At 37.2% G+C, this 288,358-nt stretch overlaps 1 protein-coding gene across 2 annotated transcripts; it reads left to right on the plus strand.

Annotated features, from left to right (window-relative positions):
- The first annotated feature begins 158,983 nt into the window (after positions 1–158,983).
- Positions 158,984–164,118, plus strand: LOC149188566 (receptor-like protein kinase At3g21340). 2 transcript variants are annotated; one of them, XM_089411679.1, is made up of 15 exons: positions 158,984–159,225; positions 159,337–159,859; positions 160,177–160,634; positions 160,716–160,848; positions 160,929–161,015; positions 161,420–161,488; positions 161,602–161,673; positions 161,772–161,843; positions 162,048–162,244; positions 162,359–162,567; positions 162,718–162,844; positions 162,922–162,990; positions 163,124–163,316; positions 163,439–163,571; positions 163,701–164,118. In XM_089411679.1, the coding sequence occupies exons 1-15, from the start codon at positions 159,135–159,137 to the stop codon at positions 164,046–164,048; spliced, it is 2,781 nt and encodes a 926-aa protein (XP_089267805.1). In that variant the 5' UTR covers positions 158,984–159,134; the 3' UTR covers positions 164,049–164,118. The 2 variants fall into 2 exon arrangements, with proteins under 2 accessions (XP_089267805.1, XP_089267804.1); XM_089411678.1 differs by having other exon boundaries at positions 160,944–161,015.
- The last annotated feature ends 124,240 nt before the right edge of the window (positions 164,119–288,358 follow it).

The following is a 288,358-nucleotide window of genomic DNA, read 5'->3' on the forward strand; positions in this document are numbered from 1 at the left end:
ATGTCCAGCGTGGGTGGTCACGTCTAGGATTGGATGTTGTTGCCAAAAAGGTGAAGAGAATGGCTAGACTCGCCCTCAATGTTTTCATTGAAATTATACGCCTATGTGCATTCCTCCATCTTTCCCTTTGTGAGTGTGTCAGTTAAGGTCTTCAACGATGACAGTAATTTGTTCAATTTTGATTCAAGGCTATCAATCTTCTCATTGGCCATAGCTTGAGCTCTAGTTTGTACCATGCACCGATCCAATGCACTTAAAATTTGGGACCGCCCGAATTTTTTTTTGACTCTAACAATTGAATGGTACCACCTTGCTTAGCTTGTCGACCTGATTCTTATGGGCTAAGTCTCCTATAAGCGTCCCGGGGGGTCTCAGACTTTTGTTTTTTGTTTTTTATTTTTTTACTCCGAAAGGAGTTTTACTCCTTGCTTAGGAATACTGCAGTAGCCGAATCCCAGAAAAGTCAATGCTACCCAAAGTCCTGCGAGAATCACACCCAGGTATAGGAGCCCACACAAATAGTCAGATCTGTCGGCGAACCCTCAAATGCAGAGTATGAGTACGAATCTAGCAGTGATCGAACCCCTGCTGTTAGATCTGAATGGCGGATCTGATTGTTGTGACTGCTACAGAACCCAAATAGCTAGATATGGATGGCAGATCTGATAGATTTGATGGATCTGAATGGCAAATTTGAGAGATTTGAACGGCAGAACTGATTGTTGCTGTTGTGATAGAACCCCACCTGCTAGATCTGATCTGCCAAAGATATCCAGAGAGAGACATGGGAACTATGGTCTCAAGGAGTGTCAGGTGCTACAGATCGCAATATACATAAGGGTTCGATAGTAGTACTCGGCCCAATCTTTCAGGGCACTAACCACAGAGGATCAACCGTACCCTTAGCCATATAAACCGACTACCCTATCGTACGTGCGAGTAATCTCCCCAAGTGTTGTTCTCAGTGTACTATAGTAGCAAGATGGCCAACGGTTTATCTATGGCGAGGTTTCAAGAGAGCCTAGGGGGCTTCTGATATACCTAGAGGGTACTTGGAAGACAGTTCGTGCGCTGTTCTGTCTAATGCGCTACTACTGGAAGAAGTACCCACAGGAGTTACAAGGGAGTCCAACTAGCATGACCACCTCTTGTATTTCTTACGTGCATGCCTCCCCAAATCCGCAGGTTTATGTGCTCAATGACAGATCCTGTGGTTTAAAGACGCCAGAACACATCTCTAGCCAAAAAAAAAAAAAAGTTCTAAAAATTGGAGATCCCACTGGCCTTGGAAAGAGCTCTGATACCACTTGTTATGCTCTTGACCTGCAAGAAGATGCAAGAATACAAAATATGCAAAGAAATATACCTAGAACACAGAACAATTGAGAAATAACAACAAGTATTTTATTATTCAGAAAGAAATGTTCACTTGCCTCTTCGAGGGGGCAACCTCCAGTAGAGCTAGGCTCAATTACAAAATCAGACACGATGCTCCTCGAGGGGAGTCTCTATCCTTTATATAGGATTCATGCATGCAATACCATGGGTCAATACCATGGTTCTTATTAATACTATCTATCTAATACCATGGCCCATTTACAACTAACTGTGATCTGTTCTTTAAATGTGGGTCAACCACTTACAATTATTAATATGGGCTTTATTGACTCTTTACTTAACTATAACTATGACTCGATCCTATTACATAAATAAGGGGGTTAGGGTTGGACTCTAACAATGAGGAAGTCCACTGGAAAGAGTTGTCGTTGCCACCAGTGAGGAAGTCCATTGGAAAGAGTCATCGTTGCTGCGAGTGAGGGAGTCGAGTTTTTTCTAAAGGGTCACTTGTTGATTTCTAAAGTCTTCTGCCATAGGGAAGAGCATGTATGTCTACCCATTGTGAAGAAAGAATGTTGCAATCTATGTGTGAAGCCTGCACGACAAAAAAAAATTGAGAGCCATAGAGGCAGCCACGGAGCCCATCATGTAGATTGCTAGTAGAGAGTAGTCGTTTGAAGTTTGTATTTTTTTAAGAAGTCCGGGTAGCATCAGATAGCGCCTGTCGAAGTAGAAAACAACAAAGAGAAGAAGAAAGCCCCATTTCTGAAGCAAAGATGATGTTTTAAAGAAATTTGGGTAATTTTTTTTTTTTTTTTATAGCAGAAACAAAGATATATTTTTTTAATTAGAGTAGGGAAATTCTCAACTGATGATGAGTAGGGTTTATTAAAAAAGAGGAAGAAGGAATTTTTTCTTTTGTATAAAATTTTGAACTAAAAAGCATACAGAAAAAGTTGAATAGGGTTTGAAGCTTTTTGTGGAAGTTCTGGAAATTTATTAAAGGGGAACATAATCAATTTTCTTTTGTAAGAAATCAAAGGAAGTTAAAGTTAGAGAAACCTTAGTTGAAAGCAGCAAGTGAATTGATAAACCCTAGAAAGAAAATCTAGAAGCATAATTTATTTGCCCTAGTAGGAGGATTTGTAGAAAGAAATGGCAAAAATGCCGAATGCAAAGTTCGAGGTGGAGAAATTCACCACCAAGAACAACTTTGCTTTATGGAAACTAAAAGTTAGGGATTTTCTTTTGCAACAGGGGTTGCACAAAGCATTAGATATGGTGAAGAAGAAACTTGCTAGCATGACAAATTCAGACTGGGAGGACTTGGATGCCTGAGCTATCAGTACCGTCAGGTTATGCTTGGTGGATGACTCTTCAATATTGTTGAAGAAACTGCAACAACAAGTTTGTGGGAAAAACTGGAAATGTTGTATATGAACAAATTATTAACCAACATAATTTATCTAGAAATACAATTGTATAGTCTTCGGATGAAGGAGGGTACAAAAATTGTAGAACATCTAAATGTTTAGAACATCAGGAAGAAGACAAAGTAATCACCTTGTTGTGTTGTCTACCCGAGTCATGCGACCACTTCGTTACCTCTATCAGTTTGAGCATAACTGAGTCCTTGGAATTTGATTCAGTTGTGGGAGCTATGTTAGCTGAAGAAGTAAGGAAGAAGTCCAATGTTGAAACCTCTACATCAGAAGCCATTGTAACCAGAGGACGGTCAAAGGAAAGAGGGGATAAATCAAGGGGCTCTTCTAGGTCCAAATCAAAGGGAAAAAAATGTAAGTCAAATACTACTATTGCAACAAAATTGGACACCTCAAGAAAGACTGTTAGAAACAAAAGGAGTCTAAAAACCCAAAGAAAGAAACAAATCAAGTTGATTTAGGTATTATTGATGGAGTTTTATTTGTTGAAGGATTAGGTATGGTAGATGAAACTTTACCTATATGTAATGTCTCCCGAAATTTTGAAAATTGATTGTTAGACTCTAGTGCTTCTCATCACATGAGTCCACACAGAAATTGGTTTACTACATATGAAGCAGTTAATGGTAGTTTTGTGTTTATGGGAAATAATGTATCTTGTCATACCATTGGGATGGGAAATATCAGAATTAAAATGTATGATAATACAGTTAAAACATTAACTAATGTTAGACATGTACCTGAATTGAAGAAAAAAATGATTTCTTTGGGAGTGTTGGACTTAGATGGTTACAAGTTAACAGGTCAAAATGGAGCGTTGAAAGTCTCAAAATGTGCTCGGGTTGTAATGAAGGCAAAAAGGGTCAGAAATATTTGCAAACTCAAAGGAAGTACTCAGGTTAGTGAGGCAGTGATTGTGTCAGAGAAAGAAGAAGAAGGTACTTACTAATGGCATTAGCGATGGGGTCACATGAGTGAGAAAGGTCTTCAGGTATTGATGAACCGCAAATTGCTCCCTGATTTGAAATCCTTGAAGTTAGATTTCTGTTAAAATTGTGTGTATGGAAAACAATGTAAATAGAGATTTAAAACTGGAAGTCATAATAGTAAAGAAATTTTGGACTGTATTCATTCTGATCTGTGGGGACCATCTCCTATTGTATCTTATGTATGTGCTTTATATTCCTTAATGTTTATTGATGATTTCTCCCGGAAAGTTTTGGTCTATGTGTTGAAAAGGAAAGTTGATTTATTTAATTTTTTTAAACAATTTAAAGCAATGGTGGAAAATAAAATAGGCAAATCAATTAAATGTTTGAGAACTGTCAATGGTGGTCAATTTAATTCTCTATAATTTGAACAATATTGTAAGGATGAAGGAATTGTTAGACTTAAAACTATTGTTTATAATCCTCAGCAAAATGGCGTTGCTAAAGGCATGAATCAAATTCTTATGGAAAGAGCCAAGGGCATGATCAACAATGCTAACTTGAAAAAGGAGTTGTGGGCAGAAGAAGTATCTACTGCTTGTTATTTAGTTAGCAGATCACCTACAGTTGCAATTAATTGTAAAATTCCTGAAGAGGTTTGGTCGGGTTATTCTTGTGATTATTCACATTTAAGGATTTTTGGTTGTGATGCTTATGCTATTATTCCTAAATATCAATGATCAAATTTAGATCCAAAATTGAAATGTTATGTCTTTGTTGGGTATGACTATGTGGTGAAAGGATACAGGTTGTGGGATCCTACTTCACAGAAGATAGTCATTAGTAGAGATGTAACATTTGATGAATCTTCTCTTTTAAAATCAAATGTTGAAAAAATTGAACAAGAACATGTATCCCCAAATCAACAAATTCAATTGGAGGCTAGACCTTTTTGAGAAAGTCCAAAGGAAGGAAATATTTCTTAAGGAAAAGGTGAAGAAGATGCAAAGGAAACTATTGAAGTTTCAGAACCAGTTTATCAACTGGTCACTCTAAGAAGGTCTACAAGGGAGAGAAAAACACCCAAAAGGTATGAATTTTTCACTTCATATTTTGAATTGATTACTAAAGATGGGAACCTTCTTATTATCGGGAAGCAGTGGATGATGCAGATAGTGGAAAATGGAAAAAGGCTATGGAAGAAGAAATTGATTCCTTGGCCAACAACAATAAATGGGATCCTATAGAAATTCCTGAAGGGAGAAGTGTTGTTGGATGATAATAGGGCTTCAAATTGAAATGGAAAGTTCATGGAAGTATCAAAAGGTATAAGGCGAGTCTGGTATCAAAAGGATATTCTCAGGTTGAAGGTATTGACTTTCATGAGATTTTTTCACCAGTCATAAAACTTGTTTCTATTCGTACTGTGTTGGCACTAACTACATTACATGACCTTGAATTATAACAGTTAGATGTTAGAACAACTTTTCTACATGGTGATTTGGATGAAGATATATATATGGAACAACCAGAAGGTTTTGTACAAGGCCACAACAAAATATTAGTTTGCAAGCTCAGGAAATCATTGTATGGCCTTAGGTAGTCTCCCAGGCAATGATACAAGAAGTTTGACTCCTTCATGGTGAGCCATAACTTTATTAGAAGTGAGTATGATCATTGTGTATACTTCAAGAGTTTCAATGGAATATTCATTATCTTGGTTTCTTATGTTCACTATATGCTTATTGCATGCAAAAGCATGGAAGAGATAAACAAGTTAAAGGCTCAATTCTCTAGGACATTTGATGTGAAGGATCTTGAAGCAGCAAAACATATCTTGGGCATGGAGGTACATTGCGACAAAAAAAAATGTAAAGCCTTGGTTATCACAGTAGAAGTATGTGGAAAGAGTACTTGAAAAGTTCGGTATCGATAGTGTGAAACCTGTTAATGTTCCATTAGCTTCCCATTTTAAACTTTCTTCAGTTTTGAGTCCTAGAACCGATGACGAAAATAAGTATATGTCTTGTGTACCATATGAAAATGTTGTAGGAAACTTAATGTATGCAATGGTATCTAAAAGACTTGACATTTCACATGCAGTTCGAGTTGTTAGCAGGTTCATGGCAAATCCAATTAAAGAACATTGGTGAAAAGTGAAATGGGTGCTTCGGTATTTGAGAGGCACAAGTGACCATTGCTTCACCTTTAATGGTAGTGAAGGATCAACATGTGAATATGTGGATGCCGATTATGCAGGTGATTTGGACAAAAGGAGATCTAATACAGGTTATGTCTTTACTCTTACAGGTGGAGAAATTAGTTGGATTTCAAAGCTTCAAGAAAAAGTTGCTTTGTCCACCACCAAAGCAATGTATATAGCTACTTCAGATGCCAGCAAAGAAGCAATTTGGTTGAAAGGACTGCTTGATGAGATTGGAAGGACGCCAGAGAAAGTGAATGTATTATGTGACAGCCAGAGTGCTATTCATATGGCTACAAATCCAACTCATCATAGCAAGACCAAGCACATTGATGTAAGGTATCATTTTCTGAGACATGTGATCGATGGCATAAAAGTAGCTCTCAAGAAAGTCTATACGTGTTGAAAATAGCAAAAAGAAATGATAAAAATAGAATCCAGAATATTCCAATTTTAATGTCCTTGAATTAAAATTGAGAATTAAAATTCGAATTTAGTCTCACCAGCTGCTTGAAAAATAATTAATTAATTCATCTTGAGTTAATTAGTTGGAGAAATTCAAGCTAGAAGTCTTTCTGAAGTCATGCAACAATTATCCCTTAAATTAAGAAGATTATCCCTTAATTAAGGAGATACGATTCAATTATATTTGACTTGTAATTAGTTAGCTCAATTTATTGAGTTAAGTCCAGTTAAATTAGTTCCAAACTATTTGAGTAACTAATTGTCGGTTATTAGTCAGTTCATGCATGCATGCACTCAACCAGTGTACTCCAGATAACTGAAGATTCCCTCATTAGAAACTCATGCATGTCTATTCTGAGGAAGACCCAGTTGAGCTAAATGTCAAGGATAGGTTACTATCAGTTGCATGTGTTTTCCTATAAAGGAAACTCATCGATGTAGTCAAGGTAAGGTTCCTTGAGGATTGCACAGTTCTGATAGTGTGTTAGAGCATTGTGTGAGAGCAATGTTCCACTGGGTGAAGGAGATCATCCCAGAGGAACTGTGTTGGCATTATGATTCAAGTGTTGTCCTTGATGGCAACTCACTCAGAGGTTGGTACAGGTGTTCAGAGGTTGGTACAGGTGATGGCAACTTAATCAGAAGACAGATCTTAGTACAACATGCCAAGGAAGTTCATATACGCAGGTTCGTTAAGCTCAAGTCGCGTGTACACGCTAGTTGGATTCAGAAAAAGCGCGTGTATGTGGAAAAGTACCTTTTGGTCCATGGTGGTTAGTCCTTGGAAGTTGTGCCTATGATTTCGGACCATTGTGTCTCGACGGGCGTGTCGATCCCTAGTTTTGAAGTTGATGGTATTGTGTTACTATGGTTTTGGCTCTTGGTATTGAGCAAGGCCTAAGGCTATATAAGGAGAAGAAGATCATTAGGCAAATACATCTTTCGACAAGGCTTGAATATCTAAGAGAGAAAGAGATCTGATATGCAGGTGCTGGGTTGCTTGATCTAAGCCAAGGAGAGATCACATCGGTTGATGGAAGACTAGATCTAAGGATGGATCGGGATCTAATGGTTTGAAATGCACTATCATGATATGGGTGATTATGCGTATTTCTAGATCTGCATATTGTCGCAATGTTATGTTCTGGGTCTAACTGATGTCTGGTACAGCTGCAAATTGAGAAAATTTATTTTTAGATCTGTACGCAGGTTGGCTTCGGCAAAAGCGCGTGTATACGCGGGTTTTGCTCATTGAAGTAGCGTATATCTTTTGAAGCTTGTTTTTGGGTTTACAGTGGGGTCTGACTGTTATTGCAGAGTTCTGTAGTCTGCTCTGTGTTCTGGTAACTGGTGATTGACAGGGTTCAGTGGTTCAGTGATTCAAAGTTTGGTTGTTTTATGCTTCAATGATCTGTTGTGAAAATTGAATGAATTGGGGTCTACAGATTGTAATGTTGTGCTTCAGGAATATCCAGTCTGAAAATGTATGAAAGGTGGTACCTGAAGGAAAGAAGATTGTAGGTCAGCACCTACGTACTAGTATCTTGGCTAGTACAAGAGCAAAGGGGGTTGGAGCTCCCTTCCAAGGAAGTTTGGAGAACGAGAGAAGGTTGTAGCCTTCTGCAGGTTGTAGCCTGCGTACTGGTATAAGGCTGCACCAGTACAAAAGATTGTAAACTGAAGTTTCATATTAAAGAAAGATAGAGACAACTTGCAGCAGGTGGTTTTCACCCACATTGGGTTTCCACCTTACATCTTGGTGTTCATGTGTGTGGCTTTTGATCTATTCTGTTATACTGCACCTGTTTACTATTAATGTGGTGAATAATGTCCTGATGAACTTAACTGAAGAATAAGCTAACTAAATTATGAGTTTTCTTCTTATACGCTGTTTTGTTTAGTCATAGTAGCGTGTACACGCTGGTTCACCTAACTGAAGTAGCGTATATGTTTCTGAGCATTGAAAAAGTTTGATTGATCTGATAATACTGATTCACCCCCCCTCTCAGTATTATTTCCAACAATTGGTATCAGAGCCGGTCCTTCAGAGAAGCTTGATCGCTTGAAGGTAGATCATTCATCATGAGCAACTACGAGAAAGAAGCATCAATCAGGCCACCGATTTTTGATGGGACAAATTTCAATTATTGGAAGGTAAGAGTTACTGCATATCTTCAATCTCTTGGTACAGAAGTTTGGAATATTGTAGAAACAGGCTATGCTTTTCCTTCAGCTACTCCTACAGATCCAGCTGAGAAAAAGCAGTATGAAACAAATGCAAAAGCAGTCAGTACTCTATTAGGAAGTATATCCCAAACAGAATTCATGAAGGTCATGCACTTCAAATCAGCAAAAGAGATATGGGACAAAATGATCACTAGCTATGAAGGAGATGAACAGGTAAAGCAAGCTAAACTTCAAACTCTCAGGATTCAATATGAGACTCTCAAGATGTATAATGATGAAAGTGTGGCTAATTATTTTCTTCGGGTAGATGAGATTGTTAATTGTATGAAAAATTTGGGTGAAGAAATAAAAGAGACTATAGTAGTTCAAAAGATTCTAAGATCATTATCCCCCAAGTTTGAATCTAAAGTATCTGCAATAGAAGAAAAAGAAAATCTCCGTGTTCTCACTATGTCTCAGCTACATGGAATTCTAACTGCTTATGAAATGAGAAAGGGAGGTCCATCTGACAGAAGGGAAGCTGCTTTTAAGGCATCAGGAAAAGAAGATTACTATGAAGCAAGCCATGTTCCAGAAGAAGAGGAAGAAGAATCAAATTTTGTCAGAAATCTTCAAAGGGGTTCTGGAAGGTTCAGAGGTAAGCTACCTTTCAAATGCTTTGCTTGTGGAAGAGTAGGTCATTATGCTGCAAAATGTCCTTATAAGGATAAAGGAAAAGAACCTGCTAGATGGAACAAGAAACAAAGTGCAAATAAGAAAAGCTACTACACCCATGAAGATAGTGATGGCTTATCAAACAGTGATGAAGATGAACAAGGTAATAAATATAAGCTGTTAATGGCATTTGAAGATGATGATTATGAGGATGCTGTAGATGTGGATAATCTCTATAATGAAATTACTAGACTCAAGAGATGCATAGAAGAAAAGAGTGTGATCATTGATACTTTGCAATTTCAAATTGATGAAAAGGAAAAACATCTTGAAAAACTAGAAGGTGAAATTGTTGGTCTCAGAAAAGAAATTGAGAAAACAAAAACTATTAATCTTAAGTTTGTCAAAGGATCTGAAACTTTGGATGAGATTATCAATGTGCAGCGGTCTCCTCTAAACAAGACAGGTTTGGGCTATAATGGAGAAACCTCTCAAGCATCCACCTCAAAAAGTTATCTTGATGCAGCAAGAAGAAATGAGCAGAAGAACAATGAAGATAATCAGGTAAAGCAGGGACGAATTACAAACAGAAACTATCAGGGACAATCCTTCTTAAGGGTGAACAAAAGCTACAACCAACCACAGGTAAAATCTTCTCAGTTTGGCTCAAGAATAGATGAAAATAGAAATTACAATCAGTTGGCTGGTAGATTCAATAACCGCAGAAGCTTCTTCAATGGACAATGCTTTTCTTGCCATAACTTTGGTCACAAAGCAGCTCAATGTGTTGCATATAAAACAATCATGACTAGGGAAGCTCAAAAACAAAGAAGTATGACAGGGATTACAAAGAGGACCTATAACAACTTTTCGGTTCTTGAAAATGAAGTTGAATGTTCTATTTGCAATAATTTTGGTCATAAAGACTCTGAATGCAGGAGCAGGTTTCAGGAGAAAAAGGAACAAGCCACGAGCACCAAAAAATGGAGAATAAAGGAACCTCAGACAGAAAGATGTGGGATAGCTTTTTATGCAGAAGGACAGGAAAATCTATGGTACATTGACAGTGGATGTTCGAAACATATGACAGGTGATAAAGAAAAACTTGAATCTTATTCTACTTTAGAAAAGGGAAAGAAAGTTTCTTTTGGAAATGATACTCCTGCAACTATAAAAGGAAAAGGTATTGCTCCTTTGAAAGAAAAGGTCAAGGCTGGAAATGTTTTGTATGTTGATGGATTGAAGCATAATCTACTAAGTGTCAGCCAGATGTGTGATCAAAAAACCGAGGTTATTTTCAGATCGAATGGATGTCTTGTTCGTGATCTTGATACAGGTAAAACAGTTCTCAAAGGCAAAAGAACTCCAAATAATCTGTACATATTTGAAGAAGGACAACAACAATGCTATCTTAGCAAGGATGAAGAGCACTGGTTATGGCATCGAAGGTTGGGACATCTAAGCTTCTCACAAATAAGGAAAGCATGCAAATATCAGGCAGTTCGCGATCTTCCAGATATCAAAATTCCAGACAACACCATATGCAAATCTTGTCAGTTTGGAAAGCAAACCAGAACTAACTTTCCAGAGAAGGAAGGATCAGCTAGCTTGCCTCTTGAGCTAGTCCATACAGATGTATGTGGTCCATTTAGGAAAAGGACACCTCGAGGAGAAGAATATCTGATATTATTCATTGATGATTTCTCAAGGTTTGTTTGGTTAGGGCTTATGAAGCACAAAGATGAAGCATTCGAAAAATTCAAATCCTTCAAAGCATTGGCTGAAAATGAATCAGGACACAAAATTAAGTGCCTCAGATCTGACAGAGGTGGGGAGTTCACATCAAATGAATTTTTCGATTTCTGCGATGAACATGGGATAAGAAGAGAATTCTCTACAGCTAGAACTCCTCAGCAAAATGGGGTTGTGGAAAGAATGAACAGAACTATCCAACAAATGGCTCGTGCTATGCTCGATGAATCAGGTACTCCTGCAACCTTCTGGGGTGAAGCTGCACATGCTGCTGTTATTATTCTTAACAAAACAAATGTCCGAGTAAACAGCACTCAAACACCTCATGAGCTTTGGAGTGGTAAAACTCCTTCCGTGAAGCATTTCAAAATCTTTGGGAGCAAATGTTATATTAAGAATACTGATGAGCAACTTGGCAAACTTGAACCTAGAGCAGATGAGGGCATTCTTCTTGGTTATTCTCCACATAGCAAAGCATACAAGTGCTACAATAAAAGACTTGGCAGAATTGTTGACAGTATTGATATAGTGGTTGATGAGAAGGGATATATTCCTAGGCAAGTTCATCATGAAGACATTGAAGAAGATGAAGGTTACTCTCAAAGGCGAAATGATGAAGAAGAAGAACCTCAAGAAGAAGAAGAATCTCAAGAAGAACCAGAGGAGCAGACAAGAATAGAAGAGAAGACTCCATCCAGATATGTCCAAAAGAATCATCCAGAAACTCAGATTGTGGGGCAGAAAGAAGCAGGAGTACAAACAAGAAGGACACTTGCAGAAGCTTCAAGCTACTTGGCACTACTCTCCTCCACTGAACCACAAAATGTGAAAGAGGCATGCAAAGATGAATGTTGGGTCAAAGCAATGGATGAAGAACTTGAGCAAATCGAAAAGAACAACACTTGGGAATTAGTTCCTAGACCAAAAGATAAGAATGTAATAGGAACAAAATGGGTCTTCAAGAATAAATTAAATGAAAATGGAGAAGTAATTAGAAACAAGGCCAGACTTGTTTGTAAAGGGTATGCACAGCAAGAAGGAATAGATTTTGAAGAGACCTTTGCTCCTGTGGCAAGACTAGAGGCCATCCGAATGTTCCTTGCTCTCTCAAGCTTTCAAAACTTCAAGGTATTTCAAATGGACGTGAAATCAGCCTTCCTGAATGGAGACTTAGAAGAAGAAGTATATATTGAGCAGCCAGATGGCTTCATTCTTGGGAATGATCCAAACCTTGTATGCAGATTGAAAAAGGCACTCTATGGACTCAAACAAGCTCCAAGGGCTTGGTACTATCGGTTGGACAAATATCTTCACCAACAAGGCTTTTCAAAAGGATCAGCAGATAGCAATCTCTATATAAAAGTTGAAAATAACAAATTGCTAATTCTTGTTGTTTATGTAGATGATATTATTTTTGGCAGCAATGAAGAGACTATGAGTCAAAACTTTGCCTTGGTTATGCAGAAAGAATTCGAAATGTCACTTCTTGGAGAATTGACATATTTTCTTGGATTGCAAATCCAACAAAATGAAGGAGGTATCTTCTTGTCTCAAACCAAATACCTCAAGCAGATCTTGAAGAAGTATGGCATGGAAGAGTCAAAGCCAGTTTGTACACCCATGGTTACAGGATGCAGCCTCAGTGCAAATGATGAATCAGCAGCAGTTCACCAACCCACTTATAGATCCATGATTGGGAGTTTGCTTTATTTGACAGGTACTCGACCAGATATTACACATGCAGTAGGAATGGTTGGAAGATTTCAAGCCAACCCAAAGGAAACTCATCTTCAGGCAGTCAAAAGAATCTTCAAATATCTTCAAGGGACCCAAAACTATGGCTTATGGTATCCTAGAAATACAGATCTCACTCTTCATGCTTACACAGATGCAGATTGGGCTGGAAGTGTGGATGATAGGAAAAGCACAAGTGGTGGTGCTTTCTTCATGGGTTCCAGATTAGTATCTTGGTTCAGCAAGAAACAGAGTTCGATTGCCTTATCTACAGCTGAAGCAGAATATGTGGCTGCGGCATCTTGTTGCACACAACTTCTTTGGATGATGCAGACCTTGCAGGACTTTCAAATCACTTGCACTCCACCAGTCTCTATCTTATGTGATAATACAAGTGCAATCAGCATTTCAAAGAATCCAGTCATGCACTCAAAGACCAAGCACATACCAATCAAGTACCATTTTCTCTGGGAACAAGTGCTTGAGCAGAAGGTCAAGTTGGAGTATGTTCCTTCTAAGGAACAAGTTGCTGATATTCTCACAAAACCACTGCCCAGGGAAACTTTTGAATATCTCAGACAAAAGCTGGGAGTAGTTGATGCTTCATCCTGCTGTTGAAGCTTGTCTGTTCTACAGAAAAGTTGGTATACGCAAGTTACGTAAGGTATATACGCGTATACACGCGGATTTATGCTGGGAAAGTCGCGTGTAAGGTGTACGCTTGTTGCAGGATTATATCCGCGTACATACGCTGTTTCATGCAGGAGAAATCGCGTATATGAAGTTCTGAACAGCAAGGGCAAACTCTGGAGTTCTGAACAGCAATGGGTATGTCAGAATTCTTCAGGCACGGTTTCAGGGGTGCAGCAGGCACAGGTTCAGGGGGAGCAGCTTAAAAGTCTCATAAAGCATTGTTGGCATTCAGATGTTTTGGTTGTTGATTTCAGGAAAAGGAGCTCAGAAAGAAATCCCGGTTGCTGATCTAAAAAGATGTTTATCATATGCTGCTGGTGACTTTCATAAGTCTTGGTCTAGATCTGTTGTCTCTATGTCATGTATCTCTCTTGCTATGTCTCTTTTATGGTGTCAAGGTCATGTAACGGCCTATGTTGGTTTCCCCACTATGCCTGGGATGAATGCTGTAATATAATTGGTTGTTTCTGTTATGTCCCCTCTTGGTAGGGAGTCTGGATGTATGTATTGAGTCTTTTGGTGATAGGAAGGTCCCTTATGGTGTATAAGTCTTGGTTCTTGTTGAAGAACATCTTTTGCAGATCTGGCCTACTTTTAGGGGGAAGCAGAGGTATCAGCATGTCCTCAGGGGGAGCACAGCCCTTTGCCCTTGATGTCAAAGGGGGAGAGTGACTTGGTGTGGTGGTTGCCATCAAGTCCAAAGGGGGAGATTGTTGGCATTATGATTCAAGTGTTGTCCTTGATGGCAACTCACTCAGAGGTTGGTACAGGTGTTCAGAGGTTGGTACAGGTGATGGCAACTTAATCAGAAGACAGATCTTAGTACAGCATGCCAAGGAAGTTCATATACGCAGGTTCGTTAAGCTCAAGTTGCGTGTACACGCTAGTTGGATTCAGAAAAAGCGCGTGTATGTGGAAAAGTACCTTTTGGTCCATGGTGGTTAGTCCTTGGAAGTTGTGCCTATGATTTCGGACCATTGTGTCTCGACGGGCGTGTCGATCCCTAGTTTTGAAGTTGATGGTATTGTGTTACTATGGTTTTGGCTCTTGGTATTGAGCAAGGCCTAAGGCTATATAAGGAGAAGAAGATCATTAGGCAAATACATCTTTCGACAAGGCTTGAATATCTAAGAGAGAAAGAGATCTGATATGCAGGTGCTGGGTTGCTTGATCTAAGCCAAGGAGAGATCACATCGGTTGATGGAAGACTAGATCTAAGGATGGATCGGGATCTAATGGTTTGAAATGCACTATCATGATATGGGTGATTATGCGTATTTCTAGATCTGCATATTGTCGCAATGTTATGTTCTGGGTCTAACTGATGTCTGGTACAGCTGCAAATTGAGAAAATTTATTTTTAGATCTGTACGCAGGTTGGCTTCGGCAAAAGCGCGTGTATACGCGGGTTTTGCTCATTGAAGTAGCGTATATCTTTTGAAGCTTGTTTTTGGGTTTACAGTGGGGTCTGACTGTTATTGCAGAGTTCTGTAGTCTGCTCTGTGTTCTGGTAACTGGTGATTGACAGGGTTCAGTGGTTCAGTGATTCAAAGTTTGGTTGTTTTATGCTTCAATGATCTGTTGTGAAAATTGAATGAATTGGGGTCTACAGATTGTAATGTTGTGCTTCAGGAATATCCAGTCTGAAAATGTATGAAAGGTGGTACCTGAAGGAAAGAAGATTGTAGGTCAGCACCTACGTACTAGTATCTTGGCTAGTACAAGAGCAAAGGGGGTTGGAGCTCCCTTCCAAGGAAGTTTGGAGAACGAGAGAAGGTTGTAGCCTTCTGCAGGTTGTAGCCTGCGTACTGGTATAAGGCTGCACCAGTACAAAAGATTGTAAACTGAAGTTTCATATTAAAGAAAGATAGAGACAACTTGCAGCAGGTGGTTTTCACCCACATTGGGTTTCCACCTTACATCTTGGTGTTCATGTGTGTGGCTTTTGATCTATTCTGTTATACTGCACCTGTTTACTATTAATGTGGTGAATAATGTCCTGATGAACTTAACTGAAGAATAAGCTAACTAAATTATGAGTTTTCTTCTTATACGCTGTTTTGTTTAGTCATAGTAGCGTGTACACGCTGGTTCACCTAACTGAAGTAGCGTATATGTTTCTGAGCATTGAAAAAGTTTGATTGATCTGATAATACTGATTCACCCCCCCTCTCAGTATTATTTCCAACAAACTGTGCAAGGAAATAGGAGCTTGGAGGGCAGAGGAGAAGGCTTGTGAGAAGCTTTGATTGCCTGTGAGCATCTAGGAGGATTGTACTGAGAGCTGGCTAGCTGTGAGAGCTAAGGCTTTGTGTAATTTTGACGTATTTCCACCTTGTATGATAATACAGATAGTGGGGTTTTTAGTTGAGGCTTTCCCCAAAGTATTTTCATGTGTATTGTGCATTGATTCTTCTTCTTGTGGTTATATGTGTTCAACTCGATATTGCTCAATATTTAAGCTTCTGCAAATTGAGAATAGAAGTAGATTATAGTATTTTGCTTTGGCATATTGCATTATCGGGTTAATCTACAGTTAGATTTTCTACATGGTCTTAGAGCGAGATTTGTAGAGAATTTGCAGGGTCTACATGGTATCAGAGCTAGCTGATCTATAGAGAAATTTCTACATGGTGTCGGAGCTGAGTTTATCGGAGTTGTGAACAGTATACGGAGAAAAGAATTCGAAGTTTGAAGTTCGGGGTTGCAGGGGCAAATCGAATTCATATCATATAGTAAAAAAAATAAAAAATGAGATGGGACATTATGTGACTAATTTCCCATCAAAGAATTCCAAGAAAGGATCCTCGGAATGATCAGAAGGTGAGGCATTAGCGTCTCAGTTCGAAATGGAATTTACCCTCATCGCATGCATGGTGTCATTGATGATGGGTTGTGTTTGGTATCTTGATAGTGGAGCCTCATTCCACATGACCGGTGATAAAAGTTTATTCAGTACCTTAGAGAAGAAAGACCTCAAGATGTGCATAGATATGGGTGATGATGGAAAGTATAGTGTTTTAGGAGTAGGCATGGTTGCTTTTCAGAGGGAGCATGGAACTCCTATCACCTTGACAGATGTGAAGTATGTGCCTTGACTGAAGAAGAACTTGGTATCAGTCGTGATGTTGGAGGACAAAGGCTATGATGTTGTCTTCAGTAAAGGAAAGGCATTCCTTAGACACATCACCACGAAACAGGTGAAACAGATCGGTTCACGAGTTAAGAACATGTATGGTCTTGAGGTTCAATATGCATGCAAAGCCTTGAGGAGCAAGGCAAATGTTGGAGACTTGGTGGTTGAGAGGGAGAGTAAATTACTTCTCAACATGTAGTCTCAGAAGAAGTCTCAGACAATTGTCGAGGAGCCATAATTGGAGAAGTGGGAAAAGGGATCACATTCATCCATACCTCCAGGTGTGAGGTGGGGTGATGTGAGGTGATAATCCCAAGAAGGTTGAAATGGGGGCAGGACCCTTGAGGTACCCAGCCTCTTTGATTAGACCTTGCCATGGGAGCCCCAAGGAGGAGTAGCAGGACTGGCTGAGTGGGTAGAGATGGATGCAGATGGAGCAGCAGAGGGAGCTTCAGCATCAGAGGGTGTTTCTAGCCCAACAGGGAGGTCAATTGGGAGATCAGTTACTTACTTCTCAGTAACTGAGTTGTAGTGTAGCAGTGGGCAACACGATGCAACATGATGAGAGGAAGTGCAGTGCGGATGTAGTGCTGGGAGAAAGGACCACCAGCAGCACGGATGAAGTGGGAGGAATCAGTCGGATTGATGCGGTCAGAGATCAAAGTGATAGAGGCTAGAGAAGTCAGATATTAAAGAGTGCAAAGAAGGATTGACAACAGTGCAGAAAGGCTGAGTCAGCAGAAGCCCAGGGTTTTTCAGTTGACAGAGGCAATAACAGTTAGAGACTTTGATGACAGATGCATCATACTGATTCAGGTTGGATGTTTTATTTTGTTTCTAGAGTTGTTGGAGGAACAACACTAGAGAGAAGTGTTGCATGCAAAAAATTCCAAAGGTTCAGGATTGGGATCGAGTTGCATTCCTTTCTTCTTGAGAGGGAGTGTTGAAAATAGCAACAAGAAATGATAAAAATAGAATCGAGAACATTCCAATTTTAATTTGTCCTTGAATTAAAATTGAGACTTAAAATTAGAATTTAGTCTCACCGGCTGCTTGAAAAATAATTAATTAATTCATCTTGAGTTAATTAGTTGGAGAAATTCAAGCTAGAAGTCTTTGTGAAGTCATGCAACAGTTATCCCTTAAATTAAGGAGATTATCCCTTAATTAAGGAGATAAGATTGAGTTATATTTGAGTTGTAATTAGTTTGCTCAGTTTACTGAGTTAAGTCCAGTTAAATTAGTTCTAAACTGTTTGAGGAACTAATTATGAGTTATCAGTTAGTTGATGCATGCATGCACTCAACCAGTGTACTCCAGATAATTGAAGATTCCCTCATCAGAAACTCATGCATGTCTATTCTAAGAAAGACCGAATTGAGCTAAATGTCAAGGACATGTTACTATCAATTGCATGTGTTTCCTATAAAGGAAACTCATCCATGCAGTCAAGGTAAGGTTCCTTGAGGATTGCACAGTTCTGATAGTGTGTTAGAGCAGTGTGTGAGAGCAGTGTTCCATTGGGTGAAGGAGATCATCCCAGAGGAACTGTGCAAGGAAATAGGAGCTTGGAGGGCAGAGGAGAAGGCTTTTGAGAAGCTTTGATTGCCTGTGAGCACCTAGGAGGATTGTACTGAGAGATAGCTAGCTGTGAGAGCTAAGGCTTTGTATAATTCTAATGTATTTCCACCTTGTATGATAATACAGATAGTGGGGTTTTTAGCTGAGGCTTTCCCCAAAGTATTTTTCATGTGTATTGTGCATTGATTCTTCTTCTTCTAGTTATATGTATTTAGCTTGATCTTGCTCAATATTTAAGCTTCCGCAAATTGATAGTAAAATTAGATTATAGTATTTTGCTTTGGGATATCGTATTATCGGGTTAATCTACAATCAGATTTTCTACATGGTCTTAGAGCGAGATTTGTAGAGAATTTGTAGAATTACTACAATACGTGGGATAATTGTGCAGACATATTCATGAAGCCAATTTTAGTAGAGATGTTGCGATGGTGTTTGTATTCTCTTGGCTTATAGAAGAGATGATGAATGGGGATGGGCAAGGGATTAGGAAAATTGTTGTCAAGGTGGAGTTTGTTGAAATGTCACGACAAATTATGTAATTATGGGTACAATCTTGTTTTTACTGCTAGTTAGTTTTGTAACGGGATTCATAACGAGAAGGATTTATGTAACGAAGTGCCCATATTAGTTGGGATGGCCTGAGAGGCTTTTATAATGGAGATTCATTCTTGATTAATAGAATTTTCCAATCCATTTCCCCGTGGAGGTTTCCTTGACTCACTGTCAAGGTTTTACCACGTAAAATCACCCTGTGTTAATGTGTGATTTGATTTGTCAGTTTTATGCATTTCTTTCCATGTATGTTTGAATGATGAATGACTCTTGGAAACCCAACAAGGAAGAGGTAAAGGATATAGAAGGCAAAGGAGGAAGAGGTCCCTCTCAAGTAAGAGACATGAAAACATTAGAATAGATAGGGTACTCACATGATTTCCCTAAGAACCAAAGAGGAAGAGATATATATTATAATCAATTAAGGAGGATTGATAAGTAAAAAAATTGGTGTTATTACTATAAGAATTGAGGTCATTATGAAAGTGATTGCAGGAGAAAGAAATCAAATATAAACAAAGAAAGAGATAATGTGACAAACATTAATGAAGGTACATCTAAATCTATGTTCTTTTCATGCCAAGTAATTGAAGAATGCAACAATAATGATCCATGGTATTGCATATTGGTTATAAAATAATAAGGTTCTCAAGTTTAGATAATTCATTCGAAACTAAAGTAAAATAAAATTTTAAGGATAGAAATTTATCTTAAAGTTTAAAAATGTTAGCGAATATTACTAGTCCCTAACATACAAACTATAAAATATTTGGCAATGTTTTTGTAAATCTATTGAAATTTCTAATTATTTTACAGAGTTTTTGTAAATTTTTTGCGATTTATAAGATAAAATATTTGTATACTTTTTAGAAAAAATGAAAATTGGATATTCTCTTTTCTTTGGAAAAAGGAACCTAAGAATATTAGCCCGTAAAATTTTAGGTGACTAAAATTAGGGGATGATTACCAAGTAAATATTCAAGTGAACAGAAGAGTGTTTGTTTTGACCTAGAGAGGTGAAAAGGACATTTCAATTATCTATTGTGTAGAAGGCCTCAAACATAATATGATGAGTGTAGGCATATAAGTGAAAATGGGTATGAAGTCATATTTGAAAGCTCAATCTGTACCATTTTAGCCAATCCAACTTGTAGGAGACACATTTGCAAAAATATAAATGAACAATACTATTTTTTTCTCCGTTATTAATGAGGAATCTTAATTAGTGAGAGGAGCATTTCTTCAAGTCAACAAGACCTAGGAGGTCTTACCACATTTACTAAAGGGAGTGGGTTCCCTTAGTTTGAGTTAAGTTAATTTAATATAATTAAAGTTAAGAATTTTATTTTCTAAATGAAATAGGGATTGATTAGGGATATGAGATATTATTGCCTCATTCACATGTAATGCACTATTTGATGTGATTTGTTGAAGGAATTAGAGGCTTTAATATAGATTTTATATTTTATATGTATGGATTATTAGATCCATCTTTAATGGATCTCAATCAACCATCCTTGTTGTATATTTCTTTATCTTCATAAATGAAATATATGATAGGAGAATAAAGGAGATAAAAGAGAGAGCTCAGAGAGACTAAGGCCCAAGAGAGGTTTGAGAGAGTGAAGAAGTGTTGGGTTGTGTTATATTCGTTCCATCACTAGCCCATGTAGTTAACAGGGGGGTTAGATGGGGGGTGGAGCCCCCTGTTTGTTGCACCGATTGTGCAGCGGGGGGGTCACAGGGGGGGTGGCAACTCCCCCTGTTGGGGGGTCAACAAGACCTAGGAGGTCTTACCACATTTACTAAAGGGAGTGGGTTCCCTTAGTTTGAGTTAAGTTAATTTAATATAATTAAAGTTAAGAATTTTATTTTCTAAATGAAATAGGGATTGATTAGGGATATGAGATATTATTGCCTCATTCACATGTAATGCACTATTTGATGTGATTTGTTGAAGGAATTAGAGGCTTTAATATAGATTTTATATTTTATATGTATGGATTATTAGATCCATCTTTAATGGATCTCAATCAACCATCCTTGTTGTATATTTCTTTATCTTCATAAATGAAATATATGATAGGAGAATAAAGGAGATAAAAGAGAGAGCTCAGAGAGACTAAGGCCCAAGAGAGGTTTGAGAGAGTGAAGAAGTGTTGGGTTGTGTTATACTCGTTCCATGACTAGCCCATGTAGTTAACAGGGGGGTTAGATGGGGGGTGGAGCCCCCTGTTTGTTGCACCGATTGTGCAGCGGGGGGGTCACAGGGGGGGTGGCAACTCCCCCTGTTGGGGGGGTTTGAGGGGGGCTGGTAGCTCGACTCTACGGGGTTAGGGGCAACACCCTCGGAAATTTTTTTGGACCTTATATTAGGTTGGGCATACCTACCTACGGTTTTGTGCATGATTTTCGCACAAGGTTTTGGACGCGATGGTTTTTGGTCCATGGTTTTGGACGCAATGGTTTTCGGTCCATGGTATTGGATGCTTCGGCATGTATAAATATGTATTGTAACATTGAAAGGAACATAATGAAAAATCAAGCTGGTAGTCCCGGTTTTGGGATCTAGGGGAAAATCTCTGTGTATATTTGTTTTATGTGTTATTCTCTCCCTATTTTTTATTTTCTGTTTCCATAATTCGTATGAAGTTAATTTTTGTACAGGGTTAAAACTTACATTTGGTATCAGAGCTATTTTGGCTTCAAGGGGATGCCTTTGTTGCTGAGGGGTTTCGCTCGAGCCTGTGGTAGACCCTATTCAGTGGGAGATCTGCGGGATTGATTCTGGTGGTGAAAGAAGATGGCGAGTAGTGGAAAGATAGAGATCAATAAATTTAATGGTCAAATTTTTGAGTTGTGGAAACTCAAGATGGAGGATCTGTTGGTGGATAAAGATCAGTGGATCGCGGTAGATCCAAGTACTAAACCAACAAGAGTGTCCAATGAAGAATGGAAGAAGTTGGATTAGAAGGCAAAGAGCACAATACGATTGTGTGATTCAGATTTAGTATTGCTGAATGTATCAAGGGAAGATACGGCTAAGGCTTTGTGGGACAAGTTAGGGACTTTGTACCAATCTAAGTCTCTAGTGAATAAACTGTTCCTATGGAAAAATCTATATAACCTAAGGATGAAAGATGGAGACTCGTTGAGAGAGCATCTTAACGCATTTAATACTGTGGTAAGTCAGTTATTGTCTGTTGATATTAAAAGTTCAGATGAAGATAAGTGCATCAGTTTGTTGTGTTATCTACCAGATTCGTGGGATAGTCTGGTTATTGCAATAGGTAGCAATGCAACTACCTTACAGTTTGATGAAATAGTGTCATCCTTGCTAACGGAGGAGATGAGATGGAAAAATATGGAGAGCTAGAATGGTGATTCCTTCTATGTACGAGGACAGTCCCAGAACATAAACAAAAATAAGTCATCGAGTGGGAGATCTAAATCTCCAGGAAAACTTATAAAGGTGGTATTGTGGCCACCAACAACCCCCCTTCTTATCTAGTGTTATTGTTAATACTATATAAGTGGGGACCCTTAGTAAAAAATTAAAAAAAATCAATTAGTGTTTACTTTTGGATAAAGCTTAGCATCATGGACTTAGGAAAATACCTTTGAAAAATCTAAAAACTTAAGTTTCATGATGAAGAAAGTAAAGTTACTCCTTAAAGAGATATCACATCGCGCAAAGAATGATAAGGTACCTTCTTATGAGCCAAAATGATAAAAATGCCAGATTGTGACATGAACTCCATCGCATCGCATGCATTAATGAACACTCACGTTGGAAACCTTAAAAATTGCCGATATGCGATATCGCATATCGCATGTCGCAAAATCGCATAAAATACACCTAACAATTAAACGATTAAGCGATCTGCGATATTGCGACATTGCGATGTTGCGATATTGCGATAATTCGATGTTGCGATAATCCGGTGCAACGATATGCGATAATGCGATGCAAATCGCAGAAACATTCCATCGCAGATTTTCCTGGCTCAGTATTCAAGAAAAAGTTTCATAAACCAATAACTGGTTACGCACTTTAATGATAATTAATGAGTTATATGCCAGTTGTTAATAAAATATGGTTTTGTGTTTATCAAAGAGCCGGTTCACGTAAGGTGGCGTGTTTTTGCATATCTTTGGCATTTAAAGCTTTCCTGTCATTATTTTTGTCATTACTTTCACCTCATTTGTGAACTACAGGAAACTATGGGGAAAAAGGGCAAGGCTCCAATGTCTAAAGACAGAGAAATGGCACCCGTATACACAGACACTGCATGCAACAGAGCCGCAGGTTCACATAATTCTGCTGAGCCATCCATTACAAATCTCTCATACACAGCCATGGTTAAATGGGTACTGAACGATGCTGATATCAGAACCAGACAGTTTAATGCTCATGCTCAAAAGCTCACGAAATCATTATTTTTACAAATTTTGAGCTTTATACCCGAAAAGAGAAAGAGGCGCAAAAGGCGAAAGACGCATAAGAGAAGCCTGGATCAAGGAACAAAGGCAGTTTCCGATGTGCGATTAGCGCGAAAATTGCAAGAAAGCAACGATAAAAACAAACTGGAAACAGAAAGCTAAAGAAAGGGCAGAAACAATCCAAGGGTTAACCAAGTTGAACTGGGATTATTACTGGGCATACACGGTAAAGCCACATAGTCAGTGGATGACTTTCAAGGATATCATTCGTTTTGTTGAAAATATGGTGCCAACTCTTGCCAATTCTGTTTGCTTAGCTCAACTCAAAGCGGAAGATAGTCAACCGACTCTACTCAAGCAAATACTGAATGCTTGCAACGTTAAGGAGCAAATGGATAAATAGTTAGATATTAGATTTAATTTTAGAAATAGTTTTGCTTTATTTTTTCTTAAAAAAAGGACGGTCATTTAAACCGCATCTTGAATTTTTGTAAATAAGCTATTTTTAGATTTAGTTAGTAGTATTTAAACCCTTCTCATGCATTTAGAGAAGGGTCCAGAAATTTATCAAAAACTTGTCCTCAGAACATGCACTTTTGCACCCTTCGAGGAGGTTTTGATGAATGAATGGAACAGGATTTGTTGATGTTTGCATTTAATATCTGCTACTGATGTTGCAGTTCTGTACTCTTAGTGGATGTTAGATCAAGGAGAGATAAATCATTGTCGCTTGAAGCTCATGAGTAGGACTAGTTATAAATGGTACTTTTATCTCTTAACCATTTCTGCTTATGTGTTAAAATGATATACAGTTTTTAGTTGTTTATATGTTACTGCATGAATTCCTGAGTTATCATTTGGCACTTTTGTACGGTGATAGCTATTTATTTATGCTTAATGTATGAATAGCTCATTATGCGATAGGTTTTTCACAACTTTTTCGTCTAACTTTTTATACGAAGTGGTTCATCCTTAATGATTTCTTTTCTCATAATAGCTGAATGATCTTTATTACCAGTTGTTATTTGAAATATTTTTAGATCGCATAATAGAAGAATTACACCCCGGGTTAGTATAGACTTAGATGTTGCTGCTTATTAGAATACAATAGCATAGCATTAGATTAAAGTTAGAATTAGAATATCTTAATTAGGAACTGTTAGATCAGGAACATCAAATTCTACACACACACACTCATAAATTGGGAAACTGGTCCCATATCCCCAGTCGGACCCACTATACCAAACGGACAAGGAGCTACCAACCAAGGTCCGGACCGGGCGGGTATCCCCCTTGTTGTAGACCTGATTTTTGGGGCTTCAACATATTTGGTGCTAGAAGGAGGGCATGAAACTATGAATGACAAGTAAATCTAAATCAAAATACCATTATGAGAGTAAATCGCCCTCACCATCTCCCCCGACTTCTCCATTACACTTCAATCCAGAGTTAGAAGTCGCTGGAGAATCAACCGCTGCTACAAACCCTGACATTTCAGAACAATCTACTATTGAACCTCCTGAAGTCAGATCTCTGATTCACAAACTTCAGCGATTTTCTATTTCTCCTAAAAGATCTAATAAATCTCAAGGCAGCATGACTTCGCAATATAACCCTGCTCATCCCCTGACCGGATTAAAGAGTGAAAAGTTTGGCGTTCAACCAACCGAATTACCTCTTCCCAAAAGGAAAAGAGCAAGGAAATCACCTAAAGGGTCCTATAGTGAGACTCTTTCATCATCATCATCCATCTCAACCTCTTCACCGCGAAGTCAACCATCCACTCCTCCACTTCAGATCATTGTCAATCCGCCCACTGGAACCCCCATGACTCCTCCTCAATCATCTGCAATCGTAATATCCTCACCCTCCCAACTGCAGGGATCATCTTCTGCACTTTCCTCTGTTAGTAGTTCAGCAATGGCCCAAACTCCATGGAATAACCCTGGGGCAGTCTTAATGCCTGCACCCTTGAGTCAAATACCGGCCTATCCTGAGAAATGGCTGCCTAAGTTTAATCCCGAGGCAAGCATGCTAGCAGAAGAGCATATAAACAACTTTATGTTATCCATTAATCTCAATGGGGTTACTAATGAAGATGTTTTTGTTCGACTTTTTCCTTATACTCTGCAAGGAACAGCCGGATCATGGTATTTTTTGTTACCCTCTGGATCTATCACTAGTTGGGACATCTTCCAAGAGCAATTCCTAACCAAGTTTGGTGATGACAGGTCTACGGCAATGCTAATCAACGATCTATCTAACCTTAGGGCCGAGACAAGAGAGCCTATCAAAGATTTCAATTTATGTTTCAATAAAATCCTAAACAAAATTCCTACTACTTCCCAGCCCAGCGAAGAAGTACGAAGTGAATGGTATATCATTGCTTTACCATCAAACATAGAAATCTTCGTGGACAGGGCTAATAAAACAACCTTAGCTGAAAACATGAAAGAAGCAATAGTAGTAGAGAAACGTATAATAGCCCTAGAGAAGAAATCCGCGATAGAGGAACGGAAATCGAAGAAAGTCACCTTCAAAGAAGATTCCAAGAAGAAACAAGCAAAAGATCCATTCGATTTGGAGGGATTGCAAAAAGTTCTGAAGACCATGTCCAATGAAATGGTTGACATAAAAAAGAAAGTAGCAGAAACTTCTTCAAAAAGGCCCTACAGAGCTTTTAAAAGAGGCCCTTCAATGGATTCAAAGCCTCCCAATGCTATTTCAAATGCTGAATCCGAAGAAGAGGAAGAGGAAATTGCCATCGAAGGGCAAACCGATGAAGAAGTATTTGTAGAGTTACAAGGAATGTGGGATTTCATCCTCCCACAAGAAGAAGATTAAGAAGTATTCCCAGTTAGCACACGAAGTAGAAATCACCTTAATCCTCCCCAAACTACCCTTAAGCCAAAGAGCGCAAGCTCTACAATAAAGGATAAAGTTGCAACAAAGAAAATGACATCTAAAGCGACTCAAACCAGCCTAGTCCAAACAGATTCATCAACTCCATCTAAAACGCAGATCGTTTCGGATGAAATGGAGTACAATATTATAGAAGATATGAAAAAGACTAGGGCCAACATCACTCTTTACGAATTGAGCAAGTTAAAGCATCAACAAAAGATAATGTTGAAGGAATTACATGCTGTGCCAGTTGCACCTTTGCCTGCCGTTGTACTTTCTCAAGCTTCCCATAACATGGGAAGACCTCCAACTAATGCGACCAATAAAATTGATCCAAATGACATCGCTTTAATTGGAGGAAGATCGAGATCTCATACTCCCCCGTTTCTCCTTACTTATGAAATTTTCAATAAAAATGTGCACAATTGCTTAGTGGATTCTGGTGCTTCATCGAATATTTTACCAAAGTCCATATGTGCCAAATTAAACGTTCAACCACAGAAATCCGTTGTGCGCATAGTTCAGCTAGATCGATCTCAAGTCGAAGTGATTGGCGAACTAAATCAAGTAACCATAAGGTTGTCATCCAACCCAAAGGTATGTCAAGTTATTGACATTTTAGTTGCTGATATTCTAGAATTTTATGGCTTAATTCTTAGCAGGGATTTGTCAGAAAAACTGCATGGATACTTCGCAACTGATTGGTCGCACATGTGGCTGCCCTACAATGGCAAACCAAATCAAATAAAAGTTGAATGAGAACTACATCAGAAATACATAGTAACGGAGCTAGAGGGGGAAAATGAACCAGTAACATATAACAATAGCATTATTGGCAATTACTCAGTAGATTCTTTCCTCAGCAATTTTAATGCTCATACGTCACCTTACTTAGAACATTATGTTTTGTCCCAAGTCGAAATTTTTTCTCAAACGGATAGTTCAAAATGTATCATTTTTTTAGATAGTCCTGTAAATAAATCTTTGTTTTGGAAATTATTTTTTGATGGTTCTAAATCTAACGAAGGAGCAGGAGCAGGATGCGTTCTAATTAGTCCAGAAGGAGATAAAATTATGCTAACCTGCAGACTCGAATTTGATTGCACCAACAATACAGCTGGATATGAGGCTTTAGTCCAAGGGTTGTACAAAGCAATCGGGTTAAACATCAAGTACCTTCAAGTGTTCGGAGACTCTGAGATTGTAGTCAGACAGGTACATAATACTATACATTGCCTGTCAGGTCATTTAAAACATTATCAATCCTTAGTTCAAGATCTGACTGAGCATTTTATAGCATTTAATATTTCTTCAATTCCCAGACTCCAGAATGCAAGTGCAGACCTTTTAGCTAACGTTGCTTCTAAGCTCATTCCTTCAGAACATTTTAGTCCAGATAGATTCTCAATAGAATTAATCTTTGGACCATCTATTCCTGATAACATCACAAATTGGATAATATTCAACGATGATCCTGATATCGTAAATTTCCTCACATCTGAAGGATCCTACTCTAATCAAATAATTGACGAAGACCAACATGATCGACAATTGCAACAAGATAGCACTAACAATGCTATACCTAAGTCGGTAGTCACGTTAGAAGACCTGTACGATTTGAAAGATCGATTTAAAAGGTCTACCAATTCAAAACTCCAAAGTTAAACTTTGAACTACAAATTAGTAAACCTAGGAACCGATGCCAAACCACAAAACATTAATCTAGGTCTCAGCCTAGCCCCTGAAGAAAAATTAGCGTATATTCGTCTTTTGAGACAATATAAAAATGTTTTTGCTTGGAACTATGATGAACTCAAAACATAAGACACTTCCATCATCCAACATACTATTCCAATGACCGATAATGAAAAACATGTCCAACAAAAATTGAGAAAGATCCATCCCAATTTAGAAAATCAGATAAAGACTGAACTCAATAAGTTATTGAAAGCCAAAATAATCTTTCCCATCAGACATTCTAAATGGGTCTCCAACATGGTACCTGTTAGAAAGAAAAACAAAGATATTAGAATTTGCATTGACTTTCGAAATCTTAACAAGGCCTGTCAAAAAGATAATTTTCCTTTACCACCTATGGAACAGATATTGCAGGCAGTGGCGGGCTCATAATTGATGTCTTTCTTGGATGGATTTTCAGGATACAATCAAGTGTTGGTACATCCTGATGATCAATTAAAAACCACATTCAGAACTAAATGGGGCACATACGCATATCGAAAGATGCCATTTGGTTTGATTAATGCTGGTGCCACATTTCAGAGAACCATGGACATCGCATTCAAAGGTTTAGTCAATAAATCTGTAGTAATTTATTTGGATGATATAACTGTGTATTCTAAGAAACAAAGAAACAATCTTAGAGATTTAAAACAAATCTTCCAACATTGTTTAAGGTATGGAATTTCACTTAACCCGAAAAATCCTTTTTCGCATTAAGTGAAGGGAAACTTCTAGGATTCATAGTGTCAAAATCTGGTATTCACATCGATTCCGACAGAATCAAAGAGATTTCTGAAATATCCCTACCTCACAACAAAAAAGCCATGCAATCTTTCCTTGGTCAAATCAACTTTGTAAAGAGATTTGTTCCAGATTTTTCACGAATCGTGTCTCCTTTACAAGCCATGATTAAAAAGAACTCAAATTTTAAATGGGACCAAGATGAACACGAAGCATTCAACCTGATCAAACAAGCTATTATTAATGCTCCATCTTTAGCAACTCCAAAATTTTCAGAGCCTTTTATTTTATATACATTTGCCTCAGATAGGTCATATGTTGCGATACTCACTCAAGTAAATCAAGAAAAGGCGGAAGCCCCAATTTCTTTTTTCAGTTCAAATTTACAGGAAGTTGAATTAAGTTTGCCGTTTTCAAAGCAATCAAGTACTTCAGACCTTTTCTACTCAAAACCCATACTAAAATTATAGTACCGTTTCCAACGGTAAGGAATCTTCTAGTACAGAAGGATGTGGGTGAGAAAAGGGCCAATTGGGTTACTGCCTTACAAGAATATGACATAGAAATTAAGCCAACAAATATTGTAAGAGGTCAAGGCTTTTGCAAAATGCTGGCTGGAGCATCGCAAATTTCTGAAATTCCATCTGCAGAGGTACGAATATGCGAGGTAAGCCTAAACGATATAGAGTCATTATACGCTGATATCATTTATTATCTTAAGAACGGGTATGCTCCTTCACACCTTGATCATACTAAGAAAAGAGCTCTAAGGTTGAAAGCCAAACAATATCAGCTCATAAATGACATTCTTTTTAGAATAAATTATGACTCTGTTCTCCTTAGATGTCTTGAGAAATTTGAAGCTGAAAAAGTTTTGCAGGAACTCCACGATGGGCCAGCAGGTGGACACTATGCTGGAGATGCTACTGCACATAAAATCTTGCACGCAGGGTATTACTGGCCCACGTTATTCAAAGACTCGCACAGTTACGTGAGGAAATGTCAAGTCTGCCAAACTACTACTAGGAGACATAAGAAGCCATCCTTGCCACTACAACCAGTTAATATTGAGCAACCTTTCAGTCAGTGGGGATTGGACATAATAGGTGAGATCGTTCCCCACTCTTCTAAGCAGCATAGATATATCCTTACAACAATAGATTATTTTACTAAGTGGGTAGAAGCAGTTCCACTCAAGACGGCTAATGCTGAAAATATCATTGAGTTCATAGATCAATTTAGAATCACCAGGTTTGGATTTCCTTCCCCTTTAATGTTTGATAATGGATCATACTTTTCTGGAAATGCAATGACTGAATTTTCACATAAAAGAGGATTCAAACTTAAATATTCGGCCAATTATGACCCACAAGGCAATGGGTTAGCTGAGTCTACAAATAAAAACCTAATCAGGATTATCAAAAGAACAGTTGACCAAAATCATAAAAATTGGCATAAGTCTTTAATATATGCTTTATGGGCAGACCGAATAAAGCAAAAAGCTTCTATCGGCACTTCTCCCTTTAATTTAGTTTATGGGAAAGAAGTGGTTCCTCCGACTCATTTAGCAATTCCCTCTTTGTCTCTAGTTCAATACATTGATGAAGTACCAACTTCCTCCTTACAACTAAGACAAATGGAAATAATCAAATAATAAGAACAACGAGAACAGGCTAAGAAAACCCATGCTCATCATCAAGCACTAGTAAAATCCTCTTTTGATTCAAACATAATGACCAGAAAAGAATTTCAGATAGGAGATTTAGTTTTAAAATGGGACAAGGCTCATGAAGAGAAAGGGAAACATACAAAATTTCAAAGAATGTGGCTTGGTCCTTTTCAAATTGTAGAAGTCATAGGTCCATCAACGTTTGTGTTACAGGATTTAGCAGGTAAGAGAGACTCTTTGCCTGTTAACAGACAAATTCTCAAGAAATATTTTCCATAGAAGATTATTCTTCTATTTTGTAGAGTAATTGTTTTTCTTTTCATAATAAAACCAGTTGTGAATGGTTACATTAGGCATTTACGAATAAGACACCAATTCTCTTTCAGATTTTGATTTTTCGCTTGTATAAATAGCAAATCTTTTGGAAAATTGATCTTTATTATTGAAAGATACAGTTAAAGACTCTAGCCTAGATATGATACTAGTTTCAACTTCATAAAGTTTGATGAAAACAACCTTTAGTGAAGAAAATGTTTTATGTAAGTGCAATGAAAGGTATCAATAACAAAATAAAGATTCTATGTAGAACAACTATTTCCAAAAACTCTACTATTGTCGTCCAAAGCTATCCTAAGGAAACAATGACTTCCTCCCTGCTAAGGAAATCACAACTTTCAGAGGAACAACCCAAGGATACACTTCATCTTGAAGAATAAGAGGTCTCATCACGAGCCGGCTTATCATAATCACAGATATTATAACTTGCTGACTTTGCCAAATACTGTACACCACAACAGGGCAAGGACTCAAGATTGTTGCAATAAAAAAGACAAGGGGTCTCATCACGAGCTAGCTTGTTCAACAAAGTTATAAATCAAGTGAATGACTGTGTCATAGATTGGCTATCAAACCAAGACATTGTTCTTTAAGAGTATAAAGAAAATCAAAAAGTGTGGATGTGGATTCTTCTTTGAGAGTTGTAGATTGATTTAAGTAGGATATAGGATCATTGCTGGATAACAGGTAACCTTATCGAGGCTATAAACGCGTGCTGGCAGCAAAGGCCTACCTACGACAAATGAGCATATTTAAAACTGGTTTACAGATAAGACTTTGTTTTATCTTTACAGACCAAGTAATGGCTGATGTAAATATAAGGACTAGCCTGAGGGACCATAATCAAAGTTGAAAATAGTTGAAACAAAATGTCATTGACAGGTTAGAGCATAATGTACTTTATCTTTCCATAATAAAGTTTAACTTTCTGAAAAATTTTCTGTTTTGGAAGTTTAGAAAATTCAATAGAAAAACAGAGATAACTGGTTCTTCCAAGTGAATCGCCAATTGTTGTGGCCACCAACAACCCCCCTTCTTATCTAGTGTTATTGTTAATACTATATAAGTGGGGACCCTTAGTAAAAAATGTAAAAAAATCAATTAGTGTTTATATTTCCTTTTGGATAAAGCTTACCATCATGGACATAGGAAAATACCTTTGAAAAATCTAAAAACTTAAGTTTCATGATGAAGAAAGTAAATTTACTCCTTAAAGAGATATCGCATCGCGCAAAGAATGATAAGGTACCTTCTTATGAGCCAAAATGATAAAAATGCGAGATTCTGATGCGAACTCCATCGCATCGCATGCATTAATGAACACTCACGTTGGAAACCTTAAAAATTGCCGATATGCGATATCGCATATCGCATGTCGCAAAATCACATAAAATACACCTAACGATTAAACGATTAAGCGATCTGCGATATTGCGACATTGCGATGTTGCAATATTGCGATAATGCGATGTTGCGATATTGCGATAATCCGATGCAGCGATATGCGATAATGCGATGCAAATCGCAGAAACATTCCATCACAGATTTTCCTGGCTCAATATTCAAGAAAAAGTTTCAGAAACCAAGAATTGGTTACGCGCTTTAATGATAATTAATGAGTTATATGCCAGTTGTTAATAAAATATGGTTTTGTGTTTATCAAAGAGCCGGTTCACGTAAGGTGGCGCGTTTTTGCATATTTTTGGCATTTAAACCTTTCCTGTCATTATTTTTGTCATTACTTTCACCTCATTTGTGAACTACAGGAAACTATGGGGAAAAATGGCAAGGCTCCAATGTCTAAAGACAGAGAAATGGCACCCGTATACACAGACACCGCATGCAACAGAGCCGCAGATTCACAGAATTCTGCTGAGCCATCCATTACAGATCTCTCATATACAGCCATGGTTAAATGGGTATTGAACGATGCTGATATCAGAACCAGACAGTTTAATGCTCAGGGTCAAAAGCTCACGAAATCATTATTTTTACAAATTTTGAGCTTTATACCTGAAAAGAGAAAGAGGCGCAAAAGGCGAAAGATGCATAAGAGAAGCCCGGATCAAGGAACGGAGGCAGTTTCCGATGCGCGATTAGCACGAAAATTGCTCGAGAAGGAAAGCTTCTAATTGCTCAGTCACCTGAAAGCCCCGAAAATTGCAAGAAAGCAACGATAAAAACAAACTGGAAACAGAAAGCTAAAGAAAGGGCAGAAACAATCCAAGGGTTAACCAAGTTGAACTGGGATTATTACTGGGCATACACGGTAAAGCCACATAGTCAGTGGATGACTTTCAAGGATATCATTCGTTTTGTTGAAAATATGGTGCCAACTCTTGCCAATTCTGTTTGCTTAGCTCAACTCAAAGCGGAAGACAGTCAACCGACTCTACTCAAGCAAATACTGAATGCTTGCAACGTTAAGGAGCAAATGTATAAATAGTTAGATATTAGATTTAATTTTAGAAATAGTTTTGCTTTATTTTTTCTTAAAAAAAGGATGGTCATTTAAACCGCATCTTGAATTTTTGTAAATAAGTTATTTTTAGATTTAGTTAGTAGTATTTAAACCCTTCTCATGCATTTAGAGAAGGGTCCAGAAATTTATCAAAAACTTGTCCTCAGAACATGCACTTTTGCACCCTTCGAGGAGGTTTTGATGAATGAATGGAACAGGATTTGTTGATGCTTGCATTTAATATCTACTACTGATGTTGCAGTTCTGTACTCTTAGTGGATGTTAGATCAAGGAGAGATAAATCATTGTCGCTTGAAGCTCATGAGTAGGACTAGTTATAAATGGTACTTTTATCTCTTAACCATTTCTGCTTATGTGTTAAAGTGATATACAGTTTTTAGTTGTTTATATATTACTGCATGAATGCCTGAGTTATCATTTGGCACTTTTGTACGGTGATAACTATTTATTTATGCTCAATTTATGAATAGCTGATTATGCGATAGGTTTTTCACAACTGTTTCGTCCAACTTTTTATACAAAGTGGTTCATCCTTAATGATTTCTTTTCTCATAATAGCTGAATGATCTTTATTACCAATTGTTATTTGAAATCTTTTTAGATTGCATAATAGAAGAATTACACCCCGGGTTAGTATAGACTTAGATGTTGCTGCTTATTATAATACAATAGCATAGCATTAGATTAAAGTTAGAATTAGAATATATTAATTAGGAACTGTTAGATCAGGAACATCAAATTATACACACACACACTCATAAATTGGGAAACTGGTCCCATATCCCCAGTCGGACCCGCTATACCAAACGGATAAGGAGCTGCCAACCAAGGTCCGGACCTGGCGGGTATCCCCCTTGTTGTAGACCCGATTTTCGGGGCTTCAACAGGTGGTTTTCTGGAAATGTGGAAAGGAAGGGCACTACAAAAGGGACTGTAAATATAAAGCTTCGGACAAAGGAAAGGGATTTAATGATTCTCCTTCTGCAGAGGCGAAAACCACCTCAGATGAAGGTGGGGACGTGTACTTGGCTTCTTCAAGTACACATGTAGATCATGAGGCATGGTTGATTGACTCAGGTGCATCCTTTCACTTCACTCCCCATAGAGAGTGGTTCTGCGAGTATGAGAAACACGAAGGTGGTGATGTCTTCTTAGGGGATGATAGGAAGGCTAGAATCGTTGGTCGTAGAAAAGTAAAGTTGAAGTTGCAAGGTTGAAGGGTTAGAACAATTTCGGGTATTTGGCATATTCCTGCATTGGACAAAAATCTGATTTCTGTAAGAAAGCTGGATGATGCAGGTTTAAAAATATTGTTTAAGAAGGATACCTGCAAGATGGTTTAGGGAGCACTAATATTGATGCGGGGAGTTCATATTGGAAATCTATACAAGATGAAAGGTTGCATTTTTGTTGATGGGTGCAATAGTTCTGTAGTTCCTGAAAGTGTAGCAGAAAATATAGTGGTCTCTGGAGAGAAGACCATGCTGTGGCATCAAAGGATTGGACATATTGGAGAGAAGGGTCTTCGAATACTTCATGGTAAAGGTATGGTAGAAGGTATGAGTAATAACCCTCTGGATTTTGATTTCTGTGAAAACTGCGTATATGGGAAGAAGAATCAGGTGAGTTTCCCTTCTGGTAGTAAGAGGGCGAAAAAGATATTAGAGTTTGTGCACAGTGATGTGTTTGGACCTGTGAAGGTTCCATCATTGGGTAAGTCTGTGCACTGTGTATCATTTATAGATGACTTCTCAAGGAATACATGGATATATTTCCTTGAGAAGAAATATGAAGTCTTTGACAAGTTTAAAGAATTTAAGGCTCTGGTGGAAAACCAAACAGAGAAGAAGATAAAGGTGTTGAGGTCGGATTACGGTGGAGAGTTTTGTAGTAAGGAATTTGAAGAATTTTATAAGAAGTGTGGTATAGCATGGTAGAAGACTACTCCATACACTCTTGAGCAAAATGGAGTTGCAGAAAGAATGAACAAGACGTTGATGGAAAGGGCAAGAAGCATGCTCATTGGTGCCAGGTCAGGACAAGAATTTTGGGTAGAGGCGGTGGAGATAGCATGTTACCTGGTCAACAGATCACCTTCATCAACGTTGGAGCATAAGAAACCTCTCTTTCACATCTGAGGGTATTTGGATGTAATGTATATTTACATGTTCCAAAGGAGAAAAGAACCAAGTTGGATAGTAAATCTGAAAAGTGCAACTTTATTGGGTATACGGATGGTTTAAAGGGTTATATGCTTTGGAACCCAGTAACAAGGAAGGTTGTGTACAGTCGAGATGTGGTGTTCAAAGAAGTGAAATATGTTATTATACATGAAGTCCAACCAAACGAACATGAGAAGATAGAGTTTGAGATTAAGGAGGAAGAATCAGACTCTACAGCAGAGGAGGAATCCGAAGATGAAGAGCCACAAACTCCAAGTGTGAGAATGTCAGTTCGAGAAAGAAGGCTACCAGAAAGGTATAATCCATCTGCTTTTTGTTCAAATTTTTCTTTATCTGTTACTAATGATGATCCTAGAACTGTGAAGGAAGGAGTAGATTCACAGGATCGAAAACTCTGGAAAGAGGCCATGGTTGATGAAATGGCATATTTGTACAAAAATGAGGCTTGGGATCTGGTGGAGTTGTCAGCTGGAAGGAAACCCATTGGTAGAAAATGGGTGTTCAGAAAGAAGACAAATGAAGAAGGAAAGGTGGAGAAATACAAAGCTCGGTTGGTAGCAAAAGGTTATTCCTAGGTGCCGGGAATTGATTTTGGTGATATTTTTGCTCCTGTTTCCAAGGTAGCTTCTATTAGATTACTTTTATCTGTTGTTGCTGCTTTTGATTTTGAGGTAGAACAGATGGATGTGAAGACAACATTTCTTCACGGGGATTTGGAAGAGGAGATCTACATGAAGCAACCTGAAGGTTTTGTGGTGAATGGTAAGAAAGAACTGGTATGCAAGTTAAAGAAGTCTTTGTATGGGTTAAAACAATCACCAAGGATGTGGTATCAGAAATTTGATACATTTATACATGGACTTGGCTTCACCAGAAGCAAAGCAGATCACTGTGTGTATTTTAAATTAATTGGTGACCATGTTATTTATCTCGTCTTGTATGTGGATGATATGTTGCTGGTTGGAAATGACAAAGAAATTATCCAGGATTTGAAGACCAAATTGTCCTCCAAATTCGATATAAAAGATCTTGGTGCTGCAAACTATATTCTGGACATGGAAATTAAAAGAGATCCGGCAAAAGGGAAGCTCTGGTTAAACCAGAGGAAGTATGTCGAGACAATACTACAAAGGTTTAATATGCAGGATAGTAAACCGGTGAAGGTTCCTATTCCTGTAGGTGTGAAGTTATGTGCTGAATAGTGTCCCAAGACATAAGAAGATGAAGATGACATGTCCCATGTTCCATATGCAAGTGCAGTTGGTAGCCTGATGTATGCAATGGTATGTACTAGACCAGGCATTGCACATGCAGTGGGAGTATTGAGCAGGTTTATGTCAAAACCAGGAAAGGAGCATTGGATAGCAGTGAAGCGGGTTTTCAGGTATTTGCATGGCACTAGTGATTATGGTTTGTGCTACCAAAGAAGACCAGGGTTGGACAGAGTGTTGGATATTCGTGGCTTTATTGATGCAGACTGGGCTGGAGATCTGGATCAGAGAAGATCTACAGGTGGGTATGTGTTTAACGTATTTGGAGGTGCAATCAGTTAGATGAATAAGAAACAATTTGTAGTGGCACTATCAGCTACAGAGGCAGAATACATGGAAGCCACTCATGCAAGCAAGGAAGCAGTTTGGTTGCAGAGATTGTGTTCAAGTATGGGGTTAGTGCAGGGAGCTATAAGGATAGACTGTGATAGCCAAAGTGCAATCTTCTTGGCAAAGAACCGTGGTTACCATTCAAAGACAAACACATTGATGTTCAGTATCACTTTATGAGGGAAACGATAGAAGAAAAAAAGGCATTGTTGGTAAAGGTGGACACTTTGAAGAATACTGCAGGTGCATTGACAAAATCTGTGAGCTATGAGAATTTCTCTTGGTGTAGAGAAACAATGGGCATTGCGGGCCTAGATAAATGACTAAGCTCTCCTGTGGCCCCGTGTGGAAAGAAAACAACATGTGGGAGAATGATGGGTTGTGTTATATTCTTTCCACGACTAGCCCACGTAGCTAACTGGGGGGTTAGAGGGGGTGTAGCAGCCCCCCATGTCTGGGGGGTTTGAGGGGAGCGGGTAGCCCCCCTCTACGGGGTCCGAGGTAGCACCCTAGGAAATTTGTTTTTGGAACCTATATTAGGTTGGACGGACCTACGTATGGTTTTGTGCATGATTTTCACACATGGTTTTGGATGCGATGGTTTTCTGTCCATGGTTTTGGACGCGATGGTTTTGGTCCATAGTATTGGATGCTTCGGCATGTATAAATATGTATTGTAACATTGAAAGGAACATAATGAAAAATCAAGCTGGTAGTCCCGGTTTTGGGATCTAGGGGAAAATCTTTTTGTATATTTGTTTTATGTGTTATTCTCTCGCTATTGTTTATTTTCTATTTCTAGAATTCGTATGCAATTAATTTCTGTACGAGGTTAAAACCTACAAGAAGGGGGCCAATCAATTATGTAATCAAGGCAATTTGTATAAATAGAGAGGTTTCTGAGTAATTATGAGTATAAATATATGTACAAATATATATTGGATAGAGTTTGTGCAAGAGAATTATGATTCTTGGGTGCAATAGAAGAATTCAAGGATGAATTCATGTATAAAGTGAGGTTTAATAAAATGATTGGGTGATGATCCTCACATATGAGTAGTTTTATGATTCCTGTAAAATTCATTGAATGATTGATTTGGATTTAACATGATTATGTGTGTAAATATCAATGGGTGAATAATTCATCATTATAGGGTGAAAAGTTGTAGGGAGCGAGTTACATAATGAACAATTCTAGGTTCTAGTGGAGGTGATATGTTGATGAGAATGAAGATTTATCTACCATGTGATAGTTAATCTAATCGTTTGACATCCAGGTGAAAAAAGAAATGTAGTGTTGAATTAGGATTGGATCCATTTATACACTTGATCTATTAATCGATGAAGATGTAAACACAATTTTCTTGAAGAAGCCTATCAGGCAGGGAAAAAATATATCTGGCTTGTAACATATCTAGTTTACCTAAAGTGTATACAACTAATTCATAACCAAATTTTGGATTCAAAGAGTCATGGACCCCACAACAATGAACCAAATTGTATCTAGGCTTGTGGAGTATCCAACTATTCAATCAAGTGTGAAGTAAAGTGATGGGTAGATATTTGGATGCTTAGATTAAAGCCTAAACATAGTTATTAAGGTGTGGACCCTAGAGAGGGAGGTAACTGCTACCTGGCTTATATTGTATCTAGTTGTGCAAGAAAGAGTGAAGCAAGGAAAAGGAGTGGATTACTTATATCCCAGGTTGAGGTCAATTTATCCAATTTATATAGTATCTGGTGTGGACCATACCATAGGTTGCAAGATATCAAGATAGAGAGAAATGTATCTGAGCCAAGGTATATCAAAATGAAAAAGAATGTATCTGGATCACTCTAGGGTGGACCCTATAGATTTTGGAAAGTGTGGTAGAAATTTATATTCATCTCAAGTTGAATATGAGTCTCATCGAACTGTGTTGCTTACAAGTGAACAAAATTCCCAGATTTCCTAGATTGAAGAGTTATATCTGAATAGAGGTGAATATATCTAGGCTAAGGATATGTATCCAAGCCAAAAAAGGGTATCAAGACTTAAACATACCCAGGTATAAATGTATTCATATTGCTAGCAAAGAGCTTACCATGAAGTTTTTTGGATCCCAAATACAAATGATAGTTTGATTAAGAACTTGGTAAGAGTGTTAGTCATACATGTTGTAACATGTTAAGTATGGGAGCAAAGAAAATTGAGGTTTTGTACATATTTGATAAATAGTTGAGTTTAGATATCTTTGAAATTACATCATTGAGTAAATGAGAAAAGGTTGATCCAAAACCTTGAGTCAAAGAGAACTATGGAAATCAACCACCAAGAGTTTGAAGATGATCGAGGATAATTAGTCAAATTTTTTTAATTGGGCCAGCATGGTTATGGAGAAGGGATGCATTAATAATCAGGTGATATCTGAGCAAGTTAAGCCTACACCTTTGAATGCTACAGAAAATCATTGGATCAACACTATAGTAGATATGGTGGTACCAGTTGAGCAAAGATGTTAGCCGAGTTAGTGGTGGATCAATAGGAGAATGCATAAGAAGAATTCAAGGTAGGAGATTAGTGTAGGAATGCTTCTAACTCTAGATATGTTGTTAGAGTTCAACATAGGACATCAGTAGATTGTGAAAACTATTCAAGGAAATATGCAAGCAAACAACTTTCAGGTATTGAGGTAATGGATTTATTTTATAGGTTAATTAATCTGAGTATATGTTGACAAGACGTGAGAAATAAGATATTTTTGTAATAATAGAGAATTAAATAAGGAAATAGATCATGAAGGACTTTGTACAAATGAAAAGACAATCCCAGCTACGGAGAAGAGCTAAGGATAATTGTTGATAACAATTTGAAAAAAAATGAGAAGAATGACAATATAAATAATCCTGCAGGAAACTAAAGAAAAGAACTCAAAAGTTCTTGGAATTGTAGATATGATGATATTTTATAGTTAGCATGGTAATTATATTTTTAAATTAACTTCAGTAGAGAAATTGTTGATTGCAAGTAGTAGCACGTAAAAGGAAAACGTGGTAGAGATTGTATAACAGAGAGAAATTGTAACAACTTTTAGCTAAGGTTGGGTAGAAGTTGTTAAGACAACTCCACAGTTGAAAATATGGGTAGAGTTGTCTAGAGAAAGGAGCAGGTGAATCTCTTGAGAGTGAGTAGGATGCAATGGCCTAAAGGAGTAGAGGAAGATCAAAAGGTTCCAAGAGAAGAGAACCATAAGCATATCAAAATTCTAGGTTTAGAGGAGAGAAGCTTGGTGAGGTACTTGTAGCAAGCTAAAACATACTTGCCATAGTAGAGGCGAAGTGAAACTTACAATTGGATAGAAGTTCAAAAAGCAAGAGGGAAGATGACTATTAATCGTACCGATAAAGGTTCAAAGAAAAGCCACAAAAAGATGAAGGAAGATGTAGAGAAATTGGAAAAATAAAGAACCAGATGAGTCAAGAGGAATGTGATAAAGAAGTTTTTGAGTTAAAGGAAAATCTTAGTATAATGATGATGATGTTATTACAAAGTGTGAGGATGAAGACCATGTTACACTAGAGATTGCACTAAGAGCTAGGGTGAATTAATATAATGAAAAATTCAACATTTCGAAACAATTTCATGAATAATTGAATATATAGTAGTGTGTTAATAAATAACACGCATCATAATAATGAACAAAATTGTGCATCAAGTAAAAATCATCACATCAACAGACAAGAAAACTAGCTTTTACGTGGAAACCATTGCAGAAGAAAACCACAAATTATTTTATTTCTCTAATTTGATTACATAGATATGTAGGCACCAACCTACTAGAGGAACATACCCCCAAAAGAAAATTTGCATGCAATAACTCCAAAAATGTGCATGCACTGACTTGCAGTAGGCTACAACCTGAATGAGGCACCAACCTCAAAAATGTGTAAGCACTAACTTATTGTAGTATTCAACTTGACTAAAGGAGCCACCTCCTTCTTCAACCTATTGCAGACCACCTTTCACAATATTTCAAACTATATCCATAAGCTCAAATCACAACCAAATCAATGTACCTTTTCTTCATCTGCAACTTCACATGTCAAAAACTTTTTCATATATTCATATTGACAATAATCATGACCACCCTAATCTCAAAAATTGTTTGCAGCCTCCCTCATTCAAATCACAAAATAATATAACCAAAATCCCTTTTTTCAAAAATAAATTTGCTCTCAAATTGACCGTTAAAAATATTAGAAAGATTAACTGTTATAAAAAATGGCACTATCTAGCACACATTCTACATAATGCACTAATATTGGTATCCATTAGACAAAATATTATCATTGTTTGGTTATTGGTTCTACAAAATGGACATATATGGGTCAAAATAAAAATTAAACATTGACCAGCCCAACCAAGTTCGAACTTTCCACCTCCCAAGGAATCACAACAATTTATGCCAATTGTGCTACCATATGCCTTATTAAAAGTTTGTGCAACCATTCAACTTAAACGCCATTCAACTACCATAAAAATTTCATAGAGATCCATGTCACAGATCCACTGCAACAACCACAAGACAATCACAAGTTGCCATGTAGGCTACCTCTGAGAGTCACGTCACTGCCACTAACAAATCAAAAAATGCTACGCGGATCGTCACTACCAATCACAGGCGGAACATCAAAGTCCAAAAAGATCTATGACAACTACCATAGAGAACCATGTCAACTTCCACAACGAATCACAAAGAGGCACGCCAACTAGCAAAACCAATTACAGAGTGACATGCCAATTGCTACAACCAATCATAGAGAACCAAGTCAACTATTGTAGAGAGCCATGTGAGCTATTGGAGATTGGTAGCTTTAGTTGGTAATTTCATGAATAAAATCAAAGGAGAAAAGTTGAATGTATATTTACCCCACAAGTCTTCAATTCAACCCCTCCAATATCAAGCTGACCTAGCCAAGAGAATAACCCTTTACATGGATGAATCACTATATTGAGCCTATTCTCTCTCGTACAAAGTTGATTTTTGAATCATCTAGACATAGGCATATATTGTCTATGATATGCGAACTAACTGAGGCATCTATTATCTATGATATGTGAGATGATTGAGGCATCTATTCTCTATGATATACGAGTTGACTGAGGAATTTATTCTCTGTGATATGCGAGCTAACTAAGGCATCAATTCTTTGGGATATGCGAGATGAATGAGGCATTTATTCTCTGTGATATGTGGAGTATGTGATATGTGAGTTGAATGAGGCATCTGTCTCTATGATATACAAGCTAACTAAGGCATCTATTCTTTGTGATATGTGAGCTGACTAAGGCATCTATTCTCTGTGATATGTGAGATAACTAAGGCATCGGTTCTCTGTGATATGTAAGCTAATTGAGGCATAAATTCTCTATGATATGTGGAGTATGTGTCTCATATGTGAAGTCAGTGGGTTCTATGCAAAGTTTATGGTCTATCCTATGTGAAGTTTGTACTATGCGAAGTATGTGGTCTATACTCATGCTAAATCATTGTGTCTAGATGAATTTTCATGACTCATCATCATGCAAAGTTCTGAGGCTCATCATCCCTAAAATTATGCGAAATTGTGATGATGTAATTGAATCTGTGATGATCTGAAATTTTTAGGCTAAAGAAGAGGCACTCTTGGAGACCAAATTTGAGGATGTTTGTCTTGGCATATTGAGGGATTGAGTTGGCACTTGTGGGAGTTTATCTTGATGGTTAGTTTTTTTATATGTTTTGATGCCTTGATTGAAATAAGTTGATGTACAATTTGATGAATTAAACTCTCTCTCTCATAAGGAAAGATTATTGGGTTTTCCCTATTGTGGGGTTTTGTCCCAGAAAATTTTGGCGTCTGATGTTTTATTCTTTCTCTTTGATATTTACTACTCTACTAACTTCAATGGTTGAAACTTTCAAGTATAACTACTTAATGATGAATTTCTCTAAAGAAGTCAAATTGTATCATTGGAAGTAGTTATCATTTTAAAAATTGTTTTAGTCTACCTAGCTACTAGAAATTAACATCAACTACCAAAAAGAGCCACATCAATTGCCATAGATTAGTTAAAAATTTGTGTGTCAAACATGAAGAGCCAAAAACCAATCACAGAGGACCACGTCAATCGTCATGACAAACCAATCACATCACAACGAAATATAGTTTGAATCAAACATGTGGCCTACCGAATAGAATTTTCCACTCATACCATGAAGGCAAGGCCTTCACATGTTTAACCACGATGACATTATTTCAATTGAACTCAATCAAATATATATATGAGAAGGGGGCTAATCTGACATGGTGCTAAATCTCTACAAAATGATTCCATGTGACTTGGAACCAAGGTAATTAGACACTCCTATGTTGACGTCATCATGACGCCATATCTTCCATGTGGCACACCCTGATTGGTAAAACGTGTCATTCAAAATCACCCATATTGGTAAGCGAAAAATGACAATTGTACCTGCCATGTGCTAGTCATCCCTACTACTATGTCACCCTACTAATGTCACCATGCTAAGGCTTCATGCTATTACTAGGAAATGCTTACTTGTTTTTCTCATCATGTTGAAATTTCATGCTATTATTAGGCCATGCTAATCTGTTCATGTCATCAAAAAGCTGACGTGCCATACTTATGTGTGGGTACACCTATCATTAAATAGTTTGCAAGTTTGTGCTTTGTCTGTCATAGTTCTTTCTCCACTCAATCATATCCATTAGATCTGTTGAAATATTTTTGATGTTTAACCCATTAAACATCAATCGAGTTGAGTGTCCACCACTGATGAATACCTATAGAAATCCCAATTTATTTTGAAACATGCATGAATTTTAAAAAATTTGGTGTTTTATAATAAAATTTGGTGCTTTTTCCTCATTGCAGCTACCAACTTCAAATTGTCATAACTTCTCATCCATGAAGAGTTTTTCCAATTGTGATATATCATTGGAAAGGTCTCAAAGAGAAAATTTCAACCATACAATACATAGTTCATTTGAGCATCATAAATTTTCCAAAATGTCACTAAAATTCGAGGCATTGCCATATTATTTCCTTTGAATCATTTTTTATGATCCAACGATGGGAAATGGAAGTATAGACTGATTTCATATCTATCTCTAATGAAGCAAGTACACAGACAGACTTTGTTCTTCTTTCTACCGAAGTAGGAACCCAAAGTGACTATGAGGTATAGATGATTGATTCTCCTCCTAGCCCAGTTGAAATAGGAACTCAGACTAATTCACAATTTACTTTTAATGGTTGAGGGGTACAAATAGAGGATGTGCCTCCCTATACTCTCTTGATTGTCGAAGGAACCATTAAATTATTTCACAAAGCTATGGAGAAACAATAGGAGACCATATCAAGATATCAGGGAGAAGTGGTGTCTTGGAGGTAACATTAGGAGTTACTCCAACGATTTAAAGCATTGACAACGACAAAAGATGAGACCTCATCTAAGAAGGAAGTACAAAATTTCAAGGGTTTCCTTAAGAATTTTGTAGATAAAATGAAGGAAATTTTATCCATTTCTTCATATGCCTTGGCATGTAGGCCCCCAACTGGGAATTATGCTTTTTTTATACCTTAGGGATATATGTTGCTCAAGTGAAAGCTATACAATATGGACAACCATGTTAGCTTAGAAATGTATGGGATTTAATTTTTGTTTTCCACACACAGGATGAGTATACATAGTATCTTCTCTGTGAGTTATATATGCATAATTTATTTTTGGAAGAGCATGTGGAAGAAAATCCTATCCCATTTATTGGGGACATTCAATTTCAGGCTTTCATATCATTTGCTAGGAACTAGGTGAAATGGGAAAAGGCCTATCACACCGTCCATAGGAGGGAGCATGCTCTTGATCTTTGGGTTAGAGGGGAACATAATAACACCTTCCACACACAAATTCATCATGAAATATTCATATAAAAACATGGTGTTTCTCCTAAATTATCACAGATTCAATATGATATCTTGCATTTAGGGATGGGATATTTGGAAGATATCAGAGATGAGGCTCTTCGTGGAGCTAAGGTGAGATGGCAGGCATCGCCTAATGAAATCAAGAATAGAGAACCCTTTGGTTATCACAGTTTTTAGTATGCCATGACCAGAGTAGAAGACTATGTTCACTTAGTATTAGAAAGAGGTATCAACTAGATAGGATGCAAGTACAGATGCCCCATGTTGTGGGGAAAAGTATCCGATGCGGATGACACTAACCCTTTCTAAAGGTGACAGACTTTAGCAACAACTGAATGACAAAGTTTTCATGTTCATCTTTATGAAAGCACAGAGAGAATAGAAAGAGGATCAACCAACCTGGTGTCTTGCGCTTAGTCGATCCTTGTCCTTCTCGCTTTGTATCCCGTTCCCAGCTCTTTACTCTCCAAGCCGATCCAGCTACACACAGAATCTGCACAACAAAAGGGAGCAAACTACGAGATACAAGCAATCATAATTGAAGCATGGATTAGGTTGCATCAAATATACATGTAAACACAAAAACATCTATGTAAAACAAGTATATAGAAGAACATGCAAACTTTATTGATAGAAAGTAACAGGGTTCCAGAGGAAGTTACAACCAATGATGTTGGCCCCAATCCAGCAGCACCTCCTCGGCAGCAAGAACTCTCTTCTTCACCTCTAGTAAAACAATCACCCAATAATCCTGGCAGTATACCAACAGCACCTCCTTGCTTATACCAAAATTCCAGCCTCTATAGACCTCATAGAAGAGCTCTATATATAGGAGAGAAGAGAAAAGGATGAGTCAGCTTGAGACTGACATGAAGCTGCCTTGTGTCCTCTCCATCTCCAGTTAATCTTCAGTTCCTGTGTCCACTTGGAGATCCTTGCTTACACATGGTGATCAAGTACCTCTTACTCATCACAGGGCGAATCTCATGACCCAAGTGTCAGTTTGGAAGCTTCCTGGGCAATTGACACCTTGCAGGAGGACTGTGCCACTTGGCCAATCTCGCCCAGCGCAGGTAGCCTTCATTGTTTTTTACTTCCAGCGCAGGTACAGAGTGGGACAGTTGCAATACAGCGCAGAAGCTCAGTTAAGCAGCTGACATGATCCAAAATAAGCCTGTTCTGAAGTGTTTTCAGGTGGAGAACTGATTGGAAGTGTTGTTGATTGATGACCTTGTTCTTTTAGGGGTAAGAACAACATGTTTAGGGACTGAGGATCCTTGTAATTATCGACATTTCCTGCTCCTTGACGCGAGGCACAAAAATGTCTATAACAGTTGCCCCCTAAAGTATGAGGCCGTTAATCGGGTGAAATGCTTTAGCTAGAGGGTCCGAAGTTCGTTCCAGTGCCGAGGAGAGTGCCCTGTAATACAATACAATACAATACATTATCTTTCATTCATCATTATTCTCATGATCTAGCTGAGGCGGGTATTCCCATGCTCAGCTTTCTATAAATACATTTTGGTACATATGACAGACGATCGTCTGAAGACAGACTGATAATCTTCCGCTAAAATTATCATCCTTTGAGGAGGATGATCATCTGCTGCAATGATGTACATGGCAAATGCTTTTATATTTCCTGAATATATATGGCAGCCCGGATGGATGAAACTAGATCCGGGGTCTTCAAACTCGTTCGATCTTCACTCTAAGTACAAGTCGATCCATGTGAGAATTACGCTGAAGTCGAACATGGAAAGACATCGCTTGATTACCGGTCAATAATGAAAACCGTTAACAAGCGCGAGAGGAATCACCAATAATGACGATGACCCTCAAGGTACGGCAGTACAATTCACGTGGCGTGAATAAAGGACTTGGCGTCGAACGCCACGCAAAATCTTCTGGTCGAAGGTCATTGATGTATACCTGTCGCCGGAAGTGAGAAACTTGCCATTGAGGCATGCAAGCTTCAAAGTACTGATGGGGGTGTTCCTAGATCGACTTCTTGGATAATGAGCTGAAGTCGACAAGAAGTGATCCGTCAAAGGAGGGCCTTAATGAATCCCACATCAATGACACGGAACGGAGCTAATGATTTAGTGGAGGTGGAAACAAACTGTGACATATGATTCAGGGTGGCGATCATGAAATGGATGAAGGACAATGTATGGTAGTGGATGGGACACGGTTGACACTTTCTGAATGACCCCTCTTGAACATATAACGACACTGATGCGATGGATCGGTAGCATTACCCCGAATGGATGGTGTGGCGAGGACCATGGTGATGAGACCGGTGAATGAGACAACCCAACCCGATGTGATACGGAAGAAAAAGTGTCATGTTCAAGAGTGACTTGCTACCTCTAAACTTTGATGTTCTCCCAATTTTTCCCCAGTCATTTCTGACCAGTACCTCTTTATTTTTGTCAAGCTTGAGGAGGATAACATATGCTTGTTCTATAACCTACCCTTCGGGCAAGCCCATCGCTAAGATTTAACGAGCCTAGCGATAGGGAAACTCGTTCTCGTCTAAAGACAAGTTTGTCGCTATCTAATCATTTTAACGAGTCTAACGACAAGGAAAACTCGGTCCTTTTCATTTTTAGAGAGTCTGAAAAGGTACAGAAAGTTAACTCCAAAATTCCTTTTTCGTCATCTAATCCCTTAAGTCCGAAAAAGTATAAAACAATACAGAAGGGATGAGTGTTCAGTACTTTTAACGAGCCGAACAAGACAAGCGCTCGATCTTTTTGTGCAATAATCCCTCAGGTCCAAAAAAGATTAAAATCTAGAGGAGGGATAGCTCTTCCGGTCGTTTAACGAGCTGGAAGGCCAAAACTCGGCAAACTTTTCATATTTTACGAGTCAGATGAAAAGAGCTCAAAGAAGACTCGTCTTTTGAGGAACGAGTGATAAACAGGGATAGCAGCAGATTCCAGGTACAAATTGGAATTTTCCAATCACGGCAGTGTCACAAGGATGGCTAGGTGAAATCACTCTTCGCAGCTGTTTCTCAAAAGAGGTAAACACACAAATGGAGGTGAATGATCGGCCAAATGAACAGTGGAGGTGACGGTGCACAAACACGACCAAGGCTTTTATGGCTGATGAATTTACGATCTCAAAAGGTTATTTACCGGTTCGTTTTTTCTGAATGAGCTTGAACTCTGAAGGAAAGCTTGCTCATAAACTTATGTTTATTTTTTAACGAGCATGAACTATGTGCTAAAACTGCTCGGATCTTGCGTTTATTTTTTAACGAGCATGAACTATGTGCTAAAACTGCTCGAATCTTGCGTTTATTTTTTAACGAGCATGAACTATGTGCTAAAACTGCTCGATGATAAGTTTGCATGCCCCCAGCATAATAATGAAAATCGAGGTGCATGCCCCCCAAGCTTCATTGCATTCAACTCGGTGGTTGGAATGAAGGTTTACCTTTGAGATTTGGAAAGGGGATTTGTTTCATTTTTTAACGAGGTTGACATGAGATAGGAACTATCCTCGAAGCCCACTGTATTTACAGTATTTCTATTAGGGCGATGATCCATGCTGACAAAATGTTTAGGAATCTTCCGAATCCATTAGATATAGAAGATTTCATATTGTAGGTTTCCACTGTGGCCACCTCCGCCAGATTACTTGCAGGCGGTAGGGAAAAAGTACCCATTAAGGCAGGGTCTTTTAGGAGACCTACTCCAATATTTTGAAGTGAATGATCGCTTCCATGGATCATTGGAATGCTTCCCGTAACTTGTGAACTGTCGGGGAGGAAAGTTTGTTGGTCGACGACTGTAATCCCTCCTTGAAAGGGAAATGCAATCTTCCTGAAGTAGGTCGACACGACCGCGGCCATGGCATATATCCAGGGCCTTCCTAGTAGGATGTTGTAATCGAGGTTTCCATCAATTACTTCAACATCGACTTCTACTGTTTTGCCCCCCAGTTCAACTTGCAAGTTACTTATAATCCCGTAGGGAGTGTATGATCGTCCATCAAATGCTTTTAAGGTCGTTGACGATTTCGACAAGGGTGGTGAGCCTAAATTTTTCCAGCAACTCATCGACATAAGACATGTAGATGCCCCCTCATCAATAATTGTTCGATGAACAGTTTTGTTGAGGGCTTTCGCTTGAATAAGGAAAGCTAGTTGAGCTGGTAACTTAGGGTCATATCCTTTATGATCAAAGGCCACAAGATTGGAATCCATTGGGCCAATCCCACCTATTGCTGATAATAAAGTTTGCTCTTGGGAGGGGCAATTTTGCGGTACCTCAAGTGTCGACATAGCGGACGGCGATTGGGCCAGGTCCTCTATTATATTATGATTCTGTGCTATTTTGGCACGAGGATTAAATGTCGATTTGTGTACTACTCCCTTTGGCAACTTTATCATTGGTTCAGGAATGATGGGTGGCACAACTTTGGTCAAAGCTGTCGTCGAACTACTAGGTTGTTCATTAGCCTTGTTATTCGACAGCCATGGATTCCCGTAATCTTTATTCCTTGTCAAAGCATTATTCTGCTGCTTTGAGGTAGACAACATAAGCACTTGGGATCGGGAAGCATTTTGATTAGCAACCAGATTTTGACCAGGATTAGGAAACGGATCAGTCAACACAGCTGAGGTTTTCGGACTCTTAAAGAATCTTTTAAGCTCAGCTTTGCATGGACAATCTGCTGTCCAATGATCCTCATCACATATATGACACCCCGAAGGGGGTTTCCCTTTTTTCCCTTTCTTTTTCTTCTTGTCTCCTGGTTGCTTCAGTTGTTTGCCCTTGTCGTCCGACACGGCACTTACTTCCGAGGCAAGAAGTTCTTTATTTGCATTTTGATTCGAAGTCTTACGGGTTTTCTTAGACGAATCCCGTGTTGACTTTGCATTTGCAGTGCCAATCACACCATCGCCGGCATGAGAGTCACTATTTGATCCAGGAGGGGGAGGAATTGAAAATTCCGGTCTAGGGGCGTCAGGTATCTTGTCATAGAGTGTGCCAGACTGAGTATATACTAAGTCTAAATACTGGGCACGAGCAATAACTTGCTCCTCTGTTACGACGCCTCCCTTGGCCACATCTTCTGTTATAGCAGGAAGAAGCGACTTTATAAACCACTCAGCTAAAAGCTGATCTGGAACATAAGTCTTTACCATTCTGCGACGACGACGCCACTCATGTATATGATCTGATATATGTGTGGCCGTTGTTTGCTTGAAATTGGTTAAGATCTCGGTTCCAGTTTCGTACCTTATAGGTAACTGAAAGTGTGTTAAGAAAGTCGTGGCTAGGGAACTAAAATTGTCGAAAGAGGCTCTAGGTAATTCAATATACCATTTAGCCGCCGGACCAGTCAATGTCCTCTGGAAAAGGCGAAGCCTTATCGAATCATCATTCAAGGTATTCGACGAACACCACAGATGGAAAGTCATCACATGATTCGACGGGTCTTCGCCAGGATTTCCATTGAATTTAGGAATGTCCGAAGGAAGTTTGTGAGGAATCGCTGGCCACCAATGGGCATAGGCGATTGGATCATTCGTCAATCGATGTAAATCTGGTAATTCTAGAGTCGCCACGAATGGCAACTGCTGATTTAGGTTTGGCGAGGCGTACCCAGGATACGATGGAATCGCCTGAGCAGTAGGCCTTTGCATACCAGCATAATGCAACTGATGTTGATAGGACTGATATGGCTGGTGGGCTTGGCCACTGCAAAGTGGTTGATTTAACCCGTTCTGAATATAGGGTTGCCCACTATTTGCAAAGATCTGTCGCTCAGATCCCTGGTACACCTGTTGAAACTGAGGTTGTTGGTATTGCATCATCCATGGCTGCGAAGCCATGTTTTGCTGTGCGATACTAACCGACGGACCAAGATGCGGGGTTACGGTTCCCGTTTGTATCTGTGTCGTCCCGGCAGTTGGCGATTGTGGTTGTGTTGCAGGGTCAAGGGGCTGTTGCATTACAACTTGGGGTTGACATACAACATGCATCGATTGAACTTGCGACACGGTTACAATTGCTGGCGTCGTCGGGATGCTAGACATAGGTACACATTGTTGCATGGAATATACAACTCTCGGTTGTTGGGGTAACATAGGTACCCAACCACTCGTCGTTACTTCAGTCAAACCTGAATGTTGTTGAAAACTGCCGTATGGGTATCCTCCTGGAGGGGGAAGTGAAAGGGCATATTGCCCCCCATACGGTAACAATCCGGAGCTCAAGGGTATAGATTGCCTTTGAGGACTGGATGGTCCAAACTGATTTCCAAAGGGATCAATTTGTCTAGTTTCAACATAAGAATTACCGGGTATTATACCGGAAGAACAAACTGGAACAGACCAAGTTGTCATAATAGTCCCTGGGTGGACTCCTTCTAGCTGTTGAGAGCTAGTCGGGACAGCTGGTATGCCAGCAAACATCGTCGGAGTGATAGCAGGAGCTTCTGCTGTCGCTGTGTCATTTGGCACAGTCCTAGATGTCGATGGTTGCTCAGACATTTTAAGTCTATCCAATAAACTGCCTAACGATTCTACAGGAACTTCCACTGGCGATGGACAAACTTCTGATGCAGAAGGAAAAAGAGTGGTGCCTACTCCAAAATGAGTTGGAGTATTTGCTTGCTGGTCCTCTACGATTTCCTCTATTGCAATCAGACCAGGAGGAAGAGGAAGACCGTCAGGTCCGTAAAAGATTTCTGGTGCCGAAGAAGGGGTTGCTTCGACAGCGACAGTTGTTTGAGCAACAAGACTTTGTGGACCAGTTTCAGATGGAACTGGTTCAGTTATGCAAGTACTTGTCCTCAGACTAGGATTAGTACAACTGTCCCTCTGTTTCTGTTGAACTTCTTCAATAGAGGTAGGGATTCCAGAAATATTAGGAGTGACCAGAATCTCAGATGTAGTTGGAACTGTTGTTCTAACTTTAATGGGAGATTTTGACCCGGTCAAGCGAGTTTGCTTCGTCCGTACTACTCTCGATTCCGGAGACAAAGACGGTTGACTCGCGAGTCTCCTCGAACGACGGAGTTCTAATTGACTTTCCTCCACGGTTGCGGATTACTCGATCAACTAAAATACAAAAAAGGGGAATTATGTTTCCGTATTGAACGAATTTTATTAGACGCTTTTAGACACAACTTTGCTTTTTCATGTTTTAAGAGTCGAGAAAAAGCTAAAGATGACTCTAGTCGCCTTCGATGTATTAACGAGCCCGAAGTGACAAATGCTCGGTTGGACTTTTTCAGTTATAGAGTTTGAAAAAGGCCAAAAGAAACTGCTCTGGAGATCTAGGCAGAGGGTGTGCCAAACCTTTCGCGAAACCACAGAATACGTTTTACGGTACGGGTGGTCGATCTTCGTGAATGCTGTGTTCACTGCATCGCGATCAGTAGGGCGGCCGACACGGCTTCCTAAGGATAAAGGATAAATGCCTATGGGGGTCTCCCAATATACGCGACGGTACGCGGGAGCACAAGTCCGTATTAGTGCTATCGTCCCTCAGGAGGAATCACCCACCTTCGTAGAGAACGACAGTCACTACGTTTAACGACGCCGGAACACGTCTCTACCTAGACCTCTATTGTGAGCGTTATGTTACAAAGTGTTTTTAGATTCATTCAATATATTTTAAGTTGATCTTGTTTAGCAGTTTGTCTTTCAGGATCACCACGAGATGTATTGGTACAAATTCCTAAATGCAGCTAAAATGATAAGCAAGCTTTACAATCTTTTTAGCTTTGAAAATCCTAACTACTGAGGGCAGAGAAAAACATTATCTTTCCACACAGAGCACAAAGCACAAACTAATGCACTTTCTCCTAGATCAATCACGCAAACTTATCAAAAATGCAAATGCAAGATGCATGTATTTCTTTTCTTTTCCGTTAATGTTGATGCTTAACAAAAGGAAACTGTTGTATGATTTTTGAATCAACTTTCAAGTAGAAATAAACAAGCTTGTCCACAATCAAAAGAACACCTTATGAAAGACTTGTTTTAAATACAGGAAAAGTATAGATTCAAACCATAAAGTGAGAAGCAAACCAATCCAAAACAGCTATGAACAACAATAACACTAACTCATAAGATCGCAATCTAAGAGGCCACAGCTACTAGGTTCGCTTTTCACAATGGGAAATTGTAACTGAAACAAGAAATACTGAAAGAACGTTTACAATTTCATCACACAACTGAGGCAGAATAATGTCAAGGAGAAGTGGTCTACAGCAAATACAATAACCAGCAAGCAATCAGTCAAAACAAGTGCAAACAGGGCCAAGACACAAAGGAAGAGCTGAGCTAGACTAAGGCCAACTGGACCAGCGCAGGCACTGGTCTGCCAGTTTCACTCTCAGCGCAGTTCCCGAAGGGAGCACCTGCGCTGTAATGCAGACTGCCTGTGGACAGCCTGCACTGACTTACGAGAGTTACGTCTGCTAAGAATTCTGGGTCATAAAAAGCTCAAAAATGTACTGTTTTGACTGAAATAAAATGCTATGGGTTAAGTACAGGCTAAGGGATGATCAAGAGGATAAAGATCTATCACAAAGAGTAAGGATTCATCTGTAGATTAGCTCTTTAAATCTTGAATTTGCTCAGCAAAGGAGCAAGAGTAGCAAAAACCCTCTACTTCGCTTTTGATAGAGTCAAAAGCTTTTCGATTCGGTACTCCTTTCTTCAAGAAATGAATAGCAAAATACTACAACAACAAGATACTAGGATCTCCCCAGTGGAGTCGCCAGTTTGTTGTGGGGAAAAGTATCCGATGCGGATGACACTAACCCTTTCTAAAGGTGACAGACTTTAGCAACAACTGAATGACAAAGTTTTCATGTTCATCTTTATGAAAGCACAGAGAGAATAGAAAGAGGATCAACCAACCTGGTGTCTTGCGCTTAGTCGATCCTTGTCCTTCTCGCTTTGTATCCCGTTCCCAGCTCTTTACTCTCCAAGCCGATCCAGCTACACACAGAATCTGCACAACAAAAGGGAGCAAACTACGAGATACAAGCAATCATAATTGAAGCATGGATTAGGTTGCATCAAATATACATGTAAACACAAAAACATCTATGTAAAACAAGTATATAGAAGAACATGCAAACTTTATTGATAGAAAGTAACAGGGTTCCAGAGGAAGTTACAACCAATGATGTTGGCCCCAATCCAGCAGCACCTCCTCGGCAGCAAGAACTCTCTTCTTCACCTCTAGTAAAACAATCACCCAATAATCCTGGCAGTATACCAACAGCACCTCCTTGCTTATACCAAAATTCCAGCCTCTATAGACCTCATAGAAGAGCTCTATATATAGGAGAGAAGAGAAAAGGATGAGTCAGCTTGAGACTGACATGAAGCTGCCTTGTGTCCTCTCCATCTCCAGTTAATCTTCAGTTCCTGTGTCCACTTGGAGATCCTTGCTTACACATGGTGATCAAGTACCTCTTACTCATCACAGGGCGAATCTCATGACCCAAGTGTCAGTTTGGAAGCTTCCTGGGCAATTGACACCTTGCAGGAGGACTGTGCCACTTGGCCAATCTCGCCCAGCGCAGGTAGCCTTCATTGTTTTTGACTTCCAGCGCAGGTACAGAGTGGGACAGTTGCAATACAGCGCAGAAGCTCAGTTAAGCAGCTGACATGATCCAAAATAAGCCTGTTCTGAAGTGTTTTCAGGTGGAGAACTGATTGGAAGTGCTGTTGATTGATGACCTTGTTCTTTTAGGGGTAAGAACAACATGTTTAGGGACTGAGGATCCCTGTAATTATCGACATTTCCTGCTCCTTGACGCGAGGCACAAAAATGTCTATAACACCCCATGATCTAGTTCCCTTATTCTTTTTATAAAACTGATTATGACTTATTAGAAGTAGGTAAATTTATGGCTTTTGAAGAACTCCAAAGTAGAAATGGATTCAGGCGTAGAGGAGAGGAAGCTTATGAATCTTACTTGTTAACTTCATTACATATTAATCATTTGTTTGCATGAGATCATGCAAAAAGGTCAGTTGGGGGGTGATGTTGGACCTCATAATTGTCATAATTTCCTTGCCTTACTTCTTAGTTTCGTAGTATTTTCTAAGTATTTCTTGTAATTAGGCTATGCTAAGTTATGTAGTATGGATTTTAGTATCATTTTATATGCATTTATTGTTTTATTATTTTTATGAACGGATTCAACCATTAGAGTGTTATTTACTAATTAACGAATCCTTATAACTGGACATGAATCTATTGACGCATTGTATTTGATGTTGCTTCCTCGAATGATAGTGGGAGATTGCATAACCCTCAAGTTGTTATACTTTGTTTGGAGAAAATTAGTTAAATATGGGCTCCTGACCTGGTCCTTCAGATGCGTTAAGATCTTTGTATCTTAAATGAGCATCCTGAGAATCTTTAGATTCTCAGGATCACTTGTTATCAGAAATGGATTCTTTGATTCTTATCTTTTACTGATACGATATAAAAACTAGAATTAAGCCTTGAAAAGGGTTGTTCAAGTTGTAATATTATTTTTGACATAAGTTTAGACTTGTAAATACATTAATTGTAACTGGTTTTATGTAATCAATGGAAGCATTTATTACTCAAATTTAATCTGTTATGTTCATTCTCTTCATAAGCCATTTCAACTTCAATGATTTGGGCCTGATCCTGGAAGCGACATTGTCTTCTCTTGTTTATCAAGATGGTTACAAAAAAATATTTTCTATAGTTAATCTGTTAAGAGTATTGTCACTTATTTCCATTTCTTGTAGATTATCATAGATCATTGTTCTCCTTAATCGCTTTTGATGACATGATTCTGCAGTACTATTTTTCTATTATGTATTTGTTGTTCCCTAAGAAACAACTTGATGTTCAACATGTTTTATTTTGTTGTTTCCGTCAAAAGCATGTAGAAGTTAATATTTCAAATGGTTTGTTATAATTCGAAATTGCATTCTGAGTTGATTTTTTTGACATTGCAACTTTTATTTTCAATAGGATAACAATGACTAACCATGCCAACATTTCTCTACCATAAACTGTGCCTATAAAATTGAAATAGAAAAACGAAAACTCAGGTTGATAAATTAATGTGCAGTAGTTAGTGGGTCCTTTTAGGAATAATTAATTGGCTCAACAAATTCTATTATCCATCATCATTAATACAATTAAAAGTCTTGTTATAGTAATGAAGGATTGAATGGTGCTTTTCCATCTAATCCATGCTAATCAAAAAATCATATGTACCCAGTGAAATTACATTCAAGTCGGTTGTTGTTCTCATCCCATTAATCTCAATTGGGAATTGTCTAATTAATTATGTAACCTTTCTCTTCATTCATGTAGCTAGTTGTACTAACCATGGTTTAGAATGTTTAATTTTCTTCAAATTAAAATTTTTAACTATATTCGCACTAATATAATTGTGGATGGCTCCAAAATCAATTAAAATTATAATGGATTGATTTTTTAGATTACCTTCAATCTCTATCATATGAGCTTGATTTTCCACTTATCGGTCATCCAAAGCTACATAAATTTTTGGCATGCCTCCAACTACATCATCGACATTGGTTGTGGCTTACATATTGTGAATATTTCTCATTTTCTTTGCCTTATGAGGACAACCTCTATATCAGTGGTATCCTTTACAACCACAACATTTAATATGTGGAAACTGAAGTTTCTTTCTCAAGGGATCAACCCCTTGTGGCTCATTACAAGCTGGTGTTGTCTATTGGCTTGCCTGAAAATTATTCTTGAATAGAAAGGGTTTAAAACCCTTATTTTTTTTGCTCCATAAAAATATTCTTTTCACTGCCCAAATCTTAGTGAACAACAAATCTATTTTTGTTCTATTTGAACAATTGTTCTGCTTTCCCAATGGATTCCTCCAAGGCCTTAGGTTCATCATATTTTAGCTTATCGACATTAAAGGATGGAAGTCCACTAATCTAACTTTGTATTTTAAAATTTTTATCTTTAATAAAATGGACATACCTTAATAAGTTAACAAATTTATGACCATATTCTTCCATGGTCATGTGTCCTAGTTGAATGTTAAAGAAATCCCACATTTTCTGCTCATAGTATCGTTTTGATAATTAGTCCCTCTAGAAATATTCTTTAAATTTCCTCCAAATTATTTGGATTTCATTCAAGTGCTTAACTACCTTGAGTTGCTCCCACTATAGATTAGCCTTTCCCTTCAAATGAAATATGGCAACTCTGGCATCCAAGTTTGAAGAATAAATATATAACTAAAGACATTTTTTCATATTCAAAAACCATACTTTAGCTTGCTCTCCTTTCTTGTTATCTCCATTAAAGGTGGGAAGTTTGATTTTCGTCAACTCTCCTTGTAAATTTTCCCTGTCATATTTTTTTCTTGACTTTCTCTCTGGTGACACACTAGGGATTCTGACAAAATCATATGTATAATAAGCACTTTTATTGGTCCTCCTCTATGAGTAATGGTGTTGATGAACAACACCCATGGAATGACTTGAACTTATAGTGCCTCTCTCCATAGTTGTGGCATTCTGCTTCTATGCTAGTCTAGTTTAGTGGCCTAATCCTCTTTGAATTTTATTCAAACTCTAAAAAATTTTATGATAAATTTGTTGTTTCTCATTCTTAGCTTTTCATTGTCAAATTAGTAGCCAAGCACTTCCAATTTGATATTCTTAACAGTTTCTTCCAAATATCCACCCTCTTGTTGGTCCTTTCCATGAACATTAGATTTGATTTCAGCATTACTCATGCTTATTTATGCATCCCTGACCACTTTCTCTTCATTTAGGGTCCCTGGGCATCTTCTGTACTCCTATTCCCTATTAGGAAATTTCTCGTAAAAATTTTCCTATAGCTTTCCCTACAATTTTTGCCCAAAATTCTTGCCAAATTTGAAAATCTAGGCTTACCAGGTCGTTCTCATTGTCAAATATTTCTATTGACTATCTAGTTGGGTTATTGAAATCTATGCCCTCATAAAATTTGTAGCTTGTTCAACTGTTCTTTACCCTTAAAAACTCCTATAGATTTCCTTTAAATTTGCCTAGAATTTTTGGCCTCAAAACAAATTTCTATGTAGACAGTTGTATTTTGTCGAGAATTACCTTACCAAAAACTCGTATTATTCCAAATTTTGATTTAAGGCTATAAATTATGGCCTCCAGAAGTTTAGTTGATTTTCCCCAATTCTTCCATACTTGAAATTTTGATTTTCTGCCTGCTCTCAACAAGCCCGCACTATCCTTATTTTTTATGATAACTAACTGTACTTATTGCATACATACCTCTTTTCTAGTGATTTTACATAGTGCACCCATAAGCAGACTCCAAAACACAGTTCATGGTTTTCCTTTCTTTCACATATCCCATACGGGAATCGAACCCATAGTTCTCTACTCCGCTTCCTATTCCTTCTTTGACTATGGGGTCGGCCTCTGTATTTCCCTGTGAAGAAAGAAGTCCACCCTTGTTGTCTCATAGAGCCTCACTATATGGCCAATCTAGTCACAATACTAGACTGACGATGAGCACAAATGGTTGTCTCTCAGGAACCAAAGACCTCTATGGATATCCCCCCCTCACATGTAGATAGGTATTCTGATACCTTGACACTTTTTCTAAGGAACTGTGGTGTTGACAAGGATATATGGACCCTTAGTTCATGAAGATTAATAGGGAATATAGATGGGAAATTAGAATGGTTATAGGATTCATGTCACTATGTTTTTACTAAGTATTTGGTTATAAGAGTGTAAAATAAACACCAATTGGTGGTTTCTCATTCTTATGGACTCATTTAATTACCACAGTGGTGACTTGTTGAGATAATTTTAATTGAGTCTTTGATTCAGTGGAAGGTTAGATATCAACAAATGGTTATGTATTTAAAATATAGCTTATCTATTCTTTGTGTCATTTGTTATGATAATTCTATCCTTCCACTAGATAGGAATTGTAGGTGGTGGCCAAGCTAGGCATACAAGCATCCAGTTTTGGCTCAACTCATAAGTGTGGAAAGAAATGGAAACGACTTAATTCCCATAAGGTATTATGAAAACTCATTCCTAAATCCATTATGAAAAAGAAAAATATATTTATTTAGAGGGTTATTTCTCAAAGAATGTGATTTAATGTGTTATGCTTCTTTATATTATGTTGTATAATGCAGTGTGGAATAGAAGTTGGGGTTGCTTGAAGCATAGACTCTGTAAAGAGTATTTCCTATTTATACTACAATGATATTAGTTGTTTTGACTCTAGGTCTAATCATACTCATGTGTACAATATTTTCTTTTATGTGTTGTTGAAGTTTATTTCTCTAAACCCATCCTCTAGAGTGCACCTTGGTGTGGAAAGCCCCAAAGTTGTAGGAGCTAAAGGAATTCCTTTTACTATATAGAAACTAAAATTAACCTCATATGTTTCGTCAATAAGTATTCAATTTATATAAGTTAAATATTCTCATCCTAGTTTCCACGCTATTGTGAAGATATGTATGAGTATGGGAGGTATATGTAATTGTTTGTATAGGTCTCTAGGCCATATCAATAGATAATAGAGAATTTAACGAATAAATAACAAGAAATCCTTTGCTAATATCTTTAAGAGTTGGAGGTAATTCATAGGTAGTGAGAGATTAGAGTAGAAATCAAGCCATTTCATATACCTGTGACAAATTAAAGAAAAGTCAATTATTTAAGATATAAACTATGCAAAGAGGGTCATTCTAGAATCTTAGATTCTGAACCCTTACAATTTTAGAAAACAAGACTAAAATATATAAGCATACCTTATCTTTTCCAACAATTGAGATATATTAATAATAATACCTTTATTTAGCATCATTAGAATCTCTGGAGATTATTACTTTAACCTTTGAGAATAAAAACTGGCATAAAGGATAAAAATTGTGGGTGCTAGTAGAGATCTAACAAGGTTTTTGAAGTAATTTTACTAGCATCACCATATACTTCCAGTGTGGCATTCGCATTATCAGGGTTGTTATGATTCCTTGGAGATTCTGGATTAGTCTTTTTAAGATTGGGGTCTATATTGGTCTCAAGATCGATATAGTTCTTATAACGATAAACCCTTTGTTTATTCCCCATAGCATAGAAACTTTTCTTGATATTAGTTTGTCTTTGATATGAGAGTCATAATTCTATTTTTTCTAACTCTCAATGTGTTGAAACGTAGGTTCCAAGGATGAAATTTCATATTCTGGATTATTTTCAAAAGCTTTTTATTTACCCTTACTATCAAATTTTTGTTTTACCTAGTCCTCACCAATAGGAACATTTTTAGTAGTGCTTCTTGTTGGGTGAGTGCAAACAATTTCTCGTTTCAAAGCCCTATCTTCTTTTGAGAAACAAGGACAAGTCTCTTGACAAGATTCTTGGTCATCAAAGTGCATGGAATAAGGGAAAGGGAGATATCTATGGTTTTCCTAAATAGATTTAAGCTATAAGAACATTTGAGAGTCAATTTCCTTGGAGGGTAGGGTTTTATCGAAATGGTTTCGGGTTAGAAAATATTCGCAATCATCCCTGAACTTAGCAAGTTGATGTTTAACCAGGGTAGCAGTAAAATTATGGTGAATGAGAGAATGCTTAGCATTTTGGCATTGGTTCTAGTAATGAAGGACATTTTGGCCAGAGTTCTATGTAGAAAGAAAGAAAAATGTAACTTATAAACTAAAATCACCATTAGAAGCCTTATGTGATAAAGGAAAACTAGACTCTAAAGTCCCTCACAAGTTATCTAACCAGGAAAAAATAAAACCCACTTTGGCCTTCTTTCCATTGAATTAAGAGGCAAATACTTCAACCACACCTTGACTATACCCTTGAAAGAGTTGCAAAAATATGAACCAACCCACATTACGAAAAATCTTAGCTCATTCTTTGTATATCTCAAGCATTTTAGTACCAACAACCCTGATTTGAATAACTTGAGCAATTGTTAAAATCTCAAAACATTTATAGTCCGACTAGAAAGCCGATCATAGAGGATGATTATGTAACAATGAGAAACCCTCAAAACCCTAGCTTATGACTTCCATAAAGTGAAACGGGGAGAAGAGAATGATACAGTTAGAGCGAAATTTGATCCCTAAACCCTAACAATCAACTCTGAAGAAGGTAATCAAAGACATGGTATGAAAGAGGATGATGATGACAGGTACGTGCATGGATAGTTATTGGATTAACACATGTGTAATGAATCAAGATGTCAATCCCGAACAGATTATCACAAATTGATAATGTAAAACCCAAAGTCACCACTCATGACTTGGAAATGATTAGAAATATATGTTGAGCTATTGTTGTTGATAATTATGCTAAAGCCTCAATACACATGGAAATTTTGCAGCTTCTTCAATTTTCTCATGCATCACTTGTTTGTAAAATTGTTAGTTGAAATATAATTTATAATTGCAATCATTGTGTTGTGTTTATATTTTATCTTTTTTTCTTAATCTAGGTTTTCAATTCCTCAGTGATAGATCATCTCTAGATATATATTTTGATGTCTTTGTGTGACAGGGCTTTGCCTCTCCAATACTACTCTACTTGATGCAATAGCAAGAGTATTGCCATTTGACAATCCACTCTTCCATTGGCCATCCATGTTAGATTGATTATTATAATTTGTTTGTTGCTCGATTGCATATTCTTTTATTGTATAAGTTAACTATTGTGTGACATTACAAATATTATTTTTTTTCAAAAATGCATGCATACTTCTATTTTGGTATTGAATCTCCTTTTCAATAGTAGATTCATTTTCATATCTTGGTATTGTTGTTGTCCAAACTGTATACCTAAGGTGCAACACTCAGAGCAGGGTTTGTCACCCTGATCCCTACTCACTCCATTATAGCTCTCTCCAAAACAAGCCAAGTGGGGTAGTTCCTAAAGATATATGAAAGGGAGAAAACTTGTTCAAGCAAGAAGTCATAGGAGATCAAAAGGGAAGATCACTGTTGGGTTGTGTTATATTCTTTCCATGACTAGCCCACGTAGTTAACCGAGGGGTTAGAAGAGGGGCAGAACCCCCCCTTTGTTGTGCCAATTGTGTAGTGTTGGGGGTCACAGGGGGTTTGAGGGGTGCAGGTAACCCCACTCTATGGGGTTCAGGGCAGCACCCCGGAAAATTTTGGTTTTGGACCGTATATTAGGTTAGGTGGACCTACCTATGTTTTTTGCATGTTTTTCGCACATGGTTTTGGACGTGATGGTTTTCGGTCCATGGTATTGGATGCTTCAGCATGTATAAATATGTATTGTAACATTGAAAGGAAAATAATGAAAAATCAACCTGGTAGTCCCGGTTTTGGGATCTAGGGGAAAATCTCTATGTATATGTGTTTTATGTGTTGTGCTCTTGCATTGTTTATTTTCTGTGCTTTAGAATTCATATGCAGGTAATTTATGTATGGGGTTAAAACCTACATTTGGTATCAAAGCTGTTTTTGCTTCAAGGGGACGTCTTTGTTGCTGAGGGGTTTCACTCGGGCCTGTGGTAAACCCCGTTCAGTGGGAGATCTATGGGATCGATTCTGGTGGTGAAAGAAGATGGTGAGCAGTGGAAAGATAGAGATCAAGAAATTTAATGGTCAGAGTTTTGAGTTGTGGAAACTCAACATGGAGGATCTATTGGTGGATAAAGATTAGTGGATCGCGGTAGATCTGCATACTAAACCAACGGGAGTGTCTGATGAAGAATGGAAGAAGTTGGATCGGAAGGCAAATAGCACAATACGATTGTGTGTCTTAGATTGAGTATTTTTGAATGTATCAGGGGAAGCTACGACGAAGGTTTTGTGGGACAGGTTAGGGACTTTGTACCAATCTAAGTCTCTGGTGAATAAACTGTTCCTACAGAAAATGTTGTATAACCTGAGGATGAAATATGGAGACTCGGTGGCAGAGCATCTGAATGCGTTTAATACTGTGGTAAGTCAGTTATCATCTGTTGATATCAAAATTTCAGACGAAGATAAGTGCATTAGTTTGTTGTGTTCTCTACCAGATTTGTGGGATAGTCTGGTTATTGCAATAGGTAGCAATGCAACTGCCTTGCAGTTTGATGAAATAGTCTCATCCTTGCTAACGAAGGAGATGAGATGGAAAAATATGGAGAGCCAGAATGGTGATGCCTTGTCTGTACGAGGACGGTCCTAGAATAGAAACAAAAATAAGTCATCGAGTGGGAGATCTAAATCTAGAGGGAGATCTAAATCTCTAGGAAAACTTGTAAAGGTGGTGTGCTAGAAATGCAGAAAGGAAGGGCACTACAAAAGGGACTGTAAATTTAAAGCTCCTGACAAAGGAAAGGGATCTGATGATGCTCCTTCTACAGAGGCGAAAACCACCTCAGATGAAGGTGGGGATGTGTACTTGGCTTCTTCAAGTACACATGTAGATCATGAGGCATGGTTGATTGACTCAGGTGCATCCTTTCACTTCACTCCCCATAGAGAGTAGTTCTACGAGTATGAGAAATATGATGGTGGTGATGTCTTCTTGGGGGATGACAGGAAGGCTAAAATTATTGGTCATGGAAAAGTAAAGTTCAAGTTGCAAGGTGGAAGGGTTAGAACACTTCTAGGTATTCTGCATATCCCTGCATTAGCGAGAAATCTGATTTTTGTAAGCAAGTTGGATGATGCAGGTGTAAAAACAGTGTTTGAGAAGGATACCTACAAGATGGTTCAGGAAGCACTGGTATTGATGTGGGGAGTTCAGATTGGAACTCTGTAAAAGCTGCAAGGTAGCACTATTGTTGATGTGTGCAACAGTTCCGTGGTTCTTGAAAGTGGAGCAGAAAATCTAGTGGTCTCTGGAGAGAAGACCATGTTGTGGCATCAAAGGCTTGGACATATTGAGGAGAAGGGTCGTATGGTAGAAGGTATGAGTAATAGCTCTCTAGATTTTGATTTCTATGAAAATTGTGTATATGGGAAGCAGAATTGGGTGAGTTTCCCCTCTGGTAGTAAGAGGGTGAAACAGATATTAGAGCTTGTGCATAGTGATGTGTTTGGACCTGTGAAGGTTCCATCACTGGGTAAGTCTATGTACTATGTATCATTTATAGATGACTTCTCAAGGAATACATGGATATATTTCCTTAAGAAGAAATCTGAAGTCTTTGATAGGTTTAAATAATTTAAGGCTCTGGTGGAAAACCAGACAGAGAAGAAGATAAAGGTGCTAAGGATAGATAATGGCGGAGAGTTTTGCAGTAAGGAATTTGAAGAATTCTGTAAGAAGTGTGGTATATCACGACAGAAGACTAATCCATATACACCTCAACAAAATGGAGTTGCAGAAAGAATGAACAAAATGTTGATGGAAAGGGAAAGAAGCATGCTCAACGGTGTCAGGTTAGGATAAGAATTTTGGGCAGAGGTAATGGAGACACCATGTTACCTGGTCAATAGATCACCTTCATCAGCGTTGGAGGATAAGACTCCACAATAGGTATGGATTGGTAAGAAACCCTTTTTTTCACATATGATGGTATTTGGATGTGATGCATACGTACATGTTCCAAAGGAGAAATGAACCAAGTTTGATAGTAAATCTGAAAAGTGCATCTTTATTGGGTATAAGGATGGTTTAAAGGGTTATAAGCTTTGGAACCCAGTAACAAGGAAGGTTGTGTACAACCGAGATGTAGTGTTCAGAGAGGTAAAAGATGTTATTAAACATGAAGTCCAACCAAAGGAACCTAAGAAGATAGAGTTTGAAATAAAGGAGGAAGAATCATACTCTACAGTAGAGGAGGAATCAGAAGATGAAGAGCCACAAACTCCGGGTGTGAGAAGATCAGTTTGAGAAACAAGGCAGCCAGAAAGGTATAGTCCATCTGCTTTCTGTTCAAATTTTGCTTTATCTATTATTGATGATGATCCCGGAACTGTGAAGGAAGCAGTAGATTCAGAGGATGGAAAACTTTGGAAAGAGGCCATGGTTGATGAAATGGCATGTTTGCACAAAAATGAGGCTTGGGATCTAGTGGAGTTGTCAGATGGAAGGAAACCCATTGGCAGCAAATGGGTGTTCAAGAAGAAGATAAATGCAGAAGGAAAGGTAGAGAAATACAAAGCTCGGATGGTAGCAAAAGGTTATTCCCAGGTGCCGAGCATTGATTTTGGTGATATTTTCTCTATTGTTGCCAAGGTAACTTCTATTAGATTACTTTTATTTGTTGCTGCTACTTTTGATTTTGAGTTATAACAAATGGATGTGAAGACATCATTTCTTCACAGGGATTTGGAAGAGGAGATCTACATGAAGCAACCTAAAGGCTTTGTGGTGAAGGGTAAGAAAGAATTGGTATGCAAGTTAAAGAAGTCTCTATATGGGTTAAAACAGTCACCAAAGATGTGGTATCAGAATTTTGATACATTTATACGGGGACTTGGCTTCACCAAAAGCAAAGCAAATCACTGTGTGTATTTTAAATTAATTGGTGACCATGTTATTTATTTGGTCTTGTATGTGGATGATATGATGTTGGTTGGAAATGACAAAGAAATTATCCAGGATTTGAAGACTCATTTGTCCTCCAAATTCGACATGAAAGATCTTAGTGCTACAAACTATATTTTGGGCCTGGAAATTAGAAGAGATCGGACAAAGAGGAAGCTCTGGTTAAACTAGAGGAAGTATGTCGAGAATATATTATAGAGGTTTAATATGCATGATAGTAAACTAGTGAAGGTTCCTATTCCTATAGGTGTAAAGTTATCTGCTGAAGAGTGTCCCAAGACACAAGAAGAGGAAGAGGACATGTCCCGTGTTACATATGCAAGTGCAATCAGTATCTTGATGTATGCGATGGTCTGTACTAGACCAGACATTGCACATGCAGTGGGAGTATTGAGCAGGTTTATGTCAAAACCAGGGAAGGAGCACTGGACAACAGTGAAGCGGGTTTTCAGGTATTTGCGTGGCACTAGTGATTATGGTTTGTGCTACCAAGGAAGACTAGGATTGGACAAATTGTTGGATATTCATGGCTTTGTTGATGCAGATTGGGCTGGAGATCTGGATCAAAGAAGATCTACAAGTGGGTATGTGTTTAACCTATTTGGAGGTGCAGTCAGTTGGATAAGTAAGAAACAATCTGTAGTGGCACTATCAACTACAGAGGCATAATACATGGTAGCCACTCATGCAAACAAGGAAGTAGTTTAGTTGCAGAGATTGTTTTCAAGTATGGGTTTAGTACAGGGAGCTATAAGGATATACTGTGACAGCCAGAGTGAAATTTTCTTGGAAAAGAACCCTGCATATCATTCAAAGACAAAGCACATTGATGTTCAATATCACTTTGTGAGGGATACGATAAAAGACAAAAAGGTGTTTCTGGTAAAGGTGGACACTTTGAAGAATATTGTAGATGCATTGACAAAATATGTGAGCTTTGAGAAGTTCTCTTGGTGTAGAGAAACAATGGGCATTGCAGGGCTAGATAAATGACTAAGCTCTCTTGTGGCCCCCTGTGGAAAGAAAACAACAAGTGGGAGAATGTTGGGTTGTGTTATATTCTTTCCATGACTAGCCCACGTAGTTAATCGAGGGATTAGAAGGGGGCAGAGCCCCCCCTTTGTTGCGTTGATTCTGTAGCGGGGGGAGGTCACAGGAGGTTTGAGGGGTGCAGGTAACCCCACTCTATGGGGTCTGGGGTAGCGCCCCGGAAAATTTTGGTTTTGGACCTTATATTAGGTTGGGCGGACCTACCTATGATTTTGTGCATGTTTTTCGCACATGGTTTTGGACACGATGGTTTTCGGTCCATGGTTTTGGACGCGATGGTTTTCAGTCCATGGTATTGGATGCTTCGGCATGTATAAATATGTATTGTAACATTGAAAGGAAAATAATGAAAAATCAAGCTAGTAGTCTCGGCTTTGGGATCCAGGGGAAAATCTCTTTGTATATGTGTTTTATGTGTTATTCTCTTGCATTCTTTATTTTATGTGCTTTAGAATTTGTATTCAGATAATTTCTGTATAGGGTTAAGACCTACAATCACTACCTTTCTAGAAAACTTGAATTATAATGAATTAGCAAGTGTTTTATTAAATTAGAAAAATATAACTTAACAAGATGAAGCAATTACGAATAATGAGGCAAAAATGAGATCAACAAATATAGACCAGTGTCTAATGAACAATGCTCAAAATATATTTTATTGCTTCAAAAAATATGAAAAGCTTCAAGTTACTAGACAAGTAATGCTGCAAGAAGGATGTTAGTATAATGAATGAAAGGATTATAAGCAACTAGAATATGACCAATAATACTTGATGACATCTTGCAAGGAACTACAAAATGGCTAAGTACAAGAATGGGAGGTAAAACTTGCAAAGATATGAACTAACTCACAATTCTAGGTACAATAACCAAATGGTGAAAATGAGGAAGTGCAGGATGCAATTAGATTGCTTCAATGAGATCAAGATTTGCACAATATGCTTCAATATCAAAATAACTTAAAACCAAGATTGTCCAAATATCATGGAAAAATTACAAGATTCCAAAAATATTTCAATATAGCTTCAAGATATCAATACAATTGGACCACAATGGAATAGATTATTTTAGATACAAGAATGCAAGTAAATGATGATATTCCAATGAATATCAATGAAACAATTAAATAAGTGATTATATGTACAACAAATTACGATCCCTTTAGATGGTAGTGTGTTTATTGGATGCTCTTTACTTATTTAGACAGTTGCATAAGTAAAGTATCTTCAGAAATATCACACTTATAGAATGGCAAATGAGATTGTTAACAAGATATGGAAAGATGCAAGCTAGATACCAGACCTACAAAAGAGAAATAGAGTTAGTACAAAAATGGAAAATAATTCCTTTGTTCCTAATGTCAAGAATGAATGCTCAGACAGTTTGCATCAGATTTCAGAAAAAAAAATATTGCCAAGACAGAGCAGTCTTTGAAAACCCACAACCAAATAAGAAGAAATATGTATTTCAAACCTTTTGTTATTAAATTTCAGATGGGACAATCCTTAGAATGATATTTTCAGATCTAGAGTTCTAGGCCCTTTTTAAAGTTCACAAACAACCTTTAAAATCGATTACAATTTTCATTAAATTTTATTTAAATTTATGAGGAATTTATAATTAAGGTTTAGGTCTTGAATTTGTCCCAAAATAATGGCAAGATCCTTAAAAATTTCAGTATCACTACCCAAAACTCATTATATCAATCAAAAAATTAAAACCCCTAAAAATATGGCTTCAGATATGAAGGTTTTCAACCTTCCAAGAAGGCTCACAGTTAGGAGGAAAGAGGCCTCCTAGGGCTGCGATTTCATAAATAAAAAGGGTCTAGGCATGAATTAAAATTTTGCAGATAAACCAAAAATAACATATGGTAAATATTCTCATAAATATTTAACACCAGAACAACCCACAAAATGTTTCAGATCATTAGGAATCATTTGCAAAAGAATTTAGGCTCAGACCCCTGACATAAATTCCGAAATTGCATTGAGATCAAGCTAAATAGTCCTGCGACTGCTTATTTTTTTTTATTTTTATTTTTGTATGTGAGTTCAAGCCTTAGTAAATCGACTTCATGCCTAAAACTGTGGATAAATCCCTCCTCAAAACCAGTGAGGGTTAGCACAATATCAAACCAGAACCCCTGTAAACAATGGATTAGAGGACTGTAATTTGGTAAAATTTAATCTAGAAATCAAACGTAACATCAAGAGAGATAAAAAAAATCAATGTCCAAAGAGGTATGTGTCAAAAGGGTTGTGGGTAGCCTAAATAATTTCCTAAGCCCTTGTGGCTAAGCTAGAATGAACTTCCAAATGCGCAGAATTAAACAACCTTAACCAGTGACCAAACCCTTCAAACCAAAGAAAAAAACCCTTTGCAACTCAGTGATAGAAACCTGCCAAACTACCAAATTATCATTCCAAAAGGGAGGCTAAGTTAGGGGGAGCCTATGGCTAAGGTAGATGGCTCCTTTTAGGTCGGCGACTGCTTCTAGAATGCTGAGTACTAATCCCTGACAAAGTACCTCCAAAACAAAATATTTTAAACCCTGCTCCTTTGCTCTTTATCTAGACTTGCGAAAAAAAAAAAAGCAGCCTCACTAATTATATGGAAAGAATTATTAACATAAGAGTCATACAAATTAGTCACCAAGTCTAAAAGGAAAAATCTAAAATATTTACACTTATTAAAATATAAAATATAAAATATAAAATATAAAATTTATATTTACAAAGTTTAAAAGAGACAAGTAAAATATTTACAAAATTTCAAAATAAAATGTTTACAAGTTAAAAAAAAAAAATGCAATGGGTTAGTGAAATAATAAAAGGTGAAAGGTTAGTTTATATAGATACAAATTAGAGAAACCTTTTTCAAGTTTTGAATGTGGGATAATAAAAAAGAACTTTTAAAAATTGAAAGTTACATATGATAAAAAATAATTTGAACTACAAAATTAAAACATAAATCAAATAAATATTTACACTTTTGAAATCTAAAAAATATTTGCAAGTATGCTAAGAACCCAAAAAGTTAAAAATAAATTAAAAAATAAATAAAAAAAACAATATCCAAAACTCCAAAAGTTATAAAATCAAAATTATTCTACGAAGATTTCAGATCTATACAAGATGATTGAAGATCTATCCACAAAGATGGTAGATCTATGAGATTTAAAGAGTATGAGTCCAACTCCACTCCCAGATCTGATAATCTAAGGCTCTTAATAGCGATATATATCAATTTTCCACAAATATTTAAAATAAATTTTGAAAATTTCGGAGAGGTACTAGCCCAGAAACACCTTGCAGGAAAATTTATTTTATCTTAAAATAAGTCTCAAAGCTTATGTGAAGTAGGATCTTTAGAAAATATACACTGAGAGTTGGCTAGTCCAACCGAGAACTATCTCCAAATACTCAACGAAAACTCGAAAGATCTCCTACAAACACTAGATCAGCCATCAAACCAAGTATATAAATAGAATAACAATGAAATTTTGAAGAAATAGAGATACCTGCTACTTCGATCAAAATTAAGAATGTTACCCCAGATCCAACAAATTGAATAAGATACCTGTATTTAGATTATTCTAAAAGAGCTATTAATTGATAGTTTTCACATAACATTAAGCAGAAATTAAAACAATGTTACTATAAGTTCATGAAGAGGAACACCATAGCACGTTGAAACCCCAAAGACTTTTGCATTAATTCAAAAAAAATATCAAACGAGCTTTAGAGCTTAGTACACGATTCAAAGATCAGATGGATCGATTGCCAAATGACCTCCTAATTAAGGAAAATTCCTCCAACAGCTAGTTCGAGTGATCATCGTCAAAGTAATCTCGACCGTTGACGACGATCAAAATTTCTTTTAATCTCATCTGTCGAACTATTTAATTTTTTGAGGAAATTCGATTTTTCATTTAAATGTATTTTAATTAACTCAAAAATAAAATTTTTGAGTTAATGTCCCCAAAAAATTGACTTTTACTTAACCCCAGGGATCAAAGGTTTAAAATTTATCAAAATAATCAATCTACCTTAGTCCCAGGACCTTTTAAAATTTAATTATTTAGGACCAACAAATTTTTGCCTTTGGATAATTTAAATTTACCTAGGGCCTACAATTAATTAAATTTTTGGCTTAAGATTTTAATTAATTTTTGGCCAGAAAATTAATTAATTACCTATGAGGGGATAAATTATTTTTCCAACCCTTAGGACATTTTACATCATGATTTTAATATTTTTTACATCATAAGGGGAAAACCCCATTTGTAATAGACCCCCAAAGGCTACGCATTTCTGCGCCACAAATATAATCCAGCAGACCAAGCAATTTGTAATAAAATAACCTAACCAAATAGTTAGGATTATTCCCAAATTACTTTTACATAGACTCGATCTATAACATTAGGACTTGCCTAAGACCCTAGTGACAAAATCCACTCCAGATTTGGGGTAAGACTGGAGGAGAAAACTCTGTCGATCATTCGAGTATGAATCGGTGAGACAAAAAACCTCCCAGAATGGAGATCGTCACTAGAAATGTAGGTTTACCTAGGTTGTTACATACATGACACGGTTCTACTGAGATTATTTACATCATATACATGTAGAATGAATTTACATTATAACATGATGATCAGGTTAATGACGATAGCTGGATGGCACAGACACATTGATTAGTCGTTGTCCCTTTTGTGAAAAAAGGGGGTGTATTGCTATGGGTTGTTGACACGTAGTGGTCAAGTTCTGGCTCTACTTGGGGACACATTGTTGCACCGGAGGAATGTGAGAATCCAGAATCTGCATCCATGAAACACATAAGATAACATAAGTTGCATCCAGCCAAAAATCATCATATAATATTAAACACATGAAAACTATAAGCTCTTCATTTATTAACTAGTTTAGTAACATGAAAAACATAAATCTGACATAACAAAAAAATGAAATGCTGAAATAAAAGGGTGTAGGGTTAGGAATACAATACAAGGAATACCCCATGGCATCAGATGCGTTCAATGTAGTTCATACTGAGCATTTTCCTGCTTTGAGAAAAATCTGTAGGCAGCTTTTCAGATGTGCCATGCCAGATCCTGCATATCGTAGGACTATGACTTATCCAAAAATCGATTTGTTTTTGGCCATCAGATGTATCAAACCTCTTCCTTCTTCTCTTTCACTTTGTATGTTTGCTTTCATTAGGATTTGATGTTGATAATGATGTGATCAGTGCACAACTTCCCTCTTGATCCAAAAAATGCTCATATGGAAAATTTGGAATGTTCAAGACTTCTTTGACTTGCGCTTCTTTATTTTCATGAACATGATTTGTTATGACTGGTGGATCAATCATGCAAGCATCAACCTGGTCAATTTCCATTTTATTTGGGTCACCTTCAATTAGCCACTTTTCAATGGAACAAATGAACTCCTCATAATAAGATGGAGCTTGCTACGACAGACAGGGAGGCTTATGATCTGTTGAAGTTTCCTTGTTTCTTTCATCCTCTGACCCATGCTGAAATTCCTGTACCTGTATCTTATTGTAAAGAGTTATTTTTTCAAATTTTACTGCATCCATCTGGTTAGAGTGTTCAACCTTCATAGCACTAACTTCCTTGGTATGGTTTTCCTCCATGGTCAATAACTTATTCTGAAGACATATCTCATCAACCTCCATATCTTTTATTATTCTTTCATGATTAGCTTTGATGATTTCCATTTCCATTGCATGTTTTTCTCTCATGACAAGTAAATAGTTTTGCATGGTAGTCCTTTCTTTGTTATGATCAGCTCCCATGGTCTCTATCCTATTTTGAAGATTGATCTGGTTAACTTCCATGTTCCGAATCATTTTCGTATAATTGAATTCTATGTCCTTAATCATCCATGGATGTTCATGATCTTCTATAGACAAATGATACTCCTTACCAACAACATTAGTTTGATTGTCCATTGTTGGGAGTTTTAATCGATAATTAATCCTCCTAATATTTAATTGTCAATTTGGGACTCGTAAATATGAGTTTTACTTCGTTTTTGACTCAGCTTAATGGTCAGGGTATATAAGTTTCCTTAATAATAATGGTTTTAAGGAAAAAAAATGAGATCTAAATGAAATGCCCTAAATTTATAAATGAAATTGAATTGATGTCACACTGCTTATAAAACCAAATCTATGTTACTGTTATGGAAAGTGAACTAATTCTAAATTACCCTATGTTATCAAATTGAATTTAGTTTGCTCAAACCAAAGAAAATATTGTACTCAAAACATATTTGAAGCTAAATTATTACTTTAACTATGATAAGTCTACAAAACTATTCCTACTTATGAAATTTAACCGTTCACACTTATCAACACTTCTCAACTATTTTAATTAAATGGAAAGTATTTAATCTATCTAAGCTCTGGAGTCCTAATTTAAAAGACACTCAAACATTGGAATGTAGAGACTATCTATCAAAACAATTGAGATCCTACAAGCATTTGATCAAACCAGACTAACTACAACCCTTTGTAGTCTAATTGAATTTGACAAACATTCAGTTGCAATAATCAAATTGAACTTGACAGAAAATCAAAATGAAAACTAAATTAATTGTTCATACGGCAATCTTAAATGTTTCACAAGACAATGAAATAGAAACTAATACATACAGAGATTATAACTACGTTATGCATACAATTACAAGAAGGTGACTCTGGACTGCTTTCACAGAGAAAAATGAAGAATTGAATAGAAATCAAGCATTTAATTGAATGCAAATAAATTAAACTACAGCAATAACAAATCTAACTGAGTATGAATGAATCAAGCTACAAAATCAATTTAAGATGAACAAGGAAGCTTTATCCCAGGTGATGGTGGTCCCTTGCCACACGTGGGGAAGCTCCGAAACTTACAGTAAAAAGAAGACTGTTAAAACATGCAAATCAAATACTCACAGATAACTAAAACTGGAACAATCTCGCTCACACCAAGGCCATGTATATTACTAAAAAAAAGTCAATTATAATTGTAAGGTGTCTTAACAACACTTCAATTCTCAATATATTTCACTCCCCCCCTTTCCTATGCTTGCTGCTCTGCTTTTTATACATGTTGTAGATGAAGGTGAGCTTAATTACATTCTAAATGAAATGGGACAACACACAAATTCATGTTGTGTTTGACTTATCTAGATGGCCTTAAAATATCTAATGGTTGATGTTGATGTTGATCATTGGATGGACGGAGGAAAAAAAATTATCAAATTGTAATTGTGGCATAAAAATAGGCAGATCCGAAGACTGTTAAGTACAAATCTAGATATTTTATATAAATTGGCCTCAGATAACTTCACATATCTTCCAAACTGTAAGGAATTTTAGAAAAATATTTGAGTGTTAGTGAATTGGCTATACTAGGACCAAAATCCATGTGCCATATTTTCTTCATTTGCCTTCAGCTGCACAAAAATCGAGGTGGAAGTTGGCAGTTTGAAACTTATTGCAGATTTGGGAAAATTTGTGAATTTCCTTCAAGAGACCCACATGAGTGACCTAGGTTCCATCTAGGTTATGGAAAGGTATTAAAATATTATTTTTTACAATAACCTCTCTCGGTTTCTTGGAAGCATGCCGAAAGTGGTAAAGCCCCAAATTGGTCATTTCCGTACTCTACTGGCTTGTGAAGAAACTCGACAATGGAACCCTGTGAAAAAATGATCTTAGTGAAACCTTCATTATTAAATCATGGCATAATCATCTTTAATCATATAAAATCTAAGAAAACTAATGATAGTCAACCACAAGACATAAATGTGATAAGGCGGCAAGTTGATGGAATTAGGGTACGGAACGGGTTAAAGGCCTAGGGTTTTAGGGTATGAATGGTGATATTTCATGATGAAAACATGGACATTTTTGGGGCTCGTCATCCCCCCATGCCTGAGGTTTTTCATGTCATCATGCAAACAAATACTTTGCTCATATATAGGTTCTAATGGCATCATGGCTTTGGGCATGGTTGGTTCTTGTGGAGTAATGTTGTGTGAATATTTGGGGTGTTGGTTCTTGTGGAGCAACACCATACTTCTTTGAATGAAATAGATTTAATTGTGAGAGTGATACAAATTGAGGATAAGCAATAAATATGGTAGGAGGCGATGATGAATGAGATGATAGGTGACAATGGAAATGGTGGTTGAGATGAGGCAATGATGGTTGCATACGCTACTCTTGTGAGGCCAATGCTTATGGATTTTTTTTTTCCTTTATGAAGGGAAGCAATGAATTCATTGGATACATTGAATTGACAATATTTGTGAATGTAGGAGGGGAAGGCAATATAGTTACTTATTTTCTTTTACATAAACCAATATACTTTTCTTTTCATGATTATGGCCTAATTAGAGTAGCATGTATTTTATTATGAATGAGGAATTTGCAAATGAAAGGTATATGGAGAATGGAATACATGGTGTTTAATCATCAGAGCTTCCTTAAATATCTAATGAATTAAAGAATCTTAAGCCAACTTTACCTCAGGTTACCTTTACTTTTGATGTACTTGTTATTGTAAGATGAAGTGGAAGATGAATCGGAACATGACTGAAGTTGGAATGACTATTGCTGATGTGTATATGGATCTGCTGAAGAAGGCTAAACTGGAGATAGTAAAGGAGGTTTAAAAATGAAGGTCGCCTTATCCCCCATGCCTGAGGAGTTGTATATCCCCAAACAAAGAAGGAAGATGACTGCTGCAAATGATGATCAAGCTGCTATATGGCAACCTTTATTGAAACAAGATGAATGCTATAGGAAAAGGAAATGTTGCTACAAATGTCCACACTGCTACAAATCTGTACTAAGATCACAAAACCATGTAGTCTTCAACCGCTACACACCGTGTGAAATCCTTCTTATGTGAATAAATGGTGTCAATGTCGAACATAAGCAGGAATCATCGGATTACCTACCATTGAGGAAGTTGTTAACCAATGCGAGATATCCCACCTTTGATGTCAATGGCAATCAAGGCACTAAGTACATTCTACTAGCCATGAATAGATTTTTCGAAGTCGAATGGACTGCAGAATTCATCCACCAAGAAACATTGATGTATTCCCTTGGTAGATGACAAGGATACCTGCCATTAAGGCATGCAGGCTCCTAAGTACTTGATCTAACCCTAGCCTTGGTCCCAGATAATTTGTTGATGTTGATGAGACAAAGTTTGTTGGCAGGTGGGCCTTAAGGGATCCCACATCAACCAACATGAGTACAAGACATAATGATTTGAAATATACATGATTTGAAGAACTCATACGAATTTACAAACATTATAGGGAACTTTGCCTGCCAGTTACCTAGTTTTCAAGCAAAGTCCTTGCCCACTTGTGCCACACAAGCTGGTTTACACATAAGGACTTATTTTCTCCTTACTATTTTCACTTATTTATTTACAATACAAACTCTCCTATTCTGCTAAAGGAAGGTAGATGAACTCCTTCAAGTGAAGGAGTACTTCCAATGAAGCCATGTGTGGAGCAGGTACAAATAGATATTCATGCTCAGCTTTAAAATATAAACTTGGAAGTGTACATGAGCATTGAAACCCAACAAATGTACTTGATATGACAACAAGAGTTTTAGAAGAGGAGAATACTACCTCACTTGAGTCGTTGTTCAGAACCAATGTTGGATGTAATCATGGTATTCTTGGTCCATTTATTGATTTGGCCCATGATGCTCATCCTCTTATTCCATGTCATGTTGATTGTTCTTCGTAGGGTGAGTAGTCTCTTGATTACATTCCGGATCTGCTGATAGACATGTCAAGAAATCCTCGATCTCAGGTTCTAGTGGATGTTCTCCATTTATTATAGTGCATGATTCATTCGTCTCCTTAGATGACTGGTAAGGTAAATCAAAAGAGACTTCCAAATCCTCTTGTGGTGGTGGAGAAATGGACAAATTCTTTTCTATTGTCAAGAAGTTCTCTTCCTGAGAGGTAGAGTTCAAGATCCAAACAGTTGCTAGGGATTGTGAGAGGTCCTTCCTATTTATCATCTTCAAGTCCATCTGGTTGATTGATAGTCCCTATCGCCACACACAGATTAGTAATGGGGGTTCTTATAGCACTCCAAAATGATATAACGTTAAATATTGGAATCTGAATATGAATTTAAAAGCTATATTTACTGAAGTAAAGCTCACCACACTTGAGAGCGAATCAGAATACTATTTAATCTATTAAAAGCAAAACAATTCGGAAATTAAATATCTCATAGAGTGTTTCAGACTATTCTAAGGCCTATGCTGCTTGTGAGGCTTAGCTATGGTTCCTGTAGATGTGTCTTACTAAGTCTGTGAGATTTACAAACTTTGTGAATTACATGAAATGTAGAAATGAAATCAAATTGCTTCTACTTCTATGCATAAAGGAAAGGAAATAAAAGTTCAAAGATAAGCAAAAGCGATCAAACTTTGGAGCAACCCCACCATAGTGGATGCATGGCTCTTCACTCATGTCTTACGTACTCTCTCTGCCCTTTGACTGCCCTGCAATACCCTTGAAACTCTGTTAATAAAAATCTTACCTGAGCCAAAATACAACTCCCTGGCAACGACGCCAAAATGTTGGGAGTTTTAATTGATAATTAATCCTCCTAATATTTAATTGTCAACCCAGGACTCGTAAACACGAGTTGTACTGTGTTTTTGGCTAAGCTTAATAATTAGAGTATATAAGTTTCCTTAATAATAATGGTTTTAAAGAAACAAAATGAAATCTTAATGAAATGCCCTAAATTTATAAATGAAATTGAATTGATGTCACACTGCTTATAAAACCAAATCTATGTTATTGTTCTAGAAAGTGAACTAATTCTAAATTACCCTATGCTATCAAATTGAATTGACTCTACTCAAACCAAAGGAAATACTGTATTCAAAAACTATTTGAAGCTAAATTATTACTTTAACTATGATAAGACTACAAAACCATTCCTACTTATGAAATTTAAACGTTCACACTTATCAACACTTCTCAACTATTTTAATTAAATGGAAACTATCTAATCTATCTAGGCTCTAGAGTCCTAATTTAAAAGACACTCAAACATTGAAATACAGAGACTATCTATCAAAATAATTGAGATCCTACAAGCATTTGACCAAACCAGACTAACTACAACACTCTGTAGTCTAATTGAAATTGAAAAACATTCAACATGCAATAATCAAATTGAACTTGACATGCAATCAAAATGAAAACTAAATTAATTGTTCATAAGGAAATCTTAAATGCTTGACACGGCAATGAAATAGAAACTAATGCATACAGAGATTATAACTACGTTATGCATACAATTACAAGAAGCCGACTTTGGACTACTTTCACAGAGCAAAATGAAGAATTGAATAGTAATCAAGCATTTAATTGAATGAAAGTAGATTAAACTACAACAATCAAAAATCTAACTAAGTACAAATGAATCAAGCTACATCAATCAATATAAGATGAACATGGAAGCTTTCTCCCAGGTGATGGTGGGCCCTTGCCACACTTGGGGAAGCTCTGGAACTTAAAGTAAAAGGAAGACTATTAAAACATGCAAATCAAGTACTCACAGCTAACTAAAACTGGAATGATCTCGCTCATGCCAAGGCCTTATATATTATTGAAACAAAGTCAGTTATAATTGTAAGTTGTCTTAACAACACTTCAATTGTCAATAGCTTTCACTCCCCCCCCTTCCTATGCTTGCTTCTCTTCTTTTTATACATGTTGTAGATGGAGGTGAGATTAATTACATTCTAAATGAAATGGGACAACAAGCAAATTCATGTTGTGTTTGACTTTTGTAGATGGCCTTTGAATAGATAATGGTTGATGTTGATGTTGATAAATTCATGGATGGAGGAAAAGAACTTATCAAACCATAACTATGGCATAAAATTAGGCAGATCCGAATTTGACTGTTAAGTACAAATCTTGATATTTTATATAAATTGGCCTCATAGAACTCCACATATCTTCCAAACCGAAAGGAATTTTATAAAATCGTCTGAAAGTTAGCAAACTGGCTATACGGGGACCAAAACCCATGTGCCATATTTTCTTCATTCACCTTCACCTACACGAAAATTTAGGTGGAAGTTGGCAGTTCGAAATTTATTACAAATCTGGGCAAATTTGTGGATTTCCTTCTAGAGACCCACATGAGTGACCTGGGTGAAATCCAGGTTATCGAAAGGTATTAAAACATTATTTTTTGACAGTAACCTCTCTCGGTTTCTCTGGAAGCATGCCGAAAGTGTTAAAGCCCCAAATTGGTCATTTCCGTACTCTACTGGCTTGTGAAGAAACTTGGTGATGGAAACCTGTGAAAAAATGAGCTTATCGAAAATGTCATTAGTAAATCATGGCATAATCATATTTAATCATAGAAAATCTAAGAAAACTAATGATAGTCAACCACAAGACATAAAATTTGATTTGGTGGCAATTTGATGGAATTAGGGTACAAAACAGGTTAAAGACCTAGGGTTTTAGGGTATGAATGGTGATATTGCATGATAAAAACATGGGTATTTTTTAGGCCCATCACTCACCCCTGTCATTCTACTATCTATGATTCTTTTGACAACATGGCAAGTAGCCTCTTCATGAAGAGAATTACAGACCCTATAATAAGGCAGAGCCTCAACCACAAGATTGGGAAACTCAAGTGGATTTGTTGGTCTCTACTCATTAGATGGGTCTTTCTTATGCTAGATATTAGTATTTCTGGGTTGGAAACTTTTTGCTTGATATCTTTCCATTTGGACCAACTAGCCTGCACGACACTCATTTCCTTAACATGATTAGATATTAACTTTGTTTGATTAAGTTCCATGCTTTCAAGTTTCTGCATGAATATCTGCATAGGGTCATCATCAAATTCATTGGATTCTTTCGATTTACTTGGACCCTCATCAAAACCTGAAATTTCAATCTTCCCAAATGCTTTCTTATCCTTTTCAATTTCCTCAACTAAAACCTGGGCAACCTTATAATCATTAGTTTTAGCTCACTTCAACTCATAAGAAGTATCAACATCAAAGGCATCAACATAAAAATCCAAAAGAGACCTGGCAAGAGGTCGATAATTTTGAGGTAATTCTTTAATAATACCATTAAACCTCTTAATAAATTCTTCTACGGTTTCATTTTCTTTCTTCTCTATGATGATTATAGCTTTAACCAGATGTCCTTCTTCTCTTTTGTCTCCATACTTGTCCTTAAAGGCATTAATAATCGATTGCAATGAATTAAACAAATTATCAGGCTTTTTTGTAAACCAATCCAGAGCATATTCCTCTAAGGAAAGAACAAAAAGGCTCATTTTCACATCTTCATGATTATAGACAGGACCTCTAGCATATTTACCCAACCAAGAGCTAAAAGCGTTTAGATTATCCATAGCACGAACCGCATTATTTCCTCGGAAAGAAGGAAACTTGTAAAGGCCATTGTTAGGAAGGTCATTTGGATAACCTTGAATGTTAACAAAGTTACAAGGGGTGAACAAGTCCATGATGTCTTGCTCAAAGGAAAAATGAGGGGCCAAATGGATGCTAGAGAGAGAGATCCTTTCTAAATAAAATAAATAGATCCACAAGAAGCGAGCTTCTAGCATAAATTCTTGAAAAAAATGACAGAAGTGGAGTTGCCACTTGAACATGAATCTAGCTCCAAGATCCAAAAGGAAAAAACTAAAAGTTTAGTCAAGGAGAATACGCTAGAAGTGAGGGAGGGCTTCTTGTCTGAGAAATAATGGATGAATAAGTGGAGTCTTCACCCAAACAAGAAACTAACCAAAATGTCTAGGTGCTAAAGGTGCAGATAGAGAAGATGAAACGATTACTGAGAGTGAAAAGATAAGGTGATTAAAATATGAAGAAATATAATGGCATCAGAAAATGTGGCGTTGATGGGATAAGAAATGATGAAGGATTGAGAAGATAAAGATGATTAAGACAAATGTTGCAAAGCCAATGTCCAATAAATTGGTCCCTGACAATGATGACAAAATATGTCATGCCTCTTGACGGGCTAGTGAATGGAGGGAAAGATTAGATGATTAGAAAATGTCATGAGGACCAAGGACAAAAAAACTCTATCCTGGGCAACGGTGCCAAAAAATATTGTCGCCCAAAGTGTACACCTAAGGCGCAATGCTCAAAGCAGGGCCTATCACCCTGATCCCTACTCACTCTATTCTATCTCTCTCCAAAACAAGATTAAGGGGTAGTCCCTAAAGATAGATGAAAGGGATAAAACTTATTGAAGCAACAAGTCCTAGGAGATCAAAGGGGAAGATCACTACCTTTCTAGACAACTTGAATTATAATGAATTAGCAAGTGTTTTATTAAATGAGCAAAATATAACTTAACAAGATGAAGCAATTAAGAATAATGAGGCAACAACGAGATCAACAAATATAGACCAGTGCCTAATGAACAATGCTCAAAATATATTATATCACTTGCACAAATATGAAAAGCTTCAAGTTACTAGACAAGTAATGTTGCAAGAAGGATGTTAGTATAATGAATCAAAGGATTATAAGCAACTAGAATATGAGCAATAATACTTGATGAGATCTTGCAAGGAAATATAAAATGGCTAAGTACAAGAATGAGAGATAAAAATTGCAAAGAGATGAACTAACTCACAATTTTAGGTACAATAACCAAATGATGAAAATTAGGAAGTGCAAGATGCAATTAGATTGATTCAATGAGATCATGATTTGGACAATATGCTTCAATATCAAAATCACTTATAACCAAGATTGTCCAAATATCATGGAAAAATTACAAGATTCCAATAATATTTCAATATAGCTTCAAGATATAGATATACTTGAACCACAATGGAATAGATTACTTCAGATACAAGAATGCAAGTAAATGACGATATTCCGATCAAACTCAATGAAACAATTAAATAAGTGATTAGATGTACAACAAATTACAATTCCTTTATATGGTAGTGTGTTTATTGGATGCTCTTTACTTATTTAGATAGTTGCATAAGTAAAGGATCTTCACAAATATCGCACTTATAGAATGGAAAATGAGATTGTTAACAATAGATGGAAAGATGCAAGTTAGATATCAGATCTGCAAAAGAGAAACAAAGTTAGTGCAGAAATGGAAAATAATTCCTTTGTTCCTAATGTCAAGAAGGAATGCTTAGACAGTTTGCATCAGATTTCAGAAAATTATTGCCAAGACAAATCTGTCTTTGAAAATCCATGGCCAGACAAGAAGAAATATGTATTTCAAACCTTTTGTTATTAAACTTCAGATGGGACAATCCTTAGAATGATAGTTTCAGATATGGAGTGCTAGGCGCTTTCGAAAGCTCACGAACAACCTTTAAAATCGATTAAAAATTTCACTAAATTTTATTTAAATTAATGAGGAAACTATAATTAAGGTTTAGGTCTTGAATTTGTCCCAAGACAATGGCAAGATCCTTCCTCAAAAATTTCAGTATCACTACCCAAAACTCATTAGATCAATCAAAAAATTAAAACCCCTAAAAATATGGCTTCAGATATAAAGGTTTTCAAACTTCCAAGAAGGCTCACGGTTAGGAGGAAAGAGGCCTCCTAGGGCTGCAGTTTCTTAAATAAAAAGGCTCTAGGCATGATCATAAATTTTGCAGATAAACCAAAAATAACATATATTAATTATTCTTAGAAATATTTCACACTAAAACACCCCACAAAATGTTTCAAATCATTAGGCATCATTTGTAAAAAAATTTAGGCTGAGACCCCTGACATAAATTCCGAAATTGCAGTGAGATCAAGCTAAATAGTCTTGCAGCTCCTTAAATTTCTTTTTTTTTTTATTTGTATATGAGCTCAAGCCTTAGTAAATTGACTTTATGCCTAAAATTATGGATAAAGCCCTACTCAAAACCAGTGAGGGTTAGCACAATATCAAACCATAACCCCTGCAAACAATGGATTAGAGGATTGAAATTTGGTAAATGTTAATATGGAAATCAAACGTAACGACAAGAGAGATAAAAAAAATCAACGTCAAAAAAGTTAGGACTCAAAAGGGTTGTGACTAGCCTAAAGAAGGCCCTAAGCCCTTGCGACTAAGATAGAATGAATTTCCAAATGCAGAGATTTAAACAACCTTAACTAGTGACCAAACCCTTCAAACCAGAGAACAAAACCCTTTGCAACTCAGTGATAGAAGTCTGCTAAACTGCCAGATTATCATTCCAAAAGGGAGGCTAAGTTAGGGGGTGTTTTTGGCTGCTTTCAGAATGCTGAGTACTAATCCCTAACAAAGTACTTGCAAAACAAAATATTTCAAACCCTGCTCCTTCGCTCTTTATCTAGACCTGCGAAAAACACAAAAGTAGCCTCACAAATTATATGGAAAGAATTATGAACATAAGAGTCATACAAATTAGTCTCCAAGTCTAAAGGGAAAAATATAAATATTTACAATTATTAAAATATAAAATATAAAATTATATTTACAAAGTTTAAAAGAGACAATTAAAATATTTACAAAATATCAAAATAAAATGTTTAGAAGTTAAAAAAAAAAACGAAAAATATTATATATACCAAAAAAATAAAATTAAATGCAATGGGTTAGTGAAATAATACAAGGTGAAAGGTTAGTATATATAGATACAAATTAGAGAAACTTTTTTCAAGTTTTGAATGTGGGATAAAAAAAGAAAAGAAGAACTTTTAAAAATTAAAAGTTACATTTAATAAAAAAAATTAAACTACAAAATTAAAACTTAAATCAAATAAATATTTAGACTTTTTAAATCTAAAAAGTATTTACAAGTATGCTAAAAACCCAAAAAAGTAAAAAAAAATAAAAAATAAAAAATAAAACAATATCCAGAACCCCAAAAGTTAGAAAATCAAAATTATTGTACGAAGATTTCAGATTTATACAATATAATTACAGATCTATGCACAAAGATGGTAGATCTATCAGATATGAGGAGTATGAATCCAACTCCACTCCCATATCTGATAATCTAAGGCTCTTGACGGCGATATCTATCAATTTTCCATAAATATTTAAAAAAAAAAATTGAAAATTTTGGAGAGGTACTAGCCCAGAAACACCTTGCAGGAAAATTAATTTAATCTTAAAATAAGTCCTAGAGCTTATGTGAAGTAGGATCTTCAAGAAATATGCGCTGAGAGTTGGTTGGTCCAACCGAGAGTTATCCCCAAATGCTCTACGAAAACTTGAAAGATCTCCTACAAACATTATATCAACCATCAAAGCAAGTAGAGAAATAGAACAATAATGAAATTATGAAGAAATAGAGATACCTGCTACTTCGATCAAAATTAAGAATGTTACCCTAGATCCAACAAATGAATAAGGTATATGTCTTCAGATTATTCTAAAAGAGCTATTGATTGATAGCTTTTACATAACATTAAGCAAAAATTAAAACAGTGTTAGCATAAGTTCATGAAGAGGAACACTACAACACTTTGAAACCCCAAATACTTTTGCATTAATTCAAAAAATATATACAAGCGAGCTTGAGATCTTAGTACACAATTCAAAGATCGAATGGATCAACTAACAAATGACTTTTTATTTAAAGATAAATCCTCCAAAGTCTAGTTCGAGTGATCCTTGTCAATGTAATCTTGACTGTCGATGAAGATCAAAATTTCTTTTAATCTCATCCATCGAAATATTTAATATTTTGAGGAAATTCAAATTTTTCATTTAAATATATTTTAATTAACTCAAAAATAGAATTTTTGAGTTAATTTCCCCAAAAATTTGACTTTGACTTAAAGCCACGGATCAAAGGTTTAAAATTTATCAAAATAATTAATTTACCTTAGTCCCAGGACTTTTTAAAATTTATTTTATTAGGACCGACAAATTTTTTCCTATGGAGAATTTAAATTTACCTAGGGCCTAGAATTAATTAAATTTTTGGCTTAGGATTTAAATTAATTTTTTGCCAGAAATTTAATTAATTAACCTATGAGAGGATAAATTATTTTTCCAACCCTCGGACATTTTACATCATGATTTTAATATTTTTTACATCATAAGGGGGAAAACCCATTTGTAATAGACCCTCAAAGACTACCCATTTCTGTGACACAAATATAATCCAGCAAACCAAGAAATTTGTAATAAAATAACCTAACCAAATAGTTAGGATTATTCCCAAATTACTTTTACATAGCCTCGATCTATAACGCTAGGACTTGACTAAGATCTTAGCGAAAAAATCCATTTCAAATTTGGGGTAAGACTAGAGGGGAAAACTCTGCGTGTCATCCAAGAATAGATCAGTGAGACAAAAACTCTCCGAGAATGGAGATCGTCACTAGAAATGTAGGTTTACCTAGGTTGTTACTTACATGACATGGTTTTGCCAAGATTATTTACATCATATACATGCAGAAGTGGTTTACATTATAACATGATGATCAAGCTAATGACGATAGCTAGACGACACAAACACATTGATCAGGAACTATCCCTTTTGCAAAAAAAAAGTGGTGTATTTCTATGCGTCGTTGACACATAGTGGTCAACAGGTATTAATACACTTGATTCATTGTGTTTTTTTATGCTTGTCCTTACACATGTTTTGATTTAAAATTATTTCTTGTTATTAAATAAAATCCCTTTCACTCTTGCTATCCTACTATCTTTGTGTAGGCCAATATACATTCATTGTGAGCTTGCACACTATTGCCTGAATCATTCCCTTCTCAACTTACCAACACCTAAGTATTCACTATGATTATGTGTGTCTTATAGCATTTTTGTGGAACTAGTTAGTCTGATCTATACAAAAAGGATGCATCCCACATCAAGTTGAAATTGGTGTCATGGATAGGCCAAATGATAGAAAGATCATAGTGTTTATTTTGGTAGCAATATTATCTAAGAACCTCAACAAGCCAATTCTTTGGTAGATTAAACTGGAGATAATATAAAATTTCCTTTTACACCTCAATGTACTTGGCTGATATCATCATGCTAGATGCACATTTCCGTTAATGAGTTGGAGGTAGGCTAGTATTTCCATTAATATTTAATAAGTATGCTCCTCATATTTTAGAAATAGTCGAGGAAATAATCTATTCCATCTAAGATTTGTTCATATAGAAGTAACCTACCTTCATCCACTTCTACAAGATCATTGGGACTCCAGTGATCTTGAGATGAAGCTAAGAAAAAATGTAATTACTTGGAGGTTTCATTTTCAATGAGTATGGACCATTTACTGGATCTTATTCAATAAATATGGACCTTTTACAATTAGTAGCTACTAAGTACTTATTTGGCATTATTTAAAGAAAAACTTCTACACTAATACTTATTTGGCATTATTTAAAGAAAAATTTCTACATTAATTATTAAATATTTAGTAATCTAAAAGTAGGACTATAATGCAAGTCCCTAACACAACTTGTATTTTAAAAGCAATATTGTCCTCAATATTGGAGATGTTAAAAATTCTCTAAAGCCTCCATTGGCTCCTTGGTGCCATTATTTGGTTTTGTATCATTCCCCTAGATGATGACCCGTGAATTATGTGATGGTGTGAATTAGAACTTCTTGTGGCTAGTATTGCCTCAACTATAAGTAGTTGGAAGCCTATTCAAGTCTTAGAACGATGGTTGAAAATGAAAAATTTGATTCCACAAGTTTTGTAACACCCTAATTTTGATACCCAAATAGACAATGTGTTTGTGTTTATGTGTGTGTGTGTATAGGTTGAGTACAATAAAATGAGATACAATGTTGGCTACAAGATAGACCAATATAGATTTATATGGCACTATGATTACATAAGAGAGGGGGGTCCAATGGTGGAAATCCACATGCCTGCAACTCCAATATACTTTCCCTCAATTAATTTCCATTACCATGTAATCCCTATTTGACTTGTTGAGGTCAATCATCGAATGCATGCTTGATTTTATTAGAAGATTCATCTTAGCTAGATATTCAAACATGGTAGTAACTAAAATCATGTAGGAGGTGGGTGAGAGATCTATGTAACTTAGTTATAAAAACCAGGCCCGTGTAGAATCATCCATAGGGAGAGTTAGAGTCAAGTAATCATCCATAGAAAAATAAAAATTCAAGTTGAATATGAAAAGTAGCATTTAAAATAGCATCAAGGAAGGAAAATAGAGGAGAGTGCTCGAAAAGGGTAGGGAGCCATGACTATATGTTGAGGACAACTTTTGAAGATGATAATTGTGCTAAGAACTAGGATGATATGCAAATGAAGATTTCTCACTTAGGAAATTGCCAAAGGGATAACATAAAGGTTTTGTGGGAATCCTTGTAACAATTGGCTTTCCTATAGCACCCAACTAAGAAATTCCAAATTGGTTTTGTTTTAAAGCCTTGGAAGGGATCGTTATTTTTTAAGGGACTATGGTGTTGATAAGGAAATATGGTGTTAGTTGGATGTTATAACTTGGATTTCACTAAATCCCCATACTGTGTGCATTGCTACTATCCTACTATTCTTGGTGCTATGATGTTTCTAGTTGCAATCGTTCCTTTCTAAATGAAAAACGATGGGAGGAAATTTAGTGTGAGATGAGCCAACCCAATTACACGACATGGAAGAAGTGTGTAGTATTTTGAATTGGGCAGGATGCATAAACTATTTTGGATTCTTACGTGGTTTTGAAAATGAAGTTGCACGTGAATTTATGTTCAATTTTAATGCAGAGGTAATGATGGTAAAGCATGTGAAGATACGAAATAGTAGCAGAGGTAACATGTATGGTAGAAATGCCAACATGATCTTTTTAAAGTTGCATTTAGAAAGCTCAAGGCTTCCTCAAATCATAATTCCTAAAATATTGTGAACCAATATTTAAAATTTTAAACACCCGGATGCGGGTGTCTTTAATAGATGTTAATGCTTATGCATGCGCAGCCGGCAACTGGCAAGCAATCAAGCAAGGTAAGGCGGTTTAAGGCAGGTAATCAATTATCATTAATGCAGGCACGAGCTCGAGGTACGCAGCTGGAGGTTAACAGGATGGCGCGCATTCTCCATGTTTCATTTGTTCTGGTCCTTTCCGGAAGCATCGCAGTGTGTCTGATCTATGCAAGCAGAGGTCTCCTCTGGTGGTCTTGGTCTCAGAGTCTTAGCGCAACCCAGAGAACTGGGAAGCCTTCATGGTCTCATAACAGTTCCCAGTTGGTCAGCCTCAGGAATACAATTCTGAATCTCTTCGAAGGTGTTGGGCGCTCTAAGTTAGTTTTCGCCTTTTGCGTCTGGTGTCTCAGGTCAGTCTTCGGCATCATCTCTGTAAGGGATTTGGTCTCTGTCCCTGCTGTAGGTGTCTGGGTTGGGAATTGGGTTCACTCAGTCGTGGTTGGGTATTGTCTGGAAGCCGGGTCTATCTTATGTGAGCTTAGAGTCTGGGTCTTACATATTACAGTCTGGTTCTCATTTTGGGTTCTATTAGTCTGTGAGTTGCTTTTCCCTTACCCTCAGTCCTTGAGTTTCTTCATTCCGCTGTTATATTCGATTATGGCCCGTCGTCGGGGCATTCCCAGGCGCGGGAGCAATTCGGGGTCCCGGGGAGGGCCGGGGGGGCGTGGGAGCTCTGCACCTCGTCGTATATCCCCGTTAGCCACTGCCTCGCCTTCCTCTCCGCCCTCAGATGATTCTGGTCCCTCCCTAAACAGTTCTCTTCATACATCCAGGTTCAAATTCAAAAGCAGGCTCAACAGACCGCTCATCTCTGCCATAATCACGGTCATCTTCTCGGAGGAAGAAGATGAGCTCGCCAGCTTAGATGAAGCTTCCAAGGAACAGTCGCTTTCTCAGAATGCCAGTGCTTCTCAGAGTAGCTTGGCGGATGCTGTCCTCAAGGTTTCTGCTGCGGTGCACGAAGAGGATCATCAGGAAGAGGCTTGCACTCAGCTGGACTCTCCTCAGGAGCAAATCATTGCTTGTGAGCCAGTGCGCCTATATGAAAGTGTCCTGCACCTCGTGCCTCCTCCGGATGGCAATTTGATGGAAGCTGAAGATGAGGTGATGGTTACCTGGGCGCGCTCCCCGGACCAGGTCAATGATAATGCTACTGGTGAGCCAAAGCAGGTCTAATTACATTTGCCTTCAGCTTCAGGATAGTATATCAGTTTTTGGTTTTCAGGATCTCGTGGGTAATTCTCAGTGCGCATGGTACCTGATAACACCAGCTGGAAGTTGTTCACACTCATGGACTTTATTTTGGCTTTCCTTTTTTGTAATGTTGTTAAAGGACAGTAATCAGTAATATGGGAGCTCTCTCTGAAGCGTAATGTACTGTTTAGTTTTGGGTCTATATAGGTCTGTTCAGGTTTTAAGGTTATGACTACCATTTTTGTAAACAGAAGGAACAACAATATCTGCAATGGTTTTTTGACAGAGGGCTGGCTACGGCCCCCTCAGAGGTTCAAACCTCTTTGTACATATTTTTTCTCTTTTTAATCTTAATAGAATAGCCTTTACACAGAAAAAAAAAATTGTTTAAAATTTTAAACACATCATCAATAGGATTACCCTCAATGTGGATTTTTTTTAGCTTTTGAAACTCTACAAAATAAAAGTTATAACAAAAATGACAATGATTGTACTCATTGATCCTTGCATGTCCACATGCACATATTAACTTGCATATTATTGTATTTTAAACAAAAATATATCACTGCAATGAAGAAGATTGCATGCTAGCTAGAAGGATTGAATAATTTCTACCACATTTTATTCTTGCACCTTTTACATAGTAACAACAACACATTGGCTAATTTATTAACTAAATAAATCATGAACCATGCCATCAATGAGCATTATTTCAAACTAGTAATAATATAGGCACATATATAATATGTACATATGTATAAAATACTTGATTTATTGAGAATATGAGAGACATTTATCTCAAAAAATAGTGGGAAACTATGCTTGCGACTATGACTCTCCACCCAAACATAGACAACTATAACTAACTCTCACTTATGGCTATCACCTCCAAGCTGAATTCTATAGGTTGATTGATCTCTTGCTCAGGACATAAACATAATCACTAGCTCAATCGGGTACTCTAGAGAACCATCCATATCCACCACCAACTGAATTGAAAATCAACACCATGCACAAGGATTCCAAAGGCCAATGGTCTCCACCCATTCAAAACACACACACTGTGGTTCCACCCAAAAACCAAGGATTCCATAGCTCAGAATTCAAAAATAAATAAGGAAACATTCAGAAATCCTCCAGGACCAATTCCTCCACCCCATTCCATTGGGATTTTCTAAGAAATACCATCTCCACCCTCCAAGAAAATAGGGACTCGAGAGGTAATTAGTTCCACACCTAGGATCTCTTCCTGCTCCCTTGCCAAGTGAAAGAACTCCTTCCTCTATGTTGTTAAATCTCTCTTGGAATTTAAATTTTCTCGAGGAAAACATTCCCTCTAATGTTTCTCAAATCCATTTTTATTATTACTTTCTGGTGTCTCTTCATATTCTTCATTGGATTTTCTTCATAGTCATATCATTTTCCAACAATAACCACCCCAACCCTATGGAATCTCTATCCAATTTTTCATCCCATTTTATTTTATCATAATGTTTCCATTGCATGCATAAATTTAACTACTTGGGCCTGTTATAGGCACGATGATGTCTACAATATGTAGTTCCAACAACGTGGAGGGATAACTTGGCATGGTGGCACCATGTGGCAGATTTCATGGATAGTGGGGTGAAGCCAATAGGTGGTAAATGGGAAACCTAAGTGGAGGGTCATGTGGCACCCTTTCACATCGCTTGGAGGCCTACATTTGAAAAAATTAGAGAAGTGCAAAGGGCACGAGAGGGTGACATGTGGCCCCCTCCACACTGCCTTGCTTCATTATCACCCATGCATGTTCATGCTACAAAATTCCTTGAGTCATTGGATGGTTGGGCATTTTTTCCGTTGGATCTTACCAGTGTGCAAGTCCTCAGTGTTAGCACATTTGAGGTTATGGTGTGGTGTGGCCGCGGCACTGTGTCAGTTCATTCCCAACAACGCACACTCGATTGTCCAATGCCTTAAAAAAAGTCTTTCTTTTTCTTTTTATTTGTTATTCAAACCCTTAATCGTTGTCTTCTGTAGTTTGAGCTTGTAAAGGCCCTTGGAGGAAATTTCAAGGTAACATGATTTAGCACTAACATCTTGGATGGTAAAGTTATCTATGAGAACTTCTAGGGTCAATAGTTTCAATCAAGATGAAGTCAAACAAGAGTTCAAACTATAGTAAATTCAACATAGTTAGCATATGTATATATTTTTCTAAATAAATATATATGGTATTTTTCTATGAATAATAATAATATGCAATATGGTCAACTATAGACAATGCATATATCTTGGTCAAGCATTATGAAAAGATGACATTCTTAATTTGAAAGGTAAACATTTTCTAACACCAGTAATAGTCAACATGGGTACCATGGGTACCATGGTCCTCGTATCTAGAGGACTCACTAATCGAGGGACATAATGACAGCTCTCATGATCAATCTAGCATCGAAAATTAAGTAGGGAGATTGGTGGCACTCTAGGCCTACCCTCCCCACCACTCGTCATCTAGCCATGTGGTGGCTTGGGTGCAGGCGATATAGACAAGCGGCTTATCCCTGATATAATTTCTTCAATTTCTGGCTAAATTCCTCTTTCTGCTTCAACAGGTGTATCAGTCATCTATTGACAACTTCATGAGTTTTCCTTTGATACACTCCAACCTTTGTTATCGGGCACAAATCATGCAATATACTTGTTTCCCTTCATGCAATAGACTTTTTTCCCTTTCACGACCTATAATTCCATAGGAATTATAGAAATAAACTATTGTTCCTATAAACAAAGGGAAATGCATTTTAAAATGAAAAATACACAATCGCGCCTTAATACCACTATAGTGTTAATTCGAAAGAATTACACTATTGGCGCTTTAATTTCAAGAAATATATTGAACACAATTAACACTATCAATGATTTATAATTGCTGTCAGCAATTCCACATGGAACAGAGAAATAACACAATACTCCAATAACCCCGATGCGATAGTACTTGGACTATCGGAAATCGCTATCAGCAATTCCAACACTCCAATGCTAGGCTCCTTCCGTTCTGATCTGGCGATGCGATAACAATCATGGACTCAATAACCTTTCCACTCCCCTTTATAATGTTTCGGTTCTGGGCTATCAGAGTTTCAGACTTTGGCAGCTCCAAAGGCCCTTTCTAGTCCTCTTGGGATTATGCGATGTGATCTTGGTTCGGACCCGATATAGGAATGAACTAGAGCTTATATAATTTTAAGTCCAGAACTTTGTTGGGACTAAGTAATTTCACAAATTTTCTGTGTAAAACAAAATTTCTGCTTGGAAGCTCAACAATGCGTGTAAGAGGAAATAGATGCGTCGATATATGGAAAACAACCCAACAGGCCTAAGCTTAAATGTTAATTTGGAAACAAAGATTGAATCACCATTAATGAAACGCAGGGAATAACAAAACCAGAACTGATACGTGCATAAAAATAACAGTTTAACAGAGAACCATCAATCAGATGCACAGAAAGAGTTTTTGTCAATGATAATGCTTCCGGGCACTCCCTCCCTCAGAGCGTCTCGTTATTTCATTTTATAAATAATAGATAAGCCCTCTCGGTCCTTATCCATACAAAAGCATGCCTTTTACATAGAGTGATTTAAAGCAATCATGCATAAAAAATTATTATCGCTTATCCATAAGCGATTATTACAGAATGCTTTTATTCTTAATTCTATCCCTATCTTAAACTAGAAAAGCATGGAAACTGCTGGCTAAAGGACCCCACTCCTTTGCTTATAGATTTTTTTGGATTTTTGGAATAAGTTTGAAGATTTTCCCTCCAAGTCACATGCTCCTGCATCAGACTCCTGAGGACAAAATTCTTCATGGGCCCCGGTCCATCAGTTCATCTACAGAACTACCCAGTTTCTGTAGCATGTCTTTTGTAACCCAAGTAGATTCAGCGGTTGGCATATCCTTCCACTTTACCAAATACTGGAAGTATTATTGTCCCCTTGTTTTCTTAAACACCTTCATGTCCAGAATTCTTTCTGGCTACAATTTCTCTGTTGTGGGTAATTGTTTTACCCAGTCAATCTCTTGTGTCTCTTGATCTTGTGTTGTATCATCTGCAGTTTCACCTTCATACTTGTACAGGTTTGCAACATTAAAAATTGGTGATATTCCAACATCAAGGGGTAACTCAATCTCGTAGGCATTTGTAGAAAATTTTCTCAACACTCTGCATGGTCCAATTGTTTTAACTTCAATTTGTTATACTCCCTCTTTGGAAACCTCTCCTTTTTGAGATGTGCTAAAACCAGATCTCCAACTTCAAAGTTCACCTCTCTTCTTCTCATGTCTTCTCTGGTTTTTTATTTGATGTTGCTATCCTGCAGCTGTTGTTTCACTTGTTCATGTATTGCTTGCATTTCTGAAGCAAAATCTTCACCCTCTGCACTTCTCATCTCTTCTTTTCCCAAGTTTCTTAACTCAGATACTCCTCTTGGATGCATTCCATAAATAATAAGGAATGGACTCTATCCTGTACTCCAGGTGAGTCATTATATGCATATTCAGCTTGTGCCAACACTTGATCCCATTGCTTTGGATGTTCTGCAGTAAGGCTCCTTAAAAGATTGCCCAAACTCCTGTTCACAACTTCAGTTTGTCCATCCGTTTGTGGATGATAGACAGAACTGAAACTTAATTTAGTTCCCAATTTCTTCCATAGTTTCCTCCAAAAATGTCCAACAAATTTGGAATCCCTGTCTGAGACAATAATTTTAGGCAACCCATGCAATCTTACAACCTCTTTAAAAAACAAATTAGCAATGTGAGAAGCATCCCTAGTCTTATAACATGGAATAAAGTGCGCCATTTTTGAAAATCTATCCACTACAACAAAAATTGAATCATTACCTCTGTGAGTCTTTGGTAAGACCAAAACAAAATTCATACTTAGCATGTCCCAAGGCCTATCTGGAATTGGTAATGGAATATACAAACCTATGTTTTGGCTTCTTCCCTTTGCATATTGATAGATTTTACAAGTTCTCACATACTTCTCCACTTTAGATTTCATTTTCGTCGAGAAATAAAATCTGTTCAACTGTTCAAAAGTCTTCTCTATGCCAAAATGTCCTGCAAGTCCTCCACTATGTTTTTCTTTGATTAAATTCTCCCTCATTGAACAATTTGGTATGCATAGCTGATTTTTCTTAAACAATAGTCCATCTTGTAAGAAGTAATCCAACCATTTACTCCTATCCATCAAAACAGGATTTTTACAAGCTTCAAATGCCTCTTTAAAATTTGGATCTGTTTCATATAATTCTTTAAGAAAATCAAAACCCAACACTTGGATTTGACTCTCTTGAAATAATACATTCCTCCTACTTAAGGCATCTGCAACTTTGTTTGATTGGTCATTTATATGCTTCAAAACAAAATGGAAACCTTGAAGATACTCTACCCATTTGGCATGTTTCTGGCTAAGCTTTGGCTGTTGCATAATATACTGTAGTGCATGGTTATCTGAGTAAAGGATAAATTCTTTTGACATTAGATAATGCCTCCATTTTTTTAATGACTACACAACTGCGTAGAACTCCTTGTCATAAGAAGAATATTTATTTTTGGAATCATTTAGCTTTTCAATAAAATAAGCTATTAGTTTGTCTTCCTGACTTAATACACCTCCAATAGCTTCTCCAATGGCATCACACTTCACTTGGAAAGGCTTACTAAAATCAGGTAAAACCAAAATAGGCTTTTCAGTGATTTTCTTCTTTAACAGCTGAAAATTCTTTTCTGCTTCAGCAATCCATTTAAATGGTTGTTTGTCCTTCTTTATGGTATCAACTATAGGTGCATTAATCTTACTAAAATTCTTGATGAATTTTCTATAAAAGATAGAAAGACCATGAAAACTTCTTACCTCAAAAACACTCTTGGGTGAAGGCGACTCCATGATTTCCTTGATCTTCTCTGGATCCATCTTCAGCCCTTCAGAAGAAATAACAAAACCCAAGTACACTAGCTCTTCTTTCATGAATGAACATTTCTTCAAATTCAGCAATAATTTCTCCTGTTGTAACCTTTGTAAGACATAATTCAGATGCCTCATGTGCTCCTCCTTAGACCTGTTGTAAACTAATATATCGTCCAGATATACTATTACAAATTTACCAATAAAATATTTAAAAACTTCATTCATGAGTCTAAAAAATGTACTTGGTGCATTTGACAACCTAAAAGGCATTACTCTCCATTCATACAATCCCTCATTTGTCTTAAAAGTGGTTTTCCACTCATCCCCTTCTCTTATCCTTATCTGATGATACCCACTTTTAAGATCTAGTTTTGAAAAATAGTTTGCTCCACTCAAGCAATCCATTAAATCTTCAATTATAGGCAAAGAAAATATGTACCTGATTGTGATTTTATTGATGGCTCTTGAATCTGTACACATTCTCCAGCCTCCACCTTTCTTTGGGCTCAACACCGTTGGTACTGCGCAAGGACTCAAGCTTTCTCTAATCAGCCCTTTGTCAAGCAATTCTTACACTTGCTTTCTAACCTCTTCATTTTCTAACAGGCCATTCTAGAAGCTGCTTTGTTAGGTAGACTTGCTCCAGGAATCAAATCTATATGATGGCTAATTCTTCTAATGGGTGGCAACTCATTTGGAAAATCATCAACAATAATATCACAATATTTCTCCAACATTTCTTGAATTTCAATGGGTAAATCAGAAATTTTAGTGGAAGTAATTATTACCTTGGGCTTGCAAACTACAACAAAATTTACCTCATTCTCTTCAATCTGCTTCAAGTATTCCTTTCCTCCTAATAATAGAGTTTTCGAGCCAGTCTTCATTCCTAGTACATCTTCTTCTTGCAGAGGCAGCAACGTATGATTGACACCATCCTTTCCAAACTTGTAGGTGTTTCTTTTCCTGTCATGTATGGTTTCTCTGTCATATTGCCAAGGTCTTCCAAGAAATATGTGACACACATCCATTAGCATCACATCACATACAATTTTATCTTTATACTTGCCCACCTGAAATTCCACTTCACACTATTCATTCACTAACAGTTGATGTCCCTTTTGTAACCATGACACCTTGTAAGGTGTTGGATGTTTCATTGTCTCCAGCTTCAATTTCTCCACTACTTCTGTAGAGACCAAATTATCAGTGTTTCCACTATCAATGATCATCTGAAAACATTTCCCTTGAACTTTACACATTGTTCTTAACAAGGTCTTTCTTTGTGATGGTTCAACTATCTCCTATGTCGGCTTGAGCAAAACTTTATTGACTACCAAATATTCTCCCCTCTCTGGTATGTTTTCTTCTTCTACCACTACTGCTATTGGTGCTTCTCCCTCAACTGGAGCAACAAGTGCATTCCTCTGGCTTGTTCCTGCATTCTTTGGGTACTCAAAAGTTCTGTGTCCCAGTTTGTTACATCTGTAACATCTTATTTCTTTTCCTCTTCCTCTGCCTCCTCTCCCTCTAGAAAAACTCCCTCTGCCTCTTACATCACCTCCTGTGGGTGCATGTTGGGTTGAGCTGGTGCTAGCTCCATCTTTAGGTGTTGTAGATCTTCCTCTACCACCTTGACTTCCCCTTCCTCAGAAAGTACCTCTCCCTCTGGAAGACTGCTTCCTCATGAGTTTTTCTTTAGCTTTCAGTGCTATCTGATAAGCTTCCTCTACTGTTTTAGGAGACAGTAGACTTATCTCATCTTGAATGTCCATCCTAAGGCCATTCACATATCTAGCCACCTTCTCATCTGTATCCTGGGCTTCTCCAGCTCTTATGCTTACCTTGTAGAATTCCTCTGTGTATTCTTTCACTGTCAAAGATCTCTGTCTAAGATTCTGCATTTGTCTGAACAAGGTTTGCTGATAATTACTTGGTAAAAACTTACCTCTTAGCTTTTCTACCATCCTGATCCAATTCTTGATAGGTTGCTTCCCAAGTATCTTTCTTTTTGCCTGCACACCATCCCACCAAAGCACTGCATGGCCTTTTAACTTGGTGACAACGAACTTTACTTTCTTCTCATCTTCTGTTTCTTCATAGTCGAAGAATTTCTCCATGCCATTAATCCAGTCTATTAATTCTTCTGGATTTAGTCCTCCTTCATATATTGAAACCTCGGTCTTTGGCCTAGCCGTGGATCTCAACACCGACTAGAAGAATCTCATCTCAGGGGTAATTGCTATAGCTTCCTCCTTGGCAGCTTCAACCTCAGGTTCGCTAAAATCTCCATCATCTATATTTTTGCCTGTTGTTAATGCATCTAATCTAGCTTGCATCTATTGCACAGCTTCCACTACTTCAGCATTTGCAATAGGTCTTCCTCTTCCACCACATCCTCATCCTCTTCCACATCTGAAATCCATATTAACTTTCCTTCTCTTTCTTTTGAGATTCAATTCAGTGTCAATAGGTTGCTCTGATACCACGAATGGTGGCTTGGGTGCAAGCGATATAGACAAGCGACTAATCCCTTATATAATTTCTTCAATTTCTGGCTGAATTCCTTTTTCTGCTTCAACAGGTGTATCAATCATCTATTGATAGCTTTATGAGTTTTCCTCTGCTACACTCCAACCTTCGTTATCGGGCACAAATCATGCAATATACATGTTTCCTTTTCACAATCTATAATTCCATAGGAATTATAGAAATAAACTATCGTTCCTGTAAACAAAGGGAAATGCGTTTTAAAACGCAGAATTCACAATCATAGGCCTTTGTTCCCAAAGGAATGGGAATACACAATCGCGCCTTAATACCACTATAGTGTTAATTCGAAAGAATTACACTATCGGCGCTTTAATTTCAAGAAATATATTTAACACAATTAACACTATTGGTGGTCTATAATCGTTGTCGGAAATTCCACATGGAACGGAGCAATAACACAACACTCCAATAACCCCGATGCGATCGTACGTGGACTATCGGAAATTGCTATTGGTGATTCCAACAATCCAATTCTAGGCTCCTTCCGTTCTGATCTGGCGATGCGATAACAATCGCGGACTAGATAACCTTTCCACTCTCCTTTATAATGTCTCGGGTCTGGGCTATCGGAGTTTCAGACTTCAGCAGCTCCAAAGGTCCTTTTTAGTTCGCTTGGGATTATGCGACGTGATCTCGGTTTGGACCCAATACGGGAATGAACTAGAGCTTATATAATTTTAAGTCCAGAACTCTGTTGTGACTAAGTAATTTCATGAATTCTTTGTCTAAAACAGAGTTTCCGCTTGGAAGCTCAACAATGCGTGTAAGAGGAAATAGATGTGTCGATATATGGAAAACAACCCAGAAGGCCTAAGCTTAAATGTTAATTTGGAAAAAAAGATTGAATCACCATTAATGAAACACAGGGAATAACATAACCAGAACTGATACACACATAAAAATAATAGTTTTAACAGAGAACCATCAATCAGATGCACAAAAAGAGTTTTTGTCAATGATAATTCTTTCGGGCACTCCCTCCCTCAGAGCATCCCGTTATTTCATTTTATAAATAATAGATAAGCCCTCTCGGTCCTTATCATACAAAAGCATGCCTTTTACATAGAGTGATTTAAAGCAATCATACATAAAAACTTATTATCGCTTATCCATAAGCGATTATTACAAAATTCTTTTATTCTTAATTCTATCCCTATCTTAAACTAGAAAAGCATGGAAACTGCTGGCTAAAGGACCCCACTCCTTTGCCTGTAGATTTTTTTGGATTTTTGGAACAAGTTTGAAGATTTTCCCTCCAAGTCACATGCTCCTGCATCACCATGTAATGTGATGACACATCCATTGCAACCCAGCATTTACAGCTTGCTTGGGAATCATACATTTTCCTCGATGGGTGTCTTACTTAGCATATCAACTAGATACAAGATTTTTCTCAGAAGATGGATAGAATTATTTTCCAGAATTCATTCAAATTGGTTTGTTTAAGTGCACAAATAATGGTAAGGTGGAAAGGAATAGATTGAAGGGTGGTAGGGGCTGAGGCCACACACCTCCCCCTCCTTAGTATGGCCTTCAAGATGAACACTTCGATGTCATCGTACTAAGGCACTATTATTGCATGGTGGCTCATTTGGATATCCAAGAAATTAAAACATTGGTAATAGTCTTTGCACTCTCAAAAATGTACTTTCTCTCCTTGTGAGATACATGGAGGATGAAATGGTTGTTCTTGAAGGGTGGGTGGAGGAACTTGATTTTCATTTGAAGCAAACTTGTGATGTGCTGAGAGCACTTGAATAATCCATGGGATTACAACTTATGCCCCCCCCCTTTGGCCCTAGAATCCATTGTAGTTGTTGAATCCACCTCTTAGAGTTAAGAGAATCTAGTTTTGTTAGCAACAAGTTCTCGTAAGTGGCCATGCATTGCAATAGAGAAAGCTCCATGGGATCTAGAGTCATCACATAATAATGAGGATCTCATTAGTTCCAAGGTGGAACTAATTATCCTCAGCTAAATACACATTAATTAATAGAAGAAGATGACTATTACGAGCTAATAAAGGTTGAATGGGAGAGTCTAGTGGCGTTGCATGATGAAATAAAGGTTCTAACCAAGTAGTTTTCAACACCACTCACATCTCTTTTGCACACCATGACATAACCTTTTGTTTTTATTACTTTTTCCTACTCTCATGAATTTTTTTGTAATAACTTTCTCTCAAAACTTCTTAGAAGCCTACTTGGTTTTCCTCTCTTACACAGATAGCCCTCCAAGTAATGGTCTTGTGATGGCTAGTTTCTTTTGTTTTTTGTCAAAATTAGGTTTTGACCTCTCATGGATGTACATTATGTAATTTTTCCATAACTAATTGAACTCTAACTTAAAAAAAAAAAAAAAAAAAACATGGATACCATGGTGAACAGTGGTCACCATAGGCATCATGGTCAACCACAATCATTTATAGGTAACAATATTAATATTATTGATATTAATAACATTTGAATAATAACATTTGTATTAAAAATATACCATTATTATTATTATTATTATTATTATTATGATTAGTTGATCCAAACATAAACAGGAATGCAAAAACTTACAGATATAATCATAAACACAGAGATGCAGCAGAAAACAATTCATTTCATTAATAGAAAAATATTGAACTATGCTTACAAACAGAATGGAAATAAGATAGCTTGGGCGATGGTAGCTTATCTTTGAGAAGAGATGTGGTGGCTACATGCCTCTAAAATGTGTTACAATGAGGCTGAAGGGCCTATTTATTATTGGAAAACATGAGAAAAACCTAAACAACCAAAACCCTAACCCTAGGAGATGTAACACCAAGAGTTTGTGGGCCCCGTTGGGGTTAGTTGGGCAGCCAACTTCCCGGGGTCATAACTTGGTCATATTATCTCCATTTGGCGCATACGATACCTTGTTGGAAAGGTCTCTCTAAGTACAAAAAATTTCACCACAGGCCCTTTCTTATGGCAATGGGCCTCTTGCAGAGCCCCAAAAAAAGTCGTTTAGGGGGTCAAAACTGCTCTGAAAGTTTAGGACCTGAAAAACTGCTAAAAATAGTAAATGATGAAATGAGCAAGGAAACAGATGAAAATGACTGCTGGGTATAAGTGGAATAGGTTGGTGGGCACCAATATCGACCTAGTTCATTCCTCCCCCCTTAGGAAGCAATGGTCCCCATTGTGTGTAGAGCCTCCATGGAGTGAGGAAGTTTCTGTTGAACCTCATCCCCAGTGAACCGCTTGCCTTGGTGAAGAAGTTGGCCTTCTTCGATAACTTGATATAGATGTATCCTCTATTGGCGAGTGTTCTTCATATGTGTTTCCATGATCTGATCAGTTGTGGCATATTCCATGTAGTCCGAGTTGAGCTCTGTTGGTGTCAATTGTTCTGTAATGTCAGATGTGTCCAACAATAGTGGAAAGTATGGCTAAAGGCAATCTACATTGAATACTGGGTGCAGACCAAGGAACAGTGCGATGCTAAGCTCAAAGGAATTATCACTGATGACCTTGGTGATGGTGTATGGTCCATATCGGAGCTGGTGAAGCTTGCAGTGGGGTCCAACAAGGCGCTCCTTCTGTAAATGTAGCCAAACTTTGTCGCCCACCTGGAACTTGTGCGAAAATTGATGTTGATCATGGCGCTGCTTTTTCTTAGCATTGGATCTATCAAATATATCATGGAAATGTTGATGGATGTGTTGAATGCGCTCAATGAAGTTTTTATCCCTTTCTGCTTTAGACTGAACGTGAACTGAATCTACCTAAGGAACTGCAAATGGTATGGCCACATCAATGAGGCATAATGGCTGAAATCCCAGCCCTACCTGAAAGGAGCTATGGATATTGGAGCTTTGTAGAGCTCTATTGTAGATGTGTTGGACATAGGAGAGACTTTCATCCCACATGCATGGATTCTTTGAGTTGTACATGCATAGAATGTGTACGATCATCCCGATGACAACCTCTATTTGGCCATTAATTTGGGGATGGAAAGTTGTGGACTTAGTAGGTTTTGTATCCAACATCGACCAGAGACTTGATCAAAATGCACTTAGGAATCCATTGTCCTGATCTAAGACAATGGATTGTGAGATCCCAAAGTGTACCCATAGTTGCTCAAAGAAGAGATTAGTAGTGCCGTCTCTTGTGGTACTCTTCTTGCAGGCTGCCAGGATGGCCATCTTAGAGAATTTGTTCATGACCACGAAAATGTGATCATTGTCATGCTTAGTAGAAGGAATGCCTGACATGTAATCCATGGAAATAGATTCCCAAGGCCAGTTACGAGTAGGTAGAGGAGTATACAGTCCTTTATTCTTGATGGTTTGGTTTGGTAATGGCACATGCAGTGTATGATCTAATGCACTTCCCAACATCCTCAGAAATTTTCGGCCAATAAAAATACTTCTGCAATATTGCCATTGTTTTCTCTACTTCGAAATGTCCAGCGACCCAAATGTAGTGTGCCTCCCAAATCATCTTGGCATGCTTACTTGAAGGAAAACAAATGTGTCCCAAGTGGAATAACAGTGCATCCTGAAGGTAAAAATTTGGAACTTGCTTCCATTCCTGGAGTGTCTGGTATATGCTGTCAAATTTTGGATCGATCTTATAGAGATGTGGCCACCCTGATGTATCGTGCCCACAGGAGTCGAGCACAGTGATTAGCACCATGACCGGTGGTCGGCTAAGGCAATCAACAACATTATTGGTGTTGCCCTTCTTATACTTAATGTTCAAATGGAACTGTTGCAAATACATGGACAATTTCTGATGGCAGTCGTCTTGCAACCTTCCTTGTGTATATATGAACTATAGAGGTCGGTGGTCTGTGTGGATGAATGTTTCCTTCCCCATAATGTAATTCTTCCATTGATGGCAGAACTGCACAATGGAATACATTTCTTTGTCGTAAGTGGGGTAATTTCGCACTGTGTCTGAAAGTGACTCACTATGGTAAGCCATTGGATGCCCATGCAGAGTAAGAATTACACCAACAACATAATCGGAGGCATCTGTCTCAATATCAAATGGTTGTTGCAGGTTTGGTAATGTGAGCACTGATGCAGAACATAGGTGATTTTTTAACTCATAGAATGCTTGTTGTTGGGTTTCTGACCAAAAAAACTTTTCTTTCGATCTACCCTCGGTGACCTGACTTAAAGGCCAAGTGATATGAGAGAAGCCCAACACAAACCTACAATAGAAATTGGTAAGGCCCAAAAATTTGTGGAGTTCTTTTAGAGTGGTTGGGGCTAGCCAATCTAGAATGACCTGTATCTTGGATGGGTCCACATGTACACCCTACTCATAAATGATGTACGCTAGATATTGAACCTAGGTCAGGCCAAAGGTGTATTTCTCCAAGTTAGCACACAACTTGTGTTGGCGCGGGGTTTGAAGGACCTATCGAATATAGTGGAGGTGCTCTTCCCCAATCTAGTTGAAGATCAAGATGTCATCTAAATACACCACCACAAATGCATTGGTGAAGGATCACAAGATTTCATCCATCAACCTCATGAAGGTTGCATGGGTGTTCGTCAATTCGAACGGCATGACCAACCATTTGAAAATTCCCTCCTTGGATTTGAAGGTAGTCTTAGGGTTCGATAGGCACCTGGTGATAACCTGACTTCAAGTCAATCTTGCTAAAATATTTGGCCCCATTTAGCTGGTCTAGAAGGTCATCAATCCATGTGATTGGGTACTTATTCCAGACAGTGATGTTGTTCAACGCCCGGTAGTCAATATAGAGCCTCCAGGTCCCATCCTTATTTTGTACAAATACAATCGGGCTACCACAATGTGATGAGCTTGGCATGATGTTCCTTTTCTGCAATAGTTCTTGAATCTGCCTATTGATATCATCATTCTCCAGAACAGAGTGTCGACAGATCGGTCCATTAGGCAATGACGTGCTCGGGTTCATATCAATGGAGTGCTTGACCTGACATTGCAGAGGTACGCTTGTGGGCAAGGCAAAAATATTCTTGTACTCCTCCACAACCTTGTCCATCTTACTGCATTATTTTGCAGTGATCAAAGAGATGGCAGTAGGTAGGGTTACCTCTGGTACCTTGTACAACTTATTAGCCAAAGTAATAATCACATAGCGAGGTCTAGACTCATATACAATATGTCTCTTCCACAAGTATGGTTGTCCTAACAATACATCAAGAATTTCAAGAGGAACAATGTTACATAGTACCTCATCTGTGGAGAACTTGATGATGTAGGGAAGGTAGCACTGCTGGCTGATGCGGAGATCTCATCCTTGGTGAAGCCACCTGATGGTGTACGAATGTGGATGTGTTGTAGTCTTTAGGTCTATCTACTTCACGACCTCTACTGAAATGAGGTTCTTTTGGCTTCTGCTGTCGACAATGAACTGCAGCAGAGAACCCTTCAACAACATCTATGAGTGTAAGAGGCGTCCCCCCTCCTCTAGATCTTCAAGCTCAATCTTCTGGATATTGGTGGTAGCCATGGTGGCACTGGGATCCACATCAATGATCTGATTCCATTTGTCATTTCCCTTATTGAGTTCAAATTCAGAGTGGGAACCTGCGTCTAATTCAAAAACCTTCATCTCGGCAACTAGTGACTACTTGGCCCAACATTCACTTGTATTGTGAGTGGAGCTCTTATGGAACTCACACCATTTTTTGTGTCCTTCTTCATCTTTGGGGTGTTGTTCTTTGCTTGTGGATTCGGCGAGCTGTCGTGGGTAGCCCCACCTTAGCTTGGTCCTTTTTTTGTGGTTTGGGGGTGCCTTTTCCTTGATTTGGATTCGCAAATCCAAAGTCCCGCTTCTTCTGTTTAAACTTCTGCTCAATCTTGACAGCATACAAATACGCCATGCCAAGCGAGGAAATGTCCAAGAACTCCATCTCATCTTGGTTGTACTTGTGTAGATAGTCAAGGTACTTTAGCACCAAATTTCACTCAGTATCCTTGGTACCCATCTTCGTGTGAAGGGTATGGAAAGTATTTGTGAACTTTGGCACATCTTGGTCCCTTCCTTGCCGTAGCGTGGTCCACTTTCTATATTTTTCTTCATAGATCCCGACAAGGTAATATTGTTCATTAATGGTGTCTCGGAAAGAATTCCAAGTGGGTGCGGCAGAAAACAACAAGGGTTCACTCTTGTCCTTTTGTTCACAGTAGGTTTCCCACTAGTCCTTGACGTGTGGGGCAGATTTAAGAAGTGAAAAGTAATATTTTCCTTATTGAAAAAGTTATGAACTAAAAAGTATCCTTCCAATAGATTTAACCATTTATCAAAAGTGTCTGCAACTATTAGGCCTTCAAAATGGGAATATCAAAGTTAACTTGTACCTTAAAAGGAATGGCACCTCCAGAGTGGCTGTTGGGTGAATATGCATTGCATGTGGGTAGTCATCGAAGGATCTGGGCAAAGATCTCCATCATCACGTCCCTCTGCTGCTCGAGGGCTTCCTCGAGCAACATTTTGAAAGGATCTCATGCCCCCTTGTATTTCTTTTCTTCTGCCATGGGAGCTCATCGGGTTTTGCGAGGCTGATCTTGCAATGGTTCCACCAGATCAAGCCCTAACTCCTTATACCCTGACCTCATTGGGGACATGCAAAGAAAAAAAGAGACAGATAAAATTGCTTTGATACCACTGATTGAACTTAAAGAGGAACACAACAACATACATATATAATCATAAACATGGAGATGTAGCAGAAAAGCACTTCATTTCATTAATAGAGAAATATTGAACTATGCTTACAAACAAAATGGAAATAAAATAGCTCAGATGATGGTATCTTATCTCTGAGAAGAGATGTGGAAGCTACATGCCTTTGAACTGTGTTACAATGAGGCTCAAGGGCCTATTTATTATTGGAAAACATGCGAAAACCCTAAAAAACCAAAACCTTAATGCCAGGAGATGTAACACCAAGTGTTTGTGGGCCCCATTGGGGTTAATTAGGCAGCCAACTTCCCAAGGTCGTAACTTGGTCATATTATCTTCGTTTGGTGCGTACAATACCTTGTTGGAAAGGTCTCTCTAAGTACTATAGGTTTTTCAGTAATCCCTTGCATATGGCTATGTTATTGCTGCGGAGCCCAAAAAACCACCATATAGGGGGTCAAAACGGCTCCGAAATTTCAGGACCTGAGAAACTGCTAAAAATAGTAAATGTTGAAATGAACAAGGAAACAGATGAAATTGACTCGGGGGGTCTAGGTGGAATAGGCAAGTGGCCACCAATATCCACCTGGATCATTAGTACTAGTAGTAGTATTCATATAGTTAATATTAAAAAATATAATATTGACATTAATGCTAATAACAATAATAATCATAGTAGTGGCAATAATAATATATAATATGATAACATTATTACATGTGAAAACTTGTCTTATTATAATATTATAATGTTATTACTTTAATAATATATTAATATTAATAATAATATTATTAACAAAATAATAATAATAAGAGGATTGTCGGGAGGCAAAATTAGGTCTTAAGTTAGGACTTTTTCTCCCCTATGGTTTTAATCCTGTTTTTTTTTTTTTCGTCATAGTTTCTTTCCTTTTTCTATTGGTGCTAGTCTCTTCTCTGGCACTTTTTTCAGGATTTTACATTACTACTACAAAGACATGTGGTTTTTTTCAAGTCAATGGTGTAATCTCTCAAAAGATACTTAAAAGGAGCTGAAATTCATAGATTATGAGCCAAATAGTCTGGTCCCCAGAGGCATATTTCCTAATTTGGAATATTTTTTATAGTTTTGTGGAGGGTTCTTTGATTAATATCTACTAGGGGAGGAATCCCCTCAGTTTCTGAATTTAGGCAATGCACGGGTTAGTATTATCCATTGAGTTCATGTCCTTCTTGATGAATTCAAATAAGGTTTAGTTCTCAACTAATTTCAATCCCTAACCTCAGCCGAACCCAATTCAGTCCATAAATTGAAATGCAAAAAATATCTTATGGCCTAGAAAATTCTTGCTATGGTGGTTGGTGACAATTTAGGCATTGATTATGTGCCAAAAATGTTCGAATGTGTTATTGTCAAGAGGTTCATTAATAAGGTGGTGAGTCTGTTGGCATGAAGGGATTTGATTGAGAAATTGTGAAAGTTGATCATGGGTTATTTCCCTAATTCCCATGTTTTTTCAAGAGGTTGGTTCATAACATTTTTTTTCCATCAGGGGGGCATGTTGGGAGTCAAAAACAAAGAATGGTTGTGGACCAAGTCTGTCCTAGTATTTCATCATTGGAGGCTAGACTTTGAACTTGTCAAAGAACCATTAGCATTGCAAAAGATACGGGAATTACTACCAAGTCTTCCCTTTCATTTTAAGACAAGAGAATTTGTAGATGTTGTTTGGAACAAGTTGGGGTATTTCATGGATATTGAAAAGGAATGGTTGTCCAAGTTAAATCATTAATGTTTTTGGGATTTAGTGGAAGCAGACATGCATCATAAATTGTTGGATGAAATCAAGTTGAACTTTAGGGATAGATCATGGCTATAAACAATGGCTTACTAGAAGATTCACTTTCAATGTTTTTCATATAGAAAGGTGGGCCATACTCTAGAGAACTATGATAATGGTACCTGGGGACTCAAAATAAAACATAAATGTTTGGTAAAGGAATCATCATCATAATTCTTTCACCTTCTTGAATAACCTTAGCCTCATTTGGAACCTTAGTTACCATAAGAGGAGTTCAAAAACTAGCTCATGGAAGAAAACTCTAAACGGATTTTCGCCAAAAAGCACTCTTCCTTAGTGATGAAGCTCATCAATAGGTATATCATAAGGGTAACAATGCCATCCTCCAGCTTTAAAATCATCTCTTTCTCATATTTATTTACAAATTTTGTTATACTATGCTTAGTGTGAGGAGTAAAATATGTGTTGCTATGTCATGTGGGCTAATTTGTCTTAAATGCAGGAATTGGGGCAATTTTGAGATCATTTGAGTGCAGGAGCTCGGAGTAGAAAACAAGGAGATATTCTAGGAGGTTGTCCACCTCTTTTAATCCTCCAATCATTCAAATATCACCACTTTGTATATCATCAACTCGAGGTCATTGGCAGCCAAGCAGGCTGAGGTCATTGGAAGCCAAGAGAGTGCAGTTCAAGGAAGATCTAGATCCACCTTTCTCAAGTTTGGGAGACAAACATCTCTATTTTCTAGGGAGTTGTTGGTAGCTACCCTTTTGTATAAATAAACATACTAAGGAACTCATTAGGATTCAAATTTTTGTTGTAGCTATAAAGCTATTGAGCTCAAGCACTTGTGACTACTATTTTTTATTATTATGTGATGTATTTAACATTTCTACAATGATAATGAAAAGTTTCTAGTTGATCCATCACTGAGTTATTCTAGAGGGATGAAGCACTTGAGTTTGGGCCCAAACCAAGTAGCTTTGGTTCCTCTTATTTATTTATACTTATTTTAGCTTAGAATGTTTGATTACTTGTTGCATTTTAGTACAGTATAGTTCCTCGAAAAGTCTGTCACTATGGCCTCTATCTCATCTCTCATGGGAGCATGATTAGAGGAATCCACCATTACATCCCAAAAACATTGTGTGATTTCTTATTTATGATTTCTTGGAAAAGTCTACATTTGTTATCTTGATTTATATATGATTGTTGTAGCTTATAAATTAATTCATTGCATAGATAAATTTCTTAGCATCAGTTAGATAGTTTCCAAATTCAACTCATCTTTTCCACCATTGATTGTAATATTTTGCAAATGAAAAGAATAACACATGCATGTGTTGTTGCAAGAGTGTTGGATCTATAGGAAAGGTATATTTTCACCACTTCCATCCACGACTTCTCCACTTTCTTTTGATGAATTCCAACCAATTTTCTTGATCTATATTTTTAGGTTGTCGTGAGCAACCTTCTTAGCACAAAGTTGGCCTTCCTAAAGTGTTGGGTTTCGCTAGGGGTGTTGGTCACCTTCCATACATTTCCCACAACCTTCATGGCATCTTGCCATCACTTTATCCCATCATCCTTACCCTTCAAACCCTCATGGAAAACTTCTTGTAATATTTCAGGACTTCATGTAGCAATACATGGATCCTGTAAAAATTCCAATAGCACACTTGTAGCAGCCTATTTTGCCCCTATGTTGACCTGTAATGCTACTGTAGCTTAGTTTAGGAGTAGGTTGACCCCTCATTTTGGACTCCATTCCCTCCATTCCTTTTCCTTCAATGCAAGATAAAATAACATTAGTTCCTTACAGATGTCGCAATTAGGACATTACTTAATCTACAAGTGCGAGTTAGATAAATAATGCTTGAATTCTTGAGTTGTGAATTGGAAGAATAATATTTTATTTTCAAATGAATTTGATAGCTAGATGGTTTATTGCAATTAGTGTAGCTTTCCTTTTTGTAGTTAGCAATAATTATTGTGTTCGCTTATGGATTGATTCAGTGGCATTTACAAGTTGAGAAAGTCTCACTTGCATTTCTTGCAAATAGAGTAACAATTTCATTTCTTCAATTAGTTTAGGCTTTGATTTCATGACATTCACTCCATTACATCAAATCAAGAAAAGAAGGACACATTGTATGTTGCACATATAGTGCCAATACCTCTTAAGTTTGTATGAACCCTGGGTTGATAATTAAAGTCGGTAGCCTTGGGAGTTGCAACATTCTTGTTGCAATATTGAGCCTCATCACTTGGATTCTATCAAAGTTTTTCCTTTTTGTGGTGACAAGGTTCTAGGTCCTTCTTTGATTTTTTAGGCTCATATTTCCTCTCATGCTCCATATTCTATCCTTTCTTGTTGCGATGAACTAGATACCATGGTCCCCAATCCTACTTGCATTTCAAATCATGAGCCTAAATCTTTAGCTAAGGGCTCCTTGGTATCCTACTATGAATCTCAGTCTAATAGTTATGAGGCCTCATGCTCTTAACCTCTCAAGCAGGTGAGTGACACATTGAAGTCACCCTCTATTGTGATTTCGGGTCATAAGCAACATGAGCCTTGTTCCAAAGCCCATCTATCTCTGGGGGTGCCCCCAAAAGGAGTATTGGTTGTAGATCTTCCATAAATTGGACAATATGGTCATAAGTCCAACCTCTCCATTCCACAACAGATAGCTATAGATGATATTTTCCATGGGAAAAAAACCTAATTGAATGTTTCCTTGGAGAAAAGAAACCCTCTTGTGGGTCTCCCAAATGAAAATATTATCGTTGAACCTAAGGGGTTTTGGTTGCATTTGAAATAAAATTTCCCTCAAATTCCTCTTACTATCATGTAGTCCTAAAATCATCATCTTTCAAGATATTATGAACTCGAGTGACAAAACTCATGAGATTTTGATTCTATGGTTGAAGGGATGGGTTTTTCGCATTATTGTTGTTGTTGGCCTATATGAGGACCTTGTCACTGGCTAGAGTCTAGATATTAAGGATACATCATATTCATTTTTTCCTAATGAAATTATTGTAGAGATTGAAATTAAAAATTTGTTCATGTTGTATGGATTATCATGAACATGTACAAGCCATATTCAAATGGAAGGAATTTTTGAGATTCCCTCAAATATTCTAGTCACCTCTCCTAGCATCCAATAATGTTAGGAGGTATTTTAAAGCTTACAATGTGTATTCATAAGGTTAAGGAAAATAATTAAATGACAGACCCTTTGTAATGTTTCTTTCTCCACCTCTTCAACTTTTTCATCCTAGTGGATATTTGTGCATAAAAAAGCACTCACGCATGGAGGAATATGAGACTAAATGACAATGTTGTGTCTAAGTGATTAGATAGATTCTTGGTTTCAAAATATATCCTATCACATCATTTCCTAATAAAATCCTATGTTGAAAGTGGAGGATTATCAAACCACTATTTCATCATTCTACATCTTGAGAATGATGATGAATAACTAGTGACCCCATTCAAGTTTAATGCATCTTTGTGTAACACCCTCCTCTCACATTTACCCAAGTTAACATGTTTGTTGGGGTAAACATGTGACGAGAGGTTACTACAAAATCATTCAACCTCCTAGATCACCTTAAAGAAGTGGAACTGGCAAAACACAACCAATCTAACCTTTTGCACACACCGCGGATCCCAAAGGAGTCAACCAATCCTTATAGATGATCAACCCTTGAAAAATTTGATATTTTAATTCCCTAGAGCCTCTATCATTCCAATGACATGGGAATTCATGTGACTAGGACCCTCTAGTCACTCTCATGGCATGGGAATACAAACGAATGTGGTCTTTTTCAGCTAGTTCTCAGCTTGCGACCCCAGATTCTGTTGCACTTTTTTAGGGCCAGGAATTAGGACACTGCCAAAAGATCCATGAAGCTTTCAGGAATGAAAAATAACATCAAAAGAGTGATAAAATTTTAAATACTTCAACAAATACTTGACTAGACCCTATTATCCATGACAGGTATTTTGTCAAACATGTCACAAATATGCATTCTACAGGCCATGACAACATATCTGAGCATAGGGGTCTCCTACTTATCTGAGAATCGCTAAGAAGCATTGATGCCTTATCACATTAGTTGCATTGGCATCTATTAGTTCATATATTGATTGTACATTCATTTACAAATCAAAACATGATGAGAGGCATACATCATCACTGTCATAAAATATGCACATAACCAACATATAACCAACATAAATAACAAGGATACATCATCCATAAATGCCTCATATGAACCAATACATTTTCTCATAAAATACCAAGGAGAAATAGTTCTTATTAATGAATGATTAGCCAATCAGGTTCAGGACTTCCATGTACCACCCAACCATAGATTCGCTTAACCAAATATTTCGTTCAGCCAATCACTCCTGTGCCATATTATAACCAAAATCATCTAGGGCTTCCTGAGGCTACACCACCTCAACCTGAACATTAAAACTAATATTTACCACAATCCTCACTAGATAACTAGGCCATAAACAATAAACATTCAATAGTAGGCTTTATCGCAACCTTAACTGGACCACTAGGCCAAAAACAAGCATGGATGCCACTAGATCTCTCCTCCTACCCCGTGAGGAGTTTTTCCATACCAACCTCTCGGTTTTACCGCATATCCCACCATTAATGGTTAGGGGATTCCTAGGCTTACGAGGTCTCCACCCTCTAGGATTTACTGTGTATCCCATCTCTAGATTCTTATGCCCAATCAAGGGTACTCACCATTGAGCTTTACCGTGTATCTCGCCATTATCGGTCAAGGGATTCTTGTCTCAATCGAGGTTTTCACATTCATGATTTACCATGTATCCCATCCCAGGATTCCTAGGCCTTGTGAATAATCTTGGGACTACCCCACTCAGCTTCAAGTCCATCCAAAAATCCATCTCAACCACATACAAAAGAACCCACCACACCATGCCTATTCGGAAATTTAACGACTAGGCCGAAAAACATTATCACACATGGAAAAATCCATGCCCCTGACAACAAGAGAACTAAGAACACACATGCATAGCCATGCATGCTAAATCTAGCAAGGAAATCACACATGCAAATCGATACCTGCAAATAATACGTTGTAGCTTCTAGATCCTGCTCTTCCTTGCTTGATCTTTACCTCCTATTGACTTCTTTGTCTTTCTTTATCCAATTCTAAAGTGCTCCAAGAAAACTCTATGTGTCCAAGAGTGAGAGAGAGAGAGAGTAGAGAGAGAGATTCAAAACTAAACTGACAAAAGGTTACACTGAAAAAAGGTACAAACTAATCCTCATAAGCCTTTTTATTAATGAGGCCTCTATTTTCTTCATTTTCCATTATTTTCTTTTCTTTTCCTCCTCACATGCAACCTATGACCTTTCACCTTCCTTTTCTCCTAATTTTCATTATTTTCATAAATAAAGTGCCAAAAATGTCATTTTTCCTTTCCAAATCCTTTTCCATTTCCTTTTCCAATTTCCTTAGCCATAATAAACTAAATGGACACCACACTAGGATGTCTTTCCTAACATTCAGCTTCGAATAAGTGTCCCATAACCGTGGTTATTATTTTTCCTTTACTAACTTTTATTACATGGAATTCTCATCAGGGCTATTACAGAACCCTCCCCCTTGGGGGAACACTGTCCTCGGTGTTCAATGACACCTACAAAGAACAAGACTGATGAAAGCAAAGCATACATCCCATGGAGCTTTATAACTTAGCTCGATGCAACATTTACAATGATCAACCTACTAATAAGAAAACCAACATGACAACATAACTACATGGTAACCATAATGACATGACACACATACTGCTTATTGGAGATTTATAACACATCTCATGGCGGTATTTACATCCATATATATATATATATATATATATATATATATATATATATATATATATACATACATACACATACCAAAAACATCATACCAAACATATACCAAAAACATTCTATCAACCAATGAATAGAGAAGGATACATAGCTCACATCTGATCAGCCATCTCCCATGTAGCTTTATTAGGCCCAAAATGCTTCCATAGCACGTTTACTTGCTCGATTTCTCGGTTCTAGAATTATCCTTCTGGATCCACGTGCAATACAAACGAGTCAATCACATGATCAACATCTTTAACATCCTTCTTAAGCAATGACACATGGAAAACATCATGTACTTTTATTGTCAAAGGCAATGAAAGCATTAGGAAACTTTTGAGTTCTAAAATGGGCCTCCTAAGGAAATTATAAAATAATAGTGGAACTAATAAAATAATATTAGATTACATCATCAAATTTTAAAGGGAAAAAATAAAAATAAAAAAATTTCAAGTGGTATTTTCAACTTATCTCCCTATGGGTCTACTCAAATTTCGAGTGGAAACACTCGTTGGATGCATAATTTGATTCGTCATCCAAGGATTGCCCATGTTCCATACCTTTGATGGACCCTGCTACATGAAAAATGAGAAATACATTACAAATGTGAATGCAATCATGTTTTTTCATGTTTTTCTCGATTTTCGTGTAGCAGGGTCCATCAAAAGTATGCAACATGGGTACTCCTTGGATGAGGAATTAAATTTTTCATCCAATGAGTACTCTTGCTCGAAATTTGAGTAAAACCATAGGGAGATAAGTTGAAAATACGAGTTGAAAAAGTAGTTTTATTATTTTATTATTCTTTAATATTTTTACATTTTTACTCCAAAAATGGTGAATCATCCCCCATGGTTGACACCATCATCTTGAATCCTATTGGTTATTATAAAGTTTGTTTTGGTTGTACATTTTTCTTAGGAGGCCCATTTTAGACCTCAAAATTCCGCTAATGTCGATACGCTACTAGTCTTATCCTTTCAAGTATATTAAAAGGTCCACAAAACTGAGGTGCCAACTTGGCACATGATCCAATCCTCAAGGAATTTTATTGGGCTTGAAGCAAAAGTACGCTTGTTCCCTAACCTAAAACTCCTTAAACATCTTTTTCTAAACTGCATAAATTTTTTATCTGTCTTGTGTTGTCTTCAGATGATTCTTGATTACCTACATTTCCTGTTCCATCTCTACCAACATATCTGTTCCAATCAACACCATGTTCACTGGATCACTCCAACTGATGGGAGTATTACAACTCTTCTCATAGAGTACCTCAAACAAACTCACCCTCAAAGACTCTTGGTAAGCATTATTATAAGAAAACTCAACCAACGGAAGGTACTCATCCCATATCCTCTATTGGTGCATCACATACATCCTCAACACGTCCTCCAATATCTGGTTGACCCTCTCTATCTATCCATCTATCTATGGATGATAAGTTGTACTGAAGGCCAACTCTATACCCAAACCTGCAAACAACACTTTCCAGAATCTAGAAGTGAAATTAACATCACTGTTTGACACAATATTCTTTGGAACGCCATGTAATCTGACCACATCTCTAGTGAAGACGTTTTCTACATCATTGGTTGACTAAGTGGACTTCACTAGAATGAATTGCGCTAAATTTTTCAACCTTTCCACCAAAACCATGATGGAATCATGATGTCCAAATGTCCTCAGAAAACCTGTAATGAAATCCATGGAAATGACCTCCCATTTCCACTATGGAATCAGAATTGGCTATAGTAATCCACTTGGGTGCTTACACTCTGCCTTCACTTGCTAACAATCCAAGAACCTATCCAAAAAAAATTCCACATCCTTCTTCAGATTTGGTCAATAATAGAACTTTTTCATTGCATTGAATGTCTTCTGATATCCTGGGTGTATTGAATACGATTCCGCATGAAACTCCCTTAAGGAAATCTTCTTGAATTCATTGTTGTCTGGAACATATATCATGTCCCTAAATTTGATCAAGTCATCTATTGAGAGATGAAAATCCACATGTTGTGCACCTATACCTATACCTGAACTCTACTATAACCTGTGCCTTAGCTCTGTGTACCTGTTATCCTGCTGAACCACCTGTAAGATCTGATCCTTTAGATCTCTCCCATAAGAACTCATAGCTGCAATGTGATTTACCTATACCCACCTTCTAAGAGCATCTGCAACCCTGCTCTCTTTACCCTTGATGTACCTGATCTAAAAGTCAAACTCACTAATCATGGCCAACATCTAGATTACCTGGCATTCATATTTGATTGGTCAAATAGATAACTAAATCTACTGTGATCACTCATCAATACAAACCTCCTCGCAAGAATATGGTGCCTCCACATATTCAATACATGAATTATCATTGCTAACTCAAGATCATGAGTCATATAGTTTTGCTCGTGCTCATTCAGTTTTCACGAATCATAACATACTACCTGTCCCTCCTACATAATGTCTCCACCAAGTCCTCTCTTGCAAGCATTTGTACACACTAAAAACTATTTGTTTGGGTCTGCAATCTTTAAAATTGGAGCATTTGTCAATAATTTATTTAATTGCTCAAATCTTGTTGCACATACCTCTGTCCATTCAAATTCTTACCTTGCCTCTGCGATGATGTAATAGGATATGCACTCTCGGGCGAAGTTCCTGATGAACCTCCTATAATAACTTGCTAACGCCATAAATGGTCTTACCTGTTCCACATTTCTAAGAGTTGACCACTCCATGATAGCCCTTATCTTCTTCGGATTCACTGTTATGCCTTCTTTCAAAACAACATGTCCCAAGTAATGCACCTTTGTTTGAAAAAAACTACATTTATTGAGCTTAACATATAATTGATTCTCTCTCAACAATCTCAATACTACTGCTAAATGCTCGACATTCTCTTCCCCATCCTTACAATATATCAAGGTGTCATCAATGAATACAATAACGAACTTGTCCATATAAGGACACAACACACTATTCATCAAGCACATAAAGGTAGTTGGAGCATTAGTAAAACCAAATGTAACTACAAAAAAATTATAATTCCCATACCTAGTCCGTAAAGTTCTCATGTAAGTGTCATCTTTCTTGATGCGTACCTAATGATATCTGAATCTCAGATGAATCTTTGAGGATAGTGTTGCTCCCTTCAACTAATTGAACAAGTCATCAATCCTCGACAATGGATACATGTTCTTGATAGTCACCTTATTCAACTGCCTATAATCAGTGCATAACTTGAGAGTGTCATCCTTCTTATTCACAAACAATACTGGTGCACCCCAAGGTGATACACTTGGCCTAATGTATCCCTTGTCAAGAATTTCCTTCAATTGTAACTTCAACTCTACTAACTCTAGTTTTCTCATCCTGTAAGGTGTCTTTGATGTTGCTGCTGCCTATGGTACCAACTCAATAGAAAATCCCACTTCTCTGTGAGGCGGTAACTCTAAAATATCTGTTAGAAACACATCTTGAAATTGTTGTAAAACCAGGTACCTGCTCAATACCTCTGCATCCTTATCCTGCTTATCTTTTTCACTAGAAATATGTACTGGAAATAATACACACCCTTTTCTGCGACTGTGTTTTCCCTGCATAGTTGTCACCGTCCTAATTGATGTTTCCTTCTTCTTACCCTATAATGTTCCTTACTCTCCACTGTCATCCAAGCACTCAATGGCTTTGTCATAAAAATCTACCTTGGTCCTATGCAAATACAACAAATCCATACCCAACAACATATTGTATGATCACAATGACGATACATTCAAATGTGTTGATGTAGGCATACCATTCAGTTCAAATTCACAAGCTCTTACCCAATCATGAACTCTCTTCTTTATACCTGTAGACAACTATACTAACCAAGATATTGCATGCACTTCTTTATTCAAACCACACTTATCCACCAAGTCACAACTAATATAACTATAATTACATCCAAGGTCAATCAAAATAGAAACAACTTGATCACAAAGTTTACCATCCATCTCAATGATAGATGCCTCGTGATCTGCCTGCCTATTATCTAGTCTTGCATAGATACGATGAATGCTCTGCCCCAGATCCCCAACAGTCTACATCTCTTGTGCATTGCAAATCTGAGGCCTACCACCCTGATATTGCAGTCAATATCTCTTGAGATTCTCTTTACCACATATCTAAGACTCCAACTAATCCTAATCTTTTTACTTCATTTATGCATTCATAATCGCAAATAAAAGAGCATGTAACCATACAATGCATACACATAATATAAACAAGAAATGACAGGAAATCATGAGGAACAAATAACAATAGGTTGATAATGGAGTTCATCTATGTGAGCTACCTCTCTGGGCTCTTCTCAAAGTGGGGAGATCGCTTTCATTAATATTTAGCAAAAATCAAATTACATGCATGTACAAAAGGTACCTTATACCTCCATTTCTAGGGATGGCCAGAAAAAACATAGCTCTGTTGAATAAATGGACTGCATCGTTGAATTCATGGCATGAAATCGTGTCAAATGACTATAAATTCAACCCCTTTATGAGAAAGTCAAAATCTAGACCCTCAAGAATCTCAAAGATTCCCTAAAGATTCCCTCTCGTTGGTTGACTAGAGTTTTGCTGCTCATATGAAAAGTCTTACTTCACCATTGTGCTCCTTGCGGAAAACTATGTAATTTGAGTATAAAGTCAGCCTGGTTCTGAAACTGTCAAAATTCCGCCCTCAAGGAATATTTTAGATTCCTCATGATTCCACAAAGATTCTTTTCTACAAGTTAATTGGAATTCTATTGCTCAGATGAAAAAACCAATCACTCCATTAAACACTTTGCGAAATGCTAGTTCGTTTGAGTATAAATATGGCATGAATCTAGCACTGTAAATTTTTTGCTCCAAGGAAATCTAAAGATTCTTCAAGCATCAAACAATATTCCTATAAATATTCCCTAAGAATTTGTCTTCACATTCGTGCAACATGGTTCCTCCTCGGCTCTAGGTTCCATGTGTCCTCTACTCCTACGTTGATTTTTCGTTTCACCTCGGTTTGACACTCTTTGTCCTCTATTCTGTCCCATCGAATGGAAAAATTTAGATTTTAAATGAATTTGTTGATGGATTTTTCAAAACTGTACCCGTTGGCATGCTAGTTGGAAGGCCTATGGTTAGGTCATTAACTCTGCAAGGGTCGCAACTTCAAAATGTGTTGGAAGCCCATTAATAAATAAAATACAAAAAAAAAAATCCGCCAGAAATGTGTTCGTTTATAATATAACCCTAAGTTGTATTTTATACCACAGCGGGTATGCCCATCCATTGACCACAACCATATAGGACTGGGCTATTTATATATGGTTATAAACCATATCCCATTCATAACCTTTTTCACCATACTTTCATATCATTACAAAAACCTATATGACACATATGGATTCGTTGGTGTTTTTTCTTCAAATGGAATTTTAATATTGTCTTTTGTTTAAATATAACCATTTAATTTTATATATTATAAAATGATTTGTTTTTGTTATATGGTTATTTATTTAATAACCATATTATATTACTTTTAATTTGTTTTTTGTTTTTTTTTCTATGGGTGGGGATTTTAATATATTTGCTTTTGTCTCTTGTGCAGCGGTATGAAACCAATACTATAATTCCATGTGTCATTAGCCAATTGTCTAGTTAGCTTCCATGTATACTTGGTGGGTCTCATTTTCCTTTATAACTTTGTAAATTTCTAACGATGATAAGTTGGTCATACAGACTCAGATTTGAGTTTCGTTTCCGCCACTAGAGACAGAATGAAAAGATCTACGACTTGCACTTGGTTTCACTAAGAGTTGAAAACTTTCATTTTTTAGCCTTTCTAGAGACACCTAGATCATTCCTCCCATCTAAGGAGCTTTTGCTCCTCCAAAAGCATGAACATAATCGACATCTGCATGTTCCTTTTTCAAGCCACTCTTTCAACATCTGCTTTACAAGTGAACCTATGGTGCATTCTTTACAAATTACATACAAGACCACACATGACTCAAACAACCACATACTTTCCAAGCGTTTATAACACACACTCTTTGGCCAAGTTTACAACATAATAGAAACCCTAGTTATCAACAAAAAGGCCAAAAACATCATTGTTGTTTTAATAAGCGATGGAAAACACATCATCCCCTTTAGAATTATATTGCAAAACATGATTTACAAAATGTGGCCATGACAAGCTACTATATCTAGTAAAACCATCTCTTACTCAACAAAATGAATGCTTCATCTCCCTGTGGCAGATTTTCTTGTTAAAAATATTCACCAGTTGGTTCCTTCATAGGTGCTTTTTGGGCATCAAGTATCTGACACATGGATCTGTGGTGTCGTCATTGCAGTGACTACAATGATTTTTTCTCCTCCAAACTTTCTGGATCATCTTGGAATGCTTACTTTTGGTGTGCCTTTGATAAGAGCCCATAGAATCCTCACTATCACTGGAATGTGATGACTTTCTCCCATCATCTATCGTTGGTTGGTTACTGATTGTCTTTGAGCATTCTCCAATCTCTCTACATACCCAAGTCTTTCATAATGAGGCAACTCCTCCACTTTGATGGGATTCATAATGTCGGGGCCATTAATGTCGAGGCCTTTCCCTTGATAACCCATCTTCCTCAACAACTTTGATCCAATTCTTGTAGTATGTTTCTCAAATGCATCAAAATCATCATCATAAAAAGAACATGAAATTGAAGAATCACTTTTTACCGCAGGCTTATTATGCTCCAGCTTTTCCAAGGCCTCTTCCTTGGCTTGTAGCTGATGTTGCAACCTTTGTTTCTCCTTCTCTGGTTCTTATAGGAGTCTATTTTGTTTAGCATTCTTTGCTTGAATTCTTTGGTTGATCTCTTCAAGTTCTTGGAGCCCTGCCTTCTTTAGTTCCCTTCTCACCTTTGGCACCATGTCTACTGAAATATTTGTCTCATCGCCTGAATCAGAGTCCAAGTCAATAGGTCCACCTTTTGCAATCCCAAGAGTTGTAATCTTCATTTCATCACCTTAGTCCAATCCTGGGTCAATTGGTCCAAAAACTACAAATCTTGCATCTACGATCTTCTCATCATACTTTGATTCAGATTCTTTGTCTTGTTGCATAGTTGCAACTGTCTTCTCCTTCTCTTTTCTGTTGTTCCTATTTTGCCTCAATTCTGGATGCAATTTCCAGCAATGCTCCTCATCATGTCCTTCTTTCTCACAATGAGTGCAAGAGGGATTTTCTTCCTTTCTCTTTGTTGTTGTTGTCCTCTTAGGGCGGTCTTTTTTCTCATGCTTCCCCCCGCTTCCAAGATGTACAACTTTAACACTAGGTTCATCAAGAGTTTTAGGTTCAAATAATAACAACGAAAGTCGCAAATAATTATTAAAGGAGTCAATATATTTCATCAACGTCTCAGAAGTGTCCAGTGGAAAATTCAATGCTAATTCTTGTTTCCTAAACTCCTCTGCAAAATTATAAACAATTTGACCTTTACTTTGTTTCAAATATTTCCATTCCATCATGGACTTCTGTCTATAAACCAATGGGTAAAATTATCATCTTAAAGAAGAAATGAAGTCAGACCAAGATGAAAGAAGTTTATGACTACTCTTACCACCTTTTTTCAGTTTGTTTTCCCACTAGATGAGAGTAGTGCCACTCAATCGAAGGGATGCTATCTAGATCTTGGCTTCATCCTATTTGATTCATTGTATGTGACAATACACTTCAACTTGTATGATCCAGTTATCTAGCTTTTCTGCATTAGATTATCCACTAAATGTGGGAAAATCAAACTTGACATCTAACTTAAAAATGGATTTTTAAATGCATTCTCATGATGCATGTTAGAATAACAAGAAGAGGAAGAAGAAGAACTTTCACTGGAGGATAAGAGGGAGGGGGCTCTTTCTGGTTCTTTCTTTTATTTCTTCATTGTATTCTCATATCTGCAAACAATTTGTCCACTTTTTCATCCATGGCGTAGAAGGCCTTGTGATAGTTTCACTCTTCCTCTAAGAAAACATCTTCATCTGCCATTTTCCTTCTTCATGCTACATGCCCCGCTTCTGGATCAGAAGATTTAAGTTTTCCTTCACCTCTTTGGAGCTTTCCCCTAGTTATCATACACTTACAATTCACATAAAAATAAGTCTCGCTCGGATACCATATTTGATCCAGATATTTTTACTTCATTGATGCATTCAAAATTGAATATAAAAGAGCATGTAACCATAAAATGCATACACATAACATACACAGAAAATGAAATCCAATCATGAGGAACAAAGCACAATAGGTTGATAACATATTTCACCTAGTGTGGGCTACGTCTCCGAGCTCTTCTCAAAGTGTGGAGGCCAATTTCATTAATCTTCAGCAAAAATAAAATTACATGCATGTACAAAAGGCACCTTAAACCTCCTTTTCTAGAGATGGCTAGAAAATGCATAGTTTTGCTGAAGAAAAGGAATGCACCATTGAATTTGTGGCATCAACTCATGTCGAATGACTGTAAACTTGACCCCATTCTGAGAAAGATGAAATCTAGACCCTTGGGAATCTCAAATATTCCTTCTCGCTAGTTGATTAGAGTTATGTTGTTCAAATGACAAATTTGACTTCACCACAACGCTCCTTTCAGAAAACTAAGTAATTTGAGTATAAATGGTGACACATAATCATTTGGATTGGGTGAATATGTGTAAAATAATGTAAATAGAAAATAATAAGAGTTGGAATATGAAGAGACACTCGGAGATGAAGCCCAATATTCTCTCCCTCCATGTGTATATATATATGGTCAACCTTAATGCATAATCACAATTCATTTGAGGAGTTACATCCTGGCCTAACATGGTATCAGAGCCAGCTGCATTTTTGGCTTCCCTTTCTTCCCTTGTAACTCCCTCCTGCCTATGTTCTACCTATTTTGCAGAACTGACACCTCTTCCATTGCTCCAATCTTTGCGTGGAATAGAGGAAGGATTGGAAGTTGTGAAGGATTGAATCTTGGTGCGATGAGCATGGATGGAGTATTATTACATTGAAGTTTCAATCTCCAGAGAATGCTCATGGAGTATTATTACATTATATCAATCTCCAGAGAATGAAGTGAGTAAAGTACATTGAAGTTTGATTAAAGATGTGATTCATGTGTGCGCTGATTTTTTAAAATCTGGTGTGATCTCTGTCATCGTTTGTTAAATCTGGTCATGTACTCTATATTAAATTTTTTAATACCTCCTCACACTATTATATAATACCTCCTCTATATTTTTCTTGTGATTATCATGAGTGTGGTGGCGTATTCGCACTGCCATCATCGCTCTTCATTCGTATCTTAAGGGACTATCCACCAAACTATTGCGGTATCACTCCTCCCTGTTGACAGTTACCATTGTGGTTATGTTGCGCCTAGTCCACCACTGATTGTTTAACAATCCTTCATATAACCTCTGTCATAGTCATATATCCTACCACCATGCTCCCCTACCACTAATTTTCAAACATGTATCCAACTTCCAGTCTATAACATTGTGGCTTTTGATATATAATTGTGGTATAACCCCACCATACCTCCCTCCGGTTCATATAATATAACACCATTGTCACACATACCACAGTCCTTTGCCACCGGTCCTACTTACCACAATCCTCTTCCACCCCATATGTTGACTCTGCCTCACCTCCACATTGGCATGCCCATTGTATAATGTATAACGCCATACCAACAGTCTCCCTCCTGTGGTATAACCTATGTAATAGGTTCACAATCCACTCCCAATCTTTATTATATAACCACACTGATATATAAAGTTGGTGTATATATCCCCATACCACTCCCATATAATCCGACATATTCCTCCGCCATACCACCAATATCACGTTGACAATATTACTGTGTAGTTATTATTCATCCCATTTCGACATACCATCGGTCCTCCCCTCATCGTAGTATTAAAAATCGAGCCAGTATCACACCGCTCCTTCTCCAAAATATGCATTATATACTCCTATAATATAGCATATGACCCACCATATGAGCGGTGCCCCTATCCCCTTTTTTAACGCCCCCAAATAATACCTCCCCAAAATGATACTTATGTCATATATAAACCATAATTTTATTTTTGTATATATATAAATCATATATATATATATATATATATATATATATATATATATATAGATATAGATATATATACCACAAAAGTGCATTTTTTTCCACCAAAAGGGAAATGTGTTTTACAGTATATTTCCAGTAGGGTACATTTTTTTTTTAAATGCATTCATTGATATGTATTGTTGAAGGTCGAAGAGGAAGAGGAAGAAGGAATTTTAAAGGTGGGGGGCTAGACAGTTCCAAGGAGAAAATCCTGGTCTTCATTGCATACGTTGTAATAGAGATGGACATGATGCATCCACATGTCACTTGCCTTGGGAAAGAATTGAGCAGGAAAGAAATAAACCCACAGGTAAAACCATTGACAAAGGGAAAGGTAAAGCACGCGAATCTGCTCACTACATTGTGGCACATTGTGATATTGGAGTAACTAAAGACTTAATGCTTCACTTGCTTCTTGGAAAAATGATTGGTCTCTTGATTCAAGGGAAACTTTCCACATGAATTTTAGAAGATAGTTTTTTGAAGAATTTGCTGATAATGTTGATGGAGCAGTATACTTTGCAGACAAGTCAAAACTCAGGCCATCAAGGCTTGGCACAATCAGGCACAAACTTCTTGGTCTTCTCGAATTTCTTCTGCATGATGTTCTATATCTCCCGGGGCTGAGGAAAAAAATTCTATCTTTGGTCCACATCCACCATCAAGGACACTCCATTCATATGTTTGATGGCAATATTGAGGTAAAAAAAGCATCATATCACTCACTTTTCATGATGGGGATAGAAGAAGAAAGGCTTCTGAAGTTGCAAGGTACCTCTTCCCAGGAACAAAAATTTTCATGCAGTTCTCATTATGATGAAGGTACGTTTCCATCAATTATTTTATGGCATGCTAGATGTGGGCACTTGAATTATGACAACCTTCGTATGTTTAACAAAACTGGTGTTACTGGTTTGCCTACAATTCCTAGGAAACTTAAGCAATGTGATTCTTGTATCTTAGAAAAGCACATCAAACATTATTTTCATGATTCACATTCCAGAGCACATAGGAAACTTGAACCTATTCATTCAGATTTATGCGGTCCAATTCCTATTCCTTCTGTAAATGGAAATAAATATATGATGACATTTATTGATGACTACACCGGAATGCGTTGGGTTTATTTATTGAAGAACAAATCTGATGCTTTTCAAACATTCAAGAACTTTCATGCATGGATTGAAAATGATGCAAAATCTCATATTGGCTCTATTCGCACTGATAATGGAAAATAATACACTCCAAATGAATTTGAAAACTATCTTTACCAGCATGGGATCAAACATCAAATAAGTGTGCCTTATAATCCTCAACAGAACGGAGTAGCTGAAAGAATGAACATGACAATCTTAATTATGGTATGTTCCATGATGTTTTTCAAGAATGTTAAATTGATGTTTTGGGATGATGCAGTTCTATGTGCTATGTATATAAAGAATAGGTGTCCATATAATTCTATTAGAAACAAGAACCCTCACGAAATGTGGTACGGCCACATTCCTTTGGTAAATCATCTCAAGGTCTTTGGTTCCACCTATTATGCCTTGATACCTAAGGAGCAAAGGAAAAAACTTGGTGCAAGGAGTCGTAAGTATATCTTCTTAGGCTACTCAAATACCTCCAAAGCATACCATCTCTATGATGAAGTTAATAAGACTTTTGTAGTGTCTAGAGATGTCATTTTTCTTGAATATTCAAAGGATGGAAATGTTGTTGAGTGGTAGCTTGATCGGTTGGATATATTCCTACATGGAAATTCGTTTCAAGAATTTGATAATGAGGTTCCACATCTTGAAGGGGGGATTCCTATACTGGATCAATTTGTGGAAACTTCTTTTGAAGCACTCTCACCCCCACATGAATCTCCAACCACAGATGACACTTTGAGTGATCTGATTGACAGAATTGGGATACTCAATCTTGATTCAGCACCAACTCAGTCATCTAAGAAACTTGGGCTATCTTAGAAAGGTCCTCCAAAATGGATGACAGAGACACTTGAAAGTGTTCGTCCTGATCAGGTTGGAAAGATAGGAACAAGAAGTTCAACCAGATAGATTGTAGGTGGTGTAGATAATTACGATTCACCTATTGATATGGATGTTTCTTATGCTTGTGAACTGAATTAGTCTTCATAATTTGAACCAACGTACATCAAAGAAGCATCTTCTCATGATAAATGGATAGAAGTGATACAGAAAGAGTATGATGCCTTGATAAAGAATGAAACTTGGAAGATGGTTGATCCTCAATTGGGAACCAAACCAATAGGCTGCAAGTGGGTCTACAAGAACAAGTATAAAGTTGATGGCTCACTTGACAAGCACAAATCCATGCTTGTGGAAAAAGGTTTCACACATAAGAAAGGGGTCAACTGTGAGGAGACTTCCCCCCCACAACAAAATGGGCTACCATCTAGACACTCTCCGCCTTGGAAGCTCAGAACGGTTGGAAATTTCATCAAATTGGTGTAAAAACTGCATTCTTGACTGGAGATCTAAAAGAGAATGCTTTTATGTCCCAACTAGAAGGATTTGTTCTGAAGGGTCAGGAACATAAAGTATGCAAGCTTGTAAAATCCTACAATCTCCTCAAGCAAGCACCACGATTCTGGTACGAGAAGTTAACTGAGCATCTTCTAACACTCAACTTCAAACATTATGATCTTGATGTTGCAACTTTGTTTGTCAAGAAAGTTGGAAAAATAATTTTATATCTTGTGGTATATGTAGATGATATTTTGATGACAAGGAAAAATGACAACTATATTCCATCCATAAAGAAGGAATTGAGGAAAGGTTTTGAAATGACAGACTTGGGGTATGTTCACTACTATCATGGTATTGAAGTAACTCAAGATCCGTAGTTTATATTCCTCTCTCAGAAGAAGTACATTGGAGTTCTGTTGAACAAGTTTGACATGGCCGAGTGCAATCCTTTGACTACTCCAATGCAGTAGAACTTAAATCTCACATCCACTAAAGGAAAAGAATTTGACGATATAACAAAGTCTAGACAACTTGTAAGAAGTCTTAACTACTTGACTACTACTAGACCAGACATTTCATTTGCTTTTGGAATCCTCTTCAGGTTTATGCAAAAGCCTTGTGAGGGACATTGGTCTCCTACAAAAAGAGTTCTAAAGTACTTGAAGGGAACTCAAGACTTTGGACTTAAGTATACATGGGTGGTTGACTTCATCTTGATTAGATACTTTGATTCGAACTTTGATGGAGATAAATAGACTAGGCTATCTACTTCAAGTTATGCTATGAGTCTTGGATTAGGAGCTGTCTCCTGGAGGTCATGCAAATAATCAGTTCCAACAGATTCCACAACAAAGGAAAAATATGTGGTAGCAGCTGAAGAAACAAATGAAATTGTGTGGCTTGTGAAAAATATAGAAGATTTGTAGGTGAAACAAGTGTATTCAACTCTACTCATGATTTACAATACTTCTGTAATAAAGTTGACCAACAATCCAAAGTTCCATGATCAAACGAAGCACATCAATACAAAATACCATTTGATTCGACATCATGTTGAGGCCAAGACAATCCATCTATGCCATTGTTCCAAAAATGAATAGATTGAAGACATCTTCACCAAAGCACTTGGAAGATAAAAGTTTGAAAGATTCAGAATAATGCTTGGACTCACCAACATCTCTTCAGATTAAGGGGGGAAATGTTGACACCTAGTCATTGGGATTAGGTGAATATGTGTAAAATAATGTAAATTGAAAATAAGAAGAGTTGGAATATGAAGATACACTTGGAGATGAAGCCCAAGATTCTCTCCCTCCATTTATATATCTATGATCAACCTTAATGCAAAATCACAATTCATTTTAGGAATTACATCCTGGCCTGACAATAAAGTCAACTTGGTTCTAAAACTGTCAAAATTCAGCCCTCCGGGAATCTTTTAGATTCCTCATGGTTCCACAAATATTCTTCTCTACAATTTAACTAGAATTCCATTGCTCATATCAAAACATTGATCATGCCATTGGACTCTTGGTGAAATTTTGGCTTGTTTAAGTATAAACTTGGCATGAATCTAGCACTGTGAAATTTTGGCTCCAAGGGAATCTAAAGATTCTTCAAGCATCAAAGAATATTCCTACAAATATTCCATGAGAATGTATATCAAAATACATGTAGTACTGTTCTTCCTCGGCTCTAGTTTTCGTATGACCTCTGCTCATCCGTTGATTCTCGATTCTGCCTCTGTCCTCTATTTTGTCCCATCGAATGGAAAACTTTGGATTTTGAATGAATTTGTTAGCAGATTTTTCAAAACCATGCCAGGTGGCATGTTAGTTGGCAATCCTATGGACATGTGTTTCACTCCATGAGGGTTGCAACTTCATAACCTGTTGGCAGCCCATTAATATATAAAATAAAAAAAATAATGTTTTTTTTCTAAATTTCCACCACAAATGTGTTCGTTTATAATATAACCATAAGTTACATTTTATACCACCACTGATATGCCCATCTGTTGACCACAACCATATAGGGTTGGGATATTTACATATGGTTATAACAACCTATATGACAATAAATGGATTAGTTGTTGTTTTTTTTTTCAAACGGAATTTTAATAATATTTTTTTGTTTAAATATAACCATTTTGTTTTATATATTATAAAATGTTTTTTTTTGTTATATGGTTATTTATTTAATAACCATATTGTATTATTTTTAAATATTTTCTTTTTGCTATAGGTGGGCATTTTAATATATATTTTTTTCTCTTGTGCAGGGCTATGAGACAAATACTAAAATGCCACATGTCATTAGCTAATTGGATAGCCAACTGCCATGTATGCCTAGTGGGTCCCATTTTCTTATGTAACTTTTCAAACTTCTCACGAAGATAAGTTGGTCATACAGACTTAGATTTGAGTGTCGTTTGTGCTAACAGAGACAAAATGACAGTATCTATGACTTGGACTTCGTTTCACTAAGAGTTGAAGCCTTCGATTTTTGAGTCTTTCTAGAGCCACCTAGATCACCAACCATTTGATGCCATCACCTCTATTATTTTGTTGTGACCCATGTCCTTGTCTAGCTATGTTGAACTTCTTATATGGTGCAACATTCACTTTCGCTTCTGCATTCTGTGGCCTTGTTCTTTTCGTTTTCCATTTACCTTTACCTTTATCTTTCCCTTTCCATCCTTGCTGAGATTCAATCTTACACATTGATTTCTCATAAAAATTCTTTAGTTTTCCAATAACCTCCTCAAGTGACTGAGGCTCATCATACTCAATCTGATTTCTAAATGCTAATGGAAATCCACTGACAAATCTCTGAACTTTAGCCTTTTCATCTGTAAGATACAGTACATACATCAATAGATCCAAGAACTTGGTTGTATACTTCTCATCAATCATCGATCCCATTTTTAGCTCATAGAATTCCTTGGCTTTTCTGTCGTACTACCTCTCCAACAAGTACTTCTTCCTGAAAATTCTCTTGAATTCATGCCAAATCAACTCTTTTGTCCTAATGTATCTGACCCGCTTCACATATTCCCACCAGATGTTTGATTTACCTTTTAGGTTGAAGATAGTTACTCTGACCTTCATATTATCTATGTAATTATGAAACTCAAACAAATTCTTCATCCCAATTAACCAAGCCTCTACATCCTTCAACTTCCTCAATTCTCCATCAAAGGTAGGTGGCTTAGCTTTCTTAAACTCATCCGAAAAATATCCCCTTTCATGCCTCTTATACAAATGATAACGATAACAATCATAGTTCCTGTCAAAACAAGAACTAGAATATTACCTATGTCCATCACCTCTACGATCCAGATTATCCAATAACCTACCATCTCTAACTGTGTCATCCCTATCTGCCTGTGACCACCATGATATCTACTGCCATATGCCCCATTAGTCCTATTCTCCTATCAATGGTTGATCCAAATTGGTCTCTGCCTCTGGAAGTCTGACAAAATATGAAGGATTACTGCATTGATTTCTACTTGTTTCTCCTGTGCCTGCATAAGTCTATGATTATTTTCCTTTCAACTCCTTAATTCTTCCTTCAATATTCTCAACATGTTTGTTAATTCAGAACAATTCCCAACACCACACTACTCATATGATCCATAGGGAGAGTCTCGTATAATACAGTTTACCATATTGCTAGTCATCTATGTTGTTTTCTTCCTGCGAAGCATACCATGTCAACTAAACCAAAATATAAATATAATCAACATACCTCTGTATATTTTGGGGGGGATATCTAATATGCAATATCAACCATATTAGCACAATACATGAATAAACATAATCAAAACAACATATAGATATCATCCTAACCATAGTCTAGTCATCAATGCATGGCCATATCAACCACACATCATGACCTCATGCTTGACAACTACACCCATATCAATTTATGCATAATCAACATATGGATGGAATGCATGCATACACGAGACATACAAACACGGACATGCGTAAGCAGTGCATAACTGACCTATACTCATGATAAACACATCCAACAACACACTATCCACTTTCCCATGGCGATATCACTAGAACCATGACCAACACCATCTATATGCAACAAGCACATAGACCACAAGTATAAGTAACACATATCCAATTGACATGAATGAATGACCAACACACATTGCCCATCTAGTCCAAGGGGTGAACCATGCTCCGATACCACTCTATAACACCCTCCTCCTACATTTACCCAAGTTAACTAGTCTGTTGGGGTAAACATGTGATGAGAGGCTACTACAATATGATTCAACCTCCTAGGTCACCTTAAGGAAGTGTGTTGTGAAGGGGTCCCTAGGGTCAATTAAGTCAAGTTTTGAGTCAATTTTGAGAAAATTTTGTAATATCTTTTTGTAGCGAATGTAAAGTCTCCATGAAATGTGGAAGCCGAACACGAAGCTAGTAGAAGTTAAAGGGGATTTAGTCTCTTAGTTTGGTAGGTGATAGAGTTGTTTTGAGACCCACCCATGGTCCGCGGACCATGGTATTGTAAAGAAAATGCTATATAAAGATGAGTCATAGAGAGTCTTAGAAGTAAATTTTTGAAAAGAATCATTGTAAGGGCAAGGTACTAAGACAAGAAAAGTTTATTTCCTGTACTTAGGCGAAAGGGGAAGGCTCCTACAGCTGAGTACGTGAAGACCTTGGTAAGTCCGCAGGCTGAGTGCGCGGGCCCTTGCAGCTGAGTGCACAAGGATAATAAGTTTGTAATTGAATGCTTATACTTAATAAAGATTGTTTTGTGTCGAAATTGATGCATCTGTTTCTTATTATTTACTTATGCTAAGTTCATGTATCTTCACTCTGTAATATATTTTATATGAATTAATGCTTGTTTACTATGTGAAAGTGGTTGATCTGTAATGCTTATGCATGATAAGTACAATTAAGTACCTTCGCAAAGATCTGGAAGTCATCTAGATAGATTTGCAGTAGTTATCTATTCAAAAGGATTAGAACTGAGTGAAGGTAGATCTAAGCCATAAGAACTTCAGGAAACCGTCACACAACCTCTAGATGCAGAAACCTAGTTCTAGCATCCCCCAATATTTCTTCGGTTGAGACAGCAGCCTGTGCTACGTAGGTTGTTTCCAAAAGGGCCAGCAGTTTGGGTTTTTTTGGTTGGCGCAGATAACACTGAACTTGGGTCATGCCACGTCAAGCCAACAAATGTTTCTATTACCGGGACTGAGATCTATCTGAGGAATGTGTGATGTTGAATAAGTGGTTCCCTACTAAGAAAGAAATCGAGAAGTGGCTCGATCGAAAGTTGCACGTGTTTGCAGCTCAGGAGAACAAAAACCCACAGTTATCCAAGGGACAATAGTTAAATATATATATATATATATATATATATATATATAGATATATATATATATATATATATATATATATATATATATATATATATATATATATATATATATATATATATATATATATATATATATATATATATATATACACAAATGAAATCGAAGCCTTTTTCTGTTTCTTCCGTTGCGAATTGCATAAGTGGCTATCTAGATTAATGGATGGTCAGGGTAAATGGAGGCTTGAAAACCCTATTGTGTGGAACCCAGAGCTGGTAAAACACCTCGAAGCTTCAGAAAATAACATCGCATGAGTCATTGATCATTGGATTGATCATATATTAGGATTATTTATCACTGAGCTCGTGATTTATACGACCATTAGTTATAGCGAAGCAGAGGGCAGGATCTTCAAGGGACCATGAGGTAATTATATAAAATCTCTGAATAATTGGATTAAGATGTTGTCGTGTGAAAAAAGGGTTATGCCATTACCTTGATTTTTGGGACTACGGGAAGCGAAAAACCCTTCAGAAGGAACGAAGAATCAAGCTCTGAATACAATCCATTGTTAGGATCCTCTTCTAGCAACGATGAAGGAACTATTATGAGTACACCATGAAGCACATTGCAGATAGTGAGTCAGGGTATCCCGAGGATACATCACCCATCCACTCCACCTCCACCTCCACCTCTGCATCAACCATTGAACATGGCAAACGCAATGAAGATGTCGATCTTCAAAGGGGTGGGAAGAGAGGACCCCTGAACAGTTTTGTTTGTCAAAAATTATGTATGGAAAATGCAAAGGATTACAGATGATAATATGAAGAAAGTGCCACTGGTCACAGCGCTACAGGAAAAATCATTGACTTGAAACATCAAGTTCTATACAGATAGACCTGGAGCGATGATGGCAGAGACTCAATAGGCATTGAATAGTGAGTTTAAGAAGCCTAAGTCTCAGGTGTAGTCTGTAACCGAGTTTAAGGAAACACAACAGAGGGTAAATGTGTCCTTGTGGGATTTCGATCAGAGGCTAAAATGCCTGATTAGACAGGCTAATATGAATATCACGGATGATCAACACAAAGATGGGTACATTGCTTTGCTTTTGCCTCATCTAAGACTACCATTATCATAGCAGAAGATAGGAACACAAGATGAGGTTGTGGAGATCACGATGAGGTTAGAAGACGCACGAGTGTAGGATATGAATGTTGGAGTACAACAAATTTAGTCACAGCGAGAAAGCCTGCACATGGAGTTGCAAAGCTTGAAGACAGGGAAGGAGGCTTAGCCAGAGGTGCGCACTGAAGTTTGGTATATAAAATGCAAAGACAAGGGACATGATAAGGATCACTGCTTTGTATATCAAAATTACTTTATTAGAGTAGGTCTTGTGCCTCTGAATCCTGATAAAATTGCGGGACTGAGCATGTGAGTACAATTATGGTGCACTATCTACCAAATAGCTAGGAAGCACGCGATTGATAATTGTCACCTCTTGCAAAATTTTGTTCAGACACCACAATAATTGTTTTGTACTTTCTATAAATTGGTTGGAAATGATGAGAGAGACTATCGAAGCTATGAATTGACGATGGAGTGGACCCATACATATGGAATGAAAATAGAAAATTGGCCTCAGGATCAGGGCACGAGTATAGCATGCAGAGGATTTCAAGGTCATAGAAGAGGAAGAGGAGGAGGGGCTGGTAGAGGTTGTGGAAAAATCATCTGTTATAACTATCGTGAAGCAGGACATTTTGTGCGTGACTGTCAAAACCCTACACATCCATCTTGTCAATATTGCAAACAGTTTGATCATGTGATCGAAGATTGCCCAGTGTTGATTGCTAAGATGGAGGAGAGAAAGATGCAAAAACCTATGCAAAACATATAGATTATGAGGGAGGAGCCTCGAGAAGAGGATCATAGCATTAATATCGTAACACAAAGTGGTATATCCATAAGAGAAGATAAAGTAAAGGAATCGGAGACCAAAGGATGGGTGTGCAAGGCTTCTGAAAAATAAGTTTGATATGACCTCAATCGAGCTAGAGAAACTCTTATGGAGGCCAAGGAGAATTTTGCTGAAGCTTCTACGACAGGGAGTCAAGAGAAATCGGCTGAAAACATTGAAATACAGGACATGGATCCCTCTCTATTGGCTACTTTTATGAAAACTTGTAAGAAGCTCTTGCAGGATAAGAAGGCGGTAGAAGGGCTCCAGGAGCTAATTGATAATTTCACGAGAAAAATTAAAACTCCTTCAAAACAACGCGCTGTGAGGAAACTGGGTAAACATAAGAAGCGGACAGAGCACAGGATGAGGATGACCACGCAGATTGGAGAGTATGAACTGGATTAGGTCGTCTTGGATCTGGGATTTGATGCAAACATACTTCCTAAACAAACATGGGAAAGGATGGGGAAGGATGGGGAGGCCTGCTCTACAATGGTCTCTTATACATCTATGCATGGCCAATCAACAAAAAATCATTCCTATGGGGTGCATATATGGGGTAACAGTCAACATTGAACGATCAAGTGCTCTGGATGATTTTGAGCTAATTGAAATAGTGGATGACAACAATCCTTACCCTGTTCTATTAGGGATTGATTGGACCTTTGACATGGATGATGTAATTAACTTGAAGAAGTGAAGGATGAAATTTGAAAGGAAGGCACTTCGAGTTATTATACCACTAGATCCTACGGAGGGAGCACACTACACTGAACTGATCTGCGACTATGTGGAGGATAATAACTTGGGTCAAATATACAAGATTACTGTGCTTGACAAGGATTGGATCAATCCTACTGCAGATGGGAGAAATGCATGGGATAGAGATATCTCCTATACCTCAAATTCAGATGAAGAGCTCGAACACCGACATAATAGATTGCATGAAGTTTCCATGCTACGTTGCAATATGATCACAAAATCGTTGTGGTGCTTATCTGCGGAGGTGATAAATCTTGCACATTATGATGGCTTAGATGATGTTAGTTTATTTTTGGATAGGTTTGAAAGGGAGGTGCTAGAGGAGCATCGTTTCCAAGCACTCGAGTTGGTACTGTGTGCTACACCTACCCATTGGTGGGGTACGCATAAGGATAGCTTCGCTAACTGGAAGGAATCTAAGTGAATGATGAAGTTAAGGTTTGGATACACTAATACCTCTATGACTAAAAAATATAGAGGAAGGGATCATCCATGTGAGCATTTGGCATGGTGGAATAAATCTTGGGGAGAGGAGCTACAACCAGAATGGGTGCATATCTTCTATCACACCTTAGATACTATTCCAATGAATTGGTACTTCGAAACAGAGCTACACCATGGGACGTTCGAAAGGGATTTCTTGAGGGAGAGTTTCTTGTTAACATTTAGCTTTGAGTATGGATTTGAGTGCATTGATGAGGTGCTCTAGGAAATTAAGGCCGTTATCTTTAGAACACTTGAAATGCCGGTAGAATGGGTTCAACTAGACTAGAATACCCAACTGCGCCATGCGCTGGAATGCTACAATGTGACTGCAAAAAAAGAAAAAGAAGATCCCTGAAAGATCAGCATTCTAGAAATTGAAGGATAGCGTGAGGTTGAAGGACCCAAAGTAGAAAACCTTGATATAAAATAATTGTTGAAGACTAAGCAAGTAAACATTGGTTCCGACGCGCAGCCTAAGTTTGCAAATATATGTGATTATTAGGATGAAGATACAGTTGATAAAGTGGTGGAACTGCTATGCGAATACCAGGACTTGTTTCCCACCAAGTTCTCACACCTGAAAGGAATAATAGGGGATCTGGGAGTGATGAACATCACCTTAAAGCCCGATGGGAAGCCCGTAAAAAAATACCTTACTGTCTAAATCCTATGTATAAGGAGAAGGTGTGCAAAGAGCTAGACAAAATGATGGAAGCTAGAATCATTGAGCCAATAGAAGAGTCTGACTGGGTAAGCCCTATGGTTGTCCAGGAAAAGAAGCAGCAAGGTGAAATCAGGATATGCATGGATCTGAGAAAGCCTAACGATGTGTGCATTCATGAACCATTTCTAGCCCTGTTTACAGATGACATTTTGGAGAATGTTGAAAGGTAGGAATCTTATTCATTCATTGATGGGTTCTCAGGGTACCATTAGATTAAGATCATGCCGGAGGATTGCAGTAAGATGACCTTCACGAGAGAGTGGGGATGCTTCCAGTACGCTGTAATTCCATTTTGGTTGAAGAATGCACCCGCGATCTTCTCAAGTGTTGTAATTGTAGCATTTAAAGAGTTCATCCATAAATTCTTAGAAGTGCATTTTGATGATTGGATTATATTTGGATTGGTAAAGCGGCATGTTGCAAGTCTATGCCTTATGTTGGATACTTTTCGTAGATACCAGATTTCCCTGAATCTAAATAAATGTATCTTTTGTGTGCCTTATGGGATATTGCTAGGCCATGTAGTTTGCAAGCAAGGATTAATGGTAGACCATGCATAGATAGTTGTGATTGTCAATTTAGAAGATTCCAAGAATGTAAAGCAGTTGCGTGCAACATTGGGGCACTCTGGTTACTATAGAAAGTTTATAAAAGCTTATGCACATATAACTGCGTCGATGGAGAAATTGTTAAAGAAGGACACGACTTTCTGCTGGGATGAGGAGTGTAAGCGCAGTCTAGATGTGTTAAAGGAAAATATGGTGACTGCGCCCATTTTGGTGTTTCCAGAATGGAAGACAGAGTTTCATGTACATGTAGATGCCTCCTGTATTGCATTGGGTGTGGTATTAACCAAGCCTGGAGAAGGCGAAATTGATCATCCTATATCCTTCGCAAGCATAAAATTGTCAAAGGCCGAGAAGAACTATTCAACTACAGAGTGCGAAGGACTAGCGATGATCTACGTGCTACAGAAATTTCGACATTACCTGTTAGGCACGCATTTCAAAATGTACACAGATCACTTCGCTCTCAAATACATGGTCAACAAGCCTGTGTTGGGGGGTAAGATCTGTAGGTGATTGTTTCTTTTTGAGGAATATGATTTTGAGGTAATTGTGAAGCCTTGACGATTAAACATAGGACCATATCATCTATTTAGGATCGGGATAGGCGAAGAACCTACTAGTCTAGAAGATGGGTTTCCAAATGTGCAACTCTTTGCGATGTGTGTCGCAGACGATAATTTCACTGATATAATCTAGTTTTTGACTACTGGCATAGCCCTCGAAGGATTTTCTACCCAGAAGAAAAAGGAATTAGTGGTCTGCCCAACTAACTTTTCTGTGATCGTAGGACACTTGTATAATATGGGCATTAATGAAATACTATGTTGATATATTCTGGAGTTTTAAGGAACTAACATCCTCACCGAAGCACATGGAGGAGTAGCGGGAGGACACTATGCAGGCAGCGCAACCACACAAATGATTATGCCCATAGGATTATGGTGGCCAATAGTGCATAAGGATTCTAAGGCATATTGTAGGGCATGTGATGCTTGTCAAAGGAAGGGGAAGTGATCGCGGAGGGACGAATTGCCCTCAAATCCTCAGATTTCATTACAAGTCTTTGACAAATGGGTGATTGACTTTGTACACCCAATACAACCACCACAGAAAAAAACGGGTGTGTGATATATTATTACTGCGATTGAGTATTTGAAAATATGGGCAAAAGCACAACCAGAGAAAGACTATAGTACTGCTACAGTTGCGAAGTTCCTGTTTGAATATGTCCTGACTCGATTTGGGTGTCCTAAGATACTGATTAGTGATTGGGGTACACATTTTCTGAATGAAACAATTGCCACGATGCTAAAAGAATTCCAGGTATATCATCAACAGAGGACGCCCTGTCATCCTCAGGAAAATGGTATGGTTGAAGCATTCAATAAAATACTGGAGAACGCATTGACGAAGGTCTGCAACACGAAGAGGAATGATTGGGATGTATGCATACTAGTTGTCCTATGGGCATATAGGACGATGTGCAAAAATTTGATAGGCCATACTCCATTCAGGTTGGTCTATGGGATAGAGGTTGTGATGCCCATGGAGTATATTGTGCCCAATTTTCGAATTGCAGCATTGATTGATATGGCAGATTCTGAAACTATGGAGGAGTGCCTCACGCAGTTGCTGGAATTAGAAGAGGACACGTTTCTAGTAGGATTTCACCAATAGGTACAAAAGGAGCGTGAGAAGGCCTGGCATGATCGACATATTAAGTTGCACACCTTCAAGGTGAATGACTTGGTCCTACTTTATGATAGAAAATTCACGATGTTTCTTGGAAAGTATCAAATGCATTGGTTCGGACCCTATGTAGTCAAGGAAATTACAAATGGTGATGGGGTTTCACTCGCGACGCATAATGGGGAATTATTTCCTGGAATAATCAATGGAAGTCGATTGAAGTTGTATCAAGGGGATCCTTCCCCTACGCAATGATTAGATGATGGTAGGATAGTCTTAGTACTCTAGGCATCTGTAAGGAGGTGTAGGACTATAAACTACACTACCCAAAAAGTGGAGAAACAAAGTAAGAGTGCTGTGCAACAAAAGTAAGAAATGCGTGACAAGGAGCGGCGCCATGGAGGATGGTGTCGTGCAACAGGGTCCAAAAATAGTCGTTGGGTGCACTGTATCTGATTGGATGGCGAAAATCCCATTAAGAGGAGTAGGTTGGCGCATTTATGGCACAAATATTTGGAAATCTGCCGCAAAAGGTGCATTTATGATAGAAATGTGGAGGGGACGATCAAATTTGAATTTGAAATCGCCTATAAATATGGCATGTTGGCCTGCATTACAACACTTTTGTTGCAGATAATTTGCTGCGAGAATAATCATTGTATGTGTATGAATTGAGAAGATTGGGACAAGTTTTTTAAGCGTCCAAGGCTACCTAACGTATCTGAAACCTTCCAAAAGGCCTTTGTAGAAAACATGACAGCTACTAACCCTACAGAAGCTACGAGTTCTGAAGTTGTTGTCTCTGATGCCACGACCCATGAAATTGCATCGGTGATGGAAGCCACACCTTCTGTGCCTATAGCGCTGATCTGAAATCACCTGTAAATGACCTCAGAGAAATAATGAAGGTATTACAGACTCAAGTGTTGGGGTGTGCCTAGGTTATTTTATGCAACGGATCGATAAGATTGTGAAATACACAGACACTGAAACAATAAGAGAACACGGTAAGAAAACACATAAACACAACAAATTTAATAAGGAGTTCACCCAATCCTCCTGGGCTATGTCTCCTAGTCAAACCTTCAGTGGTGGCCTTTCTAATGTGTCTTAAAGCAGAGTTTTTACAATAAGGAGCTTAATTTGAGTCTCACTTAATAGATGATGATCAGTAGGATTGTCCCTGGATTCCCCAAGTCTCTAAAGTACATAGAATCCCCTTACTGAATCTCTACCTCAATTGGTCTCAGTGGTATGAGTCCAATATGGTACTAAATACCTGACAGGTATACACAAGAGAGTTTCTTGAACCTCTCAAGCCTTCTCTGGGGTTCACAGACTATCGGACTCTCTCTATCTTTGTCTGCTCGATGCTGCCTTTGCTCTACAGGTCAACTCAACTTCTCTATTCTCTATCAGTTCACTTCTTTCTTTCCTCCGGCTTTCTGCTTCTCTTTCCCTGCTTCTTTTCCTTGCTCTCTCTGTCTCTGTCTGTTCATGGCTTAAAGCCAATCTGCTCCCTGACTATTCATTTCCGCTTCCCGGCTCTCTGGATCTCCTGCCTCTGCCCGCTAGAATTCCCCTGCTCTGCATCATCATCACTACGTAACGCTTCGCCAGAGAGGTGGCCACTTGTTCTCTCATAAACTGAGTATCAGTTCTCTTTGAATAGTCATTATTTCTGTTGCTCCAAGATTGCCCACGAAACTAATTCCTCTGCAAACTCATCGGTCATGTCGGACCTCAAATCTTATATGACTCAGCCTATTTCACTGTTGAATCCGGTCATCCATTGGATCATTTTTCCGCCGTTGATCTGGAGCCTTCAGATACTACGATCTCCGTCCATATCGCATGGGTAAGTAGCATGACCTTTACCTGCGCGATGTGAGCAGTTTTCTCTCTCATCCGCTGGACGCATGTCACCCAGTGTATGGTATCAGGCGGGACTCAGTCGCACCCACTTACCGCTTGAAGCCCTTCCGATATCCTACTGGTTTTAGTGTGGGACATGCCTTCTGACAGAATCGGCAATTTTTGTACGGTTTTATGCTTTTCCTCTTGACCGAGTGCTTGAGGGCTTTCCTTCACTAAGAGGGACGCCCCTAGCACTTTAGCACTAATCGTGTATCAGAAACTGCCTCTGTTTTTGGATTTGACCTCCCGTTTGTCAATTTGTGCCAATGCACGGTCACCATGGGCCAACGGTCTGCGCGCTTTGACCGACGGTCCTCGCTGTTCCGTGTCAACCACAAATTTCCATTGTTCAAAGGTTATTTCTGATAAGCTTTGACATCCATAATACTTTGAACCTTCAGTATGAGTTTTATAGAGTTCATGGAACTTTAAGAGTGTTTAAGGATCCAATTCGGATCATGACCTTCCCCAAAAAAATTTTGGACCACCAAAAGTTGGTTTTCAAGCATTGACTAAGTGAGGGTATAGTTGTCTCACTTGTCCAATCTCTATCCATTTTTCACTGCTTGGCTTTGAACCCTTGAGTCCAATCCTGAGGTACTCAACATCTCCCCTGCGTGTCATCCTCACCTTCCTGTCCAGAACTGTGTCTTCCTGCAATTCATTGAGATATTCAGGTAACAGATCATCAATAGAAGGCAATTGACTCTGCTCTTCGAGATCTTCAATTAATGAAGGTTCAAATAGTCTCAAGCTGTCTGCATTAACGACTGAGTAGATGTGCATGTAAGCTGGTAAATCAAGGCGAAAAGCATTCTCACCAATTTTCTCAAGTATCTTGAAAGGTCCATACCTTATTGGATTTAGCTTTTTACCTTCACCTTGCATTTTGTCTTTTCTGATATACAGCCAGACTTGATCAACAACTTGGAAACTATGCTCCATTTGATGCTTGTCATGCCTTACCTTGTATTTGGCTTGGCTCTTTTCTAGCTGTTCCTATACTCTGGTGAATCTCTTGGATTTGTTCAATGAACATGGTTGCCTTATCCACATCACTGTGTCCATCAACTACTATGTCTTTACCAAAGACAAAATCCAAGGGAGACCTTGGTGTGAAACCAAAATAGGTCTCAAAAGGAGATCTCTGTGTAGAAGAATGTTTTGCTCAATTGTAAGCATGCTGCACATAACACAAATGTTCATCCCAAAGTTTGGGATGCTTGCTGCAATAGCCTCTGAGCAACTTGATCATTGTCCTGTTGACCACTTTTGTCTGGCCATCTGTCTGTGGATGAAAGGCTATGCTTTGCTTCAGTTTGGTGTCCATCAGTTCCCACAGACTCGACCAAAACTTCCCAACAAATAGGGTGTCTCGATCAGATATAATGGAAGTGGGTAATCCAAAATGAACCCATACATATTGAAAGAAAAACTTTGTAGTTTGTTCAGCTATAATCTATTTATTACAAGGTATTAAAATACACATTTTGCTGAACCTATCCACAACAACATATAAATAGTCATGACCCTTCCTAGATTTAGGCAATCCTCCAACAAAGTCCATGGAAACACTTTCCCAAGGATGAGAAGGAATTGGTAATGGAGTGTACAAGCCTAGTTTTCTATTGTTGGGCTTTCTTTTAGCACACATGGTACACCCTCTTACATATCTAGAAACTGTCTCATTCATTTTTGGCCAATAGCAGAATCTTTGCAGCTGTGCAACCGTTTTACTTACCCCCTGATATTAGGGAAGTGTGTGCTTCTCGAATTATCTTTACTCTTTCAATTTGTGGAATGCATATCTTCCCACAATGATACAAGAGTTGGTCTCTAATCTGATAATGCAATTCTTCTACTCGTTTTCTTTGACTTAAAGTTGCATATACATCTTTAAAATCTATATCTTGAGCATATTGTTCAATGTAGCTCTCATGCAACACTGAGTTATGCTTAAGTATAGTAGATGCATTTATAATTGGTCTAGATAACATATCTGCAACTTTATTGTGTATGCCCTTTTTATATCTGATGACTAAATGAAATTGTTGTAGAAAACCCATCCATCTGTAGTGTCTTGATTGCTGCAACTTAGTTTAGGAGTGTAGATATTGGAGTGGTTGATGGTCAGTATGTATAACTGTATCTTTTCCCATTAAATAATGTTTCCACTTTTTCACATTGTACTAATGCATACAATTCTTTATCATATGTGGGATAGTTAACTATTGCCGAATTAAATGTCCCAGAATGATAACATATGAGTTTACCGTGTTGTATCAACATTGCTCCCATGGCATAGTCACTTGCATCCGTTTGGATCTCAAATGGTCTTTGAAGATTGGGCAGTGCTATTACTAGTGCTGTACTAATCTTTTCTTTCAAGGTGTCTAAGGCTTTCTGCTGTTTGCCTCTCCACTGAAACACCTTGCTCAATCCTGTTAAAGCATGTAAGGGAGCTTTAATTAAGGAAAAGTTAAAAATTAACTTTCTCCAATATTGTGCTGCCCCTAAGAGGCTTCTAACTTCTATAGCAGATTTGGGTTTACGCCAGTTTATAATGACTGCCACCTTAGAGGGATCTATCTTCAATTCACCACCCCCTACTATATGTCCCAAAAAATTCAAATATGTTTTGCCAAATTCACATTTTGAGAGTTTAACATAAATTTTTTCTCTTTTCAAAAAATCTAGTGTCTGCTTAACATGCTTTAAATGTTCTTCCCACGTTTTGCTAAATATAAGAATGTCATCCAGATATACAATAACAAAATCATCAAGAAAAGGTCTGAGTACATCATTCATTATTCTCATGAATGTAGTAGGAGCATTAGTTAAGCCAAAAGGCATAACCAGCCACTCATACAATCCCTGCTTTGTTTTGAAAGCAGTCTTCCATGCATCTTGTTCTGCAACTCTGACCTGATGATATCCACTATGCAAGTCTAACTTGGAAAAATAAACAGCTTCCTTTAAATGATCTAATAGATCATCTATGCGAGGAAGGGGATAACGATTTCTTATTTTTATCTTATTTAGTGCTCGGTAATCAATGCACATTTTCCATGAGCCATCTTTCTTTTTCACCAAAACGATTGGAGACCCACATGGTGATGTGCTAGGTCTGATGAACCCCTTCTCGAGCAACTCCTGCACTTGCTTCTTTATTTCTGCATTCTCTAAAGCAGACAACCTTTTATACATGTGGCTGCAATGGTTGTTTCATCTCCTGAGTCCAACCCCAAATCTTTCTGAATCGCTGCAACCATCTTCTTCTTATTTCCCTCGAACTTCTTAGGTCTCAACTCCAGATGTAGGATCCAATAGTGCTCATCATCATGCCCATCCTTCTTACAGTGAGTGCATGAGGACTTGCTTTTCTGTGCAGTATTGGCCTTCCTCTCTTTCCATTTCTGTTTTCTTTTCTCCTTATTCTTGCTTGCAATGGGATTGGATGATCCCCTAACTTTTGGGTTCCCATTCTTTCCTCTAATTTCTAGATCTATAGCTTCAACAGATACCTCATCTATACTAGTGGGATTAAACATGAGGATAGTGTGCCTCATGTAGCTATGTAGACCACCTATGTACTTCAACAAAGTCTCAGGTGAGTCTAATGAAATTCCTAGAATCAAAGCTCTTTTCCTAAATTCTTGGGTGTAACCTTATACACTTTGCCCTTTCAATTGGCGAAGAGTTTGCCAGCTCATCATGGCTTGCTGCATGTAAGCTAGTGGATAGAACTGCTTTTTGATTGCAGAAACAAATTCACTCTAGACAGAAAGAATCTTACCATGTTTCTTCATGTCAGCTTGTGTCCTGCCTTCCCACCATACCAAGGCAGTGCCTTCAAGGCGTAGGCTAGCTAGCTGAATCTTACTCTTGTCTGAGTCGATACTCTGCACTCTGCAATAAACATCAATCTGTCTGATCCAATTATCCAGCTTCTCTGCATTCATCTCTCCATCATATATTGGTAAATCAAACTTAACATCTAATTTAATCAAAGATGTCTTCTTTTTATGTTTAGGGCTATTAGGAGGTGTGAGAAAGTTTTCTTCTTTCCCTTTGTCTTTTGAGTGGTCATGCAAGAGAGACTCTTCTTCTCCTTTATCTTGTTTGGAACCTGATGAATCTTCATCTTTATGTTTCCTAAAGTCCCTATAAATTTCCTCTACCATGGATCTCATGACCAGGAAACTATCTATAAATTGAGGGTCCGGTCCCAAGGGACTTTCTTCTAACATTTTCTTCTGAGGATAGAATCTTCCAATTTCCGGGTTAGTTTCAACCAACTCTCCTTCTCCTAATTTAAGCTTTGATCTAGTTAGCATTCAACAACAAAATCCAGCACAAGCTTGTCTAACCTTAACAACCATGAGCTCTGATACCACTTGATCTGAAATCACCCGTAAATGACCTCAGAGAAATAATGAAGGTATTACAGACTCAAGTGCTGGGGTTTGCCTATGTTATTTTATACAACAGATTGATAAGATTGCGAAATATACAGACACTGAAACAATAAGAGAACATAGTAAGAAAACACATAAACACATAAACACAACAAATTTAATAAGGAGTTAACCCACTCCTCGGCCATGTCTCCTGGTCTAGCCTTTAGTGGTGGCCTTTCTATTGTGTCTTAAAGCATAGTTTTTACAATAAGGAGCTCAATTTGAGTCTCACTTAACAGATGATGATCAGTAGGATTGTACTTGAATTCCTCAAGTCTCTAGAGTACATAGACTCCCCTTACTGAATCTTGACCTCAACTGGTCTCAGTGGTATGAGTCCAATCTGGTACTCAATACCTAACAGGTATACACATGAGAGTTTCTTGAACCTCTCAAGCCTTCTCTGGAGTTCACAGACTCTCGGACTCTCTCTGTCTCTATTTGCTCGATGCTACCTTTGCCCTACAAGTCAACTCAGCTTCTCTGTTCTCAGCAAGTTCACTTATTTCTTGCCTCCGGATTTCTGCTTCTCTTTCCCTGCTTCTTTTCCTTTCTCTCTCTCTCTCTGTTTGTTCATGGCTTAAAGCCAATCTGCTCCCTGACTGTTCGTTTCCGCTTCTGGCTCTCTAGATCTCTTGCCTCTGCCCACTGGAATTCCCCTACTCTGCATCATCATCACTTCGTAACACTTTGGAAAGAGGTGGCCACCTGTTCTCTCACGAACTGAGTGTCAGTTCTCTTTGAATGGTTGTTATTTCCATTGCTCCAAGATTGCCTATGAAACTGATTTCTCTGCCAACGCATCAGTCATGTCGAACCTCAAATCTTATATGACTCAGCCTATTTCCTCGTCAAATCTGGTCATCCATCGGATCATTTCTCCGCCGTTGATCTGGAGCCTCCAAATCCTACGATCTCCATCCATATCGCGCAGGTAAGTAGCATGACCTTTACCCGCACGATGTGAGCGGTTTTCTCTCTCATCTGCTAGACACATGTCACCCAGTGTATGGCATCGGGCAGGACTCGATCGAACTCGCTTACCGCTTGAAGCCCTTCCGATATCCTATCGATTTTAGTGAGGGACCCGCCTTCTGAAGGAATCGACGATTTCCATATGGTTTTATGCTTTTCCTCATGATCGAGTGCTTGAGGGCTTTCCTTCACTAAGAGGGATGCCCTTAGGACTTTAACGCTAATCGCGTATCAGAAACTGCCTCTGTTTTTGGATTTGACCTCCCGTTTGTCAATTTGTGCTAGTGCACGGTCACCATGGGCCAAAGGTCTGCACGCTTTGACCGAGGGTCCTCATCGTTCTGTGCCAACCACAAATTGCCATTGTTCAAAGGTTATTTCTGATAAGCTTCGACATACATAATACTTTGAAACTTTGGTATGAGCTTTACAGAGTTTAGGGAACTTTAAGAGTGTTTAAGGATCCAATTCGGATTAGGCACCGAGGTTGCCCAGTCCTAAATCATCTACCACTAAGGAAAAACTGAAGAAACCACAATCTATTCGAGTGAGGCAGTCACTGAGGAAGAACCCTATTGAGGTTTGGAAGAAAGGCAAGATGGATAACTCCAAACAACCAGATGAACCCCTGTATCTCGACGAAGAAGAGCTTCACGAAGGTGTTGAAGAGTTAGTTGCTGAGGAGGAGGGTGAGCCTATCACTAGGCTCCTGAAGTATATCCCTCCACTGAAAGGCAAAGCGAAGGTCCCAAAAGGTCCAAGTTCTTGCAGGTTTATGGTCTCTACACCGTTGTTGCCAGAAAAATTCATATTTGAAGGGCGCTCTTAAGGCGCATTCCTGCACTTAAAATGGAATATTGGGATCTAGTTGATCACGACAAATTCCCGTAGTTGGTGCCAAACAAGTATTTGGCCAAGATCTATTATGAAGAGACAGGAGTCACACGACTGGAGTCTATGAAGTGGTTTGTGGGGGTTAAGCAGCCTGGATTGCTGAATATGCTATGGGTATTTCATTTCAACAGAACCATTATCAACATGGTGTGTGTATGCAAATTACTCATGTTGGTTCATGATGGGTGTCTTTGGCTGGGAGAACCCATCCCCATCATATATATGTTGATCCACCTCATCACAAGGTTTCCCTACTAAGGGGTGGATCCAACCGAGGAGTTTGGAGGTAATAGTAAAGAAAAACAACTCGCGAATAGAATGAAGAGCAGGTTTGGCCTAGTAAAGAAGTCACGCGGATACGCTATTCGCTCCATCACAAACAAGGCGGTGCATTTTTCTGCCCATATTTTGGCCTGTAAGGTCATGAGAAAGTGTCGCACAGATGAGGTTCTGACGTCAGTAATTTCACTTGCTCCCCAATGTGCAAAGGGAGTACAGTACAACTGGGCACAATATCTGTGTAAGGAGTTTTTGTTGAATTTTCACATAGCACCAGACGATGACAAGGAATTCCAGTATGCCTAGCTGATGTTTTTAATTGCCTTAGTTGTGTGGAGACTACTAGAAGATAGTCAGTTCCCTCCACAGGATGTCGATTTACTAGAAGCTGTGAAGTTCGCTTCGCTCTGGGCAACAGAGGATCCGGAGAGGGTCATGGAGATGAATGTATTATGGGCACTGGTTGAGATGAACCTCTGCATGGTGATAAGCCAGAGGCCGAGGCTATCACCACCTTGTTTGAGCAGTTGGAGGCATACGCAGAGTTCAAGGCGAATTTTCACAACGTGTCTGTCCGCGCGTGACGAGATCTAAAAAAGGTCTAGTACAAGTTACCATACCTAGTCAATGAGGCTAATGTGCAGGAAATCGTGGGGAAATGGCCAGGGGAGTGGCTGCACCCCACATATCTCGATGCGGGAAGAAGAAAGGGCAAAGAGAGTTCCTCCGCGTAGATGATGGCAGCATAGAAACAAAGGGAAGTTAAACAGGTTGTAGCCTAAGAGAAAACAACACAGAAAAATAAGGAAGTTGCTGACAAGGAGTGTGCCATGAAGGAGGCCATAGTGGAGGTTGAGGAGTTGGCTTATTAGCACTCTGAGGACAAGGAGGGTTCCAATGTTGAAGGAGGTGGGGGCGAGGAGTAGAGCACTCCCTTTAAATTGTAGAAGCGGACCAAGGAGATGAATTCTTGGCCCAGAAAGAAACAAAAATCTGATAAGCATGTACATGTGGATCCAATGGTCCTCACTGAGGGGGAGTTGGATGAGATAGGAGATAAGGTCCGTGATAGAACGACTGAACTGTGGCAAAATTTTGAACAACAGTATTTGTAGACGTTGGGGAATGTGCAGAAGGATCTGCATGAGTTGCAGATTCAAACAAGATGGCAACAAGCTAGCGTAGGACATGCGAGCAGGATTCAAGCGAGCCTATAGCAAGTAAGCGCAACCATGCTCAAGACAAATATGACTTTGGACCTCAGAGTTATACCCTTACTAGAAGGGTCCCTATGTGCACAAGTAGAAGAGGTGAAAAACCAGCTCACACAAGTCAAGGATGTGGGTGTCAACCTAGCTGCGCTGCCTATTCAGACCCTCCACGAACTGCATCAGGGGGTATCAGGTGAGCTCAGGGTTAGGGAGCAGTGCGCACTGTTAGTCATGAGTGAAATAAATATGAACAATGAGAAAATATTTGCAGAGAAGGAACAGGCGATGAAAGAGAAGGAAGAATTGGCCACGTGCAACCTGACTTTGGAGGCAACCATTACGCAGGTATGTAATGAGCTTCGAGAGATCAATATTTTGAAGATGCAACATCAACAACAAAGATTATAAAATTGGCTATCGCAGTTAGAGAATCAAAGGAGGAAGTTGGTCGAGGCTGATTTAAATTACAAATGTAGATCTCATAGCTGTAGTTGAAATTATAACCAACCACTCCACCAGACATCCGGGAGCAACGTAGAGAAACCATCAAAGAAGGAATGACCACATTAGATGCAACAGTTAAAGGTTTCACAGAGCTCTTCGAGTAAGAAATGGAATTATGAAGACTCTGTAAGAGGACCCCACTCTGTAGAAAATTGGAGCAGATATATAAGAGAAGAAGCGAGAATTTGATGAAATCAGGGCGACTGCGTGCACTTTGGCACCAATCTAGCACTTTTCTCGCTTAACAGAGGGGAAACAACTACAAGTACAAATTGAGGAGCTACAGAGAAAAGAGGCCATCTTGAAGACCAAGACGCAGCCATGGACAGAGGGAGAAAGTCACCTTACTCTATCAATACAGGAAAATTTGAACACAATCCAGTAAACACAGTGGACAATGGACCTCGCGGTGGAAGGTCCTACAACAAAAAAGCTGGTCGAGGAAGTGCAACAGGCTACAGTGCAGGGTATTGTTGACTTGCAAGTGTTGAGGGTGGAGTTCAATGAACTCCAAGCCAATATTGTTGCGCCAGCTGAGTGACTCGAGGGAGAGTCACTAAATTGATGTTGGGGGGTTGTTGGGAAGGGGTCAGTTAAGTCAAGTTTTGAGTCAATTTTGAGAAAAAATTGTAATATATTTTTGTAGCAAATGTAAAGTCTCCGCAAAATGTGGAAGCGAAGTGCGAAGCTAGTAGAATTCAAAGGGGCTTTAGTCCCTTAGTTGGTAGGTGATAGAGTTGTTTTGAGCCCCTCCCATGGTTTGCAAACCATGGTATTGTAAAGCATATGCTATATATAAATGAGTCATAGCGAGTCTTAGAAGTAATTTTTTGAAAAAAATCATTGTAAGGGAAAGGTGCTAAGACATGAAATGTTTGTTTCCTGTACTTAGGCGAAAGGGGAAGGCTCCTATAGCTAAGTGCGCCGAGACCTTGGTAAGTTCGCAGGCTATCTGTAATTTAACACTTATACTTAATAAAGTCTGTTTTGGGTTGAAATTGATGCATCTGTGTCTTATCATTTACTTCTGATAAGTTCATGTATCTTCGCTCTGTGATATATTTTATATGAATTAATACTTGTTTACTATGTGAAAGTGGTAGATCTATAATCTTTATGCATGATAAGTACAATTAAGTACCTTTGCAAAGATCTAGAAGTAATTTAGATAGATTTGCAGTAGTTATTTGCTTGGAAGGATTAGAACTGCGCGAAGGTAGATCTAAGCCATAGGAACTTCAGGAAACCATCACACAGGCCTCTTGATGTAGAAACGTGGTTTTATCATCCCCTAATATTTCTTCGGGTGAGACTGCAGTCTGCACTATGCAGGTTTTTGCCGAAAGGGCCAACAGTTAGGGTTTTGTTGGTTGGCGCAAATAATGTTGAACCTGGGTCAGGCCCCATCAAGCCAACAAAGTGGAACTAACACAACACAACCAATATGACTTTCTACACACACCACAGGTCCTACATAAGCCAACCAATCCTTCCAGATGATCAACCCTTGCAACAACTTGACATTTCACTACCCTAGAGCCTTAGTCACTCCCATGACATGGGCATCTATACAACTATGGACCTCCAATCACTATCATAGCATGGGAATGCAAGCGACTAGGGTATTTTTTAGCTAGTTCTCAGCCCGCGACCCCCGACTCTGTACCACTTTTCTAGGGCCAGGACTCATGCCACTACCCAGAACTCCATGATACTTTCAGGAATGAAAAGTAACATCGAAAAAATGATACAGTTACAAATACTTGAACAATGACTTAACTGGACCCCTACTGGCCATGACAAACATTTTGTCAAACATGTCACAAATATGCATTCTGCGAGTCATAACAACAGATCTAAGCATAGGGGTCTCATACTTATCTGAGAATCACTAAGAAGCATTGATGCGTTATCACATTAGTTGCATTATCATATTTTAGGTCATATATTCATTGTACATTCATTTACAAATCAAAACATGATGAGATTGATACATCATCATTGCCATAAAACATGCTCATAACCAACATATAACCAACACAAATAATAAGGATACATCAGCAATAAATGCAAAATATGAACAAGTAAATTTTCTCATAAGATACCAAGGAAAAATAATTCTTATTAATGAATAATTAGGACAACCAGGTTCGGGACTTCCATATACCACCCAAGCATAGATTGGCTTAAACAAATCTTTCTTTTAGCCAATGACCCCCATGCCATATTCCAAAAATGAATGTGGGACTTATAACCAAAATCAACCAGGGATTCCCGAGGCTACGCCACCTCACCCTCAACAATAGAACTAGGCTTTACCATAATCCCCATTAGATAACTAAGTCATAAACAATAAACATACAATACTAGGATTTACCGCAATCCTCACTCGATCACTAGGCCAAAAACAAGCATGGATGCCACCAGATCTCTCCACCTACACCATGAGGAATTTGTCTATCCCAACCTCTCATCTTTACTGTGTATCCCACCATTACCAGTCAAGGAATTCCTATGCCTACAAGGTCTCCACCCTCTAGGATTTACTGCATATCCCATCCTCAGATTCGTAAGCCCAATCAAGGGTACTTAGCACTTAGATTTACTGTGTATCCTCCCGTTACTAGTCAAGAGATTCCTAGGCTTAATCGAGGTGTTCACATTCATGCTTTTTTATGTATCCCATCCAGGGGTTCCTAGGCCTTGTGATTAATCATGAGACCACCCCTCTTAGCTTTAATTCCATTTGGAAATCCAGCTCAACCACATACAAAAGAACCCACCACACCATGGCTATCCGAAAATGGAAAGGCTATGCTAAAAAAACGTTGTCACACCTAGAAAAACCCATGCCCCTAACAGCAAGAAAACCAAGAACACACATGCATAGTCATGCATGCTAAATCTAGCAAGGAAATCACACATGCAAATAAATGCCTGCAAATAATCCCATTGTTGCTACTAGATCCTACTCTACCTTTCTTTGGCTTTTCTTCTTCTTTCCTTCTTTGCCTATATTGATCCAATGCTGAAGTGCTCCAAGAACAACGCTGTTTCCAAGAGTGTGAGAGAGAGAATAGAGAGAGAGCTCCAAAACTGAACCAACAAAAGGTTACATTGGACAAAGGTACCAACTAGTCCCCGGAAGCCTTTTTATTAATGAGGCCTCTATTTTCTTCATTTTCCATTATTTTCCTTCATTTTTCTCCTCACATGCAACCTGTGACCTTTCACATTCCTTTGCTCCTAATTTCCATTATTTTCACAAATAAAATGCCAAAAATGTCATTTTTCCTTTTCAAAGCCTTTGCCATTGCCTTTGCCAATTTCCTTAGCCATAATAAACCAAATGAACACCCACACTAGGATGTCTTGCCCAACATTCAACTTGGAATAAGTTTCCCATAATTGTGGTTATTATTTTGCCTTTATTAACTTTTATTACATGGAATTTTCACTAGGGTTGTTACACTTGGTGGAAGAAGGATGATTTTATGAAATTGGTTGAGGAATCTTAAATTCATGTGAGGGAGGAAGGGAGCTCACCTTTAATGGTTTAGTTCTCTAATAGTCTAAAGAATTTAAAAGAAAAAAAATTAAACAATGGAGAAAATCTTTAAGAGAGAAGAAAGAATTTTCCCTGAAATCTGTTGAAATAAAGATAGTTGAAATTTATGTAAATAATGTTTTAGGTGTATTCTCAGCTCAGGTTTTTCATGAACTTAAATCCTTGGAAATTTCCAAAAGAGAGTTGTTGGAAGGTGTGGTGGTTCTCTAGTGCAAAAGAGCATGGCTATTTGGATCAAAGAAGGCAACTCCGACACAAAGTTATTTAACCAATTCACCAATTCAAGGAAGGAGAAAAATTGTATATGGGAAATAGAGGATGGTTATGGGAATATGGCTAAATATTTCTTCGAAAAGAAAAATGTTGGTGTACAACATTTTAAACTCTTATTTACTGAAGCTAGTGGTTTTCTGATTCTTGAGATGCTCTAAACTATAAGATTATCCTCGTAGGCCATTACTCTAGAAATGAACGAGTCCCTTATACAAGAGGTATTTGAAGAAAAAGTGTTGGGATCCCTATTTCATATGAATAAGGGTGAATTCTCGGAACCCAATAGATTCAAAGTGGAATTTTATCTTAGATTTTATAATCATTTAAAGATGGATATACTGAAAGTGGCGAGGGAATCTCAGTCGAAAAGTTATATGCATGGGGCTCTAAACACTACAATTATTTTTTAGATTCCCAAGAAGTAGGAAGGTCAATATCTTAGTGATTTCAAGCCTACATCCTGTTGCAATGCCATTTACATGTTACTAACAAAAAGTATTTCAAGGAGAATCAAGCCAATTATGACTGATATTATCTCAATAGAGTAGTTCAGTTTTCTTAAGAACCAATAGATACATAAGGAAGTGGCTATTTCATAGGATTTTATGCATTCAATCAAAATAAAAAGTATTCCAACTATCATAATGAAGATATACCTGTCCAAATCCTATGCTAGATTAAAGAAATCCTTCATCAGAATATGTTTAATTAAGTTAGGTTTCAAATCATAACTCGTAAATTAGATCATGTCATGTATTTCCGGCTATCATCTTTGTGATTTTAATAAATGTGCATATGAAATCCTTCTTCATGGCCTCGAGAGAATCGATACAAGGTTTCCCCTATCTCCTCTCCTCTTTCTTCTTATCACTAACGTTCTTGGTAAGTTTATTCAGGAGGAAATATCCTTTGGGGAATTAAAAGAGGTTATTACTACAGCACAGGTTCAAATATCTCAACTTTTTTTTATAAATGATACTTTTTTATTTCTTTATGAATCAATACCATATAATTATTTATTGAAAATGATTCTAAACATATTCAAAATAATATTTGGCATGAATATTGTTTGACGAATAATTCTCTTCTGCAGACATAAGTGAACTCCCTAGATCTAGTGGCTGATCTAGAAACAGCATAGACAAAAGGACTTAGAAATACCGTCTTGGAGTCAAACAAAATATTTCCTCTTCTCCTTCCTTGTAAGCTTTAGCTCCAACTCTAAATTCTATAAGTAGGACCTACAAGACAACTATAACAAGAGCACTACAACATACAAATAACATGTATTAAAATTTCTAAACAACGAGTCAAGAAGGCATTGTAATACATATGCATTAATGAGACATACGTATAAGAAAACAAAGAACTTTTTATATTAATAAAAGTAGGAGAAATTACAACGCTTTACAGATCTTGACCTTGTAGGTGTATCCCAACTATCTTGTCCTTCCTTTGCCACAAAACAAGCCTTCAATCATAACTCAAGTGCATGTATGAATAATGGATCCTTAGGCATAAAGAAACAATATGAGGGCATACATAAGAGTCTCCAAAGGCCAACCCAAACTCTATGGTAGGCAATGAATTTATAGGGTAGATAGGGTGGTTTGGGATTTACCAATCTAGGTCTTCAATCCACATATGAGGGAGGATAAGTTCTAGGGATAGGAGATAAACCTCAAGTATAGGAGTTTGAGATCTTGGTCTAACAGTAAATAGTTAAAACCACTCAGGAAGCTTTTGGAAAGAGAAGAGTCAAAAATTATTTTTTATTTTTACCGAAATTCAAGAGCCATCACACTTAGTGTGAAGGAAATATGTGTTGGGTAGTGTAAATGCTCTGTTTACATCTTGCAATAGTGCAGGTTGCATAATGGGAGAGTGTGATGGGGCCAAAAATTAGGTTTTTAAGATGTTTAACCCAGAATTCTTGGAGCTTTTGGAGAGATGATTCTCTTGGATTTACAGGGGATGAATGCAAAGTGTCAATGGATGTTGATTGATATGGCTTCAAGGCCATTTGATTGGATGTGACAAAATGACATATAACAAATATTAATGTAGAAAAATATTCAATCTTATATGATAACATTTCTTTTGCAGTCAAGGATTATGATGTTGAATGTTTCCTCTTTCATATATCAAATTTTTAGGTTGGCTTCAATTATTTAGGTTTCTATCTTAAACCTAATGACTAAAGAATGGAGGATTTGTTAGGTCTTATTAGGAAGGTTGAATCAAGAATATTAGTTTACATCAATTGTATCCTTTCAAGAGCAGGAAGATTTACCTTGATCAAATCTATTGTGGAGAGTATACCTATTTTATGAGTATTTGATCAATCTCATTCCAAATTCAATTTTAAACAAAATTACGAAAATTAGTTGTAAATTCTTATGGTCGGGTGATAAACAATCCGAAGGTATTCCTTTGGTAAAGTGGAAGATGATTCCTCAACCAAAACTATCATGTTGCTGGGAGTTAAAATACCTCCATCTTTTCAATGAATCACTTGTAGCAAACACCATATGGAGGCTCTTGAATAACATAACTTTATGGGGCATAACAATGAAGAGTAAGTATTCGCGTAGAAAATCTGAGATTGGGCGGAGTTGATATTAATGTAATTTATGTCCAAACTCTTTCATAGTTTGGAAGGCTCTCTATGGTGTATTCCCAATTATTGGATCCTGGGTCACATGGACACTAGGGAATGGTGGAAATATTAACATAGCTTTGGACCCCTAGATTGATCCTAGGGATCAACCCTTAGAAAACTGAGTTGACACATTGCACATTACTAGAGTTTTCACACTAGCAGAAGCTCGTAATAGAGAAGTTGAGGACAAGGGAATTAAATCTTGGAAAATCATGGAGGAACTGACCTTAAATAATTAAAAGTCTCTAGAATGGAAGATTTTGTTAGCTTACTTGTTTCATCCATGACCAAAATTTCAAATGAGGACAAAAATAACCTCACTTGGTCTAAGAATTCATCCTCTAGGGAGTACACTACCAAACATGGGTACCAAGCCCAATTCAAGTCCAATTTTAGTTGTGAGGTAACCTAGGCATGGAGTTTCCTATGAAAGAGAAAAGGCCCATTGAAATGCAAGTTGGCCCTTTGGTTGGCTCTCTCCAACAAGTTGCTGGCATGTAGAATGCCCTAAAAAGAGGTCGGATCATCCCTAGTCGATGCTCTCTGCATAGATTGGAAGAAGAATTAGTTAACCATTTATTTGTGAATTGTCTCTTTGCTGAATAGTTTTAGTTATTCATTGTATTTATGTATGCTCCTTCCTCCACTCCTTGGAACAAGTTTTCACTTGCAAAGATTAGATTTCAAATAAATTGGTTCAAACTTTATATCTTATTCTATTTTCCTATTTCATTTAATTCTCTCATTTTAGCTCTTTTCATTTGTATTATTCAACTTTACATTTTGGATGATTTTAAATTTTTTGTTTAATCTTTATTAATTTAAAAATTGAATTGTAAGTACTTAACGTTACATTGAATGATTTAGATTCATTTTGGAATCATAAAGGAAATGGATAAAACATTTAATTATTTATTTAGTAAATTAATAACATATTAACCTTCGATATAGAATATTTTGAAATATTTTAATTTTTTTATATTCCAAAATTTATTTATTAAATAATTTATCCATATACCTTACCTTTGCAATTCTGTTTTAAATATCTCAAGCATTCATTTATTTTTAAAAACATCATATATTTTTTAAATTATACGATTTGCATAATGATCTGCCTATGCAAATCCTCATGCTACATTTCCTATTTCTTTGAAAAAAATTATTGTTTTACCAAACATAAACTAAATAAATTCCATCTTTTTCCTCTAAAATCTCCATACACCTCTAAACTGATACAATATTAGAAGCTGATACACTTCATTCCATAGAGTGGTAGAATATTAGTAAGTTCATGATATCCTTTCTTTTGTCAATCATTTGGTTTGTGAAATTATATAGAGTGTAAATTTGAATATATTTTTTAATTTGTTCGATTTAAAAATTTTAACGTCTTTCTTAATATAAATAATTAATTTATGAGAGTGCTTTAAAATAAAAATAAAATTTTATGAAAGTGTGAGACGTAAATTAATTTGTTAAGACATTTCTGGTATGAAACTCCAATTTAGCCTTCTAGATCCACGTAATATGACCTGAGGATGACGCACTGGCCAATTTCTCTAGTCGCCGATTTTTCAAAATTAAATAAATTAAAAATTATTAAGCAAATAAAAAATCTTAATTGTTAAAAAAGAAATAGAATTTAAAACTTTGTAATATTAAAAAGATAAAATGATTAATAATAATTTTATTTTAATTTTTAATTTTTAATTTTTTTTATTGTTTATTCTAATACAAAAGAAATGGCGTAATGTTATGTTATATTATTTAAATATTTTTATTTAATGAAATGATATAAAAATAAAAATAAAATAATTAATAATTATAATTATTAATAATTAAACTAATTTAGATCAATTTTAACTCTAAATTTATTAAACGTTAAGAGGGATCAAATTTCTGGGGTTGTAAACATTTTTTCAAGTTTTACACTCAGAAAAGAAGTTTGTACCTTGAAAGATTTGATCCCTCAGTACTTAATAGATTCTGAGTTAAGATAGTTGAGGCCACTATAGAAGAGATGTTGTGATGTCCTATTATATTATCTTATATTATCTAATTTTTACTCATTGACTTAGTCAAATTATATAAAATTTAAATTAAATTAAATTAACAAAAATAAAATAAAATAATTATTAATTATAAATATTAATAATTAATAATTAAACCAACCTAGTTTAACTCCAAATATGTCAAGCCCTAAGAGGGATCAAATATTTGGAGGTGCAAACCTAATCCACAGTTAAAATGGATATATGATTATCATATAATTTGTTGTTGTACCAAAAGGTGTTCTCCATCCAAGTATGGAAGAGATGCTCTAATGTCCTATTATGTTATGCTATGTTGTTATCTAAATATTTTGACTTAATAAAATTAAGTACAAAATAAAAATAAAATAAAATAATAAAATTAATTACTATAATTAATAATTATTGATAATTTACCTTAACTCTGGATCTATCAAGCACCAAAAGGGACTAAATATCTAGAGATGCAAATTTTTTTTCAACATTTACTCAAAAAGTAGTTTTTCTAATAATATATCATTTCACCTAGAGGAGCTCTCCAATCAAGCATGGAAGAGATGCTGTAATGTTATGTCATGTTATGTTATGCAAATATTTTTCCTCTTTAAATTTATTACATAAAAATACAAAATAAAAAATAAAAAATAAAATAAAATAATAATTCTAATTATTAATTAAAACATTTTGAGTACGAATTACATAAAAATAAAATAAAATTAATAATTATAATTATTAATTATTAATAATTAAATCAACCTAGATCCATTTCAATGGAGAGGGATCAAATTTCTTGATGTGCAAACATTTCTTCATGTTTTGCACTCAAAAAAGAGGTTTACACCTTGAGAGATTTGCTCTCCATTGGATCTAAACTAGTTATAAATAGGCTTATGGAAATAGAGATAACATTTACTAGATATTATATATAAATGTTGTTTAAATCATCATTGTTATTTAAGGAAATTCGCATCTAGAATGACCTACTAAAATAAGACTCCCAAATTTTCATTTTATTTTTAACCTCCACTAAATGTCCATAGAATATTTTTACTAGTAGTCAAGAATAAAAAGTTGAGAATCATATTTATTTAAAAAATAACTGTCCATTTTACTTTTCAATATAAGTTAAATTCAATTTGTTTTTTATTTATGGTATTAAATTATTATTGTTTATTATTGGCATATATATATATATATATATATATATATATATATATATATATATATATATATATTTCATGTTACATGTTATTTTAAATGTATATTGTTTGATTCATATATTAATTATTTTTATTATAATAATAATAATTATTTTTATTATAATAATAATAATAATTTAATATATTTTTATATATATTTTTTAATATTGGCAATGTGAGATGTATCATAAATGTTTTGATGCATATTTTATATATTAGTATTTGTCTATGACAAGCAAGTCTATTTTAGAATAAAGCTTCCAAATTTTTTGTATTTTTTAATAAAAAACTATTATTTATATTCACACCTAACACATAATTGATAAGATTAAATTCTAAAAATATCCCTTCATATTTAATCAACTTTTTTTTATTGTTTTTTTTCAATTATTTTAATAATAACACATACTTCAATCGACTTTTCTTTTATTATTTATTTCAACAATAATATAAATATATTTAATATCTATAGTTTTACCTACACAAAAATAAAATTATAAAATTTTGGTAAAAATTAGATTTAAAAAAAATAAAAAATTAATTGTAACATGATAAAATATAAATTCAATATTCAATGATGATGGAATTATTAATATTAATGAACCATTTAACTCATATACCTAATTAACTAACTTTCATTACATTTGAAAATAGTAAAATAACTAACTTTCATTACATTTGAAAATAGTAAAATTGTTTTAATATTGTAATATAGTATTAGCCTTCCCAATTAAAAAAAACAAAATTAATGTATCTGGTTATTATCTAATTTATTTATAACTAAATTATGTAAACTTTAATGTCATTTAGCTTTAGTTTAATACTTAAAAGAACATAATTTTCCCAATTATAATTTAACTTCGTAATTAATGTTATATAATTATTTTTCATTATGTTTTTAAGTAAAATAAATTCTAAAAGTAGTTAACAACATATAATGTAATGCTGTAGTTTAATGATTATGTTTTTTTGCTATAAAGTTATGAAAATTTGGGTCATATTTTGAAAAAATCTAGCAAGGATTTTTGTAAATCCAAGTAAAAGTCGTCAAAATTCATCATTTTAGTTGCCTTAGAAGTTTTTAATGGTGCTAAATCTATTTCCACAATAAAAACATGATTCAAATACTGCATCTACAATATTTTTTAATTTTCTTTTATCAAAATTCCAATCACTTTTAACTGTCCCGGCAATTCTTTCGCCTCTGCAGACAACTCCTAAACTCCAAATATATTAAACTCCAAATATAATATAGATAAAACGTCTTATTCTTTACGCATATTCAAGGAATCTGAAAACTATTCCCTAATTTTTCGCCCATGTTTAATTCCAAACCTATTAGGAACAGAGACAGACAGTTGCCCACGAGTAGCTGAACAAGAGCATCATGCAGATTAACGGGAATTACATGTAAGCATCATGAAACTAGCAGCCATACGCAACAGATGTGCGCTGGGATTTCTAAGACCCAATGACATTATTGATGTATCGTACGTCGACCCTTATCATAAACACATTGAAACAGTTATTTGACTAGACTAAGTAAATAATTCAGTCAGCGACTTTTAGAAAGACAGATAGATGACTAGACGCTGAACAAGAGCATCATCCAGATTAAGAACGGGAATTGGATGTAAGCATCAGGAAACGTATGGCATAAGCAATAAGTTTATGTTTGAGATTTTTAAAATTTAATGAGATTATTGATGTTTTTATATTGTGGAAAAATTTATTATAATTTAGAAGTTTATGTTTGAGATTTTTAAAATTTAATGAGATTATTGATGTTTTTATATTGTGGAAAAATTTATTATAATTTAGTTGTTAAATTAATTGTGACTTTTTTTATTATTATTAAAAAAGTGACTTATGTTTGGAATTTTTAAAATTTAATGAGATTATTGATGTTTTTATATTATGAGAAAATTTATTATAATTTAGTTGTTAAGTGACTTTTTTGTTATTATTAAAAAAATTAAGTCACTTGGAATTGGAATAATCTGTTAGTGATAAATAAAAACAGATTTTCATTGGTACCATGTCAAATACCTCTAGAAAACATTCTCCCTTAAAAAATCAAACCAAACCAGATTATTGATATCATCATGCATCCTTTACCATAAACACATTGAAAAAAGTTATTTGACCGGACTAAGCAAATAATTCGGTCCGCGACTTTTCCGCGAAAACAGCCGGATAAACCTTTTTCCAAACCAAACCAGATTATTGATATCATCATGCATCCTTTGCCATAAACACATTGAAAAAGTTATTTGACCGGACTAAGCAAATAATTCGGTCCGCGACTTTTCCGGGAAAACAGCCATATGAACCTTTTTCATGTGGAACTTTCTTATAAAAAGTCCCATTTTGATTCACTTGAAATATTTTTGGGCTCCGTCTCCTGTTGATCGTGGACAACCGCCTTCAAGCCCTTGGGTTCAGATTATTATTCGATATACTTTCAAGCTTCCTCAAGATTTGGCAGAAATCGATCAGTGTGCTACTTAAATATTTGTGCAACAATGGGAAAACCCAAATATAGCGAATGTTCAGTTTGGATAGTCATCAGCATGCTCGTGGGTGCAATACCTGTTAATGTTACCGCTCAACCAGGTTTCTGTCGAACTTTTTAGCATCTGACGTTTTCATCACTCACAGCTCAGTTCATAATTTTTGTTTTAAAAGATATTGTTTTAACCATTGATTTAAATTATGGCGTCGCAGGTTTTATCAGTATCCTCTGCGGAGGCAAAGCAAATCACACTGATGAAAACAATATAAAATGGGTCACTGATGATAATTATATAGACGTCGGCCAGACAGCGAGCACCGGAGACGCAAGCTTATCATTTTACCTGCAAAATCAACGGTTCTTTCCAAAGCCTCTGAAAAAGGCTTGCTATCAGTTGCCGATAGCCTCCAACGTGTCTTACCTGTTCAGAGCACAGTTTGTCACTGCAAATAACGGCGGCTATCAAGCCATGTTCACCTTTTCTGTGGAGACACTGGGTATGTTACAGAAGGAAGAAATGGCTGTTGGTCATGATCCGATTTATTATGAATTTATTTTCGTTAGTTCTGGCACAATGTTGTATGTTTGCTTGACCAGAACCTCCGAAAATTATGATCCCTTCATCAATGCAATCGAGTTGAGGAGTCTCCGAGATGGCATGTATGGACAAGCTAAGCGAGGATCCTTGTTGTCTTCAATATCAAGGAAAGATGTTGGTGGACATTATACGGTTAGGTGAACATATACAATTTCATATATGTTTTATTTACGGAAATATCAGCTACAAATTCTAATCGTTCCAATGGTTGTTAGAAATATTGACTAAAATGTTTTTGAGATGTGTTACTGGATTCTGTTTTTGTGTATTTCTTTTGTGGTTTTCCTGTAAAAGCTGAAAAGGGTTGTGATTTAAGGAGATCTTTCACATTGATACCGGATATGCCCCAAAAATTTCTGATGTGTGATGGTTAATTTTTATACGCTACCTCTGTCCAGATATGTTATTTTTTGATAGCGATTGACTGGATAGATTTGTATGATGGCTTAAGCAGGTATCCCCAAGACAACTTCGACCGCATCTGGAGAGCGTTTCCTGAAGACTCTTATGCAAGTTCGCTAAAACCCATTTCAGCAAACAATACCAAAAACCTTCCTCCAATTAGTGTCATGCAAACGGCATGGGTTACGAACCAGGATAGCCTTGGAATAACTATAAGACCAGTTTACGGGTTTTGGAAATCATTACTGGTGCTTTATTTTGCTGAGATCCAGATGTTAAATATGTCTGAATCGAGATCTTTTTATGTGGAGATAAATGGGGAAAGACATTCTGATATCATTACAATTGTTCCTTATTACTCTGCCATGGAGCTAGCAATTCTATTGGATAAAACAAATACCTGCCGATTTGACCTGTACAGGGCCAAAAATTCTACCCATGGCCCTATACTCAACGCCTATGAGTTTTTCCTGATAGTGGATACAGCACAGGCAACATATCAACAAGATGGTAAGTGTCCTAGCTATAATTCCTATACTGTAATTACAGATATTATAAGTCAATTTCTAACCAAGTAGTTCTTAAACTCAGTTGAAGCTCTTGAGGCAGTCAAGAGAAGGTTTGACATAAAAGATTGGATTTCCGATCCTTGCTTTTTGATGGAGTGGGAAGGAATTGTCTGTGATAGCGATAATAACTCTTCGTTCAAAAGAATTTCGGAAATGTAAGTTTACTTGTTCAATTTGTTTAGAGTTAACTACTTCGCCGAAATTGTAAAACTGAAATGATAACACCGTAGCATAGATTTCTTGATGACAGAAATTTATCAGGAAGGAATCTTACAGGATTGGTACCCGAGGATTTTGGACGGCTGAATGCAGTAGTTAACTTGTAAGTAGAATTTTATTTTCATGGTGAAAATTTCCAATAGACAACAAATACACATGGTTATTAGCTAATTCGATGAAGGCCACAAAAGGACCGTGCGTCTTCAAGTTGTGGTAAAATTAGTCATTGCGGTCATTTTTAATTGAAGTGTAGATTCTGAGAGTATTTGGAAATTTGACGGAAAGTCAGATATTGACTTATACCTGGCTCCTGTAACTGAAATTTCCAAAATATTACTGAAATCTGTAATCTGGTCCGGCATTCTTAAAAGCGAAGGCGTTTCATAAATCTATTCCATCAGATTAAATGGCAAATAGAATTTGATGGTGCTGATTACGAACGGAACATAGCTTGCTTTTAATATTACAATGTAACTGGCACTGATCTATTTGTGTTGAAATTACCAGGTCACTTAATAATAATCATCTGACAGGACCTTTGCCAAATTTCTCCAATTTAACGAAGTTGGAAAGATTGTAAGTACTCCTTTCTAAACATAAATGTTCAGTTTCTTGGTCCTTTATTCATTAGCCATGTAGAATGCCATTTTTCAAAGGAAAATGCAGCCATTCATTCGCTTGCTGTGCAGACATCTGCAAGACAACAATTTCAGCGGTAGTGTTCCGGAGTGGCTCTCTCATCTCAAAAATCTTAAAGAGTTGTACGTCTACCTTTTTTTACTTTTTCTTTTAGTCAAATTGAAAAGGAAAATACTGCTGGGATCATATAACTTTTTTTAATTTTTTTCATTTCTGACAGGTTTATAGAGAAAAATAACTTTAGCGGTGTGATTCCTCTTCAGCTTCTGGAAAAGCCTTCATTGGAACTTAAGTAATCTAATAGCTTATTCTTTACTCGCTGTATTCGGAACATATTCCCATTCTGATATTTTGAAGTTCAGAATTAGGCAAAGGAATTAGGAAACGAGTGAAAGTTTGTGTAATCTTACTGAAGTAAACTCTTAATTTTCTTACCGGAAAAAGAAATAAAAATCGTAACTTCTCTAAAAAATATTCTTCATTTGGTGTTCTCCAGCTACTCTGGGAACCACTACCTATGTATGCATAAAGGAGAATGTGTCAAAAACTTTCAGGCAACCGGAAGTCATTTAAGAAAGCACAATGTTGTCGTCGGAATAACACTAAGCGGTGCTGTATTAATAGCTTTAGCGTCGATGGCGGTTATTGCTGTATACTGGAAAAAACAAGGAACAAAAAAGCGTCTTAGTGAAGGTCAGGAAATAACTTTGAATTATAGGAAAATTCTAATAAGACATAGGGGAAGTTTACCATACGAAAGTACCTGCCACTTGTTTCTAATGCTTTGTAAATTTACTTGGACTGCAGACTCCGCAATGATGAAGTTGCCCAATTCAATAATAGCCCGTGCCTTTATTTTAGAAGATATAGTAGCAGCCACACAAAGCTTTAATCGGAAAATTGGGGAAGGGGGTTTTGGGTCGGTGTTCTTTGGTCGATTACCGGAAGGAAAGGAGATAGCCGTAAAAGTGCTCTCATCGTTTTCCAAACAAGGAGTTCGCGAGTTTATGAATGAGGCAAGTCTGAGATTCTCAAAATATGTAATATGCTTCAATTTATGTATGTGTTTATTTATATTCATAGTATTTTTTCTCCACTTATATGCGACAAGGAAAAATAATAATGTATAGTAATTAAATGATGTAGATTGATTTCTTGATTAACAGATCGATCTTCTTTCTAGAGTCCATCACAAAAACTTGGTGTCTTTACTTGGCTACTGTAATGATTCTAGAGAGCCTATGCTTATCTACGATTACATGTCTGGAGGGTCCCTAAGGGACCGCCTTTATGGTAAATATATTTCTCACACATATTGTCTAATTGAGTTGAAGCATAATATTACTATTAATTATCAATTTATTTTCCAGGACCTGGTTCAGAACTTTCCAAACTAAATTGGAGAACAAGGCTCCAAATAGCATTTGATGCCGCTCAGGGTAACGTTATTAATGCAGTGTATTTTCTGTGCAGTGGATTTTCGTATAGATGTAACTGTTATCTTATCTTACAGAGTACAAAAGGTGCTTAAACATATGTCTCCTCTGATCCACCTGCAATTTATGTTTGAAGGTCTGGAATACCTGCACGTGGGTTGCACTCCAAAGATACTTCACAGGGATGTAAAGACCTCTAATATCCTTCTAGACAACAATTTGAATGGAAAATTAGCAGATTTTGGTCTGTCAAAGATGATGGCAATTGATGGAGACGCTACCCATGTTACCACTACGGTGAAAGGAACTCCAGGATACCTTGATCCAGAGTAAACTACACATATAACTTGCGCTTTCTTCGCAACATTGATGAAGTCTAATGAAATCTATGAAGTATGAAGAGGTTATGAAAACATTAATATTTTTTTTTGTTGGGAAAATGTTTTGACAGGTATTTCCGCACTCAAATGTTGACTGAAAAAAGTGATGTATATAGTTTTGGAGTGGTTTTGTTAGAAATCATATGCGGCAAACTACCCATAAATGTACAACTACCTGAAGAGGAACGTAACCTTATCCAGTGGGTAAGAAATCTGTTACATTTCGCTCCAAATATGCAGCATTCCCCACTTCACAACATGAATTATGATTTGGACGTGTGTGACTAACAATATATCTTTGTTCTTCTGCATTTATATATATGGAATGTCTAGGTAACGACGTACGTCGTAGATGAAAATCCTCCCGACATAGCGGCAATCATAGACAAGAAATTGGAAGGCAGCTACGACATGAGATCAATCACGAGTATTGTCAAACTAGCGCTCAGATGCGTCGAGGAAAAACCATCATCCAGACCCAGCATGAGTGAAGTAGTGGCAGATATAAAGGAGGCTCTCATACATGAGAATGAGCGTACTGCTGCTCTTTCAATTTCAGAGGAGACTGGTATTGAACATGGAGATGTGCAATCCCGCCCCCCTCGTTCACCGGTGGAGTTTAGTAGATCCAATGATGGAGGTTGTGACTACAGTTCGAACATCCTTCAAGGAGGAAGATGAATTGGAATGTAAAGAATAATTGTTATTTGATATAGACTGATCAACCAATGCATGTTAGAGTCTTGTAATTATCCTGGTTGTAATTATCCTGGTAATTAATGTAGAGGAGTTTTCTGGCTACTGTGAGTACATAAATTTTTGGGAGTTCTTTCAATTGTGATTAGAAAATTTAACAGTAATAGTGTTTGAATCATGTTTTTATGGTGGAAATAGATCTAACACTATTAAAAATCTTCAAACACTCAAAATTTTGAAGTTTAATAACTATAACTTAGATTTACAAAAACTCTTCCAAATTTTATAGATAAAAGCATATATATATATATATATATATATACAAAAATGAAATATGAAAAACAGCTAGCTGGGCCACATACTGAATACCAAGAAGCAGATACCACCCCTGTGGGGTTAAAGTGGGGATAAACCGCATTTTCGTGCCAATGATCGATATTCTTATTAGACCAAATAGGAGAGAGAAGCCAGGTAAGGTCACGTTGCTTAGCATATATATATATATATATATATAAAAGCATAATGGTATATGTATTTTAGATTTCGTTTGCAAAAGTGTCTAAAAATTTTATAAATGACTTGGATTTTATCAATCGAAATGTTTTCAACTATTATGATCATGATGATGCATGTGGAAGGTAATGAAGCTTAGTTTTAATTAAAAACATTATAAAAATTTTATAGTGTTATTGTCACTTTTAATGTTTTTTTAGTTATTATATTATAATGTATTATTAAGAAGATTTCGTAAATTACAAATAAAATATTCTCATATCTATTTTAATTAACACTAACAATTGCACCAGATGTTACAAAGGAAACGACGTAATGTTGTAAGATAGAAAACAATAGAGAGAAAACTATATTCAACAAGAATTCTCTGTTGACGTTGGGAAAGTGGCTGAAGAGGTATCTTTTCATTTATCTTATATTTTTATTAATGCTATGATATCATCTTCTTTATCTTATATTTTTATTAATGCTATCCTTTTATGTCTTTGTATCCACTTTCATACACATTTCCACTATTTAATGTTGTTTGCACATAGGATTGCCTTGTTCGAGTAATTCTTATGGGGAAAATTCAAAGTGATAAAGAAACAAAGTTTGGGTTTGGCTATAAGTGCAATGCTTGCACAACAATGAATTTAAAAGCTTATATACAATTGTGTAGCAAGTTCCTTCTGTCCAACTAATGACTTTTGGAAAGTGGAGATTAGAGGCACACAATTAAAGTTTGGTAAGGAAGAAATGATCAATATCTGCTTATTCAACGAGTATTTTATTACAACATTTATAATACGTTTTCTTATTCGCTGAGTATTTTTATACCAACAACTACAATATGTGCAATTATGTGGTGGTGCTTAAAATGCAAGGACTAAACTGTATAGAATTTTGGTTTAGAAATATTTTCTTGACAATGTTCTTAGAGTCCAAAGTGCTTGTGTGGAGAGCAAAAATAGGGAACAAACACGGATTATGGCGAAGAGAAAGACTTGAGTTGCTTTAGTTGGAGAGCATCAGATTCATAGCAACAAAGAATGGTGACACTAATTGCTCTTGAACCCTATCACACTATAAATTTTTGAATCATACTCATTATGATATGATTACAGGACAAGACAAAAGTGGGTTTACTCTGGTGGCTCCACAACCATTTTTCCTTGTGAATATTGCTAGTTAGATAACCACAGAGTCAAAAAATAACACTACTACGCTTTAAGGTTATAGTCATTCATTAAACCAGGCTCCTTCAATTCAACACATCGAACTAGAACATGATAAAGGTTAGATTACTTTTTATAGATAGTCAATCATAGTGTGCTTCCCCAATTCCTTGAAATCTTCGTCAATCAAAACTTGCTACAAAGAATGTCTTTATTCGCACTGTTCAATTTTGTCAATGAGGCTCTCCTGGTAGTCAATATTGTTTTTGTTTCTCTCTTGGGAACCCTTGGACCTAAGGTCCAGTTGGGTCCAAAGTACCCCCATCAATGATTGTGTCTTTCCAAACTTATATAAAAAAATATAGGTCTATTATACATGGTAGTCTTGATAGAGGACTTTACCCAGTTTATCTTAGTGTCCACTCTTTTTTGAAGGCGAGATTATGAGGCAAAAAAGGAAGACTTAAAACATAGATTATCCACAACAATTGAATTCTCCCATGGAGATGGGTTCCACATCAACCAACCCAAGGGACTCAATTTTAAAAGAAAGAAAGTTATCGAAACGATCCAATCAAGATGTAGAACCCCACACCTCCTTTCTACGAAGTGTGAAGTTTTCATTTCCACCTAAAATCACATTGCCATTTGTGAAAACTATAAACAGAAAAGTTGATCCCAAAAGACCTATTTATCCTCATAGGGGCCATACATGTTCAACATTAGTACAGATTGTGCGTATCATTGTTGAGACTCATGTTCAAAACTCATGGAGTACGTGTTCCCCACTGAGGTACCAAAATATAAATTTACAACATTGATGAGGCCCTAGGATTCTCTACTTTTTGCCAATCAATAAAAAAAAAGAATTTAGTCACTTAACATCGAAACTGGGGTTCGTAGCTCCCCACCAATTAAACAAAAATGTTTACATTTTCCCAAAAAAATTCACATCAACCCTGTACAGACATATCAAACATAACTGAATATGCATATCTTAGTTTCAATATTTGACACATTGCTCATTTATGTAACTCCAGACCCACTTTAAATGGGTCTTTACTAATGTTCACCTTCAATATACCCAATTGCATTATCTAGAGTCAACACATTGGTTTTCTACCATACTTTGGCACATACATAGAGATCACCCACAGTTACAGGTGCTATGGAGTGCAGGTGGATTTCTTTTGTGCAAAAAAACAAATGACGAAGGTTTTTTTCAACCACACCTTACAGAGTACAAATTAAAAACATAAAATGGAATTAGAACAAAGAATTGGCCCACAAAGGAAATTGTGGTAGCAGTTGCAGAGTGTATAGCTTTTGCCTAACTTTTAGAAGCCCTGAGTGAACTATAACTATGTGGACATGCACATATATATACATGAAGAGTTTAGGGTAGTCATAATCAAATCATAGTCGGTTGTTGATAATGGGATTTTTTCTTCCTTATTACAATTATGCACACTCATTAAGGTGTCATGTTGCCAATGCCACGCACCATGCTCCTCCAGTGTATAAATTTTGAGAACATAATTTCCATATCATTCCCAGAGTTGGTGTGAATAATCTTAGCGGTACCTTTGACCAACATTAGTACAAATTGTGAGTATCATTGTGGAGACTTGTGTTCAAATCTCATGGAGGATGTGTTTCCCCACTAAGGTACCAAAATATAAATTTACAACATTGATGAGGCCCTCAGATTCTCTACTTTTTTCCAATCAATGAAACAAAAGAATTTACAATCACTTAACATCAAAACTATGGTCCGTAGCTCCCAACCAATTAAACAAAAAGGTTTACATGTTCCAAAAAAACACATGAAATCTAGTACAGACATATCAAACATAACTAAATATGCATATCTGAGTTTCAATATTTGACACATTGCTCATTTATGTAACTCCAGACCCACTTTAAATGGGTCTTTACCAGTGTTCGCCTTCAATATACCCAATTGCATTATCTAGAGTCAACACACTAGTTTTCTGCCATACTCTAGCGCATACATAGAGATCACCCACAACTACAAGTGTTATTGAGTGTAGGTGGATTTCTTGTGTGCAACAAAACAAATGATGAAGGTTTTTTTTTTTTCAACTGCACCTTAGAGAGTACAAATTAAAAGCATAAAATGGAATTATAATAGAGAGTTGACCTACAAAGGAAATTGTGGGAGCAGTTGCAGAGTGCATAGCTTCTCTGTAACGTTCAGAAGCCCGGGGTGAAGTATAACTGTGTGGACATGCACATATATATACATGAAGAGTATAGGGTGGTCATAATCAAATCATAGTGGGTTGTTGATAATGGGATGCTTGCTTTCTTATTACAATTATGCATGTTGGTTAAGGTGCACCATGCTCCTCCAGACCCTACAGTTTATAAATTTTGATAACATGATTTCCATATCATTTCCATAGTTGGTGTGAATAGTTTTAAGAGTAACTTTGACCCAACCATAGCTTGTCTTTTATTTTATTTTTCTATTGTTGCCAACTCTCTTGATAGTATTTCACTGTTATGAGACCAAACTAATTAAAAATTCCTACACACACAATAATACCAACATTAGTAGAGATTGTGGGTATCATTGTGGAGACTCATGTTCAAATCTCATAGAGGATGTGTTTCCCCACTAATGTACCAAAATATAACTTTACAACATTAATGAGGCCCTCAGATTCTCTATTTTTTCCAATCAATCAAACAAAAGAATTTACAATCACTTAACATCAAAGCTCAAGTTCGTAGCTCCCCACCAATTAAACAAAAATGCTTACATGTTCCCAAAAAAACACATCAACTCTAGTACATACATATCAAATATAAGTAAACATACATATCTGAGTTTCAATATTTAACGAATTGCTCATTTATGTAACTCCAGACCCACTTTAAATGGGTCTTTACCAGTGTTCACCTTCAATATACCCAATTGCATTATCGAGAGTCAACACACTGGTTTTCTAGCATACTTTGGCACATACATAGAGATCACCCACAGTTATAGGTGTTATGGAATGCAAGTGGATTTCTTATGTGCCAAAAAGAAAATAACAAAGGGTTGCTTTTCAACTCCGCCTTACAGACTACAAATTAAAAACATAAAATGGAATTAGAACATAGAGTTGTCCTACAAAGGAAATTGTGACATCAGTTGCAAAGTGTATAGCCTCTGCGTAACTTTCAGAAGCCTTGGGTGAAGTATAACTATGTTGACATGCACATATATATACATGAAGAGTTTAGGGTGGTCATAATCAAATCATAGTGGGTTGTTGATAATGGGATTCTTTCTTTCTTATTACAATTATACACACTGGTGAAGGTGCCAAGTTTCCAACCCCATGCACCATGCCCCTCCAGACCCTACAATTTATAAATTTTGGGAACATGATTTCCATATTTCATTTTCTCCTGTAACTTACAAATACAAATTAGTATCCCTGACCTTTGGATGTAATTTTAAATTTATGTTTGAATTTAGATATTTTAGATTGTACCTAAATGCAGAGGGAAATAATATCAGCAAAGCGCAAGAGAGATTTAGTAGGATAACTTCCCTTCAATGTTGGATCAGCCATATCTGCCAATGCATTAATATCATGAAGCTGAGGGGTGGCCCGTCTTACTAATGATTCTTATGACCTTGTTCTTGAACTATAGAAGGAGAAACTAGATTAGAAGGGTATTTATTTTGGTACAACACACATGTTTGTCTCGAAATAAAAAAGTTACCTATCCAAGGGCTTCCATCCTGTCAAAATATCAAGCATTACCACTCCAAAACTATACACGTCTCTCTTCATTGTATAGATTCTTGACATGACATATTCTAGAGCACTGTAACCAAATGAACCCAACACTTGAACCTAAAAACAAAACATCATTACAATTTTAGTCCTCTAGCTTTTAGTGTCCTCTTTGGTAAGGATGACCATAATAAAAAGGTTGAGAAGGGATATTTTTATTTTAGACATCATGAATCACACCTGACGCTCAGAATTTGGATTGAGGGCAACAATTCCACATTCGGATGGGCAAGGGTTGAAATCATCATCAAGCAAAATATTTGAGGACTTGAATTTTTTATGCAAAATAGATGCAAAGAAAAATTCATGCAAATACTTGGAAAACCAATTTCAAGCGTGAAAACATAAGATTCAGTCTAGTGTCGAACTCAAATAGCGAAACATTTACTGATCAATAAAATAAAACTTACTCTGAGTTGTGCCTAGTGCAATCTTTGCACGAATGAGATTGAATTTGTCTAAGCAGATATGATCAATTCCACTCCATTCATGTACCATGGTTAAGAGAAACACCTGGAATTAGTTTTGAGCAAGGACGAGGTCAAGGATTTGAATAAGAGAAGTGATCTTATCGATGAGTCAGGCCACTTGGTGCTTGTCGGCGTGCCAGATGCGGTAGAAGTGGTGTTTTTCGGCGTACTAGATGCGATAGAAGTGGTGTTTGTCAGCGTGCTAGACATAGTAGAAGAGACCTGTAGAAGAGACCCTTCAAAATCTTCTTGAATTCGAGGTTGAAACGTGCATCTATGCTTAGAGCCATCTCTTGAGAGGCTCTACTACTGCGTCACAAGTCTTATCTTCAATTATTTTTTCCATTATAATTCGTAACTAACTTAAACTTAATACTGGTCAAATCAATCGAATGGCTCAAACTATTTTTATCGTCTAACACCTGAATCAAGGGCCCACGAATGTACAAGTAATTTGAGAGGGGAGTTCTTACGAGAGGAATGCCTTACGACTTAACTAGTATAGATCCCTCTTAATAAGATTTAGTATCTCTTGAGGTGCAAACCTGTTTTTAGAGTGCAAAATTGAGAAAAGATTTACACCTCTCTCTCTCTCTTTATATATATATATATTGATTGTTTAAATTTCATCGTATGAATGGATTTAATGCCTTGAAAATTTCTTTAGGCATATGGATTGTGTACAGTACACAACTTAAACCTTGTGGATTTTAAACAAAATTAACTCAAGAATATATCTGAAAAAAGGCCATAATATGGTTAAAATTCAAAAAAAATTTGTTTTTGTGTTATATATAGAGAGAGGGGTCATATTGAAATAATTGAGTTAATATGGATATTCAAATAGTTTATTTAAGTCATTTACTAAAATATTTAAAGAGAAAAGAATTATACAACTCTCTCACACAATATATATATATATATATATATATATATATATATATATATATATATATCTATATATATATATATATATATATATATATATATATATATATATATAAGATTTTTTTTCCTTGACATTTCATATTAGAAAGTAAAGATTAGAGCTTTATCCCTCTATAAAGTCAATATAAAACTATGACTTGAAAGTGAAATACTTTTACTATGTCTCTTTTAGTATTAACAATGAAATAAGTAACAGTGATGGTGGGATAATCGATATTTTATAAGGTTTAATTAAAACTAGCAAATTCACGTACAAACTTCTTTAGAATGCAAAAAATAATGTGTTATTTTTCATCGTTTAAATTGTATTTTTGAATGCTAAATATAATATATATGGGACCAAATAAATGTTTTAACCATAAAACTTCATTTTTTTCGTGATATATGCATAATTGTTCTAAAATGATATCGAGAAATTTTATCACGCAAATTAAAATGGTTTTTTTTTATTATTAATATACTTTTAAGTATATGTCAATATCTTTTATGAGAACTCACATTGAATATTTTTGTATACAACATTAAAATATTTTATTTTAACAAATCTTTTTATATATGTATATAGATATATATGAAATTCATATGGACATAAATTAGTTAACACAAATATTCAAATAGTTCATTTAAATATCTTTTAAAAGTATAAGATTTAAACATGTTACTTACACATTTTTTTTATTATCTCTATAATTACTTTACAGCATATTCATATTTTTTTTTTATTATCGAGCACATTATTTTTTCAATTCATAATATAATTTTTAATTTTATTTTAAGGGGGGGTGGACGGACACGCAAACTTACACATCCCCTCCATATTGGGTTGTAGAATGAGTCTCTCGACTCAATAATTGATAATTAATAATCAAACCAGCCTAGATCCATGGGATTAAATCTCCTCACATGCAAACATCTTTTAGAGTGAAAATATATTTGATCCCTCTCTACACTTTGTAGATTTGTAGGCCAAGAGTTAAGATGGATGTCGGATAGTATTATTGAACCCGATCTCGAGGAGATGTAGTAAAATATTTCACCCCTCTCCATCATAAATAATGTAAAATAAAATAATTTATATCAAATTTTAAAAAAGATAAAGTATATATATATATATATATATATATATATATATATATATATATATATATATATATATATATATATATATATATATATATATATATATATATATATTCACTAAGGAAATGAGAAGTGGATTTATTAAATATAAAATAATTTTATATTAATTTTTTAAGAAGATAAAGTAATACACACACACACACACACACACACAGAGTAAGGAAATGAGAAGTGGATTTATTATATATGCACTCGGTAACAAAGAACACACACAGAATACCATACGTTGTTATTTTTTTGTGGTATCTTCCATTAAGATAATGGCTAAATTCATTGGAGATAGATCCCAGCATTTTCTACACATAACCAAAATGAGTCCTTATGTATGTTTACAAGAGTAAATTTGTATGTATTGTGAGCATAAGAGAATGCAAAAATAGTACATTGAGTTATTTGGGAGGCTTCTGGGGTAGAGATCCACATAGATTTGGGATCCTGAAGCCAAGTTAGAATATGTATCGTGTTCTCTCTTTTCTTTATTTTTTTTTCACCTCTTGTGAGAGGTGGTTCCATTGAATTCAAGGAGAGATATTTTTCAACTCATGCATGATTTTTCATTGGCTACTCTAATTTCCATAACTTTCTTCTGAAACTTTGGGGTAGACCGCTTCATCGCTGTAAGAGCTAAAGGTGTCCATTCTAATGCTCTTTTCAAAAAAATTGACTTTAGATCAAGGAGGTCCACCTATGAAGGGGTGTGCTCTTTATTTTCCACCAACACTTCTGTATTTCCCTAGTCCTCATTTTGGGATTCATCCATAGGGTTATCTTATTCTTGTTCTAGATCTTAAATAACCTAAAAAGAGTTTTTGTTGAAGGAAGGTTATCGTATTGGATCCGCTTCAACATATTTCTTTGTGGATGCAACCTTGTTTTATTGATTCCTTCTTCATGTTTTTGCTGGTTGGAAACTTGCCTCTTTAAAGATAGAGGCACAGATCTATTCATCTCATTTTTTTCTTGGGGCATTTTTTGACAAATTACTCATGAGAATGACAGATGATGCATTTTAAAGGAATCTACTAATAATTCAATTTCTGAGGATGGCTCTATTCTCTAATATTTATCTTTAGGTCCTCTAGTAAACCTTCATTTAGGTTGACCTGAAAACAGATATGGGTACAAGAAAATTGACCTACTTTTGATTTTTCTTTATCCAGATGATGGCCTAGCTTATTCTCAATGTCTTCTAGCACATCAGCCCCCGAATATGAAGAGGGAGGTGTGGCAGTGAAACCCACATTGGCACGAAAATGATCTTATATCTGGATTGAAATCAAGAGTCCATGGAGTGATAAAGAGGCCTCTAGACCCCATAAAATATGACCCTAATCTGAACATTAGACCTCTTTCCATTTTGATGTAGGGTTACCCCCGCTTACACCCATAGTATGCATGTAAAATTCTTAAGCACATTTTTCCCAGGAATTTTAACCCTCTAAGTAGTCAAATCTTCATTTAGAATATGGTTAAGGCCCCTTTCTTAATCTCTGCAGAATAATTTATAGACTAACTGAGTCTAACTCTTAATCCATCCTTTCCTTTCTATCGGGACTCATTCACCCTCATAAACCTTTATTAACCCTTAGTCACACACACACACACACACACACACACACACACACACACACACACATATATATATAACCATACCCACTCTTAACTTTGGTTAATGCGGACTTAACCCATAAATGTGCAATCACGCGTTATTTCTATTATAATTCGTTTATAATAGAAATACACATAAACATTCATAAACTTACCTTTCTACCAAACCATGCCTTCGCACAGTTACCGAGGCCTACCTTTATCGGGTTCACTCTCCACCGTAGATTTCAACCCCACGATCTGACGGTTGATATCAATTCCCGATCAATCAAACTTACACGACAATCCTCCACTGTCGATTTGCACTCAATGGATCTAACGGTTCACAAAGATTTTGGGTAGACAATAAGTACGAAGAATACCCACTCAAAAAAGTGGTTTTCTCTCTCTCCTCTACTACTACATGTCGCTCGGCTAGTGGAATCGGGTGACCACTCCTTTTTACCACTGATGGTTTCTACCTCGCCTAAAATACCACTTCTGCTTATAAACTTGCCTTTCTTCTTGGTTAACGTTCAGACTTGTTTGCGCTTGATGATCGTAGATCTTCAACCATCGATGGCTATGATGGCTCCTCCAGATTACTCTTCAACCTGCGCTTCTGGTCAATCTCCACCATTCATTCCTTGATTTAAATCTACGCGATTTAATCTTGGCCGCTTATCATCTGACAACCTCATCTGTTGATCTCCAATTCGTCCCTTCATTCGTCCCTTTTCTTTGACTTTAATTCATTTTTTCAGTGTTTTGTGGTTTCAAGTTTTTCTTCAGGGTTTCGACCTTTTCGCTATTCTGTTGTACTCTTTCTCTGAGCTTAACTTCACGAATTCTTACTTCACTACCTCTCCAGAGCTTCACTCTGATCCTTCAACTAGATTCAATGATCCATTATGATTCCTCCAAATCACTCTTCTCCTCTGCGTAGTTCTACAGAACTCTGCCTGCAACCTCTGTTACAGAATACACAACTTACATGTAATTCAATCATTCAATATTCATTTCACACATCTATACAGTTTTGGAATAAACCTTTGTATATATAAATATGAACAACTAATTACATATCAAGACTCTCTGTCTCTCAGGCCTGATCTTCAATATTAGTGGCCTCCTCCTTTTACACTCTGCCCGTAGGCTTACATTTATACCAGAAAGGTTCTGTTGAACTAATTCTGGTTCAAATCCTTAATCTACTGAACTGACTCCTAAATGTCCTCTAAGTCCACTTCTAACTCCAGTTAATCCCTAAGAATCCTCTCTAGTTCCTCGAATCATGAAACTACCTTAAGAGTTATAATTGACTTCTAACTCTCTCGTCATTACTAACCACTCATGTTCTAAAATACAATGATTTTCCTTGGGTTGAATGTTCCTGCATCACATTTTATTATGAAACAAAAAGACATAGAAGCCACGTCCAATTGCAAAGAGATTTACCTACCTTGAAGCTTAGGGTCCCATTGTTCTGTGATCCATGAATCAACAAATTTTGGATCCATACACAAGCCCATAAACTTTCCGATCGCCACTTTTTTTAGAGAGCTAAGGCTCTCTTGCATATATCCAAAGGAGAGAGACCGACCACAGGGATCACAACTAATTTCCTCACAAAATTTTGGGGGGCAGGAGAAGACCCTCGAGGTCTTTAAGCCTGCACCAGGGCTTTGAATGCTACCTCCTCCCACATGACATAGTGAACATAATGCTCCAACAAAGAAAATGAAATCCATAGTGGAAACAAGTGGAGCTTTGGGTTCGATGGGTGTCAAAGCATCATAATCACAACCAACATAGATATCGACACATCTTTTGCAATCCAAATGGGCTTGTTTTCTCCAAATCTGCAAAAGTCCATCAGCATCTAGGGAAACCCTAGCTACGTGAAACCATAGAATGAAAAGCCCATTTTCCCCTTTGTTTCTCATCTTATAATTCTTATATTGTTAAAAATATTTCATAAGTTATATATATATATATATATATATATATATATATATATATATATATATATATATATGAAAAAATGGAAATGTGTAATTCTTTTAACATTTAATATAAAATTAGTATGTGCCATTTAAAAAATATTTATAAAAATAAAAATTCAATCTGTATCATAAATAAAATATTTTAATATGAAAGGTTAAATAATATTCATGTGTATTTACAAATATATTAATAACAAAAAAATATTTTAATGTGGACAATGTTGTCCACAAATAAAATATTTCAATGCTCATGTTAAGGTAAATATTTCAATATTAAAATTATTTTTCTCTATGGTTCTATATATCTAAGTATTGAAAAAATAAATTCTTATGTCTAAAACATTTCAAATAGTCTCACTATCATACATGTTGGCCATTTCCCAAATATATTTTTGGGTAATTTGTGTGTGAAATTAAACAAAGATTTATTGAATTTACAAGTTTAAACTATGTAGTCTACACACTCAAGTACCCAAGGAAATTTTCAAGTGGCTGAATCCATATATTCACTCAAAAATTCAATTTGAACAATAGTATTTGCTAGACCAACTATGATTAAAATAGGTTTATACTAATTTAGAAAAAAGTTAAATTATCTCAATAAAACGTATCATTTAATCAAATAACATATTGGTTATTTTACCAAAAGAATATTTAAATATTTTTAAGGCAAATTTTGTTTTAATATTTGAATTATAACATGTTTTTCATTTCCATAACTTTTTCTCTTAATCAATTTTAATATTACATTAAAAAAATTATAAATAATCACCGATGGGGGTGATAACAATGACCACGATATTCTCATGTTGAAATGTGTTCCATATTTGACATTTTTCCTCCCATCATTATAACGTGTGATGAAAACATTTGTTTGCTTAGATACTACCAACCAATGTCGTTTCCTCATAAATAGGTACGGTTGGTGCAAGTTGGTGGATGTGTGTGTCTTATTCCCTTCATCACACTCTTTCGTTTCTTTGTAATCATGCATGGTGTATACATGGTAGGATTGGATCATTCATGTGAGGAATTGGGTGATGTATGCTTTGAGATCATTAATGGAAGGATGCAGTAGGATATGAATGTTTTTCTTAAGAAGTGTGCTAGTACCAACACTTGTCCTCTCCTAGTCTTGCTATGTCATGAAAATTATTTTTCCACCTCGCATCATTCTCTTATCTCCTATCATTATAAATGCATGCAATCGATGACAGGGTGGCAAGGGGACGACGTGATCGGGGATGGCAGAGAGAATAACTACACACTTGGTCAGTTCTATTCCTATGGTATGGTATACATTGTGTGTTGGGGTCATTTGAATCCATGTTTCTATAAATTGAGGAGTCACTACTTTTCTGACAGAAATTTGGATTTGTTTCACAACACTCTCATATCCTTTTGGATTTTAAAAGGGGTTCAATGTTATTTATCCTATTATTTCACAACACTATGACATGACTGGTCTTTGAATTGTTCATGGTTCTTCCTACCTCAATGCTACAAGGAAAATTTTTTGTAGGTATCTCATTTAATTTTCCTATCTTGTTTTGTGTCATATGGTATCCTGGAAGTTTTTCCATATGGTTTTAGTAATATTTCCCTCTCCTATAGTCTAGTTGTGTAATTGGGGATTTTGTTTTTTAATGCTTTTGGTATTTATCTATTTTGGCCCAGACCTATGTTTTGTGGTCGACCCTAGTCTCTAGTGTGTGGTCTCCTACAATTTTCATATGTGTGTGTGTGTGTTTGACGTATTCCTTGAGGGGTAAGAAAGAGTTTCTAGTCGTCGTTTGTCATTTCCATAGAGACATCGAGTTTCTACTCTGGCTTAGGGTCCAAAATTCTAGGTAAAGTTATCGTACTATTTGTTCTTTCAAAACTTTTATTTTCACTCTGTAAATAGTCATATGGGTTTATAGCTTGCAATCTCTTGTTCATGAACTCCAATTATTACAAATTGGTGATGAAATACTTCTGCTCTGGTCAAGGGTCCAAATCTTGGGGTATTGTCTAGTTGGTCTTTTTGTTGGTCAGGTTAGAGTAGTTTATAAGTTCTCTGCCCCCTCGATAGAGAATGACAAGTTGACGAGGGGGTGCAAGAATATCTACTTCTCAATGTACATAGTTATTTAGTTGGAATTCGATTGCAAGATTTTTTTGTTTGGTCCAACTAGAGGTTTGAAAGGAAAGTCTACACCTCGAATCAAGAGTTCTTGGTGGCACGCCTTACTTCTTTGATTCATAAGTGTGTGTTGAAGATTTTAAATGGATTCTCAATTCTGGGAAATTTAGAAAGAGGAGATTGCATTTTCTCCACTCCCTTAATGTGCATCAATAGATGGATACCCTCTTTTATCTAGTTGTGAGAGCTTAGCAAGTAGACAATTACACATTCTTCGCAGGTCAAGAGGATATCAAACAACTTCTCAGGAATATTTGTTTTTTCTTGGATGATATAGTGTCTCAGTTGTGAAAGGTTGAGAAATATGTGCTATTTGATTCTGATTCAAAGGAGCCAACTGAGCCTATTTTTGTTATTAATTCTCAACCAACTAATACCTCTCCACCATCTAATACATCCCCCTCTTTCCAGTGGTCATCTCTGATTGAGGTGGCAACAATGGTATCTATGTCTCCCAACTCTAGAAGCAATGGAAACCTTTATCTGACAAGGCATTTTGTATGTTTTCTACAACATGCAATGGTATTTATCTTGTAAGGAATTTGTTTTATGTTCTTCTCGCAAAGGGATGGTCTCCCTGTTACAATTTTTCCATCGTAGTTCTGTTGGTGGTTTTCTTTCTTCTGTGGCTCTTGGGAGCGTCAAACACTGTGGTTTAATTTCCTCTGTATGAGCTATAGGCATTAGTTTTCTTGTTGGACAGTGGATGTAAATGATGACTAATGAGCCTCAGTATTGCAACAAGGACGCTGCAACTCCTAGGGCTATCAACTTCACTTTATCAACCTACGGTTTTGTACAAACTTAGAGGTGACAGTGCTATATACACAACAAAAGCAACATTCTACTCATGTCACTTCTCAACTGGGGCACTAGACCACTAGGGTTCCAGACCAGTATTCTATTGACTAGAAGGAGTCTAAATACTAACAGTGAATGTAAAGTTAGTTCTAATGCAGAAAACTAAATTCTTGCCTATTTAGGAAATGAAAGTTACTGAATGGTAAATGGTGTGAAATTCCATAAATCATCTAGCTAGGAAATGACACAAATTACTTGCATAAAAGAACTATGCTAACCTTGAAATTTATCGTCTATATATTAGGACTGTTCAGAAATAGAAATTTGTTCAATCATTATAGGACTCATACATACATGCACTAACTATCTCACTTTACATTTGCAGAAAAGAATATTTTAATTGCTAAATTCAGAAATGTAAATGCTATGCTATTATGTTTGATCTTTTACAGGGAGAAGGCATGGGAAAACTTATCTCAGGTGGAACTAATAGGCATGGAATCCAATATGAGGGCCTAACCTACTCTTATACGACCATCTTTGGTCAAAACAGGGTCAAATAGACTGCTACAGGATATCGTGTAGCAGCTATAGGAAACTGCTACACGATTTCCTAATCTACTACAAGATGTCCTAGTTTGCTATAGGAAGTTAGCTGAAGGGCTTAGGGGGGAAAGAAAAGTGATATGAGGTTTTGGAGATATGTATGATGGTGATAGTAGGTGTAGGGAAGGTGCACATTACCCAAGAATAAGCCCATCTCTCCAAGCAGGTTGAATTTTCCTAAGGTGGCTTGCTCATGGTAGCTACAAAACAGAGGTTTGGATTATGGGCTGGTATGCCTTAGCAGAAGGTGGAGATGACCTAGATGAACCTGGTTAGATGAGTTCCTCCCTGTAGATCAAAACTCCCTACAACAAAACTAGTTTTTCTTTTCATTTATGCATCACTACATGTGAACATGGAAAATATGAGAAAGGTGATATATCTATTGTTAAGGATTGGATCTATGAAATGGAATGCCATTTAAGCTATAGAAAACTTAAGGAAACAAGATAGAAACTACAGGTGCTTCCAAGAAATCATAAACATAAATCTAGCTAAGAATGAACCCGAAACTATGCAATGACCAAAATACAAACATTTTTTTTTGGGGTTGTGAGAGTGGGGCCCTCTAATCATGATCCCATGAGCGAGATGAGATAGAGGTCAATGTTACAACCTTTTCTGAAGTACTTTCCTTCACTACGGCACCACTAATCTACCTCTTCAAACTAATGGCAACTAGGTTAAGCAATAATTCAAATACTTGTTAAGCTAAGTGAAACATAAACAAACTTCAACAACTAACTATCATTTTAATCTAAGAATACAGATAAAAAAGAGGAACTTATGTTGCTAGGATTGGGCCCTAACCCAAGAGCTTTAGCCCTCTGAGTCAACTCAGTCCTGGATCAAAACATAATTTCTCATTATCTTCAAAATTTCAATTACAACATAACAATAATAGTCACAATTTTTTCCCCGGATGCGGGTGGTAGATAGGAATTTAATGTGCATGAGCAGCTGGATAAGCAGGCGGCCCATCCATATGGCCACTTGTGCCTTCACTTGTGTGATCTTATGGCAAGTCCTGGCTCTCAGGCCGGCGCCATTAACCAACTGGGAAAATCGAGACATTCCCTGCAAGTCCAGAGATATGGAACAGAGTCATCCTCATCACCTCATTCAGCCTCTCAATTGCTCCTGCCATCCCTCTGCCTCTGAGCTGAGCCTTCGCACAGCCACTGGAAGACGCTGCAGACTCTTAAGCTGCGTCGACCTGGGCAATGGTGACCATTACTCCCAGTCCCTTCTCTGCCATCTGCGTTCTGAGGTCTTAGCTCCTTCCTCTGCCCCGATTGTGATTTCCTCGGACCCCCACCTCTTTCCTCCTGTAGCTCCTAGATTGATTCCTGCCCCTGTTTCCATCTGCTCTCAGCAGTCTCCCACTCTCAGACCCATGCGATATCATCATAGAATGAGGAGCAGGCGTGGAGGCAGTCGAGGTGGTGCCACTCGTCCTGGGTCTCGGCCCCCTTCTGTCTCATCCTCCCCTTCAGTCTCCCCTTCCCCTACCCTCTCCAATCCCCACTCCCTTGGCAGGTATCCAGACACTCGAAGCGGTCATGGAAGACTGAGTACCAGTGAGGCTCGTCACTCTGGAGGAATCCCCCAGCACGCAACGACCAATGCTACCTCTCAGCAAGTGCACTTCCATTTTCAAAGTGCCATGAACAAGCCGCTCATAATTGTCACCATCACGGTGGATTTCAGGGAAGTCCCTGCCTCCAATCCTGAACCAATGCTCAGCAGGGAATTCAACCAGAACCCTCTGTTCAGCTTCGTTCCAGGGGAGCCGAGCTCCAGCCACTAGCCAAAAGACAAGGACATCCCATCTAGTAGCAAACAGCAAATGCTGGGAAGTGAAGCCACCCGTAAGGATAAGGGCATCCAAATTGAGGATAGTGCAGGTGGTGGACATGCAGAGAACACAGGTTCTGAGGATTACGGATGGTGTCCGATCGTGGAGGAAGAGCCAACAGAAGACACTATGCAGATGCTTGCCAGGTTACGTGGCGAGCCATAAACCAGTTTCTGATTAGTTTTGTTATATGTCATTTTGATCCTTGTCTCCTATCGGGTCTTTTTCTGTTTTAATCTCCAACTCGGGTGACAAAATTTTGAATTTTTTTCCCACTTGTCAACTTACAATGGAAAACTCTGAGTCAAGTCTTGGAATTTACAGTCTTTTGATTACATTTTTTGAATTATGGAACTATAGCCCCTGCGCGGGTAGCTTGAACTTTCCTAATTTTGTGCTTGGACTGGTTTCCCCATCTGGGGCAGTCACGATTTCAAGGTCGGATGCTCAAAATGGTCATACAAATGACCCAGTACCGCTGAGGCCGAAGCCTCTTTGTACATTATGACTTTATAAATAGATCAATTTTACTTAGAAAACAAAAAAAAAATTGTCACAATGTCTTAGCTTAAAATGGCCTCTTGGCTACAACAAAAAATCGAATCCTAATGAGTCCCTTGACTCTCTTATTTATAAAAAATGGAGCTCCCAAAAACTCCCTAGAAAATAGGGAGACTTGGCTCCCTAAGTCGAGAATGACTCTTTATTAACTATCACTGGCTTGGCTGCCAATGGACATAGCTTGCTTGGATGCCAGTAGCACCGAGGTGATGAGATATGGTGGAGGAATCTTCGAATGATTTGAGGAGTTAAGGAGGGAGACCAATCTCCTAAAATATCTCTTTCTTTCCCACTTCTATTTTTAGTCCAATCCAATTGATCTTGAGCCTCTACATGGCATTCTTATATAGGGCAGTCCTTTCCAATGCATTTCTCAACCTCTTAAGGGAGTGGTACTCACTGATCCGGAGGCTGTGTGGCAGGTTAGTCCCCAATAACCTTAAAGTGTTCTCAAAATGGGAGATGACTTGTTCTTGGGTAGCTAGGTATCTTGGTGCAAGGTGAGCATCATTGGAAATGATGTTATGGCTACTAATAACATCCATGGAATTTATGTGTTCTTCTCTGATGTAGAGGGGTTCTCCTTCCTCTTTTTCTACTATTCTCTTCACTTCCTCAACCCTTGCCTCCTCATGGCTCATCCATGATCAAAGGGCCATCAGCTACAAGTCCCCCAACTTTGCATTGGGGTCCCACAAATTCAAGTTCGTCAATGCAATGTTGTGTAGGTAGAATTAAAATAATTTGGCCTTATCTTCAAGGGTTCTCTTGTCACATAGCTCTATGAATTGCCTATAATCTTGGAATGGCATAGTCCCTTGTTGTCCCAATGTCTTGATTTGAAACTGCATCCATTGATATTTGAGATATAGTCCATATGATTTGGATGGAAGCCTACATTCAAGTCCCTCCATGGAGAGGCTTTCCATGGTGGCCAATTATCTCTCCTTTTCTTGAAACTTCCTCCTCAGCCATGTGTTTTCTCCCTACACTTGTTTTTTTATGGTGCATTCTCTGTCTCTCAATTCACTCAACTCCCTGCCCATCTCTAGGATTTTTTCTTCCATATGGCTCACATATTCTACTTTCTTTGACTTCACAATTTGCATCCAATGATGCATTCTTTCCCTTTATTTTTCAAACGCAAAGAAGAGAGGGATTGCAAATTTCTATGGTATTACTCTACCTCTCTCAATGAACTAGTAGTAGGAGCTCATATTTGGTTTTGGGATAGGCTCCTGCAACTCTGGAACATCTCCCTCAAATGTATTTGGAGAATATGCCCCCTCCTATACCTATGGGGTTGATTCTTTGCCTTCTTTCTGACCCTATTGTCCTTCCTGTAGCTCTGATTGTCTTTCATGTAACCCTGACAATGTTTCCTGTAGCACAATTTAGGGATCCTGTATCAGGCCCTTTCCTTTCTATGGGAGGGTCATAGGTGCCTTAGTTTCCTTAGATGATGTTGACTTGGTGATAGGCTTACTTACATAGGTGATGGTAGCTTTTGGGGTTGCCTGCAGTGATGTGCCTTCCTCAACCTTCATTACTAAGGAACCTAGCACCTCTTTCTTGTTTGGAGATTCTTCAATTATGATGGGAGTTTTTGTAGGTGTTTATGGCTTCCCCTCCTTCATCATGGTGCTTCTTCTTGTCCTAAAATAGAGGGGAGCCTACTTCTACCTTTTCCTCTTGGACTTGGGGGGTGTGCTCAAGTCAACCAAGGTAGCAACTGCCTCCTTTTATGTGGGTTCAGGAGACAATCTTGGATATATTTCCCCTACTGCAGTGTTTTTCTCAGTGATGGTCTCTGCCGTTTGCTCCTCCTCTTCTAAATCTTTTTCTTTTTCTTCTTCTGCTTCTTCTTCTTCCTCTGTTTTATCTGTCTCTACTTCCTTTTCTTTCTTCTTCTTCTTCTTCACCTTCTTCCTCTTTGTTTTGTTTGTTTTTGACTCCTCTTCTTCTTTTGCCTCTTCTTCTTCTGCTTCTTCTTCTTCCTCTTCTTATGCTTCCTCTTCATCACTAGAGGTTGGGGTCCCACCATATTCAAGGGCTTGGATTTCAAGGATAACCTCTCTATCCATGTCTCTAAATGTGGACCAGAGAACAAGAATTCTCAATTGGCTCAAGGCATCCTCCATTATCATCTTAATGAGTCCATGATGTGTTAATTGTTGGTGTTTCCCTTCTTGTACCTTCTGGCTCATGTCTATATTTGAATGCAAAAGGAAATAAGGCATATTGATCCTTTAGTTTATGAGGAAATCATCTTTGAACCTCAACTCATGGAGGGGTCTGAATTGGTAGCCACAGACTACACTAACCCTCCCTTCACAAGAAATATATTTGAGGATGTGGTAGCTCACATCATCCCAAGGATAGGTAAGACTCTCCCTCCTGACCCCATTTTTGTCTTCAATTGGCTTTTCATCATTTAGGAAGAAGTTTTTATTAGCAAAGGTGTTGCTAGTCTTGTCCTCTTTTCTCCATTGTATCCCTAGAGGAAGTGTGGTTACTCCGTTGATCACATCAGGGTTGATTGTAATGGAGAGCCCTCTCACCATAGTGTTAGCACTTGCTCTTGCTTGAGGGTTTAGTGTCATGGAAATTGATAGGCTATATCATCATCGTAACCCTTTAGCAACTCAAAAATTCCCAACTAGTGATGTCTCCTAAAGATATCTACCAAGGGGGATGAAGGTGAATCCTTGATGTACTTATGGGTTCTCTTCTATTGAATCCCTCTCCCATTTCTCTTCTCTAGTTATAGCTAAATGCAAGAGGTTTTGTTGGCTAGCTTCAGTATGAGTTTCAGGGTGGATGAGAGCTTAAAATGTTTTTGGTACATATCTGCAATTTATACCCTTTTCTATATCCACACAATTCCCTTAAATTTCGCAAAATTTTGTCTAATTCTCCACCCCACTGCAATTACTAGAATATTGCAGAGTCTTTTCCTTTTTTTCCTTTTTAGTTATCAAACCATGAATGTAGGAGAGATGTGTCACTTAATTTTCACTGTGATGCTTGGGATTATGATAATTTTATCTCTTAGGTTTTTGTGTTCTTCATAGGTGTGTAGATCATCTTCTGGATTCATCACATTAGGTTACTTGTTGCTCGATGTTTCGAACAATCAACGGTGGTTCATCTTCAGGATGTGAAAGAACTGGTCTTATTATTCAATTTAATAAATAGATGTAAGAGATGCATTGCCGACAGATATTAGGGATTATTAATCTATTAATTTATTATTGAATTTTTAATCTGTAATTTTAATTATATTCTTATTTTAATTGTTTTATTAAAAACAACATAAATATATAATTAAACAATTAAACTTATTTTAATTGTTTAATTAAAAACAACATAAACATATAATTAAACAATTAAAATAAGAATATAATTAAAATTACACATTAAAAATTCAATAATAAATTAATAGATTAATAATCCCTAATATCTGTCGGCAACGCATCTCTTACATCTATTTATGAAATTGAATAATAAGACCAGTTTTCCACATATTCTTTCACATCCTGAAGATGAACCATCGTTGATGTTTTGAAACGTCGAGCAACAAGTAACCTAATGCGATGAATCCAGAAGATGATCTACACATTATGAGAATTGCTGACCAGTTTGACCCTAGGCACCCCCTTGTAGACTTCTTGTGGAATTCCAATGCTTCTTGTAGCTTTCTGAGTTTCCTCTAGCTTCCTGTAGCTCTGTTTCTTGTAGGGTGGCCAAAACATGGTTTGACTTTTCGATGGCTTCTTAGCCAGTCCCAATCTCTCTGATTTCGAAATGAGAAAAAAGTGCATGAAAGTTTGGAATTTTATGATATTTATGGTCGAGGCTTGGAGCATTGTGCTAGCTGGCAGTGGTACAGGATTTGCTAATTCGGACCGTTGGCACACCACTGGTGATTGTGCACTTCTCCATCGTAATCATCACCCACTCCTACATAATGGAATTGAACACATTTTTTACTGATGTCCATTGATTTCACACTCCAGCATGGCATGTTGACTAGGAGTTCTCTTTTTGATCACGAGCTGAGGGTGTCCAAGTTGATTGGCCACCTCCAACTTATAAAAAATAACTTTTTTCAACATTTATACATTTTCACAATATCATACTCGGGGAAGAGTTGGATGAGTGGCCATACCTGTGCCTACCTTTGTTGATCGATGCATGCTGGAGGATTGACCTGCTGTGCTACTGCTCAGGTAAGTGTTCCTTTTTGTCATTCCTATTTATTTCCTCCTGCTTATGTAGCTGACTGCCTATTGTTCCATGTCTGGAGGTGCTGAGTACATCCTTGTTGTGGAGCTCTGGCTAGTAGAAATAAGGTCTTTAGAGATGTTGGTGCTCCCCTTTTCTCTCGTTGTGAAGGATAATGCAGGCTTAGGCTGGTTGCAGTGATGGCACTGGCTGCTACAGAAGAACCTATAGCTACCTTCTTCTTCCTTACTCAATGTTTTTTGTTAGAGGGAGGATGGGTAGTGGTTTAGGGGTTGGATAATGATGATGAAGGCTTAGGTGGAGTGGTGAATGGCTAAGGAAATGGAGGACATGTCCTCTGGGCCTCTTTTTTTTATTTTTTCATTTTCCTGTGCTTTGTTGAATGGCATAGAGCTAGGTATGGATATGATGGCTTGGAACATTGATGATGGGTGAGGTATGATGAGCTGTAGGGTCCCAACTCAAACTAGAACAGGCCCGCATAGTTATTTTCCTATCGGGACCCCTTTCCTGTATTATTTCAAGACATCCAGTAGTGCTACAGGATCTTCATGTAGCAACTAGAGGACATCCTGTAGCAAGCTAGAAAATGACAAAAAAAATGATTTTTGATGCTTGAAAATGGATATGAGTGATGGGGACATGGTAGGCATGAATGGGATGAAGCAGATGGAGGAAGAAATGAGATGATTCTTTACATGTTGTACTTGTAGCTCTGAATCTTTTATTTCCTTTGAAATCCTACAAAATCATAGAATTTATTAGTGGGCAGGTTTGAGGCCCCTGCCATGGAGTTTTTGGTTTTTTTTTCTCTTCTCTCTCTTTTTTTTTTGAAAGACACATAGGTCACCCCAAAACATGTTTCCATCTTGTCTACCTACCCTAGGCACCTCAAAGGAGGTTTTCACCCAGGGATCTTTTTTTCTTCTTTTTTTTCACTGTTGGGTTGCCTCAAGGAGGTTTTCAACCCAAGATTTGGCCTCATATTCCTCATAGAGGTTTTCATCTAGGCCCCTTATTGTTTTTTTATTTTTTTCACAAAAATAAAAACAGTGAGCAAGAATTGAGTGACCTGGAAGCGAAGACACTTCTAATCACATTTACCTCCTTACTAATGGTATTGATGAACTCTTACCTGGACAGAGGCCTTTTATAGGCTTTCAATTTATATCCATTGACAAACAAGGGAATTCCTTCCTCATCAATGGTTCTGATTTGAACAACCCCATTGTCATAGAAATTCTCTATTAGATATGGGCCCAACCACCTAGTCATCAATTTTCCTTTAAAGTCCTTGAACCTCGAGTCATATAGCAAAGCCCAATACCCTTCCTCAAAAACCTTGTCCTTGATGTTCTTGTCATGCCAAACCTTCCTCTGTACTTGAATAACTTCAGTGTGTATGAGGGCCTGCATCTTGAATTCATCCAGACGATTCAGCTAGCGTAGTCTCTCTTGTTGTGCCTTTGTAACATCCAAATGTAACTATGCTACCATTCTCAAGGTGTTGTACTCAAAATCAATGGAGATCGGAGCCTTATTTCCATAGACCAAGTCATAAGCAGTGAAGCCAATGGTTGTTTTCTAGGTTGTATTATAGGCCCAAGTGGCCTCCATTAGTCTATCGGCCCAATATTTTCTGTTGTTTCTCACAACCTTGGTGAGGATTCCTTCCAATGCCTTATTAGTGACATCTACTTATCGATTTCCCTCAGGATGATAGGTAGTTGACTTCCTGTGTTTTGTCTTATGCTGCCTTGTTTTGGGAAAGTTTAGTGTTCTTGGATAAACGCCTAACCCTCTAGACTAATAGCTTAGTTTAGAAACAACAGTACAAAGCATTCTCTACCTTTTCTATAAACAATAGATAAAATAAGAGAACAGAGAACCTACTTGTAGCTTCCACTTGTTCCTTATCTCCCTTGACCGATTCTGTTGCTCCTTCCCGTACTTAAGCCACTTGAGAAGTACCTGCACATAGACAAAAGCAAGAACCCATCAAAGCATATGATAATGATCTATTGATTAAACATAGCATGGAACCAAGTACATGATAAGCATATGAAAGCATCAAAATACAATACAAGCATATGGAAAAATCTTTGAACACTTTATTAGTGAAAGGAAGAATTACAACCCAATTTGCCTGATTGAGCATCATCCCTCCAATTCAATCCCATCCTCTCCTCACAAGAAGCAAGACACTTTGACATCATTACAATACTTGCAATCAACTCAAATCTCATACTAACACCATCTCCCTATATCTCAATAATTTCCAGCCCCTGATCACTTAGATGAGTGGTCTTTTTATAGGTGAATGAAGGAAGTTATGTGATGGCGTGGGTGCAGGCGTTAGGGACAATCTTCCCAATCTGGCAGCAATCTCCTCTATATCAGCCTCAACTTCTTTTTTTGTTCCTTGTGGAGTATCAGTCATTAAACTGATAGCTTCATTATCCCTCCGAATTCCTTAACCCTTCCAAATTGGCAAAACAGTGGCTTGACTCCTATCGGAGCAGTAATTCTAAAAGAATTACTTTATAACACAATTGGCGGCTTTATGGGGGGGGTAATACACTATCGGCGCTTTATACAGTCCCCTTCCCTTTTCCCCGATGCGATATCGCATCGGCGATTGCTATCGGCGGGTTCTATGGTGAAAGCCTCCGAAATGCGGACCCGACGCCTCTTATACTCCCCTCTATATTGAGTTCGGGTCTGATATATATCGACGGTTCCCGTCGGCGGTTCGTTAATGTAATGGATCTTGCGGACCCGCCGAAACCATTAAACTGCGATATATTATATTTCGGGTTCGGTTCTCGGAACGTACAGTTCTGAGTTTCGGACCCAACGCCCCTTCAATTATTATATATAATGTTTCGGCTCCGGATTTCGGGGCTCTCCACTTGGTCGTGCTACGGGCTCCTTTCGGACCTGAAAGATTTTATAAGCCACGCTCTATAATGGATCGGCTCCGGGATTTCGGAGCTGATATGTTCCACTGTTAATAAGCCTTCCGATGCGATGCGATATTGGTTCGGACCCGATAAGGGTTGGAACCAATATTGATAATATTTCACGTCCGCCCACTTCCGCTTAAGGGAAAATATTATAATTTCTCTGTGTAAATAGAGTTCTCCTCTTTCTTTGATCAAAGTGACTATAAAGGCTCGGCAATCGCCACAATAAAAAGAAAGCGACCCTAAATGATTAACCACACAGCAATTGCATCATGCGGGAAACAGTAAAGCAATCTAATACTCTCAATACACAGTGAGATAAGCTACGCATACATATTGACAGAAATCATTTATTAGAACGCCGAGAGAAAAGTTTTAAGTATAATAATGCTCAGGCACTCGCTCCTCTCCTCTCTACTGAGAGTATCGCTGCCTCTTTATTTATAATTAAAGGATAGGCCTTCTTGGTCCTTATCCGTTACAAAAGCATGCTTTACATGGGATGATTTAAAGTGTAAAAGCTTTATTACAGCTTATCCATCTGTGACATAAATAGCATGTTTTATTCTCTGCTTTATCCTATTTTTAACTAAAAAAACATGGAAATTGCAGGCTAAAGGACCCCACTCCCTTGCCTGTAGATTTTTTTGATTTTTCGAATAAGTTGGAAGATTTTTTCCCTCTGAGTCACATGCTCCTGCATCAGACTCCCGAGGACAAAATTCTTCATGGGCTCCTGTCCATGAGCTCGTCTACAGATTTGCCCAATTTCTGTAGAACGTCTTCTATAACCCAAGTAGCTTCAGCGATTGGCTGTCCTTTCCATTTTACCAGATACTGGAAATACTCTCGTCCCCTTGTCTTCTTATGCACTTTCTTGTCCAGAATTCTTTTTGGCTGTAAATTCTTGGCTGTGGGTAACTGTTTTACCCAGTCAATCTCTGGAGTCTCCTGATCCTGTGCTGTATCATCTGCAGTTTCATTCTCATACTTGTACAAGTCTGCAACATTAAAAATTGGTGATATTCCCACATCAGGTGGTAATTCAATCTCATAAGCATTTGCAGAGAATTTCCTCAGTATTCTGCACGGTCCAATTTTCTTGGATTTTAACTTATTATACTCCCCCTTTGGAAATCTCTCCTTTCTGAGATGTGCTAAAACCAAGTCTCCAACTTCAAATTTCACCTCTCTTCTCCTCATATCTGCTCTAGTTTTGTACTTGATGTTGCTATCCTGCAGCTGTTGTTTCACCTGTTCATGTATCGCCTGCATTCTTGAAGCAAAGTCTTCACCTTCTGCACTTCTCATTTCTTCTTTTCCCAAATTCCTTAATTCAGATATTCCTCTAGGATGCATTCCATAAACAATATGGAATGGGCTCTGTCCTGTGCTCCTATTCGGTGAGTCATTATATGCATACTCAACTTGTGGTAACACTTGATCCCATTGCTTTGGATGCTCTGCAGTAAGGCTCCTCAGAAGATTGCCTAAACTTCTGTTCACAACTTCAGTCTGTCCATCAGTTTGAGGATGATAGGCAGAACTAAAATTTAATTTAGTTCCCAGCTTCTTCCATAGTGTTCTCCAGAAATGTCCAACGAAATTTGAATCCCTGTTTGAAACAATGCTTTTGGGCAATCCATGCAATCTTACAATTTCTTTAAAAAACAAGTTAGCAATGTGAGAAGCATCACTAGTTTTATAACATGGAATAAAGTGTGCCATTTTTGAAAATCCGCCCACTACAAAAAAAATTGAATCATAACCTCTTTGAGTCTTTGGTAATCCCAGCACAAAATCCATACTTACCATATCCCAAGGCCTATCTGGAATTGGCAATGGAATATACAATCCTGTGTTCTGGCTCCTTCCTTTTGCATACTGGCAGACTTTACAATTTCTTATATACTTCTCTACTTCAGATTTCATTTTCGGCCAGAAATAAAATCTGTTGAGCTGCTCAAAAGTATTCTCTGTACCAAAATGTCCTGCAAGTCCTCCACTATGTTTCTCTTTGATTAAATTTTCTCTCATTGAACAGTTTGGTATGCACAGCTGATTTTTCTTAAATAACAGTCCATCTTGTAGGAAATAATCCAACCACTTGCTCCTATCCACCAAAACAGGATTTTTACAAGCCTCAAATGCCTCTTTAAAATCCGAATCGGTCTCATATAATTCCTTAAGAAAATCAAAACCCAACGCTTGGAATTGACTTTCTTGCAGCAATACATTTCTCCTACTTAAGGCATCTGCAACCTTGTTTGACTGTCCAGTTATATGCTTCAACACAAAATGAAAGCCTTGAAGATATTCTACCCATTTAGCATGTCTCTGACTGAGCTTTGGCTGCTGCATTATAAACTGCAATGCATGGTTATCTGTATAAAGAATGAATTCTTTTGACATTAAATAATGCCTCCATTTCTTTAATGTCTGCACAACTGCGTAAAACTCTTTATCATAAGAAGAATACTTCATTTTTGCATCATTTAGCTTTTCACTAAAATAAGCTATCGGTTTATCTTCTTGGCTTAAAACTCCTCCAATTGCTTCTGCGTTGGCATCACACTTAACTTGAAAAGTTTTGTTAAAATCAGGAAGAACCAAAACAGGCTTTTCAGTTATTTTCTTCTTTAACAGCTGGAAATTTCTCTCTGCTTCAGCGGTCCATTTAAATGGTTGTTTATCCTTCTTTATGGTCTCAATAATAGGTGCATTAATCTTACTAAAATTCTTAATGAATTTTCTGTAAAAACTAGCAAGACCATGAAAACTCCTTACCTCAAAAACGTTTTTAGGTGAAGGCCACTCCATAATTGCTTTGATCTTCTCTGGATCCATCTTTAACCCTTCAGCAGAAATAACAAATCCCAGGTACACCAGCTCCTCTTTCATGAATAAACACTTCTTCAAATTCAGCAGTAGTTTTTCTTGCTGTAGTTTCTGTAGGACATAATTTAAATGCCTCAAGTGCTCCTCCTTGGACCTGCTATAGACTAATATATCGTCCAAATATACTATTACAAATTTACCAATGAATTCTTTAAAAACTTCATTCATAAGCCTCATGAATGTACTTGGTGCATTTGATAACCCAAAAGGCATCACTCTCCATTCACATAGTCCTTCATTGATCTTAAAAGCGGTTTTCCACTCATTCCCCTCTCTTATCCTTATTTGATGATACCCACTTTTAAGATCTAGTTTTGAGAAATATTTTGCTCCAGACAAGCAATCCATTAAATCTTCAATTCTGGGTAATGGAAATCTGTACCTGATTGTAATTTTATTGATGGCTCTTGAATCTGTACACATTCTCTAGCCCCCATATTTCTTTGGGCTCAGTACTGTTGGCACTGAGCAAGGACTCAAGCTTTCTCTGATCAGCCCCTTGTCAAGCAATTCGTGTACCTGTTTCTTAACTTCTTCATTTTCTGCAGGAGTCATTCTATATGCTGCTTTGTTAGGTAGGCTTGCTCCAGGAATGAAATGTATATGATGGTTGATTCTTCGAATTGGTGGTAATTCATTAGGCAAATCATCAACAATAATATCACAATATTTCTCCAGCATTTCTTGAATTTCAATGGGTAAATCAGAAACTTTAGTAGAAGTCATTATTACCTTGGGCTTGCAAACTACAGCAAAATTTACCTCATTTTCTTCAATCTGCTTCAAGTATTCCTTTCCTCCAATTAACAGAGTTTTTGGATCAGTGTTTTGTCCCGGTACATCTTCTTCTTGCAGAGGCAACAACGTATGATTGACACCATCCTTTCCAAACTTGTAGATGTTTCTTTTCCCATCATGTATGGCTCCTCTGTCATATTGCCAAGGTCTTCCAAGCAATATGTGACACACGTCCATTGGCATCACATCACAAACAATTTTATCTTTGTACTTGCCCACTTGAAATTCCACTTCACACTGTTCACTTACCAACAGTTGATGTCCCTTTTGCAACCATGACACTTTATAAGGTGTTGGATGCTTCATTGTTTTCAGCTTCAATTTCTCCACTACTTCTGTAGAGACCAAATTATCAGTGCTGCCACTATCAATGATCATCTGGCAACATTTCCCTTGGACTTTACATACTGTCCTGAATAAAGTCTTCCTCTGTGGCGGTTCAGCCACCTCCTTTGCTGGCTTAAGTAGAATTTTGTTAACCACCAGAGATTCTCCTCTTTCTGATGTGATTTCTTCTTTTGCTACTGCTGCCACTAGTATTTCTCGCTCAGCTGGAGCGACAATTGCATTCCTCTGCTTTGTTTCTGCATTCTCTAGGCACTCAAAAGCTCTATGTCCCAGATTGTTACATCTGTAACATCTTATTTCTCTGCCTCTTCCTCTGCCTCCTCTTCCTCTAGAAAAACTCCCTCTACCACTTGCATCACCTCCTGTGGGTGCATGCTGGGTTGAGCTACTGCTAGCTCCTTCTTTAGGTGCTGTAGATCTTCCTCTACCACCTTCACTTCCTTTTCCTCTGAAAGTCCCTCTCCCTCTGGTAGACTGCTTCCTCATGAGTTTTTCCTCAGCTTTCAGTGCTATCTGATAAGCTTCCTCTACTGTTTTAGGAGAAATCAAACTTATCTCATCCTGAATGTCCATCCTGAGGCCATTCATATATCTGGCCACCTTCTCATCTGTATCTTGGGCTTCTCCATCTCTTATGCTCACTTTATAGAATTCTTCTGTATATTCTTTTACTGTCAAAGCTATCTGTCTAAGATTTTGCATTTGTCTAAACAATGTTTGCTGATAATTACTTGGCAAAAACTTACCCCTTAACTTTGCTACCATTCTGCTCCAATTCTTGATTGGCTGCTTGCCAAGTCTCTTCCTTTCTGCCTGCACACCATCCCACCAGAGCGCTGCATGGCCTTTTAACTTGGTGACAACAAACTTTACTTTCTTCTCATCTTCTGTTTCTTCATAATCTAATAATTTCTCCATGCTATTAATCCAGTTGATCAATTCTTCTGGATTCAGTCTTCCTTGGTATATCTGAAGTTAACGCATCCAATCTAGTTCGCAGTTCTTCTACTGTTTCCATTAATTCAACATTTGCAATAGGCCGTCCTCTTCCACCACGTCCTCGTCCTCTTCCAACTCTAAAAGCCATCCTTCTGCCGCTCCTGAGATTCAATTCAATGTCAGTTGATAGCTTTGATACCACTAATGGTGGCGTGGGTGCAGGTGTTAGGGACAATCTTCCCAATCTGGCAGCAATCTCCTCTATATCAGCCTCAACTTCTTTTTCTGTTCCTTGTGGAGTATCAGTCATTAAACTGATAGCTTCATTATCCCTCTGAATTCCTTAACCCTTCCAAATTGGCAAAACAGTGGTTTGACTCCTATTGGAGCAGCAATTCTAAAAGAATTACTTTATAACACAATTGACAGCTTTATGGGGGGGGGGGGGGGGGGGGGTGGGGGGGGTAATACACTATCGGCGCTTTATACAGTCCCCTTCCCTTTTCCCCGATGCGATATCACATCGGCGATTGCTATCGGCGGGTTCTATGGTGCAAGCCTCTGAAATGCGGACCCGACACCTCTTATACTCCCCTTTATATTGAGTTTGGGTCTGATATATATTGGCGGTTCGTTAATGTAATGGATCTTGCGGACCCGCCGAAACCATTAAACTGCGATATATTATATTTCGGGTTCGGTTCTCGGAACGTACAGTTCTGAGTTTCGGACCCGACGCCCCTTCAATTATTATATATAATGTTTCGGCTCCGGATTTCAGGGCTCTCCACTTGGTCGTGCTACGGGCTCCTTTCGGACCCGAAAGATTTTATAAGCCGCGCTCTATAATAGATCGGCTCTGGGATTTCAGAGCTGATACATTCCACTGTTAATAAGCCTTCCGATGCGATGCGATATTGGTTCGGACTCGATAAGGGTTGGAACCAATATTGATAATATTTCATGTTTGCCCACTTCCACTTAATGGAAAATATTATAATTTCTCTGTGTAAACATAGTTCTCCTCTTTCTTTGATCAAATAGACTATAAAGGCTCGGCAATCGCCACAATAAAAAGAAAGCGACCCTAAATGATTAACCACACAGCAATTGCATCATGCGGGAAACAGTAAAGCAATCTAATACTCTCAATACACAGTGAGATAAGCTACGCATACATATTGACAGAAATCATTTATTAGAACGCCGAGAGAAAAGTTTTAAGTATAATAATGCTCAGGCACTCGCTCCTCTGCTCTCTACTGAGAGTATCGCTGCCTCTTTATTTATAATTAAAGGATAGGCCTTCTCGGTCCTTATCCGTTACAAAAGCATGCTTTACACGGGATGATTTAAAGCATAAAAGCTTTATTACAGCTTATCCATCTGTGACATAAATAGCATGTTTTATTCTCTACTTTATCCTATTTTTAACTAAAAAAACATGGAAATTGCAGGCTAAAGGACCCCACTCCCTTGCCTATATATTTCTTGGATTTTTGGAATAAGTTGGAAGATTTTTTCCCTCTGAGTCACATGCTCCATCATCATTATGCCATGAATGGTGATAATGAATGCAATCCTAAATTTAGAATTCAATTCCATGGAAGAAGGGATAAGGGAATTGATGTTCCTTAACTCCCTTCCTCATCCAAATGCGAACTCAAAGGAGTGGATAGCATTGAGAAACTTCTAGAGGCATCCAATGGATAAGGAATATTTCAAACCCTCATGGAAATTTGCTCAAATTTTCCCAGCGTAGGCCAAAGAGGGACCAAGTGCACTGCATAGCAGCCTGACAGTGTATGGTTTGCATTACAACGCACCCTAATGAAGGCCTACCTGCACTGATCTTCTTAGAGGCAATTCTGGATGTTTTTAGTGATGGAACTTCTTGGGAAGTGAGGCATTCTGATGTTTAACTTCTTTAGGGCATGTAACAACTACATTAAGGGTTGATGGGCCCTAAAGTATTGATATGTACGTTGGGTTTTACGTGCCCAAATGGATCTATAACATGCCTCAACAAATTCCCAATCAGATGTGACGTGAATTGAGCTCCCTGATCGGTGACTAGTTCTCTAAGGTACCCAAACTTGTAAAATACGTTCTCCCTTAAGAACTCAGCCACTTTCTCTTATGTTGCTACCTTTACAGGCTTAGTCTCAGCCCACTTTGTCAAATAATCAATGCATACAATTATGTACTTTTTCTTCCCTAATGGCAGATCAATGGGCCCAATGAAATCCATGCCCCACTTGTTAAATGGATCTAGAGCCACCTAAGGTTGCAAGGGAATTTTATCCTTGGGTGTAGGTTTCCCCATTATCTGGCATTGATCACATCGACTGGTGTATCTTCTTGTATCTTGGTGGAGAGTGGGTCCGTAGTATCCATCTTGCAATACCTTGAAGGTTGTCCTCTTGGCTGCAAAGTGACCTCCACAAGGCCCATCATGACAGGCTAGAACGATGTCAAAGACTTACTCCTACCTGACACATCTCCTCAAAATTTGATCTGGGCCTATCTTGAAGAGATTTCCCCCAATCCAAGTGAATGGGGTGCTCTTCATTACAATTCTTCTCTTTTCCTTGGATCACAGATTTGGAGGGAAATGTGCAACAACTAGGTAGTTGGCTATGTCAGCAAACCATGGGGAGAGAACGTAAATAGCCAATAAATGCTCATCTAGAAGTTGATTATCAACCATTCCTTCCTTACCCACATGCAAAGAAAGTCTAGACAAAAAATATTCCACTACATTTTCTCTACCTGGCTTATCAATGATAGTTAAATCAAACGGTTGTAATAAAAGAAACCATCTAATAATTCTAGCATTTACATTAGGCTTGTTCATCAAGTATTTGATAGTAGCATGGTTAGTATGCACAAAGTTTTGATAACTAGTGATGTAGTTTCTAAATGTGTTCAAGAAATGGATAACAACTAGGAGTTCCTTTTCAGTCACAGTGTAGTTTAATTCAGCCTTGGAAAAATTTTTGCTAATGAAGTAAATCACATAATGAAACTTGTCATCTATCTAGCCTAGAGCTGCTCCTATATCTTTGTCAAAGTAGTCAGCATGGATGTGGAAAGGAAGAGCCCAATTTGGGCCTCGAAGTATGGATGTAGTAGTCAACTTGTCCTTCAAGATTTTTAGGGCCTCTTGGAAACTTTTTGACGAGAAAAATTCAGAGTCCTTGGCCAGCAGTCCAAATAAAGGTGAGTCTACTTTGCTAAATTCTTTGATAAATCTCTAATAATATCCATCTAAGCCTAAGAAACTCCTGACATCCCTTTGCTTTTGAGGAGTAGGGACCCTTTTTATGATAGAAATTTTATTTGGGTCCACTTGTGGTCCTCCTGGGATATTGAGTGACCCAAAACAATCCCTGCATTCATCAAGAATTCACACTTATCGGGACTAAGTGATATTTTAATTTCAATGCACTTATTTAATACTTTCCCCAATATAGAGAGAGCCTCAAGGAAATCACACCCATAGGGAGTGAAATCATCCATATCGATTTCTACAAAGTCATGGACTAGCTCAATAAAGATGCTCAGAACTTCCCTTTCAAAAGTGGCAGGGGCATTACATAATCCAAAAGGAAGGACCCTATAAGCAAAGGTACCCCAAGGACAAGTGAATTTGTTTTTATCTTGGTCCTATGGGCTTATCTAGATCTGATTATAACCATTGAATCCATCCAGGAAGGAGAAGAAATTCTTTCCTGCAAGACCATCCAAGAATTTATCAATGAAAGGTAGAGGGAAATGGCCTTTTTAGTGGCTTTGTTTAACTATCTGTAATCCACACAAACCCTACATTTTCCATTCTTTTTGGGACCAGAACTAGAGGAGACACCCACTCACTATTTGAGATGGGGTAAATGAACCCTACATCTAACAACTTCTGCAATTCTTATTTGACTATGTCTCTAAGGGCTGGGTTCATTCTCCTCTAAGGTTAGTGCACTAGTTTGCATCATTCCTTAATGTAGATGTGGTGAATACACACCGAAGTATGCACTCCCTTCATTTCCTTATAGCTCCAGGCAAAAGCATCCAAGTTCTATCTCAGCATGTTGCACAATTTCTCTTCTTGATGGGCTGAGAGAGGGGTTTATTTTCAATTTTTTAGATGGACCAAATTCTACCATTTTGATATGAGCAAGACTTGGGTCAACCAAGCACAAATCAATCTAGGGGTTATCTTCAGATTTCTTCACTAGCTCATTAAGAGGCATGGTGCTGGGGGGCTGGTTTTGGAGGACTTGATCAATGAGGTCATCTTCATCAGCTTGCCCCCCTCCTATAATAGAATCTAGGGTAAAAATTGGATAGGATGTGTCTCCCACTTGTTGTTTTCTTTCCACAGGGGGCCGCAAGAGAGCTTAGTAATTTTCCCAGCGCTGAAATGCCCATTGTTTCTCTACACCAAGAGAACTTCTCAGAGGTCACAGATTTTGTCAATGCATCTACAGTATTCTTCAAAGTGTCCACCTTTACCAGCAACATCTTTTTGTCTTTTATCACATCCCTCACAAAGTGATATTGAACATCAATGTTCTTTGTCTTTGAATGATATGCAGGGTTCTTTGCCAAGAAAATTGCACTTTGGCTGTCACAGTCTATCCTTATAGCTTCTTGTACTAACCCCATACTTGAACACAATCTCTGCAACCAAACTGATTCCTTGCTTGCATGAGTGGCTTCCATGTATTCTGCCTCTGTAGTTGATAGGGCCACTATAGATTGTTTCTTACTCATCCAACTGACTGCACCTCCAAATAGGCTAAACACATACCCACTTGTAGATCTTCTCTGATCCAGATCTCCAGCCCAGTCTGCATCAACAAAGCCACGAATATACAACAATCTGTCCAATCCTGGTATTCCTTGGTAGCACAAACCATAATCACTAGTGCCACGCAAATACCTGAAAACCCACTTCACTGTTGTCCAATACTCCTTTCCTGGTTTTGACATAAACCTGCTCAATACTCCCACTGCATGTGCAATGTCTGGTCTAGTATAGACCATTGCATACATTAGGCTACCGACTGCACTTGCATATGGAACACAGATCATGTCCTCTTCCTCTTCTTATGTCTTGGGACATTGTTTAGCAGATAACCTCACACCTACAGGAATAGGAACCTTCACCGGTTTACTATCCTGCATATTAAACCTCTGCAGTATTGTCTTGACATACTTCCTCTGGTTTAACCAAAGCTTCCTCTTTGCTCGATCTTTTAATTTCCATGCCCAAAATATAGTTTGCAGCACCAATATCTTTCATGTCAAATTTGGAGGACAATTGGGTCTTCAAATCCTAGATAATTTCTTTGTCATTTCCAACCAGCAACATATCATCCACATACAAGACCAAATAAATAACACGATCACCAATTAATTTAAAATGCACACAATGATCTGCTTTGCTTCTGGTGAAGCCAAGTCCCCGTATAAATGTATCAAATTTCTGATACCACATCCTTGGTGACTGTCTTAACCCATACAGAGACTTCTTTAACTTGCATACCAGTTCTTTCTTACCCTTCACTGCAAAGCCTTCAGGTTGTTTCATGTAGATCTCCTCTTCCAAATCCTAGTGAAGAAATGTTGTCTTCACATCCATCTGTTCTACCTCAAAATCAAAAGTAGCAGCAATAGATAAAAGTAATCTAATAGAAGTTACCATGGCAATAGGAGAAAAAATATCACCAAAATCAATTCCCGGCACCTGGGAATAACCTTTTGCTACCAATTGAGCTTTGTATTTCTCAACTTTTCCTTCTGCATTTGTCTTTTTTTTGAACACCCATTTGCTACCAATGGGTTTCCTTCCAGCCACTAACTCCACCAGATCCCAAGCCTCATTTTTGTGCAAAGATTCCATTTCATCAACCATGGCCTCTTTCCAGAGTTTTCCATCCTCTGAATCTACTGCTTCCTTCAGAGTTCTGGGATCATCATCAGTAACAGACAAAGCAAAATTTGAACAAAAAGCAGATGGACTATACCTTTCTGGCTGCCTTCTTTCTCAAACTAATCTTCTCACAGTCGGAGTTTGTGGCTCTTCATCTTCTGATTCCTCCTCTGCTATAGAGTTTGATTCCTCCTCCTTTAGCTCAAACTCTATCTTCTCAGGTTCCTTTCGTTGGACTTCATGTTTAATAACATCTTTCACCTCTCTGAACACCACATCTCGGTTGTACACAACCTTCCGTGTGATTGGGTTCCAAAGCTTATAACCCTTTAAACCATCCTTATACCCAATAAAGATGCACTTTTCATATTTACTATCCAACTTGGTTCGTTTCTCCTACATGTACATATGCATCACATCCAAATACCCTCAGATGTGAAAGAGAGGGTTTCTTACCAATCCATACCTCTTGTGGAGTCTTATCCTCCAACACTGATGAAGGTGACCTGTTGACTAGGTAACATGCAGTATCCACTGCCTCTGCCCAGAATTCCTGTCCTAACCTGGCACCACTGAGCATGCTTCTTGCCCTTTCCATCAACGTCTTATTCATTCCTACTGCAACTCCATTTTTCTAAGGAGTATATGGAGTAGTCTTCTGCCGTGCTATACCACACTTCTTATAGAATTCTTCAAATTCCTTACTACAAAACTCTCCACCATTATTTGTCCTCAACACCTTTATCTTCTTCTCTGTCTGGTTTTCCACCAAAGCCTTAAATTCTTTAAACCTATCAAAGACTTTAGATTTCTTCTTAAGGAAATATATCCATGTATTCCTTGAGAAGTCATCTATAAATGATACATAGTACATAGACTTATCCAGTGATGGAACCTTCATAGGTCCAAACACATCACTGTGCACAAGTTCTAATATCTGTTTTGCTCTCTTACTACCAGAGGGGAAACTCACTCGATTCTGCTTCCCATATACACAATTTTCACAGAAATAAAAATCCAGAGAGCTATTACTCATACCTTCTACCATACCTTTACCATGAAGTATCTGAAGGCCATTTTCTCCAATATGTCCAAGCCTTTGAGGCCACAACATGGTCTTCTCTCCAGAGACCACTAGATTTTCTGCTCCACTTTCAAGAACCACAGAACTATTGCACCCATCAATAATAGTGTTACCTTGTAGCTTGTACAGAGTTCCAATCCAAACTTCTCGCATTAATACCAATGCTCCTTGAACCATCTTGCAGGTATCCTTCTCGAACACTGTTTTTACACCTGCATCATCCAGCTTGCTAACAAAAATCAGATTTCTGACTAATGTAGGAATATGTAGACCACCTGGAAGCATTCTAACCCTTCCACCTTGCAACTTCAACTTTACTTTTCTGTGACCAACAATTCTAGCCTTCCTGTCATCCCCCAAGAAGACATCACCACCATCATATTTCTCATACTCGCATAACCACTCTCTATGGGGAGTGAAGTGAAAGGATGCACCTGAGTCAATCAACCATGCCTCACGATCTACACGTGTACTTGAAGAAGCCAAGTACACATCCCCACCTTCATCTGAGGTGGTTTTCGCCTCTGTAGAAGGAGCATCATCATATCCCTTTCCTCTGTCAAGAGCTTTAGATTTATAGTCCCTTTTGTAGTGCCCTTCCTTTCAACATTTCTAGCACACCACCTTTACAGCTTTTCCTGGAGATTTAGATCTCCCTTTAGCTTTAGATCTCCCACTCGATAACTTATTTTTGTTTCTGTTCTGGGTCCGCCCTTGTACAGACAAGGCATCACCATTTTGGCTCTCCATATTTTTCCGTATCATCTCCTCCATAAGCAAGGATGAGACTATTTCATCAAAATGCAAGGTAGTTGCATTGCCACCTATTGCAATAACCAGACTATCCCACAAATCTGGTAGAGAACACAACAAATTGATGCACTTATCTTCATTTGAAATTTTAATATCAATAGATGCTAATTGACTTACCATAGTATTAAATGCATTCAGATGCTCTGTCACTGAGTCTCCATCTTTCATCCTCAGGTTATACAGCTTTTTCCGCAGGAACAGTTTATTCACCAGAGACTTAGATTGGTACAAAGTCCCTAACTTGTCCCACAAAGCCTTCACTGTAGCTTCCCCTGATACATTCAGCAATACTAAATCTGAGACACACAATCGTATTGTGCTCTTTGCCTTCCGATCCAACTTCTTCCATTCTTCATCAGACACTCCCGTTGGCTTAGTACCCAGATCTATTTCGATCCACTAGTCTTTATCCACCAATAGATCCTCCATCTTGAGTTTCCACAACTGAAAACTCTAAACATTAAATTTCTCGATCTCTATCTTTCCACTACTGGCCATCTTCTTTCACCACTAGAATCGATCTCACAGATCTCCCACTGAACAGGGTCTATGATAGGCTCGAGCGAAACCCCTCAGCAACAAAGGTGTCCCCTTGAAGCCAAAACCTGGCTCTGATACCAAAAGTAGGTTTTAACCCTGTACATAAATTACCTGCATACGAATTCTAAAACACATAAAATAAACAATGTGAGAGCATAACACATAAAACACATATACACAGAGATTTTCCCACGGGATCCCAAAATCGGGACTACCAGCTTGATTTTTCATTATGTTCCTTTCAATGTTATAATACATATTTATACATGCCGAGGCATCCAATACCATGGACCAAAAACCATCGCATCCAATACCATGGATCGAAAACCATCACGTCCAAAGAACATGTGTGAAAATCATGCACAAAACCATAGGTGGGTCCACCAAACCTAACATAGGGTCCAAAACCAAAATTTTCTGGGGCACTGCCCAGGACCCAATAAAGTGGCGTTACGGGTGCCCTTCAAACCCCCTATTAACTACGTGCAAAGAATATAACACAACCCAACAATGTGGTATGGTATAGTTCATCTCCCTCCTCCTCCTCCAACCATAAGGGTAATTCATGCTCTAGGGATGGTTGAGAAGGAGGGTACAAGACGAACTGTTTGGACAAATTCCCATTCTTAATGGTCATTTTCCCATCCTTGCAACTTATGTAAGCATCAGTAGTGGCTAGCCATGGCCTTCCAAGGATGAGAGGATAACCATTGAATTTGGTCTTGGGATGGAGAATTAATACATCAATAGGGTACGTCCAAGAATCAATAGATACCATCACATCCTCAACAAGTCCCTCATGAGCTACCGTGGACCTATCTACAAGCTACAATAATGTTGTGGTATTCCTCAATGATCCTTGGAGATTTAGTTTGAGTATGGTCTCCTTAGTCATCACATTTATGGTAGCACCAAGATCAATCAAATTGTGGGGGAAAATAAACCCATCAATGTGCATATCTATCATAGGACTTCTAAGGTCTAGATACTTTGGGAAAATCAATCTCCCAAGCATTAAATCAAATAGTTGTCCAATGACATTAATGGTAGGGGTTTCTTTCTTTCTCCTCCTAGGATGTTTGAAGCATTTCTCCTTGATTACCTTGTTGTATATGGGGACATCCTTGATATCTTGGAGGAGTGGGATTTTAACACAACTTTTTCAATTCTCCCAGAAGTTCAGTCTCTTCTGGGGTGTACTGACTAGGATGTATCAGTCTTTTAGGAAAATGAGGTTGATTGGCTTTAGGAAAACTCTCTTCCTTTTCCTCTTCAAGCTCCTCAGGTGCAGATGGAGGTTGGTTATCTAGATGCACTCTTCCAAACTAGAGGTTGATTTCTTGAATTTCCATAGCATAGGAAGGGTAGGATGTCTCTCCACTATAGTCCTACTATTCCTATTTGTTTTTTGGGTTCAGATTTGGTTGAGAAAGCATATAAGGTTGCTTAGGTGGAGCAGGATGAAGGAGCAATGGTTGAGATGGAGGTGGAGGAAGTATGGCTGGAGATTGGTTGAATGAGGGCTTCCACCCCTGTTATGAAGCATTCCCCTGAGGATTTTGTGGAGCATATGGATGAAACGATTGATTAGCAGGTTGGGAATGGTATTGAGGTGCATAAGACCATGGAGAAGGTCTAAAACATGAAGGATGATCAGGAGAACACCAAGGGGGAAGGGATGCATTTTGATTGGGATTGTAATATGAATAGGATGCCCCTTGCATGCTTTGTTGGTATGGTCAAGGTCCTTGAAGCCTCCTTTGGTTGATATAATAGAGGTGTTCATCCCACCTTCAGTTCCTTGATATACAACTTTCAATCCAAATAGATAAGGGCACTTGTTTGTGTAGTGATTTTCCTCAGAAATTGACCAGACCTCTATAACATTCAACAGACATTCATTTCTTGGGTTCCTTCTATTGCATATAGGGAAAAAATAGATAAGGCTCTCTCTGCTTCCTCCTGCTTCCTCTTGATCTGCATGGTGTCCATTTGCATAGCAAGGGTATGCAACATTTCACTTTTAAAGTCTTCCAACATGTTTCCAATTTCACTCTTGATAGATGTGTTGGAGGTAGAGGAACTGAAAAAAGCTTGACTAGCCCTACCCTTCTTTTTGGCAGCCCTATAATGATTTTTGAAAACTATGTTGATGTCATCATAAGATGGCTGATAGATGCCCCCTCCAAACAACATGTTTATGGTTTCTAGGATATCTTCCTTGATCTCTCTAAGAAGGACTAACTTGAGTGATACAGGATCAAGGGTGCGTCTGGCCCTTCATAATCCTCTAAGGATTCATCATGTCCCAAGGTCATTCTGAAGATTTCCTCTTTGATGTCCTTGGACCTACAGTAGTCCCTATACTTGTCAATGAAGGCTTTCTACATTTCAACCTAGGTAGTGATGTTGGTCCCTGGTAAACCAATGAACCAACACAAGGCTGCATCCTTAAGGGTGGATGGGAACAAATTCAACTTCTGGTCATCAAAGGTATAATCATAAGTTCTATAGATGATAGAAAATTCAGACGAAAAGGTATCAAGGCCCTATGAGGTTAAGCCATTTTAGTGAGGAAGGGAAGAGGAGCTTATTTTTTCATCCTAGCATCTCCATTAGTCACTCTAATGGGAAAATAACCTTCATTTCTGTTTGCAGCAATGTTGTAAGTGTGTGGAATGGTTTCTTCTGCTTCTTCCCCAAGAGGTTCTTCAAAGATATTTGGTTTCTCAACAAATGGGTCCTCTAACTCTCCTACAGTCAAAGAGGGAAGTTGAAAACCACCGAAGAAGAGGGAAGGTTGAATGCCTGATAGGTATTTGGCAAAAATTCCCCTAAATTGTCTCTACTCCTACGGGGCATGAAATAAAGTTTCTTTTATTTTTAGGTCTTTTCCAAAATCACTTGCAAAATAGAAAGAAAGTTGAAATTGCAGCGATTTAATAAATGCAAATTAGAAAGAAAAGCATAAATTACAACTACCTAGACACCTCCTTGACAATGGTGCCAAAAAGAGATGAGCCTCCGTATTGCAGCAAGGATGTTGCAACTCCTAGGGCTATTAGATTTACTTTATCAACCCAGGGTTTCGTACAAACTTGGAGGTGACAGTGCTATATACAAAGCAGATGCAAAATTATACTCATAAAACTTCTCAACTGGTGCGCTAGACCACTAGGATTCTAGACCAAACTTCTACTAACTAGAAGGATTCTGACTACTGAGAGTGAATGTAAATACAGTTCTAATGCAGGAAAGTAAATGCTTGCCTATTTAGGAAATGAAAGTTACTGAATGGTAAATTCTATGAAATACCATAAATCATCTAGCTAGGAAATGACACAAATTACTTGCAGAAAAAAACTATGCTAACCTTGGAATTTATCCTCTAGCTATTAGGACTATTTTGAAATGGAAAGTTGTTCTATCATTCTATGAATCCTACATACATGCACTAACTATCTCATTTTACATTTGCAGAAAAAGAATCTTTTAATTGCTAAATTTAGAAATGTAAATGCTACGCTATTTTTTCTGATCTTGCAGAGTGTTATAGACATTTTTGGGCATTGCAACCCCAATCAAACATGTCCATAAACCAAGGGCTCCTAAGTCCCTAAAAGTGTTTTTCCAACCCCTAAAAGAACAAGGTCAATTGATTACATCATCTCCTAGAAGTTCTCCATGAAAAACTACTCAAAACTGGACCATCTCACCTGCTCCATGGTCAAAGTGCGTTGCATCCCACCTAAATGCACATGGGAGGTGCGATGCATACTGAAAAGCCATTCTATGGGGTGTGATGGGTGAGAGTGGACAAATGGTAGATTCAATTTGCGAGGTGGAGGATCATGGAATCTTCCAGAAACTTCTCCTGTGACACTTGCCTCCCTGCATTCGCCCAGGGATGAGTAAGAGATCATCAATCTCCAAGTGGAATCAAGAACTATCAGAGAGACGATACTAATCAAATCTCAGAAGCTGACTCACCTCCCTACAATCATCTATATATGGATCCCTCGTCCCAGAGATCCAGGGGCTGGAATTTTTTATCTTGTAAGGAAGTGCTGCTGGTTTCTTGGTGTAACATCATAGTGTTGGGTGATCTAAGCTTTTCATGAGGTGAAGAAGGGCTTTCTTGCTGAGAGGATGACGCTGGGTCAGAACAATTGGTTGTAATCCTCTTTGCTATTCTTGATATTAATAAAGCTATTCAAGTTTTCCTCCACATTCTTGTATGATTGATGATATATGCATTTGTGTGGTCAATATATATCTGGTCCTATATTGTTTATGATAGTAGATCTCTGTTCTTGGATAGTGTTATGCTGCTTTGATTCCACAGGTGCTCTTTGAAGCTGGGTAGACGAGGAAGCGAGTGGAAAAGATCTATCAGAAGGGAGAGGAATCAAGCAAGGAACCAAGCGCAAGACAGAGGTTGGTCTCCTTTGTTCCCCTCTTATCTACTTCTCATAAAGGAAAACGAAAGTAGTTTTAGTTTGTTTGTTTCTAAGATAGCTACCAGTCTTAGTGGGACTAGCAGCGCTGCATAGACACTAGATTTCCCGGTAACAAAATGGCGAATCCACTAGGGAGCGAATAGATTGTTTGTTTGTCTATATTTGTTTGCTTTATAAACTTACAGACGGAGCCTGAAGTCAAGCCAGCTAGCCTTCGAACTGCATTTTCTATGCAAGTGCAAAGTAGATCAATGCTGCTTCAGTCTATCTCCGGGTTTTGTTTATGAACTAAACAATCAATTTACGAGCTCTCTAATTGCCCTTGTGGTGGCTCTAGTAACCTCCTTAGATCTACCCCTGTGATTTATTTACTGACTATCACTTGCTCGCCCTAAATACCTGAATTGTGCTGCAAACTGTGATCATGAACTAGATCAAAAGTCTCGCACTGTACCATCACACCCTCTCTTCAAGGATATCAGTATGCATCACACTTCTCGTGTGTTGTAGGTGGGATGCATATTGGAATCCCTGTGTAACAGGTGCGCTGACCAAAGAAAGCTAATTTTGCCTCCAGAATTTGGTTTTTTTTCACTCTTTTCAGCTCTATTCAGGAGTTTTGCTGTCAGTAGTCAATATACCTCTGTTGGAAACCCCCTTCCTTGCCATTATTCCGCCTCCATTTTGCAAATAACTATAAATGATTTTATGTATTGTGAGCCATTTTCAGTTCTCTTTTACAAAGAAGTAGCGTAATTGAACTATCGTTTCTTGATTTGGAAGTGTTGCAAGTGTCGTTTTCAGTCATAAAAGAGAATCTGATTGTTCTTGATAGTCAGTTACACTGTTACTCTTGTATTTGATTTGAATTAGTAGTTTCTCAAGTGTCGAAAGCAATTTTTCCATTCCAACTCACAAAGTGTCGTCATTGTCTTCATTTTGTCTTGAAAAGAAGCTTGTTAGTAATGTCACTTTGAAAAATAATTCAGATTTGTGCTTAGCTTTCTTTTTATCATTCACACATTAAGAAGGCTGAAAAAAATACATGCATGTGCATTTGCGTTTAGACTGTTTGTTGGTTTGATTTAGGACAATGCATATAGTGTTTGCTCTCTGCTCTACGTTGAAAGAATATCATCTCTCTTTCTTTAGTAGCTAGGATTTTCATTGCAAAAAGAAGATTAAACGATTGTTTATCATCTTAGATTGCATTTTAGGAATTGTATATCTACATCACGCGGTGAACCTGAAAGGCAATTTCCTTAAGCAAGATCAACTGTAAAATAAATTTAATGAATCTAAAAACCCTTTGGAACCTAACACACAACATCTAGAAGTCTAGGCTAGAGACGTATTCTGGCGTCGTAAAGCCTGGTAACTGTTGCTTTCATTGTTGGTTGGGTGATTCCTCCACGTTGAGACGACAAGTGCTAGTATGGACTTGTGCTCCCACGTACCGTCGAGTATATATTGGGAGACCACAATAGGCTACATCCTTTATCCATAGGAAGCCGTGTCTGCCGCCCTATCGATCGCAATGCACTGAACACAGCATTCGGGAAGATTGACTGTTGTACCGTAAAAAGTATTCTGCAGTTTTGCGATTGGTTTGGTAATCCCTCTGTCTAGCTTTCCAGAGTAGTCTCTTTCATTCCTTTTCAGACTCCTTAAAGGAAAAGGTCCATTTGAGCACTTGTCACTTCAAGCTCATTAAAAATCGAAGGTGACTAGAGTCATATTTTGTTTTTTCTCGACTCTTAAAAATTGAAAAAACAAGTTGTGTCAAAGCGTCTAAAATTTATTTTAATCGGAATAAACATCACCTATCCTACGTTGGTCTTAGGCTGAGAAAAATGGAGTCCACCAACCAAGGATTTCCCATTGGAAGAAATCCTAGTCCTTTCTCCTCTTGGGGAGATGTTGGTGCACCTCATATGGCCACATTTTTGCTTCCAGGATTGACAATCGGCCTACCCATATGGCTCTTCTCGACCTCTGTCATTCAGAACACCATGATTCCTGAGCAATCAAGTAAGAAACTAGACGATACCAAAGCTACCCCCCAACCTTCTACTTCATCCGATTCTCCCTCTCCTCCTTCCTCTTTGCTTGATGAAGCTGGTAAAGCCAAAAGTCAAGTAACTAAGAAGAAGAAGGAGAAGAAGAAGAAGGAGCCGAAGAAGACAGGGAGCAACCAGGCATCATCTAGTGAAAATCCACACACTGCACTGTCAAAGCCGAAATCTCCATGTGTCATTTGCAAAGGACATCACTATCATCGAGATTGTCCCTACATCCCTTGGATCTTAAGGGACTAGTCTCCTCGTTTGCACAATCTGGTGTCAACAACCTCTGATGATCATGTTGAAAGTACATCGTCAACTAGTGAAAGTGAAACGTCGGGACAGAAAAGGAAAAGTAAATTCCCTTGTAAACTGTGTGAAGGCAATCACGCCGTCCACCATTGTCCCTTCCTAGATGAGGCTAAAAGATTTTTGGACGACTGTCCGGTTTCATCGTTACAACTTGCTCCTGTATATAAGAAACTCTTGCCAAGTCCATCACTAGTTTAAAATTCGACTAACATGCCATTGTGGTCGATCGAAGCATCTATCATTGAATATGAACCATCTGAATCCACACCAGACGAAATTCAAAAGGTCGAGGCGGCAGTTGACCCGGTCTTTCCTTCAGAAGGTCCATCTTCAGATGATACAGTCACCGAAGAGAACAAGAACGACACCGTTCAAATTCTCTTCGTAAACATAGACTCCGATGAACACAGGGGCAGCCTACCCGTTCCTTTACCGCAGGAAGGAAGTTCATCAGAATCATATTCGACCGTCTATTCGGTCCCACCTCCAAGAAACCTAGTTGTTTCCTTCGATTGGAATCTACTAGGCAGACCCCGTTTACCGGCTAGTGTACCATTTTGAATCATTGCTCAAATATATAGAATGGTCATGGCCGGTACCATCATAGATGAAGGGGCTTCTGTGAGTATCCTTTCCTCAACTACTTGGAAAGTGCTTGGTTCGCCATCGCTTTTGCCTGAAATGAGAAATCTAACAGGCTTTGACAAAGGAACCAGTCGACCATTAGCGATCCTTCCAAATGTGCCGATAACATTGAGAAAGAAAATCATTCACGTGAACGTAATGGTAGTCCAAGGACCCCTAGATTATAATCTACTCCTTGGACACAACTATATTTACTGCATGGGATCCATTGTCTCCTCGCTCTTTACAGCAATGTGTTTTTCGCATGAAGGAAGAGTGGTCAAGCTCGTAGACCAACTTTCATTCCCCGGCTCACACATAGAAAATAGTCAAATACCATCCTTGAATGGTCTTTTCACACAAGGAATGTCTCATCAATCCCCAGCCCATCCACCTGATGAGCGCGAGTGATTTGGGAGGACATGACTGAAACCCAGGGGGCATGCACCCTGGTCTGTTTCGGCAGGAAATCCTTGGGAATAGGGTAGGTTTCCGCGAAGGATATATGACTGGTTTATAAGTTTGGACTGGAATAAGATTCCTTCGTCAAAGTTATGTGAGTGGAGGCACGTTGCGCCACTCACCTTTGTTTATTTCGATAGACATCGCCGAGGAAGTGTTTTGTCTGCAATGTAGATAGAACAATCTTTGGTAACCTGGAAATTTTTCGCTATACCTGGGGGCATGCAAACCTTTTAGCATGCAAGCGAAGAGTGACCATTTATTTTTTAAATTTGTAGGACCTCTAACCCTTTAAACTCGTAGGATTGGGCGTTTCCTAACTTGCATAAAGAAAGGATGTGGGGCAAAGCTTTGAAAAAATGCCATCTTAGATGAGACATCCTTATTATATGATTGGATCGAGCAGTTTTTATGTGGAGTTCAAGCTCGTTAAAAAATAAACGTAAGCAGTGAGCAAATGTTTCCCCTAGAGTTTAAGCTCATTCATTAAAAAATGAACTAATTCCCGGTAAATAACCATCATGAATGCATTATCATCAGCCTTTGAAGCCTTGGTCATGTTCTCATCATCACCTACACTCTGTATTGGCCGATCATTCACCTCCATTTGATTGTTTACCCTTTTTGAGGAACAATTGCAAAGAGTGATCCTGTTAGCCATCCTTGTGACACTGCCGTGATTGGAAAATTCCAAACCTTACCTGGAATTAGTTGCTACCCGAATTTATCACTCGTTCCTCGAAAAACAAGTCTCCTTTAAGCTCTTTTCATATGACTCGTAAAATATGAAAATATTGCCGAGTAATTGGCCTCTCCAGCTCGTTAAAGTGACCGGAAGTGCTATCCCTCCTTTAGATTTTAATCTTTTTGGACCTGAGGGATTATTACACAAAAAGATCAAGCGCTTGTTTTGTTCGGCTCGTTAAAATTACTGAAAATTCATCCCTTTTGTATTATTTTATACTTTTTCAGACTTAAGGGATTATATGACGAAAAAGGATTGTTGGAGTTTTCTTTACGTCCCTTTCAGACTCTCTAAAATTGAAAAGGATCGAGTTATCTTTGTCGTTAAACTCGTAAAAACTGAATAGCGACAAACTTGTCCATACAAACAAGAACTAGTTTCACTATTGGTAGGCTCGTTAAAACATAGCGATGGGTTTGCCCGAAGGGCAAATTATAGAACAAGCATATGTTATCCTCCTCAAGCTTGACAAAAATAAAGAGGTACTGGTCAGCAATGACTAGGGAAAAATTGGGAAGAAAACTTGAAGAAACTTTATTGGTAGCAAGTCGCTCTTGAACATGACACTTTCACTCCGCATCCGAGTCGGGTTGGGTTGTTCCGTTCATTGGTCATATCACCATTGGTCCATCACACCATCCACATTTGGGGTTAATGCTACCAATCCATCATGTCAGTGTCGCCGATATGTTCAAGAGAAGTCACTCAGAGAATTCACCTGTGTCTCATCCACTGCAATACATTTACGCTCCATTCTTTCATAATTGCCACCCTGAACCTTATACCATCAGATCGCTTTCACCTCCAGTAAAATCATTTGCTCCGTTCCATGTCGTAGATGTGGGATTCATTAAGGCCCTCCTATGACAGATTGCTTCTTGTCGACATCAGCTCATTATCCAGGAAGTCGATCTAGGAACAACCCTTTCAGTACTTTGAAGCTTGCATGCCTCAATGGCAAGTTTCTCACTTCCGGCGACAAGTTTACATCAATGGTCTTCGACCGAAAGATTTTGCGTGGTGTTCGATGCCAAGTCCCTTATTCACCCCACGTGAATTGTACTGTAGTACCTTGAGGGTCATCATCATTATCGATGATTCCTCTTGCGCCTGTTAACAGCTTACATCATTGGCTGGTAATCAGGCGATGTCTTTCAATGTTCGGCTCCAGAACATCTCTCACATGGATCGACTTGTACTTTGAGTGAAGATCGAATGAGATTGAAGACCCCAGATCTAGTTTCATCCATCCGGGCTGCAATATATATTCAGGAAAATAAAGACATCAAATGTACATCATTGCTGCACAGATAATCATCCAATCTAAGGGATGATGGCTCTACCAAAATCATCAGTCCGCACTCAGACGATTGTCTGTCTTATGTACATGAAAATGAATTTATAAAGCTGAACATGGGAAATGCCCGCCTCAGATAGATCATGAAAATATTATGAAGATAATGTATTGTATTGTATCTTATTATAGGTTGCCTTTCAGCTCGAAAAAACTTCGGATCCTCATGATAAAGCATTTCACCCGACATCAACAAGATTAAACGACCTCATGCTTTAGGGGGCAACTATTATAGACATTTTTGGGCATTGCAACCCCAATCAAACATGTCCAGAAACCAAGGGCTCCTAAGTCCCTAAAAGTGTTATTCTAACCCCTAAAAGAACAAGGTCAACTGATTACATCATCTCCAAGAAGTTCTCCATGAAAAACTACTCAGAACTAGTCAAAACTGGAACATCTCACCTGCTCCATGGTCAAAGTGCGCTGCATCCCACCTAAATGCACACAGGAGGTGTGATGCATACTGAAAAGCCCTTCTATGGGGTGCGATGGGTGAGAGTGGACAAATGGCAGAGTCAATTTGCGAGGTGGAGGATCATGGAATCTTCCAGAAACTTCTCCTGTGACACTTGCCTCCTTGCATTCGCCCAGGGATGAGTAAGAGATCATCAATCTCCAAGTGGAATCAAGAACTATCAGAGAGAGGATACTAATCAAATCTCAAAAGCTGACTCACCTCCCTACAATCATCTATATATGGATCCCTCATCCCAAAGATCCAGGGGTTGGAATTTTGTATCTTGTAAGGAAGTGCTGCTAGTTTCTTGGTGTAACATCATAGTGTTGGGTGATCTAAGCTTTTCATGAGGTGAAGCAGGGCTTTCTTGCTGAGAGGATGACGTTGGGTCAGAACAATTGGTTGTAATCCTCTTTGCTATTCTTGATATTAATAAAGCTATTCAAGTTTTCCTCCACATTCTTGTATGATTGATGATATATGCATTTGTGTGGTCAATATATATCTGGTCCTATATTGTTTATGATAGTAGATCTCTATTCTTGGATAGTGTTATGCTGCTGTGATTCCATAGGTGCTCTTTGAAGCTGGGTAGACGAGGAAGCGAGTGGCAAAGATCTATCAGAAGGGAGAGGAATCAAGTAAGGAACCAAGCGTAAGACAGAGGTTGGTCTCCTTTATTCCCCTCTTATCTACTTCTCATAAAGGAAAACGAAAGTAGTTTTAGTTTGTTTGTTTCTAAGATAGCTACCAGTCTTAGTGGGACTAGCAGCTCTACACAGACACTAGATTTCCCGATAATGCAGAGGGAGAAGGCATGTGAGATGTGATCTCAAGTTTCACTAATAGGCATGGAATCCAATATGAGGGCCTTACCTACTCTTATACTGCTATCTTTGGTCAAAACAGGGTCAAACGGGCTGCTACATGAGATCATGTAGCTGCTATAGGAACTTGCTACACGATGTCCTAATCTTCTATAGTAAGTTAGCTTAAGGGTTTAGGGGGGAAACAAAAGTGAGATGAGGTGTTGGAGAGATGTATGATGGTTATAGAAGGTGTAGGGAAGGTGCACATTACCCAAGACTAAGCCCAATACTCCAAGGAGGCTAGATTTTCCTAAGGTATCTTGCTCACAATGGCTACAAAAGAGAGGTTCGGACTATGGGCTGGTATGCCTTGGAAAAAGGTGGAGATGATCTAGGTGAAGCTAGTTGGATGATTTCCTCCCTGTAGATCAACAATCCCTGCAAAAAAACCTGCTTTTCTTTTCATTTATGCATCACTACATGTGAACATGGAAAAGATGAATTGAATTTGAGAAAGTTGATCTATCTATTGTTAAGGACTAGATCTATGAAATGGAATGTCTTTTAAGCTACAATAAACTTAAGGAAACAAGATAACAACTGCAGATGCTTCCAAGAAATGATCAACAATGATCTAGCTAAGAGCGAACCCTAATCTATGCAATGACCAAAAGACAAACTTTGTTTCGGGGGTTGTGACAGTGGGGCCCTCTAATCATGATCCGATGAGGGAGATGAGATAGAGGCCACTGTCATTAGATTTTCTGAAGTTCTTTCCTTCACTGTGGCACCATTGATCTACTTCTTCAAACTAATGGAAACTAGGATAAGCAATAATTCAAATACTTGTTAAGCTAAACGAAACATAAATAAACTTAAGAAGATAACTCTCATTTTAATCTAAGAATACAGATACAAAAAGAGAAACTTTTGTTGCTAGGGTTAGGCTCTAACCCAAGACCTTCAACCCTCTGAGTCAACTCAGTTCTGGATCAAAAAATAATTTCTCATTATCTTCAAAATTTCAATTACAACATAACAATAACAATCACAATGTTTTAGCTAAAAATGGCCTTTTGGCTACAACAAAAAATCGAATCCTAATGAGTCCATTGACTCTCTTATTTATACAAAAATGGAGCTCCCAACAACTCCCTAGAAAATAGGGAGACTTGGCTCCCTAAGTCAAGAATGACTCTTTCTTAACTGTCACTGGCTTGGCTGCCAATGGACTCAGCTTGCTTGGCTGCCAGTAACTCTGAGCTGATGAGATATGGTGGAGGAATCTTAGAATAATTTGAGGAGTTAAGGAGGGAGACCAATCTCCTAAAATATCTCTTGCATTCCCACATAGAATTCCTGCACTTAAGTCAACCCATAACTGCTCCAATTCCTGCATTTAATACATATTAGGCAACATGATATACTAACTCACATTCACCCTTCTCACTAAGCAAAATAAAACGAAATATGTAAATAAATGGGAGAAAATTCAATTTTAATAAGCTAGAGAGTGACATTATGACCTATATAGTTTACCTATTGATGAGCCTCATCAATGACAATTATGGGATTTTGTTTTTGATAATCTTCAGTTTTTCTTTGGTCCAACTATTTACAAACTTATACTCCCAGATCAATGTTTTTGATGATCATTTTCTATCCATATAAAACATTTTATATTAATAGAAATATTTATGTACTAGCTTTAAAAAATGTATGAATAAACATTATTTTACTAAAACTTATAACATTTAATAAAAACCAAATTATTTTAATAAACCATACCATTTCAACAAATTAAAAGATAGTTTTATTATTTTATATAAAATATATATTTTTATAAACATTTAATAAAAACCAAATTATTTTAATAAACCATACCATTTCAACCAATTAAAAGATAGTTTTATTATTTTATATAAAATATATATTTTTATAAACAAATTATATATATATAAGATGTGGATAAATAGATAGATTATTTTAATTAAATAATTGATTTTAATAAAATATATTATTTATATTATTTTAATAAATAATATCATTTAAATAAAGTATTTTGTTCAACAATATATTGTTTTATATAAAATATATAATTTTATAAACAAATTATTCAATAAAAGCAATTATTAAAAAAACCACATATTTTAAATTAAAACAATTTCGTGCAACCAATTAAATAAATAATATATTCTTAAAAAACTATCATAATATAATTTCATCTAAAACATTTTAATTGATGGTCATTCTTGATAATTATGTAATTTTATACCATCATCATAAACAATATAACAATAATGGTAGCTTGAGGCATTTATTTTTAGAATTATGTAATTTTATACCATTTTCAATAACAATAATGTTAGCTTAGACTATATACCTAAATGTACTAAAAAAAATGAAAATAATCCACAATTTATTTTTAAATAAATAATTTCTTAAAACATATAAAATGGTTATAATCATAATTTTTATTATTTCTTATTTATTTATTTTATTTTAATCGCATCAAATAATGTTTTACTTTCTTTTAATTATTTAACGTTTACAACCCCAATAAACCCATGACCTACATTCAAGACTATTCCACACATATATGGTATTTCATACATACATATAGATTTGTGTGTGCCACATGAACAATAAAAAATAATTAATGTTTAAATAAAATGAACATGAAGTAAAATATATCATTCTTTTAAAAAAATCACAAATTTTATCATTATCAATTGGTACCATGATCTCCAATTTGAACTTCTCAAAGGTTGCAACGGTTATTTCTCTCTTTTAACTATATATATATATATATATATATATATATATATATATATATTTCTAATGTTTAATATAATTATCAAGTATGTTTTCACAATTTTATGGGGCTTTACTCAATGAATCTCTAAAATATCACATGCATTCATGACGTATTAAACAATATATTTAATTTGACTACATATTGGAAAATACATCTAAAAATGACATTATTTAACCCCTATCAATACACACCCAATACACTTTTCCAATTTAAAAAACCAATACATTAAATATGATATTTCTACTCTAGTGAATTCTTCATCATCCACACAACTATAAAATAGTATGATTACTTCATTCCATTATATTTTCAATGACCCTTCAATGACCCTTATCCTAATAGTACAAATCTATAGATCCATATACAATTCTAGCATCAAATGAAATCAAATCTTCAACATTATCAATCCCAACATTCAAAAAGAGAATGTAGATTAGAAATGGCAATATATATTTAAAGACCTATTGATTTTTTTATTTTCATTAAGAGAAGCAAATTATACTTTAAAATATGTAACAATAAACAAAACATATGCACATCTTTGCACGTCACTCAACACTATATTATTTTCATGGATTAAATTAAATTTACATCATTGAACGACTTAATTCAATTATACAAACTGATAAATAGAGTGGTCAACATTCCCTAACACCATCGTGCTCTCTTTTTCCATATCCAATCTAATAAAAATTCCAATAATGTGTAATGTATTATTTCGTGTGAAAGTGACAAAAACAAAAGAATGATCACGGGGATTTAAATTGGCTTGAATTTTGATTGAATTCAATGCCATGTTTTTTCAATGAATCACAAATTACGTTGAATAGAATGTGTATCATGTATACCATCATCATTAATATATAGATGGTGTCATTATTATTACTTCTAGCAACAATATTACGTTGAGAAAATCAACAAACATAAAAAAGTGTTCGAAATGATAACATTCACTTGATCACCATCAAAATTAATTGTGGTAAAAATGTGTACTTATTTGCGAAATCGATCACCGTCAAAATTTTCTATATTAGGAAACTTCACAAGATTATTTATACTATATACTATAGGTCTTACTCCTTAGCTTTGCACAAATGTTGGGTGTATTTACAGATATCATTTTCAAACTTATTGAAGAAGTATATCATGCAAATTTTATCCCCATGAGAGAACTTTAAGAAGAGGGGGAAACCATGGGTTGAGAAGTTGTGGTACTCTAACATTCTAATAAATAATATGTGATTCGATACAATTGATATTTATTTTTATCAAATTTTTCTTTTCAGTAAAAATATGGTATGTGAGTGGCATCATCTAAAATGATGTCACATCATTTCACATTCTTATTAATATCCCACGTGATGGATGATGCCACTTGAATTCCTGCTTTCATTAATCTCCTATGTGCCAGAATAGGTGTCTTAAACTCCTTTTATTGTTTCACTTGCTTCTTCCTGGTCGGAATATTAGAACTTCCCAATGTTCATCATATATCCTTCCATATTCAATTGACAAAAATAAATATTTTTCATATCGATAAATGAATAGAAACAAAAGTAAAGTTCAAGTTGCCTCAACCACTTAAGAAACCTATGCATTTCCATATAACCATCATAATTTATCACAATCTTGACTTTACCCAAATGGATTATAGAAATATAAAGGTCATCTTTTTGTTTATTTTTTATTTTTCTATCCATCATAGTCAGAATAGGTGTCTTAAACTCCTTTTATTGTTTCACTTGCTTCTTCCTGGTCGGAATATTAGAACTTCCCAATGTTCATCATATATCCTTCCATATTCAATTGACAAAAATAAATATTTCTCATATCGATAAATGAATAGAAACAAAAGTAAAGTTCAAGTTGCCTCAACCACTTAAGAAACCTATGCATTTCCATATAACCATCATAATTTATCACAATCTTGACTTTACCCAAATGGATTATAGAAATATAAAGGTCATCTTTTTGTTTATTTTTTATTTTTCTATCCATCATAGGACTCTATGTTTTATCCACTTCTCCACTGCATGTTCCTATGTTTTATCCACTTCTCCACTACATGTTTCATCTACTCCGTCTCAGCACATTTCGTATAATACTTGAACATAACCTTATGGTTGGTCTACAATGCCTTCTACTTGCATCTCCAAATTTCAAATCTATGTTTTTAAGTCTTTGTGTCATGGTTATTTATCATCATAATTCAACATTGAGCATAACTATTGGTAATTTTACAGAACAAATATTCTGGTAGAGAATATGAAAATCTTTTTTTAGAATAAAGTCTTCATGTAATAAGAACTATATTCTAATATGAAACTAATACATTTTATTGTGGAAGTTTTAAAATCGGTTGTGGCATCTATACCATAAATTTTGTTAAACAAAATATTGTCTTATGAATAATAAGCTTAGATTTATTTCCTTAATATACTAAAAAAATAAATATACAATCATTAATACAATATATTCATTATTTAAAGAAATAATATTTTTAAGGATAACCTTTTAGACAATAAAATATAATTTATTAACAACTTAGTTTCCCTATAACTAAATTTTTATAATTATAACCTATCAAATTTATGAAATTTTAAATCCATATGATTTTATTAGCAATGCTTAAACTCTTTGTAATTAGATTTTGGTATTTTCCTATTTTTTTAGAAAATATATATTTTCTTTTCTCTAACATATCTTTATTTTTAATGTGGTCTTTCAATAAAATTTCATAGTTAATTGCTCAATCACCAAATTTATCTAACTTTTGTCTTCTAGACAACTAAACAAGTAAAATATGAGTCATTATGTAATTCTCTTTCTTATGATCCATCTTTAAGAGTTAGTTACAATTGTACATTTTTTGTGTACCCTTCAATTTTACAATGATTTAATTCCATTTAACAAATAATACCAACTATTTAGTCAATAAACTAATGGTCTCCAAAATTCCCCTAAAACACAATAGCCTTGCTCATAAGGGTAAAAATAATATAATATTGTTTACAAAGATTTCGCCCAACCTTCCATTAATGATTTTCCTTCAACCTTATTATTGTTTTAACTTAGTCATAAACATGTAGAAATAACTAGCCAATATTTGGTGTCATTAATATTTTTTCAATCAATTAATGGGTATGGTCAAAGCAAGCTTTCTTAGCTAATTAAATCTCTAATTTATTTTCAGTTAGGTGAACTTTTTTATAATACTAGTATTAATATTACTTCAATCCCACATGACCCATTCTTTGGTAGTTTTTTTTCATGCCTAATATTTTACTAATTTTGAAATGTTATAACACATGGATATACATATTAATGAGTTAAAATTATAATTTTATGTGTGTGGGTTTATTTGAATCTATTAAAAACATATACATATTTGAAAGGCTTACAATTTGGTAAGGGTGAGTTATAACTAGGTATATGTGAGTATGAATTAGGTTAAATAGATTATGGAAAAATTAAAAAGTAGCCCTAATTTGGAGAATTCACATTGAGGTTAGTTGTGTCTTATAAGAGTTACATCTTGACACATATTAGGGATAGACATGGAAAATATTCACTCAAAGGTTATGAAAAAAATTACACCTAAGATAATTATTATAAATATAGACATTTATAATTGGAAAGGTGTATTGAGAGGGGGCTTCAACAAAAGGACTTTGAGACTTATTCTTTAATTTCTAGTGAAATGAGGAGTATCAATTATTTATAAATGCACAAACACATGTGTTATGACATAGATTCATTGTGTGAACCCCTCATGTTTACAATCCCCTATTTGACCCATCTAAATATACTTTTATACATCCACCTCTAATCACCTTTCTTCTTCACTCATCCTCTATTGACATGTGACCTAGGTTATGGCCTTGGATTTGACAACATTTAGTACTTCATGATTTTGTCCTTGTTTTGTCCTTATGTTCATAACCTCACATCATAATAGACTAAGCCATTCTCCAAGTCTTTTCTTATGTCACTTTTCCTAGTTAGTGATAGATAATTTTTAAGGTTAATGCCTTAGTTAATTCATCCTGATTAATATATGGATCCATACTTATCTAATCATAATTGAAATATTTTGTGTTAACCTTCATCTTGAATTTCATTAGCTTCCCCATGTCAATCTCATCCCCTACATTTTTGGGAACATTATTATGTGGTAGTTGCTTGCATTGTTTACTTAAGCCTTTAACCAAAAATGAGATTCATTCTTCAATTTGGTATTAGCTTTAAATCTCCTATTATTTGTTTCTTTCTATGTTAAGCGTGAAAACATGTGGATGGATCTAAACATTAGTCCCCTAGTAACATTTATTTTGGGGAAATTTATTGCACCTACACACTTATCATTTAGATAGATAATGGAATTATGGTGATATGGTCCTTGATAGTCACTTGGAATTGAAGGATGTATTTGGTTAATTTATTGCATGTTTTTTTTTTTTATGTACCAAGATATACCAAAAATATTATTCAACAATATATTATCATTGGTATGTTGGATGATATTTCATAGTTACAAGAATTTGTTTTAACACTTTTTTATATTTTTCCTATAGTTCAATGATATTTGTGAAATTTGGATCCCTATTCTAATTCCATTTACCATTTGTTTTCCTACTATCCTATTTTAATTTCCTCCATTAGTTTTTACATCCATCCATAAAAAAAATTAGTAATAAAACTGATGCACTTGTCTAAACTATTCTAAATAGGTATACTCCAAACAACATATTTCCTCATCTCCTTAGATTATGTCATTGATAATGTTAGGAATGTTTTTTTCTGTCAACATTTATGTATTTGGCTAGTAAGGATGGGTTAAGACACTTCCATCATATAAGCTATGAGGTAGGTTAAGATCGAGCCAAAGAGACTTTAGGTTAAGTCATTACTCATATGGTTGGCATAGGGAAATATTGAGTTATTTATAGGTACTGCATGTATAAATTTTACACTTCAATGGCATTTTGTAGCTTATGTTCTTTAAATGTTTAGGGAAAGATATTACTGAATATTTAAATTCTTTCCAATGATTCAATTGAAAGGGAAAAAAGGCTTGAGGAACAAGGAAATGGCTCTCACAAATATGGCACTGTACAATCACGAACTAATAATTTAACAAAGAAATGAACAACAACATATTATCAAAATCATTTAAGTTACATCTTAACTTTGGAAAATGAAAAAGACATTTTACTATGTTTGAATAATGATCATATCATAGGTTTGAATCTCAGACGACAACCTAACAGTGATAAAAGAACATGATCTCCTTTATGATCGAACTATAAGCCGATTATTTCTTCATGGTTGAAAAATGATCAATACATTAAAATATAAATCTCATGTTCTAAATCTAGCTCCACATTAATGATGAAAGTAAATCTTAATGCTTAATAGTATATATTATGCTCATGCTATATTGTAATCATTTTATAGTTAAAATGATTTGACTTTCAATTAGTTTTAAAAAAATTAAAATATTTTATAAAGTTTATTAAAGTTTTGAAAAAAATAATTATTAAATTAAATATTTTGAAAATTAAAAATAATTTTTGAAATTTGAATTTCTATTTTCTTATTGGTCCATATAGATGAAATGACTAATTTTATGGGGTTCTAAACAGAATTTGTCTATATATATATATATATATATATATATATATATATATATATATATATATATATATATATATATATATATATGCTACCAAGTGTCATAATAGTACACATATCAAATCTCAATATTTATGAAAAAAAATACACACATCAAATATCAATATTTATGAAAATTTCATTTGTACTCATGTTTGACTTTTAATTAATGTGTAACTTTTGAAAATAATTTACAAAATTTATTCAAATTTTTGAAAATTTTTAACAATCACATTTTTATTTTATGATTTTTTTTTTTGTGGTTTAATATATATATATATATATATATATATATATATATATATATAGATATAGATATATATATGAAATCACTTTATATGTATATTCGTATTTATATATTATATTGGTATATATAATCTACTTAATATAAGAAAAATATCTAAAGTTATTATGTCACTACTTAAATAAAATATTCCTAAATTATAATGGAAAATCTTTAACAAAATCTCTTTTAAACCTTACTCTAAGGCTTTAATCATATTGCAACAACTACAAAAAAAATTCAACAAACACATTTATGATATTGTATCACTTACTATATCAATATAGAGATATTTTTTAAAATGCAATCTAAGTCCTTCTAAACTCTTATTGCATTTGAGTCTCTTCCTACATTAATACAACTTCTTTATATTGATGATCAACATTTGAATTGAATTATATATATATATGAAAAAAATCATTAGAGTTGTTTTTTACCTTTACAAATTGATTTCTAATTAGAACTCATAGTATAATATCAATTTTACATTTATTTCCTACCTAATCTATTAATAATTTAAATTATCCCAATGCTTATAAATATTTTTCTATTGTTTTTTTCATAAACAATATAAAATGTCTAAAACTTAACTATTCATTTACTAACAACATATTTCAAAATAATATAATGTATTCGTAAGAAAAAACAATGTCACCTCCATTATAAATCTTTATAGTTATTTGGTATGCTCCTAAGTCAACATGCATTTTCATAATTAATTATGTGTTCATTTACTATAATACAATGTTTCTCTTTCAAACATTTTTACCTACCTTTTATAGCTTGCTTGATTTTATGGGCAACTTGTGTAGAAGTCATATAAGGCATTGAAATATCAAGTTGTCAAATAATGCAAGATAAATACTTATAAGCATTTGTAGATGCATTAGTTATTTAAGAATATAGAGAGCAAACAAAGCCAATTGATGTCATTTGCTGTGGAATTTTTTGTTATAAATGCTTTTAATGCAAAATAGAAGTTTCATTGTTTTAACTAATCATTTTTGAATCTTAACTTTGTGAATTCAACTATAAAAATCTATCTACTTAAAAACTTTAACAATTCTAATTTTTTTAATATTTTGAAAATTTGTTTTTATATTCTGAAGTAGAAACCTAATTTCACAAGTTGAAAAAGATCTAAACTATTATAATGTCACCTACACAATGGAACCTGGCATATCACAAGTTTTAATAATTAAAAAAAATTAAGATCTTTATGCATGGAAATGAGGGAATTTTTATCTTAGATACAATACCTTCTACTATCAATTAATTTTTTGCATAATAGGCAGGTGCTAAGCAATAACATTGCATATTACACTTGTTTTATTATAGGTTTTCAATGTTTTTCAATGGTGGAACGTATTTATATGCGATCACCCTTGCTTTGATGTTATCATGGCATAATATTTTAATCATACATTCCCACAAAGTGCACACCATGATCAATTAATGTGAATATAAGGGAGTAATTATGAAAAACACAATGAGAGCAACTGAACACAACATCTCTCCTTACCATAGCTTCTTTTCTTTTGAGCTTTCTACATAGAGGTTTTAGGAAAGTTGTTTAAAATAGCTAATATAGATAAAAATAGCACAACCACATTAGTAAATGTGGTTGATATACGCCAAAGTCATCAATTTCCATAATTTTTCAAATTTAAAATATAAAAATGTGATTAGTATTTGAATTACCATAAATACAAAATGCGACTTCATAAAGAAAAATTCAAAATCCAAGAAATTATGATGCTCTTGGAAATAACTTGATATGCTGGAACATTACTTTTTTTCAATTATTCATGGTTATTTTAAAAGAAAATTGATTGCAATATCCTATTTGAAAATTGAAAGTTCCAAAATGAATACTAATTAGTGCTCCAATAATTTTCATAAATTCCTGATACATTGACAATGCCATGATATTTTATAACTCATTTCTGATGAAAGTGCCTTACCAAAGAAATGCAAATGTCATCAGTGATACCTTGAAATGTATCTTCGCTAACAACAATAGCGTCAACCTCTTTTGTCTTAACAATCCACCAAAACCCTTCTTCCATGCCACAAATATTTACAACAATTAGTATTGTGTATTCAAAAACAATACACAAAAGGAAACAATTGGATGTGCTTTGAAAGGAGACGAAGGGGCCTTCCCCTTCGTATATACTAATACAATCATTATGACACGATCAAAACTTCTATCAACATCAAAAAATTCAAAATCCAAAAGATGTTACTAGTATTTGAATTACCATAAATATAAAATGCACCTTCATAAAGAGAATTTAGAATCCAAGAAATTATGTTTCTCTTGGAATTAGTGTTGGAAACCTTTGAGCACTACTGAGGGGGGCGGGGGGGAGCGGGGGGAGAGGTGGGGTCGAGTGAATTAGTAGTGTGTCTTATTAAAAAAATTAGCAATTTAAACTTCTTATTGAATCGCATATATTAGACCATATAAGCAGTTAAAACAAGATAACCATGAGAGAAAAAATAATCAACACATCCACATAAGAGACACGAGATATCTACTGGAAAATGCTTCACCCAGAAAAATACCACCCTTGATACTAATGCGGTACTTTGAATCTTATATTAAGATAAGTATGTCTTTTACATAGATTTCCTAACTCCCATTAGCTAGGAGACTTGACCTTATATATAATAGGCCAACACCAATAATCCATGAGACCTGATTCTACTGATAAGCTCAGTAGACTATGTTCTCACATGGATCTATGAACTACCATCCACTGAAAGCCACCACAATCAACGATCTCGCCCAACTCTGATTGGACTACCCAACTCTGATTGGATGGAGAAATTGTTCCTCTCACTGAAATTTCACAATCACTACTCCACACCCATGAAGTCATTTCTCCTCTACTCTATGTGAAACTTGTTTCATATATTTTCATAATGGATCCCAGCATAATCTGCTCAAATTGATTCAACTCTACAATACAAACTCTAGCAGCAAGACACAATCAATAAATCAAATAAAATCACCACAATCATATGATGTCCACTCAAGCAAAATAGAGGCCAAAAACCATCCGACAAGAAATTATCAATAATATCACCATCATAAAAAAAATAAACCTCACACTCAATCATAATATCAAACCCTTACTCCAAATTGAAATTTATACATAGTAAAATTAGGACCATACAACACAATGGTTATGTGCCAAATGCATTAGCAACACTTACAAAGGAAAAGTGAGAGACTCAATAGTATGGAGCTATACCAAGCTCTCCATCTCTACCAAGATCTCAGCCACAATTATCTTTTTCTATGATCTATAATCTGAAGTTCTAAATCAAAACACTACTTCAGTAAATATATATGCTCATTCTATTGCCATTAGAACACATACACTGAATCAATCCCTATCACAAATAGGTCTAAAGTATACCCATGAAATTTCGCCTTCTCTCACTCACATTATCACACATCTAACCTTCAACCAACTCCAAAATAAAAAATATAAAACATTAGGGGCGAACTCCACTTTTGGCCTAGGATCAAGAGTGCACAAAGTTGACAAAATCCAACAATAATCATCACTACTTCTGCACTAAAGGTGTTCACACCCATTGGAGGATTTAATTAGCCATTTCCGACCTTTACCAATTAATTTAGAAGCTTCCCCGAACATACAACTTGAAATACATCATATGTGCACAAGGAATCCGAAGAATATTTTTCTAAAGACACAACCACATGCAAAAAACTAGTTGATCTAGGTTGCTACCGTATGTATAGGCTAGTCTCCATGTGGTTGGAGCCTTTCAACCAAATGCACAAGCCTGCATGGGTGTAGTTGGGGAAAAACATATGGAAAAGCATGAGACCCCAATCCAGAACCTCTGCCACATGTTTCGTTACCTTCATTGACATTTGAACTCACCTCCAAACCTCTGTCACAGCCTTTGACACGTTTAACATAGTCACTGATCAAATGGGAACTATTACCTCAAAACGGGTACTCGAGCCCAAAACTCCCAAAAAAACATGAAAAACAACCCAAAAATTAAAAAGTGTTGATTCTGCATCACTATTTTTTTTCAGCATAAATTTTCAATATTTTTTAAAATAACAGTAAAAAACAAAAAAACCATTTTGTTTGGTGCAAAAAAAACTTTGAAATCGAAAAGTATTGATGCCAGAATAATGTCCTTTTTTTCAGGGTACATTTTTTAATAATGACGTTAAAAATAAAATATCATGACTCAGAAAAACTTTAAATTTCCAATGATCTTCAAGCATGACATTAAAGATAAAATATCACGCCTTTCAAAAGCCCTAAAATTCCAACAATTTTTAAGCATGACATTAAATTTAAAATATCAATTCTTTGAAAAATCTTAAAATTCCAACAATTTTCAAGCATGGTGCTAAGAAAAAATACTTATAATTGTTTTCAACCATAGCATTAAAGATAAATATCACGACTTAGAAAAACAGTAAAACCTTGACATTTTTTCAACTATTGAATTAAAACCAAACATTATGGCTACAAAAAAATCTTAAGTTTTCACAATATTTCAAACATGACATTATGGAGAAAAAATTATGACTAAAAAAACTTTAAAAATTAACATCTGAATGAAAGAGTTATTATACCAAGAATAATTTATTTTAAATGCTAAATGTATAGCGATTTTAAAATCTTAGCCTAAAACAACTTGATACATTGCAAAAAAAATAAAAATTAAAAACCAGCTATCAAATTGACATGCAGTGTAGGTCAGCTCAACCCATTGTAATGAAAACTTAAAGACCAACTATGAAAGTAACACATTGTGGGGCAAACTCGATTCATTATAATGAAAAATTTAAAATCAACCATCAAACTGCACATAATGGGATCGGGTTGCTAGACAAACATCGACACAAACTCTACAAAAGAAACAAACAATATATATATATATATATATATATATATATATAAGAAAACAAAAACTCAAAAATTGAAAAAAAAAATTAAAAAATAATAACAAGTAATAAAACATAAAAAACATGACAAAAAAAATCAAATATAAAAAATATATGGAAATGCAAAAATTCAAATATTGAAAAAAATAAAAAAAATAAATAATAACAAGTAATAAAACATAAAATACATGACAAAAAAATTAAATATAAAAAATATATAGAAATGACATAAAAAGCTATAAAATGTAAAAAAAATTAACCATACCATGTAAAATTTAAAAAAGAAAAAGAAAAAAAAAGAGTAAAATAAAATAAAATCCAAATTAAAAATTAAAAATAAAAAATTACAAAAATATTATACAACATTAGAAAAAATAAATAAATAAAAATAAAATTATATATATATATATATATATATATATATATATATATTTCTTGTTTCACCTCGACGCCCAACCGGCCATAAGTGGCAAGGGGATGATTCATGACAAATAATAAATCAAATATGAAAAAATATATAAAAACAAAAAACAAAAACAAAAAACCATAAAAATCAAAATAAAAAATCAAAATTAACTTGCAAAACTGAAAATTTTAAATAAACAAATAAAAAATATAAGAAAAAAAAAAAAAAAAAAAAAAAAAATATATATATATATATATATATATATATAATTTAAGAAAAAATAAATTAAAACCCATTTCTTTAAGTTAAAAACAAAAAATAAAAAATAAAAACATCATTTAAAAAAAAATATTAAATAATTACCAAAAGAAAAAAAATAAAAATAAAATTATTAAAATTAAAAAAATTTATATTATAAAATTTAAATTATAAAAAAAAATTTAAAATATTTAAATTGTAAAAATTTATATTATAAAATTTAAATTATAAAATAATAATAATAATAATTAAAAAAACAAATTTAAAAATTATAAAAAATTAAACAATTAAAATTATATAAAAAAAATTAAAATTAAAAAATCATTTAAAAAATTAGAAATTAAAAAAAAATATTAAAAAAAAATTCCTTCCCATCGCCTCCCCTTCCTCCCTCTGCCCCACCCCACCTATAAGGTCCCTGAGTTCTAACCGAGCGTGAGCGCGTGGTGAACGAGCGCAGGCACGATGGGCGCACGGTGAACGAGCGCGGGCATGATGGGCGAACGGTGAACGAGAGTGGGCGCGTGCTGCATGACAGAAATGCGATGAAGGTTGCGACGTTATGCGATGACACTTGGTGAGCGACTAAGTGTTGTGCGTGGGTTATACCCATACTTGGAGCACGTTATGGTGGAGGGTTGGCCGACCAACATTGGTGGTAAGGCCGACTTGTAGAACGCCCCAAAGTGTGCGATGGAAGGGTGTGTGGGTGGTCGGCTGGGCAGCCCCACCCACACTTACATAGCATATATATTATGGAATGTGTTGAGCATCAAAACATCAATTCGAACAACACATCTTCACTCTTGTGGAGAAGAGAAGTGCGCAGTTCAAGAGGAGAGTTGAGCGCATAGCTCATGCGCTCTCCTTAGTAGCACGCACTTGTTGAAGCCGCTCACGGTGGAAAGGTGAAGGTGTTGGGCAAGGTGTGCCCAGGGTTGGAGTTCGGTTGTGACATTGTGCCGGGACTTGACAAGGGTGTCTTGGTGGCTCGGGTGAGCACCCACTCTTTGTGCAAGGTGTGTACATGTATTGTAAAAGGCTGTTTTGCCTATGTTGTAAAAGTGACTAAGTATAGACTTGGATCTTGCCAAGTATACTTGTATTATTGAAGAAAGATTGATTATAATATATTGTCAGGCAAACTCATTGTTCAGGGAGTTGCCCCTCCCTTTATACTGTGCAATTGTTGTTCTCTTTTATAATTGCTGTGGATAATGAATGAGTATGGGTGTTCATTAGTATAAAGGATAAACATAATTTTACTTGGTTGCGAAACACAAACTAAGTAAGGACAAGTGAATTAGGCGTAGTCCATGAATGTTAGTATTGGTGAAAAGAAAGCGTTCGGTGGTGCCGCACCTCGCTATAAGTGGTTGGAAGACTACCGCAGGTGTAGGGGCGTGACAGGTGGTATCAGAGCTGGCTGATGACCGAGTTGACGACGAAGTGCTGATCCCACTGCACTATCGTGACAGTTGGTATCAGAGCAGGCTGATGACCGGGTTGACGACGAAGTGCTAATCCCATTGCACTATCGTGACAGTTGGTATCAGAGCTCGGTTGGAGCTGGTCTTAGAGAAGGGTTGCTCGTGACGAAGTGCAAGTGTGGGCACACTTGGAAACTTGACAGTTGATGACAGTGGAAGCAGGTACTTGCAGGTGAAGGAAGCTAGTTTCACATACAAGTGGAACAAGGGCCAGTTCATGATTGCAGGGAAACTTGGTGAAGCTGGTGAATGGTGAAACAGGTTTAGCAGAGGTGAAGCTTAGTGCTTGGGCCAAGCTGAATGACAAGGCATGGAAAGTTTGGAAGAATGCGAAGGGAAGCTCTTGCTTACCTTATACAGGTTGAAGCGGTTGAAAGAAGAGAATCCCCGGATTCGAGATAAGCTTGAGGTCTTGGAAAAGAATGTTGAAGACGAGCTTCTACAACTTGGATGGACAATGGAGCAAGATGAAGTTGCAGATTGTGCTATCAAGGAAGAGGAAGCGGTGATAGTTGAATATGTTGCAGATATGACAACGATGGAGGATGAACTTGAGATTGATCAAGTTGGACCAGGATCGTGCAGTTTGCAGACATGGATGAATGAGGATACTCACATGGAGGAGCCTCATGATGATGATGGAGTAAGTATTGGTACTTGTGTTTCATTTGAGCATTTGGTAGATGGACCGTATGCAAGGAAGGGAAAAGCCAGTTTGCCGATGCTAGGGAGGATCTTACCATGGATGACTAGGATGAGACCTTGTATGGAGAAGCAAGGATTGTTGATTGTTGCAGGACTTTTTGGGGTTGTTTGTGACCTTATGGTAGAAGGTACAAAGGCCCTTGACAAGGGAGGAACATGATGATCGTTGTGGAGGAATGGGTCATGCTTTAGCCATATGGAAGATTGGCTAAGTGCCTGGCATGACTCATGGACAGATTGGAGGGCACATTCTTGGGTGGACTTCTCATGGCCGAGACCAAGAGATAGTCTTGGTGGACACTTTGGTGGAGGAGCTATGATGGAGGGACTCATGACATGATGATATGGTTGGGTGACCGAGTTCACTAGACCTAAGATTGCAGCTTGGATGAGGATGACCGATTGTTGTGATGAGTCTACTTGGTTGGACTACATGGACAACTTAGTCAAGGACATCAGGTTGAAGACATGGAGCATGGCAATCTTATGTAGGGACATTATGCGGGAGCACTTGTAGAGGTGCCACTTATGGGCATCCAATGAGGAGTGCCAAGGTAGGGATGTTGTGCAGATGGATTTGCTGATGTGACATGGAGATGTTTTACTTATGAGCCGATGGAGAGGTTGTGCACTCTTGTACAACAAGGCCATGGACTTGGATGGAGTTGTGAGCAGACTATGGAACATTCCTACTACATGGAGAGCTGAGGCATCTTGTAGAGACCTTTAGGCCGAGACTTGTATGCTTGCTGAGATGTTGGTTGGGGATGACTCATGGAGCTCATGATGACATGAGATTGCTGTAACTTTTGGGGACTTCATATATGGTGGACTTGGAGGATCTGATGCATTGAAGAACTGAGGTCAGAGACTTTGATGCAGGATGGGGTGCATACTTTCAAGTACATGTATGGGAATGGCTTGAAAGAGTGACTTGATGTGGACGATCAATATGAGACACTTTGGAGTGATGGAGTTACGATGATGATGATGCCTTGGTGGCTACACTTGGGCATGGGTTGAGCTGAGACTCAACTACTTTTGACACATGGGAGCTGATCGATCTATGATCATGGGCAGCACATCGATAGATGAGACAGGTGTATGCTTGTTTCTATGGCAGACTTGAGGGATGGCACATTGCAGATATGATGGAGGTTGCTTCATGGACTTGGATGTGACACATTGAGAGCTGGTTTGATGGGATGGTCTCTTCATATGGAGGAGATACACATATGGATGATGTTGGGATAGATGTGGCTGATTTCATGTAGCACATTGACACCAAACATCATGGACAGCATGTTGCAGATGAGATGAGGACTACTTCATGGACCTGAGCATGGCTTACTTGTATGGAGATGGACTCTTGATCGAGTTGAGGGTGTGACAGGATGTTTTGAGAAATGACTGATGGTGGCATGAGGATGTGCATTCTCATGGTTTGAGCGTGACAGTTGGACTGATCACCCGACTAGTTCAGACATGGGGGCTATAGCATGTACAGAGATGTGTTAGCATTTGTTGGAGTATCATGGCAGCAGTTCACATGATGAGGTCGACAAGGGATGTTGCAGGAAGCATGTAGCTTAGATGGAGGGGCTAGCCTTCCATGATGGGGAGCAGCATGTGGAGATTGTGACAGGGTGGTCGATGATCATGGATTGAGATGATCTCTGATGTATGACATACCGATGAGGTGTATACCTTGGTATGGTGATCTTGGTGACAGATGGTTGCCGGGACGAGACATGGTGGAGACGGTGGTTCTACATATGTTGCAGAGATGTTTGCAGTATGTGGAAGAGTTGACATCATGGACATTGTTGATCTTGGTGGATGGCTACCAGGATGATATGTTGTCGAGGACGACAACAACTTCAGGTGGAGGAGGATGTAAGGTCCCCGAGTTCTAACCGAGCGTGGGCGCGCGGTGAACGAGCATGGGAACGATGGGCGCGCGGTGAATGAGCGCGGGCACGATGGGTGCGCGGTGAATGAGCACAGGCACGATGGGCGAATGGTGAACGAGAGCGGGCGCGCGCTGCACGACAGAAATGCGACGAAGGTTGCGACGTTATGCGACGACACTTGGTGAGCGACTAAGTGTTGTGCGTGGGTTATACCCATACTTGGAGCATGTTATGGTGGAGGGTTGGCTGACCAACATTGGTGGTAAGGCCGACTTGTAGAACGCCCCAAAGTGTGCGATGGAAGGGTGTGTGGGCGGTCGGCTGGGCAGCCCCACCCACACTTACATAGCATATATATTATGGAATGCGTTGAGCATCAAAACATCAATTCGAACAACACATCTTCGCTCTTGTGGAGAAGAGAAGTGCGCAGTTCAAGAGGAGAGTTGAGTGCATAGCTCATGCGCTCTCCTTAGTAGCTCGCACTTGTTGAAGCCGCTCACGGTGGAAAGGTGAAGGTGTTGGGCAAGGTGTGCTCAGGGTTGGAATTCAGTTGTGACATTGTGCCGGGACTTGACAAGGGTGTCTTGGTGGCTCGGGTGAGCACCCACTCTTTGTGCAAGGTGTGTACATGTATTATAAAACGCTGTTTTGCCTATGTTGTAAAAGTGACTAAGTATAGACTTGGATCTTTCCAAGTATACTTGTATTATTGAAGAAAGATTGATTATAATATATTGTCGGGCAGACTCATTGTTCAGGGAGTTGCCCCTCCCTTTATACTGTGCAATTGTTGTTCTCTTTTATAATTGCTGTGGATAATGAATGAGTATGGGTGTTCATTAGTATAAAGGATAAACGTAATTTTACTTGGTTGCGAAACACAAACTAAGTAAGGACAAGTGAAACCATGAATGTTAGTATTGGTGAAAAGAAATCGTTCGGTGGTGCTGCACCTCGCTATAAGCGATTGGAAGACTACTGCGGGTGTAGGGGCATGACACCACCGATCTGCTCCCCCTTCCTACCTCCCTCACTCCCCCTCCCTCTCCGCCCCCACCACCCCACCCCAGCCACTCTCCTCCCCTCTCCCCTCCCCCTCCCTCGCTCCCCGCCTACCTCATCCCTCACTCGCCTCCCCTCCCCACCCGACCCTCCCCAGCCGCCCGGGCCCCAAGCCTTCAGCCCTTTGGGCATTGTCTTGGGGCCCGAGTGGGCTAGGGGGGGTTGCACGCAGCCCTCCCTGCCCGCCTGGGCCCCCAACCAGGGACCAAAGGGCCGCAAGCTGATTCCAGGAATCGACCTGCGTCCCCTTGTCCGTTGGCTATGGCAGATTCCAGGAATCGGCCTCTGGCCCCTTGGTCATTCGCTGGGGGCCCAGGCGAGTGAGGAGGTTCGGGTGGGGAAGGGAGTGGGGTGAGGGAGAGGGTGCATGAGGGTGGGGTGAGGAGGGGAGGTGGGTGAGGGAAGGGTTGGGCAGGGGTGAGGTGGGGAGGGGAGATGGGGGAGGGAGAGGGTGCGCGAGGAGTGAGGGAGAGGGAGGGGAGAGGGGAAGAGGGAGGGGAGAGGGGAGAAGGGGGGAAGGGGCGCTGAGGTGGGGAGGAGAGATGGGGGAGGGTGGGATTGGCCAAGGAACGAGGGAGAGGGGGGTGAGGGGAGGAGAGTGGGGGAGGGCAGGTGTGGTGGAGTGGGGAGAGGAGGGGAGCGAGGGGAGTGAGGAGGGGGAGGAGGGCGGTGGGGTGCAGTGAAGTGAGGGAGTGGGGAGGATCTCTTTTTTAATATTTTTGTTTTAATTTTTAATTTTTTTTTATGATTTTTTTTTTTTTTAAATTTCTAAATTTACATATTTTTTAAATTGTTTTCTTAATTTTAATTTTTAAATTTGTTTTTAATGTTTTTTAAAATTTTGTTTTTATATTGTTATAATTTTTTAATTTTTTTTTCTTTTCTTTTAATTTAATTTAATTTTATTTTCTTATTTTTCTAATTTTAATTTAAAAAAATAATTCCTAAATAATTATTTTATTTTATTTTCTATTTTGTTTATGTAAATTATTTAATTTAAATATTTTCTAATATTTTTTAATTGAATTGTTTTTGGTATATATATATATATATATATATATATATATATATATATATATCTTAAAAAAATGGTTTTATTTTTTTTTTGGTTTAATTTGTTTTTCTTTAAATTATATATATATTTTTTTGAAAAAAAATCATTTATTTATTTATTTATTGATATTTTTTATTTATTTTTTGTTTTTTTGTTTTTTTGTTTTTTTCTTTTCTGTTAAATTTTTATTCAATTTTTTTTTTACAAGTTAATTTTGGTTTTTTCTTACATTTTTATAGGTTTTTTGTTTTTTGTTTTTTTTTTCTTTTTTATATATTTTTTCGCATTTGATTTTTTTGTCATGTTTTTTTATTTTTATTTTTATTTTTTATTACCAACATGAAAATCAACAACATTTAAAAAAATTATCCACACTTAATTCATTAGAAAATTTAAAGTGTAAAAAATAAGCGCTCTAAAAATGTGTTGATGTTGCATCAACACTTTTGAAAATCAGCATGAAATTCACTAACATTTAAAAAAATTGTTCATACTTCATACATAAAAAAATTGAAAGTGCCAAAAATATTATTAAAAAAAAGGTGTATTCTAAATCACCATTTTTTTAAATCGAGTGATTTTTTGCTAGCTCAAAAAAACGGGTGCTAGGTAATTTTCTCGTTTGATCGGTATCTATGTTCCTTGCAAATAAACAAAACATGTCTCGCAAGTTCCACTGTCAAATGGATCTAAGGGCCAACAAACAAGGGTTGACAAGACTGCCAACAAGTCCTCAACTCTCCACAAACACCTACACAAGATGCAACACTTGTGTACACCACTATAGAATCTCAACAGCATCATCATCGCCATAAAGAGGCCAAATCATTATCTACAATAAGTCATTTCGATGAGCATAAACATGAAGGCCTAAATGAAGACTTAACTACCAACTCAGCTAGTGTGCCAACTCAACAACATGAATGACACATGAGCCATCATATCCAGCTCCTATGGATCTGCATCATCCACCTGTAGTAGCATCTATAATGCCTCTAATCAATGCATAACAAGGAAACACCTCCATGAACACCACTAGCACATGAGGAACCATCCATCACACCAATGCCACCATCTGAGCATCATGAGTGTGACATCATAAGGTTGACATCAATGCCAACACAACAAGTTCAATGCCAACTTAACTAGCTACAACCATGCTACAAGGAAGGCATCTAAACATTAGCTAGTCTACATAAGGTTGACATCAATTCCAACATGAGCTAGCTGCTATCATGAAACCAATTCCAACATTAGCTAGTTAGAACCATGCACACCATAATGGCAACAATTAGCATAGGGAACCAAAGATATATCGAACACTAGTTGGAGTTGTGATAGTTTGTTCCCTTGTCGATTGAAAATTGAAGTGGAACTTGTCCCAAATTGAAATTGAAATAGGTAACGGAAGAGAAACACCAGCAGAATGGAATGGAAGTGACTTCTTAACAGGTGGAAAACTAAAAAATAATTAAATTTAATTTGATATCGTTTGGTTTGAAATTGAAAATCGATTGAATAAATTTTGATATTATCCATTGGATTTTGTATTAGATGAAGAATATTCCTTTAAGATCAAATCTCTTCCATCTATTTAATAAAAAATCAAAATTCTCCAACCCCAATTCCAATATACACCTCGCGTTTGGCTTAATGACTCAACGATCATAATTAACACCTAAGCCATCGTATGCATAATAAATTCAAAATATAACAAGAAACTATGAGTTAGGGATGAATTAACAATTAGCGATAAGACATTATAAAGCCTTATGTATGCATATATTAAGAATTTATTTTTTGGGTTATAGTCTAGAAACACACTAAACTAATATATAAGGCCTGTTTCTTTATGGGTTAATGGACATTCTATAAAATCTTAGCCTTTAATCGCCCACTAATATTGTAATTAATCATGTTAATGTTGCAAGTGGATATTGATGGCCACCTTCCTATTCCACTTCAACCCCTACCATTGTTTCTTTCAGTTTCCTTAGTTGTAGCACAATTTAGTATTTGCGGCAGTTTTTTGTGTCCTGAACTTTCAAAGTCGTTTTGCAGCCTAAATCGACATTTTTTTTGGAAAATGGGTAAAATAAGAACTTATGGAAAGGGTTTTTAATCAAAACTTGTAATCCTCAGATAGATATTTCTAACGAGGTACATGTCAAATGAAGATCGTATGCCAAAGTTACGAACTAGGGAAGTTTATGTACTAATTTACCCTGAGGTGCAGTACTGGTACTTTTAGCGGAAATGTCCCTTGTTTTAGCTCCAATGGCCACGTCTCCTCTTGCTCCGCTTTGGCTATAAGCCGAACTTCAAAAGTATTGCTCTCGCATCTATAATTGCATCGGGTCCTGATCCAAATGGATCCAAATATGCTCTCTAAGTCTTCAAAATCTCGTAAAATCATGCCAAAGATCAAAACAATCGCATGAGAAGAGCCCTTAGAATGGTGGAGAAACACTATCGAGAGGCCAAAAACACATAAAAACAGTGAAAAACAGAGTATCGGAGGCATAAACAAGTGAAGGCACAGTAGTCGTCAGATCTGGTCGATCAACAGTCCAGATCTGATTGGCAAATCACAATCGGCAACCACAACAGAGCACTTACAATGGCCCAGGGCTATTGCGATATGCGATTGCGACTAATCACATCGCGATATCGCAATCGGAGAAACATTATGGAGCAGGGCCTATACCCATACATGTATGTGATGCGATTAGTTGGACCCAATGGCTATATAAACATTATTCCATAGATTTTGAGATCTGCCAAAAGGCGTTTTTTAATGCATTTTCACATATTTCATTATCTAATGAAATACAAAGAAACAGCGTCGATGCAATAAGACCCAAACCCGAAAGGGTTCATAAAGGCAAATATATAATATCTGAAGTCAGGAGGGAGCCAATTTTCATGTTATTTTCACGATTTTTAATGTATTTTTAAAATACAAAGGAGCAAGGCCGAAGCGACTTGCGATAGCGATGAGGATGGACCCAATAGAGGAATAGATTGTAGTTAAGGACTTTTGAAGACCGGAATGAACAAAGTTTTGGCAAAATTTCATAATGTTGCAACGTTTCTCCGTGTAAAACAGAAAAAAGTCATTTTTGGTATTCGAAAGGATTTCAAAGGCCCGAAGACCCATTCCATTACAGGACAAAGGCCAGGAGACAGATGGATGGAAGGGCAAAAAGCCATAGCATGATGCAGCCAAACAAGCAGAAGTGATCATGGAGCATTGCTAGCACAAGCGAGCTACCTGATAGCGTGGCAAAATTACCAAGAATTTGGTTACTGTGTTGTTAGAAAAAGAGACCTTTGGCTCATGTCTGTCTAATCATGGCATCAAGCAGTTAGAAGCCAGAGGGGATAGATTAAGACACCGCGAGCCTCAGAGAGCCTGAGAGCATTGTAAAAATCCTATAAATGGCTGAAAGTTAGAAGTATCATGGGTTCAACTTTTGCAAACTATGGAGACTCTGCTCCTCTCAGCGTCTCATCTTCATTCTAGTAATACAAGCTTCTTTTGTTGTTATATGTTCAATCACCATCTTTCCTCTTTCTAAGCTTACACTTGAATGGGTTATTCATGTTTTCTTCTCTGTCGAATGCCAGATAATTGTTACCTTATCTCTGCATTGATAAATTAGATTTGTAAGCTTCATTTACTTTCTGTAGCTGGCCATTCATATGTGTTTATGTATGTATCTACTGGTACAGTCATGTTTCTCCATCTTTTCATTGAATCTATAAACTATTAAGCATTAGTGGTTGAAAGCCTTGTCAATCTGAGGGTGTTCATGCATGTTTTGAGTGAAAATAGAGTTTAAATAGTCATTTGACTTGATCCAAACACCAATCCATTCCAATAGTTTAGAGAATGATATTGAAGATTTATATCTTTCCAGGCATCTCCGACCTACAACCTAGGAGAGCTTCTGGAGTGCTAACATAATTGGTGCCACTGCTGGGGACAGGGGATTGAAGCTCAGCTTCCCTAGGGGATGACACAGATCCAGCTTTGATGATAGACAATGTCTGGACACTATTTTGGTTGTAATCATCTATTTGGCGACTCTACTGGAGGACGAACCTCTTGGCGACTCCACTTCATAGTTCTAGCTCAGTTTGTGAGGCATACTCTGAGAAATCCTTAGAAGCCACAAGTTGACCCAGTACCTGACCCTGAAAAAATCATCAAAGAAAGAAAGGCATTGCAGAAAGGAGCATCAGGTCTAGGTAGTTCTAAACAATATTCTATATCTCTTCAAGAAAATCTTGTAATAGAACAAATACATGTTGAGAGTATAGCATCTAATACTATCAGTGAAGAAAAAATCTCAGAGATTCATAGAGCTCCTTATTCTTTAGGTTCTCCTTTCGTTGTAAGCCCAAAGGAAGCCTTTCCTCATATCCATCATACTCCTTTGGTCTTATTAGTCACTCCTCAACCCTCTGTCATTCAAACTTCCAATACCCTTATAGCCACCACAGCTATTGCAGCACCTACCAAAATGGAAAGAATCATAGTTGCTAGGTATGGACCTCTGGTACTACCCACTCCTTTGAATGCCATGCTTACTGGAGAATACCAGAATTATAGGCCTAATTTCACTGGAATTGAAGGTTTTATAGCTGAGGAACATCTTGAATCACTCTATAGCTATGCTGATAACCTGGACATTAGTGAAGATGATGTATGGATGAGAGTCTTTGTCCAAAGTCTAGATGGAGAGGCTAGAAAATGGTTCAGAGAACTGACCCCAAGTTCTATAGCAGATATTGAGGCTTTAGATGATGCATTCCTAAAGCATTGGGGGGATAAGAAGGATCTACTCTACTACCACATCGAGTTTTGGAACTTAAAGAGGGAAAATGGTGAGTTGTTGTCTGATTTTAATAAGAGGTTTAACCGCATGTACAGCAAGATACTAGCTGAAGTAAAACCCACCACTACCTCTGCTAAACTCACCTATGCCAGTGCCTTTGATTCTGACTTCTGTCTACTATTGAGGGAGAGACGATGTGCTACCTTGGCTAATATGCAGGACGCAGCCTTGGAAGTCGAATCAAACATCATGGCTATAGAGAAGCTCAAGGGGAATGTTGATAGAAGGAGACAGAGGGGCGAATATTCAACATCTTCAGATCCCAAGATAGATAAAATGACCAAGATGATAGAGTCATTAGCCTTTGAAATATCCAAATTAAAGGTTGAGTAACACCCTGGGAAAGGAAGAGTTCCTAATACCTTTGCTTCTAGAAATCCAAATCCATATAGAAGAGCTAATGAGCCATTGCAGATTCTGTGAAGAAGTAAAGATGCCAATGAAGACCAAAGGGTGAAGACCCCTTTTCAGAATGTAGTCATGGAAGAGGAGTAGTTTGATGAAGATAATGAGATCCATTGTATGGAATACAAAGGTAGTGCCTCATTTTTTACCTTAGTTGCCTATGAAAAGTCATTATTCAATGAACAGATCAGCCAAGAGTGGGATGGTGGAGCTATTCTGCAAACTGACGATCAACACATATATGATCTAAGGTCGAAGATGAATAATGTCAACGAAACTCCTGTTCAGAAAGCTGATTTCTTTGCAAGACAACAAGCTAAAATGTAGAAATTACTGATAGTTGATCCCATCATCCTCAAAGCTCCAGCTCACGAGGTAAGAGGCCTTGACAAGTCTTCTTCTCCTTTCAGTTTCGAATCATAAATTCAGAAGCTAATCATACCTATACCTCTGATTGAACTAGTGAAGAATGAATCCTTCAAGATATCTATCCTCGAGGCACTTGAGCCTAAAGCCATCCCAACCTCTACTGACTATGTAAAACTACAAGATGACAAACCAGCTGTTGTTCTCAGCAAAATGATTGAAAATTGTGATGATAGCTCCCCATCATTCTATGTCTCTTTGACTATTCATGACGAAATCCTTCACAATTGCCTTCTGGACACAGGAGCCAGCCATAACCTAATGCCCAAGGCTGTCATGGATGAGTTGGGTCTTGACATTACCAAGTCTTATCATGACCTATATTCTTTTGACTCTAGAAAAGTGAAATGTTTGGGATTAATCAAAGACCTAGCCATCACCTTGTCTTAGATGCCTATGAAGAGAATGATGATAGATACTGTGGTAGCAGATGTACCCCCCAAGTTTGGCATGTTTCTTTCTAGAGGTTTGATCAAGATATTAGGTGGAACATTGCAAAATGATTTGTCCTATGCTACTATCCCAATTTTTGGAGGTGAGAGTAGGAGATTATATAGAGAAGCTCAGTTGGCTTATATAATCAGAGATGAAAGGAATCCCACTAATCATCCCATCTATGCTGTCAACACTAATTTTGGAGCCTGTATTATTCATATTGAAGAATCCTAGTTGGCCTCCACGCAGCTTAAGAAACCGGTTTGCCATATCATAGACAAAGAAGCCCCACAAATTTGGGACATGTTCTTTGATGGAGCTTGCTCTAAGGAAGCTGCAAGGGCAGGTGTATTCCTTGTGTCCCCCACATAATAATGCATTCATTTATCTTTCAAGTTAACTTTTCAGGTCACAAATAACATAGCAGAATATGAAGCCTTGATATTAGGCTTAAACATTGCTAAAGAAATCGGCATCAAAGGTCTGAAGGTGTTTGGAGATGTAGACCTTATCATTTAGCAGGTCAACAAAACTTTCCAAGCAAAGCATCCAAGGCTAAAATCATACAAAGATGAGATATTGAAGCTCAAGGGCTCTTTTAATATTTTCAGCATTTCTTACATCCCGAGAATGAAGAACCAGCGTGTTCATTCCCTTGCTATGTCTGCTAGCACGTTTATTCCTCCTTTGCCTCCTAAATTGACTTATGAATTTCAGGTGAAATATAGACATCTCTACCTGACAATGTCAAATACTGGAAAGTTTTTTAAGATGATGATGAAATTAATAGGTTTTTACAAGTCATTGATGAATTTTCTGAAATGCACATTGACCAAGAAAACAAAACCATTTAAGAATGCAACCAGTCCAAGCTAAAGGATGAGATTGGTCATGAAAACATTGTTCAGTTGCCTAGTAACCATATACCCAAAGGATTGGTGCCCCTAGAGAAGCTGTTTGATCATAATGATGTACCTTATAAGCTTGCCAAAAAAGAAAATGAGTATATTGTTCATAAACATAATGTAGGGAGTCCATCCCATCCAAAGCACATAAATCTGTCCACTCACTTGTCTTCTACCAAAAATTCCGAGTATTGCACCCTGATAAAATAATTTGCTGATATTTTTGCTTGGGAGTAGAGTGATCTTAATACCTGTGACACTAACATCATCTAGCATAAGATTCCGTTGGAGAATAACACCATCCCTTTTAAGCAGAAATTAAGACCTATCAGCCCTCTCTTATTGCCTTTGATTGAAAAGTAAATCAAGAAGCTGTTGGATGCCAAGGTCATAGTTCCCCTAATATATTCAAAGTGGATAGCTAAACTTGTGGTAGTAAGAAAGAAGAATGGAGGAATCAGGCTTTGTGTTGACTTTAGGAATCTGAAAAAATGCTCTAAAAAAGACAACTACCCCCTGCCTAAGATGGAACACTTGCTGCAAAAAGTTTCAGGGGCTAGAGTCATGTCTTTCTTAGATGGATTTTTAGGATACAATTAGATTGTTGTACATCCAGAAGATCAGGAAAATACGCCTTCACTACTCCTTGGGGCACTTTCATGTACTCTAAGATGCCTTTTGGACTGATGAATGCTGGGCTACTTTTCAAAGGGCCATGGACATAGCCTTTGTGGGAGAGAAGGACAGGTTTGTCCTTATTTACCTTGACAACATAACAGTCTTTTCCATTAGCCACAAGGACCATTTGTAGCATTTGAAGAAGGTGTTTCGAAAGTGCAGACGTTTTTGAATTTCTATAAACCCAAAGAAGTCACAGTTTTCTCTAGAAGAAGGCAAACTGTTGGGACATATTGTTTCTGCTAAAGGTGTGAAGATCGATCCAGCAAGAGTTCAAGCAATTCAGACATTGTCCATCCCAAGGTCAAAAAGGGACATTCAATCTTTCCTGGGTAAGATTAACTTTGTCAAGAGGTTTATTCCAAACTTCGCAGAGCTAGTGAAGCACATCACTTCCATGCTGAAGAAAGGATCAGAAATAAAATGGACAAATGGTGCAAGAAGCTCTTTTGAAGCCATCAAACAAGCTATCATGGAAGCTCCCACTCTAATCAGCCCAGATTATACCAGGGAGTTTTATATCTTCTCTTTTGCCTCTTATGATACACTTGCAGCGGTTCTATTGCAGAAAAATGATGAAGGCATAGAACACCCTGTGGCCTTTTTTAGCAAAACTCTGAGGGACGCTGAACTAAGGTATGACCTTATTGAAAAACAAGCTTATGCTCTCATAAAATCTTTAAAGGCATTCAGAATTTATATTCTGCATTCCAAAGTGGTTGCGTATGTACCTTCAGCCTCAGTAAAAGACGTCCTAACTCAGCCAGATATTGATGGAAAGAGAGCTAAATGGATTGCAAAATTCATAGAGTTCAACATAGAGGTGAAGCCCACCAAGCTTGTTAAAGGCTAGGGCTTGGCTAAGCTTATGGATGAGGAAAATTGCAGTTTGTTAGACATCAATTGCATAGGTTCAAATTCAGGTGGTGAGCATACAGAGGAAGCAGCAAAAGAGCGAGAGCAGAATCAATCCCTGGCTGAAAATCTAGCTACTTGTGAATGGTATTCTAGTGTAGTCCATTTTTTGCAGAAGCTAGAAGTCCCTCCAGGGCTTAGCTTGATTCAAGCCTAGGCCATTAAGCTCAAATCAGCCAAATTCTTCATTAATGAAAACCTTCTCTATTGGAAAGACCCATCAGGGATCCTCTTGAGATGTTTAGACAAAGGAAAATTCGCAGAAGTCACGCACAAGTACCATTCTAGCATCTGTGGAGGGCATCATTATTGGAAAACCACATCCCACAAAATCGTGAGAGCTGGGTATTATTGGCCTAATCTATTCTCTAATGTGTTTTCTTTTGTGAAATCTTGTGACAAATGTCAGAGGTTTGCAAGAAGACAACAGCTAAAATCTCTGCCCTTGAAGCTAGTGCATGTCAATTGGCCCTTCTAGCAATGGGGCTTGGACTTCATAGGTGAGATCAATCCACATTCCAGTGGCCATCACAAATGGATCTTGGTAGCCACTGATTATTTCACCAAATGGATTGAGGTCGTACCCACTAAAAATGTTAATCATCAGGTTATCATGAAGTTCTTGAATGAGAATATTTTCACTAGATTTGGTTGCCCAACCAAACTAGTCACTAATAATGCAGCAGCTTTCAAGGCAGAAGAATTGGTGGACATGTGTGAATCCATGGGCATTCAATTGGTACATTATACCTCATATTATCCTCAAGGCAATGGCCTGGCAGAATCATTTAACAAGAGCCTTGTAAGGATAATCAAAAAACTGTCGGAGCACAACAAAAGAACTGGGATTCCAAGTTGAAGTTTGCACTATGGCTTGACAGAGTTACCAACAAGAAGTCCATAGGAAATTCTCCATTTAAGCTGGTTTATGGCACTGATGTTCTTTTTCCTATCTAGCTGATTCTCGTTGTGGCAAAATTCTTGCAAGAAGAACAGGATGAAGAGGATGACATAGCGAGGAGAATGAGTAACTTGGTTGAATTACAGCAGATCAGAGAACAACTGGTTGAGAAGTCTAGAATTCATCAGAAGAAGATCAAAGAAACCTTTGATAGAAAGGCAAAAATGGACAGTTTTCATGTTGGTTACTGGGTTCTCAAATGGGATGCTTTGAAGGACAAGAAGGGCAACCATGGTAAATTTGATGCCTTATGGATAGGACCATTTGTCATTGCTCAAGTTCAGATGAAAAATACTTTCATTCTGCACAATTTGGAGGGGGGAGGTGTTTTTGATGGCCTAGTCAATGGGCGGTTTTTGGAACTTTACTTCATATGAGGCTTTAAGGTCTTAATGTTGTAATAGGTTTTTTCAGTTTTTGTTTTCTATGCAAATAAACTCCATGCCCAATGGAACACTAGGAAATAAGTTTGTTTTGGTTGTTACTGGAAAGGCAGTAGTCTGCAGTTCTTGAAACCTCATAGGGAGGCTTTCATCCCCAGAAGGAGCCAGTGTTAGCCCCTGAGGTGCAATGCTACTATTTTTAGCGGAAATGTCCCCTGTTTTAGCTCCAACGGCCACATCTCCTCTTGCTCTGCTTTGGCCATAAGCCGGACTTCAAAAATATTACTCTCGCATTTATAATTGCATCGGGTCCTAATCCAAATGGATCCAAATATGCTCTCTAAGTCTTCAAAATCTCGTAAAATCATGCCAAATATCAAAACAATCACATGAGAAGAGCCCTTAGAATGGTAGAGAAACACTATCAGGAGGCCAAAAACATCTAAAAACAGTGGAAAACAGAGTATCAGAGGCATAAACAAGTGAAGGCATAATAGCCATCAGATCTGGCCAATCAACGGTCCAGATCTGATTGGCAAATGACAATCGGCAACCACAATAGAGTGCTTACAACAACCCGGGGCTATCGCGATATCCCAATCGGAGAAACATTATGGAGCGGGGCCTATACCCATACATGTATGTGATGCGATTAGCTGGACCCGATGGCTATATAAACATTATTGCGTAGATTTTGAGATCTGCCGAAAGGCGCTTTTTAATGTATTTTCACATATTTCGTTATTTAACGAAATACAAAGAAACAACACTAATGTGATAAGACCCGGACCCGAAAGGGTTCGTGAAGGGAAATATATAATATTTGAAGTCCGAAGGGAGCCAATTTTCACATTATTTTCACGATTTATAACATATTTTTAAAATACAAAGGAGAAAGGACGAAGCGACTTGCGATAGCGATGAGGATGGACCCGACAGAGGAATAGACATATTTAAGGACTTCTGAAGACCGGAATGAATAGAGTTTTGGCGGAATTTCACAGTGTTGCAGAGTTTCTCTGTGTAAAACAGAAAACAATCGGTTTTTGTATTCGAAATGATTTCAAAGGCCCAATGACCCATTCCGTTACAGGACAGAGGCCGGAATACAAAGGCCGAGAGAAAAATGGTTGGAAGGGGAGAAAGCCACAACATGATGCAGCCGAACCAACATAAGTGATCATGGAGCATCGCTGGCACAAGCGAACTACCTGACAGCATGACAAAATTACCAAAATTTGGTTACTGTGTTGCTAGAAAAAGAGACCTCTGGCTCATGTCTATCTAATCATGGCATCAAGCAGTTAGAAGCTAGAGGGATAGATTAAGACACCTTGAGCCTCAGAGAGCCCGAGAGCATTGTAAAAAGCCTATAAATGGCTGAAAGTTAGAAGTATCATGGGTTCAACTTTTGGAGACTATGGAGACTTTGCTCCTCTCAGTGTCTCATCTTCATTCCAGTAATACAAGCTTCTTTTGTTTTTATATGTTCAATCACCATCTTTTCCTCTGTTCTAGGCTTACACTTGAATGGGATATTAATTTTTTCTTCTTTGTCGAATGCCAGATAACTGTCACCTTATCTCTGCGCTGATAAATTAGATTTGTAAGCTTCATTTACTTTCTGTCGCCGGCCATTCATATGTATTTATGTATGTATTTGCTGGTACAGTCAGGTTTCTCCATCTGCTCATTGAATCTATAAACTATTGAGCATTAATGTTTGAAAGCCTTGTCAAGCTAAGGGTGTTCATGCATGTTTTGAGAGAAAATAGAGTTTAAACAATCATCTGACTTGATCCAAACCCCAATCCATTCCAATAGTTCAGAGAAAAATATTGAAGATTTATATGTTTGTAGGAATCTCCGAGCTACAATCTAAGAGAGCTTCTTGGAGTGCTAACAGGGCCCGCAAACTTTTGGTGCTTCATCTCCTAGGGATAGGTTTCTGGATGTTTAGGGATTTCCGTTGTTTCACAATAATAGATAGGCCTTCAAGCCTCATTGTAACAAAGTTCAGAAAGCATGTAGTTGCCACATATCTCCTCAAAGATAAGATACCATTGCCTATGATAGTATATTTCCATTCTCAATGTAAATAGTTTTCAGCACTTTGTTATTAATGGATTGAATTTCTATTCTTGGTGTATCTCTATGTTTTGGTTTATATCTTTACTTCATTTTTTTCCTTCAAAAATCTGGATCAGTTAATGATGCTTGTATGGACATGTAAATGTAAAAGGATTAAAACAGTCTAAACACTCATAATTATATTTTTAATAACAATTGATGAGGAGGTGGAGCCTTGACACATACCATTAGAAGCCTTGGAAGAGGGAATCCAATAATGGGGACATTATCACAAACCTAACCATCAAAGTATCCCTTCCAATAAATTATCTGCCTAAGCCCAATATTTTACAATATCAAAGATAGTCAATTTTTCCTAAGAAAATAATAAATATGGGTGGAGTTTGTAGTGGAGCTACAACTCCCATAAGTATGGAAGTAGTTGAGCCTATATCCAACTCTATCATCGAAGGGATGGGTAGAGTCCATCTAAATAATTCTGGGGGGTCTAACCAGAAGCTTTTGATTTGAGCATGAATGGGAAAATCTAACAGGGGGAAAGCAATTAGAGAACAAACAAGCAACTAGATATTGTGTGTATCCATAACTAGATAGTAAAGAGGTTGTCAAAAAAGATCGAAACATAATGAATTATGAGAGAGATATGATCCTAGCCTGACAGATTCAAGGGAATGTATCCCAAACATGATCTATTATGTAGAGTTGCATTATGAGGGCTTATTAGAGCAATAGTCACTAATAAAGGGACGGTCACCAAGAAACTAGTGGGGTAGCAAAGGAGCTTCCTTTGTGTTGTGGAATGTAGTTGAAAAAACACCCATAAACCTATGCAGCCTCTTAGATATTAGGGATATGAGGAAAAATTGCTAGTTTTTAATGGATCAAGGAGAATTTCCTTCCTGATTACACCACTGGTAGCATAAGAGAGAAATGTTCCTTCAAGGTATTTGTTGTGAAACATAGTTGAGAAACCACCCATAAAATTTGGGTAGGCTCTAGGATTAGTGGGGTTTTAAGAGTATTATTGAGTTTGAATTGATGGAGAGTGGCATTCATGACTCTATGATCGATGACTAAGTCTAGCATAGGAGTGGCTAGCTACAAAGGATAGAATAGAAAATTGAGCCTATGGTTTAGTGAAAATTGGCTCACCCTTCATCAATTATAGGTAGTTATTGATATTGATTGGAAAAGTTCCCTCATGGACCATAAATCTATAATTTAAACCTCAATGAAATAGAAATGTTGTCCATGAATTATGTATACTTGTGTTTTTTCATAATGAATTAACATCTCGTTTCAACTGATACCTTATCATTGTATGAATTGCTAAATATATCTGTCATGATTTTTTAATATTCACCTTTCCTACCTAGTGATCATTAATGTTATATTATGATGTTCTCTTCACAAATATGGGCAAGGATGGAATGGATCACTTGAGCATGGGACTAATATTTTTTTTTATAATCATGGTTATCCTTAATGTTTATGGCTATAAAAGGCCTTTGTAAATTATGATGTAAAGTTAAAAATATATGGTACATTAACCACTCAGGCTCTTAGGAAACTAGAATGGCTGGCTGGTTTTGTAAGACCCTTAATGAGTCTCAACAATGGTAGCCTAGTCTACTCTAGATAGGTTAGTGAAGCTTTGAATCTACTGTTTATGAGAGAAGTGTCCCATTATTGATAGGGAGCTATATGTAAGATTAAAATCCTTGGTTATAAAGTGAAAACTCAAAGGAAAGAATATTCACAAAACATCTAATGTAAATTTTCAAAGAGTTTATTGAAGAACTCTTGAATGAGTCACATATGTTGAAGAGGCTCGATTATTCCTTGAATTCATTTAGACTAATTATAAATGTGCAAAATTCTTGAAGGGATAGCTCTATGATTGAACAACTAAATCATATCCTTGTTTTAGGGTAGTTAGGTTTGGAGGAATTTCGGCACATGTTTCTTATAAGGATTGTGCTTCCTGTGAAAGTATGCCATGGTGATAGAATTTAGATTTTTTTCATAGTAATTTTAAGCCATGTGTTTTTTTGGTTGAAAGAGTGAGGTGTTTCACTCATATAGATAGATTGTGAATAGTAGGATATTTTGACAGTGTAGAGAAATAACATTATTAATAGTCATGGAGTAAAGGAATTTGGTATCCCTATGTGGATCTCAACATCCCCATAAGGATTTAGGAAATTATAACGCATATTAGAGTTTATTTTATTCATTGGAAGTAGGTGGAAAGTCCCTATTAGAATATATAATTTGTAAATTTAGGCATTGAATTTTCAGGATTAAAGATTTAAGCCCCAACTCCTAGTCACATGGGCTGGTATGGGCTATGTATAATGGTCAACATGAAAGGAGATAAATGGGTGGAGGAAATATGGAAGTGGATGCTTCTATAATCTAAAATCCATATAAGTGATATTTGGGTGTTCTTCCTTAAGGTGCTATGCGAATCCATGATTTTGTTAAAGCCATGAAGTGAGAGTTTCAAGACGGTCTAGATATATCGACATCTAGGATTTCTCTAAATTTTAGGCAAAGTAATACATATGTTAAGGGGTTTGAGTGGGTGGAATGATGAAGTTAATGAACTCTACCTATGGTAACCTTGGTATTAGAGATATCTAGGGTATTTGGAAATCTATAAGTCCTCTTAATCCTGCAATGAGGTGAAAAACAAAGTTAACGAATGTAGATGCCAATAAGGTAGGATATATGGGGAGCACATGGAGCCACATATGAAAAAACAAGATCTTGTAGGTAGAATATGGTAGGACATGGAACGTTGATGTAGATGAGTGATGTGGAAAGATGATATGTCATTGTTTACAAAGCCCAAAAGATAAGTTTCGAATGTGGTATTACATGTGGCATGATGGTGTGGCATTTTGGCATGGCATAGATGTTAGCCTCACTCTCATAATAAAACAATTCTAAATCCAAATATCATAATTAAATAAATCAAGTCTTGATAATTAGGAGTTAGTTCCTCAAACTAGGGAGTTTAGTTAGGATGAGAGATTCTCTCCAACTAGTTCTCCTAGATTAGTGTTTTGTTGAGAAAATATCTGAACCAAGTTTGTTCAAGATAGACACACTATCTTGAGACAACTTCCTCATGTATTTATGTGTACTATTATCATTCTTTGTAGATTGGATTGATTAATAATTAGAATGTGAATTACATGAGCATGAGAGACCACATGATGGATCTCTGCCTTTTCCGCCAGTTTAATTTTTGTGTGTTAATTTGTTGTGCATATGGTTATATGGCTTTGTGATTTTTCTTCACGTGGTATCAGAGTTGTAGCCTGTTGAGGAGTCGATTGTGCATTCAAACACTATGTATTCTCTTTCGGTGGAGTAGCTTGACTGTCTTGTGCATTGAGCCACATAACTATGGAAAGATCCGAGCCACTTGACCAGTGTGTGATGCCAGATGTTAAGTCAGCCTTTTGAGGGAGATCATGGATTATTTTGGAGCCGCATGAGGGCAGCCGGGGATGCCTCTAGATCTGAGAAGTCACAGCGTCCTTTTGGAGTGTGGATACGTGAACTGGTGGACGTGGTTGCACAACAATTTTGGTTGGTGTCCCAGGCCTGGCAAATGGTGTTACGCATCCCAAAGAGCTAGAATATGTTGCATGGCATGTTTTCCTATTTCCATATTGAAATGGACTTAGCAAGCACCAAATAATGTCTTCCATATCATAGCATTTGGTCTGAATGACATTCTTTCGATGAAATTCTCTACATCCTCAAGGTTCCCAGCACGACCATATCAGGCCTGCGTGGCTGCATGCATAAAACACACAAATGAAGCATGGTCAATTTCCTCTGATCCACTAGATGACATCTTCGATAGCAATGTATAGCGATTAAGGTAACCAGTTTGGGACAATCAGCTCTATAATCTTCCGCTCGCTCATCACCGTTGTTCTAAATCTCAAACCTTCGACCTTGCGCCCTTCGCAGCATCCAAGCTCCTGTTTTTCCATGGCCACCTATCTCCATCATCATTTACAAATGGGCACTGATCAACCTTCAAGTACTCTAAGCCCTTGAAATGTGACAGTACTTTCATATCTTTAACCCCCTCGCACTTCACCAAGCTTAAGTGCTGAAGGGTAGTCGCATTGTTCCAAATATCCGATGGCTGCTTTGCAACAGTGCCTAGCACTGCCACACACTCATCTGTTTGATTTTCCATAGCAAGTTCAACATCTTCAGGATTCATGTCATATACTGATAAAATATTTTATGCACTTCAAAATCAGGGCTGGACAAGATTCCTCATGAGTAACAACACAATTTCAAGATCAATTGGATCCATTTCTTTAAGCTTCTTCATGTGATCATTTATGCTCGGGTCAAAGGCATTGCCCAGCAATCCCAGTGTAGAATAAAATAAATCCATCACAAAATTCTTGAATATCAACTAGAACAGCCAAATAACATTCGTTTTATTGCTTTGATCTTGCACCAATAATACAAATCCTCTCTTGGTCAGTTGAACGAAGTGCCTGGGAAACTTCTTTGAGGTGTGAATCACAGCTCTAGAAAGTAGAATAGTAGAGGGGAGAATGCACAGATCTGCCATTACTGTAGGATATCCAATTATAAGTGACTGGTTATTTATCTCTCTACACCTTCTGATTTCTATTACAGTCCACCACAACCTATTCTGGTGTGACTATATTTTTTGAAATGTTTCCGAGTGTGGAGAAAGAACTCTCTGTCATGGGCTTGGAGGAGGCCATAGTACAAGGTTATATTCCTGTAGTTGATGATCTCGTGAACATTGTCAGATATCTGGAGCGAAATTTTGAAGATAAAGAGCCTCCTTCGTCAGACTTCAGAATGCTTTTTTTCCTTAAGGGCCACTTACTGTTGAAATCCAACAGTAGTATTTTACTTTGAGGTAGCTTAAATTCATTTCAAAGTCAAAGTCAAAGTTAAATTGTAATTGAGAAGTCATAATGACAAGTGAGAAAAGTGAGGGTTGATGTGAAAGAGGTAAAAAAAATATTAAAGTTAACTTTGACGCTTGAGCTTGGCATTATCATTGTTTTAGAGTCAGTTTTTGAAGACAATTTGACGCCAAGGAGTTCTCATTCTCTGCTTGAGACGCCTCACTGAAGACATTGTCATGATAAATATATTGAAGGTTAATAAAAACATCTCTTTTTGTGGTGATTATGTCCTAGATCCACCCGAAATTGAATAAGGGGATCATAGGTACACTCTATGCCGTGAAAGTGCTTGCATGATTTGAGTCGAATTTGTAAAACACTCTCTTTATTATGCTTAAACAAAACAACTGCATGAACAGAAGAAAGTTTACATAGACAAGTCATCGATCAAGCTCCTGAAATCAAAGCTCCCATAATCAATTAAGTTCATAACCACAAAGTGTCACATCATCAACTTGATAAAAGTAATATTCTGCAACAACATTTCACAACAGCTAATTCATGCCATCAAGTTAAGGATGCTACAAATCAAGCACTTCAAGCCTAATGACATCAACAACACTTTTTATTTTAAACGGAATTGTTTGGGCGCATTTTCGGTTGTAACCGACACCCTCATTTGATTTGTACAGTGCACACATTAAGTCAAGTCAGTTGTCACTTGGACATTTATCATTTGGGTGCATTTTCAAAAGTGTTCGACACCCATCATTTTTTTAGCACATTTAGTGCATCACTTAGTGCAGTAATCACACAACAGTTCAAGACAACAAGTATTTCAAGCAAGTACAATCAAGCAAGGAAGAGTGATTATTTCATTCAAGTGCGCATAAAACAATCAAGCATGTTCAAGCACATAATCAAGCAAGCCATCATCATCAAACAAGTTTGATTTCTAGTATACTCTAATCTTCAAGTAAGCATCAAAACAAGCATGTGTCTACAACAAGCGCACTAAGATCAAGGGAGTGTGTCAAGTAACCAGATCAAGTATAACAGTTCAACCTGGAACAAGCGAGCCTGTGTAAAGTTCCTTAAAGCATTCATAACGTTTCATTCACGCAAAGCGATCGTGATCAAGCGAGTGTACAATCAACATTTCAAGCAAGTGTTTAAAAGCATCAGTAATCAACAACCAGTACAAGCAAGCGTGTCATTTCAATGATCGACTCAAGTGAGCAATTTTTTCAAGTACGACTTCTACGACAAGCAAGCTTGACTTCAAAGTAAGCAAGGCAACATGGTGACACACATTCAATTGTCCCAAATTATTAACAATTTAATGTTATCATCAGTCAGTGACATGGTGCACATCAGCAAAACCACTCTTGCTGACATTCAAGTGCATATTCAACATGCACATGAAACGATTGAGTTCCTTCAACTAGAGTCACAACTGCAGAGAAATGAGTTGCAAGAGAAGTGTGTTGCTTTCAAGTCTTTAACCAATCCAGAGACAGCTGATCATTTGACTTCATTCATCTAAACAACTTTAAGTGTTGAAGTTTTTCTAGTTCAACTTTCTTCCAAACCCATCATCAAGCCATGGGAGGAAATTCAAAGTAATCAAATTCGACGTGGCCTAGGATATGTCAAAGATAACGACAACATACATATCCCTGATTATTCAAAGCCCATTAAGTTCATTACTGCCAGATTACTTGAACAAATCACCTTAGTAAGTTCTCAACAACTTGCAGACCGACATCAACACACACAAACTAAAGTTGTAGATAAATAGAAATGCACACAAACTCAAGTTGGAGACAAACCGAAATGTTCTCATTGTCAAAGAACCGATTGTCTGGAAAATCAATGTTTTGATCTCCATCCTTGTAGCCATTGCGGTAAGTCAAATCATACATCAGAGAAATTCTACAACCAACGACAGTAAGCCAGATTGAAGATAAATTATTCATGGATTGATCTCTGGGAATGGTCATCCACAGCCAGAAGATTGTACAAGTTTTACAATCGAATTCACTCACACATATTGCGAATTCACTCACACATATTGCAACCAATAGTAAAAATGAAGATGGTACTCTCATGCAGTTGAAAGCAGGAGTACACCAGTGAAAATCTCCTACACCTGCAGTGGGGGAGTTCAGAAATAAAGTGTGGATAATTGTCTCTCCTTTCAGCTGACAAAGGGGGCAAATGTCAATGAAATTGAAAGTGGTTGTCAGACTGAAAGTATTGACAACATCAGTGAAGTAGCTAGTGGGCATCAACAATAAAAGCTACAATGAGAAGTTTTCGACATGAACAAATTCGCTAGGGGGTGATCGACAACAAAGACAGGAGTGAACAGTTTCAAAAGCAACAATGAGTTGTTTTTCATCTAGTGGGTGATCATCATCATCATATATGTCAGTGGGCATTCGTCAACTTTTGTCAGTGCACAAAGGATGATGATTGCAAGCAAATTACAAATGGATCTTTTTGTAGCTTGGCACATGATGGAGTTGTCAAGAAACATTCAGAGATGAATTAGACATACAGCTGACTCATGGTCTCTTCATATTGCAGTTTCTTCAGCATCCAACTTTGGCGGTTTTTCAGGGAAATTGTTTTTGAGGATCAAATTGAGAACTTGGAAAAGGGTTCCTTGTTCTTATTTTGGATTTATCATTGGGGGGGGGGGGGGGAATGTTAGCCTCACTTTCATAATAAAACAATTCTAAATCCAAATATTATAATTAAATAAATCAAATCTTGAGAATTAGGAGTTAGTTCCTCAAACTAGGGAGTTTTGTTAGGATGAGAGATTCTCTCCAACTAGTTCTCTTAGATTAGTGTTTTGTTGAGAAAATATCTCTGTTATCACTCAGGTTGTTCCCCAAAGTTGTAGGAAAAGGAATACGGCCGAGGTAACCACAAACCAATATTTTAGATACAGGTTCTAGCCAATCTGCATCCAGAGAGGGCTCTCTCTTTATAATTTAGCTTTGCTTTGAGGTGTATTAGGCTAGTTATGAAGTACAAGGGTTTTGTTTTGAGTTTGGTTGGGGGAATGGACTTTCAATAGAACGGTGAGGTAAAACTGAAGAGTTTTAGTCCATTGGGCATGATGGAGTCAAAGGAGGATAGCTTTCTGGATTTTTTTTTTTCCATCAAGAATGGTATCACAGAGCAAGGTAATCAAATATGGAACAACTCATAGGCTGGAGTAAGGAGGAATGAAGTCAATGGGTGAAGGGAAATTAAGAATCCTTCATCATGTTGATAGAGGGAAAATGGCTGATTACTGTTAAGGAGCAGTTAAGAATTCCTTAGAAATTATTCAAGATGGAAGAACCAGGGGAAACAAGAGCAATTAAGAATTCACTGTTTATTCTAATTCTGAAGAAAACATTAATAATAACAAAGACTGAACACAGAGTGCAAACAAGAAAATTTTGAGTTATTCTTTTTCTTTATTATTTAGATCATGAAACATAGATGATATAGTAAACACAGAAACTATAAAACAAAAGTTAGAAGGGACTTATTGATCCATGAGATGATTCAAGAATTTTGTAGCATGACCCTTAGCAGCCATTCCTCATTCAGTAAGCAAGAAAAAAATGGTTCCAATAGCCTTTTATTCCAAAAACTTCAGAATTATAGCAAAGTCTGAGAATGCATCCCAATCAACCAACCCCAAATACTTCTTTTTTGGGGGGTATTTATACAAAAATGTCAAGATATCATACAAAATATCTGATAGAAATAATATCTACTGACAATTAATGCTTCTTTTACATAGATAGAGACAGGCAGTCTCGAAAATAGGGAGATAATAAATAGATGCAATAAATTCATGCTGTGCTGGTTGTTCCGTCTTTATGAGATGTATTGGAGGTAGGTGCTGCAAGTCGGTTCCCAGTTGTCTTCTACTGATCCTCTGTGCTGGTTATTCTACTTTGGCTAGATTTTCTTTAACTCTGATATGATGCGATTTGACCCGCAGGACCGTGATTGATTTCTGTTCTGCGCATTATAGTAGATGGTGCAAAATTCTGCATTGACCAAAGATAAATTTACAGGATTTCTAACATGCTTTTCCACCACTCTGGTCATGGTATTTTATGTCTCTGCAGCTTCCTTAAAGTCTCGTCAGTCTCTGTGTACCTGAAGAAGTTAGGAGGGATGGTGAACAGATGCTTCACCTCATGCTCTATGTAGAATAGATTTTCCAGGCTGTCATAAAGGGACTGGCCAGATGGAAGTGCCCTCTCTCCTGAAGTGCTTGAAGATGCATTAGCTTGATTAGCAGCATATGTATTTAATTTATGTACATAGTCCTTGTGCTTCATCAGACGATCATTATTTCCCAAAGGACTTGGCAAACCTTTTTGATTTAGGACTGTAGATTTTTTTGTGAAAGAATCAATTTCTACCTGCATGTCCTGGCATCTTCTGTCCAATTTTTGCATTAGAGTTCTCATGGTTAGAACTCTCTTGATGTCCAGAATGGTACCTGTTCTGTCTCTAATATCCAGTGCTTCCAATTCTTCACAAGTCTTGGTATTCAAAAAACGTATTAGCCTGTTAGCTTGCTCAGGCATCTGTCCCAATAAGGCTCCTGTTTTTTGAATTTCCACTTGGGCCACTTTTATCAGGTCAATCTGCTCATGAATGGTCTAAATAGATCTCCACACATCACTAAGGTATTGAGTGATGTTGGTCCACAAAATTCCTCTAATTTTTGCCAGAGGCTGATCCAGAGAGAGATCCTTTCCTAAGGCTCTTACCTTGTTCTCCAATGCTTTGACTTCCCTTGTTTTGTCTACCACATTCATCTTGGACTTATCATAGCTTTGCTCAACCTTTGCCAATTTTTCTTTCACTTGTTTTAGCTCTGATACTTGGAGTTTCAACTCCTCCATGGCTTTTATTAATTGCTCTGTAGTCATAGTTGTACCACTGCCTGTTGTTGCTGTTGTTGCTGAGGTACCTGTGGTGATTTCTGTTGTTGACGCCGGGCCAGTGGGAGGCACTGCTGCTATAACTATGGGAGGGACAGTTGTGACTGTTGGAGCTACTTCACATGGCTGGGAGGTCAACTCTCCCTGCTTTTCTTGTAGTGCTTTCTCCAATGCCTGCTCTATCTCACTCAATCTCTCTTTCAACCTCATGAGCAGGTCCATCATGTCCTCTTCGGACTTTTGTTGTACAACATCTGTTGTCTATGGATGCATAGAAGGAGGCATTTTGAGCTGTTTTCTGAGGGCAGCAATGTCCTCTTCCTTTTTCTTCATTAGTGCTTTTATGCCTTTGGCATCTTTGGGATCATGTCCCAATTCAATGATGATGTCCTCCAAGGATTTGATCCTGTTGTCCTTTGCTAGAGAAGAAGCTTTCTCTAAATCCAACTGAGCTGAGGTATTATTTAAGGAATTTTGTAATTTATGAGCCAACATTGCTTTATCAGCTAGCGTGGAATACACCATCTCTCCAATCTGTTTGTGCAGCTCAATCTGGTCTATTAGATGAATGTCTTTGGCCAAGACTTCCAGATTTGTCTTGATATAATCAGCTGCCGACTACGATTGTTGCACCTTGGGCTTGAAATAGCTCATAATCATTTTTCCCTCCTTTATGTCATAGGTAGACATCAATCTTTGCTGTTTTGTGGGGGCCATCTTAAGATATTGGTTATAAATTTGCAGCCTCAATGGATCATTTCTAGCCTTTATCTCTGTGAATGGTTTTTTGATATCAGAGGTCTACTTACTTGGTGGCCTAGTGGATGAAACTTCCACACTATGCTTCCTTTCTAGCTCCTGCCTGTGTGAGCTGGTTGATGTGTCTATCACTTGGGAGGTATGTGGGCTGGTTGCCCTCTCACCTCGTAAACTTTCTATTGTTTCTTCAAAGATTTCCTATTCAGATAGAGGATTCAGTCTTTGCCTTTTTGCCCCTGGCTGTTCTATAGGTCCACTGATGGGTGTGACCTCTTCCCTATCTCTTTTCTTGCCCTTTTCCTCATTTAGAGGAGTCTGTAACGCTGGTATCTCTGGTGCTTTAGTTTGTACCGGAGGAATTTTCCCTTGCTGATCAGTCATTGCTTGCTGCTCTGTGCCTGCTACTTCCTTGCCCTTAGAAGACCCTGTAGCTGGGACACTAGTTTCTTGTATAGGTTGCTGTGAAGCTCCATTAGAGGAAGTACCTACTCTAGTTTTCTGAGGTAGATTGAAAGATACCTGTCCAAAAGAGTCCAGGTCAAGGGTCTTTTCAAAAATTTTCATAGCTTGTTCCATCACTTCTTGTTGAGTAAGCTCTTCTATTAATGTACCGTCTACCCACTCATCCTGATTAGCAAATTGCTCTATTTCAGGGATCCTAAAATGTTTATAGGTCGATAGCCTGTTTTTTACTTTTCTGTCACTTATAAAGCTATTTGGGTCATATGGCACCCACCAGAAGCTTTTCTTCAATTGAAGGTCTTCCCCTAATATCTTATCAACATCTTCCCATGCTTCCCTCTTGTTAATGATAAAAGGGCCTAACTGGTTTCTTATTCTCAACTGAGCCTTCTTCTTTACATTGCAAAAGTGAGTTAAATCTGCATTGATAAGTTGTCTGAAATACTCTAGTGCAAATAGTCTCATAGGCACATATTTGGGCAGCTTATAAGGGCATAGTTCACAGCCATATATCCTGATTTCAGTGTGATTCTAGTAGAGGTACCAGTCACCTATTCTGTAGTTTTTGGAGAGCTGTAAAATCTTATTTATATCCCCAGAGAGCCTAGGAGGAGGAGCTCCTATCAACAAGGTGGAGGCTGGATGTATAAACCAGTCAATGAATTCACAGTAGGTATAAGGGGATTTAGAAACATTGTGGAAGACTGAGGTCCAAAAGATCACAGACCTACTCTCTCCTTTGGAATCCAATTTTCTGATAGGAAATGAAAAGTTGTCTGTCTAATAATATAGCAGAAGGTGATATATGAATGAAGTGTACTTGAAGACTCCTTCTCTTTCCAAATTTATAAACTGCTCATTGATTTTATTGGCAATGAAAGAGGCATAATCATGCTTGACAGTAGGGGGCTGTCCTGGAGTAAACATTGACAACATAACAAATATGGTCTCATCAACAAATTCACTGGTTTTGAATCCCAATATAAAGGATATCATGTCAAGAATAAGCTTGCCAGTTTCAGTGAACCAGGCATGTACATAGGGAGGTGGGCCTTGAGGATGGCAATCTGGCTTCATAAATAACTTATCAATCTGGGTTATTTCTGCATTGGACAATTGAGAGCTTTGCTAAAGCAAAAATCCCATGGAAAGAGGAGCAAGAGGCTGAGCTAGATGGAAGTGCAACATTTCATTGATAGACTCGGCAGTTATGTAGAAAAGAACAGTTTGTGATGGATTCATAACTGCTTTACTGATAGGGCCATAGTTTGCACAACAATGGTGGATAAGATCAGGGAAGACATTAACTGAGGGAAGGTAATATCTGGGGAGATTGGACTCCCATATTCCAAGAATATCAGAGTTACTCAGATGAGTATTTCTAATTTTGCAAAATTCTTGGAGATGGTTCATATCACCAGATAACTCCTTAATTTGAAAATCTCTGTCAACCAAGGGCAACCAATCCTGGTCTTTGCAAGGTGCATTGAGGGGCGTGACATTGAGGGCCACTAGGGATTCCATGTTCAATTCTCTGTGTTTTTAAATTGGAAGTCAAGTTTCTGTGGGAAAAACGGGAAAAATAGCGGTTCTGGATGTCTTGGTATGGAAATTATGAACTGCTTCAGTTTGAATTTGGCTCTTATAGGTATAATTTTCCAGAGGAAAACCGAAAATACAAGTTCGGGAGGTGAAAATAGGGTAAATAACTGTATTTTGGAGGCGAACCAGTGTAATTTGCAGGTTGACCGATGAGTTGTGGAGCAGGATGCTGGACTTTGTTCGTCGGGTGGCGGACTAGAGCTTCTATAGTTGCTTGGACGTAGTTCACATGCAACAGTTTCACAGAAAAGACGAACGAAAATGGGTGAAAATGACGTTTTCACGAGTTTTTTAACAAAAAATTGGCTTCGCGGGGCTTTTGGCGCTTTTTGGTCGAATGACGTCATCGGGATGTGACGTTTTGTCATGACGCGAGAGTACAGATGCTAATATGGAGGTGACATGGCGATGACATCAGCGGGCTGGGTCAGCAGGAGGGCGGTAAGCGGTATCAGCCCGCACCGCTTATGAGCTAAGGCGGTTTCGGGTGGAGGGGCTGCGAGCATGGCGGGAGGGCGTTGCGTGTCCCTGGTACAACGGTAATACCACTGGCTCCCTGGGCGGTAAACATTGGCTATAGAGGGCCTCACGAAATGATCGTGGGCTGTCGGATGCATAAGCCCAGATCCAATGGTTGGCGCTTAATGGAGCTGGCGGAGGGTTACGACACGGGGACCCACGTATAAAATCAAATATTTTAATGCGGTTTGGGCTTGATATGGTTGGTGTCGGGGTGATTTTTTAATCAATTAACATGGGGTTAATTGATTTCAAACAATGCATGGGCGATGGTTATTATATGGTTCTTGATGAACCTATAATCCTTGTTTAAACAGAAATATGGCCATAATCAACCGGGGGCGAGATTATTACACATTGGGGGTTTTATTGTATAGATATATTAATACGGGGGAAGGGGAATTTGTAAGGGATTTATATAATAATGTTAGCAGTTAATATGGGTTTATGAAAAAAAAGGCGCTAAGTTATAAAGTTTGATAACTTAGGCTGAGGGAACAAAAGGATTTTTACACAAGAAATGTGGATTCTTTGCCTAAAGCAAGAATGTTATTTTACTCAGGCTTTTTTATGAAATGAGGTGGAGTGATTTGGGAGTATTTGAGCAGATCTCAATCTCCTTGGGGGGAGGTTAGTAAGTGATTTTGGGAGAAGTGTGAAGGGAAGTTAGACATGCCTCACTTGATTTGTAACCAAGCAGTTGCCATAGTGCTTATGATATCAATAAGATGAACATCTTGGAGAGACAAAATTAATCATAAGCCTACTTCTGCAACACCAAAACTAGCTACCCAGCCTACAGTACCTAACATTTTTTCTTCTTTTTCCCCGGGTGCACTTGGACTAGCAAACCCTTACAAATTTTCTTTTCTTTTCATGGGAATCCTATCTAAGTCTGCCCTTATTTCTTCCAAGGGCTCAGATTTAACTATTGAGCTCCTTTACTTATCTACCTATCTATTTATCTGCCAAGATTGAACAGTTTGAATAGATTTTATTCTCTATCTCTAAAACAAGAAATTCAAAGATGAACTAGCCATGATTAAGCTGTTTGGTCATCCATCAATTGTGGCAAGAGTCAACCAACTGCACACAATGAGATTCTTTGCAAAAATAGAATAGTAGTGGCATTTTGGATTAGCACACTTTCATGGTCCTTTTCTTTGGGGTTCACTTCTTTCATTTTTTCTCTTGACCATTTCATTCTTTTTACCCTTTGATCTTTCTTTTAGGGTATACCCTCTTTTCACTTTTTAATTTTTTCAAAATATGGAAAACCTTTGCAACAGGGAAAGGATGAACATATTAGGGATTTTAACCAGTCAATCATTAAATATGACACCTATTGGTATAGGAGCATAATACTGGCTCCACTTGGGGATGGCTTTTCCTGGTGAAAAGTTAAGAAGAGCAGGTCAGATGGCCTTATGTACAATTCTTGTTGTAATTCTGCAATTTTCCTTTGCTGTAAGTGAAAAAACTGTACAGAGGATGATGTAAAATATACACATCTCTCATGAGCTGATTCAAACAATTACACCTCTGTTTTGGATAGTTTTTCTGAATGTTTTTTCTCATATTTTCAGCTCCCAAGTCCTTTACAATTTCTGGTAAATTAAAAAAAAAGGTAATACAAAAAAGGTGGTAAAGTTCCTTGACTGTTCCTCAAAATTTCCTACACATTCCTTCCCATTCTTATTGCTATAATAAACTGCAGAAACTAAGCATTGTTATGTACAAGTTAGAGTCCTGACATATCAACAAACTGGATCAAAATAATGTTTCAGCATCCAACCATTAACTGGTCCATCTTCTGCTTCTGTACCGTTCAATCTTTTCAAAAAGTAGGTATTGTTTCCCTGTGAGGCCTGAATAATAAAAGGTCCCTTCCATAGGAAGTCAAACTTTCCATGTTTTCCTTTATCTTCTCTTCTGGAGTCCCATTTCAGAACTTTGTCTCCTATGAAAAAATCCTCTCTCTTAGTCCTCTTATAAACTATCTTCTTGAGTTTTTCTTATAGCACTTGAGATCTTTGATATACCTCTTCTCTAGTCTGTTGCAAATGTATAGTCTGATTTATCCTTCTTTGAATGTCATTGGGCTGTATTTGAACTTCTTGCAATAATTTCATTATAGGTATTCCCAAGGAGGAGGGAAATACAACCTCCATACCATAGACAAGCTCATAGGGACTAGTTCCAATGGATCTCTTGGTAGTCAGTCTGTCTACCCATAATGCATTTATAAGCTTCTTATGCCAATTTTTCTTGTTTTCTTCCAATACTTTCTTAATAATATTCATCGAGCTTTTATTGGATGACTCAGCTAGACCATTACCTTGGGGGTAATAGGCTGTGGAGTGACCTAGAGTGATATGGTATTTGTGACAGAAACTGATCATTCTTTTCAGGACAGCCAAATCTAGACAGGATGTTGGTTTCTAAGAATTGCATGGTTACTGAATCATTGGCTTGTCTACAAGGGATGGCCTCTATCCACTTGGTGAAATAATCTGTTGCAGTCAAAATCCATTTGTGCTGGCCAGAAGAGGGAGGGTGAATTTCCCCAATGAAATCTAAACCTTATTGTTGAAATGGTCTTTTGGTAGAAATTGGTCTAAGGGGTAGAGGCAGAAGTTTCCTCTTTCCTTCAAATATTTGACATTTATGGCAAGTAGTAACAAACTTTTTGACATCAGAAAACAAGGTGGGCCAGTAAAATCCAGCCCTTAGGATTTTATCAGCAGTTTATTTCCAGTACAAATGCCCACCACAATCCCCTACATGAAATTCTTTGAGCACCTTGTCAATTTCATCTTTTATTAGACAATTTAATAGAACACCTTCATGATTTTTCCAAAAGAGAGCACCATCTAAAATACAAAACTTTAAAGCTTTCATTTTTATAAACCTTTTCTTTGTTCTAGATAACCCTGGAGGAGCCTGCAGGTTTAATAATACATAACATATATCAGCATACCAAGGTGATTCTAGGAAGGCTTGGCTGATTTGTGGAGTCGCCATCTCCTGTTCATTATCCAGTTCATTAATATCTAGGGCTTGGCAATTGGTTTCAGTCAAGAGTTTAGCCAATCCCTGTCCTTTTATAAGCTTTGTAGGTTTTATTTCAATATCATACTCTAATATAGTAGCAATCCATTTACCTCTTTTGCCTTCAATCCCCTCTTGGGTCAGGATATCTTTGACAACAGTGCTTGGCACATAAGCTATTATATGAGAGTATAGTATGTAGACTTTGAAATCTTTGATGGCTTTCACAAGTGCATAAGCTTGTTTTTCCATGATTGGGTATTTTAGAGGTGCATCCCTCAGTGCTTTGCTAAAGAAGGCTATGGGTTTTTCACATCCTTGATCATCTTTCTGTAGCAAAACAGCAGCAATAGTGTGTTCTGATGCAAATGAAAATATCATGAAGTCTCTGTCAAATTTTGGGCTTGTAAGGACTAAAGTTTTGGTTAAATCTTTCTTGATTTCTTTAATTGCTTGCTTGGCTTCTAGTGTCCATTTGACCTTGGAATCTTTTTTCAACATATTATTCAACAATCTAATTAATTCAGCCAAGTTGGGTATGAATCTTCTTAAAAAATTTATTTTCCCTAGGAAAGCTTGGAGTTCCTTGACATTTCTGGGATATGGTATTTGTAAAATGGCTTGTATTTGGTCATGATCAATTTTGATGCCATCTCTTGAGATTATGTGACCTAACAGTTTGCCCTCTTCTAGGCCAAATAATGACTTATTTGGATTTAGTGATATACCATATTTTTTGCAGGTTAGAAACACTTGTCTCAGATGATCCAGGTGCCACTGATCTGATTTGGAAAACACAGTGAGATCATCTAGGTATATGACTAGAAAATTATGAATTTCTTTAGCAAAAGCTATGTCCATTGCGCGTTGGAAGTTTGCCCCAACATTCTTGAGTCCAAATGGCATTTTCACATATTTGAAAGTTCCCCATGGAGTTGTGAAAGCAGTTTTTTCCTGATCATCAGGGTGAACTAAAATCTGGTTGAAGCCTGAAAACCCATCCAAAAGTGAAATTCTAGAGGTGCCTACCACCCTTTGTAAAATGTGATCCATTTGAGGTAAGGGATAGTGGTCTTTCAAGAAAACTTTATTTAGGTTTCCTAAATCAACACATAGTCTAATTTCTCCTGTTTTATTCCTAGTGGGCACTAAATTAGAGACCCATTTTGAAAATCTGATAGGTGCAATTATCCCCGCTTCATACATTATTTTGACTTCTTTTTCAATTAGAGGGAGGAATATAGGGTTGACCCTTCTGAGTTTCTTCTTGAAATGTTTTTGACTTTCATTGAGGGGTATTGTATGTTGAATCACAGAAGTGTCATAGGATTTGAAATCTTCATAGCTCCATGCAAAAACATCCTGGAATTCCTTAAACAGTTCAACATATTTAAGCTTTTGGTCAGGAGGCAAAGTTTTGGACAATTTTATCATTTTAGAATTTTGTTCAGTTCCTATGTTATAGTCCTCAATCTTTGCATTTAGAGGCTGCATTTTGGGTTTCCTTGGGATATCATTAGAATCAAAAATGTCTTCCAGAGGAGTTAATCCTATGGGTAAATAATTGTCCTTTAGATCAATAACTTCAAATTCTCCTCCAATGGTTTCATCAACGTCTATTTCTTTAAGCTCTTGCAACTCTTTGCTAGTAAATTTTGTTGGATGTAGTATTTGTGTTGCAGTTTCTGCTAAAATATGTGTTTCAACTTTGTCTATTTGATCAACTTCACAAACAGTGCCCATGTCTATATTAGTGCTGGAAAATTCCTCTTTTAAGGTTAGGAAATTATTAATCTAAGTGTCATTGTCAAACACTTGCCAGTTTTTTACATTGTCAGGTACAATTGGTCTGTGTTTAATCTCAGCTGTAAAATGATGATTAGGCTCAAATGGCAGTTTACAAGTGCTGGCAAATGTTCCCAAACTACGAGCATGCAAATTGTGTTTCCTTGTAATTTTGGCAAGCTAAGTTTCAAGAAAGGTATTGAGTATTTCAATTGCTGCCCCTCTATAAGATCTTAATCTGAGATCATTTGTGAGGAAGTTTCCTTTCATTTGTTGAATAACTAAATCAGAGTCTCCCAAAATTGATACCCTAACTGCCCCTAAGCTTTTGATCAATTTGAGTCCTAGCAAGAGGGCTTCATATTCAGCCATGTTATTAGTACATCTAAAATTCAACCTATATGCATGTCCTTCAGCATGATCATTTTCCATATTATGTATCCAAATCCCTGCCCCTGCTCCTAGCTTATTGACTAATCCATCAAACTCCAAGTACCAAAGGATTTCTTGATTATAGCTAGTATTAGGATTCTTAGAAATTTGCTTACTAGGGAGATTTGGATTTTCAGTTTCATGTGGCTTCCCTTATGTGTCTAATATACCATTGTTCATAGAAATCTCTTGAATTTGAACACTAGATTTTACATTTATGATTTTTTCTTGTGCTAATGCTAAAATCTTGACATCAGTTAAGGGTAAATTTCAACATTGTATAAGATGAAGGAGTCCATATTAGAATGCATAGAATATATGGGAAATTTTTGGGGTTTCTCCTGGCTGCTAAACACGTATTTCATCAAAGTTTCTCGATACAATCTCTTTGGTGGGCCAAATACTGAAATGGTGGCATAGGACATGTCCAATTGTAAAGATCCCTGGAGCTTTGCACCCCAATATCTAGACAGCAACATGCCATATTTTGGTGGAATATCAGCTACCACTACATCCATTAAAATTGTCTTGGCAGGGTATTGAACTAATGATACACATAAATCTTTGATCAATCCTATACATCTAACCTAGCTTGAATCAAAGGAGAACAAACCTTTGTATGGCCTGGTAATATCTAGGTCCAACATTTCCATCACAGGTTTGGGCATTAAATTATGGGAAGCTCCAGAATCAAACATTGCATTGTGCAATATTTTGTCATGAATATTCATACTTACATAGAAAGGAGGAACCCCACCATCTATAGATTTACTATTGACCTCAGGGCCAAAAATTAATTCTGGTTGATCATCAAGGACATTTACTGCATCTCTATTTTCTGAAATTTGAAGTGATCTGTTGATTTGTTCTCTATAGACATCATGTTTAGCCAATTTTGACAATGGAATTGCTATCTTTAATTTTCCTATTTCGGTCTCAAGGTTGAAAGGTTTTTCTGTTTGAATTTTTTCATTTCGGATAGTGAGATTTTCTTTTTTTGTTGTTTTTTCAATGCTTTTTCCTTTATCAGGAGTAGTGTTATGGGCTGAAGTTGCTTGTATGTCAATTTCTGAAGGCTCTCCCACAATTTCTTTGGAAGGAACAGAAGTTGAAGACTATTTATTAGGTTGTTGATTATCTGAAACATCTTCAACTGTTGGATTGTCTGAGTTAGGAATTGCTTTAGGAAGAGCTTGTATAGGAGGGTTCTTGATTTTAGCTTTGGTAGGTTTCTTAGTATCCTTGTGTTTATTGTTTTCAGGGACATCTATCCTTTTGCTTCTCAGATTATATTGTTTGTGGACTTCATAGATGGCAGTGTCATATCCCTCCCTAAAATCAAACGATTCACCTGATTGGATCTGGAATTGATTAAGAGTATGAGCTTCTTGGTCTTCTTGGGTCAAGAAAATCTGTTGTTCACTATTGAGCCCCATTAAGTTAATTTGAGTGTCTTCTGTTGGTTCACTAGAAGTTGAAGCTTCAGCATAGTTTTCTTGGAATGGAGGTCTAATGTTTTGGTCAGGGCCAACCTTTCCAGTATTGGGATTCTGATTTTTTCTGAAATTTGGGTTTCTTGCAGTGTTGCTCGGTTGACCATCCCAAGGGGACTTCCTCTCAATTATTTCTACTCTATCACCAAGTCTGTCCATTCCTTTAATGATAGCATCTAATTTTTGTTCAAAGGCAGAAGGTTCTTCTTTGATGGGTATCCTCCTTTCAGCTCTGGCCCGAGCTCGTTTAGAAATCAGGTTGGCCTCAACACTGACAGCTATACTTTGCATGTCTTCTAGGCTTCGAGGAGCCCTTTCCCTAAGCTGGTATGCCATGTCAGAGTTAAATGCATCAAGAAATTTGATCAAGGCCAAGTCTGGTGGAGGTCTGAGATTCTGAGGAATAGCATTGTATACATTGTTAAATCTAGTGCAGTAATCTTGAATAGTTTTTTGTGGACCTCTCTTTAAGTTTTCATACTTTGATAAAATGTGGAGAGGATCTTTTTTCTTTTCCCCTCTGTTTAAGAAGGTCTGATAAAGAGCATGTCGATCATTGATAGTGTTTGCAGGGAGTGCTCTAAACCAGGTTCTAACATCTCCAGTTAAGCTTTGGACAAAGACTTTCATTCTTACATCATCATCATCAATCTCATAGTTTTCAAAATAATCCATATTTTCTTGGTGTGTTGTTGAGTTGTGTAAGTGTCAGTACCATCAAAATAGGTGATTTTGCTTTGATAATCTTAAGGCATAGCCCTTGGACTGGCAAGTAATTGTAGGGGAGCATATTGGTTTTCCTTGTTTGCAAAGATAAGTGTAACAGCTGGAAGAACAGGGATACCAGTTGAAATATGTGCTATGGATGGGGGAGTGGAAAAAATGGTTTGAAGTGCTAAGGGTGAACTAAGAGATGCAACAGTAATGGCAGAAAGGACTGGTGCTTTTCCAGGAGTAAGCTCAGATTGGATAAGGTTCTGCTGGCTTCTAAGGTTCTTAGGAATCAGATTAGGATTTTGAAACACGGGTGGGGGATTTGGATCTGGATTTGATCTAGTGTAACGGATCTTGTTCTTTGGAGCCGGCTTCTAAATGTGTTTTTTGTTTTCCTTGAAATATCTTAACAATACAACTTTGACAGTGTCTTGTAGGAAGTTTTAAAATATGGGAGTTTTGAATTTTCCTAAAGATCTACTCAAATAAGGAACTGATCAAGTATTTGAGACAACTGTTCAAAGTATAAACTAGACTGGAGATAGACTGAAGCAACTTTTATTTACTCCTGCAATTGCATAGCAAAAGTAGTTTCAAAGGCTACCTGGCCAACTTCAGGCTCCATCTGTAGTTTATAAAATAATCAGCAGTAACAAACAATTTATTCAAATCCCTAGTTGGGTCGCCAATGATGTTATCACTTAGGTTGTTTCCCAAAGTTGTAGGAAAGGGAATACGGCCAAGGTAACCACAGATCAATCTTTTAGATACAGGTTCTAGCTAATCTGCATCCAGAGAGGGCTTTCTCTTTATAATTTAGCTTTGTTTTGAGGTGTATTAGGCTAGTTATGGAGTACAAAGGTTTTGTTTCGAGTTTGGTTGGGGGAATGGAGTTTCAATAGAACGGTGAGGTAAAACTGAAGAGTTTCAGTCCATTGGGCATGATGGAGTCAAAGGAGGATAGCTTTCTGGATTTTTTTTTTCCATCAAGGATGGTAACACAGAGCAAGGTAATCAAATATGGAACAATTCATAGGTTGGAGTAAGGCGGAATGGAGTCAATGGGTGAAGGGCAATTAAGAATCCTTCATCATGTTGACAGAGGGAAAATGGCTGATTACTATTAAGGAGCAGTTAAGAATTCCTTAGAAAATATTCAAGATCAAAGAACCAGGGGAAACAGGAGCAATTAAGAATTCACTGTTTATTCTAATTCTGAAGAAAACATTAATAATAACAAAGACTGAACACAGAGTGCAAACAAGCAAATTCTAAGTTATTCTTTTTCTCTATTATTTAGATCATGAAACATAGATGATATAGTAAACACAGAAACTGTAAAACAGAAGTTAGAAGGGATTATTGATCCATGAAATGATTCAAGAATTCTGTAGCATGACCCTTAGCAGCCATTCCTCATTCAGTAAGCAAGACAAAAATGGTTTCAACAGCCTTTTATTCCAAAAACTTCAGAATTTACAGCAAAGTCTAAGAATGCATCCCAATAAACCAACCCCAAATACTTCGTTTTTGGGGGGTATTTGTACAAAAATGTCAAGATATCATACAAAATATCTGATAGAAATAATATCTACTGACAATTAATGCTTCTTTTACATAGATAGAGACAGATAGTCTTGAAAACAGGGAGATAATAAATAGATGCAATAAATTCATGCTGCGATGGTTGTTCCATCTTTATGAGATGTACTGGAGGTAGGTGTTGCAAGTCGGTTCCCAGCTGTCTTCTACTGATCCTCTGTGCTGGTTATTCTGCTTTGGCTGGATTTTCTTTAACTCTGATGTGATGCGCTTTGACCCACAGGACCGTGATTCATTTTTGTTCTGTGCATTATAGTAGATGGTGCAAAATTCTGCATTGACCAAAGATAAATTTACAGGATTTCTAACATGCTTTTCCACCACTCTGGTCCTAGTATTTTATGTCTCTGCAGCTTCCTTAGAGTCTCATCAGTCTCTGTGTACCTGAAGAAGTTAGGAGGGATGGTGAACAGATGCTTCACCTCATGCTCTATGTAGAATAGATTTTCCAGGCTTCATAAAGGGACTGGCCAGATACAGAGGAGATAGGTTCTTCTCTGGGACCACTGTAGGCTTCGTCCCTACAACCAAACTGAATGCTATGCATCTACTTGTAACTTTTTATCTATCTTATATAAAAAGTTCATTTTTTTCTTTGGAAAAAAAAGGGACTGGCCAGATGGAAGTGCTCTCTCTCCTGAAGTGCTTGAAGATGCATTAGCTTGATTAGAAGCATATGTATTTAATTTATGTACATAGTCCTTGTGTTTCATCAGATGATCATTATTTCCCAAAGGACTTGGCAAACCTTTTTGATTCAAGACCGTAAATTTTTCTGTGAAAGAATCAATTTCTACCTGCATGTCCTGGCATCTTCTGTCCAAGTTTTTCATTAGAGTTCTCATGGTTAGAACTCTCTTGATGTCCAGAATGGTACCTATTCTGTCTCTAATATCCAGTGCTTCCAGTTCTTCACTGGTCTTGGTATTCAAAAAATGTATTACCTTGTTAGCTTGCTCAGGCATCTATCCCAATAAGGCTCTTGTTTTTTGAATTTCCACTTGGGCCACTTTTATCAAGTCAATCTACTCATGAATGGTCTGAATAGATCTCCACACATCATTAAGGGATTGAGTGATGTTGGTCCACAAAATTCCTCTGATTTCTTCCAGAGGCTTATCCAAAGAGAGATCCTTTTCTAAGGCTCTTACCTTGTTCTCCAATGCTTTGACTTCCCTTGTTTTGTCTGCCACATTCATCTTGGACTTATCATAGATTTGTTCAACCTTTGCCAATTTTTCTTTGACTTGTTTCAGCTCTGATACTTGGAGTTTCAACTCCTCCATGGCTTTTATTAATTGCTCTGTATTCATATCTGTACTGATGCCTGGTGCTGCTGCTGTTGCTGAGGTACCTATGGTGATTTCTGTTGTTGATGTCAGGCCAGTGGGAGGCACTGCTGCTATAACTATGGGAGGGACAGTTGTGACTGTTGGAGCTACTTCACATGGCTGGGAGGTCGACTCTCCCTGCTTTTCTTGTAGTGCTTTCTCCAATGCCTGTTTTGTCTCACTCAATCTCTCTTTCAACCTCATGAGCAAGTCTATCATGTCCTCTTTGGACTTCTGCTGTACAACATCTATTGTCTGTGGATGCATAGAAGGAGGCATTTTGAGCTATTTTCTAAGGGCAGTAATGCCCTCTTCCTTTTTCTTCATTAGTGCTTTTATGCCTTTGGCATCTTTGGGATCATGTCCCAGTTCAATGATGATGTCCTCCAAGGATTTGATCCTGTTGTCCTCTGCTAGAGAAGAATCTTTCTCTAAATCCAACTGAGCTGAGGTATTATTTAAGGAATTTTGCAATTTATGAGCCAACATTGCTTTATCAGCTAGCGTGGAATACACCATCTCTTCAATCTATTTGTGCAGCTCAATCTGGTCTATTGGATGAATGTCTCTGGCTAAGACTTCCAGATTTGTCCCGATATAATCAGCTACCGACTGCAGTTGCTGCAACTTGGGCTTGAAATAGCTCATGATCATTTTGCCCTCCTTTATGTCATAGGCAGACATCAATCTTTGCTGTTTTGTGGGGGCCATCTTAAGATATTGGTTATAAATTTGCAGCCTCAATGGATCATTTCTAGCCTTTATCTCTGTGAATGCTTTTTTGATATCAGAGGTCTGCTTACTTGGTGGCCTAGTGGATGAAACTTCCACACTATGCTGCATTTCTAGCTCCTGCCTATGTGACCTGGCTGATGTGTCTACCACTGGGGAGGTCTGTGGGCTGGTCGCCCTTTCACCTCGTAAACTTTATATTGTTTCTTCAATGATTTCCTCTTCAGATAGAGGATTTAGTCTTTGCCTTTTTGCACCTGGATGTTCTGCAGGTCCACTGATGGGTGTGGCCTCTTCCCTGTCTCTTTTCTTACCCTTTTCCTCATTTAGAGGAGTTTGTAATGCTGGTATCTCTGGTGCTTTAGTTTGTACCGGAGGAATTTTCCCCTGCTGATCAGTCATTGCTTGCTACTCTGTGCCTACTACTTCCTTGCCCTTAGAAGACCCTATAGCTGGGGCACCGGTTTCCTGTACAGGTTGCTGTGAAGTTCTAGCAGAGGATGTACCTACTCCAATTTGCTGAGGTAGCTTGAAAGATACCTATCCAAAAGAGTCCAGGTCAAGGGTATTTTCAAGATTTTTCATAGCTTGTTCCATCACTTCTTGCTGAGTAAGCTCTTCTATTAATGTAGCCTCTACCCACTCATCCTGATTAGCAAATTGCTCTATTTCAGGGATCCTAAAATGTTTATAAGCCGATAGCCTGTTTTTTACTTTTCTGTCACTTATAAAGCTATTTGGGTCATATTGCACCCACCAGAAGCTTTTCTTCAATTTAAGGTCTTCCCCTAATATCTTATCACCATCTTCCCATGCTTCCCTCTTGTTAATGATAAAAGGGCCTAACTGGTTTTTTATTCTCAACTGAGCCTTCTTCTTTACATTGCAAAAGTGAGTTAAATCTACATTGATAAGTTGCCTGCAATACTCTAGTGGAAACAGTCTCATAGGCACATATTTGGGCAGCTTATAAGGGCACAGTTCACAGCCATATATCCTGATTTCAGTGTGATTCTGGTAGAGGTACCAGTCACCTATTCTGTAGTTTTTGGAGAGCTGTAAAATCTTCTTTATATCCCCAAAGAGCCTAGGAGGAGGAGCTCCTATCAACAAGGTGGAGGCTGGATGTATAAACCAGTCAATGAATTCACAGTAGGTATAAGGGGATTTAGAAACATTGTGGAAGACTGAGGTCCAAAAGATCACAAACCTCCTCTCTCCTTTGGAATCCAATTTTCTGATAGGAAATGAAAAGATGTCTGTATGATAATATAGCAGAAGGTGATATATGAATGAAGTGTACTTGAAGACTCCTTCTATTTCCAAATTTATAAACTGCTCATTGATTTTATTGGAAATGAAAGAGGCATAATCATACTTGATAGTAGGGGGTTGTTATGGAGTAAACATTGACAACATAACAAAGATGGTCTCATCAACAAATTCACTAGTTTTGAATCCCAATATAAAGGATATCATGTCAAGAATAAGCTTGCCAGTTTCAGTGAACCAGGCATGTACATAGGGAGGTGGGCCTTGAGGCTGGCAATCTGGCTTCATAAATAACTTAGCAATCTGGGTTATTTCTGCACTGGACAATTGAGAGCTTTGCTCAAGAAAAAATCCCATGGAAAGAGGAGCAAGGGGCTGAGCTGGATGGAAGTGTAACATTTCATTGATAGACTCAGCAGTTATGTAGAAAAGAATAGTTTGTGATGGAGTCATAACTACTTTACTGATAGGGTCATAGTTTGCACAGCAATGGTGGATAAGATCTGGGAACACATTAACTGAGGGAAGGTAATATCTGGGGAGATTGGACTCCCATATTCCAAGGATATCAGAGTTACTCAGATGAGTATTTCTAATTCTACAAAATGCCTGGAGATGGTTCATATCACCAGATAACTCCTTAATTTGAAAATCTCTGTCAGCCAAGGGCAACCAGTCTTGGTCTTTGTGAGGTGCATTGAGAGGCAAGACATTGAGGGCCACCGAGGCTTCCATGTCCAGTTCTCTGTGTTTTTAAATTGGAAGTCAAGTTTTTGTGGGAAAAATGGGCAAAAGAGTAGTTCTAGATGTCTTGATATGGCAATTATGCACTACTTTAGTTTGAATTTGGCTCTTATAGGTATAATTTTCTAGAGGAAAACCGAAAATAAAGGTTCGGGAGGTGAAAATGGGGTAAATACCTGTATTTTGGAGGCGAACCAGTGTAATTTTCAGGTTGATCGATGAGTTGCAGAGAAGGATGCTGGACTTTGTTCATCGGGTGGCAGACTGGAGCTTCTGCAGTTGCTTGGACGTAGTTCGCATGCAATAGTTTCCGGAAAAGACGAATGAAAATGGGCAAAAATGACGTTTTCACGAGTTTTTTAACAAAAAATTGGCTTCACGAGGCTTTTTGGCGCTTTTTGGTCAAATAACATCATCGAGATGTGATGTTTTGTCGTGACGCGGGAGTACGGATGCTGATGTGGAGCTGACATGGTGATGACGTCAGCGGGCGAGGTCAGCAGGAGGGCGGTAAGCGGTATCGGCCCGCACCACTTATGAGCTAAGGCGATTTCGGGTGGAGGGGCCGCGAGCATGGCGGGAGGGCGCCACGTGTCCCTGGTACGGCGGTAATACCACTGGCTCCCCCGGTGGTAAACATCAGCGGCAGAGGGCCTCGCAATATGATCGTGGGCCGTCGGATGCGCAGGCCCAGATCCAACGGTTGGCGCTTAATGGAGCTGGCGAAGGGTTACGGCGCGGGGACCCACGTATAAAATCAAATATTTTAATGCGGTTTGGGCTTGATATGGTTGGTGGCGGGGTGATTTGTTAATCAATTAACATGGGGTTAATTGATTTCAAACAATGCGTGGGGGATGGTTATTATATGGTTCCTGATGAACCTATAATCCCTGTTTAAACAGAAATATGGCCGTAATCGACCGGGGGCGGGATTATTACACATTGGGGGTTTTATTGTATAGATATATTAATACAGGGGAAGGGGAATTTGTAAGGGATTTATATAATAATGTTAGCAGTTAATATGGGTTTATGAAAAAAAGGCGCTAAGTTATAAAGTTTGATAACTTAGGCTGAGGGAACAAAAGGATTTTTACACAAGAAATGTGGATTCTTTGCCTAAAACAAGAATGTTATTTTACTCAAGCTTTTTTATGAAATGAGGTGGAGTGATTTGGGAGTATTTGAGAAGATCTCAATCTCCTTGGGGGGAGGTTAGTAAGTGATTTTGGGAGAAGTGTGAAGGGAAGTTAGACATGCCTCACCTAATTTGTAACCAAGCAATTGCCATAGTGCTTATGATATCAATAAGATGAACATCTTGGAGTGACAAAATTAATCATAAGCCTGCTTCTGCAACACCAAAACTAGCTACCCAGCCTACAGTGCTTAACATTTTTTCTTCTTTTTCCCTGGGTGCACTTGGACTAGAAAACCCTTACAAATTTTCTTTTCTTTTCATGGAAATCTTATCTAAGTCTGCCCTTATTTCTTCCAAGGGCTCAGATTTAACTGTTGAGCTCCTTTGCTTCTCTACCTATCTATTTATCTGGCAAGATTGAACAGTTTGAACAGATTTTATTCTCTATCTCTAAAACAGGAAATTCAAAGATGAACTGGCCAGGATTAAGTTGTTTGGTCATCCATCAATTGTGGCAAGAGTCAACCAACTGCACACAATGAGATTCTTTGCAAAAATAGAATATTAGTGCCATTTTGGACTAGCACACTTTCATGGTCCTTTTCTTTGGGGTTCACTTCTTTCATTTTTTCTCTTGACCATTTCATTCTTTTTACCCTTTGATCTTTCCTTTAGGGTATACCCTCTTTTCACTTTTTAATTTTTTAATTTTTTCAAAATATGGAAAACCTTTGTAGCAGGGAAAGGATGAACATATTAGGGATTTTAACCAGTCAATCATGAAATATGACACCTATTGGTATAGGAGCATAACAATCTCAACCAAGTTTGTTCAAGATAGACACACTATCTTGAGACAACTTCCTCATGCATTTATGCATATTATTATCATTCTTTGTACATTGGATTGATTAATAATGAGAATGTGAATTACATGAGCATGAGAGACCACATGATGGCTCTCTGCCTTTTCCGCCAGTTTAATTTTTGTGTGTTAATTTGTTGTGCATATGGTTATATGGCTTTGTTATTTTTCTTCAATAGAGGTGAAAATAATTTAATGCCGAATCCAGTGTGGTTCCTATCATGGTGAGTGACATGGAATCCAAAATTATGATCTTTTTCCTAATCGAGACTTCTAAAGTTTTCCTGGATCTAGGCGTTGATCATTGTTCGGTGATTTTTTGGATCTAGATGTATTCTAAAGTTTTACACTTTCTAGATGTATATGAAATACTTGGAAATCCATAACACTAGAGATATAAAATTCTTATAAAAGGGTATTATTAGATATCCCCAAATTTGGATGTGAGTTATAAGTCTGGTAGATGTGTTTGGATGTGGTGATGACACATGGGATGAGACTACCATATATCACTCACATGTTGGTTAATGTGGCATCATATGGTGGTGGGATGTGACAAAAAGAATATCACACATTTTCCATGTTTCAATGGTATGAATGCTAACATGGCTATCATAGGAGTAAATATTTTGAAGGCCATAACTTAGGGTCCATAGCTCAAAATTTGGTGAATTTATATCATTAGGAATCTCTTGACATGTAGAAGAAGACGATGATCTCAAAAAAGGGTTTCACATGGAAGAGAAATTTTAATATCCCCATCTGTATAAAACAACCTTGCAGGTTGGGTCTATATGCATTGTACCCGTAGAAAGGCCTCGAGGGGACTAGATTTGTTGTACTCTGCATGCAAGAATTTTATTATTTTCTTTACAGATGTGCATGTATATTAACCTCTACATATTTTGACCTATGGCCCTTAATGATGAAACACATATTATTAATCATTAATGTAACACCCCTGACCACCCCCTTGGATGATCCGTTGGTACCAAATGGTGTTACTTTCATTATACCTAACCTACATAGTCTTGTCATGGAAATGGGGTCCAAAAACTACTTAATGTCCAACTTCATTAAATCTAAAACCTAATTCCACCATCGTGTTTGGCTCATCGATAGCTTTCCAATGATATAAATTTTCCTCAATCTGACTTATTGATAATAAACTATGGCCATTCAAAGCTTAACACTTTTTAAACCTTTCCATGTGAGCATGGCTACCACATGACACTCACAATATGGCCCACGTACTTTTACCTATTAGCAGGTGAGTCCCTTGTGATAGGCCACATCTTCGCGGGCCTTGCCACATCATCACGACCTACCAATTGCTATACCACCATGGAATATGCAACATCACCCTCACTTAGGCTGGCCTGACTGACCCCTTAGCTTCTTTTGCAACCACTTTCTCATTATAAGGTATTTTGGCATATATTTCCATGCATGCTACATATGACACGTCAACAAATAACCTAAAGTGTGATAGAATTAACTCTGCATTAAAGGATGGGAGGACTTCCCATCTTGACCCCACTCAACCTCGACCTCTTCCCTTTTGGTGCACAATACCAACTATTTTGTGGTTCCATGGTCCTTAGGTTTGTGACATGAATGTTTTCATGTCTAGTGCCAAGGATAATTCCAATCCCTTGACCCTGTTAATCGTAACCTTCTCCTACCACTTCCATTACTATAGTGGGGGCCACCAAGATTTGAGACCCCATGACATATTTTTTTTCCATCAAGTGTCGACATTATTTCCCATCCCATCCTTGCTAATTTTGGCCTTCCCTAAGTCACACACACTACAAATCCTCCTAGAATCCCGATGCCCATAGTCTTGAGATGACATCATGGTAATGTCAGCCCAAGATGATGTCATGATGACATCATATCATCATCGTGGTCCTATTTAAAGATGCCATGTGTCACTCAGTTTTGGGCCACTTGGACTTCTAATATATTCTTTTGTGACTACCACGTGGCATTATTTTTTCTCACCACATTGAACCTTTCTCAACATCCATCTTCCACCTTAACCTCAAGCCTGGGTCCCACTAGGGTACAAGCACTTCTGTAAAATGTGAATTCCTTGTTATAAAGACTTTTGCCCTTTTTTTGCGGAGTACGATGGTTTCGGCATTGTTGGGTAATTTAATTTTTAGTTAAATTACTTCATTAAATTTTCAAACTCAAGGTTCATATTCTTGTGAAGAGTATGTGCATTATATATGCTAGGAGGTTTATCTTTTATTATGGATTTTAAGTTTAAAGATGAAATGTAAGGTTCAATTACTCAAGACTAGCTCTTGTCAAGTTACACACATGTTCTTTTGTAAGATCAACCAACTAAACTAAAATGCAATAAACTAAAGCACATTAATCTAGGAATTGAAATGTGTATTTTACCAAATCGAAATTAAATGTTTATTCTAATTTACCAGAATTAAAATACTACGCTAATTGGTAGAATTAAAGGTCTATGCTATTTTTCATAATTGAAAATTCATGCCACTTTGTAGAATTGAAAGTCTATGTTATTGGACAAGTAAAGGAACTCTATTTTAATGATTTAGAAAGGAAACATATTTAATATAATCAAATTAAAATAACCAGTATTCTATGAGTACATAAGAAATCAAAATAGAAACAATATCAACTTGAAAAGGAGTGAATGGATAATCTTAACAAATTATTGATGTGTGTAGTCTTAATGAGATTTAATCCAAGCATGAAATAGAAATATGAGACTAAGCTGTGAAGGAATTCAAACAAGCAACTAATGAAGGAAATGTTTTTGTTGTTTATTATCTTAATTGAATGTTGAGCCTATTCTATTAAATTGACAATGAAATAAACCAAGAATAATTAGAGCATGGAATTTATAACTAGGAAAAGGAAAATATAGAGTGAAATAACTACTTAGAAACAACGAAATTAACAAAATGATACATTCTTGCAACTCTTTAGGGGGAGCTCTTGTTGAGTGTGAGTAATATCTAACTCAGATTAATGAATCAATCCACTAACACATTCGCAATATAGTCAAGAACGTAATTGTATTACTAAAACAAACTCTTAGATAACAATAATTCCAAACTAGAACTGCCTATTGTCTTTTCTATCAAAGATATTTATAACATTTCTAACTAAAAACTTCGAAGAATTACAAGCTGAGAAACTAGTTCTTTGTTTGACAGATAAATATTCTAATTGAAATAGGAAATCCACTTCTCATGATATTCTACGAGAAGAGAAAATCATGAGAATATTTTAGATCAACACATCATTGATTTTAAATCCAAGTCTCACTAGCTTGATTCCATGCTCGCCTCATAATGAAATTGCTTTCCTTGAAACCCTGTGTGAGAATAAACCAAAGATGACTTTCTCTTTCACCAAGAAGATTTTGAAATATGTAACTATGTTCAATCTCCATAATGACATAAGAAACCATGATTTTATGTATTTAACGTAAAAAGAAAAATAAATTAATTATTTTTGTTCTTGAGGCATGGGTTTCATGCTCACGGATAATTAATTTTTAGGTCAAGAACCCATTGAGTGCTTATAGGGTTGGTTATTTAGTCTACAAGTCAATTGAATCATTTTCATGTATTGAAGACCCATTTGGGCATGTTACATATTGTAAAGAGAAAAACTTATTAGAGTCCAAAGACCCTCCAAGACCTTGTCATGGTGCAAAAATAAGTCACCCTACACACATGGACAAGTCGGCCTAGAAGGAGCAATTTGACCTAGTGGAATACCTATATATAAGGGAGAATTTGACCTCACTTGAGACACTAACTTCACTCAGTCAAGTTCAATCACAAGAGAGAAAGGTGCGAAGAAGAGGAAGATAAGAAGGAGAAAATAAAGTAGAGTTTTTGGGATTATTTATGGGCTATCTTTCTCACACGTGAGAATGGATTAGGAAATCTTGCTGCAGTAGTGAGGTTTAATCCATGTGTTTTGTTGGTTGAAAAGAGTGAGGTGTTTCATTCATATGGGTAGATTGTGAATAGTATAATTTTTTGACAGTGTAGAGCAATAACCTTGTTAATGGTGGTGGAGTAAAGGAGTTTGGTATCCCTATGTGGATTTCAAAATCACCATAAGGATTTTGGAATTGATAAGGCTTCTTAGAATTTATTTTAGTCATTGGAAGTAGGTGGAAAGTCCCTATTAGAAGTCTATCATTTGTAAATTTAGGCATTGAATTTTAAGAATTAAAGATTTAAGCCCCAGCTCCTAGTCACATGGGCTAGTATGGGCTATGTATAATGGCCATCATAAAAGGAGATAAATGGGTGGAGGAAATATGGAAGTGGATTCTTCAATAATCTATAAATCCATATAAGTGATATTTCAGTGTTCTTCATTAAGGTGCTAGCAAAATCCATGGTTTTGTTAAAGTCATGAAGCGAGAGTTTCAAGACGTTCTAGATATATCGATATCTATGATTTCTCTAAATGTCATGCAAAGTAAAATTACATATGTTAAGGGGTCTTAATGGGTGGAATGATGAAGCGAATGAACCCTACCTATGGCAATCTTAGTATTAGAGATATGTAGGCTATTTTGAAATCTATAAATCCTCTTTATCCCGTAATGAGGTGAAAAACAAAGTTAGCGAACGTAGATGCAAATAAGGTAGGACATATGGGGAGCACATCGAACCACATATGAAAAACCCAGATCTTGTGGGTAGCCTATGGTATGACATGAAATGCTAATGTAGACAAGTGATATGGAAAGATGATATGTCATTGTTTACATTGCCCAAAAGATAAGTTTGGATAATGTGGAATGTTGTTGCGGCATGACGATGTGGCATGGATTTATGGAATAGAGGTGAAAATAAGTTAATGTGGAATCCAGTGTGGTTCTTGTCATGGTAAGTGATGTTGAATCCAAAATTATGGCCTTTATCTTAACCAAGACTTCTAAATTTTCCCTGGATCTAGGTGTTAATCCTTGCTAGGTGATTTTTTTGGATCTAGATGTATTCTAAAGTCTTAGACTTTCCAGATGGATAGGAAATACTTGGACATCGATAATACTAGAGATATAATTTTTTTATAAAAGGCTATTATTAGAAATCCACGAATTTGGATGTGAGTTATAAGTTTGGTAGATGTGTTTGAATGTGGTGGTGACACACGGGATGAGACTACCATATATCACTCACATGTTGGTTATTGTGGCATCATATGGTGGTGGGATGTGACAAAAATAATATCACACATTTTCCATGTTTCAATTGTATAAAAGGTAACATGGCTACAATAGGAGTAAATATTTTGAAGGCCATAACTTAGGGTCCACAACTCAAAATTTGGTGAATTTATATCATTGGGAAGCTCTTGACAAGTAGAAGAAGATGGTGATCTCAAAAAAAGGGTTTAACATGGAAGACGAATTTTGATATCCCTATCTTGATAAAATAACCTTGGAGGTTGGGTCTATATGCATTGTACCCATAGAAAGGCCTCGAGGGGACTAGATGTGTTGTACTCCCCATGCAAGAATTTTATTATTTTCTTTACAAATGTGCATGTATATTAACCTCTACATATTTGAACCTATGACACTTAATGATGAAACACATGTTATTAACCATTAATGTAACACCCTCGACCACCCCCTTGGAGGATCCTTTGGTACCATATGGTGTTACTTTCATTATACCTGAGCTCTATAGTCCTGTCATGGAAATGGGTCCCAAAATTACTTAATTTCCAACTTCCTTAAATCTAAAAACTAATGCCACCAATGTTTTTGGCTCATTGATAGCTTTCCAATGATATAATTATTTCCTGAATCTGACTTATGGATAAAATATTATGGCCATTCAAAGCTTAACACTTTTTAAACCTTGCCATGTGAGCATGGCTACAACATGACACTCATGATATGGCCCACATGCCTTTACCTATTAGCATGGGAGTCCATTGTGGCAAGCCACGTCTTCTCGAGCGTTTCCACATCATCGTACCCTACCAAATGCTATACCATCATGGCATATGCCATATCACCCTCACTTAGGCCCACCTAATCGACCCCTTAGCTTTTTTTGCAACCACTTTCTTGTTATAAGGTATTTTGGCATATTTTTCCCTCGCATGCTACATACATCACCTCACCAAATAACCTACAATATGATAGACTTAAATCCACATTAAAGGATGGGAGGACTTCCCATCTTGACCCCCCTCAACCTCGGCCTCTTCCCTTATGCTGCACAATGCCAACTATTTTGTGGTTCCATGGTCCTTAGGTTTGTGACATGAATGTTTTCATGTCTGGTGCCAAGGATAATTCCCATCCCATGACCGTATTAACCATAATAATCTCCTACCACTTCCGTTACTATAGTGAGGGGACCCAAGATTTGAGACCCCATGACATAATTTTTTTCCTTCAAGTGTTGACATTATTTCCCATCCCATCCTTATTAATCTTGGTTTTCCTTGAGTCACACGCACTACAAATCCACCTAAAATCCCAAGGCCCATAGTTTTGAGATAACATCATGCTAATGGCAGCCCAAGATGATGTCATGCTAACATCATATCATCATCGTGGCCCTATCCAAAGATGCTACATGTCACTCGGTTTTGGGCCACCTGGACTTCTAATATGGTCATCTGTGACTACCACGTGGCATTCATCTTACACGCTACATCAAACCTTGCTCGAAATCACTCTTCCACCTTAACCTCAAGTTTGGGTACCACTAGGGTACAAGCCCTTCTATAAAATGTGAAATCCCTGTTATAAAGATTTTTGCCCTTTTTTGATGGAGTATAATGGTTTCGACATTGTTGGGTAATTTAATTGTTAGTTAAATTACTTCATTAAATTTTCAAACTCAAGTTTCGTATTCTTGTGAAGAGTATTTGTATTATATATGCTAGGAGGTTTATCTTTTATTATGGATTTTAAGTTTAAAGGTGAAATGTAAGGTTCAGCTACTCAAGAATAGCTCTTGTCAAGTTACACACATGTTCTTTTTAATATCAACCAGCTAAACTAAAATGTAAGAAACTAAAGCACATTAATCTAGGAATTGAAATATCTATTTTACCAAATTGAAATTAAAAGTTTATTCTAATTTAGCAGAATTGAAATACTATGCTAATTGGTAGAATTAAAGGTCTATGCTATTTTGCATAATTGAAAATTCATGCTACTTTATAGAATTGAAAGTACATGTTATTGGACAAGTAAAGGAACTCTATTTTAATTATTTTGAAAGGAAACATGTCTAATATAATCAAATTAAAATAACCATTATTCTACGAGTACATAAGAAATCAAAATAGAAACAGTATCAATATGAAAAGGAGTGAATGGATAATCTTAACAAATTACTGATGTGCTTAGTCTTAATGAGAGTTAATCCAAGCATGAAATAGACATATGAGACTAACTTATGAAGGAATTCAAACAAGCAACTAATGAAGGAAATGTTTTTTTTGTTTATTAACTTAATTGAGTGCTCATCCTATTCTGTTAAATTGACAATGAAATAAACGAAGAATAAATAGAGCGTGAAATTTCTAACTAGGAAAAGGAAAATTTAGAATGAAATACTGCTTAGAAACATCGAAATTAACAAAATGATACTTTCTTGCAACTCTTTAGGGGCGCCTCTTGTTGAGTGTGAGTGAGAATCAAATCAGATTAATGAATCAATTCACTAACACATTGTCAATATAATCAAGAACATAGTAATTGTATTACTAAAATAGGGTTTCTGTTAACAATAATTCCAAACTAGAACAACTGCCTATTGTATTTTCTATCAAATATATTCATAACATTTATAGCTAACAACTTCGAACAATTGCAAGATGAGAAACTAGTTCTTTGTTTGAAAGATAAATTTTCTAATTGAAATAGGAAATACACTTCTCATGATCTATTACGAGAAGAGACAATCATGAGAATATTTTAGATCAACACATCATCGATTTTAAATCGAAGTCTCGCTTGCTTGATTCCATGTTGACCTGATATTGAAATTGTTTTCCTTGAAACCATGTGTGAGAATAAACCAAAGTTGAATTTCGCTTTCACCAAGTAGATGTTGAAATGTGTAATTAGGTTCAGTCTCCATAATGACATATGAAAACATTATTTTATGTATTTAACGTAAAAATAAAAATAAATTAACTATTGTTGTTCTTGAGGCATGGGTTTCATGCTCATGGAAAATTTATTTTTAGGTCAAGAACCCATTAAGTACTTCTATGGCTTGTTATTTAGTCTACAAGTCAGCTAAGTAATTTTCATGTATTGAAGACCCATTTGGGTATGTTACATATTGTAAAGAAATAAACCTATTAGATTAAAAAGACCCTCTAAGACCTCGTCATGGTGCAAAAATAAGTTCGCCTACACACATGGGAAAATCAACCTAGAAGGAGAAATTCCACCTAGTGGAAGTCTTACATATAAGGGATACTTCGACCTCACTTGAGACACTAACTTCACTCACTCAAGTTCAATCACAAGAAAGAGAGGTGCGAAGAAGAAGACGATAATAAGGAGAAAAGAAAGTCGATTTTTTGGGATTCTTTCTGGGCTATCTTTCTCAAACGTGAGAAGTGGATTAGGGCATCTTTCTGCAGTAGCAACTACCAAATTGCAATCATCATTAAGGGCCAAGTTTTTGGTCAGCAAAGGTCTCCTTTGCAAGTCGAAGTATCAAATTTGCAAGAGGAATCTGTTGGGCAGAAGAATTTTCTAGAGGTCGAAATTTACATGGTCTTAGAGGGTCTTGGTTAAGGGTCATAGGTCTTGGAAGTCATCAGTTGAAGTAATATAATAAGAGAAGAATTCTGGTGGGTTTTCCTCTAAATTGGAGAGGTTTTGGCCTTGGCTGATAGCCTACATTTTTTGTCTTGTTGTTTCATTGTTATTTATGATTTAGTAGTTGTTTGATGATAGATAAAACCAATAATAATAAGGGAAAGAAGAAGTTAAGTCAAGTAAAGTAAAAATACATCACAAGAAGTTTTCAAAGAAGAGAAATCACCTACTCCTAGCTTCCCTATATTTCTTAATAGGTACTAGAATTAAGGTGATAAGACAAGGAAAAGCAACTTAAAGAAGGAAACTCAAGGGACAAAGCACAAGAGGATCATCTAAGGAACATCAAGAGAATCAATCATCAAGAAGGACTAACCCTCTCATCATCTTGAAGGAAGTAACTTAGGAGCATCAAATAAGACCTCAAAACCCTAACTCATTCAAGGAAGGGTTTTTCAATTAAAAGCATTCTTAGGAAGCCTACATATTGAACAAGGAAAAGAAGACCTCAAGGACCCAACATCCACTCAATTAAAGGAAGACTCTACATTTGAAGCACCTTGGGAAATCCACTACATCCTACTCTATCATCCAAGGAAGCAAGGATAAGGCATTATCGTCATCATAAAGAAATCAAGGTGATCTCCCTCTCTTTGAGCGAAGGATCACTTCTGAAGGAAGACATCTTCATCAAGAAGACATATTCTATTATCAACGTCATCATCAAAATCAGGAAGGCATCAAGTTGACGATATTTTCATCAAGGAGTATCTTCACAACTAAGTATCTTTATATATATGTCTGAATCTATTAACATGACTTAATTTGCAAGGAGAGAAACAAATCGGTTGGGGCAACAAAATATCTTGCATCAAAGAAGAGGACATATTTGATCCTCATAGAAAATGAATTCATTGGTCATGTTAACAGTTTAATTATTGAACCACCAAAAAAATAATTTCATGCTCTATAAAAATACATGACAGGGGAAATAAGGGCTCAAATAATCATTATAGAACCAATCAAGGATTCTCTCATCACATATATAGTAAAATTAGAGAAGTCAAAAGACATCTATGAAAAACAGGTAGAATTATTCTTCGTAAGCACTACAGGAGAAGTGATATCATTGAGAACTGAGCTCTACAAAATGATGATATCAAAGAAAGAAGGAATACCCTCATACTTTATGAGGGTGTCAGAAATACAAGACCAACTGTAATAGTTGGGGGAAATAATGTCTGATAAGGAAATGACGATTTTGGTGCTCAAAACACTACCATAAGAAGGGGAAATTTCATATCAAACATCTATGGAAATAAGGAAGCTTCTTTATGTAAGATTGAAGAAACCAGGTTGAAGGAAAAAAGTAACATGGCATCAAATGGAAAAGTTCAAGCATTTGCTACCATAGCTAAGAGAAAATGAAATTTTTGGAAGAAGAAGAAGAATATGTCAAATATCTAATGCTATGGTTGTCAAGAATATGGGAACTACAATGGATATTTTCCAAAATTCAAGGAGGACAACAAGAAAAGAAATGAAGCCCATATCATCGAAGAAGTGGAAGAACCAGAGAAGAAGAAATAAAATAAGGAAGAAGTGAAATATCTCTACTATGACAGATAATCTTCTTTACTTAGTGATTTTCAGGTTTGTAAAATATAGCTATCATGGTAGGAAACATTATAAGCATGATAGGATGCATCATTCAGGGGATGGAATCATAATAGCATTCTAGTGAAGAAAGAATCTCTGGACATCATTATAAGAAGCTTGAAATATAGCTGAAGTAGGAGTCTATAGCAATCATCATAGAAATGAAGTAGCTCTTAGTAACCTCATCGAAAGCATAAGTATGAATTATGTGTAGAATAAATTCATCTAGCATAGAATTCATACATCATCATAATTAGAAAGAAACATTTTTTGATTGAGAATAATCAAAATCCTCTGTTCGAATCTTCCTTAGAAGGTTCACCTCTCTTGGGAGAAGCAAGTGTCTCGCTAAGAATTCCACCTTGTATGGGATTCATATCTTAAGAAGGATGATGGTATGGTGACAAAGGAATGCAACATAATTGAAGAACTTTCCAAGCAAGGAAAGGAAGTTGATGAAGGAAGCATAGACGACCAAAAGAAGGAAAGAGGTATGTATGAATTTTTTTGATTGAGTCATGTTGTCATATGGTTGCATGGGTAGATTCTCTACATCATGAGAATGCTCAAGGAAAAGGGATATCTTCCTTTGGAAAGATGCATGAAGACATCATTTACATATTGAAAATATGAAATCAACATAATATTTTCTCATATGGAATATGAGGTGGTTGACAAAGATGAAGGAACTATGGATGGAAGTTCCTGGGGAGAAATATGTGAAGAAAGAAATAAGAGATTGTGAAAGATGAAACTATGGTCACATAGAAAAGGAAATCAACATCCGATCACTAGAAGAATTGGCCATGACATCTCCATAGAGAAGGCATGAAGACCCTTATAATATCTATAAATAAAGGATATTCTTGACATTGAAAGTCTTGGAGATGTGCTTATGAATGTGTAGGATGTTGATGTTGCAAGCAAGACAGCATGATGAAAGGCCATCAAAAAAGGTAACTTTGATTTGATGTTCATTTTTTAAATTTTTGAACGACATCTGGATGGATTGATATAGGCCTATCGAAAGAGAGTTGTAGATGTCACCTACAACTAGCACTCATGGGGTTCGATGAAATATCCTAAGGGAAACATGACTTTGAAGAGGAATTTGTATGAACAAGAGAGAGATGTGGAATAAAATATCACTTTCTGGTGAAGGAAAGGATGACATGGCTGACATGGTTCATGAAGGAAAGTGATGGATGGTCGATGCCCTACAAAGAAAAGATGAAGGCTCCAAAATGATGAAGATGAAATTCATGACATCGAAAGGAGGAGTTCTACAAGCAGCTAAAGGTCCCATGATCTCCACCAAAGAGAAAAAAGCTGCTGGAAACAAGTCCCTAGTTAAGAGGGAGCTTGAAAAAGTCCCTAGATAAGAGGGAGCTTGGGTACATTGCTTTATAGGAATGGGTATATCTTCCCTAGTTGAGAGGGAGGTGCAAAAAATAGTTTTGCACCTCAAGAGATTTGATCCCTCTCAGTGCTTGATAGATTTGGAGTTACGTTTACGTTTACATGTTTACGTTTTTACATGTTTACTTGTTTACATTTTTATGTGAGATCTAGCCCCATACTGGGTTGTAGAGCGCCTATCAGTGCAACAAAAATATGCACTTTTTGGTAGCCATAGTAATGTTTTAATTCATTTTCACAAAGAAACTATAGATTATAAGCTATGAATGAATGATGTCTTTTATTATGTCTAAGCATGTCCTAGATGACCTTATAGTTTGGAAATGTATCAAAATTATGTATGAAAAAGATGGAGGTGATGATAAAAGGTTGTGAAAAATGGAAATTTAGGACCTCAATAGGAATTTTATGGTGGAGCCTGACCATAGGAATCCATGTCATCTTGCCTTGGCCTATCTTCAATGATAATGTCATGATCAACCCCCTCCATTCATTACAAAACTAATTAGTGACAACAAAGAATACACTACTTTCTCACCATAGACATGAACATGCATCCACTCATCAACACAACATGGACATAGATTCCTCATTGCTAACACATGCATTTTATCAATATGAATAAGCAGTTATATTTCATTCATACACAAAGGAACATAAGTATCCAAATTATCTTGTAGTTAGAAGATTTTCAACTCAGATTGGGACTTCAACTCTCCACCCAACCTTAGATTGGTTGCACTACAAACTTTCTTGCAGCTAACCACCCCAAATATAAGTTCAGATACAGAGGAGGAGTGATTAAAGGAAATAACACAATAGATTTAACTAAGACAAGGAATCCAGATTACACCATCTTCACCCACCACATAACTGGGAAACATTTCCTCCAGTGTCTCCACCCTAACCTGGGAATCCATAGCACATTGTAACCAACTACAAGTTGTATTCCAATGATAAAAATTAGAGGATACCTCTACAACCTAGGAATCTAAATGATGTGGGGCCTCCACCCAAAACTAATAAACAAAGACTTTCTCCGTCACCTAAGTAATTATTCTTCTCCACACTATTATTGCATGCACCGATGGACTAGCCCTAGCCAATGGAATTTTTTTCTTGCTCCCATGCTATGGAAATGTGTTATAAGTTCCCCAAGGCGCACATAAACTATTTGATACACTTGTCTTATTTCCTAACATTGTTCCCTTTTCACTGTCTACATCACTCTTCCTTAGATATGGCATGTGTTGTTTCCTTCCAATTTTCTCCACAACAATTCTTCAAATCCTCTTTGAAATGCTTCCTCCTTTTCCCCAGGATTTTCAAGCGCTCAAATTTTCTCATCCTCCACTTATCAATGTTATTACTCCCTTTCTTGTTTACTTTCCCAAACATGGTCCACAAGATAGGGTAGAGGGGTATGGGTTTTTCCTCCATTAAGGAAGCTTATGCTCTTCCTCAAAACAATTATTAATATTATCTAGCTTCATAAAATCTAACCAACCAATGCATGACTATCATTAATGAGCATTTTACCTAATTTTCCCAAGCAATTTCCTCCTCAAGGTAGCAAAACCTGTGTCCATTTTCTTAGCAACATGATTGTGTCTAGATTTCCAAACTTTATTTACAAAAAAGAATTTCATAAATATTTACAAGAGGGATTTTAACCACCCCACCCCCTTGGAGGAAAAACATCCTCAGTGTTCTATACTGAAGCACAATTACAAACATGCTTCA

The sequence above is a fragment of the Pinus tabuliformis genome, chromosome 3_1, assembly GCF_031772625.1.
Source record: "Pinus tabuliformis cultivar Carrire ecotype Pingquan chromosome 3_1, CPIR1, whole genome shotgun sequence".
Lineage (NCBI taxonomy): Eukaryota > Viridiplantae > Streptophyta > Pinopsida > Pinales > Pinaceae > Pinus > Pinus tabuliformis.

What these genes read in the sequence shown, in the direction of transcription:
- LOC149188566 (XM_089411679.1), top strand. Translation starts at nt 159,135, where the DNA reads ATGGGAAAACCCAAATATAGCGAATGTTCAGTTTGGATAGTCATCAGC. An exon ending in CTGAATGCAGTAGTTAACTT is followed by an intron (nt 161,016 to 161,419) that starts GTAAGTAGAATT and finishes TGAAATTACCAG; the next exon opens with GTCACTTAATAATAATCATC. An exon ending in CCTAAGGGACCGCCTTTATG is followed by an intron (nt 162,845 to 162,921) that starts GTAAATATATTT and finishes TTTATTTTCCAG; the next exon opens with GACCTGGTTCAGAACTTTCC.